Here is a 232403-nt window from a genome sequence, read left to right on the forward strand (position 1 = left end):
AATACCACAAGAGTAACTTAGAGCAGCTTGTGAACTTGTGAGAGGAACAAAGGCTGCAGCAGTAGAAGGAGCAATAGCAGATAAAAAGAGATATGTGCGTGTGTGGGTTGTGCACATATTTCTATTCTTGATACATTCTCTGTCATTTTATCCTTCAAAATACGTGGATGGTTTGAACTACCGACTGATGTGTCAAACGTGGGACTGTTTGTTTTGAGGCTGGAGAAAATGGATCTATCTGTACTTTTTTTTTTTACCTCATACAGTGTTATGAAAATGATACCGAGACCAAACATCAAACACGGTGTCACTATTCAAATGTGCTGAATGCGGAGCTCACAGAGAAAAAAAAATATACATGCAACATTCAAGTCTTTGACATTTTATATTCTCCGAGGCCCAGAGCTGTAAACTCACCCATTTGAGGAAATCACTGTAATTTCTGCCAGACCTGACCGCAACCACAGTTAACAATAACACATTGAGCAGAGTTTAATTTTTACATCTGTGACCCATGACAGTAGTAAACCTTTTTTTGTAAATCAGCCGGTAATATAAGGCTGTTCGGTTTCCGTAGCATGCATTTATGTGGCACAGCACTATACTTGAAGTGCTGCCTGAAGATATAAGCATTTTGGGGAAATACTGGTTATGAGGTAAAAGTCAACATTCATCCACTGCATGGGGGGAAAAAAAGCATCAACATAAAAAACAAAAATCCATGTCATCGGCAAACATGCCAATGAAAGTTTTTCTCAGTGTACGAAACGCAATGCGTTATGGATAAAATACTATTCATACTCGGTGATTATGGCCCAGTATTATTGATTGTACCTCATCTTGTTTGCTAGTGTGCTATATTAAAATGTTGTTTTTGCAAAAATAATAAAAAGCGTGGTGTAAGTTGAATGCTGATAGTATGAGTTACACAGAAAGACATTCTCAAACACATCAGACCCCCTGGTTCAAAACAGTGAAACCTGCCTCTGGAAAGGTTCCAACTCAAATTTACCTACGTGAACCAATTGCAAGTCAATAGGGAGGACATTAAAAGGTTAGGATAGGATAGGATTTGTCTAGTCTTTGCATTGACAGTTATCTGCAACAGTAAGGCCCACTTGCAATACAATACGTACCACATCTATAAGTTAAAAAGCGATTGTCAAGTGTTCCTGACAAACATTTTGACAGCACTTGTAGTAACTGGTGGTGGTAACAAATGTATTTTACTGTCTAGGTTACATCATTCTGGAGGCATCAAAACAAACTATTATTAGGTAGTAAAGAAGTCAGGCAATGCTTCCAGCATCCTGTCAACCATCGTTATCTAAACAAACAAAAAAAAAATGGCTGTTGCTTTGTACACTCAAACACACTTCATTTTCTAGGATTTTCTGCAATAACAAATGCTCACAAATATCACCAAAGACGCCCAGTTTGCAATGACGTAAATGTACAAATACTGAAATTGTTACAGTCCCTCTCAATCACGATCCTATTAACTCATTTGGAAATCTCACATTTAACCAATGTGAGACTATTACACTTTGGAATAACAGAACTAGTTCCTTTTTGTTGGGATAATGCAACATAAACACTCTTTAAACCTTGAGGATGACTTTACTCTCTCCTAATTACTATTAATTAATATGCATCATGACCTTTGCACTCTGAGGGGGCTAATTCAACCTCCACAACCTTCACATGACTGACTTTTGCCCCGCGTGTAAACACATATGCACATCATGACAAGTGAGCGTGCACACACTCCGTAAACACAATTTGACATTGACACACAGATTATGGCTTTCCAAGCAGTTTGAGCTCGTTTAATCTCATCCCTGTATACATTCTTTGTGATCAAACCTTATTAGACAAATATAAAGATAATGCAGATAATGGAGGCCTTCGTCAGTACCAGTACAGAACCACCCATAGGTCAACAATAACGTCCTTTCAAGGTACTAGATATCATTAGATTGAATGAAAGAGAAGTGTCGTTTATATACATAGAGCCAGAAATATACAGATGCGCAGGTGAACATGGCGAACACCCACAGTCATCAACAACAACATCTTAAATGACCATAGAACCATCAAGTGTTAACATCGCCGAATTTAGTTCTTTTCACCGCCTGCTTAAGAAGTATACTGTAGCACCCAAATGAAAGATCTGTACTGTAGATTGATTATGGTCACGGATACTATACCAACACTTAGAACACTGAGTAGGCTTTACAGTTTAGAGTTTACACTAGTGCTGAAGAGACAGAATGTAATCATCCCCCATCCCCACCCTTAAATTTGTGGTCCGTTCGTCCAAGAGAAGATTAAGTCAAGAGCCAATTCAAGACAAAACAATGTGTTTCTCTCCTTTTTTTTCCACTCTCACTATACGACATTTATCTCATGCTCATTCCTTTTCTCCCAGCAACAATTTCTTTTCTGTCAATCCCGTTGTCTTTTAATTATGTTGTTTATTTCCTCTCTTCCTCCTTTGGTGAGAAAAGTGCAGAAGTCTTTGACAAGAGCGGCTTCAGTCCTCCTGGATCCAGTGTCTCAGTAAGAGGGAGAGTTGTTCCCAGAAAATGTTCTTCGTGCCCTCTCACACCAAGGGTCCTTTGTGAAGCCATGTGCTCTCTCACAGTTGTGGTCTGCCCGTAACAACACATCAAATGAACAACAAATTCACAGTTGTCAAATTTCAGTAATTCCCGCCTCTCTTACTCTTTTGTTTTCCTCTGTCATAAATGCCATTCACGTCATCTTCCCAGAGACCTTCAGCCTTCTTAATATCAGTCTCAGAAATAACACCTTCTGCATTTGGGATCAGCTTGTGGGTGGATGACCTCTTTTTTTTCTCCTCCTGGCACTTCTATAAGGCATGCTGGGCCAGGACCAGAGCCAAAGCCAGACTGGGAAGCAGAGCCCAGACGTTGGCGCAGAGACAAGGAGAGTGATCCTCTTCCAGGTTCGGGCCACCGTTTATTGGTTCAGAATACTGGGCAGAGAGAGGGACACACAGAGGGAGAAAGATGAGTAAAGGTTAGACATGACTCAGACACTCGTGCTGTTTTCCTGTTCTGGCATTTGATGAGGATGGGGAGGAGACGGGAGGGAGGTGAGACAGGTCAGGGTCAGAGCTCAGGAAGAAGAAAAGGCAAGTCAAAAAGTCAGAGTGGAAATACATGTATGCATGGAAGACCCACTTTGGCACGAACATCGAGTGTTTGATCCACCAAATGTTTTGATATGTTAAGTATATTTTGAGCCCCTGCTGTTCAGTATGCTCCCTGCTTCTTAAACAAGTTGGCAACAAAGGAAAGCTTCTTGTGAGCACTTTTTCCCCCCTTCTTTTTCCTTAAACTCTTTTAGGTCGTGCCAGTGAGTCTCTAAACAGTTTTTAAAGCGACCATTACTGACTTTATTTACAAGAAAAACATGCTACAAAGCCAAACACACGCTACAGCGGCTGTGGAATTCTTTCAATATTTCATAAGGCATATCTTACAGCGAGTAGAGGCTGAACAACACAGCTGCGAGACCCCTTGCACGCAGTTTGACTGTGCACAATCAGAGCGCTACAATGTTTATTTTTGTGCACAAGAGAGAATGAACTTATGTGTAGTGCGCAAACTGAGAGAAAGAGTTTAGCGCACTGGGAATCAGTCCAGATATTAAATTCTATGGCCTCCAGAGTCCCACTGTTATATCCATGCAAAAAAAATGTCTTTATTATGTGCTGTGCCATAAAATTGTTAGCGTTTTGAATACTTTTTCAATTTTCTCGAGTTCTTGTCATACAAAGCATAACCATTTGCCTTCAAGTTAAAGTAGTCTTGCTCAATTTGCGGAGGCACCATTTTCAGTCCAGCACAGCAATACAGAGGCACATCATAAGGAACATGAAACATTTTCCTCCTCCTCATCCTCCTCCTCCTACTCCACCTCCACCATCCCCTCACCTCATCTTCACCAATGCAACCTTTGCAGAGATTGCACTTTGGACCATTTCCTGTACATAGAGAAAAACATGTATTTGGATGTTATCTACCAGCCCCTCATCTTCCACCGGAACTGGGTAACACATAAGGGAGGGAATAAATAACGAATCAAGAAAATATTGTTGAATTATATTAACAAGACAATCATATTTGTTTCCTGTAAAGGAAATGAAGGAAGAAGATGCACGAGGAAAAGAAAGGGAGGATATCTGAAATACCTGCAGTTATCACGGAACATGGGCTTGTGCATTCACACTGTAGAAAGAAAAAAATTAAAATGACAGCTGCCAAAAAAAGAGGGGTGTGTGGAGGGGCAGCAATGGGTAGCTTGACAATGCACCAAACACATCCGCGACTAAAAGCCAATTAATTAGCAAGGGCAGTGATGTGTGGCAGCAGCCTGTTGACATGAGTCCAGATCTCTGGCTGCAGCCAATATCCACACATACACTCTGACTTGTGAGAAAGGTACACACACACACGCACACACACACACACACACTCACACACATACACGCACACATACACATACGCACATGCACACACGCACGCACACACAAGCGAATGGCTAAAGCACGAACACATGGATCCGTAAACCTACACTGTGACAGAAGACAGACAATGTTGAAACATGTTCTCATTTGCTCCTACTTTAACATAGCAGAGACAGAGAGGGAGGATGATAAGAAAAACAGTTATTCTTTGATACTGTTAAGAATATATTTATCTCATCATTGAACTAGAACATGATTCTATTATCAATCAGCACATCGTAAAATTTACAGTGAAGTGAGGCTGAATGCCCCAGGGCTAGTTATTGAGTAACCCTGACTTAGCTTCTGCCCACAGTCAATTCCACTTTTCATTTGAACTGAAAATCAACCGTGTTACCAGGAAGCACAGACAAACAATTGTTTGTTACAAGGTTGGTTCACATACACAAGTTGATTTATATAACATTCTTGTTGAATGCAGGGAATTTATCAAGGTTTCGGCGATGTGAATTAAAGACGTCAAATTTTTATCATGTTAAGGGAGTACACATGGAAATTAGCATCTTTGCTATCATCCGGCATGTTTACATTACTGTATGTTTGTTCATTAACGTGCATTGTGTCTTTCAAATTAATAAACTGAAACTGAACAAAGAATTTGAATTAGAATTTGAATATAGCGAGGGCATCATTGGGAGTTCAAGATTCCTTTTATCAAACTTCACAGCAACACAAGTGTCTTGGAAAACATTGATATTTCAAGACTTGTGAATTACGGCATTTCCTCACAGTTAATCTGAATACGTCTGAGCCCAAAGTTTGATAAGTGTTAGGCACTGACTGTATATTAAGATGGCCAAATCCCAAGCAATGTCAACAACAAGTTCCCAAATAGTACATCTGAAACTCATTTTGGTTGATTCTGGCTGCCACCATCTTGGACTCCCTGCTAATTCAAAGTGGATGTTGGAGGTTTGAGTGGAGCGTAGGCCGACAGCAAGCAACCTCTGAGAAAACAGCCAATGCAATTAATTCTTCTTCTTTTTGTGTTTCCACACCAGACTGGAAATGGGTTTATTTCTGCTGTAAAGTTGGACATTTTAACAGATGTTCCTGGCCTCAAGTGGCCACTTGATGAACTGCGGTTCTTGGGACTTGTGGCGTGCATGTTGGACATCGTAGGTGTGGTACTCACTGAGTAAGAAAGCTAGCAGTGCTAAGATCAGGGAGTGGACCTCACCAAACTGCTTTGGTGAAATTAAGTGTTTACTAGATATTTGGATTGACAAAAACAGCCAAAATCAATTAAACAAATCCTCACATTTCTGGTATGTTGCACAGCACTTGAACATTAACAACTCCGCCTCACTCCAAAGTCCCTCCGCTTCCCCCTGCCTGACCTTTGACGCCCCCCCTCCTCCCCTGACGCATGAGGAGCGGTGCGAGTGAAACGGGTCAATGGAGTCAGATTCAGAGACACCAGCAAGTGAAAATAGTAATTAAATAAAATTCAAATGAATAATTGCAGTTAAAACGTTCAGTTACCTTGGTAGTCTGATGAACTACCATTAACATTCTCATCTCATCTCAATTATAGCATTTAGGCATCCACTTATTTACTGTCAAATGCATCATTTTTCAGCAGAATTCAGACATATTTTCTTGCAAAACTTCACGGAAAGAAAAGTGTAAAAAAAAGGCAGGAAAGTAGGAACTGTGTCCAATATCCTCCTTGTCTGTGCATCCAAAACCAAAGCAGGAGCTTGTTTAATGGGATTTGATGTATATTTTCACCTTGTTAACAAGTTTTGCACAGAAGATGATGTTTAGCATACTCAAAGACGATCCTTAATGAAATCTGGCCAGTGGAGTAGGTGGAAGAGTGGGAGGGGGGCAATTGTCGTCAGGCGCTTCACAGATCAATCGTGGCGAATCTGGAATTGCCCTCAGAATACTGAAACGGCCGAGATTCAGCCCACATGTTTACCTTCAACAACTGGCTGTGACATTTTGAGTTATTATGCATCTAAATTAGGTGGAAATACTCTGTAGAGAAAACAGAACAGAATGACTGGCATGAACAGTCACAACCACCGTTTTATCGTATACTCAATTATTCTGAGGTGTCATGGTGATTGTCTATCTATCCCACCACACACCTCATATATTCTCTTACCCAGAATATTGGATCACTTGGAGGCATGTGCACAAACACGTGTGCGTGTGTGTTCCACTGGCCGCTGCAAGATTTACAGCTTTGGGCAGTCAGTCTTCTGCCAAGAGGACTCATACCGTAACAACACTCCCCCAATTTATCTGCCATGGAACTTTGACAAGTTTTAATTGCCAGGCATAGTTGTCTGAGAACGCAGGGCCGCCCAAAATGTCCCTACTAGGTCCCTCTCTAATTATAAACTTCCTGCTTGAGTAATCACACGTCTTATTGTTTCCTAATTACCATTTTTACAATAAATTAAACACCATGCTGCAGTGAGACAGGCACTGAGCAGTGCATCAATACTGACGTGCGCACACACACACACAAAACCTTTGGAGAGCGAAGTCACACCATCCATTCTCTCTCTGTCTCTCTCTCTCCCTCCCTCCATTTCTTTACCCAAGCGATACACACTGTTATTGTTATCAGGGGCGCTTGTTCATTAATTCCCCTCTTTGCAACATTTTTAAGGTTTTAATTTGCTGTCTTCACAACAATGAGGGTTCCTGCGTGAAGCACAATACCGCATGACACAAGTGTAGCGTGGCTATTAAATAGCTGTGATGTGAGATGTCTTAATGGGAGTCATTCATTCAGCACACACATTTGCAAAAACCTGCATGTTGCTTGGATTTTGAATCTCAGAAAGTCACTGAAAAATGGTGTGTGACAACAACATCAGCAGCAAAATGTTTTACACAGGACAGTTTTGCGCCCAGTGTCTCATTCAGCCACGCTTGGAAACTGGGTCTCCTGCAAAGGTGAAAAATGTCATTAGTCTTACACTAGAAGGCAGCACGGCACATCTAAAATGCATCTGTACAACAGGACAATATTTCATTGTGAAAACTAATCAAACACAAGAGCTAGATAAAAAAAAAGAAAAATCTCTCCTTGGCCTAAAGTACAGAGTGAAATATTTTGTTCCTGTTGAACAGAGACGGTGAAGGAGAGGGAGTCTTTGGTGAACAATATGGTTCTGTCATTTTCACATTAATTAGAAGAAAAAAAAATACCCTTGTACTTAAAGACAAAATACACACATTTCTGCAACGCAGTAAAATGTGATGTGTTTTTTTTTTTTTTTTTTTTTCATCTCCAGACAGCGGACCCACTTATAGACATGTTGACTGCAGTCTTCTCTTTGGCAGAGAACAGGCCCTGGGCCAGTATTTTAGAGCCCCTAATCCAGATTAAAACCCCCCACCTCCCTTTCCTTTCGCTATTTCATTGTCTGGGAGAGAAATATTATATTTTCACCACATGTCATCATCTTGGGTGCAGCATAAACTGTCTTATCATAAAGTGTCTGTTTTGATGTGCCAGTTTCTTTGGTATTGTATAGAGATCGAATCTGATGTGAATGCGTATAGTGTGGCACAGAGAGCTTCGTGCTTTTGCCAGTGTACAAAATCCCCCTTTCACAGAGGCAGAGTGGAGGAGTGTGTTTATGATTCTTCTTGCAATTGGTCCATTTTGTCTAATTTATGTAAAGAAGTTGCTGGAAAGAGATGGAGATGTGTGGATAGATAGTGGTGTAAAGACAACATTTTTTTTTCTTTACAATTTTTACACGATGATGTGAACTACGTTTGAAATTAAAGACTCTATGAGTAACAGCCTGATTGACAGGTAGACAGTTAATAACACAACATCCTGCATATGTAAGTACAAACACTTGTAATATTACATGCAATAAAAAAAAAAAAATCTAAAAACAAACAAAAGATATTACCTCAGGGATAGTGACGGAGGAACGTTCTGAGGTCACGGTTGACCAACCAGGCACCATCTTCGCTGACGTCGCTGACGGGCCGGGAACAGACTCATTTTTGTTCGGCCTGTTGTCTATCCCATAACCAAAGGCCTGAATGGCATTTCCTGCAGGGGCAGAGATATAAAGTCATTTGTTTGTGACTGTCTTTCCAGCAAGAAGCCATGTAGCAGACAGACAGCTCTAAGTCAACATCTTGGTCCCCAGCCCAATCTTTGGTAACTGAGGGAATGTGGCAGAGCCGAGTGGGATTGAGGATATAAAGAGTAACAAGCCTACAGAGAGACAGTCTTTTCCCTTCATCAGTAAGCTTTAGAGTTGTATGCCAAACTAATCACAAACAGCAATCAGAGAGTTGTTGGTGAAATTCGCCGCTAGGAAGAGTCTGCTCAGGATTTTACCGACTTACAAAATGCTGCCTTGTGTGGTTAATATTACAAACGTGTATGTTGCATGTTAATACCATAAACTGAACTGGAACTATTCTGTGATACAATGGACACATTCATCAAATTCAAACAACGCTGGTTCATGTTCACAACTCATTACAAAAACCCTTCCATGTTGTACCAGCCGTTCTCAATTTGCAACAAGCTGACCAAATAGTGGCATAATGTCCACACTTGACATGATGAGCTCTAATTTGTTTGTTGCCATGGAATGGAAATAGAATCTTTAAAAAGTGGCAAATCAGTTGACTCAAATGGAGGGTGGCTGCCTGTGAATACATATGAGCACGTGAGTGTGTATCTCCGCCTGCAAACGTACTGTATCCACGTGTGTAAGTTTGTGTTTAAGCGCATGTGTGAGTCCCTGCAAAAACGCGATAAATCCCTGTTCAGTCAGCTTTTCAGCTAGATATGGTAAAATAGGGGCTGAGTACCTTTTCACTGCTCATCCGTTTAAAACACGAGGCTTGTTTCTCTTTGTTCAGCCACAGAGAAGGCAAGGCATGTAATTGCTTGGCAACCACCTCCATTATAAGGTCAGCGCGCAGAGATGACTTTGAATAGATTTATGTGACTGATCATATTCAAAACATTCCCAAACAAAAGAGAAACGGCTTTCTGCCACCAACACACGCAGGACAACGAGGATAGTTGTGGAATGCACATGCATAATCAGATGGCCACACACAGTGCCTAGTGCTCCCAATGCATGGCCGCATAGATATGTCACATCCTCTATCCACCCACACACACAAGTATTTATACGCCACAGCAAAAAAACAAGAAACACACACACTCTCACTCATACACCTGCACACATACAAAACCACTTTTTTTATTATGATTATTATGGCCAGCATTTGTGATCTGAGCCTCTTCTTGCTGAAAAATATGAGCCCAGAGAAGAACAGAGCTCACCAGTGAAGCCTAACAACTTCAGTGCTAGCAGTGAAGAGCTAATGGAGTATTGCTGAGACACGGGATGTTACGCTTCTTTCTGTCAGGGTCGGCTATGGCTTGCTATCTCTTCACAGATGCTGTAAGATGGGAGAATAAAGTGATAAATCAAACCACTTGGCTGGAGGGCCTCCACAAAGGATATTTTACTGCACCCAAATGTTCCAGTGAGTGATTAAGCTCATTGCCAACAGCAATTCAATGTTTTAATGACTCTGGTTAAGTTTTCTTTTAACCCCTGGGCATAGCCTGCATTTGTCTACCTGCAGGGACAGATGAAACAATGAAAAACGAGATATGGGAGGAGAGAACAAGATAATGAGAGAAATAGAGAGGAGGGAAATCGGGGATTAGATCATATTTGACTGCCAATAGCAGGAATGTTCTTTGCTGGCCTCCTCACGTACTTTATTCAAGTAAGTACTCTGGAGTGTTCTTTGGCTTGAACTTGTGAGGATGAAATGTGAGCAATAGTAGGAGGATAACAAATGTTTAGTCTAACACATGGTTTCCATTTGAAGTGTGCTTTGATTTGACAGTGTTGAAAGCATGATTTACTCTACAGAAACAGAAGACAAAACATAGAAAGTGGAAGGATGGGGGTGTGATGGCCGACTGGGTCACATGGAACTGAAAGCTGTTTATCTGCATAAAGACTTGCACTCAAAACCATTGAACCCTGCTGAGTTTGTTAGGGTTCTAGCATGAAACATTCTCTGGTTATCTAGTGGGTTTAGAGGCATTGTAAATTTGTTAGGAAAAATGTGAAACGCTATCTTTCTGAGACTGTTTGTAATTAATAGACATATGGTAATAATTACTCAACTTCATTGTAAAAATGCCATTTTTTAATAATACTTTCAGATCAGCTGTAAAGACAGTTTGCGTCAGTAACACACATGTAGGATGGCACGGTGGTGCAGAGCTTAGCACTGTTTCCACAGCAGGGTTAAAAGTTGCTTGTTACCCTTTCCGTGTGAATTTAACAAGTTGCCCGTGTGCCTGGGTTTTATCTCTTTGTTTGCTCCCAAAGCCCAACGATGTGCATGTTAGGTTGACTTGTGACTTTGGCTGTAGGCGTGACTACTACAGTGAACGGCTGACTGTCTCTCTGCATTAGCCTTGTCAACCTGTGCAGGGTGCACCACGCCTCTCAGCCAGTGCCAACTTGGATGAGTACAACAACAAGTGTTTCAGGGCACAAACGAAGGAGCAGCATTTTTCCAGATAGAATGAGACATCTGGAAACAAAAGCTGAGAAAACCTTTGCATTACTGTCAAGGACTTGCAGCAGAACCTGATAAATGCAAGGCCAGCTGAAAGGAGAACAATAAATACAAAAACGCTTGCAGGATATAATTCATGACTAAAAAGACTAGGAACCGTTTGGGATCGTGGGTTAGCAGTATGTCTGGTATAATGCATTAGAACGAGAACATATCCCAACAGACAAGCATGAAGTGTATTCAATTTAGGGGGCATTTTTCTGTTTCAGGAACCAGTAATCCAAACCTTTTAAAAGTTGAGTTTGGACTTCTGATGCAATTTAACCTGTGTCCAAGGTGCACAGAGAAAACCAAAATAAGTAAGAAGAGCAAGACTTGCAGAAGCCTTTCAGCTTCTTCAGCGCCATCATCAGACTGGACCACTTCACTGTCACCTTGGATTCTTTGCAATAGCAGGTAATTCTTGAGACTAATGTAACGCTATCAATGCATCGATTGAAGCTTAGTGATTGATGAGCTCCCAACACATATGATCATGTCAACCAATCCTTGGTTCAGTGGTTGTTCTTGGAAAGCCCTATGCATTTATCTTAGTTCCCTGATTTGAATATCACTGAGAATATTTGGAGGAATTAAAAGAAAGCAGAGGCAGTGTGGAAATCTAAGAATATTAGTAAGCTGGAAGCTTGCATGGCTGCCATAAAGGGCAAAGGATATAATTATTTGATTCATTTCATAGGGGAACTATTATGCTCTTTTCCAGCTCTACAGTGCATGTTTATTCTGGGACTCCTTATTTATCTCTGTTGAGCCTCTGCCTGCACACGAGCAATGTTGGCTCTTGCCTCTCTTGTGGAATTCTGAAAATAAACTGGAAACCTACAAAAAAATATATACCTCTCTCCTTCTTTATTGAAAAGGGAGGGTTCTTAAATCCGTTTGTATTTGTTCTGAATCTGTTCAGAGTAGCCAGCACAAACATCCACAGAAATGACAATATTATGATTATTACCTAACTGCACGACACGACAAAGGTTACTTGAATGTTGGGAGAATATTCAACACGTCTAGTATTACTCTAGACTAGACTGTTTTGAAATTTAAACAGGGAAGTATAGTTTGACTTTGTGGAATGGGAGCATTGGCCGATGAGTAGATGATTATTTAAAAATAAAAAAAAAACAGCTGACAAGGTTTTAAACCAAGTTTTCAAATCCGCCTGAAGCCAGAGCTATTGCCTCTTTTACACATGTCATCATTTAAAACTTTGCTCATGTTTAATATGAACATATGAGTTTGATTTATGACATAAAAGAAGAAACAGCACAATAGGGTCCCTTTTTTTGTCTCGTAGGTAAAGGCTGTTGAATACGTATCACGTAGTGTTTGTGTTTTTGTGTACATCCTCCTCGTTCGCGTGTCGAAGTTTATCGCCTGTTCCCCTTGACTGCAGAGAGGAGATGCTGCATTTTGTGTTATTTTTCAAGACGCCTCCTCAGCTCCAAGCCTCATCCCTCATCCTGCACACTCAGCTAAAACGGTAACCCGGCAATCTATTGAAATGGTCTGAAAGCATTATCCACACAAGAGAACATGTTAAAGGCAATGGTGTCTTGTAGCGCTGATGACACTGCTCAGAGGCCATTGCAAGGAAGGAGCTTGCCGTATTTCACTTTCAGGTAAAAATATATATAAAATATTGCTCAGTCATGCTGCACCCAGTGTGTCATGTATTAGATGTACTGATGATATGTATTTTACCTTTCCCTATTATTCCATTTTGGCTGGTCCTTTTCCGCCGTAAGGGATAAGCCCTTTAACTCTCTCAGATTGAATGTGAAAATGACATGCAAATGGTTTCTTTTGTATTAAAGTCTGGACAGATTTTGCCCACAGGAGGGATGAGAAATGATAAGAAATTACTTGCTTCTGAGAAACTAAGAATGTTTAATTCCAACTTAATCAGTGAGTTAAGGGGTGACCGTGAAGATGTATTGTACTGTGTGGCAGACAAATTTTCATTAGGACTCCAGGTCAGTCCTTTTATGCATTCACCCACCAACTTATTTATTCATCCACGAAAATCTTCACCTACTCCTACTGGCTTTATTTTGTCTTTTGTTACAATTGCTATAAACCAATAGTGGTGTACATTATACGTTATTTCTGTTTGTAGCCCAAGTGATATTGACCAATCATGGCGGTTATGTTAAACAAGTATGAGGTCATGATTTTAAACTATTAAATGAGTTTTAACTGACTGCCCATTTTCATTCTCTCCAAGTTGCTTTTCACACTTGACACAATGACAGCGGTATGAAACAGGAAGTCTCTCATCCAGATGTCAGAAGCATCAGTGCACTGGCTTTTTCCTCCAGAGACAAAGCCATCACTGTTGAGTTGCCAGATTGCTCTATAATACAATATCATTTATTGTTTTCTGTTTCCTTTGGATTAAATCATTACACTTCATTAAACAAAGAGCTTCCTTTTGTAATAACATTTTAATACCTGGATATCTGAAGACTATTTAATAATGCTCTCTCTCACCCTCCTCTATTTGCTTCAGCAATCAGTCTCCTCCCCGTTATCTACCCATCAATAACATTACAGCCACAGTTATCTCAGTGGACAGCACAACAACACTGAAAAGCAGGATCTGACATGAAACCATTAAAGTTGCATTAGATAGAAGTTCATGACACTACTCTGCTTGCAGCAAGAGTAACTACTGCATCCAACACTTGTCCTCTTATCAATATTACATGACTGTTCGCCCCCCCCACTGCATGCAGTGTATGCATGTGTGCCAGGATGGCTTACTTAGGCATGTGTTGTCGGTGAAGTACCGCAGGAAGTTCAGACATTCCTCTTCCTGGTTTCCACTGCCCTTGCAGGTGCACCATGGGGAGACGGTCCAATAGGAGAAGCTGCTGTCAACATAGTTGGGAGTCATGTCTGTCCCTGTGAGGGCATCCACACACACACACACACACACACACACACACACACACACACACACACACACACACACACACACACACACACACATACACATTAGAACAAATAGTTACGGGTCACTAATGGACAATAATGGATTACATTTACTGCAAATACTATAGGAAACGAACAACAAAATGTTAGTCATAGGAGTGGGTTTGTACTGCTTGAGTGTATGGCAAGGTGAGCCATTCTGTAATGCTTTATTTTAGATGTAAAGAGGCCATTATGCTATAAAAATAAGTAGTTGCTTTAGGAAGTGTGTGCCCTGTCTGTACATAACGCTGCTCTACCAAAGCATTTTACCTTTCAAATGTCTCCCAGCGTCGATGCTTTTAGCTGGAGTCACATGTGTTCCACAGAAATCCAGGATGCACCTTTGGCATATTATCACTTCATACTACATGATTTTAGACACATGGAGGAGAAACTCCTACTGATGCTGAACTGTGGATACTTCAGTATCGCTGCCACTGTAAATCTGCTTTTAGAAAATCTTTGTGCGCCCAGTGATGCCAACATGACTTCACCTATGCTGCCGGCTGGGACTGAAAAATATGCACGTACTAGTCCGGGCATATTGTTTGCACAACATTTATTATGAGCAAACAGATGGTCATCAAGTGTTTTAATTAAGTAAACACTCACACAGTGCCTCTACTCGATAATTACTTCTAGTAGTGAAGCGATGTCCAGTGTGTTGCTGGAGTCATTATAGGCCAGGATGGAAAAAAAGGAGAACGTAACTCCCATCTCTTCCTCTCAATAAAAGTATTCTCGTAAAACCATCAGTCTTTACCTCACAATATATCTGAAATCCAAAAAACTGTGACTCTGAATGTGCATTTTAGTGCCTATCCACCCACTCCTTGGCTCGCATTTTCTTTAGACAGAGCACAAACACACTCTCAGTCCTTCACTGTGTCACCCACAGCCTTGTACTGACCGATGAGACCAACATAGGAGGCCAAGCAGGCTTGATGATTGTCTTGGTTGGGACAGGTGCTCCCTGTGTGCGCAGTCTCCCAGCAGTTCACTATGTAATCAGCCAGCCTGGACCTGCACAACAAACACGACGCACAGACAGGGAAAGAGAGACAGGGGCTCAGTCATTAACTCCAAGCACACGACAGATGAACACACATATCCGCAAATTCAAAGCATATTTATTGGCACCATTTTCACTACAGAGCAGCTGCCAGTTGTGACCAGCATCAAACTGGGAAAATATATGCAACATCTGCCACAACAACAGGTGTCCTGAAAAGCAACCAGCTCTCGCCTTGCTTCCAACAAGGTATTTACCATCTCCATAGCATGCAGCAGGAAGCCGTGGAGGTGCAGTGGCGTAAGGAAGAGACAAGATATCACACACTGTCTTGGTCGTGGCGTTCATGCTTATCCCGGACATCTCAACAACTCACTTTCAACACAAACCGAGGGAAATGATATATATAGTATATTTTGTTTCGGTGCGTTTGTGATAAGAGCTTAAAGTCTGCGGAAGCCCCCAGGGTGGCATTGTTAATCCACTTAAGTGGGTTTATTGGGAATAGCGTGTGCAAAGTTGCTCTGTCTGTACTATTCACATCACAGCTGCCCGCTAAGTGAATCACATTCCACTGCACATTTCTCTCTCTTTCCTTCTGTATGTGTCTCTGCAATGACTCAGTCACTCTGAGCTGGTCCGGCCATTTTTTTTTTAGTCGTAAGTTCAAAGGTACTGTAATGTACCTCAGGCTGTCTCGTCATTAGTGAACACACACAAAGTAAAATGTAAATAAAGAAAGGAACCGATGTAGCAAGGGCAGCTGGTCAAACATGGCTCATATGTACAAGTTAAAAGTGACGTTAACTGTTATCACAGCTGATCTTAAAGCACTGTCCTTCGCCTCATGATTTGTTATGGTATTTTTTAAAGGGCAGTGTGAGGGTGATTTTTTTTCAACAGCGATACATCATTGTCAGATTAATCGTGACACATTTTAATTACCTTCGAGAAATGAATTGCCAGCCAGATGACAGTGGCCTTTTTTCCAAACCAGTGATGCTGGTGGTACTACCACAATGGTGGTGGTCCTTGTGTGTCACCATTATTTTAGTAGAATAAATAATAACAAGACATTTACTCCCGTTTCCACTCTCATGCTAAGCTAAGCTAATGATCTCTTGCCTGTAGCTTCACACAGACATGAAAGTTACAGATATTCTCATCCAACTATCAGTAATAAAGAGAAAGGATTTCCCAGAATGTCAAACCTTCCTGTTTTCTTACCTTTTTCTAATGGTTAAAAAATGTCTTCTGCTTTTTTTTCTCTTTCATTTTGCAGAAAAGGCAGGCTTTATTCCCCCAAAGATTTTTTTTCAATATTACTCCATCAAACCGTAACACCGTGTCCATCCTGTCTACATTGATGTAAAACATGCTTTGGTGCAACCAGGTTTTTCATTTTTCTGACAAAACAGATTTGTTGCTGCTCTTTAAATGTGCAACCAACACAGCTGTCCAAACTGGCACATTACAATTCTTGCATCTTGCTGTGCATCCACATCAGACGGGGAATGACAGGCAGTATTTGGGCCAGCAGAACACTGTCCTCTTTGCAGCTTCATTCTTTAAAATAAAATAAGATTTTCGGTGACATCGAAGAAAAATAGATGAAGACATCTCCTGATGAGCTTACCCTTCAGTTAATTAAGTGCCTCAAAATGCAAATGTACAAATGATAGCAACTTTAAAACATAATTTTGCCTTTGCACATATTGTTGTGTTAACGTTTCACTGATTAGAGAAAGTGTGAATGAGTCAATTGTAATTGTCGCTTATGCTGTAGACGGTGAGAAACTTTGACACTGAGGAGATTTAAGCAAACGAAACGCTGATGGTGCATATGTATAATAAAGGTGGGATGTCGATGTCAGAAATTTACATACAGTACTTGCTTGTCTCTAAATATGCATTGCAACACTTATTCACCATTTTGTACCTTTCATAAAGTAATAGGATGAGTTGAGATGCATTGTCATGATACCAATCCAATACCAATACAGAGTCTTTGGCAAATAGGGACTCTGATTCAGGTAGCTTATGGAGGAGACTGCGTGCACTCACTCACTATCAGAGAGAACATCCTCTCATTGTTGCAGTGAGTTACAAACCAATGCGCTGTTGGGATGCATCCTGAGTTAGTGAATAAGCAGACGAGCATATTTTGCTGAGGGGGAATACAGGGCGATGCGATAACAATCTCTGTGTCTGTCTGCGTTGTTCTTTCTGCATCTTTCACAATTCTCGAAATGCAGCTATTGTGGTGTGATAGGTTTGGACCTCAAGCAGCAAACCCCACTTAGACACACTTCATTACTCTATCTCCATCCATGCTCCTTACAAATCACCCAGGGAGCCTCTTGTCGTGCAAAAGCCTCACACGCATCACACGCGAAACCTCGCTCCAGAAAACTCGGCACATACTTGCTAGGTCATTGCCGCACACACACACTCAAACAGCGACACACAATTCAACTCAACTACACACACAAAAAAAAAAAAACACATACACACCAACAAATGCAAAACTACCCCCCTTAACATCTGTTCTTCTCAACTGAAGCCCTCTCTCATCCACTTCTATTCAGAGTATTCCATTCTGCAATTACTCTACAGATCATAAAAAAAGATGCAACAGACACAGGGGGAGCGAGAACAACTCTATTGTGCCTACACAAAGCAACCTTTAGGTGAATTCCTTTATGCTGTTCCTCATTGGCTGAGGGTCTCCTACTTCTTAATAATACTAATACTGTATGTGAACGTCAGATTTCTGACATGGCAAAGACCACCGAAGATTGAGGAAACCGAACAAGAATGGTGTTTCTTTTTAGAAGCGGCGCCCTTTCAGACAATGATGGCTTAAAAACAGTAATTTAAAGTTTAGAGAAGTGTCCTGAGTGTTCAGACAATGGTGTTCCAACACCAGGATGCAGCGCATTTCATGACTTCCACAGGCTTTCCATTATACCTCGGCGAAGCGCCTCTCGCTGCTGAAATTACAGGCTGTCTAGCTCAACAGAGTTTTATGGTCATTTCAGCCACTCAGCCCCCAGGGAAGTGGCAGGGGAGCCCCCACAGAGGTAGACTTCTTTCAGCCAACCTGACACTTTAAACACAGTGATTCGGCTGAGCGCTGAGTGGCTGTCCATCCAGCTTGGCAGTAATAGAAAACTAATGGCTTTTTATATGGATTCTTATTCCTATCGCTTGATGCCCGTGACAAACAATGTGACTTAAATCAGATGAGTGTCAGTCTTGGAAACCATTTCCGTACAAATGAGGAGAGGCAGGAGTGAAAACCGTTATCAGACTCCAAAGTCTTCTAATAGCTTCATTTTAAAAATACCAGTTCATTGAGAGTCCTATCTGGTTTAGAGACTTCCCCTCTCTGCTCCGTCTACAAATGTGAGTCCTTTTACGGATGATCATTTCTGTTAAATGTGAAATTATGGTTTATCACGGTCTCAGGGGTCTGCAGAGGCTTTAGACTCTGTATCTTTAACTCGTCTACTGAAAGCAAAACAATAACAATGACACAATAATGGCAGTTACATGAAGCAAAATGAGAAAAAGATGTTTCTGCTCTACTTCTCCTGTATGTTATGTGCATCTGATGGACTTCTTTGGCCCAGTCTCTTCCTTGCTCTGAGACTGAAACTCTCGCTCATTTGTTTGTGGAATGTCCAAGGTTGAAATCACTGTTTGATGTTTCGAAACGTTTGTTTCGGGGATTCAGAGAAGTCTTTTCATTTGAAGTGTTAATTTTTGGCCACAGTGTGGAACTGATGCCGGTTTTTGAGGGTCTGTTAAAGGCCTGACTTAGGGTGGAGTATGCCTACTTTCACTTACTACTTCAGTCATGAGTGGGTGTTGTGCTCTGTGAGAGGGGATGGAGAGCTCATTGTAAATCTGTGATCGGAGGGAAAAGTTTGTTTGTTTTATTGTTTGGGGTATTTGAGAAAAAAAAAGGTTGTCTTGTTTGTGCTCCTTGTGTTTGTGCTAATATGAGGGTGATGTAATATATATATATATATATATATATATATATATATATATATATATATATATATATATATATATATTATCAGGCAATGTTGAATAAAGGGACTTTTGAAACCTCTCCTCTACTCTCATCAATGCCTGTTGTCACTTTTGTATAACCTTATTGCTCTTGCAGCTTGCAATGCATATGTGCAAACTGTTTCCTTTTGTCACCTAACCACCAACATTACAGCAGACAATGAGATTAGGAGAAACTGAAATTTTGCTATTTACTCTTTCGACATAGTTTTTCCTCTGTATTGTGATGCACCACTCAGTATGTCATAAAACCTGTTGAAAATGTGAACAATACAACAGTGACCTTCAGAATAACGCCTCTCAGAGTTATGCGTGTTTTTTTTTCTTTCCACAAAAGCACAATCTTCAGTGTCTTCTGCACTTCTCTTTTTCACTCATATTTCTGCTGGTGATCCTGAGACAGCATCTTTATTCGTCAGCAGTGATTGTCCATTTTACCCCCACCTATTTCTTTATAGAAGTGTATAAGTAAAGGCTTTTCTTTTTATTTTTTGATGTTTTTTTTGTTTGTTTGTTTGTTCTTTGTTTTTTTTTTTTGTTTTTTTTGACCCACCGCACTCATTGGGATTCCCAGTCGATATTCTAAAAGGGCAATGTGGACAGATGGCATTCAGTCAAAACACAAGTCTCTGTAGCTTAGCTGTCACATGACACAACCTTTCGTCCCCTTACTCAGCAGAGAATTGAAACCAACAAAAATTTGCGGCTGGCACAACCTCCCTTGCATTAATAAGCATAAAAAATTTTCAACGGGGAAACAAGCAACACTCTTTAACTTTTTATTTAATTAGAGCTTGTTGTTAATTAAACCATCCACTTCATCTCCTGTTTTGAATTTTCTTTTACTTATGCATCATTATAATGTTCCTTGTTTGGTGACGGGAAAATTGGCTGAAAGCAACTTTACTTCCTTGTTTTCTCTTGCGTTCTGTCTCTGCTTGAATCTACACTAAAAACCGCAGGTGTCTTACAACCCCCTACTGCATGTTATGTCATTGGATGAATGCTAAATCAAGCATGCCACGCGCATTAGCCGCTACAGCATGTTCGATTAAGGGTGTGCAGTTTATTCAAGGTTATCTAAACTCCCTGAATTCTCTCCAAACAAAACAAACGGCAATCCCCCAAAGTGTGCACGTCAAACAAAGGGATGAAGTGTCTTTGAAAAATCTGCAGCAGTTTTAACGAATAATTAAAAAGCAATTAGTCTTATATACAGTAGTTCTGTGGCAAATGTTTACAGAAATGTCCACGCTGCATTTTCCAATGAGACTCTTTAAGTACAACGAGAATTTCAGAGTAAGAATGATAAAATGCCAAAGAGGCAAAGAGGAGGCCCTAATTGACACATTCAAAACTGCACGTCGACCTTCCTGTAGATGAGTCTGAAGCCCTATTGATAATGGTTATATTAATAATAGATACAGCACCATAGAAGGAAGTGATTGTAAAGAAAAGGATGAGGCGTTGTCAGTAATATGCCTGCTGTTTTCCACTGTATGTTCCCCTGGAGATTATACTTAGGAAGGTAATTGGGTGTATATTAATCCATGAATTAAACGCACATCTCTTTGTTTCCAGCTTCCCGTCCCACTCCCCTCGCTACATTTTTCATACATATTCTCTTGCTCTTCCTTTCTCCCCTTTTGCCGCTGTCTCATGTAGCCAGCAAGCTAAGCACATCTCTACCACAGCCTGTGTGTGATTAAAGTCACACACTGCAGCAAACTGTACCATGTATGAGAAAAAGGTCACGTATTGACACGTGCTTCGCTTGCAAAACCAGAGCTTAACACTATCAGAAATGAAACTTCAGTTTGATAGCTTGTAATGTAACCAAAGAAAAAGAAACGCTCCATGCACTGCCTTGGTCACAAACTTCTAGAAGTAAGTAAAAGAACATCTCCTGTCTGAAGTATCACTGATCAGGCATAACATTATGTCCATCTTTCTAATATTGTGTAGGTCTCCCTTGTGCCTCCAAAACAGCTGTGACTCAGCAGAGAATGGGCATGGGCCTTCTGAGGGTGTCCTGTGGTGTCTGGTAACAGAGTGTTGTTACTGAGGGCCTTTGGATGGTGCCATCGAGGAGTGTCAGTGCTATGGGTTGGGGCTGCCTGGTGTGTTCTAGGTGGGTAAATAAGTAACATCCACATGAATGTAAGGTCCAAAAGTTTCCCAGCAGAACATAGTAATGTTACAAGATGGCCAATGTTATGCACTTATCCTAGCAGTGGCGGTAATGTTGTGGCTGATTGAGGAATGTTTTGTGAAAAGTGAGGACTGTTTGGCCAGTCTTTGCTTCTCCAATGGAATTGATTCTTATGGTGATTGATCAGTCAAAGCCAGAAACTAGTGGACACAGTGGAGCATTTGATGAGATATTCCCTTAGGAGTTGGACAAGCCAAGCTTAAGTTGCTCCTGGTGTGTTACCATTTCAGCCTTATAAGGCAAATGTGTAAATGCTTTGAACTAAACGATAACAACTGGAAAAAAAAAAAATCTAAATGTTACATGTTTTCTGTTGACACTCTTTACTGTGCAGTACTGTGTGAGTTTGGGTTGAACATATAATATTATTACCTAGCTCCAGTTATGTATTTACTTCTGTTGCCACTTTTCTCGCATATAGTGTGAATGTTCCCTTCCTGGAAAATCAGTTTCCACACAGTCAAGTGTCTCATTAAAGTTACATTATAGTGCTTGCAGAGAACTGGCCACCTGTGTGTGGGGGGAATACTTCGAGGGACCTCACAAGTGCAAAAGCACAAAAGTACGTCCGTGTGCAAGTGAATGTGAAAGAGAGGGAGAGAAATGATGATAAAAGTGCAGCAGCATCTCGGTTTCTTCTAGCTTCTATCTCAGATGTTACAGAGTGTTGCCATCTGGGCCAGTCACTCTCCCTACGCTGTTCCCCCTCGGTGGAGGCTTGGGTTGTCAGATACAGAGATACAGCGGAGCACACTGTTGATTTAGGCCAGCGTGTGCTCATGTGTGTGTGTGTGTGTGTACGTGAAAGAAAGAGTGCAATATCCTTTGAGTTTTCTGTAAGCAAAAACGGCCTGGTACTGTACATTTCACAAACTGGGTCAGGTTACCTGTAAAGTGATCGATTGTCTTTCAGCTGCCTACTTTGAAAACCAATGGCCAAAGAACTCAATCAAAGAGCACCCAGTGAGCCTCGAGACTGGGGGGAAATAAATCAAAGATAGAAGTTTTGCATTGATCCTTCAAACAATCAATACAATACACGAACGCAACCCACTGGTCTTTCGGATTGGCTTCATTGAGCCTGTGTGCTGAAAATGGATAGGGATTTTCTCTGCTTGCGTACTGTACAGACACACACACCACACTTGTGTACGCGCACACACACACACACACTCAAGCTCTCTCTACGCTACCCCAAAACAGCACTTCCAAATATAGCCCATTGTCACTCTGTGGACTCAGCATTCCCAAATGAATAGATGTTGGATCCATTCGAATTATAGTGACAACACAGTGTGTATAAGCAGAAAGGCAAGCAAGTCAGGGAAGTAGGAGAACAGTAACAAACACACGGATGTCTTTTCTTGTCTTTTCGTGCGGGATTATGGACAGTAATAATGTAATAACTACAGCAAACGCATCGTGTTGATGTAAGAAATGAGAGCTGTGCCGCTTCATGCTTGTTCTCCGTCCATGTACGTTCCCCCGACTTTCAAAGTGTGTCAACAATTGCCTCCACAGAGACGAGGACGAAAATGAAATTTTACAGTACAATATGGTGCCTAAGCCTGAGCCAAAATTCTATATTGGAAATCTTTTCAAATATTTTGTTTTTCATTTATTGAGCTCTGTCCTCCACACGGAGCAATCTAACCAGTCTCCAAAGGTGAAGCTACAGCCAAATTGGCAGTCAAAGTACACTAGGTAGAAGCCATTGTATTTGTATTAAATTGCTGGCCTTTACCCATTTGATATAAATAATAAAACTGGCGAGTATACATTTTTAAATCTGTTTTGACTTGAATGTGTTTTGAGTCTTGACCCCTTCTTGTGTTAAGCTTCTCGGAGTTAAGCTCGTCTTCAAGACGGCCTGTAGCGCCTGCTGCAGGGATCCGCAGCTATGTGACCAAACGACTGACCTCCAACCTGCTGCAGTAGCTTTGTGGCCCAGATCGATTCGGAGACCATCCCTCCCTCTCCACCCCCTCTCTCTGTCTCATTATCTCTTCCTCCCTCTCTGCCTCCTGCTATTCCGCCTCCTCTTTCATACGTCCCTAGGGTTAAAATGAAATAGGCTTGGGCAAGTTGTGTATTCCCTGCTCGGAGTCGGACAGACTTCCCCGGGGGAACCTCGGCTGTCATTGAATGATCTTCCCTCCACTTTTATCAACACATACCTAAGACGGGAAAACAGAGTCCAGGGAAGTTTCCTCTGCTGTTGGACTGCAGTGTGTCTAGTGTGTTACGTAACTGAAAAAGCTCCCTCTAATCTTGGGCAACTGTGTTTTTCACCAAGCTTGCAGAAACCCTAAATGTCATCTTCATTTGCATGACAAATATTTTTTAAATTGAAATGATTTGTACGACATACCAAGAGTGCAGAAAAAGCGTTGGTTAGAGCAAGATTTCAGTGAATTATCAGATAAAATAAAATAGATCAGTGTTTCCGGGGTGTTTTGGTGCGATGGCTGACATCATGTAACAGACAGAGGACACCAAGACAGATGGAGGACACTTTAAGTATTCCTCATCAGTTGGTGGACCCCTTATGGCAGGATAAAATCCACAATCAGAGAACAGGGGCAGCCTACCGCTGACCAATGTCATCTCGCTTTAATTTAAACACGGAGACACACTTTACCACAGCGCCGGGCGAATGTAAAAACAGTGAATTACTAGAATTACGTTCAATCTCAAAGTGGTTGTCTGCGAGTGCTTGAGGTCACATGCGCGGCCCCTGATTGGTTGTTCTTTCTGTAGTGCAGGCGCAAACGCGTGCCTCCGTGAATGTACTCGTCGAGCTGTTGACCTCAGCGGGGCATTACGCAGCCACAGATAATGAGCTTTAACGTTCTATTTCAGCTTTCCTCAATAAGGACGTGCACGGCAGACACCTGAGGGCCTAGGGGTCAAAGAAAACACATTCTACAATACAGACAAGAAGGTAATTATCCAGACAATCATAAACTGGAGGAGAGGTGATGGAGTTCCACTTCTTTAGCAGGGTGGTGGTAGTGTTTAGTGTTGGTGGGGAGGAGCACACTTTTGAGTGCACTGTAGTTCACCTCTATGAAACAGGATGTACAGTAAGTGAACATCCTGAGAAATGCACGTGTTTAGATGGACTTATTTGAATTAGGGTAATTCAGTTTTGTGACTGTATATTATTATTTATATGTCCAATATAGTGCATGTGCCACACATTTATTTATTTTTTTCTGTGTGGGGAAATTAATTAACAAAATGTGTGAAAATGCTTCAAATAAATGATTCTAGCACAACCTGTATCATGAAATCAAACACTGTAGATAATTCAAAGTACTTCTGTGAAGACGTGGCTGACTTTGAGGCAGCAACTTACGAACCAGGAATGAAACGTCACTTTCAGTGTCTACTAAGATCAGACAGACTTGGAGTATTACAAACACTCTCAAGACCCGTCAGCGAATTGTGTCAGCTGTCTAATCATCCGTCGCACCGGGGGAATGAAGAAGTAGAAGGTTCTCCGTGCTTTTAATTCGCTCATCATGAGTATTATTTTTAGCAATACACTTTCAGGGGTCTAACACTTGGTTGAACTCCATTAGGTTCACAAATGAGCTTTTAAATGCTTGGAATTATTCAAATGTCCCACATTTTTTATGCTATCAGACTAATGAATGCAGAGCACATCTCCTTCAACCGGCTGGGTGGGCAGACTGTCGATGGCCAGACATGGTTCTGGGGGTAAAAAGATCTTGACAGCTGATTTGGCTACAACCACTGTTGTTTCACCTGCTCTCAGCAGCGCTAACACAGGGAAACATGTCACGGCTGGGTGGGTGTGAATTGAATCTGGTCACTTGAATCCAATAGAGGCCCCGTGCAGCCAAAGTGATCCACTAATGTTTTGTTCAGCTTAATTGAGCGTTGTCCCTTCAACTTAGCCTCACATCTTCATCCTGCGTCTAATAGCCACGGCTTCTTTGAAAGTCTAATTACTTTACTGGCAAAGTTACAACAGAGAAATATAAAACTTTGGGAAGGCACGGGGGAAAAGGAACTGGCATTTCTAAGGAACACTCTCTTACACATAGATGGAAATTTCTTTGTTCTTATTTTCCCAGAACATGATAATGAGTCAGATGCGTTTGGTGATAGCTTGCTTTACAGCGCTATCTTTCCATCTATTGATTAAACCAGCGAAAAACTATTTGTACACAAACACACACACACACCCACACCCATATGCAGATACATACAAACACAGATATGAATGCACATAAACTGAACGCCACGACACGCACTAAACCCACAGTACAGCACACGACACTTGTACACAGTGGCCTTCACCTGCAGAGTGTGTCCTGGTTACAGATCCTCCGTAGCTCCAGGCAGTTAGGTTTCTCTTTATCGTTATAGGAGCAATCAGGCACAATCGTTTGCCTGCGCCGCTCAGCACAGCCCTCAGTCTGGCAGGGGCAGAACAGCAGCCGGTGGCTGAACTCAGCAGGCACACGGTCAAGGAACAACCTCAGTGCCTTGTGGCAGCGCTTCTTGCTGCAGGCCTCGCCCTTGTTGGGGTCCTCTTTGCTGCACGTAGCGATGTAGGTGAAACGCTGCCTCTTGCAGCTGCTGTTGAGGTTGCAAGCTTTGACAGCATCGAGGCAGGGGTTGCAGTTTCTCTCAGTGTCAGGACAGTGGAAACCTTTTGGAGCCACTGTGAGCATACCTGACAGTAAATACAAGAAAAGCAGAGAGAGAGAGAGAGGTAACTTAGTGACTCACAAGAAGGAAAAGAGGAGTTCACAGTTCTTTGGTCAAAACTGATTCGGCCTCCTGACTTCTGCCTTTGTCCAGCTTTCAGAGACAGTAGCATCTTTGGTTAGGTTTAGGATAAGATTTTTATTTTTTTTCAATCACAATAAACTTCCTTTAAAATAATAAAGGACTAATAGATAGATAGAAATTCTGTTTCCAGCAGCTCCATCACACAGAAACAGATACAAGACATTCAAGTTATATAATAATATGAATATAAAACGCTGTATAAAAAGTCATTTCAAGTCGACGCTGTTGTGCGTGATATTTGGTGAAAAACACAAATTATCTGTGACCATCTTACTGATAAATTAACTTATATTACAAAGTAGCTGTATGTGATCATCATTTCTGGGAGATGAATGAATCATATACAAGCACGTCAGACGGATAAAAATCTTTCCAGAGAACCTCTGACTCAACATCATTAATCTGAAATAGTTTAGAGTGGGCTGCAGAGTGCTCTGAACAATAATCCTTGAATCTCTGACTTGAACACTGACAGAGGCTCTTCAATATCATCCATGCTTCCCTGTTTCTCCAACCATCAGTTAGCCACTGGAGGGATGCCTGCAGCCAGCTCCATCCACTCTAACTGAATTATTGATTCAGTCGGTTTCAACCTTGAGTGAAATATGAATGAATTAAGCTATGATTCCAAATTGGATGTTAATACATTATTCATTACCAGGTAATATTATGATGTGATTATTGTATGAAAATATTTGCACAGTATCAAGTATCAGCATCACCTAAATTTAACTGACCAAATGAATGCTTTTTTTTTTGTTTGTTTTTTTGACTTACAACGAGTAAGCTGCCATGCAAGTAAACTAGCCCCAATCAGTTCAGTAGAAATAAAGCAAATATGAGCCCTTAACAGTTTAGTGATAACAATACGGGTCAGTGGGAAACAAGACTACTGTAATTTCCACATGCTAAGGCCAAAACAAATACTCCATCCACTTATTTGGGGGGTTCAAGTACCATATTAAGTTCCCTTATTTCGTTTTAGCGTAATAACAAACAGAAACATTGCCATTAGCCCCCAGGGTGCACACCACAGTTGCGGGAGACGGATTATGTTAATAGATATGTTTGGTTGTTCTGAGATACTGCGTATGCTACATTCACAGAAAAAAAAAGAATAAAATTACGTCTCTAAAATATGCCAGTAATAAAGAAGGTGCATGTTCGCTTTTGGCATCCCTTTCTTGTATTCATTCTATATTAGAGAAGTTAACCTCCCTCCCCTGTAGATAATGATATTTCAGGGGTTGTGGCGGCATGGTGACACTTCGAGAGATTCATCTCTTATTCAACAGAACCAATCTCAGTCTGTGTCTATCAGACAGCCTCGAGCAGGAAGAAGACTATTTATTTTAGAGGGCTGTGCCGGAGACGCTATATTGTTTCCAAGTGGTGCATTGCACGTTATCAATCCTAGAAATGGGCATACCTAGAACACAGCACATTGCAACAGTGAAGGTAAAATAAGCAAGCCCCCCGCCCCTCACCCGCCCAAATTAATGATTTTGTGCTTTCAGATCACATCAGATAAAACAGAACTCCCAACCACTGAGGAATAACAGAGGCAGAATATCGGGAGTTTATCACAGAGAGGAGAAAGCACCCTAAATCTAGCTTTCCGTTAACCAGAGCTTTCATTTAAAAGTATCAAGGTTAATGCAGCAGTCACTCTGATAAATGGTCAGGGTCTTGGGATAAATGCGCAGAGTTTAACAGATGTAGGTGTTCAGACCACTGCTGTCTTTTCTGGTGTTTGTCACTGGCCACCAGGGAGGACATTGTCTTCTCTGTTCAAATACTAACCAAGCATGAACTTGTCTTATTAAAATAAGACACTGTTGAATCATTAAAAGTAACTTGTCTATTCCTGCAATCTGTGAGGGGAGGAGATAAAAAAAACTCCACAATAGGTGTGTTGCGGCTTAACTCCCTCATGTTTTTGGTCTAAATGACAGAAAAAGGGCAGACAAAACTCTACTCAATCATTCAATCACTCATCATAACACAACCCTAACAAGCATCAAATTTTATTGGCAGAATATCAGACAATTAGCCAGCCTTGCCGAACAGGAGCAACTTAGTTCAACTGTGATTACAATGAGACCTGAAACGAGCGCTCACTTTGGTCAAGAAGAGGCCAAAGCGAGGCCAAAGTTTTACTAAAGTGGGCCAAGCTTGCCTGAAGCATGCCTGAAGGGGGGGGGCTACGGTCCAGCTGGAGGAGAGGTTAGCAGGGCGGCAGCCCAGTGGTTCAGGCTGCATTACGTTGATGGATTGCAGCTCCTAAATCTCCACTGGCCATCTGCAGGCGCTAATGTGGGCCACTGGGGGGGTCCAGGATGAAAAGAAAATAGGAGAAGGATGAGCTACTGAGATTTATCTGACCAAGAAGGGCTGAAGCAGCTTTTGAGGCTGCAACGATGGACGGGTTTTTACTACCTTTGATTAGGGAGCTGAGATTGAATTTGGTGCTCAACCCACAAAGATGTCCTGGGGCAAACATAAGACGCAAAGCCCACTTGATGGTTCTGACATGCTTACACACAAACAGGATGATGGCACAAGCAAGGAGGGGAAGAGGAGGAAACAAAGGAGCGGAGATGGAAATGTTCGGTGTTGTGTTACAGATATAATTGATTTTCCAAGTGCATTACTATAAAGGTTTACAGCGAACACATTCTGCCGTTAATGTGACAAGAAAGGTTGATGAGCTAATGATACAAGGCGTACAAAAATGGAAAATGCTTTAAATGCTTAGTTGATTACAGGATCTGTTCATGACAGATATATGAAATGAGAGGACACAAACTAACAGATTGGACAGCCACTTACAGAGACATGCCGGAAAGCTTTCAATTAATCCAGCCTAATTCAGGAAAGATGCATGACTCTTGCTCAGAATAATTAACCCAGCTCATCAGCAGTGCAATCAGCAGCTCTCAGCATCACAATAGCTTGCACATACCTATTAACTTACCTTGCTGGCTTTTGTACTATACATTAATGACTGAATAAATAGACACACAGACACACTGTCTGTTCATTAAGTCCAGGTGAAGTTATAAATTATTTTTCCCATAATATTATTGTAATTTTTGTCTGACCAATATACTAATACATTACTAAATGCAGAGGTGTTTTACATGTGCACGAAGCACAATGTAACAAATTAACTGTGGTGATACCAAACCTGAATTCACGCAAGGATTTTTCTGTGTTGTTTACTCACAAATACCTCGAACTGATTGCTTCATAACATTTAGTTGATATCAAACAGCTAAAGAAAGCACTGTCATTGCTTTTGGAGATCTTGCTGTTTGACTGTAAATAGGATTTTAATAGGACTTCTCTATGGGCATCATAAATTAGACCCCACCGATGGCAATGTAGTTGAAATAACCATCTATTTGTTCTGCACTTAAAGCACACAGGGAGAAAGAAACAGAGGGAAAGGAGTAAAGAAAAAGAAGTGGAAAAAGAATCAGGGCGATAAGAGACACCTATTGGGAAGCAGAAGGAGAGAAACAGAATTACCTCCGACCGGTGCATCACAGAACAAAAAGAAAGGGGCGTAATAAAGAGGACGAGAGGTGGACAAAGTGAGCATGAATGGGAGGAAGGATAAAATGCTCACGTACTTTGTATGAGGATTTTGATACGTTTTTTTTTCCCGAAGTGTAAGGGATCTTCTTTGCCCAGTAATTGCTCTCCGTCAGCCTAATTTGAATTCTGCATTTCATATATCATCCCATACTCATGGGACACAGCGCTGCAGAAGAGAGTTCAGACCAGGTTAGGAAGAGGCTCTTAGCTCTGGGTATGTTCTCAGTAATTAGGAAAGGTGCCAAAGTTTGGATTTAATACGGCCCTGGGTGAGTGTGTGAGAGCTTGTTAGGGAAGTCTTTAGTCTGAACCCCGAGGAGCATGTCAAGCATTTCCGTGTCAAAGGGCTCATCAGTCATTAGCTCTGTACTCTGTGTCGCAGTGGGGTTTCCAGAGGGGACGGCGAGGGTGCACTGAATCTACAACATCATCTCTATGAGTTTTACCGAGCACGTTAAATGTGTAAATGTCCTCAAAGGAAGATCAGCGGAGTTCACGAGTTACTCTGTTCTAGGGAGAATTTCTTCTCCGAGCGTGAAATTATTGGTGCAAACCGAACCAGCGTGTGACTGAGAGAACGTGACAAAACACGGAAACAATGAGAGACGACTAAATATATGAAATGTGTGAAAATAAATCTGGGTGCAGAGAGGTGGGAAAGAGGTGTCCGAAGGAATTTTAGAGAATTGGGAACACGCTTCTAAATAAAATTCAAAGCTTGCGAATCCTCGCTAGGCCGTTAACTCCTTCACTGGCAAATACTGCGGAATGTGTTTATCCGAGGAGATGTGCACTTAAGGTCAGCACACCCAGTATTTTACCAATGATCTGCTTCCTTGTTCATTATCAACACGCAAGCAGGGAATAACTGCGCTAATAAGTTAAACCAACAAACATGTTGTTGTTTTTTTTACTGCTGTTTAATTCAAACTTCCTGTTGGAAAAATGCTGACTCTAACAAAGGGCATCTGATAAGTGAGCTGGGAACAACTCTCATTACTGACCCACAGAGACGAGCTAAGGCTGGACTAAGGGTAAACTGATTAGAAAATTCACAGAGAATAATGTAGCATGCAAACAAAGCGGAGTAAATGTACCCATGCACAAAATCAAGCACAAGCATGCAAATGCAAAGATGTACTTAGGTGTCCAATAACTTAAAGCCCTACATGCAAATAAATTTCAGTGTTTGCCAAAGCAATAGCAGTTGTTAAGAGAGTAACATGAATGTGTCAAACATTTCAACAGCCTGCTCAGCAGTGCTGTTGCGCTGTTCTCTTTTTTCCTCAGCTGTAGAAACAGCTTTTTGGATTTAATTGGATGGTGGGATGGTGAACTGAGAGGTGAGAGGCTTAGTGCAGGGAGTTAGAAGGTCTAACTAAGGGATGTTAAACTTAATTCCTGGAGGGACCCCTGAAGGCGGGATCCTTTTCAGCCCTTTGCTCCTAATAAGTTAATTAGCTCAGCGCTGGGTCAAGAAAAAACAATATATTTCACATGGAGCATATTAACGACTAAGAGTCAATGATATGTGCGCATCCTGCAAGTTACAGGCTGCATACATTTGGGCTTTAATAAGAGTGTGTCCTCCCACACATTCTTCATACATGGTGTGTTATTGATCTGAGGACAGGACCAGTGACTGAGAAATTGGATTCAGGGAAACTGTGATGAATGTTGTTCACTATTTTCAGAAGGCCTTACTGATTGAAAAAGAAAGTAATATGCAGATTAACTAATAATATAATGGTCAAAATATTAATTGTTAGCAGCAGCCATCCAAGGTATCTTAAAGACTACACCAAGGAGAGTAGGTGATTCATTTTTCTATCAAACAAAACATGTTGGACAGCAACATTTTACCGGCTAGTGTTGTAAACAAAAGAAATGTGCCTCCTTGTAGACACCGCTACGATGCTTCATCTTCTTGTTCAGTTTGTAAGACTCCCACTGCTGCTCAGTCCAATTTGATTAGAACAGAAAAAAAAAGATACATTAATATTGCTTAGTGCACTCAACTCTTACAGAACCGAAAGGATTTTCAGTAGACGAGTGATTATAAGCGGATTTCCTCTGGGTAACACTCACTCAGTGTTCCCTATCAGTTGGTGATGAAGATTTTTCCAGTGACAAAAAGTTATATGTATGTGCCTTTCTTGCATTTGAAATTAAAACATAACTTAGCAACTGTTTTGATGTTTATGCAGACATGTATGGGCAGGAGTAAGAAAACAAGGCTTTGGTCTTTTCTTTAACATGATTAGCGCTCTAAATGAGGCTACAACAGGCTGCATAGTGTTATACAGTATAAAACTGTCTGATTTACACATTATGCACAAAATATTATCTTGATTAATTAATCAAACAGTTGGGAAAAGTGTATTCGGGATAACAGTAAGTCAATAAAAATCACTGTTATTGCACATGATGTGTTTTTTACACTGTTGTTTTGGGTTATTAAACAGACGGCTGCTGTATGTGCGGTGCACTTTGCATACATGCTTTAATTTGATGCAGTATTCTCCTCTTCTGTCATTGAGGTGGTTTTAATTGTGCTGCTGCAGCTCAGATTCTGATTAAAAAGGAGGCAGAGCTGTCCAATCTCTCTGATTCTTAATCACTTGTGCAGTCACACACATTACTGGCTGAATGGCTCATTTTTTGGTATTATTTAAATTTGTCCTGAACTTAAGGCTGAACCTAGTACTGACTAGTGCATTTCTGTAAAACTCAAGTGTTGCTTATTGGTTGTTTAACAGTTATAAGTAGTTTTCAGGATCCCTTTCTTCCTGCGTGTGTCATTCAGACTGTGTCTCATGTACAGGGAATGCCTGTCTTGCTACAAAATAAGCAGTTAAGAACACTACAACACATAGCCATCATCATCTTACAGATTTAGTGCCAACAGTCTTGGACGCTGACCAGGCTGTGTTTACTACCATCACACTGAACTCTCCCAAAGGAGATCCATGGCATTCTTCACAGCCTTCCTACTTGCTGGTAACTTGGGGCAGCAACCAATACCAGGCGTAAAACTAAACACTATGTCCTTAATGGCGCACTTTTGTGTGTAACCTTACAAATTTACTTAGTTCTTACCATTACTCTTTAGTGGAGGGATGTGCTAGGTTGTGGAGGAAGAGGGCTTTTGAGAGTGCCACCATGCTGTCAACAAGGCCAGGATGCAACTGTGCTGAGCACTGAGGTGACGAAACACTGCTGACGCAGGTGCACATTTGCAGCCAAGCCAGGAGGAGCACAATTCATCTTTGTGTTTTTGACAAAGCCATCCTTGGCTTTACTGTCATAGCTGTTGCTGAAGAAATATGGATGAGGAGAAGCGTAGCCACTGCTCTTATTTTAAGGGACAGATCCCACTGGGCTAAATGTTCTCCTTGTGATTTTGTCTATAAGTGCATATTGCAAGCGCATTGCACGAGCGTGATACAGTATGCAAAAATGAGCACCTATGATCACACATTTCCAATCAGAGTGTGAAGCACGTGCGGATTAGGTTTGCTGGTATCACCTGGGGTAATGCAGAAACAAAGTGCGCATATGTTTCCATTTCATTTTAACTTCATCCTTCGTAGGTTTTTTTTCTATCCTAACTTCTATCCCTTATCTTTGTTCCGCACAAAAACTTTCACAATAGCAGAGATTATTTTCCAATTTCCATCCTTTCCTCTTGGAGAATATACATTCCCCTGTCCTCATCAGCCAGCCAGATATCATATATTCCCTGGGTCTCTATACAGTTTAACATTTATAGATGTGATTATGAATGCTTTTGTGCAGTGGAGTGTTCGTATTGAGAAGTATTTCCATAAAACAAGTGTGTAATTACTTATCTGTTTGCCCGTGGTTTTCTCTCAGTGCCACAATCAATTACCCCTTCCTCAGAAATGATAAATAATGAGGGAAGCTTGAGGCTAAACTGATTTTGGAGAGCAAATCCAATATTTCACCTTGGAGAGAATGGAGGAAACAGCTGAAGCAAAATGGAGACAGTAATAAGTCCCCTGTTGTGTCTTAATATGTCTACGCGCACTGCATTGCACTCCTTGTCTCACCAGGACACTTGCACTTGAGCACTGGTAGCCTAAACATAACAAGCTGTACTTCTAATTATTATTTTGTTAGATTTAAAGTAACAGGTTTTTCTTGGTAAGTGTAACAACCATAGGCGTGCCTACCCGAGTTTTAAGGGTGGGGTTGTTTTTATTTTATTTTAACGGTGTGTAAGGTGAAAAAAAAAGAAAAAGCAAACAAAAACACAGTACAGTTGTAGAAAGTATGTGGTTTAAACACAGAAGGTAAGGAGTGGGTGTTCAGGCCAGGGTTGCCATCGTTATTGACCTTCGTATCTTGTAGTTTGTTTAGCACTTAATGTTCCTGCTTCACCATTAAATGCAATTTATTTTCTTTATTTTTTTAAACCAAATGGTACCTTTGTGACACTAAAGCATCCCTAAAACTCTGACCCTAGAAATGCCCCTGGTAACAACCACATAGTCCTGTGCACAGAGGTTGGATCCGCAATTAATCTGTATTTTACAAGATCTACTGTTGGATAAATACAACAGGCCCAGTCATCATTTATTATTGCATTGAACAGTAATATTGAATTAATATTGGCTTTGTTCACAGAAGTATTGTCAGGTTACCTTGCCAAGAACCAAATAAATAAATAAATACATTTGATATTCTACTGCTTTTTACCTATTCAATTTCCTGTCTGTTAGTAAAAAAATAAAAAAGAGAGAGAGAGAAAACAAGAAGAAAATCTCTCTTTCAGCAGGACAAAATCCTGACAAAAGCTATGACAGCAAGCAACACCGTTGACAGGATTACACACATAATTACATGATAATAATAATAACATCAAGAAAACACATCAATTATCTGTCAGAAGTGTGTCCATCAATATGAGCTGATATTCTACAGCCATGTGTGTGTTGAAGTCATTTTGAAAGACAATATTTATTTGTAGCTTTGCATCTGATTCCAACGAGAGTGCGCATCATAATTAAATGCCATTATTTGAGGACTTCTTACAACACTAAAGTTTTAGCTGCTAATAATTACAACAAAATACTTACTCACTACTTTCCCTCTGAGTTAACCGCTGATTCATTCTGAAGCTTTTTGTAATTTACAAACATATTAAAGTCATACTGTTTCCGTGGCGTGAGCTGAGATTGGTTACTCATCCCTCACAGCTCACACTGTGATTAACACCACAGTTAGGAACAAACTACATGACTTCCAGAGTCATGTGACGGAGCAGCTCCACAAGTTCCACTGCACCAACAAAGCCTAAACAGATGCATGCCAGACAAAGGTACTAATACGAATACGAACAAAACATTTGCTTTCTGAATGATGTTGATAAAGCTTAAATACTTTACTGTGAATACTGAGATTTTAACAATTTCTGCAGCCATCCAGTCTGTTACAGTTGAATAGGCAGCATCTCAGCCTCTCACCCCTACTAGACAGGCATTAAAAAATTGTTTTTGAAATTTTTCCATGTGACAGAAAAATATGGCATGTGTTATCTTATAAAATGTTAGATTTTTAGCGATTTATATATTCCACACATGTTTTGGATAGATTTTGATGCACAACATTATATAAAAATAATTTTGTTGATATAGGATATTTTATCATTTATCCCAAAATGGTTTGCCTAATTTGTGAATGCGTGTTTTAAAAATACAGCAATGAAAGTAAAACAGCCAAATAAAAATATCCATAAATATTGATATATTTGTAAATGTGTGTCTTCAAAAATTGTGGTTCCCGTCGTAAATCCAAGTGCACCGCGTTTTTTCATCATTTTTCTCAATAGAGTAACTAATTTTGATGACTGTGCAGCCTTGGCTGAAGGCAGAATGTTTCTAGATGAAGGTTTGCTTAAATCAGGGATGGCAGTTTGCCATCATCTCTAAAAACTCCAAACAAATCAAAGCCTGCACTTTTTCATATAGGCTCTCCCTCTTTCAATATATCAGGAAAGCGTACTTTCAGAGACGAGGCAGCGCTGATTTTTAGCTGAGGGGATTATGCAAAAAGAGCATGTCTTTCTTGTTCCTCCCAGTTATAAAACAAAGAAGCGAAGAGAAAAGAAAAATGTGCCATCTTCACTGTTTCTAGCATTGCTTTTGGCTAAAAGGAAAAAAAAATCAGCAGAGAACACCCTCAGGAAATTTCTGTCAGTACTGGATGAAAGAAGAACGTCAGAATTTTCAAGTGATTGTAGCCTGTAGCTCTGGACTGGGGGAGACGTGGTTCCTGCGTCCAGTCACATCTATTGTAAAGCACCGTAGCGCACATCTACAGTGCATTCACTACTGGAGCGGGGTCTTGTAATAAGATCTCCATTGATTAGTGATACCGTGACAATAGTAACCAGTAGATTAAATCGCAGGCTATAGCTCTCCTGTGGAGTCCTCTGCTGTTTAATTAGTAAACCAAAGAGGAAATCAAACTGAAAGTAAAATCAATGACTGGAAAAAATGTGGTGCTCTGAGAGTACGTGGCTTACCTCAGAACCCCAAAGCAACCATTGCATATCCCAAGACAGATTAAGCCAAGAGCAGCCAATTTATTCAACGCCAAGGACAGTTGACTGGTGGACGGCCAGTGAGGAACGATCGACACAGGCTCTAGACCACTACACTTTTTTCTTCTTCTTTTTTTTTTTATCCCAATCAAACCTTTTGCTGCACCCTCACAAAGACAAACACTGACATCACATTTTCACTCGAATCATAGAGTCAGCGCTCGGTTAAGGTCAAACCTGTGATACCTGAAGAGATGGAAGCCAAGCGCAACGTGTCAGGGTGCCAGTTGGGTGTGACAGGTTCATACGGAGATGTGTCCTCCATACCCTCACCTGAAACAACAGAAGGATGACAAAAGTTCATATTAACAGCGCTCATCAGGACCTGCTCTACCATCAACCCAACCTTAAGAAAACAAGCAGGAATGTGTTTCAGCTCCAACAGAAACAGATGAAATTTAACACACAGGTATTTTTTTCTTAGCTGTCTGAATTTGTATTTAGAACAATGTCATTACACATTACTGAGCTGGCTAACCGACAATACAGTCCTGCAAAAGACGTCATTTAAAAAATAAAATAAATAAAAAATGTATTTATGGAAAACAGGTTCTTCAATGCGATCAAATCATTTCCCCTTGAAGAGAGTATTTGTACTTGTCGTGGTTTGATTAGGGGGAGCAGTTGAAGGTGTAAAGCACAAGCAATGCATCTTCCCTTCTAACAATGTGTTGCCAAAGCTGTTTGTTTAAAAAAAGAAAAAAGAAAAGAAAAATCAAATCAGCACTAGAGTGACTGAGTCTCTCCCATGTGCCTGCTTCTCTGTAGGCCCTAATCCCACATTTAAAATTCATAGCCATTCGGTGTGATTGAGACAAACCCTCCAGTGTGTAATAGCTTTGCATTCTGATCCTAACAGAAACACAGTGAGGGCGTTGTGAGGAAGGCTTCGAGGCCCGCTGCAACAAATTAGAAAATCTGAAACCTGTTGGTACATGATTGTTCTTCCCAGACCAGTTAGTCGATCTGATCAATAGATATACCACGTTTTGTTTATCAACATGCTGAAAATATGGGATATTTTAGAGACAAAGATGATGCGAGCCGATAATATTCTTGCTGCTGGGACCATAGGTAAGGCTATTTGGAAGGTGTGTCAGTATATACAGTACTATCGTAATCATAGCCTCTACAGCCATGAAATAAAAATCAGTACAGAAAAATCAGCCTACACATCTGCAGAGTCTTTGCTCTACGTGTAGGTCGACATCACCCAGTTCCATCAATACTGACAATCATAACAAGATGGAGCAGCTCAGCTGGCCATTTTCTGAGCACATATAGCTATTGACATCTGGTTCAGTTCAGGTTTGTATGTGTGTTTTACAGAGGGATAATAGAGCAGGGGAGAGAGAAAGGGGAGAATAAAAGAGACGTACAAACAAAATTACAGAGGGAGACAGAAATCCTTCTTTTTTTTAATGTAAGGCTGCATACACACACACACACACAACCACACACACACACACACACATATATATTTTTGTTCTGTGATTGTTCACTGATTTGTTTATTGTACAGTCAAGGTACAAGACTACAGCTACATCTGTCCACAATCTGCATACTGTATAGACTGTAAAATCAGTTGAATTCATCTTATCAAAGTGTTTTTGAGGAATATTATGATGCCACAGTGAAGACACGACTTATTAATTCTACTGGATACAAAGTGTAATCACTTAATTATTTTATGAATTATTAATATGAATTCTTGAGCTAAGGAAAAAACACATTTCCTGACGTCACTGTGACCTTGACTTTTACCAACCAAAACAGTTGTGCCAATTTTTAGGATATTCCCTTGAGGCGTGTGGGAAATATTGTGTGAAGAAAATGGGACAGCCCAAAAAAAAACATGCCTCTGACCATGGTTGGCTTTATGGTGGCATACAAATTCAAGCATGCCATTTTTTTTTTGTTTTTTTTTTTAAGTGAATTCCTGTCTTTCTACCTGTCTTTCAATTAATCTCTATTCATAGTGGTCTCCACATTTCAATCAGAAGAGAGAGACTTGAGAGGCTGCAGGTCTTGCGATCTCCCAGTGTGTCTAATTACAACAATTACCTTCAAAAACTATAATGCTTTGAAGCCTCTCAAGAGTTCAAGACAACCACTTACTCAGCAAACTGCCACCTTAACCCTCCCTCCATGTCTTTTCTCAGCAGCACCCGCCGCTATTGTGCGTTTCAAAAAGGCGGCAAACACTACACAGGGAAGCATAATACTTCTTCCACCACCCCGAGAACAGTGTGTACTGTACAGAGCAAAATGGAATAGCGGCTGGCCTATCCTCCTATCTTCTGCTCACCTTTGTGTTCAGGCAGCTTGTTACCGTGTACATTAAGTCTACATCAAATTGCGAGAAAGCACAATGAATTCCACACTAGCCAGTAGGAGTGTACATCGTGTACTCTGGCGAGCCTATGAAACAATAATATCAAACTTCAACACTAGCTCCAGTTAATGAATTTTAATAGCTTATTTACATGGATGTTACAAGACATGCTGAATTTGATCACGCACCCCTTTAGGATGTAAAAAAAAAAAAAAAAAAAGCGAGGAAAAAAAAAACAGCAGGGTGCCGTGTGGTGGTAAAAAAAAATACTCTTTGACAGGCACCCTAGACCCAATTATGCATTCATCAAGTAACAGAAAATTCTTCCCAGCTGTTTAGTGATAAGATGTTTTTTGCCGCAGGGCAACAACTTATCGCTGTAATTAAGCCTCCGTTTGACTTCATTTGCTCTGACAGTATGGAGCATGACCGGCACGGCTCAGACAGACAATCAGGCCTTTTCCTATACAGCCTGAGAAAAACGTTGCTTTTAAGTAGATTCACAGTTTCCTCCCTGGCCATAAGGGGTTTTTTACGAGGCCGCTGGGCACCGTTACTCATCCTTTTCATATGCATTATCAGTGAAGTTCAACACCTGAGGTGATGGGAACAGTCCTATGGATATTTAGTGACATTCTTGGCAAACCGTTTGTTGCTGGAAGCAAAGTCAATTTTAATGACTGTCACTCACATCGCATTATTAAAGGTGCCTTATACTGATTATTTTGTATTTATTTTGTACTGTTCCTCATTCTTGCTGTAGGCATTGCAGAAAAATCCCACATATTCATATGGATTACATATTGTGTACTTCTTATTCACTCTTCTAATAACAATACATTACAACACTGCTTCTGTTCTTATATTAATTAAGTTTAGCACAGCCTGAGCAGCCTGGAGCACAGCCGGAGGTCCTCTGCAGAGCCCTGCTGGCTGTGGCACGAACTCAGCTGGAACCAAAAGGTGACCGAGCCTTTGCTGAAACCAAAAGTTTCCGAGGAGCCTTCCGTCGAGTTCAGCCTACGGAGACCAGTCTCCTTTTAAATCACGTCTTAAGGTACACTTGGATTATAGGAAGGTATCAGAGGAAGCACTGGAATATGGTTACTCTTATTACATTAGAATAAAATGCATTAATCTTTCCCCTCAACTTCCTCCCATGACGTGCTCACTCCAGCGAAGAAAAGATAGAGCGAAGCGATACCGCAAATGCATCTTTTTTTTCCTTTTTTTTTCAGATTGTGCTTAACAGAACGCAAGCTGCGGCATAAATTCAGTTAACGGCTCGGCTTTTGAAGTGATATTGACATTTTAAACTCAATTTCAAACCATACAAATAGAATATTGGATTAGCTCAGAATAATATTTCAAGTCACAATTCCAATCCAGCGTGGTGCGGTGGGCAAACACAGCTGAGGAAATGAGTGCAGAAATTTTCAGTCTTCCCTTTGGCTATGCGAATGTAATGTTAATAATAATAATAGAAAAAAACACCCTGTTAAAATTGAATCATCACTATACTTAATGTCAGGTGCTAAATGTCAAATATTGATGGTAAAAACTCTTTCTCTTTTCACCCATTTTAGAGGCGGCAAAAGCACCAGCGAGTTATGACTAAATCAATTTTTTTGAAGAACTTAAATACATGCAGTAAACATAATTGTTTCCGGTGTGTAGATGAACTGGTGATCAAGGGACGGCTGTAAAAAAAAAAAAAAAAAATGTTTAACGCCTAGCTGTGTTTTGAATGCCTCCATATGCGAGACGGAAAAAGGCATGCGGGCTTTTCACGATGCAGAGAGAGTGACAGACGGAGAAAGAAAGAGGCCACTGGGCCTGGCAGTTGACTCCGATGACGTGCATTCATCCAGCGCCACTGTGAACCTTTCTGCCAGGAGTGAGTCTTAATGCCCACATCATGACAGTATTCAGTGAGCGGAATGGGCCGCCACTCACTCGGCTCTGATCGAGGGCCCGAGAACTCACTCTGCTGTAAAAGGCTAATCTGAACCCCACTACCTGCCTCCCATTTCTGCTGCACTGTCACACTATATACCAGCCTCACGGCGAACGGGAGCCATCCCGGGCAGTTCGCCTTTCAATATAGATAATCATTAGACAGATTTATGAAGACAAACAGTGACCGTTTTGTCATCATATTTCACTGATCCTTTACACATCTTAGGTTAGGGGATGACAAGGGGAGAAGGAGGGATGGAAAGGACGATGAGGGGAATGCTCTAAAAGACCTTATTGATCACTTCCAGAAGCTATCGACAGGTCCCTTCCTCTGATGATGAAGTAGCCACCTAGCGAGTGCAGGATGAGTCTCCAGTGCAGGGAGGGAGGAAGCAGAGAGGACACATTCAGCATGCAGGAGCCTGCTCCCCCTATCCCCTGACATGCGGGGCAGGCTGGAAAAATGTTCTGCTTATGACAGTGGATGGCTAAGGTAATGGCCGGTGACTGCTACCATTGCTCATAGTAATGATGGTTTCACCCAGGAATACTGTGTACCTTTGTAACCCCCCCTTCCCCCATGACTCCCTCTTTCTTCATCTCACTCTTTCATTCTTTGGTCTTTCTCCATCTCTCTCTAAAATTTCCCTCACCCCTCATCACTTATCCTCCGCCCTGTCCTCGCCTCCTGTCCTCACCTCCTGTCTTCTCTCCCGCTCTCTCCATTACTCCTCCTCCTATGCCTGACTCTATCATGATGCAGCCAGAATTCTCACACTGTCCATTTCTGGCAACTTCCCACAGCATTTGCAGTCCAACCCATGGTATTAGAATGATGTAGCGACATATTCCGCGGGTGACCTTTGAAATGCTGACATTCATAAAAACTGAGGAAATAAATCATTCGGTAAAATTGTCCAGTATTCTGGTAATTTTCATGTAAAGATACAGTCTCCTTTCACAAAGAGCGTGGACAAACCGGCACGGAGCCCTGACGGAGCACTCCTTTCTCTCTCTCTGCGGCGGTGAAAGTTAGCTCAGCTAATTAAACTGCTCTGAAAGGTCCTCATGAAAAGTTCTTCGATTCCAACTTTGAGACTTAGGTTGTGATTACATAGCCGACGCTGCGAAATAATGTATGTTGAAGGTGTGGAACTTATTGTTTAAATGACCTATTCCACTGCAAAACTGCAAGGTTATATTCACATGAGGCCCAGGGCACAATTGAAAGAGAACCACGGCCACCAATGCAATATTCCTGTGTGCAGCAGCCAATAGTTCTTCCTTAGTAATTACTTCTTTTATAGATTCAAACTGCCATGTAGACCCCGCTACCTCACACAAACACAAACCCATTCAGAGAAGAAAGCACCCATTATCCATCAAGGATGGCTGCATTGACACATTGAATTCAGCTGCCATTTTCCGTTAGAAAACACAATTAACGGGTCACCATTAGCGCAATTACCGATAAATCAAACATTGGCGTCATAACACCTTTTAGCTGGGGGTTTTCAAGCCAAACTGGGCAGTGCAGTCCAGTAAAGGCAGACGATAGTAATCAAGAAGAAAAACTGAGAGCACACTATATCTGCAGGACCTCGTTTTTCAAACACACTCGCATGGGTGAAAAATGCGTTTTAAAACTGAAAAAGTTGCAGTGCAAAAGCTGTAGTTGCTACCACCTGCTGAAATGTATCATTGTGCACACATCAAGCAACACTTGATGACGGTAATGAATCACGTCATTGTCACTTAGGCAGTCGGTGCTGTAGGTGTTTTCGCAGCAGAAATTTATTGTTTCAACACGCACATTGTCAACTTTTAAATACATTTCACCTTTGTTTGTTATCACAGATGTAATTTACAGACGCGTCTCACAGGCACCGCATCCGCAGCAGCTCGAGGTGAACGCTTAACATTTCAGCCCCTGGGCAGACTCTCCCGTTTGCTGTCAAACAAGAGTGACATTTTCACTGTGAAGCGTCGCAAACAAAAATAGTTGAAACATTTACAGCAGGGCTTCAAAGCAGTGCTTCTGCTTACTCACACGAAAATTCTCAGAACTTGTCGCGTAAAGCAGCCATCACATTTACTGACAACACACCACACAACAACATGTGATGTTACATGGGGACCCAAGTGAAGATATGAGAAAATTGTGTTGATTCATTAATTTCTGAAATCAACAACATTTCAATTTGATTTTAAAGCAAGACACAGCAGGCAAAAGCACAGTATTTTCATCATTTTTTTCCATTTTTGTGCTTTATTAGAATGTCTTCTATCAAACTAGTTTAAAAAAAAAATATCAAAATACATATTTAGGTGTTCATTTCGCTACACTTTGTCCATGCTGCCCCTCTAATTTACTCCTAAATCTGCTAAAAGTCTTGTCTCTACACTGGCATATGAGGTACCGTTGTGAAGCCCCTTTTCTCCTGCAGAAGGGACCAAATATGGTCATACCCTCTGTATAGACAACCAATCGTGAATGTAGAAAGGTCGATCTGAAGTGAAACTCGCACTCTCATTGGTCGATGTCGATTTGTGACAAAATGACCAGATATTCTGCCGGTCTATGTTTATCTATGAGGGACATTAAAAAATGCTGTGAAGAAGAAGAAGGAGCAGAAGAAAATTACAGCTCAAATTAGCAAGATAAGTCAAGAAAAAGAAACATGAAGGAGAGGAGAGGCGAAGTCAGACTCACCTGAGTTCATCCTGCCATAAATTGTCTTTGGTAAAAAGAGATGAACGTGGAGACGATCAGCAATGGTTCATCATTCACACTCCACGCTTGAATCAACTTGAAAATTTATTCTGATATTTTGACATCACATATGCTGATATGATTATAAGATAAGTTTTGAAGGATTTGTAAAATTAGATTTGTTTTTGGACTGTTGACAGTATTTTGTGATCTATAGAGTAATAAAAAGAGATATCCAGTTCTTGCATTTATGTAAGTAATCAACTGAAGAAGTTTCATGGTGACATCTATTATTGAAAATTTGAGGCTATCCACCTGTGATGTCTTGCCTTAAACCACAATGTGCTGTTTTATCACATCTTCATCACAAATCCTGAATCCTGTGTAAGCTTATGGTGTGAACGCAACCATCATGTGACTGGAACAAGAAAGAGGAGTGAGGAGCAGGGTAAGCTAAGTAAAGAATTTAAAGACGAATACACTTATAAAGTTGTCTTTAATTTTAAATATCTCTGTTTTGCACCTTTCGAAATTAATACAAGGAAATCATCACAGAATTATTTGATGCCCATGTTAAAAAAAGTTTGAACAAAAACACTGTTTGTTAATGAGTATTCGTCCTATAAAAGTTAAACCGCCTGTGTTTCTTTTTTATAAAGCCGTACACGTATAAAGAAGTTTAATTAATTCGCTCTAAAAAACACATTAAACACAGAAACACATCACCTCTTTTCTATTTGTCCACTGCTAAATCATTTATGCACTTCTAACTAAACTGTTTTCAACATTCACTTGGTTCTGTGTTTGCAAAGGATATTAATACACACACTTAGTTAATGGGTTAACCTTGCCCTAGGCAGCGGAGTATCTTTGTACAGTTTGTGCAAGGCTGGTCAGGGAGCTGGGTGGTGTATCCAACCCTAGTCGATATCAGCTGCCTCTTCATGGACGAAGTGGTTTAACCTCCGGTCTTGCAGGCACCCTTCCTACCGCTGGTCAACGCGGGTCATAAGCAACATACCAAGTTCAAGTCATAGGGTGAGATTTCTTTATGGCTTGCTGGTGTTCCTGAGCTACTATGTGTTGGCCTTAGGTGTAAATATATCTGCCCTCAAGCCATTAACCAGACGATACTCTTCATGCAGAGCTCATCACATCAGTGAAAAATGCATGGCCTCTAACCATCTCCTCCTTTGATTAATTTCCGTTCACCTTTTCAAGCGTCACTCCTTTGAATCCCGTGCACCTACATCCTCTTCATTTGTTTCCCTCTCACGCACTCTTGCACCCATCACTTTTCCACATATACTTTAGTAGAATAAAACTACATCTAACCCTACTTCTACAGCAACACCTTTCCGTTCTATCCACAAACGATTTTTAAAGTTGTTTAGCCCCATTTTGAGGGGGTCTGCTGGGATTCGGCCTTTCGTGTTAGTTTCCAGAGAAGGATGTTGTACATAGATTGTTTCCAGTTAACAAAAGCCTGCTTGACTGCACAATGGATCGTGATTAGATTAAAGCGGCAGTGTAAGAGCTTTTCGTTGTGTGTTAAATCGGGTTTTATCTCCAAGGGCGACAAGGCCAAAACAGGACAGAAAGGTCAGAAAGAAACAAGTACTCCGTGAGCCCACTGCAGGCTGAGGAGGTCTCCACGCATGGCAGCAACACAACTTGCATGATGCATTCAAACACAAACACTTTGAATGGTGGTGTTTGTTGGGGAAAGGAGCAGGTGCGTGTGAACCAGAAGGGAGAGCAGAAATATCATTACAAAGGAGAAAGAGCTAGAAGAAGCAAGAAAGATAGGAAGAGAGGCAGAAGGCCTGAGGAGCATCCATGTCATTACATTTCCCTTGAACTCATGTCAGGGACCCTCTGCTACCATCAGTCTGATGAAGTGTAGCTGGTACTATGAGCAGTCAGCCTGGCGAGTCACTTCACGGATCACCACACAAAAGCCCAGAATGCTCAAAGCTTAGAGACTTTGCAACATTTCCACCCTTACCACACGTGTCAAAGCAGATGAGTACATTATGTCCTCCATGTTTACATGGACACTTGACATCAATCACAGGGACTTTTACCACATGTAGAAGCACTGACAAATGTCACTGGGTTGCAGTCCCCTTTTAGGCTGTTGCCCAGGATGCAGCATCTGAAGCAGCTCTGATTCAGTCAGATTCATCTTGATAGGAAGCCATGTGCTGTTTACCCTTCTAGATGGACAAAGACTAATGTCAGTCCAGACATCTGCTTGGATGTAAAAACCACAAGGTTGGGATCTAACAACAAGAGTGCCATTTTAAGTCCTGCATAAGTGGACATATAAGGACCACTGCGCAATATGATTGTAACATAATTTGATGGAAAAATGGAACACTTTAGGTGAAAACCAATAAGTCAGCCCTAACAGGTCTACCTAATGTAATCCCATAATAGCTCCATTATATCTGGGAGGGTGAGGAAAGTAGGGAAGTGTACATATATTTTTCATCAAGGCCTTCTGGGCATCACTACAAGAGGACATCGGGGAATAGGGCATCAACAGTGGGTGTAGCAAACATCCTTATTGTCTCTGCTTGGAAATAAAAAACTCTGGTCTTGACATCAGATGATTCGCTTAAAATTATGTGTTACGGTGCTGAAGAAATAGCAAAGTCATACACATTAGTATCAGTGGCGGTGCACTGGATATCTGCAGCGACAACCTCACAGTATTTACTGCAGCGGTGTGATCATGGGTCTTGTTGTATGCATGTCGTGTTGTTCTTGACTGTGAGGTTCATGCTGAGCCCTGCAATACAGCTCCAGCTGTAACATCACTGAGAATGGTGTGAGCGGAATTTACAGTCACAGGGGGAGAACAGAAGCAGACAAACGACACAGAGGTAGTCCATAATAATCTGACAACTAATTAAAAAAGAAAAGTAATAATTTTACATGAACATCTATTTTATAAAGAAACTGTATGACTGTATGACTTAAAGAGGTATCCTTCTTGATGACATTGCCACACAATTAATAGTGTTGCTATAGGGATTGTCCTAGACCATGAAACCATCTGCTTCCTACCTTCAGTAAGTCCCATGTGGATGGTCCAGTAGTTCTGCAGACACTGCAGCTCCTTCTTCATGCCTCTCTTACAGCGGCAGTCATACAGAGGGCTATCCTGCAGCACTTCCAAGGCAGCCTGGCACTCCCTGTTGTTATCCAGCATAGCTTCCTTCTCCTTGCCCACAAGGCACTGGCGCATCACCCGGTACCGAGAGCTGCAGTAAGGGTTCTGGTTGCACATGTCACTTGCCTGGATGCAATCCACCACTTCTGGCTGAGCTCCAGGCTCAGACCCGGTGCTTGGAGATCCTGGAGCACCGCTGGCCAAGGACACAGACAAAGCTGAGGGGCCATCCAAAGAGCTCGCTGCCTCATCTAGGTGGGGACAAGGAGATAGGTGTGGGGGTGACAAGAAAAAGGGGTGCTCAGACATTGCAAATAAATGTGTGCAGGACTTTGGGTTTGCGTTCGTGTTTGCATGAGCTTGATATTATCGTATATATTAAATTGCGTTCTTGCAACAAGTGTGTGGGCCCACACACGGATTTGATGGTCTATTGCTCTTTCGTACATGCCAAAGTCTTTCATCAAAGTTTATATATCTCGGTTCACATTTGACCTCTCGTCTTCTTATGTCTCACTCACTTTAAATAAAGTGTTTTGCACTGTATTGATATCGGTGCAACTGAAGCGCCAAAACAAACCTGAGTGCACCTGTAATAATCTTGCAAAACCTTACCAAAGCAAAGCCCTGCTCATTGAAGAATATCTAATTATGTCATGTCAAGCGAGCACGTAATCAAGAACTACATTTAATTTGCATCTAGGTGAGCAGAAAATGAGCACACGCTGAGTAAACACCGATCCAGTCTCAGGTGTTGCCGATTGACAGGAGACAAGATTCAAACGCACCCTTAACCACAAACCAAAGCACAAACTGTTCTGGTGAAATGACAAGAGAGACCCCTTGTGGTGAGCTGATGCACTGAGCTCGGCCGAGAAGAGGGGATTTCAGAAGAAGAGTTAGACGAAGTTGAGTGTGAAAGGATCGTGTCAGCCAGATGATTTTAATTATGTGTCAGAGTGGAAAATATTAGCAAAGATAACTGTGATAGTTTAGATAACTGTGGTGTTCATGGCGACGCGAAAGATGACGATGATGATAGTCGATTTTGTCGTATTTAGCCAACAAAACCCAAATGTGTAAATGTAAAATCACTCAGAAATTTCTTCTACTGACCGATCTTTTTCTCTCTTTTTTTCCCTCCCCAATGAGCTTTTTATTTCCACATGGGAACCTGTTGATGTTTAATGGATCCAATACAGACGATTGAGTCGCACAGATCAAGTTCCGTTGGTGACTAAAAATCAAACACAATCTAATCAAACCGTCCGCCTATAACGTGGACGCCCAACTGAACGATAGTGCACACAATGTAAAAGCAGAATAACCTTGTGCCCTCAGACAAACCCCGCATGAGAAAAGTGGCTGCATACCATGAAAATGTTTTCTTCTGACAATAACTACAGATGGAATAAAGCACCTCTGTGACCTACAAAATCCACGATCTGCGGACAATTGCACGTGTTATGTCCGTATGCCACTTCTTACCTAGGAGCAGAAATAAGATGCAGACGCACATCCACACCATGAGAGACTTCATACTGGACTCAGCGGCGGGAGAGATGGGTTGTGGTCCAATTAGACTAATAATTCCACCTTTTGAAAGGTTAGTTCCCTTCTTCGGATCCGTAACCCAGGCGTAGTCTAACTGTTAAAAAAAAAAATCAATATTCTCATCCAACTCCCAAATAAACACGCACCCTTTGAGCAAAAAAAAAAAAGAAAAAAAGAAAAAAAATCCTCGACTCCCAATAAGATAATAATCCACAAATTTTTGGCAACAATAGCCTAACCCCGACACAGAAAAATTCCCTGAAGTGAATAAAAAGAAAAAAAAAAAGACAAAATGGCAATCAAGAAACCAATCAGTCAGTCAATCCATGAAAGCAGTTTCTCGTTGTCCGTCTGCGCTGCGTACATACCGACAAACTACTGAGACTTGATCTCTCCGCATTATAAGGGACTCAGTCTGCCCACTCCAATTGATCCTTGGAGACAAATTTGTCCCTAACAGTCCTCAAACTGCTGTGAAATGATGTGCCAGTATCTCTGAAGAACTCAGCTGAAAAGTGCTGTTAAACGCTGGCAGGATTTTTTTTCCCCCCCTCACCACTGGCTCTCTCAAAAAGCTTTGCGCTCCTCTGGAGGGAGTGAACGCTCCTTTTTCACTGACTGCATGCGTGTCGAGGCATCGCAGCAGTTTATAAAGAGGGGCTTCTGTGCGTCGAAAGAGGGCGCTGCAGATGGGCGCTCTCATTGGAAACCCTGGCACACATAATAAATGTTACCCCACAGAACAATCGCCTGAACATTCTTCTAATTTTCCTGCTGGGAGAAGATGCACCTGTGGTCTTCAGCATATGAAACTACAGTGACCCCACCTGGCCTGTGTGGCTTTTTTTCTTTTTTTTTTTTTGGCTTTTTTTATTATATTATATTTCCTGTGGTACTGCCATAGGATGTTGTGTGAAAGCCTATATGCATCCTTATATGATTGTTACACTTTTCATAGGAGAGCTTTTACAGTTCTGTTTAGTAATAATCTGTAGAAGAGTGAAGGCTACAACTGCAACATGTCAAAGAGGGAATTCTGACGAAATAATAAGTGTATTGGCAACTTGCGCTTATAGCAAGATTGTCCAGTCAGCTAACACATAGTGAATCTTTTATTCAAGAACTCTGCAAGGTCACTTGGCCAATTCATTTCTGGCTGACATCAGGGGTTCATTCCCACAACCCATAGAATTCTGCAAATGATTCTCAGGCATAGGGTTCAAAGGTGGGTTCGACAATAGTCATGAAAATGCCACCATTTATTTCAGCAATAAACCAACACTTCACAGAACATCCGCGCTTCCTCTGATTGAAAGAAAGATATTAAAAAAGAAAAAAAAATGAGCACAATGTCTCATTATATTTTCACTCAAAGGAAATAGCAAAGCCCACAAACCGCAGAATCTGCCATTTTTCAAAGTGGCTTCACATTAAACAAAATGACTAGGTTGTGCATCGCTGCTTAAATGGTGCCTAGAATGTCATAAATCTCTACAAATCTCGAAAACAAAGTCTCTATTTAGCGGCTGTGACAGTGACAAATGGCAGGGCCACTCGCTCGTAATGATGTTTGACTGTCAGTCCAACGTCCCTTCCAACAGGGAAAAGGGCTCGCTATTACAGTGGAAACATCAGCCCCATTCTGCCTACATTGGCCCAACCTTATTCTCCGCTCTCGAGTTTGCAGTCGCTGTCATTATGACGCCAGCGTAAAGCGTCATCATGCATCTGTCCTGGATTAGCACTGACTGACATTCCTCTCATGCACATTTGAAACTTTTGCTTTTCAAGCGTTTCTTCCAAACATGAGACAATTATATTCTTTTATTTGAGCAGAGAACAGAGAGTTGTTCAAATATTTTTTCACTGAAGATCAGTTGCATAAACTCTATAAAGTTTACAGTTGCCTGGGCGGTAGACTCAGAAGCAAAACGACATTTCTAATAATGCAAGAAAAAAAAAAGCATGAAATCAAGGGAGTCAATCAAAGAGATAGTGTGCAATATGTATAAGCCCTCGTCTCACTTCTTTTTTTTTCTTGTCAGGTCCAGGCTGGATTTTATTCTTGATGACACTGCAGGATTCACCCCCTCTCTGTGCTTATTTAATTGCTCCATTCTGACTTCATAAAGCATCTGCAGTTTTTTCACGTGTAGAATTAGCCCACAGAGAAACACACACACACACACACACACACACACACACACACACACACGTGCATGGTACCACATCTGTACACTCTTTCATAAATACCCATATGCTTATGTGCACAGTCCATGCAGAGAGATGCACGTAATGTATATGTCAGATAAGCGTGCTCCCATAAGATTGAGACCGTGAAGATTGGGAATGACAAATCTGGATATAGAAGACACTCTTCTCACTGCTGAGGGAAATCACTGGATGCCTTTCACAAGTGTGTCTAATATGGTGAATATAGATGGAATCATCGTGAGTTCATGGGATATGAAATGATGATACATTAAACAATCATATTTAAGACTCTGTGCAGTAACTTGTGTAGTGAGACGGCATGGGGTTTGAAATGCTCACTCTAAAATGAGACAGTCCACACTGTCATTTTGAAATACTTCCATACAAATGTGCATGTGATTTTATTTGTTTCAGTCTGTGCATGTTTCACTGATGCCTGTGGCCAGAGCATTTGGCATTTGTCATTTAAATTCCACTTAGCCGAAACCAAGAAATGTAACCTTTGATGTGTTAATTATCTAGAATAACACCTTGACTGAGCCATCGATCCTCATCATCCATTGATTCTTTAGATTTGGGCAACGCTGATAATACCATGAAGCGTAGCATGAGATCTATGTGAGGGCAAAGGTTACTGCATCTTTTTCTGCTGGTAAAGCCCATTGGAGAGAGCACTGATGAACCCAAGATTCAGACCATACATTATAAGCACACACACACACACACACATACCCGCAAGCACTCACAGACACACATGCAAGCACTCACAGAGGTGAAGCATGGCTGATTAGATTAGGAATTATAGGCTAATTAATGTGTATCTTGGGAGACTAGCATGCTTATTAGAAAACACAGCCAGAGTTGAACAGAGAACATGACAAGAACATAAGCGTTCATAATCCCCGGCCTTAAATTCATTTAAACAGTACATTATAGCTCTACTCCTTCCTATTTTATCAGTGTAATATGAAGCCAAATGTGAAACCGCCGTCTGATAAGGTTGGGACTTGATTTTGAAAAATATCTTTAAAATGTTCCCACTAAAATGCTTGACTAAAAGCCGATATTGAAATATTAAAAAAAAAGGGAAAATATTTCAATATTCTTCAAGCTTCCGCACAGAGTGTCTGTATCAGGCACAGAGCCCAAAGTCAGTTCAAATCAGTCCTTTCAAATCAATGTGAGAAGGAAAATAGCCAATACAATAAATCAATTGCGGAGATGGTGGAGTGACAAATGCAGCTTTAGGCTACTTCACATTATATGTAGGTCCTGTGTGTTACAGTCTCCCTGTTTTCTGTCCAGCTCACAGTTGACTAGAGTGGGACGGTTTACCACATCGAAACAACAAGCGGCTGTTGTTCAAACGTCAGGTCCCAAATGTCAGCGTTTGTGTATACGACAGCTTAGTTTTGGGTTGGTTTGAGCGGACAGAACGACGTTTCTGATGTGACCTCCGCTAGACTCTCTGGAGGCTATCGACCAGTTAGATCCATTTGTTTTCCAGGCATTTCAGACGTTGTCCATTTCTATCACATTACTGTGACATAAATTGAATTTTCTCTGATGCATTTTTATGTATCCTAAGTGCTGTTCTGTTCTCCCTGGGAGTATAGCGTTTCCAGTGGTGTGATGAGGCAAAAACACTTTGTGTTTTAACAGAAAAAAGGGAAACATATTTTATTTAAATGTGTGTATTGATTTTAATGTATTTTTCCCACTGACAATATTAGTCCTTCCAAGTAAGTAGCCTTATTAGCTGTTTGGTACCTAAAGGGGTATTTAAAATTCTTACAAGGGCACATTAAAACACACAGAGGACAGTCTACATCTGTGTGCTGAGGCTATGCTGGGCTAGTTGTCTTGTTATTGTCCAAGAGATTGTCATCTTTCTTAATGTAATGGCAGCAAACTGAGGACATGCTCCTATTTCTATCAAGCAGGCACAAAGAAATAGCACCCGTCTGCAGTTTTCCCCCCATATTCCTTTCCTTCTGTCTTTAACAGTTCAGGAGTTTCACAGGCAATGACATCTTCTGAGATATTCTATTCTGTGGATAAAGTGGCCGGTTGCTGGTTCAGTTTCAGCAATTTGCCACAGAGTTGCAAACAGCGGCACATCTAGACCATCTTGTTAAACACGCCGTGGGTCCCAGATGGGATATTGACAGGGACCTCAGCTCTGCCCAGCTCGGTGAAGGTCTTGGCATCCAGAACGAGCAAGAAACTACTTTTCTCCTGAAAACAGATAAGGAGGAGGTCAAATACGTTGTGTACATATAAGACACACAGAACATCCTTATGATAGGGAAAGTACCAACGGTGTCTTGTCTTCCCCGTGCACAACGGAAATATGTATGTGCTCAAACTTATGTGCTCAAGTCTGTTGTTATGTATCTTATTTTTCTTTATGAATCTCACAGTGCAGAGATACCACATAACGCCAGCATCACTCAAGGTAATGCCTTCAAAGTTAATAATGGGCAAGGCTGCCTGTGGGATAAAAATTCTTCACTGTAGATGAAAATGGCCAAGGCTACAGTAAAACATACCATGAGTCCATGCAAAATGCATTATATTAGATTAAGTATTAACTGAAGCCATATAACTTGTTGATTTAGTTAATACTAATAATAATGTACAAGTAGGTTCAGTTTGGTCTGTTTTCTGTTCGTTTTGCTGCATTTACAGCGTTGTCATTCTTGGTTGCGTGTCTATTTGTGTCACTTATTGATGGCTTTAGGTTGTTAGGCCTAGTGGGAGAAGGACTGCGTGAAATAGGGACAGTGAAACAGTTGTGTCAACAGGACAAGAACTTTGAACACTGGGCTGATGAAAGTGCCAAAATCTGGATACCTGAAATTGTGAAAAACAAAGTAGAATGTGAATCCGGTCACGTAACTAAAATCCCCTCCCTGATACCCACATCGGCCAGCTGAGAGATAGAACTACGTAGTCATAATATAAAGTGTATTCTGTGAGAGTAAAACAGAAAAATCACTCTCACTCAAAGGTGTTTGTGTCTGTGGTGGTAATCTTATAGCCTATCGGTGGTCCATCATGTGTTCTACTGGTTGACAGGAGTTTAATAAACAGATGAAGCTCTCCGCTTTGAGAACAGGTGGGCCTTCTGGTAATTGGAGAGGTAATGATCAAATCATCTGAGAAAATTAAAACAGTCTGCTCTCATTACAGCCAAGCTGCAGAGCTGATCAGAAGTTGTCGCAGGAAAGTGCTTCACGTCTCGTTGTCAGTAATTTGCTTCAAGTCACTGAACGGTGGAGAGTCTCTGTGCTCTCTCAAAATTTCAGATAAGAATGTTGCATCCTTAAATATCAGCATCGCCATGAAAAACCGCCACATGCCCTTCTACATATTCATTGTTAAATTACCTCTCTGGGTGTGATGATGACTGACAAGACCACTCCATCATCTTCTTCAGTAGCTTCGGGCGACGCAACAAAGACAGGCTCAGACGGGTACAAGCCAGCATAACGCCACACCTAGGCAGGGAAAAATCACACAAACATACCCTTTACTCTCAACTGTTTCATGTCAGAAAACCACCTCACAACCCACTCTGATAGAAGAACAGCAGCAGAAATAACTTTGATGTGGTAATGCCCTGCCCAGGTAACAATGAGATCTCTCTAAGCACTGTTTGATTGATAGAGGACCTTAAGCTCCTTGGTGTGGACATCCATTTTGAGCAGGGAGTCACCGAAGACGTGTCCAAAGCCACAGGAGTAGAAGTAGCGGTAAGGTCTGCCGTTGCACTTCTCATAATTGATCTGGGGGAACTCAAGGCCGCCGTACTGCAGCAGCTCATCACTGTGGAGCTCCTCGTGCGTCATGTAAACCTGCAGGTTCGGAATCGCGCTCAAATCAGTGCAAGTTGAACATTTCAGCCGGAAGTTGATGCACACCAGTGGACCTACTTTTACAATGCATCTTTACATTGTTATGTGAGCAAGAAATCAATACTGCATTATTCTCCCTAACCGGTAAATGGATACCTGAACATTTCGTAGTTAAGAATAAATCAATTTCTTTTCATTTAATTTTCTTTTGATTGCAACAACCAGCTTATATGTTCCTGCTGGTTTTGCAACAACTGCATTTCACCTGTTACATATTACACCATTCTCTCTGAGAACTAAGAGTACAGAGTCACTTAGGTAGTCATGACAACTAAGACATCACCTTTTTTCAGATTTGTTCTGCCATAAGAAAATGGTGGGCAGTGAGTGTGTGTGTGTGTGTGGGCCACGCATGAGCTGTTAAAAGACAATTGCTCGGCTGCATAGTGGACATAATTTTTATCTGCCATAAGTCATGAAATTACTGTCTTGCAGACGGTAACGTAACCATCTCATCAGGCTGAATAATAGCACGGAGTGTGTGGGAGTGAACTGGCTGCATTGATTATAGGCCCCATTCCTTATCTGATCTCAGTTGAAACAGTAATGTGCAGTTAAACATATGTCTTTATAAATGCATAACTGCACTCTGCATGCTGCGTAATCATACCTCTCCAGGTTGTGTCTTTGTTGCCGCGGCTTTATAGTTATGCAGAGTGACAAGGTTTTGGTTCAAAGGAGTTTGTTCATCCACGTTCAGAGGCAGGACGTATCTCCTTGGGAGGTTTCTACACAATGAGTTGTAAAACTGCCAAAAGACATCAGACAGACATGAAAAACTGTAATTGTGGCTCCTTTGAATAAACAGCGCGACGTGACTTCAGGAACAAATATCAATCCCACACAGATGCAAAGTACTGACACTGTTTTTTTATGTTTTGATCAGTGTTTGTTTTGATTGAAGCAATGCGCTCTATATTATACTTCAATCACATATGAAATCACAGGGAATTCAGAAGTTGCCATAATGTGGTAAGTAAAATAAAAAATAAGACAATGTCAAATTTAACAATCGGTACCTCGGAGACCGATGCGGATGGATGAACAAAAAACACTTGTTTTGTGGCAAACTGATTGCATTCACCTTATCTGTTTCCTCTCCAGATTCTCGTCTGAGGTTCTCCAGGGTGAAGTCCCCAATGACCGCACCATCGTCCCCACAGCACAGGTCCATCACCAGGAACCCATCCTCCTCAAAAGCATTGATCTGATGCAGTGTGAACATCGGTGCTGCTTTGTACTTTACTTCACTTTCCTGTCAGTTTACAATATACAGAGAAAACACTGTTTAAAAGGCTTTTGAACAAACATGACGAAGCTGCTACACTCTTCTTAACATTTCCCGACAAGGCTGTTATTGTGTTGCACCTTAACATTTTGAAAGTTTGCTATTGTATGCTTAATGTTGTGTAATGAGATGAAAACGCCGAGAACGGCAATGGACGAAGAAAGGCTACACCATCAGAGTGTGACTTCATCCAAATAAACAAGTTGAGTGGACTATTCCTCAGCCGTATGTTTCCCGCTTCACATTTCGTTGTAGCTGTGTGTACATTAAGTGAATTTATTTTATTTTTTTACAAACCTTGCCGGTGTGTCTGTCCACAAGGTGGAAGACGGTGCCGTACTGAGGCTCCCAGGACATGATCTTGTCAAAGCTTTTTCCCATTATTCTGTACAGCAGCATCATCATCAGGTTCAGCTTGATAGGCTGCTCAATGAACACAATGTAGTTCTCCGACATGACTACAGATGTAGAGCATGCACACAGGAGGAAAAATATGCAAAAAAACACACGTCAAAAAAATATTTTTGTAAGCTTACATGTTACAGACTCACTGTGTCACGCTGGGATAGTGGATTTCATTGTGGTTACCTACAGCGTGTCATTCACATATAAAGTAGGTATTACAGTCTATTCCTGGAAGGGCCATGTGAAGATATTTCAGTTGTGACTTCCTGTATGTATCTGCATAACGCTGGGGTGCACCGTCAGGACATGCAACCCAAAGGCAGTTGGTGTGGGTCCATGTTGTCTGATTGACTTAGTAACTGATGGTGTGCAAAACACATTAATGGTGCCGTTTGACACTTCGTCTCTTATCAGAAAGTCACATTCAGCCTTTTTGGCAATTTGCCAATCAAATCTGTCTTGTCCCGGGATTGGGAAAACATGGGACAGGAACATTGTTTTCTCACATAAACACGAAATTGGCACCAAACGTAACCCCCTATCTACTGTAACTCTACTGGGAAAATGGTGCAAATAATTGTACAATATTCCCCCATGTTCTCGGTGCCAGTCTGGCAGGAGATGGGCGATCTGCTGGAAATACAGGCCGAGATATAATCAAGGTATTGGTGCAGTGCAACAAAGTAAACAGAGCTATATTTTTTTTTATCAGATAAGGCAAAGAATGAGTTCTGACTGGCAGCAGCTTAGCGTTCAATCATCAGTGGCCTCTTCATCAACTGTTTGACTATCAGCTAATTCCCATTCATACTCAGTGAGAGCTTCATACCCTGAATTCTGACTGCTGATACAGTAATTCTCTGCTGCAGTTTCCCCCACCTCCCCAACCTCTAAATAATGTGCTAAGCTTTTGATACTGTTGACTTCACTGAGATCCAGTGTTCATGTGTTTGTTTATTAGGGGGATTAGTTCTCCCAGCAGAAATCTAGGTCCTGGTGGGATTGTTTTCAGAATTCCCTCAAAGAGCAGAGTTGTTTCCACATGACATGACTGTCTACAAATGATCATCAAAAGTCTCAGTGAATCACTGAAAAACAGTTGGACTTATACAAAAATCTGGATTAGCTCAAAACATCAAAACATAACAAATCACTCAAGAGTTAAGGCATCCAGGGAATTACAAAAAAAGAAGTTAACCCAGTGTTTTAATTAGTGACATAAGTGAGAATTCCGTGTTTGAGTTGGAAGCAGAGTTATAGACAGACTGAAAGAGACCGAAAGACAAAGGAACCGTGATTGACAAGAAGGAGCAGGACAAGACTAGAATTCAAACAGTGACATTCGCCATGCAGCCAACGGAAGGCGTCATGTTTTGTTTTTCTGTGCATGTCTCACCAAAACTGTGATAATAGGAAGGTTTTCTGGGTTCAGCTGCACGGATGGAGCAGATCACTTCGGCTCCAGTCAGGTTGGCTGAGTCCTGCGTCGCTGCATTCTCCCCAGGAGGAGGAACACGGACGATGTTATAGAAAAAGCCTAGAAGGTCCCAAAACACAACATGCTGCTGAAGCTGTGAGGATGCATAACACGGTTTGTCACACGGAGAAAATATAAGACGGGGTGATTTGTTGCAAGTAAACTCATATTCGTTTTAAGTTAAACTGAATATGGCAACAGGTAAGAAGATGATATGAGAAAATGATGATGATAAAAGAAGAAATCCAGTCATTTGGCAGTGATGAAACTTGTAACAGTAGTTTTGAATGTGGATGCAGTTATGACAGGTTTCAGGTCATCTGGTAGTTTGTCCAACAGTGCCAAAGTAACTAAATGCATCCACACCAGGTCTGAGTAATATTAGAGAAGAGCGGGTATTTATGAGGCAGAGAAACCAAAGAGAGGCAGAGAGAGAAGTGAGGTTACCATTTCTGCCGTAGGAATTTCCCATATTGTATGTGGCGCCTTCACGGTCATAGTGTGGATGAGCTGTGGCTGAGTTAACAGCAACAAACTTACTCCAGTCCACCTGATAATGAAATGAGAAAAATCCTCCTCATTGTCTCAACTTTAGTCACTTACATTCCTCTGATTCTTTACCATCACTCAAATGAGACTTAATATCTGTTATAACGTCACTTACTCACCTTCTCCTTTGTCTCCAGACTTTCTGGGTCTATTCTCCTCATGTAGTTAGTTTCCGTACTGACGTAATAGTCTCCTTTGTACTTGACAAAGTTCACACCGGCATTATCTGTAGCCTCTGTTCACACATATGGATGTGAGGAACATATTAAATATAACTATTTCCAGAGAAACTCATCTCTCTCATAGATGTAATTGGAAACTTTTTCTTAAATCTGTTCCTTTCCCCTTCATATTTCAGATGTCGTATGTCGTATGCTTCAGATCGATCTCTCCCTCTTAGTATGCACACAGATCCACGTACACACAGATGCTGTCTTTTGTTCCCTTTACCTCAACAACAAACACAATATAATGTAACAAAAGCCTTCATTAATCTGCATAAACATTTCACAATATGCCACTTCAAGGACATGAGCACTGAAGAATATATAGTATCTATACAGTTTATATGTATAGTGTAGGAGTGTGCAAAGCATCCAGTATTTGTATTTGTATATGTAGAGGGGAAAAGTATTTGTATTTGTATTAGTAAGTGTTAAAATAAGCATTCTTTAACCAGCCATTATTATAATAGGATGTATATGCAATATTGGTTGGTGTTTTGCATTAAATGCAGCTAATATAGATGATTGAGACTGACTTGAAGGGGCAGAACATGACTGTGATGACAATAGGGGTGAGACCAGATTGGTGGCTCAGTAGCTAGAGCGGTTAGCGGTTCGATCCCCGGAATGTGCCACAGGCTGAAGTGTCTTTGAGCAAGACCGTTTACCATTACCAACAGACAATAGTCTGAGCCACCAAACGCTAACTAAGACGAATGCTAACATGAGAGGACCTTGACTGCAGATGTCTCAGTATGTAAGGTAATGGAATAATCATCTTTCACCCTGACTCCTGAACGTCACTCAAACCAGGCAGATGCAAAAATATTCCCTGCGGTCACATGAGGAAAGACAGGCTTTTTGATAGGATGTTTTTCTTCTTCTCAAATGCAAATCATTTGAAAACTAATTGTTCGAAATAACTATGAGTAAATACCACGTTATTTGTGCCTTTCTGAATACTGTACTCAGACTCAGCTCCACCCCTAATATAGCGCATATAAATGTACTATTTTCTCTGTCTGTTTGAGTTATGCCTAATATGGTAGAGCTACCTTGTTACTTATGCGCCTAAATAAATGGTTTAGTAATGCATTAAGTACATTATGCTGCACTGAAGTGAATTACACAGACACACAGACACACGTACCAGGAATCTGAAAGTATGAAAAGAATCGTGCAAAGATATTCTTGCAGGGATCAGGCATGGCTAATGTCCCGAACTCTGAAACCACGATGCGGTTCTTCTCTGAGTTCTGGACATATGAGTTGCTTCTGAGGAAGCGGCTGCTGTAGGTGACATTGCCCTCACTGATGTGAAAGCGGTGCATCAGTGCCATGCCGTCAAACCAGTGGACGTATCTGAGAGAGAAACAGACAATTCATTTCCCACCAGGGTGTTTGTTTAGAAAATAAAATACATAGAGGGAAGGATGTGAACTCTGTGGGACAATGGAGACTGAAAAATATTCATTATTTGAGGAATCTGCCTTTTGTTAATCAAACAGTGAGAAGGGGAAAACCCTCATTTCTCTCTACAGGGATGTGTTTACAAACTGCGATCCCAATAAAGCTCAGTGGATTTATGCACTGCACAGAATATTCTCTCATAGTATTCCTCAAATACCTGTCGTTTCCGAATTCAAATTTCCCAGGTCCATTTCTCAGGAAGCTCCCATTGATCCAGGTTGGTATAGTTCCCTTGATGGTGGTGGGGATCGGATCAGGGGTTTCCTCCACAGAACTTACCAGAGGCGCCAGGCTCTCCAGCCCACTGGCCTGTGGACATCTCTGCCTACTGGATACTGGTGAGGAGAGGAGAAGACTTAAATGTTGTGTTTTAACTGAAGTACTCTGTAAAATCTATGAAGATGATACATGAGCAGCATCTGAACTCTTGGCGTGTAACCTCACAGTTTCCCAACCAGTTTTCCCTGCATTTCTCTCATAACACAAACACAGTATAGCCAAGTGATGTGTTGTGGAGAATTTACAGCCTCGGAACTATGAAAAAGTGAGAATGAAGAAGTGATATATAATTATCTTGTGCAAAGAACACATGTTCACATTTATCGTGGATGTGCCTGATTTGCAGGCGAGATCTCAACGGAACCGTTTAATAATGTCTCATTTCTCATTACAAACAGTCGTTTGTGTTTCCATATGTTTTTCATACAAACATTCACTTGCATGTAATTGAAAACGGTCTCCTGACACTCACATCAACAGCTCTGCAGTACGTGAGAGTTTCTACTGTAACAGCTCCTGCTAGTGTGAACTCATGGCTCCCCGGGGTCATGCACTATAAATGACACCTGCACTATTGGCTGCCTTATCTGTTATTCAATAACCCATCTCTGTTCATTGCCTCATATCTGTGCACAGAATGGAGACTGTAAAATATACATGAGAGCTACATGATGAGCAAAAGTAAATCACATGCTGAGCTCAGGTTGCAACATCAGAGCTTCTCTGTCCACGTGAATGCTGCAACTAGTCAGCAGAGAACAGAGTTTCCTTCAGTCCCACGACAAGCGCAGCGGACAACAAACAGGAGAATGTGCATTAGAGAGATAACCACAATAGGCTGTAACAATCTCTTACAATGTTGACTTTGTGAGTTTTGAATGTGGTTACTGCAGCATCGCAAATGACGTCCGAGCGTGTGCTTTAATTTCTGGGTGAATTTTTGGGGGGATGGGGAAAGGGGAGTCTCTTTTTAATTCACTGCCATCGTCCTGCACATCTTTTTTATTTTCTGTTCTTTTCATTCTTGCTGCGTAGAGACCTGTCAGCTCCTCTTTTAGTTAACAGATGAGAATGACTAAAAGCTTTTAATGAGATATTGTTCACATTCTTTCACTTGCTCTGATTTCAGCAGGAGTCCTTGATGCAGCAGCGGTGGAGAATGCCAACTTATTTTCAATGCAACAGACTGCCATTATGACTGACTGGACAAGTGTAAAATGCACACCTTTAAAAAGGTCACCTTAATACGTATATTTAAGATTTTGATTCGGTTAGATATGCATTTTCCCCTAAAGTCAAAGGTTATTAAAAAACAGGCTTCTACAGAGGCTGGTCAGGTTTATTTCTAACGCAAACACAGCAAGTGTGAAGTCACCAGTTAAAACAAATTATGTATACTTTACACCATGACAAGAGAAAGGTTATCTTTTATAGATTGAGACCAGCTTCCTTCACAATTGTCTTGTGAAATAATGAAATCACAGAGTTTGAAGTATATTTTTATTTTTGGCCTGGTCCTTTTTCATTCTTAAACTAATGCATATGTTGTGATCATATCTGAAAGACTGGTCTACTCACAGCTCTCCGCCTGGGGCTCCTGGACCTGGGACTTCGACATAGCTGGTTGTGTCGGTGGTTGTAATCAGAGAAACACAAAGCGTTTATATAAGCCCTGAGAAAAATAACCTTTGAACCACTGGATCCAACTTACGGAAGAGATTTCCGGCACTCCCGCAGAAGTGCAATCTAGACTATACCGATAAACCGACCCTTTATTGAATGTATTTATTGATCTAGCTGCCGTGTATTGAATATATGTTTATATTTAATGCAAATATATGTTCAATTTGCATGTGTTACAGAACATTCAAATTTCATATGCATTTACAATAAATGACATAAAATGTGCCTAATGATTGTAAACGCTACAGCATGTACCGCCGTGCTGAACTGATTCATTAGCTTCAGCCCTGTGCAGCCTTGAAATACAAGTAGGGAGAACGCAGAGTTGCTGTACAAATAAAAAAAGATGATGAGGATTTTTTTTTAATGAGTCTTAGTGTTAATTGCGTGTGGAATATTCTGTTCATGTGTCCAATTGTGATATGCATGCATTTTCAAGTTCCATGATATTACATTCTAGCTGAGTAAAAAACATTCCAAGGCCAAATTACTGCGAATGACATTGCAAATATGCGTGTACAAGTTTAAGACATGTTTTAATCCAGATTTAAGTATGGATTGTAAAAAAAAAAAAGAAAAAGAAAAAAAGGTTGTAAAAATGACTACGCAACACAAAGGGAGGTCAATAAAAAAAAAGAAAAAAAAAAAGGATGTGAGTCTCTGAACGTTATGTGTGCTATAATTGCAAAACCAGATAAATAACATTTACTTGCAGGTGAGAGTCTCCTCCTCCGGGCTCACTATTCCTCTGCTACTTTCTCTAACTGAACAAGTATGCACAAGACCTGTAAGAGGGCCAGTTGGGTCATGATTTACTTTTGAGATTTAATCAAATTTGTAGTTCCAGACATGGGAATTTTAAGGCATGGGAATTCAAACGCAAGAAGCAAAAGACATCAAAATGAGCTGCATTACCAAGGATCGCAATGCGCAAATAAGGAACGCCTTCTGTTAACATCAGTATGAACGATAAAAGCAAATAAGAGGCAGGCAGTCGATGGATTTACTTCAACCCTCTGGCTCAGAAAACACTGCCTGTGGCAAATGAGGCAACCACTGGAAAATACTGCTGTATATTTTTGAAGGCAAGAGACTTAACAGTATGGACATTAGCAGGCTCAGAGTGGAATAAACATTAGACTATTGAAACAGGAGGTATGCATGGGAAGGAAATTAGCTGAAAACCACAGAGCTGGCTGCAGCCGCTGACACAACCCCGTCACAATAATATTTATACATGATTGCAAAATCATTCTCTCTTGCTCCACATGGTGAAATGACCAGTTATGTGTTTACTGCCCCAATGGCACATAAACCAAGTATAAACCTCACATGGTGTCATTCAGAGTTTAGCTGTGTTTCTCATAGCGACGACAGTCCAAAGTTACCTGTTACAAAAGCCCGGGGGGAGAAGATCGGGTGTTCCGCTTTGCTCAGCCATGAAACTAGCAAACCTCATACCACAACACGTGTGACTGCCAAGGACTGCATATACACATATTTCAGTGGCTGGAAACAGTTTTGAAGGTTTGGAAATGTTTCAGATCAGGTTAATATATTTTTTTACATTCATAGTCATATCAGTTAAGTGCACTCCTCACTTTATTATCTTGTGTCATCTGGCCATTATCGCATTAATTAATACAAGATATTAACCATCTAGTCTGGATACTGGACTATAATAGGTTTAACTATGTTTTATTAAGGTTGAGGAGCAATTTTAATTAGATTTCAATTACTTGCACATCACAGTTGTAGAGATGTAGCTCGTCTGCATGTACACTCGCAGAGAAACACTTGAACGCGTACACAGAGATAGAGTCTGGGGGCGCCTGAGCCACTTCTGTTGCCGTGGTTGCGTTTCAAGTGTTTTTCATCCCATCGAGAATTTGCTTCATTCTGTAAACGGTAAATGGGCACCCCCAGATCAAACTTTAATACAAAACCTTAAAAGCAAAGCTGTTTTGTGGATTCAGCTGTTATGAGTTATACATCTTCACGGTGGAGGCATTCTCTGTGGAGTGCGAAGGTCTCTCGCTATCATTTTCAGTGTCAAGGTTTTGTCTGATCTCCTTTTCAGAGGCGGCAACCCAGTTAAATTGAGGATTGATTTTCTAAATGACTTCCTTTGCAAAGCTTGCATGTTGTTCCTTAAAGCAAATACGACCAAAGGCAGTGTGAATAGGACTTTTTGCTCTTGTGCAGAAGAATGCAGCACAGTTTGGTGCCTAAACAGATAAATTGTCCCATCTAGTGGTGAACTGAGAAACTAAATGATTCATGACCAAAAAGTCTAGTTTGAGAAATGAGTCTTTTATTTTATGTTTGAAATACGTTTGAGGGCAGCAGAACATTTAGTTTGCAGAAACATCAGGAACGTCTTGAAGATCGTCACATTATCTGCATTTTGTGTTCAAATACACCACCCCTGCCTTCTGACTCTACCTGTTTACTGCACGGTAACACCTAAACTTTATTGTGCTCTGTAATATTACCCAAGCAGCCACTGACAGATTTACAATGTCTACATGCTGAGTCACCTCAGGCTTGTACATTCTGACACTTTCATACCCCAGGAGTTGTGCCTGCGTCCTCCAACTCTCATAATTTATTCAAGTTCAATTCATACGAGTCACAGTAACAACCTCATGATGCACAGAGTCAGTGGTTTATCACTACATTTGACTTTACAACAGCAAATATATTGCTTAAAACAAATGAATTATGCTGAGTGCCATGTCTGATCATACGTCTCGGAAATATTTCACATTCCTGACTCTGCAGAATTCACTGCAGAACCGGGCGCTTTGTAAGACGTCAAGAGGATTGTAAGAAGCTATCAATATTTTCAGCATCAATGACACCATCTGTTCATCATTGTTGTTTATCACAGTAACACCTCTTCATTAGGGTTTTGAGTAAACAGGACGGTGGCGGTAATCCAGATGTCGGCTTCCCGTGCTCTTATGCAAGCAAGTTAATTCCACATTTCAGGAAACATGGCTCTATTGTGGGAAAAGGGTTACGTTGTCTTTTGTCAAATCAAATGCACAGTTTGATGTGGAGGGTGTCAGGAACGTGCCTTCAGCTTTCACCATTAACCCTCAATACATGAATACATGTGAATTCTTTTAAACATGCATGGTTGCTGGATAGTGTGTTATCGTCATCCATCAAGGTCGCGGGAAATGTTCCAGAAAACCCACCTGCGTGAGCCTTCAGCTACCTGGATGCACTGACCCTGTTTGCCATTGGTCAGTCTTCATCCTCTGGAGGCCGTGACCAGCCAATAGGAGACTGTGTTGTAGCACTCAGAGCGGGTGTTGCCCGTGGTAGACAGTTTAAAAGAGTGTGTGTCCCGCTGTCCCTCAGCAGAAGCATCAATCAACATGATCCCCATTGTGCTGGCCTCAGTGCTCATCGCTAGCGGTAAGAACATCTGGCATTTTCTAAATCTGTGTGTAATTGTTTCTGTGTGTTTGCGAGACTGTGTGAGCGAGTTTGCCTGTTTGCTTATTACCACGCAGGGAGCCAGCCCTCTGCAAATCTGCAAAAAGAAAAATGGTGCAGCTTGCTTCTGATGTAGAAATCCCAAATCCTTTTTTTTTATGTCCATCACACTAACTTCTGTCTCCTCCTCTGTCAGCCCTCGGGTGCGGTACCCCACCCATTGAGCCCCTGACTTCCCGCGTGGTCAACGGAGAAGATGCCAAGCCCCACAGCTGGCCCTGGCAGGTACACTAATATTTACACATCTGTCTGTGTTTTTATTTTCACCGGCAAACTTCATGGGTCCAGCATCTGGTTATTAGATTTCAAACTCGGTGCTTGTTGAAAATCTTGTATTTTTGAACTGTTTTTTTTTTTTTCTCACATCCACATTCCGCCGCTCATGGCATCCTTTAAGTTGTCGCATTTTGTCTCTAGATCTCTCTGCAGTACGAGAGGGACGGTGAGTGGAGGCACACTTGTGGCGGATCTCTGATTGCTGACAACTGGGTCATGACTGCAGCTCACTGCATCAAGTACGAGCAGCACAGTAAAGACACAAACACAACAGCACAGCCACCACCACGGGCACATCTACAAATGCTCAAAGGTCTCTCGTTAACAGTACTTTTCTCATAATGCATCAAACTACATGTCTAATTTTAGCCCCGAAACTTACTCCCAGAAATAAAAATTGGGCAATTCCCAAATTTCAAAGGTTTAAGAGATCATCCAGACCACTGAGCAGTTTAAATCCTCTTCTGGCACGGTTAATTATCAATTCAAACACCTCAAATCATTCAACTATGCAAGTAAATCTTCTGTCAAGTTGCCTTGGGCCTCATCAGTCTGTTCTCTCCCACAGCACCAAATTGTCCTACAGGGTGTTTGTGGGCAAACACAACCTGGTTGAGGGAGAGATCGGCTCCAAGGCTATCCTGCCCGAGACGATTATTGTCCATGAGAAATGGAACCCCATCTTCGTGGCCCTCGGGTAACGCAACCACCACCTCGCAAGAAGGAAGAGCGACAATGAGTTTCCTAAATATCATGACATCATACATTTTATGTCAACATGACAGAGTACACCAATGCTCATATTTCTTGTAATAACTTTAGTCTAACTCTTACCTATGACAGATATCTTCCACTATCCAACCCTATAATAATAATGTTTTAAAGCATGCTACCACTGTGTTGGTCACCTTCAAATATGCAACTGAACTTTTTCCACTGGTGAAATTAAAGACATCAGATTTTTACATTCAATAGATTAATTACTTGCCCACAGAAGGAATGCAAAAATTCAGATTGCGCTAATTTATTCATTATCTGGCCTGGCACTCTTTCGCTCTCCTTTCTGGTTTTGGAGGACAATTTTAAATTGCCTGTCAGCGTGACCACCTCCCTCAGTCTCCCTCTTTCTGTCTTCCTTGAAGTAACGACATTGCCCTGATTAAGCTGTCAGAGTCGGTGACTTTGAGCGACCAGGTGCAGTTGGCATGTATCCCTCCTGCTGGCACTGTGCTGAGCAACCTCTACCCCTGCTACATCACTGGATGGGGCAGGCTGTACAGTAAGTCACTCAGACTGTTGTTCCAGCAATTTGCTGATGTTTATTATGAGCTTCGCGCCTCTGAAATGTCTTCACGCGCGCCTGTCCTCCAGGGTGTTCAACTGGTGTGCAAGCATGATGTCTGGATTTGTAGCCAGTTGCGAGTGGGATGAATTCACGTGCATACGATTTTAGCTGGAACGTTTTTCCCTTTTTTTCTTTTTTTTTTTTTTGGATGGGGGGGATTACTCCTAAATTGAAAATTTGGGTCAGACTGTGAATTTGCCGCTTGGGGAAATGCCGTAAAGCAGCTTTGACAGCCTCCTAGTGTATGTGGATGATGGTAATAGACTCTGCCTGTGTGTTTTAGCCGGCGGCCCCATTGCTGATAAGCTGCAGCAGGCTTTGATGCCTGTGGCCGACCATGCCACCTGCTCCCAGCCTGACTGGTGGGGCATGGCTGTCAGGACCTCCATGGTGTGTGCAGGCGGAGATGGAATTGTGGCTGGATGCAACGTAAGTTTGTATAACACAAGCACTATAGCACTACAAGATACTAATGTCAAAGATGTGTTTTCAGCTCGTTCTCCCATACAAACTGTTATGCTTGAATTTTATGCGTGAAGCTTCGAATTATGCCACTGCAGTGATTGTGTTCAAATAAAAATATATTCATGTAATCAAAGTGGATTTTCTAAAATCAAGCCCATTTTCCGTCTAGCTGCCAAGAAACATGCAGAAAGCGTTTATTGTGTCCCCATTATACTCAATGAAACAATTTTCATACTTTGTTCCCGGCCAGTCTGCCAGCATCTCCATATGAATAAAACATAACCCCTCTTTTTTTTTCTCAATTCTTATTTATTTATTTTTTGTCCAGGGTGACTCCGGTGGCCCTCTGAACTGTAAGAACACTGACGGTATTTGGGAGGTGCACGGCATTGCCAGCTTCGTCTCTGGCCTTGGCTGCAACTATGTGAAGAAGCCCACTGTCTTCACCAGAGTCTCTGCTTTCAACGACTGGATCGACATGGTAAAAGACACACACTCATGTGTAAAAAAACAACAACAACAACAAAAAAACATCTTCCAGTCTTCTCAACATTCGTTGCTTGTTTCATCTTCAAGTCTCGATTGATCCTCTTTTTTCCTTTGCAGACTATGATGAACAACTGAAAGATCTCGACGACATCTCAATAAAATGACCTAGTAAACTGTATTTATCTTGTGTGTGACTTGTGTGTGTTTCAGTAGCCATCCAATTATAGAAAACTCAATCCTGACAAATTTGAATCCAAATGAAAAATAATAAATCTTACCCTCAGAGGTTTGCCATAAATGGAAACAATGTCAACAACTCTCCAGCAGGTGTCCTCAAATCCTCGTGGTAGGGAAGTGTACAGAAGAAACAACGATTCCGTTCAGAAAACAACATCAACAAGCATTATGTGCTGTTTTCTCACACACACACACAAAAAAGTAAGCTTAGACAAAACTTTCAAATATATGTCAAATAATGCCAAGTTGCACACTGGACAATAAGAATGAAGGACCTGTGCAATAAAGAAAATATGAATCTAATAACCGTGCATGAAACTGACCTGGTCAGTCTCTGTGTACTCAGAACAGGAGAGCTTTATGAACAGCCTAACGGTTCCTTTGGGAGTATATTTGCTCATTATATCTGTGCTCTGAAAATGAAGACTGCCAGAACGACAAAGTTGAGATTAACATTTCTGTCGGCTTATTATTATTATTATTATTATCATTATTTCTTACGCTGTGATGAGATGAGGATGAAGGAGTAAGTGGGGAAAAATAAGAAAGAAATTAAATTGCCTCACAAACATCTTCATTGACATGAGTGATCAGACATGACACATCCTGCAGAAGCATGGAATAATGAGTGTGTGTGTATGTGTATGTGTGTGTGTGTGTGTCCTGTATATCATGAGAACAGAGAAGGAGAGGGGGGAGAGACGGCCAGGGAGTCTCTGAGTGTCCACAAGTCCCTCAGGCTGTATATGAATGCATATCTGTGATGTGATGAAACAAACATCTGCAGGATTTTTTTTTTTTTTTTTTTTGGAATATCAGCCTGTGATCCAAGAGAACGATCTCATCTGAGCTACAGCACAAAGGCAGAGACAGTCTGACTTCAACGAAAAATGCAAGTACTTCCTCTCTACTTTTGAAGAAGCCTTAAAAACAAACATATGTTTAGAACAGTGCTTCTTTTAGTGAATTCAATTTTTGAACAGACTGAATGAATAGCTAATAATGTAATACTCAGAACTGTACATTTATTTTGTGCTGAAATTATTACGGTGACTAATGATGTAATAACTCGTAGGAATAAGATGAATGCATTAACTGCTATTAATACATATTTTACATGCAATGTTGGAATGGGTAGCCGTTTGGTGTTTAAAGTTTAATTGCATTTTAGCGCTGTGTTTAATTACACTTATCAAGCTACTACATCATTGAACAGTCGTTACATTGTCAGTCACTGCATTCATTTTTAATTCAAATGATTCAGCCATTGAAATATAGCCAAGATGTGCACCACTATGTGCCAGTTTGATTAAACTGCTGTTGTCTGGATCTGTTCCCAGTGAGAGTGAGGCCTCAAAAGAGTTCTTTGTCTCGGCCTGAACTCTGGGTCAGGGTACCCCCCATCTCACACAGACACGCATGTCTTTCAGTCTTTGTAAGGACACACATTCACATAATGCATTCTGCATATCGCGTTGCCAGTTCTAACTAGAAATCTAGTATTAACTCTCAGAAGGCAATTTTGAAGGTCTCAAAGTGAAAACGAGCCAAAATTTCTTCACGCTGCAAAAACACGTTCTCTTCAAAAGAAATCGGTCTAGCAAAGATAGATGTACAAGTACACGCACGGACACACACACAAAAAAAGGCAAACAAAGAAAGGGAGTAGAACATAGCCCCCCCCGCATGCCCTGCTGTTGTGCTGAATACCAACGAGGGAAAGAGAGGGCAACAAGTTTGAAGTCTGTGCAGCTTTGTACAACTTGTTTTAAGTGTAATGAGCAGATAAGAAGGCTTTTGTGATCCAGTGCAACTCTGCAGTGTAATTATGTGTCTTGTTATGGACTGAATGCTACCTTCTGCATTTAATAAGAGAATAATTTCATATTGTGCCACAAAACTTTTTTTTCACCCTTTTTTAACTGTCAGCGAATATTTAAAATGAAAGCAATCAACATTTTTACACTTTTTTCTTTTTCCGTTTTTTGAACTCTTGAAAATTTTTGAAGCTTTTTACTAGCCAAGGAAATGGAAGGGAGGCTCTTTGCAAAGCTGACGCCCAAGTATCCCCACAAGATTCAAAAAGAGAATTAGATTATTGTTAGTGTGCACTGGTGCATCCTTCATCTACGTTTTCCTTTCTTCCGTTTATCAGTTTATTCCTTTCTTCCTCCCGGCCAGATCTGTACTGCTGCACTGCACTTTTGCTGATTGTTTGTTTTGGTTGGTTGTTGCTGACCTCTTGCCCCGTGCAGACGCGTTGACCGTTGGATCCTCGCAGGGGATGTGAGAGGAAAAGCGCTTGATATGTTCCAAGAGCGTCTTTAAATAGTTAGGCAGTAGTAACGGAGACGGAGGAGGGGGAGGGGAGGGAGGGGAGGGAGGGATGGGGGCGGGGATGACGATCAGCCACACTGACAGCGGCATCTCCGCTCTGTCGCCTTGCGCCTGTCGGCAGTCAATGGAAACCGGCTCGGACATGGCCAGCCCGACCTGATTACAAGTCCGAAAGTTCGATGTTGCAACTCCGAGCGTGTTGCTGCTGCTACTGCTGCTGCTGCAGAGTTTGGTGACTGAATTCTGCGCAAAAGTTTCCGCTTCTCAAACGTCGAGGTAAAGTTGCTGAAAATCGGCGTTTATCTATGTCAACAACATCTTTGATATTATCCCGTTTTGCGTCTGAGAAGAGGAGCACCACAAAGAGGAGGGGAACAATAAAAGTACGAGCGCATGGACACTTCCATCAGAGACTTGGGTAGGTTGGTGTATGAGATGTGTGCGTGCTTTGAGGTGGGTGAGGTAGTTCAGAAACATGAGACTGAAGCCACTTGTTCCAGTATCTGTGGTCTGGCCAGGTTATGTATTATGCATCAGCATCCGCCTGCTTTCCATGTGGTATCTGTAAAGTCGCCTGTGAATGTGCTCGCTTCTTTGCATGCTGCGCACACTTGTCGCCTCCTGTAAACAAGTGTGCAGCATTTCTATTCCACATTTAAACTTGATTATTTGCGCGTTTGCACAGTGGGCCTTTATTTTGGACAATGGTACCACTCACAATGCACCCGTACACAAACTACTCACTATTCCAGTTAAAGACCTAAAGTTTAACTATTTCTTGCTACAGCCACAGAGCACAGTCATTGCGCAACATTGCAGTTATCCCATTACTGACTTTAGCCTCAGCATGTGTCTTCGCTTGGGGGTCACTCGTGAGCTGCCCTGACCTTTGAACCTTTAAATCTACCAAAAACAAAGATTTCATATCTGGTTTACTGAACTGACCTATTGATTTACAACTAAAACAATGGCATGTTGGCTGCATGCTATATTTATTTTACCTCTCAATAGCCATGAAGCATTGTCGTCTTTTTCGGATATAAGACACACATATGCCACTAAAACTTTTATTTTAATCCTGGTTTGTGCATCTTCTCCTTTATTTGAAGACACAATGTGTCCTCATTAGTAACTGCATGTATCTTGCAAATGAGAGCAAATTATCCTTGTAGTTATTAATGCGACTGATCTACTTTGTGAAACATTCAAATGTATTATAATTGCTCACAATTAAAAACACTGCGACTATATATGCACCGATGATTGTTGGAAATTAATATAGACATGCAAACATTCATCAGCTGTAATAACTGCTCCAACTCATTCGATTTCTATCTCTGTCTTTCGTGCAGACTACTTCCTTGTCACATTGTCCTGTCTCATTGGCCTCTTGTGCCTCTGTGGGATAGTTGTTAGTGGGGAGAGACGGGTCTTCTAAAAGCTGGCACATTCCTTATTTGTGCGCTAATTGAAATTGCAAACTGCGTTCGCATCAAGTGTCACTTGGCTTTTGAGAAAAAAGTCCTCGGGCTATTTTTTTAAAAATAGTTTGCAGGACTGTGTTTGTATTGACAGTTGTCTGGGTTAGTAATTATGAGGGTCACTATCCCCACAGTAATGCCACCAGCATCCTGAGAGGGACCCATCTGGTACAAACAGGGACCAAGTTTGCCTGTTGGCGAGCAGAACAAATGCATCACTGCCACAAACACTAACTTGTAGCTATCCATCTATATTTGACTTGGTCATAAAATGTCTATAAAGGGAAGGATAACTTGGAAATGAGTTCTCAGCAGCAGCCCTGGAATGTTGTGTTGTTGCCCTCGGTTGGAGAGTGGAGGAAATATGTGGTCTCATTAGAAATGCATTAGAGGCAAGGGAGAGAGGTATAGAAGTGTAGAGATGAGTTCGAGTTTTTATCTGTTAAACTCCGACAGAGAAAATATTCACACCTTCCATCTCATGCTTGAACCAACTCTCTCTCTCTCTCTCACTCTCTCTCTCTCTCTTTGTCGCTCTATCACACACACACACAAACACACAACAGTACACCTCAGTGACCCATTTAATATCAGCTGCAAAACTGGCAGCTATATTCCCGCATGTTCCTCCTGTAAACACGTTACTGCTAAGCCTCATTCAAAATAATTCAGCAAGAAAAGCGCTTACTGGCCCCTTCTTTATCAGTTTAATAACTATTTCGCTCTCTGCCTGCATAAATGAAATGAATAAAAAAGGATGTTGTGACACACAACTGCAGCGGAGAGCCACTTTCTCGTCTGTAATACTCTTCTGTTAACCACAGATTATTAGACGTAGCAGTTGACCTAGAATGCATTTTTTCTGCATTTGTCTGAGGCTATTCTTGTACATTACTAGTCCTGAAAGATTAGAGTAGTTCTCCATTTATAGAAACCCTTGTAATGTTCTATGTTTGACACTGAAACAGTACTTATTGTCGCTAAATACACCGATCAGCCACAACATTAAACCAGTGACAAGAGACGTGAATAACAATGACCATCTTGTAACAATACAGTGTTCTGCTGGGAAGCTTTTTGACCATGTGGATGTTACTTAGAGATGTACCACCTCGCCCGACCCAGTTCACTAGATCCCAAACTGATCAAGTATCTGTGGGATACACTGGAACAAGTCTGATCCAAACCATAGCACCAAAAGGCCACCACTAACAACATCCTGCTACCAGACAACACAGGACACCCTCAGAAGACACATGTTCATTCTGTGATGAGTTAAAACTGCTTTGGAGGCACAAGGGAGACCTACACAATATTAGGAAAGTGGTTTTAATGTTGTGGCTGATGGGTGTATGCATAGTCTTGAGAATCAAACCTAGACTTACAGCGAGCATATGTGGGTTATTCCATATATAGCGTCTGGAAGCTTAGAGCACCTCGGTCGAGTGACTAACTTGTCAGAGAGACAGTAATCTTTACTGAGGTGACCTCACGAGTGTACTCAGCCTGGCCATGTGACAGGCTGGTTAACCGTGGCCAAGTGTGTCACAGTGTACATGATGTAGCGTGTGCCTGAAAACTAAATTCCGTATCTTCATGCGATGCATTTTTCTTTCACTCAGGGAGAGACTGCGAAGATGGAGTGACCCGGGCGGCACCTGCTGCCGACACCAAACCCGCCTCAGAAAACTGATTTACGCCTAGAAGTTGCCACCCAGTCGACATATGGAGCATGATCTAAGGATGGGCCTGTCTGTGTGGGCCATTTTGGCCATTGCTTGTAACTCTGCAGTGGGCATCCTCATCCTCATTCTCTTTGTCATCCTCTACAAGGCCTGCAAGGTGCCTTCGCACCAAGGGAAATTGCCAGTTTTCATCGTGAAGCTGGAACAGAAGACGGATGAACAGAAGTACATTCTGACTGCAGCCTAATCTTGTAGACAAATTTCAACTTTGGCAAATGTAATGGAGTTCAGAAGTTGAGCTATGGAGTATAAGGAGTCCATCTGGACCGCCTCATTCTCACACAGTCATTATTTTCAATCACTGTCTCCTTTTGTGTTACACACTGTTAACACCTCTCCACCACTCTCACTATTTCATCCATGCCATTCGATGGAGCCGAAGGTAAGCTAACTGCATTAAGAGTTGCGGCAAGACCAGCAACAACAACCAGCGAGCCCAATCCTCTTATCTCCGCTGTGCGTCACTGGGACTATCCATCTGTCAGTCAGTTTGGTTTGCTCCACACAGACTGACCATGATCTCCTCCTCTGCTTCATCCCTCGCAAAGAGTGGATGGAGGAGAATCAGCAAAATCACAGTTAACGGCAATAGAAGAGTCAGTGGTGAAAGGGTTGGTTAAGAAACACGATAACATTGTAGAGGTAGAGAGATAAAATAGCTCAGAGGATTTTATTTATTTTTTTTTTTCCCTCTGTGAGGCACTAACCCCGGGGAATATTAGTGCACTAACATCGGCAGCCAACAAACGGCAGATAGACTCGAAGAGCCCAAAGAGGCACAAGGAAAAGAGAAGTACCAGGAAGGAAGTTTGCTTGTCAAGGCAGACAAAGATAGAGTTTGGTTTATATTCGGCGGGGATGATACAGTGCAAGGGAAGAATTGGAGCAGGGACGCTTTGATGTGTTGTCGATAGAGGAGGAAGCTCGGGGGCTGGGTTTGAACGTCTCCCCGTTTGACGCACAAGTCTCTACTCCCACAGAATTAGAAGTAACTGTTAGTTGTGTCCCGATGTGCCTCTCATTCATTGTGTGGGCTCGCCTAAAGACTGAATAAGACATTTACAGGCAGCCATCATCAGAAATGATGGACTGACAGAGCACTCACGGTCGTTGATACTGTGTTTTCTGTAGTGAATGAACTGGAGCTGCTAACAGTGTGATATCAAGATTATGTTAAAGACTGAACAGACCCCAGACTGATTCATAAAATGATGAGCCAATCATAATTTTAGCACCATGCCATCAGAAGAAAAAGTGCTGCATTGATTAGTTATGTGTAATAGATGCTATTTTGATTAACCAAAGGGCTCTGTGTGGATTGTTTTATTTTTCTATTTAAGAAATATATGTTGGAATCTAATCTCAGGTTAAATTTCTTTTGATCTAATTGGTTAAGAATATATTTGATTTTTTTTTCTATATTATTTTCTACTTGTTTACTGATAGGTCAATAAAAATCAAAGCTTGTAAAGTATTTAAATGACTGCAGCCTCTTATGTGTGAGGATGTGCATATTTTTCCATTTCATATCACCATAAATTGGACCATTTCGGCATCACTTGGGACTTGAGTATCCTGCACAGATGATCTGTTGATTTATTTTTTACAGACACAATAAACTTATTTATTTCTGTTTAGACCTCTTGTGGTCCCTTATGTGCTTAATGTTTCTATACCATTTAGGTCTGTATTACCATCAATTGCTCTGCAGTTTCTTTAAACATCAGAGCTTCAGCTAAAACAGCAGTTCAGTTCAGTCTGCTGAAAATAATCAATGTGGAACATATTGACCTCAATGATGACCCACATCCTGTTGTTAGTCAGCTACCATCATTTAATCCTTATCTTTCAGTCACAGTGTTGAGTCTGCTAGTTTAAATTGCTAAGCTATACACACACATATGTACATATATATACACAGAAAACAATTCATGTGGATGTTACTTAGACATGTATCACCCACCTAGACAAGGCCGGGCACCCCCGCCCCATAGCAACGACAACCCTTGATGGCAGCAGACATCCCCAGCAGCATGCAGCCGTTCAACATGAATCACAGGCACAAGGTTTTGACCTGGCCTCCAAATTCCTCAGATACCAAACTCATCAAATATCTGTGGGCTGCGCTGCAACAAGTCTGATCCACAGAGGCCCATTTCCTCAACTCATAGGACCCAAAGGCCCCCACTAACAGCGTTCTGTTGCCAGACACCACAGGACACCCTCAGAAGACACATGTGCATTCTCTGATGAGTCACAACTGACATGTAAAGCTATGTGCATAAGCAATAATAAAATCCTCTAGTGACTCAATAAATAGAAATTCATTTAAATAAAATGTAACCTTGTAGAATATTGCACAGTAAGAGTATAGCATCAACAAATTCCTTGTGTGGCAGCCTGTGGGGGAAAAAAAAAAAAAAAAAAAACAGAGAAGCTGCTCTGGATGTTTTGGGCTCATAGTACTGAAACACCAGCTGGAGGCCAGTAGATCAAAGAGGCTGTAGCCTTGGTGTGAGGAATCTGAAAGGATTTTTCCTGTCTTTTTCTTCAAACTGGAACAGTACCAGTCCTGCAGGGTGGGCAGGGAAGCACCAATAATCCTCTCGGCGAGTACGGGGTTGGCATCATCTTGTGTGCAATGTGGTGGCTGAGCCAGACAGCTGAATCTGAAATGTACAGAACAAACGCAATCATTTGTGCAATGCTAACGAATATGCTCAAACATATATTAGTTTTTAACATATTGTAATTCGTGCAATTTAAATTTCTAAATGAAACCATGACACTGATTTCGGAGGTGTACAGGATAATAAGAGTCACAGACGTGTTGCTAATCCTATTAGATGAGATGAAGAGCGTCTCGTGAGACATATTAGCCATGAACAATGAGCGTGTGTTTGAGAAATAAAGGGTTTGACTACATGTATGCACGTGTGTAAAACAGTGGTTTATCGCATGTAGGAGACAGATGGTTAGAGCCTTTGGTGGCCTGTTGATTTGGAACTGCTCAACAGGAAGTCAGCCCCACAGCTGTATCACGTTTATCTGCTTCACTTCCATTTATCTGCCTGACACTTTCTTTCTCTATCTCTGGCTCTTTGTCTGTCTTTCTGTTAATTTCTTTCTTTTTTTCTTTTTTTTTTTTGTTTCCATCTAATGAGACTGCTGCCAGACTCATGCAAACTGGCCAGCACAGATCCACTCCACAATGAGCTGTTCAGATGTGAAGGTCAGCACATTCTGACTCACACAGCGTACGAACCACTGCGCTAATCTTCCCTGGTTATCAAATCAGGTCTTCCATTCAAGACCGCAGGGAGTTCATAAAGTGGTGCTGCTGCGTATTACCAACGAACACAAACGTTCAGTAAGCATCCATGGAGTCTTTCATCTGCTTTTCCGACCATCGCACTTCAGCTGATCCCGCCTTGTTGGGTTTGATGTTTACTGTGAGTTCCTCCACTTTAGATTAGACATGGCCACTGAACTCTGCGGCAGTCACTCCATCTCTGCACCTTGGGAACGCATTACACAGCAGCGGGGCAATTTTCCCTGTCGTCTAGGGGTAGCTGAGATGGAAGAGGGTCACTGAACTCAACACGGCCTTATATAATGATGGGAACAAACATTGCAGACACTGAGATTACTAATAACGATACGAGGGGCCGGTAATCTGCAAGTCCATCTGCACCGCTGGAGGGATTGCATAACCCACATCAGGCCAGACTGAGTCATTGGTAGGGTATGCGTGTGTGTGTGTGTGTTGTTCAGCACAATCACTACAGGATTAAATGTTAATCTGTGTATGTCTTTTGGACACTAAATTCCCCAAACTGTATGGGAATGTGGCTTCTTTTTTTAATATTACATAGTCTATCATTTTAATTTTAGGGCTCAAATTAGTGATCTTGAGGGAGTGTTTATGCACACAAGTCTCATTTTAGTGCTGAGCATCTGATGAATACTGTGAAGGTATCACTCTGTGCCGCCGTCTTAATGTCCTTGAGTATGAATAATTAATCATCACATTCTGATCACATCTAATCAGATCCTCCAAGCAGGACCCCAACAGAGACACAAACACTCTTCACAATTACACGCACACAGACACGCAGCCAGTAAATTGTTTTTACCAACAGTGCAGCTCTAATATTAAAGCAACTGTAGTTGAGTACAATGTAGTGAGCGGGAATGTATAGTCTGTCGGCAGAGGACTAATTATAGTGGGAAACACGCTGAAATAATGTTAGCAAAACAAGCATTGGTATGCAAGATGTGGCGACAATAACTGCGTGAGGTGTTAGTGTGTGTATGTGTGTGTGTGTGTGATGGGGGAAAGGAGTACCAGAAGAATAAAATGTGGTCTTTAATTTAAATTCACATTTTCATTATTTTTCATTACCTGTACCTCACTCTGAAAACCTAAAGCTTATCAAATTCACAGATAGATTATTCATATCTCATACGTATGCATTAGTATGGACCTCAAACTGCTCGAGTTTAGCACGCTAAAACGTTATGACTTACTTGACCCTGCACACACCTCATTGTCATTCATCCTCCGTGTAGCCGGTGTCCTGGCCTCAGTAGAGGTAGACTGCCACCTGCTGGCTCAACCTTTAAAGTGGTCTGCCTCAAGACTGTAAAAGCCAGGCTGCAGCACAGACTCACTGCTGCCAAGATCGGTCTCCATTATTGTGCAGCAGAGCGTGCTATTGCTGCTCTCTGCTGGTATTTCGAGGTAAGGACAATGTGCAGTCGGACGTGTCAGTGACTTTCATTAAGAACAAGTCACGTTTTCTTGCAGGTCATCATTAGCCAGAGGTTATTTTCCTCAGAATTTATAATTAATGTGCTCCATGATGGCCATTTGATTGCTTAATTCAGTGTGTTAAAAGATGCATGCAAATGTTCGTTCTCCTTGCCAAAATGTATATCCATCCAGTAATAGTTAGGGGCATGCCAGACAGTGTAACTTTATTTTAGTAGGCTTAATTAGTTTTTTAATTAAGTTAGAGACCTACAGCAAAGAAGGTAATCTGGGGTTGAGACCCCAAAAGAACACACGGGGAATGGACCGAAGTTTGACATAGTGTCAAGTACGGACAATATGGAGGCAACTCAAACCTGTTACGGTTTTGTAGATGTTGTTGTTCAGTGAATGAGGAGATATTAAGACCTGTTGCTGTTATTGTGACATAACCAAACGCTGGGTTTTGGAATTTGTATTCATTTTATTTATTTATTTATTTATTTATTTATTTGGATAGAGTCTGTGTGTAGCATAAAATATTAGTGCTCAAGTGAAGCACATTAAATGAACATGATTAAATGCCCGTTTATTACTGTATATTATCAGCTATTGTCATGGTTGCTTTTAATTTTCGCTGGCAGGGCTTTTTAAGGCTTTCAGTAACACCATCCTCAGCTTTTGCTTGTTCATCTCCTTCACCTTTAGTGAAGTCTTCAGCGGTTTTCAGATTTTTCAGGTGATAGAATATAGTTGTAGACCTGAAACCGTATTGTTTAGCTTTGGTTGTATGTTTAGGATTGTTATCCTGCTGAATAATGAAATGTTATCCAGTGAGCTTTTCCACACCTGTCTGCGCACACTGTTCCTGTGTAAATCTGGTTTCATCCTGCAGCTTCTGTCACCAGTGAAATCATCAATAAATGCCAGTGTACCAGTTCAGCTGGTGGCCATACCAAATTAATCACACCTTGTTTGGCATATGAGGTGAGGGTCTGGGTCATGTCTCAGTAGAGATTGATTTTTGTTTTATCAGGCCACAGAACTTTGTGCCAGAAGTCCAAAGGTATCTTTTGTGTGTGTGTGTGTGTGTGTGTGTGTGTGTGTGTGTGTGTGTGTGTGTGTGTGTGTGTGTGTGTTTTAAACAGCAACCTGACTTTCCATTTTGAGGCTTGGCACAGCTTGTTTACATCTTGTGGCACATCACAGATGGTTGTAATCATCAAGTATTTTCCTCATACAGTTTGACAGGGAAACGTGCACATCCTGGTATGAGTTCTCTGCATACTGTGCCGATGTAAGCATTAAAAACACCTTAGTCAACTTATTTAACAAAATCCTAAATATTAGGAAAGAACTCAACATCAGCAATGTTTTAAGATAGCAGTAGCCTATTCCCCACACAAAGCTTGGTCTCACTTTCATGTGGTGTCATAATTTTATTTTATTATTTGTTAATTAGATGGGCTGAACTACACAGTCTGAATAACAACAACAATACACACTGATCAGACATAATACTATGACCACCACCAGAGGGGCCTCTGTAGATCAGGCTTGTTCCAGTGTATCCCACAGTGTTATTGTTATTTATTTCTCCCATCAGTGGTTTTAATGTTGTGGCTGATCAGTGTAATAACGTTTAACTGTTCAAAAGTTTATTTTATTTTCTGATTGTGTGATTTTAAGTGGAAATGTGGGAAGTGGCTATGTAAATATCACTACTGTTTGTCACAGATATTAGGTTATTAAAATGTCGATATTTCCATGCTATATTTACATGCTATAAACCAGTGAAGTGGAGTAGTATTAAGGAGCAAAAAGTTTAAGTAGTATGACACCTGTGGTTTCGTTCGGGGAAAGTTCCTGAAGAATTGTCAACACACATTTTCACTAGTAGTCATGTTTATATAAGCGTGTCATTTATGCTGCATATTAAAATAGGAACACACCGATATTAATCTCACTTTGCTGGAGGACCCCTCTGGGTCCGCGGACCCTACCTTGGGATACCCCACCCGGAAGTGGGTGGTGGAGTCACCGTCACCCAACCGGTCACACCACCGTCGACATACTGCCTGCTGGGATGTAGCTCGCCACCGGGGAAGTGCAGAGATTGTAGATACGAGCCTGACATCGGTCACAGCATCGGCGATAACTCGAAGAGACCCACTGCCGTCGTTTGGTTTGTAGGAGAAGGAGGAAAGAGGCGCGCCGTCAAAATGATGGAAGAAATAGATAGATTTCAGGTGCCGAGTGCGGTGCAGGAGGCGGAGATGCAGGCTGAGATGCAGCCGCTGGTAAGTCAGATATGTTGGGTTTTATCTGCCGATCTGTCAGTGTTGTTTTCTTGTTTTAAATGTCATTGAAACTGTAAGAGACTCACCTCACGATGTCTGCCATCGTTTACGTTCGGCTCCTCCGATCAAGACTAATCCATCACCTGCCATGTGTGATATTGGTTGATGCCCGTGGAGCTTTTTTTTTAATTTTTAATTTTTCGTTTTTTTTTCGACTTGTGTCTGAGATGTTAAAATGACTGCGTGAGACGGAAGGTAATGAACGATTTCCTTACAAACAGTCGTTTTTGTGGCTAAAACAAGCGGCGTCCGGTCTGCTGCGCAGCATCCGTCATGTCTGGCGAAAACAAGCGTCCCATCCCCAACGCTGCTGCTACATCCTCAGCATCCATGCAGCAAGTTGTCACATGCGTGGCCTTTATCAAGATTAACGAGCGAGTCCTGACCTCGAGTGTGTGTTTGTATGTGCCTCAAACCTCGTCTTTTTATGGAATAAATAAAACTAATCAGTGTAAATGGTGTAGCGGCGCGCTCCGTGGCCTGCGGCGGGGCCCTGGGTTACTGCAGCCTGCAGGGCGGCCTTTGCTGCCGCCAGAGAACCAGTCTAGACCCAAAGCTATTTGACCTACTGTCTCCAGGTGTCCCCACACCTCCATTCATCACCGGGATTCATGTGTCCATTGATTAATGAGGATTTCTCCTCCCCCTTCCTTTGCCTTGTTTTGTCAGCAGACCAGTTTTCCAGATGATCCCTAAAACACATCAAGTGTAATTTAAATATTTTTCATTCTCTACCAATGATCAGTTTATCCATGCTACTTGAGCAATGTAGGGTTTATTATGCATTACAAAAATACATTAATTATTCATCACCACCTCAGTAATGCACATTTCTGCTCATCCTCTTCTGTCCACGATGTTTTTTCTCCAGGACCCGGCCTCGTCCACAGCTTCAGAGGCAGACTCAGACACCAGAGAGGGGGAGCCGGTCACCATCAACTACAAGCCCTCACCCCTGCAGATGAAAATAGGTAAGAATTTCAGTGTTCGCGTGACCAAATCTCTCTTTTGTAATTGACTGTGAATTTAAAATCCAGTCAAGAGATGGGGCGTAACCTGTAGATATGTCAGAGACTGTGTACAGACTGTGTCGCTGTGCCGGGCCATTTAGATTTAGAGGAGGGTGGCATCTGAACAGTGAGCAAGTTCAGTTTTCAGACAACCTTACTGTCACAAAGCTGACCAAAAACTTTGTGTGAAAACTCACAATATGACTTTGAGAACCTCTGTGTGTGAACTCATATGGGAGCCTGTCAGCTATCGTCTGATGACTTACTTTCATAAGGCTATGGTTAGAGATGCGGGTCTTCAAGTGTAGCCAATAGATATATGAAGAACAGATCACAGATATCCAGGCAAAGACTTCATGTACCATGGTTTAGAGTTCAATTCGCAAATTGAGACTTGGAGAATTGGAGTTGAGACAAGACATGTAAGTCCATACTGTTGACAAATGCTTATTTTAAGGTATAACCTGTTAGCTCGTTTGTCAACAGGGCTTTCTGCCTCTTTTTCACTCCATATGGACTGTTAACCTGTGCGCAACCAAGGACTGCTAAAGACTGGTCAAATACTACTGGTAAAAAACAATACGACGATAAATGGAAACCCAACGTCTTGTCCCCTGTCTGCACAAAAAGCCCCATGACATTAATTTGCAGCCCATAAACAAAAGTGTCTGCTTTGTCATAGCTACGGAACCTCTTGATTATACCTAGCTAGGCTCTCGATTAATTTAATTTGGGGGTATCTAACAGCTAGCAGGTTGCTTTATCTAATTGGTCAAGTTGTGTAAAAGCATGGTATATGTATGTGTATACACTGCTGATGGGTTGAATGTTCACAATCTGAGTGGGAATACAGTTATTAAACAATATATTATTTATTTCGCTACAGGCAGTGTTCAGAAAATTGCATGTTAGTTTGTTCAACGGCAGCGAAAATGCAATTGAATGAGGCTGATTTATTCTCACTCTATCTCAATGTTTACCCATTTATCTTATCTTATCTTATCTTATTTAGGCCTGCAGCTCCAGATTATTGTCATTACGATCTGCTGATTATTTTTACAGTTGACCCACTTATTATTTGGCTTATAGTTTTCAACTACAAATTTGTTGTTGTTGATGTTTCAAAGGTGAGGCCAAGTTGAATCCACAATGAAATAAATGAATGAAGATCAATTTCAGCACCTTGGACAGAGCACAGTGACAAGAAGCAGCACTTCTTTCACTCTTACTGTAATACATTATTCAGTCGTTTTCTTTGTTTGAACTATTCAAAGGTAACAATAATAGACTGAGTAAGTGATTACTTTTAGGATGTAACTCCAGATTTAGCACACAATGTAAGCCGCTGTTGAACTAGGCCATGTTTAATTAGGCATGTTTATTAATCTCTTTGCCTCTGTGACATGTAATCTGCGCTATTACACTATACACAATTTTGTTTTTCCAGGATTAAGAGAGGTAATGCCATTAATCGCCAGCTCAATACAAACAAGATACAACCATTTATGCTGCTACTAATGTATTACATTCTAGTTCACTGCTGGCTCAGGCTAGCAGCATTAGTGTTCGTCAAGTGGTCGCTGATGAGAATCAAACAGGGGAGAAGACAAAGGTTACATGCAGAGTTTCTGAATTTATTGCTTATGCTTTTAGGATTTTATATTACGTAAAGCAAAGCCTATCATTGTGCTAGAAAGCAGGCCTCACAAAGTGGAAACTTACTAATGAATGGAAAATATGTTGCTGATCATCAGGCTGCCTGATGAGTCTGTATCTGTAGCAGTCTATACATTGTTCTTCCACTTAAGTAATCTGCTAACAATCAAGTAAATCTGTTAACGTCAGGAGACTTCAGTGTTTCTAACATTGCTTTAAACCTGCCTGTGAAGTCTTAATTGTCCTTATCCTGAGTGGATGCTAATGATGTTAATTGACGTTAGTTTTGTGCGTTCCTCTGTCTTTTTTGTACAGAGAAACAAAGAGAGTTGGCCAGGAAAGGCTCATTGAAGAACAGCAACACTGTAGGTAGCCCAGTCAACCAGCAGCCCAAGAAGAACAATGTCATGGCCAGAACACGGTAAGAAGTGAGCGCTGTGGTCTGTGAGGAAATGAGAGCAGCATTTTCTTTCCAATAGTTTACTTTATAAAATTCACGTGTTCAGTAATAGACCCAAAATTCCTATTAGTGGTTAATATTTCATTAGCATCACTTTCATTAATTAGCCTCTCACAACCAAATTACATACTGGCTGTGGGACAATTTTTGTATCACTGTACTAGATTTAATGTTTGTGGTGTCTGACACTTCAATGTAAAATACAATGTTTCAATGTAAATACAAAAAAAATTATAAATTTTTAAAAAAAAAGGGTAAAAAAACACAATATTCCACTTAAACCCTACATATTACACATTTTAAGTGATTGTTTAAGTTAAAGTTGTGCATCCACAAAATGTCACAGTGACACTGTTCGACAAATATCAACTTTAATTCCTTTGTTGATACTAAAGATGCAAATTGTGCATGAACTTTAAGGCCATGAAATAGTTCCATTGATTTTGACTCGATTTTTCACCTCAGTTGTTACTGTAGTTAGGTCCTTAAGTCTTTCTGCTATGTAGTTTCAATCACCTGTTCTTATGCAGTCTGTTGTTTTCTTACACTGATCTTTTCCCCTTTGTTTCCACCTTCTTCCTCCTCCAGATTGGTAGTCCCCAATAAAGGCTATTCCTCTTTAGATCAGAGCCCCGATGAGAAGCCCCTGGTGGCCCTAGATACAGACAGGTAAACACACACAAACCAAGACACACTTAATGCACTTCCTGCTTTAGTTTTAATTTTTCTAGAGAAGCACACGAACACTAATATGCTGCTAACGTTTGTATTTCTGTTTCAGTGATGATGACTTTGACATGTCTAGATACTCATCGTCAGGATATTCCTCTGCTGAGGTGAGAAGTGTGCTAGATATCAGTGCTTCTTCTTTTTTTTTTGATAATTCAACTTACCTTCCCTCGCCTCCTTCGTTCCTTTGTTCCTCGTCAAGAGGCCAAGAGTCAGGCCTTTTTAAGTCAGTCTTGTCAGGCATTTGCTCTCCCTGCTAGTGTGTGATTGCGCTACAGGTGCAGGCACGAAGCAGGATACAAATGAAATATAGGTGTATAAGTGCAAATCACAGATGCACTGTCACGTTTATTCCTCAGTGGAAGCTAAAACCCCGCCCTATTCATCAGCCCTGTTTCTAAGAAGTTCAGGCTTGTGGATATATTGTGGGTCATATTTAAAATCCCCCAAGTTTTTGGATCTCAAAGCCAGCATGTCATGAAAAACAAATAGCTAATACGCAGCAAATGTGGTGGCCCAGTTTAGTTGTTTTCTCTTTATTAGATTTAGTAGCAAGTTGTGAGCAAGTGTGGTTGTTATGTGCATTGCTTATGAACCACATGTGGATCTATAGAAGCAAATGCAGCTCATATGTAAATTGAAAATTGACGGGATTTAAAATCAGAACATTATTGTTACTTACAAACAAAGAAATATAACTGATGAAAGAATCTCTCTCGAATAGTTGTCATGTTCATGACAAAGCTCCAAGTGATGGTGCTTGCAGCCATCTGCGACAGAGCTGGCTCTGACTTCGCCATGGTTACCATTGTGACTTTTAGCCAGTCACAAATAGACATAGACATAGTTATTTATTGGACGCTGTCTGAATCTAATAAGGTCAGACAAGAGATGTATTTTTTTCTCATGGAAGACGTCGTGTTCAGCTGGTGGATTTCTTTTTTTTCCGTGCAGGGCTTGTTAAATGAGACCTTTCTCATATTTGGCACCAATTTTATATGAACAGTTTAGCTGCGGATCTGTCAATTAGGTGGGATGCAACAAAAACACACAATTGTTCCTTTCCTTCCCTACCCTTTCCAGAGAAGCTCTTTAACTAATAGTTCAACGTTTCAGAAAGTACTAGCCTGGTTTCCAGGCAACCAGTAGAGACTTCAGGATGTTACTGGTACGAGCCAAGAACTAGTCTTAACACAAAGGAGGGGTTTGTGCCAGCCTTGTTTGTGGCTAAAACAGGGTCAGTTTACACTTACATCATTGCACAAATCAAACAAACAGGGTATAGCCATGTATATAACCTGAAATTTTCAAATGCTGGTTAGCAGATTTTGTTAACTTTTTGACAAATCCTGTTTGTTTCCCTGTGGGACCATTCTTTGCGATGAGCTTAGCTAAGTGGCTGTTTCCTTCAGCTACATGTTAACCATTCAGAAATGGAAGTGGTATAGATCTCTTAATGTAATTTGCTGTAGCAAAGTGAATAAGTTGATTATTACTATGAGCTCTATTCTGAAATATAACAAAGGTGAAACACAAGCAAATGGATATAGCTGCCATTGAATAACACAGACATCCACTGATCAGCCACAGAATTAAAACCACTGACTAACAGCAGAATAACATCATTTTCGGACAATGCAATGTTCTCCTGGGAAACCTTTGGACCTGGCACTCATGTGGATTTAGATTTTTGGAGTTTTTTAGACATGCACCACTCACCTAGACCAAACCAGGCGCCCCCCATTCCCTAAACAGAAACAGTTTAGGAACAACTCAGAAGAGATGAAAAACAGCACAAGGTGTTGACCTGACCTCCAAATTCCCTACATCCCAAACTGATCAAGTGGGATCTGTGTGATGTACTGGAACGAGCCGGGTCCACAGAGATCCCTCCCTTCAACCCACAGCACCCAAAGACCCCCACTAACAGCTTTCTGTTGCCAGACACCACAGGACACCCTCAGAAGGACCATGTCCATACTCTGATGAATCACAACCGATTTGGAGGCTAGTTGGTAACAAACTACTAGAGCAGTCATGGTTATGACTGTGACTAGATCTAAAATAAATCTAGGCCCAGTTGGTACCAAGACCAAGATATATTTTTGTCATAACCTATTTATTATTGACTGTTAACTCACCAAATGTGCTACTGCAGAACATTTGCTATAGTATCTACTACTTGCATCCCATGCCTCTAATTGAATAAATTCTTGCGGGAGTCTGCTCTGTAAATACTCTGTAACCTGGTGCTCTAACAATCAATCTCCTCTCCCCTTCAGCAAATCAATCAGGATCTGAACATTCAGCTGCTAAAAGATGGCTACCGTCTAGATGAAATCCCAGACGACGAGGACCTGGATCTGATCCCGCCCAAATCGGTCAACCCCACCTGCATGTGCTGCCAGGCAACCTCCTCCACCACCTGTCAAATACAGTAACCCCGCCCCCGACCCCCCCGCCACCTCGACACAACATAACCAAGTCTTCATCCGCTGTGAGTTTCCTTCGCCACCAGGGTGGCGGCAATGAGGCATTGGTAGAATATTGTAATGACAGTTACAGTGGGGGAAATAAGTATTTGATCCCCTGCTGAATTTGTAAGTTTGCCCACTTCCATAGAAATGATCAGACTCTGTTTTTTATGGTTGTTTACTGGTTATGGGTATAGACAGAATATCAGTCGAAAATGCATAAAAAACACACAATCTAAAAGTTATAAATTGTTATGTATTTTATTAAGGGAAATAAGTATTTGATCCCCAAGCACAACACAAGTCAGTACTTTGTAGAGAAACCTTTGTTGGCAAGCACAGCGATGAGACGTTTCTTGTAGTTGGTCACCAGGTTTGCACACAGCGCAGGAGGGATTTTGGCCCATTCATCTTTATAGACAGTCTCTAAATCCTTCAAGTTTCTTGGCTGCCTCTTGGAAACTTGGAGCTTCAGCTCCCTCCACAGGTTTTCGATTGGGTTAAGGTCTGGAGACTGACTAGGCCACTCCATGACCTTAATATGCTTCTTCTTGAGCCACTCCTTTGTTGTCCTGGCAGTATGTTTTGGGTCATTGTCATGTTGGAAAACCCACCCACGAGGCATCTTCAGTGTTCTTGCTGAGGAAAGAAGGTTTTTGTCCAAGATGTTACAGTACATGGCTGCCCCGTAATGCGGTGAAGTTACCCTGTACCCTTTGCTGAAAAACAGCCCCAAAACATGATGTTTCCACCTCCATGCTTAACCGTGGGTATGGTGTTCTTTGGGTCATACTCACGTTTTTTCATCCTCCAAACACGGCGGGTCGAGTTAATGCCAAATAGCTCAACTTTGGTTTCGTCAGACCACAGCACTTTCTCCCAAGCCTTCTCTGAGTCATTTAGATGTTCACTGGCAAACTTAAGGCGGGCCTGTACATGTGCCTTCTTGAGCAGGGGGACCTTGCGGGCACTGCAAGAGTTCAATCCATAACGGCGCAGTGTGTTGCCAACTGTTTTCTTGGTGACGGAGGTCCCAACTGCTTCCAGATCATTAACAAGCTCCTGCCGTGTTGTTTTAGGCTGCTCCCTCACCTTTCTCATCATCATCCTCACTCCATGAGGCGAGATTTTGCGGGGAGCTCCAGACCGAGGACAGTTGATGGTCCTTTTATGGGTCTTCCACTTGCGAATAATGGCACCAATAGTTGTCACCTTCTCACCAAGCCTTTTGCTGATGGTTTTGTAACCTATACCAGCCTTGTGCAGGTCTACAATCTTGTCCCTGACATCTTTTGACAGCTCTTTGGTCTTGCCCATGGTGCTGTAGAAGTTGGAATGTAAGAAACTGATTCTTAGAGCAGGTGTGCTTTATATACATGACGAGTTAAGATCAGGAGTATTGGTAATTAGTTGACTGAGCACAGCTGTGTGCCACATGCGCACCAGCCAATCTGTAGGAGCCTGAATTCTAAGTGAATTGTTGGGGATCAAATACTTATTTCCCTTAATAAAATACATAACAATTTATAACTTTTAGATTGTGTGTTTTTTATGCATTTTCGATTGATATTCTGTCTATACCCATAACCAGTAAACAACCATAAAAACCAGAGTCTGATCATTTCTATGGAAGTGGGCAAACTTACAAATTCAGCAGGGGATCAAATACTTATTTCCCCCACTGTAAGTGCTATGATAATGACAATGACAAATAATCTTATTAACGTATAGAAGCTTTGGTTCAAAATCTAGGAGAAGGGACACATGTGAAAATAATATGTATTTAAAATATAAGTGAAGTGGTGGTTTCCTCCTATGGAAGGACGTACACTTGTGCTTGACGGCTCTTCTCCTGTGAACATGATGTAACATAACACATAATAATATAGCTGACAGAGAGACGGAAAGGTCAGTTGATGCTGCAAAGTGATTTTAATTTCCCGAAAGTATAGGAAACCTTGTCATAACTGCTGAATCAACTGTTCTGCTTTGCCTGAAATCTGGGTTACATTTTTGCATTTTTTCTAGTTTTGTTTTTATTTAAATGCTTACTTTTTTCTTAACCTGAAGGATCAGTGTGGTTGTATGCATTGATGTTCAGATATTTAAAGTGTGGTCTTGGAACACAAAATTATTGGATTACTGTGTTAATTGTACTGTACAGGGTTGATGTAGCACAGGCCAGTCCATTGCACTCATTCACGCCACCTTCACCTTTTGATTTCTTTGCCCTTCTCGCTCGAGATGTTTGATCACAGAGTTTAGGGATGAATGTAGAAACAAAAAGACCGAACAGCTGAACGGAAAGTTAGCAAGTAGCACATTTCATTTTCACCTCATTTCTGTTCTGCACAATCTGTTGTTGTGGCACAAGCTTGATTTGCATTGTTTTGAATTTGCACTTTTTGTTGTACTTTTTTATTTTTCTTTGGGCCCATATCTGTGCACTCTTTCCCGCGCACCAGTGACAGTGGCTGAGCTGATATGAACTGTGTCAAATGGGAAGATCCCATGTCATTGCACAGACCCTCTAACATTATCCCCACGTTATCAAGGCCAAAGGAACCGGAGGGGGGACTTCAGATAGATATTTTAGCACAGTCTGTTGTGTTACGCCCTCACTTCGATCACGATCAGTGGACACTCCCTCCTTCCCATTTCTATCATGACACCACAGAAAGAGTTTCCCTCTGTCGCTCTCTCACACACACACACGTGTGCACATGCATGCATACAGACAGACGATGCCAAAAGAATGAGTGAGGTGGCATCTATTTCTCTTTTGACCAATAGGACGGGAATAGTTTTGTAACTGCAACATCAAGGATCGTTGACTTGGAGCACTAATATCCATTTACGACTCTGTCTCTCTAAATCAGTTGTTTATTTACAATTAGAGTATGCCTTAAGTACAGAGAAGTTTGAAAGCTGTGTGTATTTATTGTCATTATTATTTCTAATCATTTAGGTTTTTATTTTCGAAGGATATTTGCTGTTTGTTACATTATGTTTTTTTTTTACATTTAGATAATAGGAAGAGTTTTTTATTTACATTTCTTTCTTTCTTTTAGATTCTCTTGTATTGTAAACATTTCCATTACAGTATTTAACAATGTTATTGTTATGTGCAGTGTATGAAGACAATAAATAAACACAAAGCAAATGGAACACTCCATGTTCTAACTCACTCTTCTAGTCATTCATGTTAAAGTCTTAATGGTTTGAGTCCTGGTCGATTGATGGTGACGGAAAACAAGGTTTAAGGTAAAGGTCACAGCGTGTTGAGGGCCATGATCTGATTTTATTCACACACGGTGCACAGAGTTGGTTATCTTGCTGAGAAGTTGGACGTGTGCAGCCTGCTGCTCATCATCAACAGCTCACTGCTGCTGCTCTTTCTTCTTGGTCCACCACTCAATACAATATTTTAAACTGATCCTCTTTCAAAAAAGACTGTTGTCATGTTTTGCAGTGGGGATTTCATGGCAATCGTCTTGTTTAGCCATTTAAATTCTTTTAATGTTGAGTTGCAGCAGCAAGAAAAATGTGTTTCCTCCGAATCCGCTTACTCTTATCTGGTTTTGATTTAGCATGGGAATGCTGACACAGACACTCAGTTAAAAATATCATAAATATTCAGCCTGGATATAAAAAACACTGACAGAAGAAGAAGTGAATAACATTGACCATCTTGTGAAAATTGGATGTTCTGCTGGGAAACTTTTGGACCTGGTATTTGTGGATGTTACTTAGAGATGACGCACCCACATGAATATTATTGGTGACCTAGACCCTAGACCTGACGCACCAAAAAAAATCTAGTTAGGAACATCTTAAAAAGCATGTAACCCAAGATGGTGTCCCAGCCTCCAAACTCCCAAGATCCCAAACAGCCCTGACTATCTGCTGGATGCACTGGAACGAGCCTTATCTACCAGGCCCCTCGTCTGTAGGATCCCCTACCTACTCTGAGTCAGGACTGTTCTGGAGGCACAATACTTTCATCAGTGTGTCTTAGACCACAATTCTTTAATAGCAACTAAAAAGACAATTCTTGAAGATCTTTGAGATTTTCCTATTAACACATAGTCACACATTGTCAGATATAAGGGAGTGGCGTGCGAAATAAGTGAAGAACAACTCTTTAGAAAGAAAAGAATAAGGTTTTTAATGTTAAAACTTTTAAGCAGTAATTATTATTACACGGCTGTGTGTATTGCAATAACATGGGATTTGCATTGACAGTCCCTGATTACAGTACAGTAGCATCAGAAGTAAGGGCTCCAACCTCAAAGGCACCAGCATCTAATCACAGTTCTTTTAATGCCAGAAAAGGGAAAAAAAGACAAGCATTTAGCATGTAGTTTCTGCCCCACAAGCTTAACTACACCCAACTTTACACTCCATCTGGACATTTTAATGCATTATATTTCAAGTATAAAAAGAAAACTAATGACATCAACAATGTATCTGGCTCCTGTAGTAGTAGATTAATAAGATATATCATCCCATTAGTGATATTATAAAAGATTACCAGGCCAATAAAACATACATTGTACCAAAGAAACACATGTAACATGCTACATGATGGAATAAATTCATTCGCAAACTAATCACAAAAGTACACCTCAACGTGTTTTCTGACAAATAAAAAATGGTTTCTGTTGTGAGGGATGTTGTGCTTCCATGTCACCACCAGGTGGTGTACGTTTGACTGGCATGGCAAAACATTTCATTATTCCCTGAAAAAGAATGCAGTCCAGATAGAAACAAAAGCTAATTCACAGCGCACAGCAACTGGCACTGATGGCGTAAGAGACAGTCATTGATCTTTAAAGTATTAGCAAATACATAACATAAACAATCTGACGATGTTCATTCAGGTAGTATTAGTAGTAACCCGTTAAAAGGCACAAACTGTTATTGAAACATGAATCGTTGTGGTCTTAACACAGAATGTGTTTCAGCTGCTTTACCCTGTTGTGTTCTCCTGCACACAGTAGTGCATCAGAAGCCAGAAATAAAACCGGACAATGTAATGTAAAGTGTAATTTCCCTTAAGATATGCTCAACTCACTATGGCCATGATTAAGTACTGTAAAGACATTGTGGTGCATTTGTTTACATATGAATGTGACAACATTTGTGTCTCCACATCGGAAACACTCCGCTCACACCTGCAGGCTCATTGCAACGGAAGTCCATGACCAGAGAAATGAAATTAAATAGCTTTAGATTTTTCTATATTACAGCTCATCTTATTACGCTCCAATAACAATAAACTACACTATAGAGAGTATATCATCCAACTGAAGTCTGTTTAATCTATTTACATGGTAATACTGCTGCTATGCTGTACAATCACCTCGTCCTGGACTGAAAAGCTACTGAACAAATGTCTGAAAGTCTATGTGTGCAACATTCACTAAAAGACTATTGCCTAAACTTCTAAACACACTAAGTATGCATCAGTCATAGGAGTTTGTTGACATGTTTGTTTGTCATTTTCTTCATCTGCAAATGTAGTCTGTGATGCAAAGTGGACATGTGTAGTGTTAATGAATACTATATCTATGTACATGAATACCATTTGGATGGCAGATTCTTTCAAAAAAATAAAAATAAAAATAAAAAAAGGCAAACAACACAACGTAAAATTATTACAAAACAACTAGACATTCCTGACAGACCCAGAAAAACTCTTAATAAATACCAATCACCGCAGGGAATAAGAGGGGGCGGGTCTCTTTGATTACAGTCAGGTTCAGTATGTTTCTATATGCTATTGCACAATGTTACAAGTGTAGTATGAACACTCTCGGACTAGTGGTCTGGCTGGTTGAGTTCTCTGACTTGACGGGACTTGTGTAAATGCACACACATTATACTGCTTGCGTGGGTGGATTTACAGCATGTTTGCCACTGTATCCACTGCATGTACCTCTATGTGTGCATGTAGATGATGCGGGCGTGTCTCATCACACCCCAGCAGGGCTTTGGTCTCCAGAATCGGAGGAGGACATGGACACGGAGCAGCGGCGTCTCTTGGCCACGCTCGAGCCCTGGAGCATGCTGGGATGGAAGCCTGCATGTCGTCGGGCATGTTTGGTCAGGTGGTCGCTCCTCATGAAGCACTTGTCACACATTGGGCAGTTGAAGCGCTTCTCGCCCGTGTGTGTGCGGTAGTGGCGCGTCAGCTCGTCGGACCGGGAGAACTTCTTGCCACAGTCTGGCCAGGTACACTCAAAGGGGCGTTCACCTGAGGAGACACACAAGTGTCAATTAAAGTCCACTTTACATATTGTGTTTTGGCATTCATTTTTCTTCCTAAATGCAAAATCGACCAATTCATAACTTTGTTTCCCGGCTTATTAAAAATAATTATACGTAATAATAGCACTACCTTTTTAGATTATATGTGATGCTGCTATGTATGAACTAATACCGAGGGGGGCGCTAAATATCACTGCTTTGAGGGACACGACATAAATATAAACTTTGGCTTACAAAGATGTTTTGTGGTTCTCATTGAAAGCTGACATACCTCGTCACCCTTGGGACATCTTAACCTTTGTGACATGGTTCTCAAACAGTTTAATCAGTTCGGACAGTAGGTAGCCAGAGACAGTTTTGAATCAAAAATAATAACAAGTACGTATAAAAGGTGGGCTTATGTTAACAGCGATCACAGACACAGAGCAGATGGAAGGCAATTTATGATCGAGTAATAAGAGCAAATATAAACAAAGAAGGAGAAGAAAAGGCTCAGGCATAGCTTGAGAATACACTTGAAAGTTAGGTGTGTGTCAAATCCAGGTCTGACTTGTGTGAACAGCAACAATAACAGCATATTGATTAAGAAATCTTGAGTCATGCGAATAAAAACACCCCTGCTCCTCCTCCTCCACGTGTTCCCCCGGACCACATGTCTGCTCTTGTTTACAACCCGATATGAGGGGAGTGGAGGAGGGAGATGACGTATGAGGAAATGGAGGCGCTGGGAGGGTTACCTCCGGACAAGAACATGTGGGGACAACCGGGGACAAGAGTGTCGCAGTGACCTGCATGAGAGTGAGGTCTACTCTAATCTAGATCGTGCCTCGCTCTCGTCGGGACGCAGGTTTATCCCTCAGATTAAATGTTAAACCCTCATCCTTCGAGGCGCTCGGGCAACATGGCGGCGTGTCACGGCCGCGGGTGAATTATTGCCAGGCATCACAAATATGAGAGGCTGCACGTGATGTTCCCACAGGAGCTCACAGCGTGGCTGCGTGTCCGTAACAGATTAAGATACAACTTTATCACACACACACACACACACACACACGCCTCTCCTCTCCTCTCAGCCAGTCTGCGGCCCGGTGCGGCCCAGCCAGTCACACCCCCCTCCCTCAGCAGGCCACTTCATGGGACCACCTTTTCCTATTATCGGTTATTCATTTGCGGGAACATGTGGTCACTGACACTCAAGCCACACATGAACATGAACCGAACGCCCTCTAAACACCAGCTGCTTACATTGTGACTTGGTAGCAGTAACATTTGTATTTTCTTTCCTGACGTCACTATTAAACATTCACATTTACTGGCAGGTACTAACAGCGTTGACGTAAAAAAAAAAAAAAAATAGAATGAGAATGCGTTATAGTGACGCAGAGCGGTTTCACTGCTGTCGTCAACAGAACCGAGCTGGCGAGTTTCGTAGGCGTGTCACCCAAGCAGCACCCAGAGGAGCCTCCACTTACCGGTATGGACCCTCAGATGGGCTTTGAGGTGGGACGACTTGCCATACATCTTCCCGCAGCCGGTGAAGGGGCAGCAGTGCCTCTTCTCGGGGGACTCTTGTCTCGTCGCCGTCGCCTTCCTGCTCCTGGGTTGTTTGGGTGGCAGCGAGCCCCGGTTGTCCCCGGAGTTCAACCGGTAACCCCCCCTCTCCGCCTTCTCCTGAGGGCCGGCTTCGCTGCCCCCGAGGCACACGCTGCTCCCGGCGCTGATAGCGCTGGGATTGCATTTGTTCAAGTCCAGCAGAATCCTAGCCACCATCAGTAAAGTCATGCTCTCCTGGCTCTCTTTCAGTATGTCCTCTGTGCGCCCCTGTGTTCGGCCGGGGACGCAGTCTGCAGAGACCTCAACCTCCGACATCACTAGAGCAGATCCGGCCGAGCCGAAGAAACAGTGTCTCAAAAAGTGTCTATATCCTCCTAAAAACAACGCGGGTACGACAATCAGGTCGCAGCCCTCAAAAGAGACATGTGGCAAATCATCCACACGTGTCGTCTTCAATGTGACTATTCCGCAAAGCCTGCGTTTCCTTCTTGAGGTTGCAGGGCGGATAAATAAACACCCCCCTCAGGAAAGCTAGCAGTTTGAATCGTCCCCGGGTTCTTCCTCTTTCCTTCTCCCTCTAGATCTATTTTATTCTAAATGCCGGCCCAATAAAACACGGCACTTGCGACGGAGCTATTGTGTCTACGTTTATTCCGCCTTTGTTTCTGTGCGCTCCCACACATGCGTCAACTTGTCCTATTTTACTGCGAGCCGCACTTCTTCCAACTCCAAGAAACAATTTCGCGGAATCCCACGGTGTCATAATAAAGCGACGCTCTGATTGGCTGAGAGAAAACGTGACTATTTTTTTCGGAATTGCCGATTCAGCGGAGTGAGTGAAGAGACAGCGAACCAATCACAGCGCCGGGACACTGGGGGAAAAGAGGGCGGGGCCAGGCTGATGCTACCTTCAAGTACTTCATATAACTGGGAAATATGGGCTTCCGGTTAAAAAAGCTTTAAAGTCCAATGCAGTGACTTACCAAGTTATTAAATAATGTAAGGACATTTCTTGGAAAGTAATATTTCGAATATAGCATTATTTATTCAAAGGTCCTATACTTAATATTGATAATTCACATATAAACAACATGTATAATGACATACAAATATTTGTGTCTTTGATCAGAAATAATAGCAACAATATATATTGTTGCTATAATTTCTCATATATTATTTGAGATTGCCTTTTCTTTCTGAAGCCACATTTGTAATATGGAGACTTCACTAAAAAAAAAAAAAAAAAAAATGCCCACCTATAAGACGAAAGTACTAAAACATTACATTTTGATTGTTTATTCTGAAGAGAACGTAGTTCAGTATATATGAGCCTTTACACGTTGTTCTCATCATTCTACAAGGGCAAATAAAACGCGTACATGTTTCTACGTCTCTTAAATACTCTTGTTACTGTGCCCATCTTCTGTCACACACAGTAGTGTTTACAGACATCAGATCAGTGTTGATGACACAGAAAGCTGCATCATGAAGAGGGAGGCCCATTATTCTTTCGCTGTGGACAGGTCTAACTTTGTGTCCCAGTTTCACAACCGTGGTCTGCTCCCAAATTAGCACAGCCCTCAATCGTCCTCACCGCTCCTCTTTAACTCCTCAGAGCAATCACAAACTCATTTGGGAAATATTTGCAAGAAATAGTTCTTGCGAATTCAGCCAGATGAATGCACAGCTTGGTGTTTGAACTGAAAGTATATGGTGACACATAAGCTGAGGATTCCCATTAATTTAGAAGACTGGGGTGTTACTCATATGGTACTTTTGGTGTGTTTCTTCCCTTCAGCCTGCCAAGCTATCATTAGCACTCTACCAGTCATAAAGGCTGTAGTTCTCTTTCTTCAGTCTGAATTTCCTGCAGCCTATGCATTTGCTAAATTTCTGGTGCCATACAGCACATCCCCTTGAAAGTGTAACAAGACCCCTGCAGTTTTTTTTTTTTTTTAAAGGGTAAAAAAGCAAGGCTTCCAGTGCAGTGGGTGGTTCATCCAAAGTTCCTAGAAAATACCACTCAATTTTGGGGGTGGTGGGATTGAGCAACACTGCCTCTGGACAGTTTTATCTTTAAATTTTTTTAGGGTTGTTTATGAGAGAATTTGTTGCTGCACAGTGTTTCCTGCATTTTGTAGCACATGACCCTTGCACAGTAAGGTCTTTAAATGACCCAGATTTGTGAATCATGATGAATGCTGATGTGACAGTGATACCAGTACACACATTTTAAACTGAGGCTGTCGTGTTTCTGTCGGCTAGAAGAAAACGCCACGCCTGAATCTGCAAAAAAAAAAAACAACTCTAGGTTTAGCTGAGGCTATCTGCACTGCAGCAATGAGTCACAACATTTAAGCAGATTTATCTACGCCCCTCTATGTGCACGTCCTGTATTCGCGCGATATGAGAGACAACGTGAGGGAAGGTTCAAGAGGACTGCAGAAGTTAAGTAGTGACACAATGTTCCTATTTGTGCAACAGACACACAAACACCGCTGGAACTTTTCGTCCCCTTTCAGTCTAGTCCCTTTCCATGTCGGAACTCCGCCCCCAGTTTGCTCGAGCCCCCCAAATTTCCTAGAAAAAAAAAAGTGGTTGAAGCTAGGGCCTTGGCCGGGCGCGTATAGCCTGGGGCCACCCTCCCGCTCCCCCTCTCTTTCGGCTGAGCTGTAAACATTTCAGTGGAAGAGGAGGCGCTTCCGCGGCCACTGCAGTCCCTGCTCCGGCTTCCCTTTCTCACCATAGTGCAAGAGTTCACGAGTGCACGGCGCATCTGGGTCATGTTGTTGAGCCGCGGACTGTGACGAGGCTCAACTCTTGAGCGCGCGTGCGTGCGACGTATAGAGAGAAAGAAAGCTGGCACGTGCGTAACCCAGATCGGTACAAAATGTTCCTTACCACGTGCGGAGTGCGAGCTGACACACACCGCCGGCCCTCCACGCACGCACGCACGCACCCACCCACTCACATACGCACGCGCGCGCACACACATTCACAGCCGGACAGACTGGAAGACCCAGTCCAAAAGGAGCCTTCTGCCAGCTCAGTCCTGCACCGACAGGACAGACGCAAGAGAGCAACGTGAAGCCTGAGCCCATTTATAAAGTAAATAACTGTCCTATAACGCATTTAAATCATATCAGAAGTTTCCCAATCTGAGAGCAACTCAAGGTTGAGCTTTTGCCTCATGGCCTCAAGTCTTAAAAACGTCCACGCTGGAGCACCTGTCCCACTCATTTCACCAGCAACCAGGGGGAGGAAGGGGGACGAATGGGGAGGAAGGGCGAGTCTAACTCCAGAACAGGATGTGCCTCATTACTTAATGGTTTACACTACAAGTCTTTGTTTTTTTTATGTGTTCTAACAACTCTTGGCACATTTGCGGCTTGCATCATAAAGGGAGTTGTAGAAAACATGTTCCTGGTGTTTAGCTCAAACAAACAAGTGAAGGAAAGTGAAGAAACATTTCTCTTTGCCTCTGCTTGGTGCTGTTTATCATGGTACCTGCCAGAACAGACACGGCGATCCTCCACACGCTTATGGTGCAACATGCACGATATTTCTCACAGCTGCAATCAGCCTTTCGTCATCGACTTCCTTAAAGACCTAGGAGAGGTAAAAACAGACGAGGCGCAGAGTACCAATCTATTTAATTCTTTATTTAACAATGCATGCCAGACATGAGCCTATTCACATTGAAGAATACAGATTTGTATTTGCATCCAAATACTCACTACTTTGATTTCATATAATAATCTCTCTCTATCTTTCTCTCAGTCGTCATTACAGGTCGTCTCTGTACAGTCTGAGTGGAAGAACTGCATGCATTTAAAGGACAATAAATAAAGTGTGACCAGTAGAGACATAAAGTCCCTTTTAGTTGAACAACATCAGCAATTATTGCAGAAAAAAAAAAAAAACATGTGCGTGAAACTCTCTTCAGCTGACGAGTCACAGGTTTATAGGAGCGGAGCAAATCTGTTGATTATCATCTCTTGAGTCCCCCAAAACTCTAAGATATAGTGTAGGAAAATATTTTAAAAATACTGTACACTGAGATTGTGTTGAGTTGTTTGTGTTGGCGTGCCTCCCTGTATTTCTTAGTGTCATCTACATGTCTGGGTTGACATGCAGTTGATTTATACATACATATGCACGCACACACACCTCTAATCAATAGCTTCCACAACAGCCATGTCAACATTTAAATGTACAGAGTTTATACAACCCACGGATGCCGTCTTATATTCCTTACTATAAGGACAAAGGAATTCTAAAAGAATATTTTAACTTTCTTTGATAGTGCTCCAAATTTGAGGGCCTACACTTTCAGTCAAGCACAGTCATCTGTTTTCACACTTTGTAAAACTGAGCTTTGCTTGGCTAACCCTGCGTGCCACAGCTGTGTAGACAACTGGTGCGACTCAGCTTGTTGCCATATGGTTTGACAAAGTTTGGTTTGGTCCCAAACACGCTTTTCCATACACCAAACGCAGCCTTAAGTTGGCTTTGTTTGAATTTTAAACCCCTGTGGGTGGACAAATCGATCAAGACATTCATTCATACTACTATTGCCATTTCTGAAGACATCAAATATATATGTTTCCTACGACCACAAAGATTCTGGGTTAGACTCATAAAGCACAGTGATAATATTGGGTGCCTTCTGCTCAAGACGAACTTATATCTTTCTTTCTTTCCATGATATACTCCTTGCATCACTGGGGTAATATTGTCCCTGAGCACTGACCTGGGGTCAACCGTTCATCTCTTAAACACACTAACCTACATATTAGGTATCAGAGTTTAGTAGGTTATGTAGCAGAGATACCAAATCTGATGTTCTGTAGCGTCGTCTGGCCACAACATGCCACTGAGGTGTTTTTTTAGTGATTTATCTGTTCAAAGTTCCCGATCCTTACCAGGTTAAAAGAACAGTCCACAGATTTTATAAGGAAAGGTCAGGTTACAGTTGTTCACTATATGTATTTTTTTTTTTTTAGCTCTAAATAATTGAAGCAATATCATCTGGGGGCATTTAACAGTCTAGATGTTGGGATCATCAGATTGGTCTGTGACACACATAAGTCAGATCATTCAGTTCAAGAAAGAAAGAAGATTTACTGCAACAGCACCATGTATGGAGACGCTATATCCTTATGTCTCAATTTCTCGTGCAAACATTTTTTTTTCTTAATCTATGAAAGTATTATTCTCAGTGAGATTTTTTTTGTTGTTTTTTTTGGTGAATTCAAATAAATGCCCATACAAGCAATGATACAGTCAACTAATAACATTTCATCCACCCTGTACATCAGATGAAAGCAACAAATGTCTATAAGAAAATAAATAAAATAAAATTTTAGCCTCTATGAAAAGAGAAGAAAAGACAAAGATGAGAAATTTCACAGATTTTTGAATCACTTCAGTCCCCACATACTCCATCCATGCCCAAAAGGCACCCTAAGTTTGGTATACTGGCAACTAGCGTATTGCCATGTCAACATTAGAAAATTCTCATAAGCTGCTTGATAAAACATACGATAAAAACTACTTTAAATACTTTAAATATGATTGAAATGTACAGTTTATCAGACAATTCTATATTCAATAAATAATATAATACATCATCATTTAGTGCATGTAGATGATCATCTTTTATTAATTTTAAAAGGTTAATTAGAAAATACTTAAAATTTGACAAAAATATCACTGAGAAGATATAAATATTAATTTTGTAATTCAAACAGGCATTTACCGTAATTATCAATAATGGGCAAGAAAAAATATCAATAAATAGAATCAATCAATCTCAAAAGAATTGCAACATGATTAAACTGAGTTGTAATAGTGAGAAAATATAAAAGAAACATTAAAAATCAGTTGAGTGCTATCAATTTCACCTTATCTTATTTTTACAAAGCTACCAGAGAAAGACATTTTCTCCTCCAGACTTCTTTCATTACAATAAAAAAGAGAAAAATTTCAACACTGATCTGGCTTTCGTCTTTAAATAATAATTATAATTATACTAACCCCACGTTTCCTCCTCCACGCCACTTAAAATCTTTCTTAAATTACCTTCCTTAAATCTCAGCTAGAATGCATATACTTCCCAAGCTTTTGTTGAGTAAATCAAAAAATTTGCTCTTTCTCTTCATTACCTGTATATGATTAAAACTCACCTTAACCATTGGACAGTTGCTTTCTTTTTAAGTCTCCTTTTGCACTGGTTTGGTTTGAATGCAACAAAATAAAATAAAGGTGAACAACAAATGCGTGACAGGCGTGGAACAGATGAAGGACGGATCCATTAGATGTAGTTGGATGTAAAACCATTGCAAAATAATGCCACCGCCGAAACCTGAAGGGCTACAAGAGAGCTACGACTCAGTGTGGAGAGATTTTTGGTGTCAGGTGCAGGCAAAGAAGGTTCATATCAGTTTCGCCCAGCAAGCATCGCTGCCTCTGACATGGGCTCATGGCGCCCTCTTGTCCTCATATTTTGCAATTGCACTTGTTAAAGCTCTCCGGGATCGGGTGTGAACTTGTCTCTTGATATGTAGGATTTCCCTGACCACGTATGTGTGGTAATAGATAATATCCGTACCACAGCCATTTCACTGGCCTTCAAAGCAGAGACTATACTCCTCACTTGAGACAGAATCATGCCTTAAGCATGAGCTGACTGGAGACACATGACAGAGAAACGACTTTTTGACTAGAGTGAGTTCAAGCTCTGCTTTCTGTTTCAGGCTGAACTGACAACAGTTCTGTCGGCGTTATTTTAGCCCACAGACCAAAACGAGTGCCATTTCCTCTCTGATGCAACCAAATATTAATCATTAGTCTTATTCTCTTGAAAAATGAACTTAATATTCAGGTCAGTGTGTTTGTCTATCCAGAGGTAAGTTGTTGCTATGTTACGGGTATGTGGAAGTGCAGTTAAATCCAAAACCTTCATGCTTTCCTTCATGAAGCAGCCAGAAATGTTGGCTTGTTTCTGCATTTTGGTGGGATGGTCTTGTTGGAGTTAGGTGATGTAAAGAGAGGACAGTGGAGTAACGACTATATGCTTAGACAGAATGACAAGATGAGGTGGCTATGTGTTCCTCCTTTCTCCTCTCTCACTCTGAAGACTTCACAGCGTCTACCATATAATGCAGCTCTAGGAGTAACAGTATACTTTGACTAGCCTGACTGATATGTGATGTAACACAGTGACAGATGTCTACTTGATGTAAAGGTGGCAGGTGGAAGACATACAGTACAAATACACCTTCCATTTTCATATCACTCCACTGAGAGTTACTTAGCTACAGGAGGTAAAAACTAGTCTAGATTCATAGCTCTTTGTTTTGACTGGTGTACAGAAGGACCCCTACATCTTCCTTCCTGTTCCCCGTTGATTTTTTGATTCAGGGTAAAGCTGCCCTTTAATACTGTCTATGAAGAAACTTTCTAACCTAAAACATTGAGTGGAAAAAAAACTCTAGATGTGGACCAGACCAGCATCTAAGGGCAACTTCACCCTGCTTTTACATTTGCCCTTTCAGTTTTCCTCTCTGGTCCTAACAGTGTGTGAGTGCACTGACGTGTCCTTGTCACGTGTAGTTTTGTCTGTCAAAGCTGCGGAACGCTGACGGAGTAGCCAGCTTCCTCATGGAGAGGCTGTCAGTCTTAGCTGTTTCAGGCCTTGCTCCTGACTTGCTCCTGAGGAAGGGGTTTCTGGTTCCTGCCAGACCCCGCCCCCCAGGCCCAGGCCCCCTGTCTGCCCCCAGGCTCGACCCCCTCTCCATCCTCTCACTCACCGACAGGCTCTTCCGGTGCGGAGGGGCCAGCGTGAGGGAAGGATGGGAGTCATCTGAAGAGCAGCTGTTCGCTCGCTCTAGCTTGGAGAAGGGGGAGCAGAGAGGGGCCCCACTGGGACCACCAAGAACCCCTAGGCGAGGGGTGTCAGGGCCTGGAATCAGGTCCTCAGGGTCTTCTGGATCAGACTCTGTGTGACTAAGCTCTGCCTCTCTTTCTGGGTGAGAGGAACCAATGTCTGACGGCTTATCAAAGGGGAATGAAGTAGAACCTCCGGGTGATTGTGAGCGTTCTGCAGGGGTGTATGGAGCTGAGACACAGCGTGTGTCGATGCAGTCAGTAATGCTGGTGTATTCTGCAGCCTTAACCTGGACGCCTGCCCCAAGTCCACCATAGCAGGCTCTCGGCGTGAACATGAGGCTGTGGGACTTGACCAGAGGAGGCTCGTCCAGGAATGCTGTGCCTGCTGCAGAGAGGTAGCGGCTGCTCTTAGAGCGTTCAAGCAGACCTGCCGAGGGTGGAGGGGATGGTTCCATGTCCCAGGGAGGTAAGGTGGTGTCTGGTAAGAGGTGTGCTGAGCACAACGACAAATCAGCAGCCGCGCTGTCGTCAAACATCGCTCCAGCTGTCCCACTACTGCCCGCGCCGCCCTCCGAGTGCCTGTCGCCCAAACCGCTGGTGGCAGCGCTGGTGAACTCCCGGCCTCCAGGCAGCATCGTCTCCATGATATCTGACTGCAGCGAGGAGTCTCTCAGGAGCGGTGGGACCACACGCAGAGGATCTAGAAAGACTTCCGCAGGGCCCACTTCCTCAGAAGTTGAGACATAGATATCAATGCATGATGAAGGACGGTGCTGCTGGGAGACCGACAGCGTCGCCAGGGGGAGGGGCTTAGACTCCTTGGTGGCGGCAGCCGAGGACACAGACTGTGAGCTGTTGGCTCGGTGGAGGCTGAGTGAGCGCTCTTTGAAGAAGCTTTCAGCTCGCTCAGCCCCACTTGAACGTTCACTAACACGACCACCCCCAACATAAAACGAGTGACTCCTTGTCCGTGTAGCCATGCCAGTAGGAGAGGGAGGGGACATGGAGCCCTCAGCTGTTCCCTCAAGTGCTTCCTGTAGGCGGTAGGCATTCCCCTCCGTGCTATTAAAGCTGCTTTGGCGGAGGATGTATGCTGATTCTGGGCACTCGGCCTGCCGCAGAATGTATGCAGAGTCTGTGCAGTCAGACGAAGTCCGCGAACGCACTTTGTTGACCTCCCCGCGCTCAACGCCTGTCACGCGCTCCAACGCGACGGCAATCCGCCCAATCAGCTCCTCCATTTGGGCGAGACGGATATCAACAGTTTGCAGTGATGCCTTCATGAAGTGCTCCCTCTCGTTGACTTCCTCCAAACGCATCGCCATGTTCTCCACCCTGAGAGAGTGGAGAAAAAAGGAGGTAAAAGAAGAGAAAAGACAACAGAAGCAGAATGAGAATCAGAGTGGTGGAGAGATGGAGAAATTAGGCACACAGGAAGAAGAAGAAAATGAGGCACAACGGAATCTGATATTAAAGACAGAAAGTCAATCATAACAAAATGAAAGATCTTTAGTTTACTTTCTGGAGTAAAACCATTTTATGGTGAATTGGGCTATTAGTCATAATACACAAGAAAACACAAGATGTACGAGAATTAAAATAAGGTTAAGTAAATTAAATACAATAAATAATATGGATTATAAACAATATGTACAGTATGTTTATTGTATCAAGGTCAGAAGAGAGACATGATATTGCAGGGTAGCCATGGCTGACCTTTCAGAGGTGACTCTGATTCTCTCATCATTAGAGGAGTGGAATCTGTCATCTTTCTCTCTGAAGTACTCCTCTATACACTGCTCCTCAAAATCATGGACTTTCTTCAGCTCATCCTCTGTGATGAAGAGCTCTGTGGATCAAAGAGTTTGACAGTGTTGGTGCTACTGCACCACATTTATGACAGGACATTTTCCAAATGACCAAACCTGTGATAACGGTACCACATTGTCCTGTATCATTACTGTTTAATGTAATGCCACTCACTCAGTCCATAGTCCCTCTCGTCATCATCATGCTTGCGCCAGCGACAGCACAGATGCTTGAGGACCATGGTTATGTGGCTGAAGATGATGAGGGGCGGAGGGAGGACTGGGCGTTCATGGAAAGTCATAATGAGCTGGTAGCGCTGGAACTTCCACACCTGGTTGGAGATGGACTTCACCTCGAAGAACGTATTACTACGGACAATCAAAGACAGATATACCTCACCAGGTAAGAAAGATCACATCCACTGAAAACAAAGCCAAACTGGAAGTCATCAGAGGCAAGACAAACGATTTGAACGACCAGTGATAGTATACAGTCGACTGACTCCTTTACTTTGCATGCTGCTGTACAGCTGAGCCAAGATCAGACACTGAGAAAAATGTGCAGACATTGTAGAGGCACTAATGCAATAACCTAATGTAAACCAACTACTTTAATGTATAATTTAATTCAACCTTCATTTAAAACATTGTATTTTTCAACCATGCACTTTTTTGTAATTACACAGGCAAATGTGATACGGATTATAAAGGCACAGTAACAGATCATTAGCATGAAAGAAAAAACATCAGATTGTCTTAATACAATTTGCTCATAGCCTCTAATTAAAATGTGGCTTAACAGCAGAAAATAGTGCCATCTCTAAGAGGAAAAGCCTGGAAGACAGTTAGGCTTAATTTGCTGTAAACAGTATAAATCTGCTATTTAGAGACTGTTGTTGTTTTGGAGTGCAGAAAAGAAAAATGATTCCCTTTAGCATTCTACCAAAAGACATTAGTTTCACGTCCAGCGGTGCTGCTCAGGCGTCTTTAGTTTGTTATAAGAGGCAAATCTGAACTTATTTACACACTTGAACACAGCAATGAGCAGGTTGACCAGCAGGATGTTGGCCACGAGCAGGTAGCAAGCCATGATCGCTGGGACGATCCAAGCACCCGTCTTACAGGGAGGCAGGGTCACCACCACCCCGTCCTCTGTGATGTTCTGCCCACACGGAGCTGCACAACGCCACAAAACAAACACATACAAGTTAATACAAGGTAAAATACTGGATGTCTTTAGATGCAGGGACTTCATCCATGATTGATGATACTTTAGTAGAAAATGTGGATGCACAACTGATTAGAAACACATGCAAACATATGACATCATGAATAAATAAATAAATAAATAAATAAATAAAACGTATAATGAAATAACATCTAAGCATTTAAATGACAACATAAAACATTCAGGGACATACTAAACACCGGGTACAAGACCACAGCAACAGACAAAATGACAGGCAGACCTCAAAATAAAAAACAAAATGCATCATTAATATTTTGCAAACAAACAAGAAGCATAATTATTTTTATGCTTCTTTTCTTAAAGAAGGGAAAGAGTGGACACTATAATGGCAGTGGCTAATGTGCATCTGGAAACAAAACACAAAAAATAGACATTTCTTACGTGTCATCACAATTTGTGTTCACAATATATTTAAACGCGTAGTCCGTGTTTAAAATATATTGTCACTTATGTGAGCCATAGCTTCATTCAGCAATGGTTGATTGCTCTCAATCATTTGAAATGTGTTTAGCATACACATGTTTTTTCCATCTGTGATGGTTCAGTTGCTGTGGCTTATCTGGGGAACATTCAGCAGTTTTTCTTTGGTTTGTTTGCCTTTGAGATTCATTCTAGTCATACTCATCGTTGCCTGGTTTTCAATTGTATCACACAATGCAGCCCAAAGACAGAGAACTGAAGTAATTTTTCTTATAATTTTTTATTTTTTTTTTCCACCTTGAAAACAATTTGGATTTAAAAAACTCTGACAACTGAACCACGTGAAAAAACAGATTACAGATGATGAAAGGTGGCTAATAAATATGTTCTGGTGAGAATGTTTGTATGTGTTTCCTCCTAAGTGCTGTGCGTGAATTTCAGTGACCTGTCATGTTAAATGTTGGCTACGTCGGCTGAAATATTTTGGCAATGTTGCAATTGCTCTAGCGAGAGGGGAGGGTGACATGGTTCATGTGACAGACTGTGTTATCACGGCAGGGTCACTTCTTCAAATTAAACTAATTTAATGTCAAGTAACATTATGAGGAGAAGAAACATCAAGGGAGCATCAACTTTTAAAGCTCTGATAGTTCCTCTTGATGTGACAACTGACCAGAAACAAAGACCACAGAAATATTAAAACGTATTTGAAAAGTGCAACTGCCATGAAACAGCGTAATTTGCCAGCCAGTACCAAAATTAGTCAGGGTAAAGTTGCTTACAGGATATAACTGTAGGTCAAGTTACTAGTTGACTCAGTCAAAAAATTTGGAGGTGTTAGATAACGATAATAACCGATGATGATGCTAGATACTGACATCTAGTAACTGACCCAAGATACCAAAACATGAGAGCAACTTTAGCCTCAGAGCAAGGAGCCGCATGCACGCTTTTGTCTCACGTGGCCTCTAGAGGTTGGAGTGGGCATGACATGGTGGTAACGTGAGGATGATGAAGGAGAGGTGGGATAGGTTGATGTGGTTATATTGATCTATATCTATGGATTTACTGGGATTTTGACTGCACTGGGCAATGTGGAATGGACCATTATTACGCCAGGTTCCGTGAGTTCGAAAGTAATTTTCGACCAGCCAGAGTTTTTCATTCAGCCTGTGCTGTAACTTCCTACTATGCATATCTGAAACAAAGAATGAAAACATTATTTCAGATCTCTTCTCTTTGGGCCACTCCGCACACTCTGTACACACCAACACATACACAGTGCTATCATACGAATAGACAAAACAGCACAAACACACTCGTACTCTCAGGACACTTCCTCCCAGACACAGCTCACAGTTTTGATTTATTGAGTCAATATGCTACTCTGACTGCATGGTATAAAATAATATAGAGACACAAAAGATAAAGGCAAACTGACAGTACATATTATTGTTGTTATGTATGAATTTTGAAAACTTATATTTAAGGTGACTGCAAAAAAAGTCTTCAGGTTACGAAAGCATATTTTCAAGTCGTAGATTCGGTTGAATGCGCACTCTGTCAGTGTCAGGGACTATCCTCCCCTGAGTTAACAAAAATTCATTTTATTCAGCAGTTTACGCCCTAGCCCTGGACTTACGGTCGATCTGGTCGGCAAACACCTCTCCGTAGATCATCCAGTAAGGCATGAAGAAGATGTTCCTAGCTAGCATCCAGGACGGATCCTCGTTAGGGTGGAGGATGGCCTGACGCGCCACCCCAAAGCTCATCAGCACCACCAACATGATGATTACAAAATACATCATGTCGATCATCTGACAGCGGGAGGGAGGTGTAGGGGGATTGTCAGAGAGAGAAGGGAAGGGGTGGGTGGTTTCAGAAGAAAAAAAAAAAGAGCAGCAGTTGATAAGAAAAGCTATAGGAATTGTGTTTAAAAGATAAATCTCATTCAAACGGTCTTCATTTGCATTTTCTTTGATTACTATTACTCCCAGAGTCTCAGTTGGTCAATTAAATTTTAATTTGATTTGTTGAGGTATGAAATAATAATTAAAATGCACTTAATTTAGATTAATCTCACGTTGATTACAGACGTTAGATATTATAATTTATTAGCTTCTAAAACATAATATTTCAGTCATGCTTTATAGAATGATGACACACATAGTGTCTGGTCACATTTTCAACCATATTACTTGGCAAACAACATAAAGTGCAGAAAAAATGAGATGTGTTTCAGATTTTTCCTGAAATACAGCCTTTTGCTATATTTATATCAATTGTTTTTCAATCACCTCATGGTGAAGCAACATCACGTTTTCCAATTAACTGACTAAATCACTCAATGCCAATCCAAGACTCTCTCCCTCTAACTAACTGCTGATTTTCATATCAAAGACTTTGTGTCCAGTGGTTACGCAGCCCACGTCAAAGACAGATTTGGGTCTTTGATCCCCTCTCTAGTTTCTGTACAGTATGTCTCAGGGGCTCTATTCTTGAGTTCAAGCAGATCAAACAACAAAGTTAGGTGCAGAAGCTGTATTAGAACTAGGCTTCAATGCCATTTTTAGATTACACCTTTGTACAACAATCGGCATAGATCACAGTCGGAATGTAAAATGTCAGAGATACAGCACAAAGAAAAGAAAGACGGGCAGACATGCACGCACACAAATGACAACCTCTGTCTGCTCTCACCATCTTGCCAATCATCATCACATAGGGACCCAGGTACTTGTTGACTCCGAAGATGTCGAGCAGCCGGATGTACCAATAGATGATGTTGACGCAGTAGATGACCCGGCCGTAGTTCATGAGCGGCGGATCCTGGAGACGCAGAACCATGCCAACAGAGAATATGAGGATGGCCATGAGGTCTGTGATGTTCCAGTACTCCTGGAGCCACACCTTCACCTTCTGTAACAACTTTCCTGGCTCTGACATCAGGATCTAGAAGATGATTAGATGGAAAGTCACACAGCAAGGAAGATGAGGATGCTCAAACGCAGGAATTGTTTAAAGTGATGATCATTAATATAGACAATATAGGGAGGGATTTGAGAAGTGATCTGGAAAAGCGCCTGAAATAGAAGTGTGTTCTATAATTGTGGCCATAAGAGGGCAGTATGAGTTCACCAATCAGACCAGCCACTTAGTGCAGCGACACAATGATTAATGATTTTCATTTACTTACAGTACAAACAAAGGACCATGGTGAGCCTAAATATATTTTTTGGGCACATACCTGTGTTTTATATTTACTTTCTTGTTTTTCTTTCTTTGTTTTCCCACTTTAATTTTAGCCACCGTCCCTCCACTTCTCTTTTCCTCTTTGACACTCTTTTGCTTCACCTACACTGATCTATCATTGCTTGCTCTATTTGTTTTGAACTGTTTGACGATATGGACATAATGCTCACTGAGTTAAACTGTAGGTGACATTACGGCGACACTCTGTGTGTTCAGTTCACTGGGCAGTGGTGAAGAATTACTTAATGGGTCGTACAGTGCGGCATTAACGGTGCACATTCGCACGCGGGATCTATCGCACCTCTCTCATCTTCTCAATGCCGTTGGTGAAGATGTAAGCGATGACAATCCACTCTTGGGGAGAAGGCCACAGGTCCATCTTGACCAGGACGATGTAGTTAAACAACATCAGGTAGCCCACGTATGCCATCTGCATTAAAATACAACAGCAGAACAAAATCAGCCAGCCCACCTCTTGTATTTGTTCCACATTAGCATTATATTATAGCATTAATATTTAAGCACATTACTAAACATGAATATTTATTTTCCTTATGCTGACTTTCCACTTTTTCCATATCTAAACATGCAGTAATAATAAGACAGTAACCATTAACTGCTTCAGTGCTTCATCATATTAAAACTCCAAATTAAAGCAATAACAAACAAGTTTCTTTCAGCAAATCAAGCAGTCCAGTAGTTAAAGCAATTTCACTAATGCTTGACCAGGACTGTTCTTATAAAATCCCACATGTGCATGTAGTCCGTATGATAGATTTGGGTAATATTACAAAAACATTGCAGCACTCTAGTGGATGACAAGTATGAATGCAAATTGGGTAATGAGTCAAAAACCCATGTTCTGAAAGCTTCTGTCCTACAAGCGCAATCATTTAAATGGATAGTTTTTTTTTTTAACCTGAAGGGCAGAAAGGAGATGTAAGGAGAGAGGAGGAGGGGAGTAAAATCTCAGATAAGACAAAAAAAAAATGGGTGAAACAAAGGCAAGTCAAAACATTTTCTCAGCAATAATAAACTGTGAAATCCCTACTGGTGCTAAAGAGATGTTTTCACTGGGCAAGCAAACTGAAGGGCTCAAAGATACAACCCCAAACACAAACTACACACAGACTTCAAAAGACATCTGCAGTTCAATGAACAGACATTAAAACATGTGACACACTAAGCACTCACTTTCCCACAAATGTAAATCAATTTCCCTTATTGTAATCCAGAAGCAGAATGCAAATGATTGAAGAGATTTCAGCGTATATTTATACAGTCGATACAAAACCTCCCTGTGGGATCCGATGCTTTTCCTGCTGTCACTCCGTACTGCTCTTCTCACCACGTTGCTTCCATTGGTCTATCTATTTCTTTCACACTTAACTTTCCCACCCCAGTAAAGCTGGGTAATGACAGGGTGGAACAGGAGGTTAATGACAATGGAGGCAGTGTGAAAGTAGACGCTAACGGCAGGGAAGCGGCAACTGATGCTGTTGCAGAAATACATTAAGCAATGACAGTGCCAGCTGGAAGTTTGAACATGTAGGTGCTGTTGCCGAAGCCGACACTGACCGTATGGAACCAGAACTTGACAATTGGAGCGTTGTAGAACTCGTATATCTTGCGTCCCATGGGGATAAGACGGTGGCGGTTCTGAACCTCCTCAACATCCTTCTTTCTGGATGTCTCTGTGGTTACCTTACCCAGCATAGCCTGGGCGAATGCAAACCCAACATGGAGCGAGGGAGGGGAGGAGCCGAAGGCGTGAGGGATTACAGGGAGGAGAGTGTCGGAAGAGGGAAGTGTGATGGATTGGAAAGGTGTGGGAGGAGGAAGAGATACGGAGGAGTTGAAGAGGTATTTGGAGGGAAGGAGGTGGGATGGGAGGAGTGGAATAAAGAAATAAGGAGAAAAAAAGAGAAGGGGGAGAGCGTTATAGTATGGGCTACAGCACAGTTTTATACCACAATCAAAGAAGCAAGCACAGGCAATGTTGTCATTCCAAAATGTGAAATGTGTGTTTGAGGTGGAGTTTGGGTGAAGGTTGGTAACACAATATGACGCAGACAGTGACACTCATGGATTGTGTCTCAGACAACAATTAAGAGGCAGAGCAGAGACAAGATCATGACAGGAAGGAGACAGAAAAAGAACAGGGAGAAGAAAGGACATAGATAGCAAGTTTCAATCTGTGACACATTTCCTCATCCATGAGAGGGGGTTCGGAGCCCGCTGTTTTTATGGGTCATGGTCTTAATGTCAAAGCAACACCTGACCTCCGAGGGAGCTCAGTAACGCAATTGTATTGCAAGTCAAGAACTATCACAGACCTGGGCAATGCTAGATGTTTGAAAACTGGTGCAACAGATATTACCTGTCTGTGTCCCAAAACCATTGCTTAGAAATCTTCAAAAAAATCAAAGAAGAACTCACTACTAGTAAGGAATTAATCTATTTTTTTCAAATATGTGAAACATATATATATGCAACCAGAGGTTTACCCAAGGTACACACGGACAGGGCCTCCAGGGAGAACATTTTCAGATCCCAGTGTGTAAATCACACCATGCCTTTACTGCACTGAGCATGCACATTGTCTGAAAAGCAAGTGAACACAAGCTATCACACAAGCTTTTACATTCATTACAGTGTGGCTTATCTGAAGGATCTGAGGATACAACAATGCAGTCTCCCTCTGTGGTGTAGCAGTGTGTGTGTAATATCTGTATGAATCTTTGTGTGATTCATAAGTATCTGAAGGTGCATTTGTACAGCCAGAAGCCAGGGCAATAGGAAGGGGCTCATTGCAGATGCACCTTGAGGCAGCGATGATCTTTGTTTACGACACAGAGCCTCGAGGACTGCAGGTGTAAGACGGCCCCTTTTGTGAACGTTTGTGCTGGCTTGCTGGCTGCCTTCAATGCAGATGGGGGGTATGTACAGTCGTGTTGAAAGGTGTTCAACTTCAATTCAATCACTTGATGGGACAACTAATGTAGATCCAGTTAATGTATTCAAATTCCTTTTCCAACTTTAGATTTCATTTAAACACACCAACTGGATCTTGACATCGTCTCCACAACTGATTGGATTGAAATGATATGAGTCCTAATCCTGCTGTACATCCATGTCTATGCAGATGAACCAACTCTTTCACTGTGAGCTGGGAGAAGGTGCTCAGACTCTGCATGAATTAGGCTCTGCAGCAGCAGGCGAACATGGTTATATAATGCAAAAGCCTGGGCCTCCCATGCTCAGCAGCTGACATGCTGAGTGGTATGCTGCAGCAAGCCATCACTGATGGGATAGAGTGAGGGGCAGCAATCAGCTAGCACACAGTACTGTACCTCAATCAGACCTGAGCTTGGAAGGGAGAAAGTGAGGAAGAGAGAAAAGACCATAGAGCGGGGGGAGGTTTGCAGAACGAGAGATAGAGAGCAAGAGAAATAAAGAAAAGAGAAGCGAAGAGAGAACAAGAGGGAAAAAGAGGGGAAGGCATAGAAGGAGAATAGGAGATAGATGGAGGGAGAAACATACACGAGGGAACCCACAAGCGGCGACAGACTGAGACGCTACAACTCCACAACTATGTCTTTGCTGAGACAACGAGAAACAGGGAAGGCCGATTTGGCTGGAGTGGTCCAGTTGGCCAGAATAGAGAAACAAACGTGTGCTTGCATGTGTGTGTGCATATGTGTGTGCATATCATCATCTCACTGTAGGCAGAAACATTGAAGTGGCCCACGAGAGATATTTACAAGTGACAGCTGTGGATTGAGTAATCCATTTTAGCGTGTAAGTGTTGACTGATATGTGTGTGTATATATTCTGAGATGCGGGGCTGAGGTGGGTTCTCTCACCACGGAGTTGTACTGCGTCTCACAGTAAGATCTTACTGTGAACTCCATGTCTTCTTCCTCCTTCTCCTTGACCGGTTTCTCAGGCTCCTCTTCCTCCTTCTCTTGCAGATAGGTATCCTGATCCTGGGGCATGTAGGACATCTCATCCTTGTTCTTGAACTCCAGACTCAGGATGGACGGTGGCAGAAGCAGCCCCAAGATTACCTAGGTGTTGGGGCAGAGTGGAAGTGGAGTTTTAAAAAGTTTGGGAGAAGAGCTGGAGACGGCAAATCACAGATGTGACATACAGTAGATGTACAGTTTGATGAGCAGCGCTGGGGAAATAAAGAACAAACCAACCTTGGATGATACGACAACGCTTTGGTATTTACAACAGCTAAGACAAGTGCTCTCCTTGCGGATGTCACTTACTAAAGCACTACTCTAGGCAGGCAGCAAGCATACTGTGCTGCTATGATGGATGAGAAGGACGCACTCACAGCAGATAAAGGAAGCCGGCCAGCTGTAAACACTTGAGATATATAACAGTCAACAAGAAAAGTAAGCAGTTAGAGAGAGACTGTAACCACGGTGGGGAGGTGAAGTGTGAGGGAAACAAAAGAAGACGAAGAGCGGCGTAATCATGTGCCTTTTTATCTCTGGAAGCAGCTGTGTTTAGTTAATTTAAGAGTGAAATTTTCTCCGCTCAAAGGTGAATTGAATCCTTCATTTCCGATCAGTAATCGTAATATAATGTAAGGACCCCATAAACAGCTGGCGGGGTGTTACATGCTATGATTCCTGTAAAAACAGAGCAAGGTGAAAAATTGACTTCCAGGTAAAGATTAACTCTTAAACATGAAAAAGATTATCAGAAAGGCATACATGCACAATTATAGCGCAAAACCTCAAATGGGATTTCATGGAGATTTAGTAACAGATGTATCGATGACGTCTGTATGAGTAGTTTTGATTATTGAATACACAAAAGAGACAGTGCGTGAAAGTGACATGTCACTACTGCGTGTGGAGAAAGCAGTATACTCATATTTGCGCTTCCATGGCCCTTTGTAGACTCCAGTAACCATATGAGTGTTGCATTCAAAGCAGAATTCCCTACATCAAAACGTCCACACATATTATTTTGACAGTGTTATTTGACAGTGTATTTTCTGCGTATCATGAACTCCTGTAGGCACCGACTCTTGTTTGTTCCAGCTTCAGTGATGTTTGCCTTAGCAGGTCCTCCTCTTCCCCTCTGTCCTGCAAAGCCCAAACCAAGCACTTGTAGTCTGACTGCTCCGAGAGGCTAACCAGCCAGAGCCATCACCCTGCCTCACTCTGTGTATGTATGAGTGTGAGCCCAGCCTTCGGCAAAATCGCAGGGCAGCTCTTCATTATAAATAACTCTAACCTCTCTGATGTGAGCAGATGCCTCCCATCACCCTACCACCACACGACTGGGACACCTGCATGAGCAAACATTGCTCAAAACCCAATCACCAGTCTTAAGTGAAACCTCTCCCCTTGACCCACTGGGATGTTCACCATATGAGCGTCAGTGTGTTCTACAATATATGGGACATGATTTCAATTTTTTTTTTTTTTAGTAATTAGTAAAGGTCAGTCTTCTGTCCCCTCTGTCTTAAGAGAACACTTTGTAGGCTGATACTAATTAAGTTTTGACAGAAGTTCAACCATCAGATTTCCTTGCCCAGACACTCAACAGTATTATTGTCTAATAAACCTCTGTCCTCTCACCGATTGTCCTCCCCCACCATTAATTACATAATTTCACCTACATAAACCCACCCAAATAACTGACCTGTTACCAATAAATGTTCACTTTAATTTTATTGACCTGTTTATACAGTATATGGACAATCTCTGCTCTGTTATGAGCCAAACTGTAGGATTTAAATTAGTTCATCAGGAGTAGTGTGAGGATAGTGCAGCGTTTCACTGTCAGCTGTGACATGTCTCCTTTTCACACTGCAGTGCACATTCTCTAAGTCTTTCAGAGTGATTCATCATGGCCACGCTCCATTTTTAACCTCACTGACTCCTTATCAACAAACCTTTCTGATTTAAGTTGTTTTCTTTCCACCTATGTATTTTGTGAAGATTCACAGTGTGCATGAAATTCAACAAGGTCAGTGCTATACACTACATACCTATTGTATATACCTATATACCTTTAAAGGGGGAAGTATAATACTTATCCAGTGCTCTCTATTGAGCAAACTACACAACATCACAACCACAGACAGGAGAAGCGAATAACATTGACAATCCAATGTTCTGCTGGGAAACTTTTAGACCTGGTATTTGTGTGGATGTTACTTAGACATGTTCCACCCACCTAGACAAGACCAGACCAGACACCCCCACCCCACACCAATGAGACTCCTTCATGAAGGAGCCATCCCCAGCAGGATGCCGCCTGACACAGACACACACACAAAAATGGTTTTGGAATAACAGCACAAGTTGTTGACCTGACCTCCAAATTCACTGGACCCCAAAATGATCAAGTATCTGTCTGATGCACTGGAACAGCTGTGACCCGCAGAGGCTCCTCCCTTCAACACATAGGATCCAAAGGCCCCCACTTACAACAATCTGTTCCCAGACACCACAGGACCCCCTCAGAAGACCCATATGCATTCTCTGAGTCACAACTGTTTTGGAGACACAAGGGAGACCTACACAATATTTGAAAAATGGTCATAATGCTATGCCTGATCTGTGTATTTGGCATGTCTGTGCATCGTTGTCTTATACTTACTTGCCAGAATACACGTCCACGCTAAAAGTACATTTGTAACAGGTTTTACTTTTAATATGAATATGTGTCCAAAGCAACTTCTCTCTGCTTCAGATTTGTGATCGACTGTCATTTACAACAATTTACACACACATTTTCCCAGGCAGTCGGAAGAGATGCAAGCACCGGAAAAAAAAAACAAAAAAAACATCTGCCCCACTTGTACTACCTTCAGGCCTGAGTTCTTGCGCATGCGCAGGCGTCCCATCCACATGTCGGTCAGCAGCATCTGACTGCAGGTGTGGGCGATGAAGTCTCGGTGCTTCGCCGCTACCGCCAGCTGCAGGCAGGTGGCGTTGCTCCAGTTCTTCAGCTCGTATGTCAGCAGCTTCATGGCCATCTGCTCGTCTTGTTTATAGGACTGATCCAGGAGCTCTACTGCCAGTTGGCCGAACTCCCTGGAAAAATATATGCAGGACATATACAGATAGAACGAGTCATGAATAGAGACACTGATATACTTTGCCTAAACGTGAAAATGGAATTGAACTGACCATCTGGCCAAAAGTCAGAAAGAGATTGGATTGGCACGCATAAACGCACACAAACATTGGGACATAAAATGCTTCTTCGTTATTATTATTTATTTACATCAACACCAACTAGAGCACTAACTGTATTAAGAGTTCAAAGTCATGATCAGAGGCTAATACTTCCTTGAGAACCAAAACCAGAATGTGAGAAAAATGAGGATGTAATTTGGAGCACAATGAAACATTCATAGCAGCTATCGATCATAAAGCACCAACCCTTGGAGTGGCATTCTAACAAGTCCCCTTCCAGGCAATAAAAACTTAAATCAATATTCTCAGGTCAAGTTTTGCCCTAATTTCAGGCTCTGAACAGATACTTTTTAAACATGCACAAACCCTCACAAACAGAGGTTGGGGCCGTTCCAAAATAATGAATCACAATATCAAACACGCACAGTTCAGCGGGGTTCAAATAGATGAATGAGTTTCTGTTTGTTTGAGGTTCTGAGTACTTTTCACATAACAACTTTTATCATGTTCTGTCTTAAATAAAAACCACTGTTATAAGAGCGCGTTTAAAAGTGCCAGGGATATCACGAGCTCCCTACAGATTGTAGACATTACTGTGCACACACACACATATATCAGAAACAACATAAGCGCACGCTATTGTCCCTTGAGTTTATGCAAACATTCGCAGAGCCGCATGCCCACGCGAGATATTCACAAACAACACAACCACAAGTTATGTACATGGAGATATAACACTGTATGTAGTTAAATGAGCTCTTAGAAGGAAGGCAGACAAACTCTCTGTGGAAAGAGAACTCAAAATATGCCAGCTCAAAGGCTATCCTTTGAAACTGTGTTGTGAGTGTGAGGGTGTGCTGGGGGACTTCGGATTTTTGTGGATGTGCTTTGTGTTTTCACAAAAGTAACAGTTATTTCTGTAGCCAGTATTTTAATTTAAGGTATTACCTGAATCTGAAATACATACATAACGACGACGCGTGTTATTAGACTTCTGTACGTATGTGCTTACTCCCATGAGAGCACAGATTGGTCTCATCCAGTCTGAAGCGAAGGAGGCATCTTAGTGTCTTTGTGTGAGTGTCTATATACATTACATACAGCATACAAGAGTGTAGGGGTAAGTGTTACCATCTAGTCTCTAAACAACTTTGGATTCATCATCGTGTTCTGTTTCCCTACCCAAGACTACACTATAAGGCACAGAATGCACGTATTAACTATAATGGAATAGCTTAAAATGACTCAAGCCAGCAAAGACAGAGCATGTGTGAGTGTGCACATAATCACATAATCCTCGTCCCCCACCTGGAGTTGTGGTTCAGTTCTTGGGAGATGTCATCCACCATGTCGTTCTCAGATGCTTCGTGTGCCATGGCCTTACAGAGCTTACACGCCACCAAGGCCTTGGCCATGGCCTCCTCGCCATGCTGCCAAAAGAACAGCGCCATTTTCTGCCGCTTCATAAGCACGGCCCACACCATCAGCTCGTGGAAGGGGAAAGGGAAGTGGTTGATTTCCGGGTCGTCCAAGTCGATGTCCACCTCCTCTTCTCGTTTACGCGTCGTCTTCTGGCGGCCTCTGCGGATTGGCATGTCGTCCTTATGGAGATCCATAACAAGTGAGTGGGGGGGTAAAGCAGAGACGTCTGTATAAATACTTTTCTCATGAATACTCACTGTCCTAACGTCAGTACAGCAGGGTAACATGAGAGTATCTAGGGTGGGTCCTGAGCTAGTTATAGTGTGTAAGGTCGGCGCTGTGTTCACACAACTGGTGAAAAACCAACATGCTAAGAGTCATTTTTCAGCAAAAGCAGATGTGATAACTTATAAATCAAATCTGAGCTGGGTTCGGTTCGTTTTCTAAACTCCAGTGAGGCGGCAATACATCAGCCAATCATATCTTTGTTTCACCAGCTGACTTTTAAATGGATGGCAACACTGAGCAACACTTGAACAGCACTTGCCGACTGTGCAGCAGACCTCGCTTGGCTGGTTTGTAACTTTTGTTGGTCTTAGTGTGGACATAGCACTTAAGCTCCACCTGGGTCTGACCACATCAGACACATGTTTAAACTCATCCTGACTGGGTTCAGGCTTTTATACTATATTCATAAAGGATGTTCCATGTGTAGTGGGAAAGTCAGATTTTGGTAGAGACAGGTGGAGGTACTCAGTGCTCCACGCAAAGCAATTCAGAGGAAATACAGAGGGTCTCAAACGTTTTCATAATATCTCATGTGTCTCCAGAGACATATTTCATAATACGTCTCTAGAGACATAGACGCTGCCAGTTATTCTGCTCGTCAGCAGTGCTGCATTGATCTCCAATAATTTCACATTTTAACCACTGAGGACTACTGACAGTTGGTCAATAACAAATGTTTGAAAAATGACTCTCAGTGCAACCTTGTTTTAAGTGGATGTTCACTAGAGAAGAAGAAATACTAGCACAGCAGGAGACTGTTCTGGGTTGTGATACTTAATAAAGATTTTCATGAATATTTCATTTCTGGAAATTTGGAAGTGATTGTAGTGTCATAGATGTAAATCTACGGTGATCACGGCTGTCAGCAGTAAACTCAACATATTTTATTTCACAGATGGGCCACCGTACTGATTTAATAATGAATTGTTTAACAAAGTGGGAGCAAAGCATTAAAAGAAATAATTCGATTGTAACAAGAAAAAAACGAGACAGAACACACACTGACAAACAGGGGGATGGTTTTCAAAAGGGCGGCAACACAAAGGAATGGACAGCCATGCATGTTCGATATAAATATCTCCGAGATACGTGCTGTGATAAAAGCTTTATGATGTGGATCCTGCACGGTACGTACACCGTGGATACATGTGAGCACGTACACCATTTTTTACATAACCATGTTACTGTAGTTCAGTCATTGCCAATTCACTTAAATGTTACTGGACTGCTCAGAAGATGTATACAGTTGAACCGTCTGAAACAGACTCGTGGACAAAAGCCTTATTTCCTTTCATCAACTATTCCATAAATGAGAAAAATATAAACTGACAATCTAGATTTTATTTACTTTATTCGACAACAGGATGACAAGTCGACTAAGGAGTGCACTAAGAATGTCAGTTCATCTTAAGGTCGTCTTTCAACGACTGCGAGACGCACTTAAGAGCTGGCTTGCTGAACGGATCGCAGGTCGACTCAAACTCAACACACGTTACAAGTGAGAGGACTTGAGGGACGGGGGACAGGAACAGTGAAGGAGTGACTGAACAACAACGGTGATGAAATCAAGACTCACCTCCATCCCCAGCAGTTTCAGGGCTTTGGGCTAGAAAAGCAGAACAAACAAACAAATAGAACAAGACCATGTCGAATGCATTTCATGGTGCAGCTCAGTCTACAAGCACAACACAGCTCAGACTCAAAGACAGACAGACTCACTCGCAGTATTATTTAATATGGTAAGTGAGGTTTTGAGCATTTCCTGGGACAAGGATACTGATGGAATAGCATTTTGTGCTGGTGTGACAGACAGTATAAGTTGCAAGTTGCATGTTTTAAAGTTGAGTGTATTTGTACATTTGGTACAGTACTCTGAATCTGTATAAAAGCAGGGCGTCTATGAATTATACATTCATGAGCCATCATCTGAGCTGGTAAAAATAACCCTGGTTTCCTGTGGGGATTTTGATATCTACATCTATTTCAAGGCTTTGTTCTGACTTAACATGTGTTTGTGTGTGCATGCATACCACTATGCAACGGTGCATTCAGTTGATCTAGAAAATCACAGTTAAAGTGGAACTGACTCCCCCTCTTTCTCTCCCTCTCATTCATCACGTCTCTCTGCTCAGTCTCCGGCCTGTTTCTTTACTCGCGCATTATCTGCGTCTCTCCAGTTGCTTTGTTGCTGCCGTGCCATCTCATGCAGTGAGATAAACAGGCAAACAAAGACACACTCACAGGCATTCTCACGCACGCACGCACACACAAACACCGTAGTGCAGCATTAAGCAGAAATATGCAGTTTCAGACACAGCTGTGTATATTTCTATTTTCATCACACCTGTGGCGGTGCATGAGTTGTTGAAGCAGAGAGAGGGAGTTATCACAGCAACAGAACATGAACATTTACCATGTAATGTGCAGCATGTGTGGGGTGAAACACATGACAACCAAACACTATCGCATGATTTCAGTAATCACTTCCCCCACTTTGGCTGAGTGTGCTAATCAGTGACATCAGTAGTTGTAATATGTATTCTTGAGATAATAATAGTACATGATTAAGAGCCAATGCTTTGGACCTACGACTGGTTGCATAGAGTTTATAATAGCCCGTGCTAAGCTGGCACTCAACTTGATATGGAAATGATTATATGGGAAAAACAGCTCTTGAGTTTGACCTGTGGTGATGAACGGTGCCGTAATCGCATGAAACTGGAGTGTGTGTGAATCTGTTTGCCTTGCTGCAGTTTAAACATTTCAATAAACACGACTTCTGAGGTAAAAACCAACTCTCTTCTGACGTATTTCCAGTTTTAGCCTCATCGCACTGGTTACCTTCTCCTTATAGAATAGATTTTAAAACTCTACTTATGACATGCGAGACTTTACAGTAACAGGAGCTGGAGTACATTGGTGAACTCTTTATTCAGCACTGTTCAAAAAGGCCTCTTAGTTCTGCTTAGTTTGGCCTGTTAGCAATACGAGAGGTTAAGGTCAGTTTCCTTTTCCATTTACACAATTCGTAGTTTAAAAATAAAATGATGCTGAATGCCAAATTGTTATCTTAATTATTAACATTAAATGATATTAACAGTGTTATTTCAGTACTTAAACAAGTAGACTTACAGTATACTCCATCCTTGTTGCGCATCAGCAATCAGACGGAGGTAGATAGTGGATCTCCAATCAATCTTTTTGATTATGTTTTTTTTTTCTGGTAATAAAGAACTTTGTATTCCTGTTTTATGATTTATCCTAGTTGTCTTGTTTAATTTATCCTATTTATTTCTAGGCAAAATACTTGCCCTAGAATACTATGTGCAGCAATTTCGTCAACTATTCATCATCAGAGGAAATTAAAGATCATAATCCTCATACAAAAGCAATCTCAAGTATTTCTCGCTCATTGTCACGTCGCAGACATTTATATGTACATTAGTGAGCTGGCATTTACCCTTAAGTGCACAATCCCTGATAATTTCATCATTAAAGTATAATTTGCTCGTATTATTCATCTTACACCCTAACTGTAAATTTGATCAGGAGGCTCATTTCGCTCACTCTGCTCATCTGCTTAATGACATTAGTGTTGGAATAGATTCGGTGGTGCTGTTGGATGCTAATGAAGGTGAGGAGTAGTTACTCACCCTCTTGGGTCCAAAGAGGTTATGGTACAGTGTCCTGAATCTCTTCCTGGTGTAGTTACACCGATATGCACCGCCCATAAGGTATTCAATGACCAGTCCAATATCAATGAGGCTGATGCGGTAGTCCGGGGGCAGGTTTCCCTAAAAAAAAAAGAAGAAAGAAACAGACGGTGTTAACAGGCAACAACCCACACCAGCTGATTAATAAAGGAAGGGACACAAAACAAAATCACACAGCCATACACACTCACGTCACAAACTCCATATCAAACTGTTTTTGGCTATGAGAGGAAACGTGATTATCGGATTCACCTTGAAGTAGATCCAACTGAACCCTGGATATTCTTGCTTGGAAAGAACACACAGTGTCAGTGAGTAAACCGCACGATAAGCCAGAGCAGGGGAATGAGGAACATAGAACCTCTCAGGAAAGATCTCTCCTTTAATTAAATGTAATCACAGATGACTCAGTTAATCTTAATCTTTTTACATTTTAGGGGGCTATTGCCCTAGCGTTGCCAACAAAACGACTCTTTAAAAACTCGATCTGTGACTTGTTCTCTTAGAGCCAATGAAAGAGCTAAAAGCAAGGTGAGAATGTACAACGGATGATGAGTCTGATTTATCATAATTTGCTTTTGGGGGAATAATGAGATCTTTGCTGTGAGATTCAATGCAGAATTGAAGAGAGGGGAAGAGAAAGAAAGTGGAAATGACTCATTAGCCTGGAAGAGAGCGGCAATAGCACGGAAAGATAGACAGATAGCTATTAAAGCTGGGGGGGGGAGACGCATTACTGAAACACAAGTTCTTTCATGTGAGGAATATAACACTTGTTTCTCCTCCTCGTGGCCTCAACATAAACTCCAGACCCTGCAGCCATAATCCTGGCCCTCGTGGTTCCTTTGAAATGCAGCAGTTACCTGACATATCTATACACAATTACGTCATCCATGCTCCTGCAATCAAATGTGGGAGCCAAGAAATCCTCTCCTACTCATGACTAGTGGATGCTTGAGGCCCTACACTCTCCCATTAAAACCTTTAACTTTTTTTTTTATATGTTATGTACATATTTTGAAAAGAAAAACATTTGATGCTCAATATTAGAAGCTGTAATACTGACCTGGACCTCACAGGCTAGTACAGCAACTTTGCTGAAATTTTTGACCACTCCCATGAAAACTTCCTTCAGCAGCAGAATGTTTGCAGGTTTTCTTGCGTGTACTGCCCACTATTTAGAATATTTTAGTGGAAATTAAATCTAGGCCTTTCCACAATCCTCTACTTTATCATTTAGAGACATGTCTTGTAGAATTTCCAAAAGCTTGTCCTTGTATTATCTTCAAGCACTCTTTAATGCGATGCAAAATTTAATGATCGATGTTTGCAAGCCATCGATCCAGTCCAGTCCCGTAGACAGCAAAGCAACAACAAACTGTGACACTTCTGCGTACAGGTAATAAGACAGGTTTCTCTGGTCATTCCCCAATCACTTGGAACCCCTACATTTATTTTTATGGATTAACATGTGTGATTGACTTCTTATTTGTATTAGTCTATTCTTTTGAGTAAATAAATTGGCATTGATTCAAGAGGACAAAACATCTGCTTGTCCAAATGTGCTGATTATTCTCACATTCTGTTCTCCAAGAGATTTTACTCATACTAATGTGGTGCTTTTGTATACACAGTACAAAGTCCACAGTAAGCCCCGCTCTATTTTTATTACCTGTGGTCCTGAAGCTCTTACTTACTAATGGAGAAGCTGAAAAATTTGTTTCCTGCTTTCATACATCAGAGCCCAGGAACTGACAGCTACAGTTTCAGACCAGCTGTTTTATTTAAGTGTTTTCCCCAAACCACAGCAAATGAATTCACACTTGTTCAATATTTCTCAACCCAGCACGCACGTTAGCCGACGATCCACGAACTAATCTACCAACTAATCCTCTGTATTTTCCATTAGCAAAGCAAACTTCGAAGTGAAACCTCGCAGCCCCATCTGGGTTTCTTCCTCATACGTGAGACTGGATGCACAAGGTGTATTGCTCCAAAAACCTTTGGTCGCAGTCCTGCATTGTTCATTAACTCTGCAGGAAAACCAATTTGTGCTCTGGCAGCTGTATTCCACAAGCCATTGTCTGTGATTCTCCTGTTCCTTGATTCAACTATGATACAATGAATAGACCAGATTAAACCTGAAAGCAACCTACACTGGGCCTCACCAGTGATATTAACACAACTAATGCCATTTGAATCAAAAATAATAACCGCCACCTGCTGACAGCATGGCACACGGAGAATAATGAGAAAGAAAGACAACAGCGACAGCATGGAGACTCAACCAGAAGGATAGCAGTTAAATCTAATTAGCACCATACTATGATACAACGAGGATGCACAAAACACTCTATGCTACACTACTGGAATTAGACACAGCTCTGCAAAAAGACGATGGTAAAATTATGCCATGCACTGCAGTGTGTGTTGTGCAAATTGTGAGAAGTCATGTATTGTGAACAGCGTATTTGTTCAACACCAACATGAGATCAGAGTTGCGTTTAAAGACGGGGAGAAGGTAAAAGGCGTGTGTCTCCAACGTAGAGCTCCTACAGCGACTCTCAAGAGGAGCATGCGGCATTACTATAATCAGTAACACGTTAATTAATGAACGGCACTCAATGCTAATGATGGAGTGGCTGACCCCTTCATCATCTCCCAACAGGTATACGCAGTGTAAATTCTAGGTTGCTGGTTTGTATCAGTGAACCTCAAAGTGCTGCATATAGCATGAAGAGTTTTGGCAGCCGAAACTAAAACTGAGACAAGATTACACGATTTCTTCATCTAAACACACCCGTGGTGCAAAAATGATTGTGCGATAACACTATCCGAGGAGTCGGCTGATGGTCAATTTCACAGACCGCAGTAAATACTGGTTTTAGTATTACTTATCGAGATGAAAATGAAATAAATTGGGGGTCTGCAGTGTTCTTCTTCACCAGCTGCACAGCAGTTCCATGGTGCCCTCAATTTTCTCGAATTCAAGTTCTGTAGATGACGCTAAATTTACAACAACATGTAGTGTTTGTTTGTTTGGCGGTGCGTGCCACAGAGAAAGAACAGAGTAAATTGCACAACAGTCATGAGAGGGATGAGAGTCGTGCATACTAGCTCTACACAGCCACTGCAGCCTGCAACTCCAGCTGAAAGAGAAAAGCCGGCCTCTATTTGCATTTGACAGCAACTAGGGCTACCAGAATGTAAATACACAAACTGAGGCAAACAGAGTAACACAAGGTGCAAAAAAAAGCAACTTAAACTCTAAGTAGTCAACCATGTTTTTTTAATACATAACATTCCCACACAGTGTGCTTGAACAGCCACGGAGCTAAAAGGACGGCAGTGATGTTCATACCTTTTTGACATCTCTGACAAGGTGGTACAGCGTGTTTGATGGTCCATGTCGCTGTTGAAAAATGGGGGAGGGGAGGAAATAATGAAGCTTGTAATGTATATGTTTTTTTTGTTTTGTTTTTTTTAAATGCCACGCCGTCACGGCCGAGTGTGTGCTTGTTAGTACCGTGTTGTAGAGCTCCTCAAGTCTGGAAAGTGTGAGGAAGCGGTGCATGCTGACTCCATTTTCAATCAGCAGCTTGACAAAGTCCACTCTGTCCAGGACTAAGGCATCCAGCATCGCCTGCTCCAGAGAACCAACCTGAGGCACGTAGAGTAGAGAACACATATAATATATACTACTTGAGTATACTTGAGTTCAAGTATTGAATAATAAGAAAAATGAGAGACAGTGCTTAAAACAATCATGTGCTAACGGCTTCTCAGTCTGTAATATCAGTGAAAATGCAGCACAAACAAACGACAAAAACCATGAATGCAGCTAATACTGCTGCAGCGTGTACATGACTGTTTTAACTGTATGTGCTCCTTACAGGCCACTGCTGTCCGTAGATGAAGATCTGACTGCGTGCGATGTCCACTCTGTTCCACGCCAGAGCCAAACTCAGCTGGTCCGGGGCCGAAGCATTGGCACCTGGTGTGGACCAGTAAATAAGATTATGTTGCAGACAGACAACGACAGAAAACGAGTTTTAGGGTTGATTATGTTCACCACTGTTGTCACTGCTAAGGAATGATATATACCTGGGAATGAAATGTCTTGTATGCATATAATTTCAAGTCGAAACTGTATTGTAAAATTTTAAGGAATTTTCTGTTATTTTTAATGGCTAATTGTAAGTAGAGGAATGGTGGCTGTTTCCTTTATTGATGCACTGGGGTAGGATGATATGCATCAGTTCCATCTAACTTCAGGCTTTGGAGGATCTGCTCTGTACTTGCCCTTGGCTGTTCCTGTTACATGTGCATATAGAGAAGAAGACGTCTTTGCACTGAAAATGATGGCTAGTTCGTTCTTCTTTGATGTGTGTGCTTTTTTAACGCTCACCCCTATCACTGCATAAAATGTGGACTACAGCCATACTGCTTTGATTTTCTGGGTCTGTGAAAATCATGTACAGTACTCCAGTCTCCCAGTAACATAAACACATCGGTGATGCGGCTGGAAGAAGAGGGAAAAGACAGCACAGAGAAATAAAATATGGTGTTTTGATCAGATCCAATTAGCTAAATGTAATACTGGAAGGAAGACATCTTGTTAACAAGATTCAAGGGCAGACTGGCAATGAGGGTGAAAGAGAAGAATTAGACGTAAAGAAAAGTAATTTCTCTCATTATGTCACATTTTTGCTTCAATATATGTAAGTGACAGAAGATAATATAATACCGTACAAAACTCTAAGTCTGACTCAAAGTATCACATAAACCTCACTATCTATTGACTGACCAGCACAACACACTGCAGATTCTGTACAACGAAAAGCATTAGCTGCATTTAAACATTCAGTTAACCCGAGACATAGCATTTGTGGTGGTTAACTTGTGTACTGGCACACGTGGTGTAATGTTTTATTAATTACAGGTCTGATATTCCGGATTGATTTATCAATTCACCTACTGGGAGAAGAAATAAGATGATATTTAAATCTGATCTAAAGTAGGCTATAGTACTAAGCCCCAGAGTGAAGACAAGATAGTGTGATTTTTAATAAGTAGTAATATCATCACTTTATGCAGCGCTCTCTCTGACTCAAAGGCTTGTACAGCAGCTTAATGGTGTGAGCTCAGATGGACTCCCACTAATAGGAGCTTTAGTGGAGATGTGTGTTTATTAAAGGGTAGGGTGGCCTTGCTTTATCAAAGGCCTGTGAGTGTATCCTGTCTGCCTGCAGGGAGGCTGAACTGCAGTCAACTTTATATATACCCAGTCTTCAGGATATTGACTACCTCAGACAGCAGACCATCAATTACACCCAGCTCCCCTCACTTACACCATGTGACAGTAGCCACTGTTTCCTTACGGCTCTGTCTCTTCCCTCTTCTCTTAATCCCTCTCCTTCCCTCACACCGACTCCTTCTACTCTTTCTTCCTGTTCGTGCTCTGTTCTCCGTGCACCACCTATTCCTGACTGCGCTGTGTTTTGTTGGGCTCCAGGCAGTAGCTTAGTTCTTTGGGAAAAGAGTCTAATCCACTGTTTAAAAAAAAAAAAAAAAGCTCTCAGGCACAATGTGAGTGATTTCATTTTACACTAAAAGCCTGAACACATCTCAATCACTCAGCCGCAGAATGAGATTGGTACATAAAATGACCCTCGTGCTGTTGACCATAAATCATTTCTTGCCATGTTTCTTAGTGTTCCTGTTCTGGTTTCTCCTTTTTTTCTGATCTCAAATCATTCTTTCACTCATTCATATTCATAAACAACAGAACACATGAGTAAGACATGCATATATAAAGAAAGTAACGGAGCAGTTTGAGATGAAGACAAAGATCAAGGCGTGATGTATGGGCCAAATAAATCATTCTCACTGGCTGCTTCATATAAACGATTTGAAACACGTTTCTTTTTCACTGTCTCCCTCTCCAAACTCTAGTTTTGCCTGTTTTGCCATCTTTGTTTGATAAAAATGTTTCTCCGAGGAACAATTCCTGTGATAGTCAATCACATGCTCTGAATTGTTAAGGAGTCCCACCGTACACATGCATGAGTGTGCTGTAAAGTCCAGAGGGTCGTATTACTGAAAGAGGCAAGAGCACCTGTAATCAATACAAGCTACTGAACAACCAATCGATAGCATGGATCCATGAGTACGTGTGTGTACTGGAGTAGTTTGGGAAACAGTAAACATGGTAGGATGGGGAACAATAGACGCCTTAATTTCTATTTCTACACTTGACAGATTTTCAATTGGGTAACGCAGGTTGATCTAATTCATTGTCCCTGTTGGTGAATGCATATCACTTTGTTACAGCCTATGGATCACATGTTTCTGACCAATACAGCTTCCTGTGCTATGCCTCGAGCTGAATGTAACATTACCTTTAAATCTGTGCCTACATGTAAAGGTACTTTTAGTCTGAACTGGGCAAAACAACCCACAGTGCAGGTACTAAGTTAGTCAGTGAAATTAAAACCTAATGTGACTTTTAAAAGGTATCAACTGACCTAGTAAGATTTCATTTACAAAAGCAAGAAAAAACATACTTTAAAGGGAGATTGTATAAAAGAGATGGCACTTTTCATTTCATTTATTAGCTGTCTGCCTGTAATTACTGGCTACAGAGCTGATGGACAGCTGTGTTCATACTAATTCATGATTGTGCAGGTGTTATTTTTGCCACAGGTTTTTATTAGCATGCCAAGTTTGAAACATTAACTTACCGCTAGGTTACCTAAAATGACTTTAAAGCTTAAGATTTGGGGATTTGGGTTCTGGAATCTGCTTTTATTTAAAGGAAAAATTGAACATGTTTCACGTATCTACAATAAATAATAATGTTCTCCAACTTGAAGCGGCATCAATATATGTTTATGTTGAATATGTTGTATATGTTTGTTTTTGTGTGGTCGTGTGCTGGACAAGACGTTTTTGAGCCACAGCAATGATCAATGGCCTTGAACTAGAGAGACTAGAGAGACTAAAAAACTAGAGAACTAAATTTCTTGTAAAATATATGTTTTGTTCTTGAGCTATGAACCACAAAAATAAAAAGCTCTGAGCGTACCCCTGAATTGGGGCAGCGAGGACAATGTTCATCCTTTTATATATGTCAAAATAACTACATTTTCCCCAGAGTGGTAGTGAAATGGAAGTCGCTTACTGTGCTGTACACTCATGCTCCAGCCCACACACACAGACGCACACACCCACCTTTGAGTAATGCAGTGAGGATGGCAAGGTCAATGTCCTGATGACCCTCCGACCCCATCCGGAAAACTGTTATCTGAGAGAGAGAGTGAGAGACAGACAGGCAGACAGACAAGGAGATACAAAAGTGAGTGTGTCTGTGACATGGGGTGTTTCTCTCCAAGCAAGCAAAACTGGCTTTACTCTTGAATCCTATGATTTGAGTGTCTATCGAGACTCGTAGCATAAACGAATTCAGCCCGCCTTGAGAAGGAGTGCTCTCATAAGCTGAATTAAAATGCCCCTCGCCCATTCTCTGACCTCCTCAGAGGATGGGCGAGAGGAGAAAAGATGAATTGCTCGGCTCTGTAGTGTATCTATTCCCCCTCTTGCTTGTCTCTGGAGCAGGGAACACCACACAATCCGCATATAGCTTGTTTACTGGAAGGAGGGAAATTAAGGAGATTTGCTGAGAAGGGAACTGAGGAGAACCACTGTAAAAACATGAGAAAGGGGTAGATTTAATGAATTTGAACTACTGATACTCTACTATTTTTCCTCTTTTGTTGGATTAGGCTTTAACGAAATCCAGCATTTACTCTGCAGCCAGTTTAGGTCTTAATCTGCCATTCATTCTGACCCTAACTGCATATTTTATATCTGGCGTGACGTAAACGAATGATGCAGTGATGAAAGCTGAAGCCAGCTAAGAGGAAAGTCAAAGAAATGGGTTGGATTTTCTGGATTTTTTTAAAATTCCTCCATAGTGAACACGCCTGCACGTACTGTACATGTGTGCGGGGGCGCACATATGTGTGCATGCGTGAAGGGCACCTTGTGGGAGCTGTTTATGGGGGAATGCGTGCTCTGAATGCCTGATGAGCTGTTCCTCTAATCCTTACAACCACCCATCCATCTCCTCCCACCTCCCTCCCAGCAGCCCATCTCCTTTCCCATCTCCCCCCCTCTAAATGGCTTCATTTCGTGGAGCTCCAGGAATCTGCAGGCTTTGCTGCCGTTGTTGCTGTTGCATCCCTTGGGCAATGCTGCAGTGTTGTAGGCTAGCCCTCCTCTTTCTCACTCTGTCTCTCTTTTCTCACACTAATCCAAATGCACACAAGTAATTCAATTCACACTGATGATTTACAGTATCTGTTGGGCTGACTCATTGATCATGCGCACACGGTTATGTCTCTTCCCTAATAGAAATATTATCAGCAAGACACCATGTAGCCAATGTCAAATATTGTAAAATCTATCGCTAATAAGGGCCACTTTAAAGTGTATTTGCTTATGTATGTGTGGTTGTCAAACGGCTGTCTAATCAAAGTTACTTTCTCCAGGTTAAATAGGAGTGCGTTGAGACGTGAATGCATCGATTGTTAACTGGATTGATTATTATATGCTAGAATGCATCTTTGCCTTAAGCCTAATACATTTAGGAAGCACAACACTATGATCTCACCAAGTGCCTGAAGGAGTGTCGCACGCTCTTAAATAGTGATGAGAAAAGGTCAGAATATATGCATGCAAAGCTGTGATCTCCTAACAAGATCAGCTCAGTTTCAGTCAGATAAGGAGAAGGAGAGTCTAAAAGGGAGAGCTATCGACGATTTTAAAATGTGTGTTCATACGCCTCCCCGATTTAATCCAATCAGTGCAGATTTCTGTTGTGGCCGTTTTTCCATTCTTACCCTGCAGTTATCATTATAGAGGATTGGTGAGTTATTCTGCACACATGCGTGCACACGCATACACACACACACACACACACACACACACACACACACACACACACACAAAATTCTCGATTTCCATCAGGACTAAGACAGATTATGTCGTGACAGATGAATGATGATGACAGAAGTTGTTCCCTATTTTCTGTATTGCTTCCCTACCTTTACCTCAACCCACTTTTCCAATCAATTATTTTACAGCTGCCTCCCGCTGGCTTGCCTACAAACTTTCTACTTCTTCATGCCGCTTCACCTCCTCCAATTACGCACCCAAGGTGACCCCTTGGCTATAAGCTACCTGTTATCAGAGAGCCTCTGCAGCTCAGAGGCTGACCAAGGTATCCTCTGTGACAAGGCTGCTAGTTTAATGTCAACAATGCCACAGAGAGTCATCAATAAGTGTGGGCAAAGGTAAACAGACAGCATCCCCCTTGTCTGTTTTCATTATGGAGTAACAGCAAAGGTGCTCTTGAGTACTTACTGTGAGCAAACAAGTTTAGCCCTGTGGTAGGGGGGGTTTTACTCATAATTTCAGCCATCTGTTGTACACCCCAGCTGTCTTTTGACAATGACACAAGAGTAAGGAAGGAAAGGAGCGTGAGTGATACGAAGAGGGAGATGAGAGGAGGTAGGGTTTGGAGAACGTACAGTACATGAGGCTGCGGGAAAGAGGAAGTGCGTGTAAACCACATGGAAGATTTGTTGTTGACAAACTGAAAGATGGAAGTACAGTGTTATGTTTCACAGTGTGACTGAGATCTGACGAAGGTATCCAGCATCTTCAGGGGCACCAGGCTACACGCTCAAAGGATCAGAAAACTGCTCTTCACACTCTGGCGAGTCAAAGAGATTGCGAAACATTCATCTTCATTTAACAGACAAAGACCTGGTTGATGCGGGTACGTGTCCATACAAGGCACGTGGCAGCCACCACCCATGTACAGCACATACACAGAAACAGTCCAGAGAGGTTTCCAAAGCATCTCCTCACAGCCCACACACTAATAAAGGGGGAGGCTGAGACATGCCTGACGGTTTCATCTGTGTGAATTTAAGTATAAAACATTTAGATGTGAATCTATTTATTTCTGGCTTACACCATAAACTGTCTTCAGCACAGCCAGAACAAAGGAAAGAGGCAACTAAATCATGAATTTTTAAACTCATAAACTGCCCTGCTGATTATCAACAGAGGAATTATATCTTTCTCTCTCTATGTTTGTAGCGCAAATTTTCAGCTCTACTTAATTTTTCCATTTGAAAGCCACCCAAACCACTTTCCCTACATCTGTCCCTCCCACTTTTTCCTCTTCCATTTGCAGCCCTCATCTTCCTCCTACTCGCTCTGCTACTCATTCGACGAGTTACTCTCGTCAGGAAGGAGGAGGACCACTGCGAGCTGGTGGTACCTCTTCAATATTTAATCTAAATTAAACATATAAGAACAACTCTAGAATAAATTATTTACACCAAGCTCAGAGACACCAGCACAACATCCTCACACACACAGACACAAAGAAGAAGAACGAGAGGTGGAAAGACAAAGAGTATCTATACTTTCAATTAGACATTTTTGTGTCATCAGGCTGTGACAATATTTAAAAACACGCAGCCTGTCTGTGAACTTGTTTGACATTCATATGAAAGTATGCACAAAAGATAGTGGAAACAGGATGTGCAGAAATTAGTTCAATAATAATTGCTTTTATAAGCCTGAACATGTGCCATTTGCGTTCTTTTCAAGACTTCTTTCATAACACAACTCAAGAGCTTACGCATTAGACGTTGATTAGATTCAGCAATTATTCCCCCACTGTTTCCTTCTACCACAGACTGTAGTAATCTATCAGCAGATTTTATTTTACTGCGAAATGAGGCAGCGCACTCAAAACTAAAGCATGACGCAGATCATTTGGACAATTGTTTGTTGCTCTAAAGAGCGACTCTCAGTTTTATCTTTTTTTTGCTTTACAAAAATCATAACAATGTTATCATTATTAATTATAACCGCATTCAGACTGGGGCAGAAAATGGTTTAAATAGTGTGTGTTCCACTTGTGGTAAAAATAAAACATAAAACACTCATGCTTCACTGTACGTATTTCAGTGTGCACATACTGAAGATTTGACATTTAGTGCCTCTTTATATAGAAAGCAGAAACAACAAGGACAGAAAGTGAGGCATAAAATGCCCCCATAAACAAAGACAGCCTTTCTTAAGTATTCTTCCTGCTCTGCATTTCAGTGGAGACTCTGCTGCCCTCTCTCATACATGATTCCAGTCACCTTTAGTCATTTTCCTTCCACTCTTCCTGCCACTGAACCACAAAAAGAAATGAATAGGAAAGCACATGCAAGCTGGCAAAGACAAAATGAGAAAAAGAAACCCTTCTAGTCTCTCTCACACACTGTTTTCACACAGATGCACCGACTCAGGATAAACTTGCATGTGCTGCCAGTGTTAAGGAGTTGACACATTATGTAACCTGTCTTTGTGGCCCTGACCAGAGTGTTAACATGGGCTGTCATTAGAAACAGCCTTGATGTGTTAGCAGCACAGAAGACGAGACACAGAGTAGTTAGGTCGCTGGGGGATATGTTTAACAATTTGTTCACAATTTTAAACAAGGTTGTTTTTATTTCTTAGTAAAATCTCTTAAACCTTTATTGGATAGAGCAGTAGAGGTCTTAAACTTGAACCATTGTACTGAGGAATGAAGCCTCAGTTTGTGGAGCTCCCCTCAACCAGGTGAGTTAGATGGTTGCCCTAAAACATCCATGAGAGTTACAAACAAACAAAATACCAAAGTAATCCAACCAATGCACCGCCAAAGGGCACTAATTGTGCAGTTTCATGTGGTATAATCAATATGGTGACCGTATCATAACGGATCATAAATCAAGTAAGCCTGAGTGGCTTCATCGCTGCAAGATATCTGCAGCTAAACTGAACTCATAGGATAACGGAAACTTTCACACAGAATCACCTTTCCACTCTCACAGACCACTGTAAATTGCAGGGCAGTTCCCTGAGCACAATAAATCCTTATAGCTACACGTGTACAATGAAGGACTCGAAGAATAAAAATGCATTTGGGGTCATGTTTACAGCAAGAAAAGCGGGAGCTATTATCCATGTGTGCAGACAGCTGGACTCATTAAAACGTTCTCCGTTTTGTGAGGCAGACAGCTGAAAAAGCTGCAGAGCTGTATCTCTACAGACAGGGCGTTAGCTGGAGGGGATTGCCCATGTGATGCCTATCAGTCTGATACGTAGGAGAGTGGTGAAATCACCTCAGCTAGAAAGGTGCTAGACGGCACAGAGATGCTGCCTCTATTTCTCTATTTCTCAGCAACCACAATTAACACATAACTTTGGCTTTTAGCGACTCCCAGCACGGTGCAGGGGTACTAATGACTGCAACAAGTGTCCTTTGAGAAAAGCCTGACTTTTTATGGAAGACACACAAAGAAGATGATTTGCTGCTTTGAACACCTTATTAGAGTTTTCTCTTTAAGTTTTATGCCACTGGTAAACATTTTATGGCATTGTAAAAATTAGAAGGCAAATATGACTATTTCTCTTTGTTTTATTAAGAGACGAGTCCTGTATCATATAACTGCTGCATTACCTGCACCTGCAACCTGCTATGTCATCATACATTCTATAGTACAAGTTTACGCACAAACTGTATAACAGTGCTACTTCAACTCAAAGAGTAGTGTAAATTTTGAAGACTATCCTTTGAAATTAAATGATAGGTTAAGTATAAACATATGCAATGTTAAAACTAAGTCCCTGCCAGTAACATCAAAACGTACCTAATTGGCCAAAGCTACATTGGTGCCAGTGTTTTCTTGCAGTGGTCATTACTGCATTGCGTTGTAAGACATTTGTGCTAGTGTAGTACCTGGTGCTTGCACACTGTAATATATCAACGGAAATAGTATGTTACATTGGTTTAAAAAGTTTTTATGGACTACAATATACCAAAAAGCATCACAGTATGAGAAAAAGTGGGTATTGTAAGGGCAGCCCAGCCGTAGTCATGGCTGCAAGTGGATTGATTAGCCCCTCAGTGGGGTTCTAATGGCCAACTGATGCTCGCATTTATTGACCTTCTCAACAGAATACACCAGACCAGAACAATGTGGTGTGAATCAATCAGCAGGAGCAGCCGCAAAGTTCAGATAATCTGACGCTGCAGTGCGTCTCTACATAATTATCAGTCCACAACTGTGCTTCACTCTCACATTAACATGTATACATTATGGCAGATTATTAGTAACTCAACTACTAACTATTAGTAAGTCAATTTATAGTGATGTATGTAGCAGACATACATAGATCTTACTTATAAGTAGAGGTAGGTGAGTCTGCCTGGCTACGTTGTGGTGACAACCTGGACTCTCAAGAGTGCACAGGCCAGCTGCTGCAGACACTCAAGAACAGACTGCTAAACATGTGACGTCACTATGCGTGCCTGCCTGTATTTGTTTGCGGGTGTGTGGTTGTGTCTCTTTTGTTTTATACTAGGCCCAGTCAGTGCTCATGATCATCAGCAGTGGCAGAGTGCAGCTGCTACATGCAGAGGGGAAACACTGCTTATCCATAATGACTGTTGGCCCAAGCTTTACCCCTAACTGTAAACGTACCCTCCCCATTGTTATTCTCAAACCATTGCTTCCCAATTAACTTTAATTATGACCTGAACATTTTGAAGATACAGACACATGGAGAAACACACATATGCACATAAATGTCCTCCACACAGACGACATTTTGGAGGATTTTTAATGTTTTTATCATACTGTGCTCTGAAGGGACTGGGGCTACTCCCCAGGAGAGAGGGACGTGTGTGACTGCTGTGCCTGACATGATGTGTTCTTGACTTAAACCTGCTAAAGGGATAAGACTCTCAAGGTGGAGGCCGTTTGGTCCCCAAGGTAATCTGAATACATTTACATCTACTTAACATTACATGTTATACATGAAAGATCAAGTAATAATTGCTGCAATAAAAGTTTCATGATGAGAAAGCTCCATTTGACAAATCCATTTAGTTCCCCCCACGTCGTATATATTTAATTTTGATAAACCAGAGACTTCAAGGCTCAACTAAATGGTGACATTTTGGCATTGTTATGGGTTTAACGGCATGTCTGAGTTTTAATGTTTCATATATGTACTGCTCATCACTATTCATTTTTCTGCATCTGTGCATCTATAATGCATATCTAAATACATTATAAATATGTATATTGTGCTCGTGTAAGTGTAAGAAACGTGCTACGGTTAAAGAGAATGACCCACCAGCTCCTTCTTCTTCATGCACTCCATGAGGATGATGAAAAGATGTTGGGCTTGTGTGCGGCTGTAGGTAAAAGTCTTCTGGATGGTCACCAGCAACTGGTCTCTTAGAGACTCATTAATTATTCTGCAGAGGCAGAGAGGTGTGGAGAGAGAGAAAAGAGAGAGTCAGGAAGGGGGTCAAGTAGAGGTAAAGAGAAGCAAACAGTGACAGGAAAACAGGCAAATTAGATTTGTTTGTTGGTAAGTGAAACCAAGGTTGACTGGGACTCTTAGCGCCACTGTCTCTGAGTCCTTGATGCGATGTCAATTTGCAAGACGCCCTCGTCCGTGTAATATTTCTGAATTTATTTGAAAATTGCGACAAATTTGTTTAGGTCTGTGATATTAAATATTAAATCAAAACTGTTTCTTCAAGTCACTCCACGGTTTTACTCTAATGCATTGTCTTATATTGTACCTATTATACTGTAACAAGTTCAGAAGACACACATTAATAATAAACACACATAAATATCGTTGGATATTGTAACTGCAAAAGAGTACAGAGAGTAGATATAAAATAATGTATCTGTAAGGAGTTCTATTTTGTTAAAGGATAACAGGCACATATGAGAGCATACCCTCCCTCCTCAGAGTATTTGTGTCCAAAGGCCAAGATGTCTGAGGCTCTGCCGCTGCCATCACACACCACCACAGGGACGGGAGGAGTGTCCCTGAGGTACTCCAGCACTATGGAGATGACATTAGGGCCTCCCTCGACGATGAGAGCCACCACAGGCACACCCTGGCCAATACCTGCACATGAAAACAAGAGGGAGCAAGAGGAACAGGAAGACAAGAGTGATTGCAGAGAGGAAAAGGAGGGGAGGAATTTTGCAGAAAAAAAAATAGAGGGATAGAAATGTAAAGAGGGAAGAAAGAAGGGAGTTAAGGTGAGAAAAAACAAAGTGATAAACCTGCATCACTACACCAGAAACACAGGGCCCTTAAATAGAAAACTGTTCTAAATTTGTTAAAAACAAGGTGTAAGTTTGACACAGTTTGTGGCTGTCACAACACTTTCTAATTATGGGTGACAAGTTTTCAAAAAAAATAAATAATCAGCTCTCTTTTGGCTTTGCGCTGACTTGCATGGAGATGTGTGTATGTGTGTCTGGCTGTGTGTCAGAGAGACCGTTTCACTGATTCATGTTCCACACAAAGTGAACTCCTTGCCTGCTAATCACAGGCTAATCAGTGTCAGCACCCATGATTAGCAGGTGAGTTATCTGTACAGGGTGAAACTACAGAAGAACATGGTAAAATTTCATTTGTCAGTTTTTAATTTTTTTTTATATTATTGTTTCTTCTGTTGTTGGTTAATTTTGCACCTCTATTCAAGTTAATGCTTTCCTCTCTGTATTCTATTTCCAATACCACTGAACATTGCCTTATAAACCCTGTAAACCCCAGAGACCCGTTCTCTCTTGCCCCCTTTTAGTGAACCATTGTTCCCTCACCCTGTCTCCCTCTCTAAAGTCTTTCTGCCCGTAGCCACTGCAGTCTCATCCTTTCCCTCCCACTCTGTTTAATGTAGTTACGTTTCATGCAGACCGTTTTGGCTCTTCTAATTCAAAAGCTGTGTAACTGCCTGATCTTCCCCGTCCTGGTCTGCATAATTCACAGAGGAGAGCGCATGGTATGTCTCTCAAACATGCACACAGATGGGCACATACAAATACATGCGCCACGCACACACTCGCACAAGCGCAAGAACGATTTGGTAGCATCCCCACCATTACGCGTTGCCTCACACAGCCTTGTGCGGCCTCGCAACAGGGACAGTTACATAAGGAGAATATTTTCGGGGTCTTGCCTACTTCAAAGAGGTAGAACGTCACTGTGACACAAGACATCACACGACCGTACAAAACCAGAGCAGAATGTGTGAGAGAGGCGGACTAGTGACTTACTTTTTGCATCTTGATTCTTCCATTTCTATTTCTGTTGCTACCTACGTGTGTTTGTGTGAGTGTGTGTGTGTGTGTGTGTCTGTGTGTGTGTGTGTGTGAGAGCTCGCCATTGCGTCAGATCAAGCATTGATATTGATGATGAGGCGTTGCCGCAGTACATAAAGTAGATTACCGTTCATCTGAAACCCACCGCAGAGCAGATGAGGAGGGGAAAGCACAGCTGCGTCAGGACTAACTGGTGGAAGGAAATTCTGCCTGTGTGCTCACACACACGTGGACATTCACACAATTACACCAACACAGACACAGACACAGACACAGACACAGACAGACCCCAAATAGAAACAAAATGCTCTTTTGCTTGACTAACTCAGAACAGTTCACACATTTTAGGATGGCTTTTGACCTCTCATTCACGGTTAGATATTTTTTTTAATTAGCTATTTATCTGCTGAATTTATTCCTGTGGGAACATGGATGCGTATTGGTAACACACAGCTTTCTAGCTTTTTACTGCTCTGACACAACTCTATTTACGATCTGACAATTCTGCAATTTGCTATATTGTGCGTCATGTGGATCATAAAAAGTGTCTTGTAGTTGTACAGTGATTTACAGTGTATTACAGTATGGGGCCAGCTGTCCTTCTATCTTATTCTCCAATGCCTTAATCTCACAAGACAAATTATTTCCTTGTGAGGGTCTGTGACAACCAGCTACATGATCAGATATCTGTACTGCAAGCAATGAATGCAGGACGCCTGGACTGCCAGAGGATTGCCAAGGGTGGATTAGATAGAAATGAATAGAACTTCAATGAAAGGTGACTCGCTGAGAATGTAGCATAACAGTTTATCCTGAAACGTGTACAAACAGAAGAAAATCTCTCCCTGAAAATCTCATCTGTAAAATAGGGGTGAGAAGGCAAAACCTGGTGGCTTCCTCTAATTAATCTGAATTAAAATCTGTCCACAGTGCACACAGCGAAACATTTCTTCCTGCCTGCTGCTGTGAGTCCACATGACGCATATGAAAACATGGTACTAGTACAGTTTTATTGTCTTTGCATTTTATTACCCTCCACTGCTATAATTGTGATCATTAAATTAACAATCTTTCTCTGTCTGATGCCGACAAACGTTCTTATTAGTTTTTAAGACATTCCCAAGGACTTGTATGAATTTTTATTGCAAGAACAATATTCCGTCTCTGTTCTTTCTAAACTTTCTGTGTTCATGTCTGCTAGACTTGGCCCTCTATCACTGAAGAAAGACAATGTAATCTAATGAAACTCTTAAATGTACATTATGTCACTTCTGCTGCTTCTTAATCTTAATTCTTAATCGTAAACAAACAAAATAGTTTGATGATGCTGTGAAGTAGTGTAGAAAAGTACATAGGCTCAAGTCTTCAACATCACTGCTGATGAAAATCTGTGAGAAATTAAGTTTGGTCACACATGTTGATGACTATCCATATAGCTGCTGTAGCTAAAATGACTTGGAGAACTCAATGGTAGGGTAGACCAGCTGTGTGATCCCAACTAAATATACCATGCTCATGCTCTCCCTGTTGCTTCCCTAGAAAATAAAGCAATAAAGCAATTGTATATTGTATATTGCGCTTTGTCTGGAAAATAAAAAAGTCAATAATATATATAACATGAGGTAGTGTTACACATGTTTATTTGTGATAATAATATATGCTACACACAGTGTCTCTGAAACTGTTCTTCCTTCTGCTCTCCACTCACATATGCAATCAATGAGTGGCAAGAAAATGCGCGGGAGCCACTAATTATGATTCCTTCTAAGTAAGTAAAAATCAATAAAGAACAGTAAAGGGCGTCTGAGCTGTAAATGCCACGTTTAAATCAGATCTTCACATGGGCCGCTGTATTAGAGACGATTCTACATTGGTGTTTCATCTCTTGTATGAAGAGTAAAAAACAACAACATTCATACAAAATATAGACACAGAAAACATCTAAACAGTATATTCTGCACCCTCTGTAGTGTCTGTTTCAATGTATTCAGCCTTTCCAACTACTTTTCCTGCACAGAGTGGAGGCTAAATTCACACACTCGCACATCACATCCAATAACATAATTGTCTATTCCCTACATAGTTTAAACCCACTGCCCACACCTTATTTCTAGAAAAAAAAAGTAGAGAAAAAAGGAGGTGGTGAAATGTTCTATATTTATCCAGCCTGGGAGCAGAGGAAGTAACGAGGAACCGAAGGAATTAGGGAGGGAAAGAGTAGCGCGTAAGCGAGACACACATAACATGCTTAAAAGGTCCTAATTAAGGATCCAGCAGTGACTCATGCTCTGCGTGTGTCTGTGTGTGTGTGTAGGTGTGTGGCAGTGTCTGTGAATTTGTCCTTGTATGTGTCAGTGTCAAATTAGCATCAGCTTTACTGGAAAAGGTGTACACGTGCAGGTCCTTGTATTTGTACCCCTAACCCCACAACAAATAAAACATAAAAACTCACACACACACACACACACACACACACATACATACATAAACAGAAATATCTGTAGCAGCCGCTAAAGCAGACAGGAAACATCAGGTCTGTGCAGGCAACACGACTCAACAGGATACAGAACAAAAGGTTACGAGTAGGGAACATAAAAAGGGCAAAGACTTTTTCAGTTACATTGTGACATCACATGAAAATCCCGTTTTTTTTTTTATACAGCCTACTTGAGAGTGAGCCTGAGAAGATTTACCATGATGGTGATTTGAATATGTGCCTATAAAAGGTCTTCTCTTAGCATCTGTCATAAAGACAAGCACATTTAGTCATGCTGAAAGTTATACTGTGGAAGAATACACAATTGTAAACACAAAACAGGCGTTCGTAAGGCAAAACATCACGACCACTGACACGAGAAATAAATAATATTGACCATGTTTTTGCATTGTAATGTTCTGCTGGGAAACTTTTGGACCTGGGATTTGTGTGGATGTCACTTAGAGACGTACCACCCACCTAGACCAGACCAGAGGACCCAAAGACCCCCCACTAACAACATCCTGTTGCCAGACACCACTGGACACCCATGTTCATTCAAGCTCATGCAAGACCTACAGCTGGGCCGAGAAATATTTGGACACTAGTGTTTATCGATGATGTGACAGAAGACAGAAGCAACTGCATGAATTATGAAGTGTTTTGGGATATACTTTCAAACACCAAATTAGTCAAATGAAGTAAAGTTTACTGGACAGTCCTTTACAGTACCAATGGGCAATGACCCAAAACATACTGCAAAGGCAACCCAGGAGGTTTTTAAAGCTAAGAAGTGGAATATGCTGCAATGTCTGAGTGATTCACCAGATCGCATGCATTTCACTTGCTTCAGACGAAAGACACACAAACAAGCAACAATTGAAGACAGCTGCAGTAAATGTCTGGTAAAGCATCACAAAGGAGGAAACCCATCATCTGTTGATGTCCATGGGTTCCAGACTTCAGGCAGTCATTGCCTGCAAAGGATTCTTAAAAATACTTAAATGAACATTAAATGAACATGCTATTCATGGTAATGTTGATTTGTCCCGTTACTTTTGAGCAAATGAGGAGACTTTGTTTAAACATTGTTTCTATTCCTTAACGTCTTCCATTGCATCTCAGGTGATTCATTTCAAATCCAATGTGGTGGCATGTGTCACTGTCCAAATATCTCTGGGTCTAACTGTACCAATGTGTCGTCGAGCAAGATGTGTGTGAATTTGTGCGAACGAGTGAGTGAATTTGACATTCTGACAAGTAAGCTTGACTTTCCTTCTTCACACATTTTGGATTCAGCCTGGCTAACTTTGCATCTTTGAGTAATGAAATATAACATAATTCTGGTCTTCACTGGCATTAAGTGACTTACAAGCAAAAAAACATCATGCCACAATCAACATAAAGCGACAATCTCCCTTGTCAGATGTCTAAGCCTTTCCGTACCAATGTAAATCAACTGGGCTCTTCTGTATCAAGCTTCTGCACAAACTTGCTACTTATTTCCATTGTATTCCACTGCATATGTGTGTTATTTCAGAGAGAAACACCACACGATTTATATTATATAATGCATGAGCAATCTACGAGGACATTTCTCACCCTTTAACCACTTCTACAGTTACAAAGGACATTTACCCACGTTTCACACCACTGATGCTGCACTCATATTCTTTCCACATCACATAACACGTCGTCATCCATGCACATCCCTAACCTGGAACAACACCTGTAGCAAGTCTGGTACCAAACCCACTAGTGACTCTGTTATCTGTGCGCCACAGGGTTGAACACTCTGGTGGCTCAGCTTCATTATTTTGACTTCCTTATTTTTTAAATATCCATTCGTGCATAAACACACCTTACCCCAAATTACTACAAATGTCCCCACATACTGTAAATACCTGCACATGTATTATCAACTATATCCGCACCCCAAACATTTTGAGACAGAGAATTGTTGAAAAAAAAAAAAAAAATCAATATTATTGGCTTCATCCAATGTGTCATGTTCAGTAAGGGTGTCGTCCATAAACCGAGCTTGTCAAGACATTTGCAGCCCTTGGAAGAAGAATAGTCCAACCTCCTTGACTTCCCATGAACCATAGCTATAACTATAATTTCTTCTGTGTGTGACCGTGGAGGTCACGGTGTCATGGCTAATCTGCAACGCAAGGCCTTATGGCTTCTGGATTCAATTACCTCAGCTACTTCTTTTACGTATGCTGTGATTAATGAAACCACTGCCATAGGAGGGTCAGTGAAGGTTACACAGTTGCATGCACACACTCGACATGCGGTACTTATACACCCATGTCAATGTTCTGAGTAATTCAGGAGAGGGGGACATAGTCAAGGTGAACTGTTCGTTCTTTAAACTTGCACAAATCCATATATTTTATTTCTGTTTGGGTGGGGCCTGCGCATTCAATTTAAAAAGTGTATGTACACAAGAGCAACAGCGAGTACGATGGTTTTATCAATTTACTCTGTGGTCAGTTTAATTTAAGCAGATTCAATTATTTCCTCTCACAGGCTCTCAAGTGGAGACACATCCAGGTAATGTCTTCATTCACTCCCTTCATCCTCCTCCGCCACTTCTCACTGCTTTGTAGCTTCCCTTGCTTCTCGCCTTCAGTCCCTGTTCTTTGTCTTCAGTGTGAGAAAAACTGCCCTCCAACTCTTTCAGTTCTCCTGTCTCCGAGGCAGGCGTGTGATTAAACAGCACTGTAGACACTCGTGTCTTGAGACATGTCGAAAGAGCCGGGCAGTGGTTGAGTGAACAGCGCTGAACTGCGCCAATCCTTTTATCGATTTACTCCGTCTTTGAGCCTGGCGATGGGTTCAGGAAAAGGTGAGGAGCAGGAATAAATGCCTTTATGTCTATTTTTATATTAAAATTTTAATTGGTTTTTAATAAAGCAATGACACGTGCACCATTACTTGGTATGAGTCGAATGTGCTGCCCTGCCAGGTCGTGAATATAGTATAGCAGGGCACAGCGCTGAGCGTTAACGCTAGCTTGTACAGAAGTGCTTCTTGTCTTAAGACTCTTTTTCCCACACAATCCCGCTCCTGTCTAACCCACTTTCCACTGAAATGGATCCAAAACTACAGGAGGGGACCGATTTAAAGTATCAAGTATATATACAGTAACGACTGGAGGACACAAGTTCTGTCCCAAAAAACGTGGTGTTAAGACGTCCAATACCTTTCTTGAGTTTTGACAGGTGCTGATGGTACTGCCATACATTCAGATAGAAATGTTCAAAATTACTATAATTATCTTCTGGCAACGGAATATCAAAATATGGTAAAATTGCCAGCTCGGCAATACAATACACAACACTACAGGTTTTGGGCTTCAGTCTGCAGACAGCCTTTCTGTGTGCACATGGTGTGTTCTCATTTTTTCTGTGTGGAGCTCCTCCTCTCCCTGCGCCTGTGTCAGTTTTCTCCAGGTGCGATGGCGTTCACCGGCAGTTCACAGACAGAGAGAGTGTTAGGTCAATTTCACGGTTTCAAACTGGTCGTATTTGTGCATGTGATGCGAGTATTGTTCCTTTGCTCTTTACGTTACATAGGACCGAGTCCCACTTTTAAAAACTGTGTCATAATATTGTTAAGCCAATTTGATTGCTACAGTATTTCTGGCAGTCAGATGGTGATAGCCGTTGCATGGAAATTCACACACAGGCACAGTAGGATTAGCTACAGGATTGCCCAGACATCACAAAAATACCACAGGGGGAGATTACGCATATCTATCCACCACATGTCTTTCTTCTTGTGTTTATGTGCATTATGTGGGACTGAGTGGAAAAATAAGCGCTAGTGGTTACGTGTGGTCTACAACCCACATGTCAGGCCATTCACGCTGAACTGTGTTTTCTTCTCTTCACTGTCTTTAGTCTCCTTTTCATGACGACACCTCAGGACACACTTAGATCCCACGAGGCCGCCACTGTGAAGAGAATTGATGCAGTCCTCGATTGACCATGGACAGGTAATCTAATTAAGAAATGGCTCTTGACTGCAAACCCCACAGCGGTGAATCAGGAAGTGAAAGTTACACACCCAACAATCAGATGCAGTACATCATACGGACACATACACAAACAGCGTGTGTGCTCTTCAAAGGCTGTGTAATATACCTCACAGCAACGGCAGAATTGATTCTTGACACCTTAAGAGGCTTAAAACCAGTCGCAATTTACTCACTTTATTTCTTTCTTTTCAGAATGACATGATGTGAGTGTGCTTTGTGTTATTTTTAATCAATTCAAAAGTTCTTCCAGCTTTAAATTTTTAAGCAAATTCTTGACCTTGCCACAAAGATCTGAATTCATTTGCGACTGTGGTTAACAATGCAGCCTAAGACCCTGCTGAGGTTAAGGTTACTGTGTGACAGAGTTTGTGGTTTGTGATAAAATATGGATAGTCAGCGGCATTACACGTGATCATTCACCTTGTCACCTTGTTACTAGATCCCTCCTACAAATATCAGTGCTCAACTTGGACCCAAATATGAGATAGTAAAGATAAAGATAATAGCAGGATGGATTTAAATCAGAGATGGTGTATTAGATGCTGGCATGACAACTGGGCGTCCCTTTGCCTTCCCAGCCCCTTTTGTATCAATCCAGGCATAGGATGACAAAGGGAAGTCCATAAGTCACATGGCTGGATGGTGTATGAAGGAGGAAGCGCATTTGCGTGTACCACCCCGGAAACATTTCTTAAATCCTTGGATTTAAGGCGTTAAGAGGACGACAAAGTTTTCATTCTAACATGAAGTCACTATGAGCAACATCAGGTCTGACACTGAACAGGAACAGTGTCGACTGAGATACAGCCTGGTCTAAAATCACGGCATTCCTCTCGACATTAACAATACATCCACCGTACTGACACTCTGGCTCAGTAAGTAGACACAGGGGTGTGTGTTTATGTCAACCAAACACTGAGAAAATTAATATAAAATGGCTTCATGTTGACAGCAAAAGAAGGTAATGACAAACAAATCATGGCTGCGAACAGCAGTTCTTCCGACTCGAATTTGATTCTGGCTGCGAGAGGCTATTGAGAAATGTATTTAAAGGGTATCAGTGACATTTGCGCGTGCCTGTGTCTGTGTGTGAGAGAATGAGAGCGAGATAGAAAAACAGAGGAAAGCTTCTCGAAATCCATTCGGCTCCTAGCTAAGATGTAATGTGAAAATTGAAAACTGAGAAGAGAAATGCAATGTGACCAGGACTCAGCGGTGGATGAGCACGACACAGAGACAAACAAGCGCCCCTGCAGACTCAGATACACAAACACTTATATCTTCGGACACATAAACACGCATTCAAGTACACTCTTGCATCCATTAATGTGTACTATTGGTGCAACGAAGTGGAAAATAAAGACACACTTGGAGCTGCACAAAAAAATAAAGAGTAGAGCAAATTTGTGTGGTGTTAAACAACAGCATGTTATAATAGTATTATTCATGTGTCAGTTCAAATATATAATTAGCATGATATTTTAAAACGCCTTCCAAGTTTCCTGACAATTAGTCCGGACTAACCAAGAATGAAATAATGATAATATTAGTCCAATCTTCTTATATGTTTTGTGTGTATATAAGGGCACATTAGGCGCACATTGTGTTGTGTGTGTACAGACACGCAATATTTTACTGCTGGCCATTATTTCTGTATTTAGTAGATGTAAGCAGTCCACCACAAGAGAACAGGCAAATTTATTTGAGGAAACAGTTCATCTGAGCTGTCAGGAACCTTTGAAGGAAAAAATAAACTCCTCCTGAAGGGAAGGACAGTTTCAAAGGCTCATCAAGTTATATCGAGCTGACTAAAAATACACTCTCTGACAGCATGTGTTCAGTATAAAGCAGGTGAAGATCTGGTTGCGGCTTTGAATTAGAGCGAACCCAATTAACCCTGAATGGTGAAGTTGATAAAATACGAATAACAGTTTCATTATGTAGTTATCACTTTGTCGCTGCATCATTTTAAAAACGCACCCTCTGATTTTAGGGTAAGTAGGTCAGTTCGGGACAAACTGATAAAGTAAATTCCACTCACGCGTGTTAATCTTCTGGAGGGAGATGTGTTTCTCCAGCTGGCGCCGAAGCTTGACCTCAGCACCGTACTTTCCCGTGGTGCCATTGTCTGCCAGGATGAAGTGGGAATGGAGACTGTTCAGAACCGTCAGCTTGCTCAGAGGGTTGGACATGGTCTGGTACGGGCGCACCACCTAGCCAAGGGAGGACAACGTTCAATAGTAATAACATCCGAGCAGCACATGATTGACAGGGGTGTGTGACATCTTGACAGGGTAAACAAGGCCATTCCTAGTACCAAACTAAATTAAAAAAATCTATTTGGGAAAGGATGTTAAAGGATTAAAGGTGCAGCCTATGAACTTGGCTTTTACGCCTGAAGTTTAATTTACTTTTCAAGGTACCACTCAGTGGCCCTCAACCCTGATTATCTGAGGGATTATCTTGACCAGGCCTGTGTTACACACTGGACAAAATAACCTGAAAGGAATCAGCATTGACCAGGCTGCGGGAGACGCACGTAATGGCTATACCATTTAAGTCATTTAAGTATTCTGACATGTTTTTGGAATAATTCAAAAAGGCACTCTGATGCTTTAACACCATTTTACATTGAGACTTTTACAAATAACTAGCCTTGCAAACCTTTGCCAAATGCACTCACACAATGCTGATTAAGCTAATCAGTGCCAGGGAAATCTCTCTGTATTTCACAGTTTTGTTTCCATGGCGACATTCCCATGCTGGTGCAAAGGTAGCGTGACATTTTGCATTAACCAGCGACGCTGGGTTGCCAAATGTGAGGAGGTAAGCAACTACAGTGAGAAAGACTGAGTAGCTTACAGCAACTAGCTGTAAAGTGGAGTCTTAAGCGGAAAAACAAGATTTACAATTGTTAACTAGGAGAAATTTCTAATGCTGCAGATTATAAAAGGAATATAAAGGATATATATTATATAAAGGAAATCAGCCCTCAGAGTAAAGACCACAGTGTGAAGCTATCATCCAGTGTTGCGGCTGTCTTGTTGGTTCTGAATGAAGAGAAGGGACTGAACAACAGCAGATTGTAAAATAAATGCATCCTACATAAAGAGAACAGTGCTCTGCATTGCAGCTGTTATTAAAGTTACTATGAATGACATTAAAGGCTGCCCAGCATTATACAAGACTATTGAGAGTTTGTCAGCAGCGCTGGCTGAGTGCCTGACAATCCCATGTAAACTCCTCTACTCATCAGGCATACAGCTGAAGCCAATGAAGCATGAAAAGCAAGCCTCCACACTTAATCATCTCATTTTAGCCACCAGAGTAATCGACTCTGCCTGAGTTGTTCATTTGGACAGGGTGCAGCAGATTGAGATGAAAACGTAACTATAACACTGATTCCTCGTGATTTGAATGAGTCAGCACGCGCTCCGTTGTCAGCTTCCCAAGTGAGAGATTGATGCTGATTGGATTAGCTTACTCAGCATCTCAGTCAATATCACAGTTTGCAGGCTTTGGGAATTGTGGTCCAGATCACAAATACACACACATACAAGGCATGTTTGAAGAATGCACACCCACACAACACAGCAACTTACATCTTTGCCAACTAGGTCCTCTTGATTTTCAACGATGCCCCATGGAGCAATACCGATGGTGCAGATCTTCCCCCTTGACTTTGAGGCATGGTCCTTCAGTGCATCTCCCACATGGCGAATGACCCCTGTGTGCGCGCACGAATGTTTAAGAGTTTTCGTAGAGAAGGACAGAGATAAGGATTAGCTTTGTCACAATCAATACACAACCTTAAGGCAGATAATGATACACTTTGCTGTGATGGATAAACAGAATCTATTAAGTGTGGCACACTGCAGCATGTGGCAGCCAACACACACACACACACACAGCTTCAAACACAGACGGGTTATAGCTCAAGGCTTCTGGTTGTTGTCCTCAGGGGAGCAGCAGTCAGACCTGGAGGCCATCTCATCCCATCTCTCCCGCTGACATTTATTCCTTCTCCACTTCCACCAACTGTCCCTCCAATCCAGCCATCCATCCATTATTCAGGCCTCCCCCGTCCTCTTTGTTGCCTCTGCACCCATTCTGTCACTAAATCTTTCTTTCTGTACTCAGGTGTGAGCACTGTACAACAACCAGCATGGTATCATTTCCCCATCTACTCTTGTCACTCAAAGTGAACGTATCACTGTCAAATCTCTTCTCTATGAGACGACTTAAGAAGCAAATGATTGATCAGTGCAGAAGACAGAAGAAGCAAAGCAGCACTGATAACCAATGCAAAGAGTTCATGCCGACCCCCCCTCAAAGCTGGAAACAGACTTCACTCACTACACTCAGACTACTTTCCATATAGATGATCACACAGTTTTTTTTTTATTATTTTTTGGTGCATAATTCATGTGCTGTCAGTCTTTATGTTGACTTTGCAGTTTTCACAGTTTTATTTTATCAAACACAATTTTGCTACTATCACTTCCTGCCCCTCAAACTCCTATGTTCAGGATCCAGTTCACATAGCCTCCTCCAGGCCAAACCCTGCAGCTCTACTCAGTCTTAAGCAATATTCTCCATAGCTGTGTCTCTTCTTTACTCAAACAGTGCTCTAATATCCGCCTCGGTTATTTCGTCATGCTACTAATGGCCTGTTTGAAGCACCTTTTGATGTAAGCGCCACTTCCATTCATTGATGCTCAGTCGTTAAAATAAGCAGTCTAGACTGCTTGACATTATTTTCAGTCAATTTGCATGAACTATTAACTGAGGGCTTCCACTTCAAGAGTACGGCTTGAGTTTAAGTGTCTGTCTGTAAAGTCGAGTGCTCATAACATAATGAAATAACCATTTTACAGCGATCCGACGGCTCAACGCGTTTGGAGTCCGGAGCACGGTGAAACATTGTTATTTAACCGTGATAAGATATGAGGAATATTTGAACACACTCATCATAGTCCTAACAAAAGTGCCCACTTAATCTCTATAAAAAGAAATGAGGCTATGAGTAAAACGTCCACTTGAAATGTGTTTTTACATAATTTACACTGATATATCACAGAATCCACACAGAAACGAGGGATTTTATGTTCATTCAGTTCAAAACAAACTGGTTTATCTGCAGGGTACTTCACCTGTGTTAACCCCTCCGGTGAATATCCAGGCTCCTGTTGTCATGGCAGCCTTGATGAGCCCTTTGCCAAAGACCTGCTTGAGTTTAGGCTGTAATTCAAAGTTCTGCAGGCCCCCGTGGACTGAGATAAGCAGCTTGGGCAGATCCAGCTGCCACTCCTTGGTCATCAGGTGGAGCAGCAGGTCAGGTTTGGTGTCATACGACACTCGCACGTACTGCAAACAGTAAGAAATGTGTCAGCGATGCACAGTCTGAATCACTCTGAGGCACATGGTGACTAAGGGTGTGCGTGTGACACATAAACACAGACAGAGCTAACTCATAAATAGATGTGCATCACATTACGTTACGTGTGAAGGAAATTGTGAAGAGAAGGCACTTTGAACAAGTCTGCAGATCTGTTAGAATGAAGGGTCTTCATTTTTCGGGTTACAGAAAATATTGAACAGATGTTTGCGATGATTGAAGAACCACATGCATTCTGGAGCATCTGTTTATCTATCTAATTCGGCCTTAGAAATCCATCCTGACATGCTTCTGGATAAATAATTTATCAGTGAGAATAACTACCACATAATTCATTTCGAATCATGTGCGATACCAGAATGCTACACTATGTTACCATGGTTATGATCGAAGGAGACCGTACGAATAAAATTTGCCGTCGGAGTGCTTTGAGGATAGGATATATTAATCAGGCAAATACGTATCTGCTACTGTCTCTAGACATTTAACTCTTTTAAATCAATCATTATATGAATTTACATCACATCTTCATTAATTTGATTGATTTTGCTGCTATTTCCAGGCATTCTCCACAAGGATACTCAATGAGTCCCTTTGTCAATTCATTTTGTTTTTTTTGACTATACTGACTAACTAAACCGTAGCAGTGGGATTTTTGTACAGCCTTGGCAGGACTGTCATCCTGGCTAATTTATTTCAGTCACCCAACCAAATAGCACCTCCTTCCTCTGTACCTGTTTGCTGCAACTGAGCAGAATATTTTCAGATCACAGCTACAGTTGTCTGAAGAATATGACATCTATGTTTATGTGTCTCTAATTTGACATAGTTCACATACTGAATATCATTTAACTGCTTCAGCCACACTTGTTTACACATGGGGGCGCTTCCAGAAGAGGTCAAAAACCAGATGCCACATGTCTAGCCATTAATCATTTAACACCGTGTTCTACTCCCTTGTACTGTTTAAATGTTTGTGTATGAAATCAAGTACACATGCAGACATCTTTGAGCTACACAAGATCAATTTCATGCATTGCTGCGCGTCACCTAAAATGTCTTAAGTCACTGCACACGTGAGCTGCAGTCTGTCTGAACGTAGTGTCACAATAGCAAGAAACAATAAATGAATGGCGACCTCTTTCATTTCGGCTCACTTCCAGTTAGAGAAATGTGCCGTGTTTCATCTGATGTTGTTGCTCTTTCTTCTTCTTTGGTGCAGTGAGCAAGCATAGCGGTACACATTCCTCAACTAACATCATGTTTTTTTTGTTTTTTTTTACTACTGTTATCATTAAAACGCTCAGATTAGCTTTAACTACACAAAGTGTAACCTATTACAGGGCTGACTGATGACATCTACTGGTGCATACATACTGGCAAACCAGTGGAATCGGGTTCAAACAGGGTTATGCTATTGAATAAACCAAGCCAAGCACTGCCATTAGTGTATTTGTGTGGATTGTGTTGCTGACCTTGAGGAGAACAATGACAAAGTACAACACAACAAGGTAAGTGAAGGGAGTCACCATGGCTTTGTTGGAGTGTCCTCCTCCCTGGAATTCAATGGTGCCGAAGGCATCGGTGGGGCTGAGCTGTGTGTGCTTGCTGATTGACCACTTCTCTGACAGGCTGTCATTCTTGGCCAAACGCTCTGCCTTATCATTCTGACTGGAGGAGATGCCTGGTGGCAAGCCCACATGCTGACCTATCAGACGACCACAACAGCACCTGAATAAGGGGGAGAAGCAAAAGTGAATGTACGACTGGTATGTTGGAGCCCTTTACAGAGCATAATTGAAACCTTAAGAGGTCTGAGCCTCAAGCAAAACTACTGTAGCATAGTGAGGGGGAAAAAGAGGAGTGTGAGAAAGAGATTGTGTGTGACTGAAAGTGGGAGAGAAAGGAGCGTGAAAGCTGCCACAGACGTGTGCAATAAGAGGTGAGCATGGCTGAAGTGACAGCTTGTCAGCTGACCTTCCTCTTCTGACTGGGAGGAGAAGAGGAGTAGGATTTACATGACTATTTTACTGCCTCTGTCACTTTTTGTTTTCTGTTCTTCAAACTTCTGTCTGTTCTGCATCTCTCTTCACCTTCCTCTTTTCAGCAGCTCCAGGAGTTAGCAGAATGACAGCACTGAACTGTAGTATTTGTACATTACTGAAAGCCGCATTCATATTAATTTTTGTTAGTTTTTTTTGCCTTACAAGGCGGAGTGAAGCACTGGGAGGTCTAGAGTCAGGAGGATTTGATTTTCATTTCATGTTTCCATCATCTCTCACTAAAGGAATTTCGCCTTGCTCTGCTTTATGAATCAGCACTAGTGACTGAAAGGAAAAGGCTGACATGATCTTGAGGAACATCCACTGCTCATGGCCTTCACTCATTTTCCTCAAGTTATGCTAATGTTGTTTACTCAACAAGTGCTGTCATTTCCTGTATGTGTGTGTGTGTGTGTGTGCGTGTGTGTGCGTGTGTGTGTGTGTGTGAGTGTGCAAGGTCTGCTCTGCAGGGGTTAACCTTGAATTTGTGAATGTGTCTTGCAAAGGCAACATCAACAGCTGTACTAAAGATTAGAGCAGCTGAAATAATAAGTTCAAAGGCGTCTTCAAACTACAACTCATTTATCTGAAGTGATTTTATCAGTGAAATACTTTTATAGTCTGAGGATCATTATACAGAGGTGACCTTCATAAATGTACTTTAACGTACATCTGTTGATACACAGCCACACGTTTATGCTCTGTCTTAAAACGACATGGCGCCTTCTACTGTTTTTATGAACTGGCATGAACTTCAGTCAACTTGTTATTCGTGGTTTTTAGGCCAATGTGATGTTACTCTGAGGCATGTTTAAAAAGGTCAAGGTCTTAATCTTTCTATTCTAAGTGGACTGTCACATCATTAACATAAAGAAAAGTGGCTTTACATGCATTTGTACTCACCTATGGGGGTCTTTGGCGCTCACTATGATATGAACACATTCTCTCTTGCTGAATGCTCTTTCTATCCACGATTTCTGTGCCTGCAGAGAGAGAGAGAGAGACAGAGAGAGAAAGAGAGAGAGAAACTCAGTCAGTCTTTGTCAAATAATGGAGCCTTGACCTGAGCACGGTGAAGTGACAGCAGAGACAGGCTCGCGCCATGAGCGTGCTTCTGTGTAAGGAGTCTAGTTTGAGGTGACGGCAAACAGAAAGTGCGCTATGAGATTTTGGGAGCAACGTCCAAAACGAGATAGATAAAGATAACAAAAAAAAAATTAAGGACTGCTACTGCAACTGCTATTGCGTGAGAAAGAACAGAAATCACAGCACTTTGGAGTAGAGTGACGCACAAGGACGCAAACACAGAAGCCAGATGAACAGCCCCTCACACATAATTCAAGCGTAGAAGACACTCTGACAGAAATGTTTAATGTTATTCAGCGACTCCAGCCCAAACCGGATGAGACCAAGAGCTGGGGGAGAGAAAGCGGATGTTAAATGCACTGAGGCGGTAAATTATGTCAGAGCTCCGGTCCTTAGATACGTGGATGCACAGCTGTCTCGGTGCGTGCATCACCGCTGCGATACATGTGTGCGCATTTATGGCAAAATGCGGGTGGGTGTGTCTTTGTGTTGCGCGGAGTCAATGACGCGCGCATTTGTGAGCCTGTGATGCTCTGCTGTCACATCTGCTGCAGGTCTGTGAGTGACACGGTGACTGACTGGAGCCAATTATCCTGCCACAGACACGACCAGGGAGACAGTGTGGAGACGCAGGGGGACCCACATTCAGGATTAGAGACCAAGAAATTTCTGTAATGTCTCCACACACACTTTTACAATAATCCATGATAGCTTCAAAGAAGCTAAGCTGTATGATAAAAGTAAAATGTTTAATTTATATACAGTGTAACACACTATAATTGACTACACAAGCTTTATCAGCAACCGCAGAGTTGTAGATAATGAGTTCCTTTAAAGTTAGAATATGCACAACAGTAAACTAGCTAATAGGTACCGGGAAATGTCACAAGGTGAAATACTGAATTTATCAAGTAATTTGTCAGACCACAAGAGAAAAGACTTCTGTTTTTGATAGTGTCGTGCTTTAATGTCTGCCTGCCCTCTGTCGCAGCTGCTACGAAGTAAATCATGTTAACATCGTAGACTCTTGCCCCTTAACGGTTTAATGGTGTCATTAGTGTAACCAGAGAATCTGACACCTTAAGTGTCCCTTCTTTGATTTGTCACAGAGACGTTTTAATTTGAGTTCATTTGGGTTGAAAACATGAATAGCTGAAGTTGGGAGAAAAGGAAGCACTGTGTTAAAAAGTGGGCTTTATAATTTCACACCCTGCATCTTTAAGATGAATTCCTTCAAGCTGACAAGACAAAGTGCTAATACTGCTCCTTACTGCAATGTATTTAAAGATCACAAATAGTTAAGTTACGGTTACTCTAAAGTTGCGGGTAATATCTATCAACGTATAAATAGTTTTAATTTAATGCTGCCCAGAAGAAGCATATTATTCTGAGTGTAAGTATTAAAATCCAGAGACAATACACTGGAGACTGATTTGATTCTGATTAGATTTGAGTCAATAAGCAACTCTAAAATAATAATTATGAAAAAAAAACGTCAACACAAAGTTAATTTACTAAAATAGAAATGATTAATCAAAGCAAATTGCATTGGTCATTTAAAGCACCATCAGTGATTAGACTCTCACTCGCAGCATGCTGCAGTTTGTCCCCAGTTTGTTGTATTTCTCTCTTCAGCTGTCACGTGTCATTTCAGAAGTCCTGATTCCAATCGCCCACACAATACCACAACAACAAAAGACCCAAGTGTAGGTGAGGACCACCTGGTAACATTTGCCGTCACACCTAAATCATGTGTATTCAGTGACATCTGAGGTCAGTATCTGTGGGTTTCTTGTTTTATTATTTTCATGTGTTACTGTATTGTGAAGATGAAATCCAGATCAATTGTGTATGTAGTGTACTTTTGTTTTACATAAATACTTTGCTTCTTTGATTATTGAGAAAGTTACACTCTCTCATTTAAACATGGTTCTTCCTTCTCAGCACTTTGTGGTTCAAAGGTTGTACCTCCTGGGTTAAACTGCCATTCAAGGAAGTCCAGAAACAGAGGTCCAGAATAAAAACTAAATGTCATATCCACATATAAGCAGGAGGCCGCACAGACCAGACTCCTAAACCCACAACAGAGGGAACACAACAGCCATGAAAACAAAAGAACAGGGCTTTTTTTTGTGCTTTTTGCTCTGGGAGAGCTGCCCCAGCTCTTCTCCCAGCAAGCAGAGGTGAGAGCTGCTTGTACAGGGCTTTCCCCACTGTCACAGCTACAACAACACACGCCCCATCCGCCTGACTGGCCCTGTCACACCAAGGTACGCTAAAACCCACCGCAACCGTCCACAATCAGGCTAGGCCTGCACACAGGCACACTTACCCTAACGCCAGACTTCCCACGATTAACCATTACTCTGGGGGGCAGAGGGGGCTGCTTTTACACATCACCCTGACCACGATGACTCAGCAGGCCACAACAACGCCCCCAGCCCCATTCTTTCTGGGACATGCTAAAACTCTGTATTCATCCGCCAGCTGCTCCTGCACAAAATAGGTCCATTCGACGGCAGCGGCAACAGAGATTTTTACATTTGATTCATGTATCAGAACTAAACAGCCTTTGATGTTCTCTAGGAAAACATATAAAACAGGGACCACAGCAGCTCAACGCCAGCGCCTCAAAGACTAACATTTCTCCCGCTTTACATCCCATCATTCCCTCTCACCCCTATGAGTTGTTTCTGCTTCTATTTTCTCTACATTCTGCATGCACATTTCCACGCTCTCCATGTCTCATAGAGTCGCAGCTCTGTGTCTCGCGCTTCCTCTCCCACTGCTCACTGTTGCTTATGAGATTTGACATGGTATGATGAGATGGCACACGGCCTGCACACCATTGTGTAATTAAGATTTATCACTGGGGCGCACTCGCATGCACACTCACAAACACACCAGCTGTCCAGCAAAACAGTGGATTGATTCTCGTGTGTGTGTGTGTGTGCGGGTTGTAACCGTGCAGCGAGTGAGCAGCATCTGACAGCCTGTTAGGGGTCTTGACTCCATTACACTCAACCCCGGCCACCTCCCCCCCTCCTCCTCCCGTGCTTCCTCTTCCCTCTCCTTCTCTATTGTATCTCCTCTTTGTTATTGGCACTGGCAGGGAGCTGAATTGAGAACCATATCCAATCAATGGCCTAATCTCTCTGCTCTCTCCTCTTTCCTACCATTTTATTTTCTCTTTTCCTTTTTAACCAACACGAATGGCTCGGCTTGTATATGACCATAGAGGGGAGCATATGGGCTCCTGTAGAAATATAATATGATCGGATATAGCCTATAATACAGTATATAGCCCTTTTTGACATTGAATAGAAGACCTCTTCGGCTGCTTCACAATGAATTTAGTTTTAAGGCCGGGTCAGAGATGAACGTTGAAAACTAAAAACTAAAAAACGTTGGGTTCACTTTGACTTTACAAACACTGAGAATGACAGTGTAACTTAAAGAGTTATTACATTTTTAAACAACAGGTCTCAGCAGACGGTGGCTGAATATCCACTCATTTGCCAAAACATTGGCTACAATAGTGAAAACAAATACATTCTAACAGAACAGCAGTAAATCCCCCTTCAGGACAGTAATAATGTTCAGTTTATGTTGAACCAACAAAAGATAGATAGATAGATAGATAGATAGATAGATAGATAGATAGATAGATAGATAGATAGATAGATAGATAGATAGATAGATAGATAGATAGATAGATAGATAGATAGATAGATAGATAGATAGATACTTAAATTATATAATACAATACTTGTAAAAAAGTATACTAGCAGTATCAGCAACAGCCAGTTGGTTCCTCACAAGGAGGTGTTGTACAGTCTTATGGCCTGAGGGAGAAACAACCTCCTCAGCAGCCTGTCACTGCACGAGCTCCTCTGGCTGACTATGGTGTCGTGCACAAATGTTGCCCATGTTGATGCAACTTTATTGTAGCAAAAGGTAAAAGAACTAGAACATTTCATATTCTCACATTTCCCATATTTATTTGCCACTGAAAATGATTTAATAAATACATTTCCTTCCTTAAATAATTACTTAGAATGTCTATAAAGTTGGACGACATTGATTTCTCGATACAGAGGGTACAGAACACGATTGATTTAATTTAAGAAGCTTCAACAGAGTGCCAGCGTCCTGTTTTCTCGACTCACCTGTGTGGTGGGATGTGCAGCGTTGCCGTGGTCTTTCCTCCACAGTCAGTGTTGAATGTGGTGTAAGAGGCATGATCCTGCATATGAACTAACAACCACTATATTAATCTGATCGGAGCAAATATGACCAGGCCGCGTCTCTGTCCACAGGCAACTGATCTGCTCCGAGACTATCGGCACTGCTGAAACGCGTGCGTTCCAGTGCGTCGCCCTGTGTATTCACAGCAGTGCAGTTAGGTTTAACTATCTCTCGCTGTCTCCTCCCTGCCTCCGAGGCCACGCAACCACCACTGGAGTGAAGTCAATGGAATGAGTGAAGCCAATTAACTGCTACACTTTCCCAAAAACAGTGAACTTGTGAGACTTAAACGTCCTCCATTTCTCTCCGGCACATTTCGGCTTCATATTTAAGTTGGCGAGAGAGAAAAAAAGAAAGAGCGTGCGTGTGTGTGCATGCGTGTGTCATCTCCCTTAGCTCTATCTCTGTCAGAGATCAACACCAAAGGGAGACTCTGAATGGCAACGGGCCTATTAGAAAACAACATGACATCCGTCTGGCACACTCACCATCTTTATCTTGTCCTAAATGACTCACACGGATACACACACACACACACACACACACACACATTTGTGTATACAGGTTTTTCACATTTCACTTGCTGTTTCCCCGGTGGCTATTTTATAATGCAAGGGTGGTTTCCTGCCTGTTTTCATCAAGAGGATTAACAAACCTGTAGATAATACAGACCGGCTTTAATGACCAGGAGCAGCGGGGGAAACTGGGCACATTGGGACTGTAATCTCAACTAAATGAGGTCTACACAATGCACAAAGCACAGGTGGGAAGAAAATAGAAAGGAAAGAGATTATATTTTCCATAAATCATAATCCCAGTTAATATTAAAAAAAAAATCACCCACACACTTACACACCAACAACACAATGCAAATGCAAGCAAAATCATCTGAAACAAGGCTGCTTCTCCAGATGTGAGGTAAAGGATATCCTGATGCGTGCAGTGTCGTGACAGGACGCTTGGAGGGGTGCACCTGAGTCCGAACCATCCAGATGCTGCAGGACATCGGAGGCAGGCGTGCGCATCAAAAACTCCACACACAAACACACACACACCTATGATCCAGGGTCACGTCACTCGACCTTCTCGCTTGTTGTCAGGTAGGGACCCACACACATACATATGCAAGAGCTAACACACAAGCAAAAACAAGCCACATTTCTTTGCAGAAAAACAACTTCTGAACCAAATTTGTGCGTAGAAATAATGAGAGACAGTAAAATGTGAAGGCATACACAGATGTGCACGACGTACTATGCCTCCATCCGTAATCACTCAGCCACTTCTTTCTGTGATTTACAAAAAGTCTTTAACAGCCTTGACAGCGATCCTTCTGCCAACTTTCTTTTTTTATCTTTAGAATCAGAAAAGTTTTTTTCAGTGTGTCCTAGGTTCTATTTCATCCTTCTTGACTGCCAGATTGAGTGGATTCATACGGCCTTAGTTTTTTCGCCTTGCTTCTTTGCCACAGTGGTTGCACTGCTCAGCTCCAGCAAACATCATTGCCGGTGGATGTAAAACACAGCGGTGCACCACTACCAACAATGACTTAAAACACCGGTATACTGCAAAACACAGTGAGCTTTACCTGGCACTGGCTGTCTTATTTCTTATATTGCTGTGTGAACTTGAATGTAAGAGACGTTCCTCTGTAAAAAAGTAAATAAATACAACATTGGCTTAAAGCTAATTTTGGGTCATAAATAAATCCGTCCTCTTAGATAGATGCTGACTTCAAATGGAACTCACAAAGTCATGGGAAGTCGTGTACACATATTGCTTTAGTAGTTTAGCAAACTAATGACCGGGTAACCTAATATAGGAAATGAAAAGGTATAAAGAAAGGATGAGGCCATTGGGAACATTAATATTTTCCTCAGACATATTACAAAATTACACAACAACAACTGCATGTCTAAATTACAATATATCAGCATGTCTTGTGAACAGGGTGAACTTTACCCTATTATACACAGCAACACATATTAACACACTACATACACTAATCAGGCATAACATTATGACCACCTTCCTAATATTGTGTAGGTCTCCTTTGTGTTTCCAAAACAGTTGTGAGTCATCAGAGAATGGACATGGGCCTTCTGAAGGTGTCCTGTGGTGTCTGCCAACACAACGTTGTTAGTGGGGGCCTCTGGGTGCTATGGGATGAGGGGAGGGGCCTCTGTGCATCAGGCTTGTTCCAGTGTATGTCACGGATACTTGATTAGTTTGGGGAGTGAATTTGGAGACCAGGTCAACACATTCCAAAAGCGTTTGTGTGCTGCATCCTGGTGGGGATGGCTGCTGCCTGGTGTGTTCTAGGTGGGTGGTAACATCCAAATACCAGGTCCAAAAGTATCCCAGCAGAACACTGAATTGTCTCAGTGTCATAATGTTATGCCTGATCAGTGTACACACAACCTGTGAAGATGTTTCCATTGCCATGTGCCAGTGATCATCTTGCACTGAATACAGCATTAGAGAACTGACACTGGTAGATGTTGTTTTGTCTCCAGTTTAAAATTAGAAGCATCCCCTTGAAGACTACCTGTACTGTAAATGACAATCTTGTGTGGTGTGCGAGGTGCCCGTCACTGGTAGGTTAAGTTGTAGCGTGAAACAGAAGAACTGTGTTATTAACTTGACAACAGGATTTTGGAGACTACTGGTGGGTTAATTGCGGTGAACTGCCGCAATTTGTGAAATCAACTTGACTTCTAAATGAAATGAGCGAAAATTGCCTTCCGCGGCACAAACAGTAAAAATGTCACTACGCAGACGGATGACACATACTGTAGGTGTGAGTATTTCCATAATTTGCTCTGTTGTAAGTTGTATATACAACAAAATAATAAATAATCACATTTAATTCCACACTGATTCACACTAATGATGGGATAAATTCAACCTTAACCAACAGCTACACAGGGAATCAACATAAACCAACTAATGTTACTCCTCTACGTTAAGAACTAATTTTTCTGACACTTCACAGCCTTTATGCACAGTGAGGAAATGCGCATACCTTACCCGACATCCCTCCAGCTCATTATTTGATCTGTGTAAATCACACTGTTAGACAGAACCGTCAATAGAACAGATAAGATGCATCTCTCTGATTCCATTCATATGATCTGGTGACAATAACAGCAGTTGATCACTGCTACCGTCACTTAACTTCTATTCATTTCCGTATGCGATGGCGTAAGAATAATGACGACTGCAGCTTTTGTTGACAGTAAATAGTGACTGACCGACTCAGGCAAATGGAGACCTTTCTCCTAATGAGCCTCTAATGAACTCAATGGGCGCGTTCCATTCAAATTGTCCATCTAATGGATGAGATGAGAAGACGAGGTCACGCGTACTGTCCCCCTTCCTTCCACTGAGTATTCTGGACATGAATGGATTCTTTTATGCCCTGATGAAATTCAGATTGGGCACTGTATGATGTATGAGCCTGTTAAAATACAGAGATGGCAAATGAAGAGATGGCACTGTGATACAGAGGACGTGTGGCACATTATCAGCTCGGAGCAAAGTAGACACGAGTCCCTACAGGCTGTTTTGTTTTGCTCTGGACCCAGGATGGTCAAAGCACACTTGAACTAAACAGCACTACAGTTAAAATAGATACAGCAAAGCCATTTCACCTTTCATCTCAATCACTCTCATCTACTTAATGTCACTGTGAGTCCCTCTCCCTCTTTCTCTTTATTCTGAGTCTCTCCTTTGTCTTCTTCCTCTATCAGGTAACCCCCGTTATAAAGGGACAGGACCACAATGTCTAGGAGAAAACCTCGCGCAGCGTAACGAATGCAACAGATGAGCAATGACCTTCACCAGATAGCCTATCTTGAGCAAGTCAATGCAATGTTATCTAGTCACTAGATTGTGACTTAATGTTCGATCCAGAAGGCCGATGCCAGCTCCGTGTAGTTACCGCTTCCATCAAGGACGCAGTCGGTGCCTCTCAATGCAACCTTATGGAGAGGAACCATTTAAATGCAAGTGAAGTGTAGCACTCACTGACCTGAACACACAAGCAAACACCGGGTTTATCTTCCTGGAGGGTAGCCAGCTTGTAGGAGTACGGGCCACATGAAACACACACGCACTCCCTCTCCCTCACTGACACACATGCGGCGCGCACACACACCGAGTGAGGTTTTCCACTAGTTTCAGCATTTCGCAGCTTAAGAGAGATTTACAGTTTGAAGGAAAAAAAAAAAAAACATGGTAACAAAGCTGACTTACAGGAGCACATGTGAATGCATGCGTACATGCGCTCGTGTGCTCCCGTGGGTCGAGTTGGGCAAGTGTGCTTATTTTGACCCAATTAGTCAGTCGTCCAGGTAAACACAACTGGAGGCTCTTTGTCTATCTGCTATAGCTCAAATGGCCAAACAGCTTGTTTACGCACATACAAGCCAATACATAAACCAAACAATTTTCCATTTAGGATGTAAGTCGATGTGAGCAACCTTTTGCAGTAAAATAAATCGGGGCAAATGCAATTATGTCATACAATTATGTCTGGCAATGGCACTGGAGTTAAATCATACAGCTTCTACAATAATTAATGGCGGAATATAGTAAACAACATATTTACTAATTAGGTTTGCACTGAGGAATTGCATCATTAGGTAAAAGTAAAGTAAAAATGTGTTTGAGAAAAAGTTTAATGGCATAAGTTAATTGATGGATAACATGATAAAAAAAATTATTGTTGCAGTCGTAAAAAGTCTGAGTCTTGGTTCAAACCAACATTTCTACCAACATATCAGCAACTCTTTGCTGGTTTGACAGATTGGAAGAAACTGCCCCGATCTTCTCCTCCAGGCCGATAACACAAGAAAACCAGTATGGGGGTTTTCCACTGGTGTGTCATATCAGAGAGCTGGATCAGACTCAACCAGCCTTTTCCACCTCTGTTCCACTGCTCTTTTTCAACCTGGTGTATTTCTGCAAATTGGTGAACACACCAGATAACCCGGTGCAATTCAACTTTCCTCTTTCTTCTCTTCCCCCCTGCTACACACTGAAAAGCAGCACTTTTCAGAACCAGATATTGAGGATACACTCACTTCTCGCTGACAAAAAGATTGCCGATAGTTTCATCATGCTTGTTATGTTGTTCAATCAGTACCGAGAAATAACCCTCCACCCCCCGAAAAAGTAGCCCATTTAAAAAAAATTTTTTAACATTAGTGGGCACGAAGATAAACACAGACATTTATTTAAACCACGTAATTTGCTATGTGCCACTGGGATTCTTTGTTTTGATTTCACGCAATGCATCAATTCACCCAGTGTAATCTTGAAGTGCTGAATAACAAAACCCGACAGTGTTTGTCTTTATCACCATCCTGCACGTATTATTTAACATCCACCTGCCAAAAACTGACAAACAAACCACTCCACACTTTGCAAATTGGCTCCTGTTTCCTCGAATGAGATTTTTTCCAGAGAAATCCATGCAGCCGATTTAAGGAGGCGAGGCCAACCTAAATATTTGAACACATTTTCAGCGATTTTACTATAATTAGATGAAGGACTGTGTAACTTAAGGTAATATGAATCTCGTTTAAACATACGTTCATGCTTAAAACCCCTATTTCCTGCTCCAGTGTAGGGTGCACATGATGTAACTTGCTGATCTATACAATACACAACATCATATCAATGACAAGTTATCAGATCACTCAACCCAATGGCCTCGAGGAGACCTTCACTGAAATGATCTGGAATGGGATTTCTTCAACGCTGACGGAAGACTACGCAGGTTGAACTCCGATTTATGGGGCATCTTAAATGTAATTTATGGATTTCACTGCAGCAGTGTGATGTCCTGGAAGAGAGTGGCTAGGAAAACCTTCACAGTAGTATTTCTTCTTCGGCCAGCTGGTTATGTACTCACCCTGATTTATATAAATTTGAACAGAAATCCTAAATACCATTCAATAAAATAAATCACCCCTCCAACATTTCATTTATTAATGGCTTTCTGTGAAATAGACCAACGTGCAATGCGGCTGCCGTGAAGTGTGTTCCCAGTAATTGTACAGTAAATCAGAACGTGATATGGTGATAATAAAAAGAAAATCCTGTGGTACATTTATGTGGGAGTAGTGAACAGAAATGCAAGAAAGAAAGAAAGAAAGCTCAACAGTGATAAAATTAAAATGCATTCAGGATTGCATTTATCAACTGCATCAGTGACCCACAAGACTAACATTGGCACTGATATGGGCCTAATTATTAGTAGAGTTTATCTCATCTGAATGAAACTTCTTTCATTTCTAATATTGGCACTACAACAGTCTCTGGTCTGAAAAAAAAAAAAAAAAAAACTTCCCACCAGATTCCACACAGTGACGAGGACAGATTTTCAGTAGAGATTACTCATATTAGAGGTATAGGTTTTCCTTAGCTGTGGTGTGCACAATTCCTCAGTTACTAATTTGTATTATGGATTATTCTCATGGTAGTGTAAGGAGAACACTGACTACAGTATATTTACACAGACACTAATAACCACATCAGAAATTGTTTCATAAAACTGGTCTGACCAGAAGAAATGTCCAGTCGAATCAAGACGGATGGTATAACCCAATAATAATCCATTGAATAGACAAATATTAGTGTATAATAACCATGTTAAAGTTTCCATAAGGGACCAGAACATGGAGGGACCAAGTTTTAAAAGAAGCGCAGATCTTTCTGGGTCGGTCTTGGACGTCATCGCCTATTAAATGTATTCAGCCTTGTCAACAAAACCAAAACCGCTTTGGTCAGATATATTCTGATTGATGTTTTTGTCACACGCCACAGAATCACTTCAAAATTAAGTACGCAACATCAAATGCAAAATGCATGAGGAGGAAAACAATGTTCTCACAGTGTGCCTGCATCTGTTTTCTTCTTCAATGGCCGTGTGTTGTTCATGGTCACTTGTGCCCGTGTGTGTTGAATGTGTGAGTGTAATGAGCGAATGCTTGCTTGTTTTAGCTCCCGTCGTTTTCAATCCATCTCCCGAGGCTAGAATAAGCAGCTCTCTTTCCCACAGGCCTCCACTAAGCCTAGCTGAGCATCTGACCATGCGGGCTCTAATCAACAGTGGCATGGCCATTCTGTCTGTGGGAGAGGGGTGAAAGGAGGAGGGGAGGGTGCACCGTCGGGGAGAAGGTTGGGGGAGAGGTGTCGATGTAAGAGCGTGAGCACGTGTAGAGGAGGGAGAGGGCTTAGGCTGAGAGCGGAGAAGATGGGAGCAGGGGTAGGTGTAGGAGAGGTGAGGGAGAAGTCAAGGAGGGCATAAGCTGCTCAGTGTGAGAAAAGGGGGAGGCAGTGGGAGGACGTGACATAAACTGTATTGCATCAGGTTGTGTGAGAGACACGAGGGTCAAAATGTCACTACAGAAATGGAGAGCGCGGAAGGGACGGTAAATATCAGATTCAGCGGCCGTGACTGAAGAGACCAAAAGAGGAAGGGGAAAGGAGATTTAGAAAAAGCAAACAGAGCAGTGTGTCAAGAAGAGAGCAGAACACTGAGAAACTTTACCTGACGAGGACGAAAAAGAGAGAGGGAGCAGCACAAGCCGCAGTGAAAGACCCAGATTGACTGACATGAAAGAAATGGAGCTCATAACTGTCAGAGGCAAAGAACAAAATATATTTGTTTCAGGGGGCTGATGCTTTTAGGTGTGTCTGCACTAAGGTTAGCGCTGTTATGTTGGGTTGTCATGTTGCATCACGATGTGCTGTTGATGTTGTGTCGCACTGATTTGCACTGTTGTTTTTTTCCTGCTGTGCTGTGTTGGTTGTGAGGTTGTGTCAAATTTCATTAGGTGCGTAATGTGTCGTTCTAATTCAGTTCAAGTCAGACTCTCAGTTCATAACAGCTTGTTTTGTTTCGGTCTGACTCACATGTAGCAAGTGTTTCAGTGATGTGTAAGTCCATTTACACTATTCAAACTGTTTTTACATACTATACATATTAGTATTCTGCTAATAGTCTAAATTATAGCACAATGAGAACAAATGTGCCTCTGTGCCTCTAGTCTCTAATAATCCATTTCTCTCCATTAACTGGTTGTGTGCTAAACATCTGGGGACAGAAACACTGCAGAGGCAAAAGAGCAAAGTACATATCTTCCATGTAAACGCAGCCACATTTAAATGTAGCCAGCTTTCAGTTGTTATTTTCACAGGCGAGTTGGTGGCGAAGGACTTCTGCTCTGATTGGTGAACAGCCTGATCAACTGAATCCTGTTGGCTGAGATCCAACAGCCTACAACCTGATGTCATCAAAGAGTCTTTCACATACCAGAGGCAAATGATAACATACAAGATCCAATTAAAGCCACAGAAGCAATCACAGATGTGAACGTCAATCGGTACATCTGGATCCAGTGGTTAGTCTACTTCAGTTCTTCCTCTATATGTTGTTTTTTTAATCTTTAAGCTGTGCCTCAGCTACTACTATGCTGTGGATTCTGCTGTTGCGACATAAAGTATATGATTTGTTCTTTTCTAGACCACAGCCAAGGAAACTTGAGCACTCTGTCACAACCATTATCATGAAGTGCCACATTCAAAGCCAAAACAACAGTTGCTGCTCTTCTCTGTGTTATGTGTGCGTCTACAGATAAGTGTGTGTATCAGGCTGGTGCCAGCGCACTGTGATGAAGTTTCAGGTGCTTCAGACCAGCAGCTGTGAAATTGCCTCTTATGTGACCACTATATTCTTACCAACAGGGATTTTGAAAATGTGTGTGTCTGCGGAAAAAGCCGGCAGGGGAAGAAAGAGAGGAGGGAAGGTTCTGCAGAATCTGGAAAGGGCTGCAACAAAATGATCTGTGCCACAAAGGCTCGTATTGATTGGCTTTGACCCGGCGTGATCTCCGCCTCAGCCTCGTCCTTCCGAGCTCTCACTCTTTCTTGTCTCTTTCATCAATTTATGATGGATGTATTGCTCAGGTCAAGTGTACATGGCCATATAATTCATTTTTAATGCGACAACTGGCACAGCGGTCACACTGTGATTCAAATGTGCTTCCATTAGAGAGACTCACACCCCGGCTGTAGGAAAGTCCAGCGTCAGTCAGATATTTTAAACGGTTTTCTAAAAACTCTATTACAGCCAGACAAATGGCGACATACAGAATCTTTTTAAATGGTGAGAGAGAGACAGAGGTTATTTCCTCCATTCAACGTCTCATTTTGGATAGTGTGGTAAGAATGGGGAGATTTTTTGTCGCCATATTAGAGCTTGTATTTATGGTTACTGAGCTGAGGCAGAAATGAGCGGCTAAATCCATTTATCACAATCACAGACACAGCGCTCTCTCTCTCTCTCTCTGTCTCTCTCACACACACACACACACACACACACACACACACACACACACACACACACACACACACACACACACACACACTAATACAAACACATGCAATATCTGTCTCTTGTTCTCTCTCTGTCTGTCTCCCTGTTGTTTTCAGCACAGCGGGAACAGCTGACAAGTTTCCTCCTCTGGCATGCCATCAGTATTATTTCACAACACACAAGCACAAAACACACACACACACACGGAAAAAAACTCACACCAATACTGCTATATACCCACACTTCCCCCTAAACACCAACACAAAACCAACCCTGTGCTGTATTTGAATTAAGTCGATAGCCCCGCATTGCATTATAGATCCCCTCGAAAGTCCGCCGTTTTAAATCAATAAGCAGTTTGGCTGGATGCGAAAACTCAATCAGACTCTCACACTTGAGAGACGCAGGTAGAGTAGACCGAGGGGACAGGAAAGGAGGTAAGGGGAGGAAGGAAGTCACAGCTTGTCCCCTTAAGTCAAAATGCATAATGTTAATGTTAGCCACGTTGCCAGGAGGGGAGAGGGGTGAGTGTGCTGGGTGGAAGGGACGTAAGAGGAACTACTTTATTGTGCAGTAAACCTTGCCAGATTTCCTCCTAAATATCCCTCCCTCATGCCCGTTTCTTTATTTGTCCATTTGTCAACCGGCCACATCTCCATGAACTACGTTACTCTCCCTCTCCTTCCTGTCATCATCTTTAAATTCTCCCTCTCATCCATTTTCCCTCCCTCCATCCTTCTTCCGTCTCTCCGCAGCCCATCTCAGCACCACTGACACAGATCCCCGGCAGGGCAGGATGCTGTTGCCATGGACACTGAAAACCAGGAGCAACCTGCCTCCTCGCTTCCTGTGCCCCCCTTCTCTGGGCCCCGGGGAATAGCTGGGATCTGGAGTGGCGATCTCTGGAGCATGCCCGCATGCGTCAGCGCATTGGCTCAAGAGCGCACACACACACACCAGCCAGCACACTCAAAGAAAGGGATGGTGGACATTGTTCATGATGGAGCGGATTTTGTTCAAGGTCCTTGCATCTACCACTAATGTCAGGGACTCCAGCTCTGCCCCTACCACAGAGACAGCCTCCCGTATCAGTTCTTCCAGCCGCGGGGTTCCTGTATTCTTATTGCTGCCTCCCCAAACACACCACAGCGTGGAAGAGGTTATGATAGAAATAACCTATTAATTGAAGGACGCGCAGAGACGCACCAGTGGACCTGTTATCTGCTCTTCTGTCCATCAAACACAATCGTGTGTGTCAGGTGATATCTGACAAGCCCGGGAGGAAAGTTCCAGACAAAACAACAGTGATGATCAGAGAAGCAGGCGTGAAAAAATTAAAGGTTAAAACATTTAACTCACGTGTGATATCTTATTGTGATGACAGACAAGCTGATAGGGACTCACACAAGGTTGGTCTTTTGTGGAAAAGAATAACACAAACAAGCTACTACTTAACTTGTGTTTAGTTGTTGTTCTTTTGATCCCAGACACTGTGAAGGATTTTGGGAAACGTTTAGAAATGTGCAACAAAAGTCCAATTATTTTTTTTTGCTGTTTACAGTGACTACATAAGATACTTGTGTATGCTGAGCAGTTTTACAAATTACTGCTGCTGACATTTCTGAGAAATGCTCTTGTCAGTGGAAGTCACACAACACAGTGGTTTGTTATAAGGCATGTAATGACGCAGTCTGTCAGAGGCGTGGAAGGACTTGGGTACGTAGCGCTGTTTTGTGAACTGCCTGTCACAACTGAGCCTTATCTAAACAACATGGAAAAGATATGCAAATGTGTTTTATAACACATAAATATTTCATATTTGTGAAATGTACTTGCATTTTACGTCTATGTTTGTCCAGACTTATGTATGTAGTGGACGTTGAAGGTATTTAATATAAGTGTTTTGATGTCACTGTGAATCTGTTGAATATAAAATGTCATGACTTCATGATTAGATCCCTGTTGACATTTGTGTCATTGTTGATATATGACTTAATGTGCCATGGGCAACTACATGGTCACTTTCACCTTTTACCACTAATCTTTTAATAATAATAATATTAAAGACATTTCAATGTGTTCCTGAGGTACACAACAATAGAAGGGATGGGCATACAAACGTACAGACAGACAACGCTAAAACATTATGCTGACCATATGCATTATGCATTATGGTCAACGTGGAGGTATAAAAGATGGATCCAGCTGAACTGAATGAACCCAAATCCAACAGGCTACTTACAGATACTTCTACTGAAGATGCATTTCCATCAGTAAGATTAAGTCAGTAAAATATCTAAATTTCCCAGAGTCACCAGAAACTCATCTGTGTGAATCAAATCTACCACACCTGTTTGGATAGAGAATCTGTAACATATGAGGGGTCAAACGCACACTGACACAAAGCTCTTTACTGAAACCTGAGCCCTAATTGCATTGTCCCTATCGGTCTTTCTGAGTGTACATTACCCTGAGTCTAACCTGGCATTTTTCTTTTGAAGAAAATGACAGGCAATGAAGCACTGTAACAACATGGCACGAAATGAAATATAAACCAACAGTTCTGTACATAATGCATATTTTTTTTCTTTTTTTTTAATAAATGGGGGTTAGCTATAGCACATAAAATGTGTTCTGTACAATTGTATGGCAATTCTGCGCAACACACTCCAGGGTAACAAACAAAACACGTCACTGTATATAAACAGACACACAAACATGCTCTGTCCCCATTTATCTGCTTATCTGTCTTTTTATGTCTGTTTCACATTTCCAGAAATCTTGTAGAGAAGAAAAATTTGAGTTTTGTCAGGTTTCCTGCACCTCTTTGTAGGGACTGTGCTGTAACTTTTGTCTTAAATCAAAGTCAGGAGCAATCTGCTGGAGGGCAGCTCTTAACAACCTCTCTAAAATAAATATCTCGCTGAGCGTCTTTCTCATTTGCAAGTCAATAGTTCTGGGCGTGTGACATGGAAGGTCAAAATGACGTCTTTTTAGCCGGGGGGGACTGGGGAACTGAGTTTGTGAAGTTGTGTGTGCTTTGTAGCAGAGCTACACTAGAAGATGTTTTGATGTTTTACCAGCAGGCAGGTTTTGCTTTCAGGGTGAATCCGAGCTGCGGAGATGTCTGTGGCTTTGACCCCACAGTCACAGCTACTGGTACTTTAGTGAAGTGTTTCTAACCTTTAGCTGCTGATGACTACGGTGCCACATAGTCCTCAATGCATTAAATATGAGATTTTAGCCGCGCTGTAACTCCTGCACTGTTTCTCACCACACAAATGTTTAATTCTGAGCACACATGAATATGTACAAGGTAACAATTACTATTATTATACATCTACTTGTCAGAATATGTAGCTGTCCAAAACAAGCAACACAGCCTGAGGGGTGGTCAGTGTAAAACAGATCTAACGGAATCAGGTAGAGTGACGGACTTGAAGGAGGCACAGTGAGGCTGAAAGAGGAGAGCAAGAGAGCTGAAGGTCAATAACATGTCTATGCCGAGGGCCACTTGCAGACTTGGAAATGTAGGGGCTTAATGGAGGAAGCAGGAGGTAGAAGAAAGAGGTATACACCGGCCAGCCACAACATTAGAACCCCTGAAGGGAGAAGTAAATAACACTGACCATCTTAGTGTTTCCCCTACCATTATACTGGCGGGAGGGAGGGGGGCGCCCCGTCTGACAAAATGGGCAAAAATATCCACGTTTTTTAAGTGCAACGTAAGTGATTCTGGCGAGGAAAACCTTCGCTCTGACGCTGCTTCTTCGAGCACAGAGCAGAGCCGGAAAAAGAACCTAGTATTGCTTAAAATTTCATAGAATACATTTGGCAGTGGAGCTGTTCCTTTTTGTGGAACAAGTTTTCTCCCGCAACATCAAAGTCCCCAGTGGAGGAGACACACAGGTTTAGTCTCCCTTTACTCACTTCAGTTGCGGAAGTCGGTTCTGACTTTTATATAATTTGTTAAAACACTGCATAATATTCTCTCTTGTTGGCTTCATGATGGATGGGGGGGGAGAAGGTTGCCAGGAAAATGTTTAAGCCCAAAGTCACACCCGTGTCACCTTGACTAATGAGGAGGAAGTTAGAGAAACTTGGTGCAGGTGATGTGGGGCTTAGACTGACAGGAGTGCATTAGATATCACAAAGAAAAATCTCCAAGATGTGACTGATATAATCTTAGGCAACAGAGGCAAGATTATCAAAGTAGAAGTCTCTGTTCTTTCAGCTGTCACCCACTGGAAGAGTGCTGATAAGTAACAGCTCAGTAAATTCATGTCTGTTACAACTCCAGGTGAGACTAAACCGTTTTGCAGAGCTCTGGCGCTAATCCAGAAGCAGGGGGAGCTCTCTGGGTTAAGTCAGCATTTGCCAGGGCAGGAATTCAGTCAAGCTCCATTGACCTACAGAGAAGAGCAGCAGCTTTCTGAGTTCAAGCACCACAATCACCTTATACACTGGATCTTCAGTTGTTATCTGAGATATGTAATACCAAACAAGCTTGCCTTTAAAAAATACTCCTTTTCCAAGAGTTCTAGCAAGATGCATCCACCCTAACATGTTTCTTTTCTTTGCCGGTGTATGCTGTCAGCTCAGTTGGAGAATAGAAACATGTCACATGCTGTTTCCACTAATCCATTTTCAAAGCCAAAATAGCTTAAATTGATGCAATTAAATAAATTGCCCACCTTGATCCCTAAGATCAGCCGACCAGACGTCGCTGACAATCCCTAAAACAAGGCTGAAGCTCAGAGGTGACAGAGCATTTGCCGTTGCTGCACCCAAGCTTTGGAATGACCTCCCTTTAAATGTCAGACAGGCCTCCTCGCTTCCTGTTTTTAAATATCTTCTAAAAACGCACTTTTACACCCTCGTCTTTAACTTACCTTAATGTTTGTCTGTCATTGGCTAAAAAGCACTTGCGGTGAGCTTGTTTGTTCCTTTATTCTGTTTTCTTTGCTTGTTTTGTTTGTCTGTTTTTGAAGTCATTTTGTGTTTGTGTTTTTTATGCCTTTTATCTTAATCTTAAACCTAATTTATGTCCCAATGTAAAGCACTTTGGCATCCTCTGTGGTTTTTAAATGTGCTTTATAAATAAAATTGATTGATTGATTGATGCCTTATATTCTTTTACTTCCTATTTGTATATAATTAATGGTATGGTCACATCTTAGAAGGCTAGACCATGACACAGTTTATATTCTGTCCCACCCAGAGTATATTCTGAACTTAAAGCATCCTCCAAGCACCTTCTCTATTTTTTAGTAACGGACATCAGGATTTAAATCTTCTATCAGGTTCAGAGGTTAACTCCAGAGTACACGCTGAATAAACTGTTTCCTCTTTCTGTGTGAATTAGCGAAGCAGTCGCTCTGAGCTCAGCCGTACCCACACACACTCACAACAAGAACCTGTCAGCTGAATCTAGATGAACCTTGGCCTTAAAGACAGGCTGTGGGAGGACAAAGAATAGCAGGGGCTCATTAAAATGATTTGTCCCACCTACACCTACTTTGAGTCCAAAGTCAGTTAAGGACATTATAATATGTTGAAAAGTTAAATAAAAGGAGGAAATAACTCTCTCAAACCAGAAACTGTTACATGCTTTTGTAATTTATATTTTCCTGCCACAAGATCCAAAACTAAACTGTGTGAAACCAGTTAATGGTTCATGTGACATTAAACTTGAGTCCATGTCACTTGGCTAGATTATCCTTTTTTGCCCCTAAGGCAAAGTATTGGTGGTGTTTATGAAATCACTTCAGTTAGAAGTTCCTGGGACTCATCAAGGACGATGACGAGTCAGCTTACAGGAACACGGTGTCACAGCTGGCAGCATGGTGTTCACTTAACTACCTGGAGCTGAACATCAACAAGATGGTGGAGCTGGTCATTGACTTCCATAGACCCTCACCCTCAAACCCCCCATTTCTCATCAACAACACTGCAGTACAGGTGGTAGACCTGAAATGGGAGACACACTCGTCCAAGTTCATCAGGCGGGCACACCAGAGGATGTTTTCCCTTACGGTGCTCCGGAAGATGAACGTCTCCCCCAAGAACAGACTGGAACGCACGGGCCTCGAACAGGAGCCTGTGTGTGTTCTGCACAATGTCAGAGCCCGTCACACCCCGCTCGCTCCATGTTTACAACACTCCTATCAGGTTGCAGGTTCAGGTCCATCACGATGAAAACCACCAGAACACCAGCTTTTTTCCCCAGGCCATCTCTCTCCTGATCAAAGCCTCCCAGACCCCTGCCCCCAACCACTGCCTAAGACACGCTAGCACGCACTGATCTATTTCTGCATGAACCATCCACGGCAACAGCCATTTCTTGCCTGTAATTATTTCCGTCACTGCATCACATGTATATTTCCAGTTCTAAATTGTATATATTGTTTTTTTCCTTCTCTCTTGCTAAGTTTTATTTGATGTTATGTAGCGTTGTACATTTGGCCAACAAATAGATTCTGATTCTGATAAGAGACCTACGAATGTCCATTTAACACTTTCAGAACATAAAAAGTCAGTGGTTTTACTCGTGAGTTCTGTGCGGCTTCCTTCTATCCATGCATTTTTATTGGTTTTTAGCTCCAGGATAACATAAATTACTGTCAGTTTAGCAATTATCAGCCTTTTTTGTCTCGGGGAAATATAAAATGTAGGGTACGTTGCACACAGTATAATTATACTAATTTTGTAAATCTCTCACATATTGTTTTGCTAACCATATTGATATTTCTGTGTGGGGAAAAAAAAATCTCAAATCCCAGCCATCAGATCCATACTCATCCATCCACAAATAAGCCCTCTATTATAGAGCGTTTGTCATGTGTTTATACATGAATGCCTGCATGCATGACAGTGGAGCAGTATATTAATTGGACACATTAGGGGGGGAGAGCTCGAATTCGTCTTTTGAACTTTGCAAACAGACTTGTCACAACAGCAACATTATCAGCCACCTCTATACAAATAACAGAATAGTAATTGCTCTGCATGAATTATTATTGGCTAGCTGTGTCTCCTGCAGGCTACTTACAATAGGCACTGAAAACTAGTCAAGTGAGGACATGAAACATTAAGGAAATTGTCAGACGGGCCAAATTCTTAGGGAAATATTCAAATCGTTCAATGGACTCATGGCTGGATTGACTTTGTGTCTACAAGTGACGCCTCAAAAGACAGCTTTAAAAAAAAAAAAAAAAAAGCTAGAGGAAGGCCAAATGTCTCACTCTTCTCCTGTCTCAGGTCTCTCGCCATCCATCTCCATCACTGTTAATGGAGTGTCTGTTCATGTGTCATCGGTGGTGTGCTGTGGGAATGGAGCTCTAATTGGATGGGCAGGGTCAACGTTTTGTTTAACCACGGACAAGACAGGATAATGAGGACGAAAGCCCTGGCACAAAATAACCTCTACCCTCTTTGTGATACGTACAGCTAATGGCTCACATGCATACACACAAGGATATGTTTCTGTTTACTGTAGATCTGATCGTATTTATTTATTTGTCACCATTAATGAGCATATGTCTGACTCACAAACCACACATACGCAGACGGTCACACACCGTGTGCGTGGCAGCTTGTGGTTGAGGTAAAAAAACGCATCTCTTGGTTTGAAAGATCATATAGATGTTTACATCATCTGCTGATGAATATGGATACTTTTCTGCAACTCTTATATTCTACATCTTTGAGTCTCTATCTCACCCTGACTCACCCTGACGCAAATCAATAAATGTGCATCAATGGAAATTCTGCATCAAGTGGTATAATATATTATTCATAGCATATGAACGCTGTACGTGTGCACTGACAGCGTGAATGGGAGAGCGGGGAAGGAGGTTACACCGCTTTGACATCTGTTGTACAGACGTATCTCAATCTTCAATCTACAAACAATCAAGACTTCTCCACCAGCAGCATCCTGACTGCTTTTGCGGATAATTACCAGTTTGTGTGCTATTTGTCCTTGCTCAGCGGGGATTTGTTTTAGGCGCTCTAATTGGACAAAAAGGAAGTGGATGGTACAGTAAATGCCCTGCATTTACACATCATTACTTCAGAAAGAAAAATCTCCTGCAGTGAAAACATACAAACGCCTATTAATTAGCGAGGCAAGGAGAAAAAAGAAAGCGAGAGAAAGAGAGCGTGGAAAGACATATGTACGTGGAGGCAGGGAAATTAAAGAAACAGATGTTGAGCATAATTTGTACTTTGGTTATACACACATATCACGGTTTCCAAATCAAACAAAGGCCTATTTGCAACGCCAAAGTATTATTTGAGTTCCTTAAGCTGCTTAAGCATAGTAACAGATTTAGGAGACATATGAACATGGGCTCCACAACGTTGAATTCTTTTAATTAACCAGGAGAATCAGGTCCTGCCAAGTTGGTTTATTGTACCAGTTTTGTTACCAACTGAATCAAACCCCAACATCTGCATCAGATATTCGTCTCACTGTCACCGTTATGCCATACGGTTTCCATTTCAGAATAATTATATATGTATTGCAACACGCATTTTTTCTATGTGTACAACACAGGTATTGCCATATGTTTATATTTGATCTCAAACATATAATTTTGTGAAATAATGAGATTTTTTGGCGGCAGCACAGTGGTTTGCGTGTACGTTCCTCCCACCGTCCAAAGACATGCTTGTTAGGTTCACTGGTGATTCTAAATTGGCCATAGGTGTGAGTGTGGATGGTCGTCTGTCTTTCTGTGTTAGCCCTGTGATGGACTGGTGACCCGTCCGGACAGACCGTAAGCACAGAATGTCTTTCCAGATATTTGTCGAAAGCAACGTTAACATTTTTTTAAACACAATTTACATTTACCTTCAAATAATTTAAAATTCCTGGACTGTAACAAACTGCAAAACTGAAAACGCATTGCAAAGGGACTAATGTAAAATCAGTTTGATGAGCTATAAACTGTGGACAGTGTGCAAAAACCTATTTTATTTTTTTACATGTATAACTTAAAAAAAGATCAATGTTGGTCATTTGATCAGCGCTGAATAAAAGCTACGCCTGCAAAATGAACAGTCAGTCTCAGAGAGCTCAGTCTCAGAGGACAGCGCCATTAACTACATAATCAGACAATCAGCGCTGCCACCAATCACACACACACACTCTATCATAGTAATCATAGCTGCTGTCTCATCACATTCTTTCCTCCTTCTCTCTCTCCCCATCGGGTGGACATTAACTTAGGGTTTGATAAAAGGACGTGCATGTCAGTCTGATTCAACCTTGTGCTGGGTTTGCAGCAAATTCATGCTTATGTTAAAAGTTCACAATCACAAAGGAGCTAAATGTCTGTGGAATTCTCCAGCGCGTCTTCTAGATGAGCTCTTGTACACGCACACAAACAGACACTCACCTAAACGTGTTCTTACATAGATACGTGTATCTCAATATATTTGCTGATAGCAGATATGTTTTTAGATAAACTTTTTCAATTACAAGCCCTATGCACAGTTTACGACTCCCCACTCAAACAGCTGAATGAATGCTTAAAAATTGTATCACTTTAAATCCCACATCTTTGCAAACCTGAAAACAAAGTTTGACTTTCAGAGGAGACACCTACTAGTTCTACGGTGTCCTACTTACTGACCTAGGTCTTATTCTTATTATTAATCTTCAGTTTGTCTAAGCTATTTACACATTTATTTAGAGATTTAGGCTATAAACATGAAACAATCACCAGCGGCCTCTTTAAAAAGTGTTTCCCATGTTGACAAATTAGTCAGCTTCATGTGTGACAAAGCAACAAAGAACAGTCAGTTTAAAGTATGTAAACACTTTATTAAAGAGTGTATTTATTTGCAAAATCAGCGACCAGTCACAATAAATAACAATAAACAGAGGGCCTGCTTTTATCCATTATTTCCCACTTTCTTATTCTATCTAGATGACCTGTGGTGTATCTAACAGGTATGCTTCAGTCAGCACCTTGACAACAAACCGCAACATGTGGTTGGCAGAAATGAGACAGGCAGGTTAATCTGCAACAGATGGCCAGAAACAATAGGACACCCAGAACTCGCCACAAACACACACGACGGCACGCAGTCACCTGTCGACCAGAAAATACTCCCAGAAACATGATCTGACGAAACAAAGCAGGCATTTATGCGACGACGATGAGAACGTAGCTGCAGGTTTGTTTCTGAATGTAAGACTGATTGTGAGCTCACCTCAGGAAACTACAGATGAAGAGTCTCATGTCATCTCATCGGTGTAATTTCCATGCAGATTTTTAAGACATCACATCCACGCCCTTGTGTGCACAGTGCATAAATCAGTCCCAACCCCCCTCAGCCTGTTTCTTGCTCCCGTACCGTGCACAATGTGTAATTTGAAATGGAAGATGACGGATTCCAAAGGCTTTTATGTTCATTTTTCACGCACACACCCTTGGCTCCAACCATCTGGCAAAGAAAATGACTTCACAAACTCATCAACTGCCTCATCAATGTCAGTAAAACATTCCTTGATTCCATTCAGATTGTGGTGCACACATACACACACACGCACGCACACATTTGTATGGCCATCTTTGTGAGGACACTCATTGACATAATGCATTCCCTAGCTCCTTATCCTAACCCTAACCATCTCAACAAACTGCCTAATCCTAACACTAACACTAATCATAACCTAATTGTAATCTTTACCCTAAAACTGAGTTTTAACCTTCAAATCAGCCAAAATGTTAGGCCAAAAAAGTGAGGACTGGCCAAAATGTCCTCACTTTGCACAAATGTGATGGTATAAAATTTAAACTGGTTCTCGGAAAGATAGCTGTACAAGTACACCCATGCACACACACAGACTGAGTTGCCCTTAGAAGGGACCTAAAACTAAAAACAAGCCTAACCAGTCTGTAAATGCATATAAGGTAAGTGGGGTCATTTCACTGGAAATTACATGTCACTAAACACAGCCTGTGATAAATGTAGTGGCACTAAGGAACACGTGCATTTAGAAAACACACTCATCAGCTTCAGGGTTGTAAATCAGTGCAGCCGAGTTCTGTTTCATGACAAACTGGTGTACATGCACACTCATTTCTGCAGCGTCCATTCAGGCATGCGAGTACTGGAATTTCTAATAAGCCTTTTTTTGCTCTATGAAAACCTCTAATTCCTCTCTAATGAGACTAAATGAACAACTAAAGATCAAGGGTGGCAAACTGGTGCATTGGTTAGCACTGATTCCTCACAGAAACAAGGCTCTGGGTTTCCATGTTCTCCCTGTGCCTGCGTGGGTTCTCTCCAACTTCCTACCACAGTCGAAAGACACGCTCGCTAGGTTAACTGGTGATTCTAAGTTGCCCGTATGTGTGAGCGAGTGTGAATGTGTGTCTTTCTCTCTGTGTCAGACCTGTGATGGACTGGCAGCCTGTCCAGGTTGTAACCCGGCTCTTGCCCAGTGACAGCTGTGACAGGCTCCAGAAGACAAGCATTCACATAAAATGAATAAAATATCTGCAGCGCTTGAAGCTGAGTTAATTACTACCACGACGCAAAGAGGAAACTTGGTTGTTCTGTGCATATCTTGTATGAACAACATCTGAAATTTAAACTGTGATCTGAACTCAACATTTGTAGGGCTTACACATATGTCTGCACACATTTGTTTTAGTGCTTTCCTGTGTGACTAGCTCAACACACAAATCTTTCTCTGAATCCGGAGTAGGAGATAGCTGATAGGATGGGGTTAGGGGTTCTTTCCAGGCGGATGGGCAAGAGCCACAGTGCATTGCGGTTACATGCTTTTCTCCGTCGTCTGGACTAGTCTGATAAGGCAAAAAGAGCTGGCTAAGGACCAGGCCGAGAAAAACCTCTGTCTTTCTTTCTCTCTTTTTAGCATCCATCCCTTTTACACTCTCATTCATTACCAGGTCTTCATTCCCTCTTTGTTCTTCCTCTCGTGTTCACCGTCCCCCCTGCTCTCGGGCTCTCTTGCTAATCCCACTGTTTTTCTGTCTTTTACACCCGACCTCTTCACTCTCTTCCCTTTCTTGACTTATCGCCTCATTTTCTCAGAAAGCCATTATAGCCTTGCTTCCTCTGTGTCGCTCTATTTCTCTGTCTTTCTGAAAATGGATTTTTTTCTCCTCTTCCTCCACTGCCGAAACACCTCTTCACCTCCTACCTCTCTAGTGCCACACTCTCTTCTCTCCTTTTCTTTGGGACTGTTTTTCCTCTCCTATCTAGCTGTCAGGCTGTCAGCCCACGGACACGTTGCTGTAAGACAAACACTGAGAAGTAGGGACATGTCAGGGATCTGGAGGACAAGTGAATACAGCAGGGTAGGAAGGTATGAACCAATGCTGGAAGCTGCAACAGTGTTTACACTGCATGAGCTGCATCCATATATTTTTCTCACTATAGCATCTATAATATTTACATCAATCGTGACAAAATCTGATTATTATTTACCATTATCACTTAAACATTTGTTTCCATTCAGATGGACGAAACAAACAAGCGAAACATGTGACATCTTGCATACTGTTTTTTTTTTCTTCCCACTTCCTTAAAATGCTACTTTATTAAGGCAAAGCAACCTAGTACAACTGACCATTAAAGCTGACTGTGTCTGGGGCAACGGAAGAGTCACTATTAGCTGCGTCATAATACAGAGCTAACATCTCCTGTATCACGTGGTTCATTTAGTTTACCAAATGGTTTCCTTGGTGACAGTTTTCCTCCTTCCTCATGGTACCAAATGGGATACAATGACACCAGACACGTGGATGAATTACAGGAATTGAATGATGGACCTATAAGCTGTGTATAAAAGATGGATATCATCAGAGAAGTTGATCATTTTTTTAAACAGAATCCGCATGAAAGTAGCTTCTAAAGACTGTTTGTGGTATTGACTCACTACATCACTCCTCCAATGGCTTCACTTTTCAGGATACATCAGTACTTTATATGCAGCCTATGTACTGTATTCAGATATAGTGTCCTTTTTTTATTGCAATACGGCAAGCTGACAGTGAGAATAAAATAGCAAGGCAAATATAAGCTCAGTCAGTTCACCTCGAAACCTCATCACATGATCTGGTGTGTCGCAACGACACATCTCGCGGTGACGGCTAAGCATAATTAAGCCAGGGATTGACTGCATCCAATGCTCTGCTGCACCACTACCTTTTGCCACTACCACTTTAATTGCTTTTCTTCCCCCATTCCCACCTCACCCGCCCGCCCCGTTCTATCAATCTATTCGAGTCATTGGGGAAAATTCTTCCATACAAACATGCAAATGTGGGAGTGATGGGTAGATAGTGTGTATGTGTGTGTGTGTGTGTGTGTGTGTGTTCCTGCGTGTCTGATTTCAACATGACTTACAACGAAACACACACACGTAGACACTAATGCATGCGCACGTCTCACTGGACGTATACCGTGCATCCTCACGCGTGCTCATGAGCTGGTGTCTGCCCATGAAATGAGTCATGTGTGTTTCTCGCTGCACCTGTGGTGCAGAGCTGTGGACTGTGAGGTTTCCCCAAATAGCTACTCTCATTTACAGCCTCTCTGTGGTCTGGCTTTCTTTGTCTGCCTCTCTTGGCAGCTGATAGTGTGAAGCACCTGACCCCTTTTAGCAGCGGCACACACACATGTAATACATTTGCATTTGAGGAAAGCGGGTTCTGCAGAGCTTGCAAACATGAGGGGCTCAGATGTGGCATCTGTTTCAAAAACATATAATATGGGTACGTTCCCACAGGACAGCATGTAGCACAAGTTAAAAGCATATGTGAAGTGCCACAAGGGATGGTAGGAAATGGACCAACTCTGTGCATGCTGGCTAACCACATGCCCCAATACATATTACATACTCCTGAACTGAACATGACCTTTCCCGATCAACAAGTAAAATTTGGGTTGTTTATTTTCAGTTGTACAGCAGCTCCACTAGACCATGCAGTGCCTTTTCTCATGACCCTTTGACTTTGACCAGAATTGGGTTTGTCAAAATCACGTGTAAGAGCGGTTCGGATCCTTAAAAAAGGAGGGCAGTGCATGATATTCAACAACAAAAAGAGACAAAGCTGGACTCCAAAAATAAATTTACACTAATGCATGTAATAAAAAAAAATAATACACCGTGTACCCAGATGATAAAGTGTGTGTATCCAGAAAGAACATCTCATTCTTTTGAGAACAGCTTGCTGAATGAATGAAGGCAAGCATCTCTTTACATTTTTTTGTTCATTGTAAGTGTTTTTTGGTCGAAAATCTGTATCAAAATGTAATGTGTGATTACGACATTTATATTTTTTACAAAAAAGGATATATCCAGAAAGAAATAATGCTCATAGTAAAAACGAGCAGAGGATTACTTATTTGTAATTTTAATGGTGTAGTGGTCTCCAGCTGGCTGCAGGGCCAAACGTTCCACATACTGTCATTTACACATTACATTGGACTGTAATTAAGAGCCGAGGAAGGGCCTTTATTTACTAAAATATATGAAATCCAAGATTCACCAGACACAACAGTCAGCACATTATACTGATTACCCTGCATTACGGTTCAGCGACCAATCCAACTGCAGATGAAAGAGAAACGACCTTTAAAGACAGATGCACCAGACCATTCGCATCCGAACAAGGTTCTTTTGAAGTGAACCCGTATTTCACTCTGTAAGAGATGTAATCTATTACGAGCCAAAACTGAAAAGCTGAGAAAGCAATTCCCATTCATGTTTTCCTTTAATGATCTCCAGCTCGATATTTCTTTACGGCACTGTGCCGTGGTACCCCTCACCCTTGTGGAGTGACAGGGATGAAGCTTCATTACATAAGGCTGCTGGCAGGACCGGTGCTGGTGCTCAGCGGCACAGCTCCTGCCAACAACCCCGCAGAACACCGGGCACACACACTTAGCGTTACACTTCCTGCATCCTATTTTCTGTACCTCTTTCCATCTGCTCATTCATTCATTTCTCTTTGCTGAGCTAGTTCCTTTATTTTCCATCTAACATCTTTCCTATTCTTCTCTTTCATCTTTTTCTGCCCACTCCTTCATCTCCTATTTTGTCTTCCTTTCTCTCTGGGAATGCGATGCATCCTACTTTCCCCCTGCCTTCTGGGATCAGGCTGAACGGCAGGCAGAGGGAGAGCAGTGCTGTTTAAGTCTCCGGTTGTCCTCACAGAGTGTATAATCCTCTTGATGTTCTGCCACTGTTGTTGCACACTCAGAGAGGAAACATACACACTCAATGTATGAATTTAAGAACAGAAAAAAACAATCACTCCTTTTGAAATACACAAACTACAACGTATCAGCTGTAATGTAAAATTATGTTCAGGCCACTGCACAGGACTGTTTGTACAAATGATGAATCCATGCTTTGTGATACATCTGTGCCTTCTTTGTGCTCATGGGAAATACAATTCAGAAGTATTTACACCAACATGCCAGCATACAGTAACAGTTCATATTCCAATAATTCTCCAACCCTCCTGTCCAATAGATTCTGATCTATGCAGTCAGAGTGATCCTCATCTCTTTATGTAGCTAAGGAGAAAAGTGAATTTTTATAGATACCGATTAATGCACCATAACCGAGCCGTCTACTGTAAAAGTGGGTAAGAAAAAGATGAAAAGAAGTGGAGGGAAATCCTGCATAAACTATCACCGATTTTTCCAAAAAGGATTTCGCTTAAGGGCATAACAACTAACAGCGCTACTCCGGTGCAGATAATATACCAAAAAACTTGATGACATAACTGAATATTATGCAATACATTTAGGAAAAAGATCTTACTTTTGGAAGCAGAATTTAGCAGCATTTAATTGCAAATAATTTATGAGAGGCTGGCAGCTGTTATTTTCGACAAAAAACAAAGTGGTGCTTCAAAGACCACTTTTTTCTAGATCGGAGCTTTAAGTTGAAGATGGAAAGTTGACGTGATATTTGGAGGGTGGACTGTTTGACTGGGCTTCTACGGCCACAGAAATATATTGGATAAGAGGCGGGAGGAGAAGATGACAGGGGAGGAAAAAAAAAGGAGGAGTAAACTTGGGGAGCAGGAGGAGGGGGGGGGGAGATGAATTCAGAGCTGAGAGAGCATGAGACGGACTGAGAGATGGATGAAGGGACAAAAATAGCCCTGTGTGGCCATGCTGTTCACTTCCATTTTCCATGTCCCAGTATCCAATTTATAGCCACACACAAGCACATATTCACACATTTCCACACGTCTGCCTCAAACGTCTCTCACATACACAGCTTTGCCTCACATTACACATAGATGCACACACAAAAGCACACACACATTTTCCTTTGTGATAAAGCTGGTCTATTCCCACCTGTTGTCACACCTCCACATTTACCGTTTGTCTCCATCCTGTACATTTTCAACAGACGGTAAGTTGTACTCATGCACTAGGAAAAATTAATGTACTGGAACATCAACAGATTTATATGTAGAGAATGTGCGCGCTCACTCACAGAGGCTAAGTGCAGAAGCTACAACTCCCCAGGGCGCTGTCCTATAGCTGTGCCATGAGAGCTGCTCATCCCAGTTAAAGGGGACGAAAGTTAAAGGGACGGATAGTGAGAGCCTGAGGGGCGAACGCTGAGAGCAAAACTGTCAGAAGCGTAGAGGTAATGGCTGAGGTGCAGGAGAGGAAAGACGGAACGTCAAGAGAAAATGGACGGGGCGATTTGCATGTATGTGGTGTTCACTCCTCCGAGGCCCGTAGTGACACACAGGAACCCAGCCTATTTTCACCAGATTTAGAAATTGAGGCTTAGTGTTGCAGCTGATCTTCAAAGACCCTTCACGCTCGTTGAGATTCACGTGCATGTATGCGTGCTTGCACACGAGCGCGTCTGTGTGTCATTTTAGACGAAGAAAGCGCACTAATTCCTCCTTCTACGGGCAGAGCGAATGCACATCTATTAAAAGCAGCTCATTACAGCTCTAAGCCAGAAAGCGGGCTAATCACACCTGTACTATAAAACAACACCTTCTCTCTGATTTACCTGTTTTAGGAACCTTTCGTGGGGTAATTTTGTGTTTCGGAGTTCGAGTGTGCATTTGCAGATCCACAAATGACAGCACGGAGAATCATTTTGGAGGAACTAAAGCTGCCCCAGCGTGATTTAAGATCCCACCACTCGCAGCTAATGACCTGAGAGAGGTCACGAACGTCGAAACAATCAGCTGTATGAGCTGCAGAAGACTGCGCTGGTGGGGAAGTCAATACAGAGCGAGACACAGCGGCTGAGGAGAGGAGTGAAAAACTGCACAGAGACAGTGGGAAGTGTTGAAGAAAATTCTTTAAATAGAGAAATAAGAAAATGGAGAATGGCGTACAGCGTATCTGTGTATGTGCAGCGGAGTGCATCTTACAGTAACGGGGAAATTGCACAACACAACAACATTGTTGAGTTCTAATAATGTTATGGGCTGGCTCATTTGTTGAGCTGTAAACATATCTGAAAATGTCAGACCATTTTAACGATTTGTGATACAGTTTTATTGCAGAGTCCCGTAAAAAAAAAAAAAAAGTTAATGCTTGTAAGAGCCAGCTGTCTGATTCGTTTATCATAGCATAAAGGCTGGAAGCACGGAGAAACAGCTTGTCCCGCTCATTTGCGTAACATAACATAAACAGAAATGTAAAAAGTGACAATCTGTTTCACAAAGAGCTATGTACTGGAACTATTTGCTGGCTAGAAACCAGATCCAGAGAATTTCTGGTGTCTTGTCATCACTGTGACTTTGTCAGCGTGTAAAGACTTTCAGTCTTTCATGTCTCACTTCAGGAGAAGAGTCCTTCAAAGGACTTTGTCTACGGGAGCACAGCCTTTGTAGACCCAGAAAGCTGAACCAAGCTGCATTTCCTATTCGCATCAAACTGGACTCAACTGGATGCCAGCAGGTCAGCAGGCAGTGAATGTTGGGAAAAGACCAAAGAAAATGAGGCTGCATTCAGTTTTCAAAATGGGATCATTGTGATGATCTTAAAATGGAGCTTACATGGGCAGACTACAGGCCCACTGAAACAAAAGAGCGGTCCCCTGTTTCATTCCTTCAAGAACCTATCAAGGGAAAATGTGTTGAAAAGATTGTTGCACATATCAAAAATCATGTGATATCCAAGTCTTTCACAACTTTTACAAGAAGATGTGTGAAAAAACTGTTTGCTAGTTGGTTTGTACAGTGCGCAACCGCAACAGAGAAACGCTTTACAAATGTGTTGTGTCCAAAAATGTTTGTAAAACCCAAACAATAAATCCCACGTGTCTTGTTTGAAAAATTATACGTACAAAAAAAGTTCTGTTTATATGGCTGGTGTCAAATCTGGAAAACTGCCATGTTCTGAATAATAGTGAAATACAAATGTGCTTGAAAATGTACTGACTGAGAGTGGACGGATGGACAGACGGACAGACAGACAGACAGACAGACAGACAGACGGACAGACAGACAGACAGACAGACAGACAGACGGACAGACAGAGAGACAGACAGGCAGGTAAAGATGAAGAGAGTGATGATGCCCAGCAAAAAAGCAGGACAGACAGACAGAGAGCAAGCACACACCGTTCCACTGCTCCCTCTGATCAAAGCATTTTGTTAAAAGACCCTTCCTATCAGTGATTAGTTTATTCTTTTACTTTTCTTTTCATATGATAAAAACCCTTTATTCACTCCTCTTCATTTGGCTGTCACACCGAAGCAGAAGCCCTCCAACACAACAGAGAAGGTGCCAGATATCTTTTCACGAAGACCAGACTATAATTGTATCTTTGTGAACTGTTCTTTTTTTCAGTATATAGTTAAAACCTGATAAACTTGTTCACAATGATGACAGTGAAAGCTAAAATAATAATAATTAAAAAAATAATGAAAAGAACACTTTCTGTATTTATGTGATGCCTTAAAATGACAAAGGCCAATTTATGAAAGCTATGTTTAGCTCTGAATATTCAAGCTCATTCAGCTCTGTGAAATAATAATAATAATATAGGGTGAAGACAGCTACACTAGGTCTGCTGTCTCAGCGCGATACAAAGAACCGCAATTTCAGCAACCAGGTCAGGTGTATATGGAAAACATTAATTCTCTACAACATTTTTGAACTGAGTTGACAAACAGCGTAGGCTATCCTACAGTAAGCTTCAAAGTTGCACAGAATCCGAAGACATTACAACATGACTCAGCCTTTCATACACCCACGGACTAAAATACACACAATTACCAAAGCCACATCAATTATTCACAGACTACCACATGCTCAGACATGCTCAGACAGGGGATCAGTCCCCACAAGTGTGCCAGAGGTTCAAACAGGTATCAGTATAGCTTTTAATAAAGCTCTGTAATAATGTATCTCAATATATTAAATATACAGTATGTTAACCCTGTGACTTTGGAGGTTTTTTAATTTGAATGTACAATATGTTTGTATAATATCTGAATTAATCAGCTGATTCTTTTTCTTCAGTTTTAATTATACAAAGACAGCATTAGTAGAATACTTGATGATTAATACTTGAGGATTAATGAAAACACTGTAAATCTTAACTGATGTTAACGTTCAGTGGGTTTAGCCTGAGTGGGTAACATTTACTGTACTGGGAATCATGGATACAATAAAACGTTTCTGGGGTTTGGACTCCATCTGTGTGTTTAGAATGAGAGCGCTGAGATGCAGAGCCGTCGCTGGCCATGGTGCTGATTGTCAGACCTGGTGCAATCTGGCTGCATTTCACTGCACTGTCAAAGAAACACTGATTCTCTGGCATCGCTTCAACATGAACAACATCTTGATTGATTACACACGCCTCAGTAACAATATGGCTGCAGCTCTCAGATGATTAGAGAGCCTCTAATTTTAGTTTCCCATGTATATATATATATTTCTTATAATTTCCCATCATCCTTTCACACTTCAGCACGCCGTCTCATTATCTAAACAGCCCTGACAATTATAAATGAGAGTGTCTTGATGGAAGCATATTGATTTCCTATTGATTCGTTGTTGACCTATTGATAGTATTGCTACAGGGTGCACATTATCTTTAAAGGAGCAAAAAGTGATGCAAGGGTTGGTTTGACAAAGTAAAAAATCCAGATGATACAAGCTTTAAGATGACAAGTTGGAACTTATTGGAGCAGTAAGTAATCGGCAGCAGGATTAGTAAAACCTGTACATTTGAGTATCTGTTCATATTTAAAGACGTGCAAAATGGCACAGATAAAATGCAACAGTGTCAAACTTTTGCACAAACCTTTGCACCCATAAAAAACTCAAGCAACCGAAAATAAGGGAAGACAAATTCTCTCAGTTTGGTATGAAGAGTACATAAAGGATAGCAGGAGGATTCATGACATATCGACCTCATACATAATTAAAAACTCCTCCATCTCTAGCATATATTTCCCCTAACAGCTTTAAGGCCAGAGGTCAATGTTCAGAGTTCATAACTCCACTGCTGGTGCCGTGGATCTTGCAGCTCTAACTACAAAGTGGGAGCTGTAGGTAATTTGCATTTCTGTGTGTGTGTGTGTGTCACTGCTGCTTGTACACTAGCACGTGATAAATTCTAAGAGTAAAAGCTGGAGGTGGTTTGCAAATTCTACGTTTATTCTGAAACTGCAGGTCCTTTCAGCATCAGTTCTCATAAATTATTCAACACCTGGTAGGTAGAATCATTCTGTACTATCTGCTGCATTAATCCAGGACAAATGCCTTTATGGACAAAGACTACAAACCCCATTACCATTGTTTCCCCAAGTTAGTTTCATATTTTAAAGAAAGCATTTAAAAACAAGTATACCAACTGCTCGTTTTACCTCCCATGATGCTGTGTGGAAATGTGCCAAATAGGAAATATTAAGTCTTTGTGTGTCTGAATAAAGGAATGAGGTGTTAATTGGCAGCTTATGTTTTAATTTTGGCTCATTAGTGAGATAATGTTTTAATAGAAACCTCGTAAATGCAGCATTTGCTGGTTAATTGAGACATGTGCACGCAAGCTTGAAGACATCCTGCAATTCAGAAGCATAAGAAGAAAAGAGTGAAGGGAAAGGAAATGGACCATCCCCGAGGCCTGTGTGACAACACCTCGTTTCTTCTACTTTCATTCTACACTCAAGTAGCATTTGCTGTCAACACATTTTGCTCTGTATGCAACGAAGTTAAGAGTGGGGTGACTTTGGGAGAAGCACAGCTGACCTCCAATGCAGAGTATAATATAAATAGAAAGAGCAGCACGTAAGATTATTGGCTGAGCAGCTAGTGTTACCTGAACTGTGCACATGTTGACTCTACTTCATTCACTACAACATTGGTAGGATTGTTGAAAATCATTCAAAATGAACAAAAACTATCACCATAAATAATAATATGTAAAAGACGTCTATGATGCAGAGATATCTACTGAAGTTAGCATGCTAACCAGCTAGGGCAGCACACCACTTCTCATAATATGACTTTGTGGAAGGTAGTGAGTCAATGTAGCATTGAGTCTGTCCTCAGTCCTCTATGAGAGCAAGAAGAGGACTTCATTCATCCAGTCTATGACCATGTCATATTAATGGACAGATAATCAATGAAGGAAAGGGTAAAAGCAACAATAGCTGAAGGTCTTCGCAAGCGACTTTTGAAGAACAGGAAATATGAAAAGGTGGAACAGCTAGGGTTTATTTTTAATCTGCGACGCACTCTTCCCAACATTGTCTTTATTATCTCCTATTATCCACTGATTGTGCAGTTTAATCAAAAGATGTTGGATGATTTCTTTGCTGTACCAATGTCGGGCGATGGTGACACAAACGTTGGTTACACATGCTAGTGTGGTGATGTGCTAACAATCTGACATATTCCAACCCTGAGTGGCAACTTCTTCACAGGTTTAAGTAGAACTCATCATTTGCTGTAATGTTTCCTTTGCGTAAGTAACTGTTTTTATATTTATCTCATGTCCAACAGATAGATGTTAGTAGTTATTAATTCAATGCTGGGAACAACACTACTGAGACCAAAACATCATTTGTCATTGATTTACTATGCAACGCACACTTCCTGATTCCCTGGACTAATAAAAAGGAACACACACAGATGCTAATGTAACATGTGTACGATGGATGTCAGTAACCGTGGAAAATCAGATAATCAGAGCTTGATAATTGGTACCATCCCTGTTGCCCCAATCCTCACAATTTATCAGAATGTGTAAATGCAGCACAATGAGTTGTACAGAGATAGTGTGATGCAAGATCCATCTGTGAAAGTTTCAACTCTTTAGCTCCTCCAACAATCACCTGAAAGCTGATATTTAAAAGACCCCACCAGAACTGTGAGAACACACCAACACAAAGCAACGATTAGTGTTGTAAACAGATCCCATCTCACTGAATCTAAATCATTTACATTAAATGATTACATTTTTTTTTTTAGCAAGAAAATTCAAAATAATATTAGTTAGTCCCACAACAACCTTTGATGAAATCTGATGTGTCTACTGTCGATTCAAAAAAGGGTGGTGCCACCTATGGGTGACAGAATGTATATGCTCCTTGGTTATACTGTAAATTGAAGGTGTCAGAATTCACATTAAGAGATTTGTATAAAGTCATTAATCCAGATTGCAGTGTAAAATGAAGTCCCACCCATAGTCACTCCTCGGCTAATCTAGATGTCAGAAAGCACTGCAACAGTGTACCTTTTTATGTAACAGATTTATTTTTAGAAACAGAGTGCTATATTTATTTTTTTATTTTTTTTAGCAGCACATTCCATCCCCCATGTATTTTGCATAAAATGACTGTCATCTATGCTTTTTGATTATGGGAAGCAATGGAATAACAAATGAAGAGAGAGGAGGTGGTAACAAAATGAGAAGGGGGCAGAAAAAGATGATGAAAGACAGAAAGACAGGCAGAGAAACGATGCAATGCAGAACGGAGAAAGGAAGGGCTGAAAACTTCACAGAGAGAACCAGAGATATGATTATTACTGTATTCACTAAGTGGTGAATTTTTAAATGATGGTGAATTACAGCAGAGTACTGCGAAGTGTTTGTTCTTCATAAAGTATGAGGAGATATGAGGAATTAAAATCGACAGGAAAGATGTAGTTTAGTTAACTCATTGTAGTCTGATGATCAAAGATAACAAAGCCCACGATCAAAATGATGTAGATAAGAGAGACTGTCATCATAAAAGACAGAGGTGAATTTAAAACTAATAGAACTGAAAGAAGCCTTAAAGCCACCAAGGGGATGAGAGACCATTTTCCATTAGTGACTCTCTTTCCAATATTGTTTCCGTTTCACACTTTATCCCACCGAGGCTACACAGGATCCCAGGCTTAAACTTGTACAAATCTCAGCTGTCAACACTGCAAATAAATGATTTTTTACAGAAAGAAGCTCTGACTGAGAGAAGATTTTTATTAAATCTGAATTTCCAACCACATGTAGTAAAGAGAATAGCCCCTGTGTCCACATCAGATCATAAAAGAAACACTGGCTGGATGTTTTTATGTTCAGAACACCGATGTGGTGACATGGTCTTAAATGACAAAGACTATAGCGTCACTTGGGATCTTATCCATATTTGTCAAACATGATTAAACATTGCTTCCATGTCATCTTAAATTTACTTTTTGTATCTTCCCCACTTTGAGCAGACCACAAAGACGCAAACATACGCTCACAAACACAGCTTGAACAGTACCCATTTGCTGCATTGTAAACAGAGCCTATGCTTTCCAATAAGTATGTACATTTATAATGTACATACTTATTGAGTATCATGTGCACAGACGCAAGCACACACCTACGCACAAACACAAACGTGCACACACAATCTGTCTTACATATTTTCCTGGCAAAGGAAGACAGGAACATCCCTGACAGTGTGTAAATTGCAGTCACACTCACATGAGCACAAGTGAACAGTTGACAGCAGGGGGCAGGTAATGAGTTGGAGGGACATGGGAGGAAAGTGCTTGTCATGCAGAAATTTCCAACAATAATGGCAGGCTATTAGGTCAATTTTACACTGACAGCCTGATGTCGTCCTTGGAGAAGTTACACAGAGTAAACAGAGTGTTAGGAGCTCTATGGCTTCATCCAGGGCGCTAACAAAGGCCACAGATTCAGGCTCCAAAGTTAGACCACAAAAAATCTGCTATTCACAAGAGCAACGGCTTTTAAAAGAGTCATTTCAGAGCAAAGATCTGCCCTGAATTAGATCTCCAGTCTCACTTGATCTTCGTCTCAGGGAGAAAAGAATAAATTGAATCCAGCTTGTGTAAATTCTCGTGCACTTTCGGGTCTTTTTGGGGATTTCTTGAATGTCTGTATGTACACAAATGTTTATCTTTGTTAATAAAATCACCTGTAAGAAATCTCATCCGCAGGCACATGTCAACAGCGACACTTTGAACGCCCTCAGACACCCAACACACACACACAAACAGACACATTCACTCAAGGATTACACTGATGCTCATTTAACCAGGCTATACAAATGCAAATGCCTGACACGTGAGCCAATGCACTCTGGCTGTGTGGTTCAGCATCACAGCAACACACTATTCTGTGAGACACTTTGATAAAGCCAGATCAAAGGAGAGTGGAGAAGAGGCATTCAAGACCTCTGACAATAGCCCTTCTTACAGAGTGCCCGTAACTGGCTTATAAAAGCACATGAATGCATAAAGATGAGGTTTTAGGCTACAAATGTCTGCGAGCATTATGAAGGTGCTGTGGATTTACAGAGTGTATAAAACACACAATGGTGCGCCCACACATGTTCAGATACACAGATGAGAATACATTCATCCACACATTACGCAACTCTGAACAGGTGTGAAACGTTTAGTTCGCCAACTAAACCGGGTGGCAAAATACACAGGATCAACAAAAAAAATCTTAACATCAAGGTCCATCGCTGAATTCATTTGAACACCTGTCTAATGTGCTCATTAGTCCTTTCTGCATCTTTTCAGTCCTGACCATCACCTCCACTTAAATGTTTCTGCTCACACATTTTCACAAATACTCTCACATCCCGCCTCTTTACTTCGACACCTTCCCTTTCTTTTTCCCACTCTGTCATTCCGTTTGCATACTCTCTTTATCTGTCGACATTTCATGTTTCCATATTTACCCTTTGTGTAATCCTCTTGCTATTTTAAGACTGGACCCCTAATATCCGCACTCACCCTTTCTTTCCATCTCTTACTGTCTGTCTTTTTTTTCTCTCAGTACATGACAATAATCTGTTATATCTCTTTTAACATACTTTTCTGTCACCTCCTCACCCAGTTCTCTATCACCCTCTCTCTATGTGCATCTCTGTAGCATCAAGCTCCCGCTCTTCCCCATCTCCATTTTTATCCTCCACTCTCTGCGCATCCCTATACTTCCAAACCTATAAGCTTCCCTATGAGAGGGTTGTGCTGCCAGCTTTGCCACACTTCTCTTCATTTTGAACATCATTATTTCCTCTATCCCATTTAATGAGTGCCCAACACCCAGTGATTTATGCACTAAGTACACACTAAGGAAATCAAAGATGAGGCATAACAGCTTCATTTTTTTTTCACCCCTCTTGCTACTTATCTTCCTTTGGAAAACAGCAAGATAACAGAAGAACCGCCTGACATATTTTACAACATCTCCCTGAGCATATATATTTTTTAGTCCTTTCCCACTCTCCCCTGTCTTGTCATCTTTTATTCATTTTATTTAATTATTTATCTTTTACCTTTAGCAGGCGTACAGATGGCAGGAAGGCTGCATGGCACAGTTTTCTGATGGTCCAGTTGAGTGGCCGTGGTGCGTCCAGCTGGTTCATGGTGTCCACTTTTCACGATGCAGCCACTGGTGCCCCAAGGTTTTTCCCGGCACCAGGATCAATGCTGCCCCACTAGGGGGGCAAAAATGGGAGAGGGTCTCCAACTCCAACTGCCGAAAAGCTTGCAAGTCCCAGGGCATGACCCTTGACGGACAACCATCAACCACTACCGCCACCACCTTGAAGCCTTTACTTCCCCAACCAAATGAAGCTCTCACCAGGGCAGCTCTGTGCCCTCTCGCCTCCCCCTTCCTGCCCTCTTCTCCTCTCTGGCTCAAACAGATCCAAAGAATCCAAGGCAAGTGAGACCTGGAGCACCAGGAGCATCTGGTTCCTCTTCCACCAGCAGCTGAGGTGTACTCAGCTCTGGCGCAAAAAAACCCAGAGTGTACAGTATTTTCCCAAAGAATGGAGCAGAGCGCAGCAATGCACAGCACAGATAAGAGCGGTTAGTGGGTGAGGGATGCAGGTAGAGAAAGAGAAGGAGAGAAAGAGAAGGAGGAGAGATGGAGATGTGAGGAGAGGAGAGACGAGCAGTGCAATGCAGTGCAGTGTGGCACAGAGGGGAGAGGAGAGGAGAGGAGAGGAAAGGAGAGCAGCGCAGAGCAGAGCGCATAAACGGAGCAGCCTGACAGGCAGTGGCTTAGATTTGAAGCTGCATGCACACCACTGTCTCCAAGATGAAAACAGGGAGAATAGAAGAGAGAGACGGAGACAGAGAGAGAGAGAGAGAGAGGAAGGGAGGGGGGGGCGGGGGGTGATAAAATAAAATCCAATACAACTGATGAACAAGCTGAAATTGAAAATATGGAGATAGGATGTAAGAGAAAAAGACTGCTTCCAGGCATGTGGAAAAGGGGATGAAGAACGAAGGCAAGATGGAGAGAATGAAAAGAAGGGAGAGATGTGATCAGATGTGAACTGGATGGTGGTCAAAAGGGAAATGCGTAAAGCAAAGTCAAAGCTGTGTCTTACAGTGAATTCAGATGGAGCTTGAAGATGGAAGCACATTAAACAACTTGGTGCTGTGGCACCGCAGAGGAGACCCGACCTACTTACAAATTTGCATGTCAGACATCATATTTATGCATAACAATCACTGAAGTGGTGAATTAATGCTGAAGACAGGATTGTTGGTGCGAGTGTAATTCTGCAGGAACACTTTTAATGGGCCCCAAGCACAGTGTGTTAAATAATACTAATTCATTACTTTTTTACCTCAGAGCGCCCTTTAACCTCTATAAAGCAAATTTACAGACTAAATAAATACCAGGAGTAAATGTAATGTATCAACAAACAGTTAATTAACTGGGGTAACATTAGTCCCAACAGAGACAGTTTTATACAGTTTGAAGACAGTCATAGCACTCCCACTGCTCCACAGAGTTTAGACACCATTGGGTCAAGGTCATCCTTCATTCGCAGCACAGTTTCCTGAGCAAATCCAGCAAGCTAGGAATGTTGGACTCCTGTTCGATCTGAGGTCACCTACATCTATATATCTGCCACTGGTTGGGTCCAGTGGTTGTAGTTTATTATGCATTTCTGCATCGACTATTTCAGAAGGTCTTTGTACCACTTAACAGCACTTGATGCACAAACCGTTCTTGTGCCATCTGAGAGCTGTGAGTAATGCATTTGTTTTGTTGGTGAGGTTTTTATCATTCCGTGGAAGTGGCTGATTGCAGAGGCGAGATGATGCATTTCTTGCTGGCAAAATCTGCTTCTGATCAGTGACCAGTGCCCCACAACCACGGAAACGTGTGGGTAAATATGTTCATGTGAGTTTGTATGCGGTTGTTGTCGCAGACCTTCTCGTTGGAAGTTATTTCATTCTGGGTTGGTTGTGCTGATTCCAAGTCCAGGGAGGTGTTGCTGGAGATATTGATGCCAAGATATGTGTAGCTGTATACTGCATTAAAATACTTCAGTGAGAATCTAGGAAGGGATACAAAGAAGATGGATAGTCTTGTTCATGCTGTGGAGCAGGATCTTGGCCTTGATGGTAAGGACGAGGGAGGCTGCTGTACGTAGTAGAGAAAGAACTGTTGCTAATTAACAGTTTGGGAAGATAATTTTGTTTTTGCTTGGAGTTCGGACGTGGTAAATCCTGCCAATAAGTCAGCACTAGCTACGCTGCATTCTTGTCACCATTAACTGGAAAGAGTTCAGGGGCCTCGCCATCACACAGGATAGCACCTGTCATCTCTTTGTGGAGGAGATGGATCATTTTCACACATTTCTCTAGGTAGCAGTACTTCAAGAGGATTTGCCAGAGAGTGTCTCGAGGGGATCCCAATGGAAAGTCTACAAGAGTAAAGTAGAGGGATAAACATTACACCCAGCGTTTTCCCTGTATCTGTCGGCACATCGAGAAAGCTGAAGCCCACATTGACTTTCTGGAAGCACCTCTTCTGTGAGGGAGTTGTTGGATATCTTACAATGTGGTTGTTTAAAGGTTAACTGATCATTCACGCTGTCTTGGGGCAAAAGGAGAACTGTATTTTGTAAAAGCTGCTATTGGTTCCCAAGACCATTCACAGCACTGTAGCAATCTGAAGCACATCAGCAATGACAAACCATATGAGCAAAAGAAAAAACAAAAGAACTTAAAATGAGTCATCTATTTTTGCTTCATCTATTTCTATTTCTGCTCTTCAACTGCTAATTATTGACACACAATAATCAAACACCCAGAAGCTTGCAGATATTTTTGCAACAGATTTGTCATGTTTGGACAGGCTAAAGAGTGATTCAGTGTGATCTTCTGATGTACAAATAAAAGCACAAAGCTTTCAGAGGTGTTGATGACAAAACAAGACACTTCCTGTTTGACACAGCACATTGTCATTGGTTAAAAATGGCCCAAATTATTCTCTTTATGCATCCAGCTGAATCAGGTCTCAGGATATTTCAAAGGTCTGTGTCCAAGGAAAATTGTAGCGGGCTGAGACAGTGAAAGAGAACAAAAGCAAGAAGTTTGCCTTGAGCTTTCATGAAGGGAAACTTGAAGGCACCTCAGTGATGGTGAAGCAAGACGTGCTGTCTCAGTTATAATGTAAGCGAAATAAAGAAAAATGTGATTTTTTTACCCTTAAAATGATGGCAAAACAACAGCTGCTGCAATGCAACACAAGTAAACAAAAGAAATGAATGGTCCACTTCCACGTCTAACCAGTTTTACAAGCAAGATACTAAAATACAGCAATAATTGTACAGAGCATGTAACTCTATTAGTAAATCGACTAATTACTCTCCTGAGATGTGACCTCATAGTTAGTAGATGTTTTGCTCTGAAAACTGAGCACTGACATTAACAGTGTTCACCCCAATGACCAGAGGCTCCCTTGAGGGCTGCTAAGACCTCTGCATGTCAGCTCTGTGTGTAGCAAGAGAAGGTGTGAGAGTGTCTTTTACCCCCTAACCCTCTCAGTTCACACTTCTGCTCCTCACCACACAAAACGGTTCAGCAGACGCACCAGCTCGGTGCGTCACTCTGCACTGCTGGCATCCTGACTCTAGATGGCAACCTTCTAATGCACAATACCCATCTCAGGCTCAGCCTCAAGCTTGACACACAATAATCCAGGAATTAAACTCAACCATCATCAAAATGTCAGCTACTTTTACTGCAACAAAACCTAGGGCCACTACCGTTTTATTACTAAATGCAAAATAACACTAGACACATGAGTTCAATTCAGCTTCATGCCCTGAAATAAAGGAAACATCCGTACTTCTACCAAAAGAGGGCACCTGTTCAACACACACACAACTGAGGCAGCCTTGTTTGTCCTATCCTCGCACTTTACGTGGCTACACTAATTATCACAACGTTAAAAGGTATTAAAGCTCTGGCAAAGAACAAGACCAGACAAGATGGGATTTAATTCTCTCACAGTGATTCATTTCTCCCAGTGGGAACTTAACTTGGCAGATGAGGGAAGCAATTTACTGTGAATTACTTAAGTGCTTCCAGCGCTGAGAGCGTGTATCAGATCATGAAGGCAACAAACAATAAATATCCTGAAATGTTTTGCTGCTAAGTTTTCAGATAGAGTGGGAAGAAGAAGTTTTATGTGGTAATTTATTTTAGAGTAAGTTACGATTAGGGGAATAACTTTTTTATATTGAGAAATCACAACAAGATATACTGTGGATTTAAAAAGAAGCATGTCATGGTTAATATCCCAACTAAAGGCGCATCTGCAATGCTTGTATATTTATGTAATATCGTTAAAAAAGTGTTAACATGTAGATATGCGCACTGGTGAACAATTCAATCACAGCCCACAACTTGTGTCGTGATTCTCCTGTTAAGCACGAGATACGATGTGTGAGCACATACATGTTGTAACAGGGAGTGGGTGTTCCGTGGGCCATTTATTCCCTGAAACATCTGGGCTACAGGTGGACCTTGTGACACGGCCCATCTGACTGTGACAGGTGTGAGAATGAAGCCCATTTCCACCTGTCATTCAGGCAAAGCCGGGAGCTGCTGAAAAGCTGCTCACTCATTGAAAAATGTGAATCCTCTCTGCTGGTGCTGCGCAAAGAAGTCTTGTGAAAGATCAGTGAGAAGCTGTTAGAGAGAATGAGACACGGTGGTAAAAAAAATTCTTATTAAATTTAACAACACTGTAATGAGAAAAAAGAAATACTGAACTTAGCCACCTGACACAGGCAAAAAGAGAGCAGGCCTGCACAGGTAGCTTGAAGCACATGAGGATCTACTACTGAAGGTTTCAGGATCGGTTAAACATGTTTATTTGTTTAAACTCGGAACAGAAAAGCAGCCATTTGACTCCCCTGACAGCTGTGATTCAGCTGATATGGAGGATCCTGCTGATTTAATTCCCATTTGCAGTGACTCACAACAGTTAATAGGTTAACTGTAATAACATTTTATGTAAGCACAGAGTTTTTTGTTGCAGCATTAGTCGTTCTTTCAGTATCAAGGTGGGACTGTGGGCCGTGATTAGTTGCTTAGCTCCCTTTTCATCAGTCATGACAAAAATAAAACCTCTGGGGTAATTGCGTCGACCAAAGAGACACAGGCAGACAATGACACCGTCTGTTATTCAGGGAAACAAGTGACTGAAGATGTGTGTTAACAAAGTTGTCCGGTGCAGATTGATGGAACCGAAAGTCTCAATCTAATTTGGCTTCCTCTCCCTCTTCTCTGTGTGATGCTAAAGCCCCGGAGGATTCTCAGTAAGTGACAGTTCAATATTTCCCACCCGTCTCACAAACACACATATGCACACACTCACGCGCACAAACACACAAGCTACCACCCCCTACTGCCTGTGCCCCGAAGAGGCAGGAAGACTTCTGCTGAGTCGGGTACACTCCTCCATCTGGAGAAAAGCAATGATTATTAGCCTGTGGGATTGAGTCACGTGCACACATAGGAACACACTCACATGTACATAATCTCAAAATGTGTTGTTTAACCTCAAGTGTTTTCTGCTGCTCTCCTTTGCTCACTACCAGTTGTCTTGTGTTGTCATTTTTCCCTTAATGCTCCCAATGCCCTACAGCAGTTTAACACTTGCTAAAAAGCCTCTACCTTTCTAAACTCAAATTAGAAAAAGTTGTCACATATTTCTTTTCACATTCCTAAAATTTGGCCTGCCTTTTTCTTCACTCACATTTAGCCTTAAGCAGCACTGCTAAATGTTATCAGCATGCACAAATAACTATTGACAAACATGGATGTAACAAAGTGAAAAGATGGTACTAATTAAAAAAAAAAAACTTGCAGAAATTGTTCACGTAGCAACCATTTAAACTATACTTTATCACTTCTTACAAAAATGTTGTTTCAGGTCATAAACACTGACACCACAAACTTTACCTGCCACATCACATTTATCTGGCCACATGTCCTAATGTGAGGAGACAATAAAGTACTCAGTTATTTATTTTATTCCTAAAATGTCACAACAAATTTAAAATTACATTTATTCTAGCAATTAAAAAGTGTCACAGATTGTACTCCATCACAGATTATGTAAATCACGAATGACATTTGAGACGACGATTTTCAGTCACGGTCCATTTAATATGCTGACATTCAAATGAAACTTGTGAACTTGTGGTCAGGTATATAAACCTGGTATTCAAGTGGAAATGTCAACTGTAAATTGTGACAAGATTACTGCTACATAGCTGCTGGCATCTAGAAGGTCAACAATTAGCTGATAATTATCAGGTTTTTAAAGTCGGGAATCTCAGCACATATATTAAGTTACTATCTGGGAAGTTAATATATGTGCGGAGATAGTAGTAAATCTTATCTACTACTAAAAACATCAGCAAACAACTCGTGAATGTCAATTTAGGAGGCTGTGAATACCTAAAGAGGGCACCATGTATGAGGAGTTTACTTGTGAACATGGTAAACTCAAGAGACTACAAAGCACAGTCTGCTTTATGTGCATCACCACATGGGATCTGACAGATCTCTACAGGACTGGTACATCGTGTCCTTGGGTTATTTATCAGATCTATCCCTTGCCCCTTGTTGATGGTCACTTATGCTCCCAAAAAACAGCGACGCTGACAGCTGATATGCCAACAGCTTATACTGTGGCAGGCTTCAGTTTCAGTCAGAGCTTCAAGGATCTACTGCTCATGTTTTCAGAGGGTTGCAGAGAACATGTCTCAGCAGGGCAGAACTGCTTTCATGACATGTGAAGGACGGACAGCATGTGAGACAGGGGTGGTCGTGGTGTTTTGGCTCATTGGTGTACATTTTACAAGTAGCTCATTGAAACCATTTCCCTGTGGCATCTCACCATCTAGCAGTCACACCCTTTGCAAAAATAACTCCTGAATGTTATCTTTAGCTTTGTATCAATGTCCATCATCTATGCTGGGGAGCTAATGCCAAGAGTAAAATGTCCGGTAAGAGACACAAATGTGACGCTAATAGGACAGGGGTGGAAGGTAAGAGGACAGGTGAAAAGCACCATTTATATGGGAATTAATTTTTTTTGCTGTGGACAGGTGTGACAGAGATTCAATATGACAGGGGTTGCTGAATGCCGGATGAGAGTGAAGAGACTGACAGAAGTATAGGAAAAGATTGGATTAAAAGTTAAATGTTGAAAGTTTGGAGTTGTGAGGAGCAATAAAGACTTAAACAGCCTTACTTCCACATCAAGTCAAAGTTTAAGTTTAGCTCATATTATGTCATATTATGCTGTGAGGAAGTAAGAAATGGAACAGCAAGAGTTGTACGCCTTTTCTTTATAGCAGAAATTATTTATGTGGCATTTGGCATTTCCCCATAACAGAAAGTAATAAACACACAAATATATCCGGCTACATATGAGGACAAGCATTATTGGATTCATGGTTGTGCCTAGTTGTCTCATCGTACACCCTAAATGACTAACAAATCTAATACAGCTTTCATTAAGTGATCAGCTTAAGCACTAATATGAGGGAAAAAGTGACTACATTTGCCCAGAAGCTTTGCTCTGTTTTTACACATCACTCACTAAATGGGAGTAAATCGAAGTAATTCCCTTTGGCATCATAAACGTTTTAGATGTGTGAAGGTTAAAATCGAGTTTGCAACGGATAAGGCAATTACAGTGAATTGTGCAGCATATTTGGCCTTTGTGTAGGTATATGTAAATTAAATGGCAGCATTCATTTGTATGGGTGCATCAGGAGTTTTATTTGAGCTTATCTTCATCTGTGGCTAAAAAACATCTTCAAACTGCCCAGAAATGAGAAGGACATAAACAGCACACAGCATGGTGCAATTATGGGAACCCTGTCCCTGTAATTGGCAATGAATAATGTACAATAACTACTGGTGGTCTTTGGAGAGGGAATAAATTTGTAGTAAGGCAATATGCCAACGAGTCTGTGAACCGCACGCATAGATTCAAATAACGATCTGCTGACAATTTACTATGAATGATAATGTCCATAGTTCAGTGGTTAGCCTTTAAGCACTGAAGGTGCACCGGTAAAAAAAAAAAGATTATTTATATTGTTTATGAAGGAAATGAACTAGTAAACTAGAACCTCTGCGTCTCAATTTATGACGCTCATTAAATAAACACTGCCTGGCCAAAAAAAATAAAAAAGTCGCCACCTGGATTTAACTAAGCACATACAGTAGGTACGAGCCTCCTATTGGATATTTACTGCATGGACGATTATCTTTCAGCTGGCAACAAGTTATTTAACCCCAACTGATGGAATGAGGAGCTTCTCATTTCTTAAACAACCATGTGTAAACACACATCCTGTAATCATGGAAAAGATGTTAATCTGTTTGAGAAGGGACAAATCACTAGCATATATCAAGCAGAGAAAACAATAAGATTGTAACTACTAAAATGGGGTAAAGAACCATCCAACACATTATTAAAAACTGGAAGGATACTAGGGAACCATTGTCTTTGAGGAAGAAATGTGGTCAGAGAAAAAACAGTAGAAATCAGGGCTATGTTTAATAGCAAAGTAGGAGCATTTCCATACGTACAAAGTGAAGAGAACTCAAAGGATGAACAGCTGTGCAGCCTGAAGGAAACCACTAATCAGTGAGGCTAACCGGTAAAAAAAGGCTTCAGTTTGCTAGGGAGCATAACGACTGGACTCTGGACCAATGGAAGGAGGTCATGTGGTCAGATTTACCCTGTTCAAGAGGGACAGGGCATCATGGTAGGAAGAGAGACAGGTCAAGTAACCCATCATGTTTAGTGTCTACTGAACAAGCCTGTGGGGGCAGTGCTATGATCTGGTGTTGTTGCAGTTGCTCAGGTCTAGGTTCAGCAACAAAGGTGATACAACGAACAGACACAATCAAAAACAATCTTTTGTTTTTTGGCCAGGCAGTGTAGTTGCACATTATGTGATATTTTTCTGCTGGAGCTCTCGTCAGTTTTGCTACTGTAGCGTGATACAGATGTCCAATGAACGACAATATAGTGATTTTACAGTGTACTTAAAATATTCAAATACATGAAAAGGACACTAATTTACATCAGTAACAACATGTAACAACTTTAGCACCGTTTCTAAGTAAATATAATACACTGTGTGCCTGATGTGTCTCTGCATAAACTACTAGTGTGCAGACAATGCAGAGTACGTTTGCGTGCATGTTTTTTTTTTTAATTTCATTTATTACTTCTAACTTGTTTCTTGTGTTTTTGAGCTACTGTAATAAAATGACTACCCCCGTAGGGATGATAGAACCTTTATCGTATATATTTCAGCCTTGTGCTCATCTGTCTTCATGAGTAAACTTCTAATGAACAGCGTCCTCTTGTGGTATTCACAACCTTGTATGTGGAACTTTTTGGAAAGGTCACACGTTGTGACTTTTATATACTGTGTATGGTTGTCACATGTTTACTAGTTTTCAGAAATGTCAGACGGAGATGGTAACTTAATGTATTTTAACTAAGTCATACACAGTTTCTTCATAATATAATATGTCCAAGGACAATTATGATATTCCCAACGGCCTTATCATTTGATTATACCTTGGCATTTCCTACATTGAATTACCTAGTTATTAGGTTAAACTGTTTGCCTCTGCGGCCCCCAGATGCCAACAGTTGCCTAGAGACTTACAGCTGATGTTGCCACTTAAACATGAAGCACTGTGTTTAGACAGATTCCCATGTTGCAACCACAAGCTCACAAGTTCCAGTTGAAGGCAGCATATACTTAACACATTTTGACTAAATTCATCCTAATAGATGGGTGGATGAATATGAAAACGATTTGTGAAAGAACCCACAATCGATCAATGAGAAGAGAAAGTGGTACAGATCTAACATTTTTGCCTTCAGGCCTTTTGAAAAGTACTATTAGTGAAGAGTTTTTGTTTTGTTCGATGAAGCGGACAAGTGTGACAGGAGAACAACTGTGCAGTCTGAGAAAGACTGAGAGGAAAGGATCAGAGAGAGGAGTGTGAAGGCAAAGATTGACAATGAGAGAATGGACTGAGAAAAATGATAATGGCATGGTAGAGAGAGAAAGGAAAGGAGCCAGCAGTTTAAGATAAACGTTGTGCTACAGTCATTCTATATATATTTTATCCTTTTGCATAATGTGTCTGCATTAAAGAGTGATTTGAAACAGCTTATTAAGTTTTCCATATGAATCTGTCAGCAAACATTCAGCTGAAAACGATATTGTGTATTTTATAAGCAACATTAACTACACAATGACTTTATTGTCATTATATTGAGAGTTAGACACAAACATAACAAAATTGTATTTACCTGAGATATTTATGACAATAATCTAAGCCATTTAAAATAAGGAAACGATGAGAAGTAATATAGTTCAGTATGCTGCAATAGCTTCCAGCCTCAAGTCCTACTTCCTCATTAGCTGGTATTTGGTGAGTGGTTCATTAGGAATGACACATTTCTCTCTACGTTGGTTTACCTTTTGTTTCTTATTCTAGCATGCACTCGCTCAAACACACACTACAAAGTGACTGTTTTACTGTCTGCCTAGTTGATTTAAGTCAATATGATAAATTTACTTTATTTAAAAAAAAAAGAAATCTTGTGTGGTCTCAACATTTTTGTTCTTCCTTTGATACGGGTTGTGACAATGCATCAAATCAGATATTTTGAAACTTCAACAAATTCTTTTCGGAGCACAAATATAAGTGCAAGTCATGTTTAGTACACTTGTTGGTAGTGGAGAACACGATTTCCCTTCCAGAGCGTGCATGTCATGGAAATACAGCAGCCAACCCAGATGCTGAATGTGATTAAAAGAATACAGGTTTTCCAATCTACAGCGCTAACTCTAAAGATAAGGGTGGAGTGAAGTTGCACGACCTAGGAAATGATAACTGTACTACAGTGGACAGCAATGCAATGTCTATATGTGCCTCAGGATAAAAATAAGATTTCCCCCAAAACTGCTGCACCCTATTACCCGATTATCTAGCTTATAGTGGAGTTATTATTGCCAGCGGTGAGGAAATTGACACCAGAAGAAAAGAAAACCATCAGAAAGCTTTCAAATATGTGGACCAAGTGCTGGGCTACTTTATCTGAATACCACCATCTACTGTTTCAGTATCAGCTCTGTAAGTCAGGATTCACAAACTGTGGAGATGATGCAGAAGATGTAAACCAGAGATTTCATCATTAGTTCAACAATTTATTGTTAGTTGTTGTTTATCTAATCATTAACTTTTTTATATATTTACAAGAAAGAGGAAAAAAAAACGTCTTTGGTCAAAGCACCTTATGAAGTTTTATTGTGACTTCATGTCGTGGTTGGTTTAAGATACTTTTAGTTTCATACCAAGTACAGAACGTAAACATGAGCAGACAGCAGTGGTCTGCAGAAGAAGTGGTCTGCATATCATCATTTCATACAACATGTAATGTGGCGCAGCCTCTTTCTCTCCAGCGTAACTCTCTCTCATTCTCACTCGCTCTCTTGAGACAGCAGATCAGTATAGTGGCCCTTTGTGATAATACCTGAAGCCCACAAGACCCTGTCAGTCGCAGTGCTCAAAGCAGAGATAGAGCGCACGCACTTACCCACACAAAGAAATCTATAAATGCCAGATTAGCTTTAGTGCTGCCAGATCTAATCTTCTGATTCAACAGAGCAACGCAGCCACGGCTCAGTGTCACAAGCCAGTATAATGAACAGTCACTCATTTTTACCACCATATTGCCAAGTAGACTACCATCTAAAGCCCAAGCCCTTCTCTAGCACTAACTATAGACTTTTAATAACAATAAAGAATTCAATCAATGACCATGATACGAAACCTTTAATGAAATTTTCACAAACTGAACAAAATTCAGAGGCACATGTAAGCTCTTTATTAAAAGACCCCCTTCACTTTACTTTCCTTAAACCTGGTAATATTAAGTAATGAATCTGATGAAATAGTTTCCCTTTGGATGTTTAGGAGTTAGGATTAGTGTAGCTCAAGTCAGTTGTATCTAAAAGCTTGTGTGTTTGATGTAGCTTCAAATGGTTTCATATCTGACGCAGGCATTTCAGTGTGTCTGCGTGTTCTCCCTGTGTCTGTGTGAGTTCTCTCCAGGTACTCTGGCTTCCTCCCACCCTCCTAGCACATGCTCGTTAGGTTCACTGGTGAGTCTAAATTGGCCGTAGGTGTGATTGTGTGTTTGAGTGGTTGTCGACCTGTCTAGGGTGTACCCCGCTTCTCACTCAACGGCAGCTGGGGCAGGCTCCAGCGCCGCGCGACCCTCTAGAGGACACGCAGTTATAGAATGAATTAATTTTATTTTTTGATAATTTCGAACAGGTACAAAAATATGTAGAAGACGCAGCAGGTGAGAATGAGATGTGGGCTGAATTGTGTGGATGGAACCAGTGATGTGAAACAGTGGACAGTACAACTAATGGGTCAAGTCCTTCCATTTTGTCCCTCTGTCTCTAAAATGAGCCTCGGCAGCGTGTGAAAACAAAATGCCACACTCCCCTGACATAAACACTGCATTAGCCGTTGAGAACCTTCACGTTGCCGTAGCAACATAGTCATAGTGTAATTACCGTCTTGCGGGACTGAGTAATAAAGCTAGACCTACAGCCCGGCGGCCCCGGGGCCCCTGATAATGGCTTTTATGGCAATTGTTATTGCCACCTCGCTACACCAGGAAATACATATGAGGATTCGCTCAGCCTCAAAGCCCAGAGCTGATGGCATCAGACAGAAGAGCTTCAAAGCCACAGTTCAAAGTGAGGGTGTAACACAGGTTTCAGATCAACACATCTCTATTCGAAGATGTTTAAATGAACACGGATAAAAAAATATATCGACATTAACATAAAAGAGACTGAGGTCCGCATTAAAGTTGTGCCCGATTCTCGATTGGCAACAGGTTTGTGGAAGAAGATGAGTGACAACTGAATTCTTTCTGCCTAATTTGCGCTCCGTCAGATATAAATATCAAACAACCAGAGAAATGTTAGAATTCCTTTTGGGGCATAAGCATATAAAATATATTATTACGTTTCAGCTTCACTGATAACAAGATAAGATTTGTCAGCTCAGCAGGAGACATCGACTGTCAGATTACATTTAATAGGCTGTAACTAATATGAACAATGTTTGAAATGTTGGGGAATTAGTTTAAAATCTGTGCTGAGGCCAGGTTCAAGTTAGTTTGATACTCACCAGATACACTAAGAATTTTTGCAGAGTTAAAGTTGCCAACTGATCTTTTATCACATAGTTTTGTTTGTGCCAATGTATTCACAGCAGGGTGAGCACTACCCATCTCCACTAAGCAATCCCTGTGAGAAACCCTGAATACTGATGATCAATACTAAGATGTAGACGCTGTAGAGATCTCATGGTCCAGTTCATGAAATCAATACATAGCCCCAAACCCTGTAAGGAGAAATGGAAATTAAAATAATAATAATGTTTTTCAGCCTACAAAAAAAGTAATTTAATGCGAGCTGCCTAATGGAAGCTGTTTTGTTTGAGGCATGACTGAGCATCTCCGAAACATTTCTATCTCCATCTCTTTCCACTTCTGTTCCTCTTCTCCTCTATGTCTCAGCGAGGATAAATTAGCGGAAGGAATTTGGAGTGAGGCTGCTTAGAGGAGGGTTTAAAAAAAACCTTTGATCAGGACCCATGCCAGTAATCTGACAAATCCATACGGGGAGAAACTCAAATCATGCTTTTCTTGGTTGTAGAGGTTATATATTGCTTTAGTAACCATTCCTTTTGTATAAATATTTTACTACAGCCTTTCCTGACATTATGAACACAAGTACCTCTAGTTTCTGGTTTAAGTAATTCTTAAAATCTTAGACCATTACCTTTCTTCTGGTTATCTGGTTTTTAGACGTTTTAGCCAACATGGCTGTTTTTAATTAGGTTTCCTTTCTGTGCTCATGTTGCTCTGTGTGTGTGCACCGTACATGTGTCACAGCTGTGGAGTAGATAAGGAACCCCTGAAGATGCTAGTTTTTAATCCTGCACTCCACGTAGAGCAGATTTCACTTCACATTTCTTTCACTTGAAAATGTGCATGTACAAGTGATTTCACCCCTGTATTCCTGCCACTCAGGATCAGTGCACTGGCCTGGGAAACAAAGAACATAATGTGAGGACAAAGTGAACTAAGGACAATAGCAAACTTCAATCGTTTTTCGCTGTGAAAAGAAAAACAAAAAAAGATCTTCATTAGCACCCCATGGTGTTGCTGTACAGTTTATATCAACAAATGATCCAAAAGCCTTGCACAGGATTATAGAGCTGTCATAGTACCTCCGCCTTTCATAAAAACCAATGGAGAGAAGAGAGGGGAGGAAAGGATGAGGAGACTATCTAACAGAAAGAAGATAAATAATAGCCCAATTAAACCTAGATCTAAACACCGGTCTCTTGTAAATGTAAATATTTCTTGACACCATGTTCTCGTCTGCATGACATTTTCATTACGTGGTATTTCATCTACAGAAAAAGCTCCCTTTTATTTTTACCATTTTAGACAAAGGCAGACAGTGCAGGGAAACTCACCAATAGTTCAGAGGTACTAAGTGGGCTTTAGCGAAAAAGAGTCAACCTGAGTCAAACGGTAGCAACGATGATGAGTAGTTTTAAGGTCAGAAAACGCCTTCCGTCGTGCAGAGAGGTAAGTTGCGGAATCAGTGCCACAGCAACAAAAGTATGCCATGTGACCTTATCAAAGCCTGTCCTCCTGTTTCCTTTTCCCTCTCTTTTCCTTTTCATGGCCAGAGTTCATTTTGCCCTTTCAATTCCCCAGCCAGAAAAGTTCACCATCCACATCATGGCTCTGAATGGTATCTAGGGAGAAGATCTTTTTAGTTAAGCTTCAAAAAGAAAAGGTTTGTGCTACACCCAACAATGTGTGTAAGGGAGATGGCGAAAGATGGGATAAGTAAGTAAGTAATTTTTTTCAAGTACTCTAGTTCTTATCCTCAGACTCTTGAAAAGGACCTGCACAATGAGTACACCTCTGCAACTACAGGGTTAATTTGTAATCATTTGTGTCGTGATAATAGTAACACTTCTATGTTTACTGCAGATCAGGACACGATGTTACTGAACAACTGAAGATGGAACTTATATAATATCTGATTTCTGCCTTTTAGCAATAATGTTGCTTTGGGATAATTCATCAGCATGCCCCAAATCCTCTACAAAAACCATGTAGCAGCGTAGGTTAGCATGTTCTTACACGGTGTTTGTTCACAGATGTGTAATGCCGCCTCTAATGGGGCTCTTTGTGTCTCTGAGTTAGCCGTGGGTCTAACTTAAAAAGGTGGTAAAATCTGTTTTAAAAAGAAAATGTTGAACTTTTTACTGCACTATATATCCTTGACAGTTTTAGTCCCTCGTATACTTTAAAAAAGAGACTTATAAGATAATAAATAAATAAATAAAACACATTTTTTAAGTTTAAATACTTTTTCCAAACTTTTTTGCTTTTGAGGTCTTATAAAAAAGCAGGGTGACATATTGAATAGTCTCCATTGTACGAGTTGCCAACAGCTCCATCAAAAGGTACTTCTTGTTTGTTTGTTTTTTTAATTTAAACTTCTTCTATGGTTGAATTTCAATAAATGTTTAACTGAGAAATTGCCCAAATCTAAAAAAGACATCCTTGATGAATTGTGTTGTTGCTTCTGTTTTCTGTCTCTAAATTGTCCCATGACTCATTAGATTTATCTGATGGTTCACTCTATTGCAGACAGCGAGAACAATGTCACACAATAATTTTCCAGCGTTTATTTAACCAAGACATATGAAAGACAGAAAGACGATAATAATAAATCATCAGAGAAGAGGTATTCTTACATGGCATCATTAGTACTATTACGCAAGAGGAATATGATTGATATGATATTCAAGAGAAATAATACGTTTTCCACAAGAAAAAAAGTTATAATGAGCCACTTTCATTTGTAACACATAACATCCTTAGACATCTCAAAACTACTGTGCCTCTCACACTGAATCTTCTCACACTTAAAGCTCCATCTGTATCACGCACTCACTCTCCACCTCTGTCTCACATACACAAACAGAGCTGCTTTCATCCTCCCATAAGATGCTTTGTCTCCTCAGAACATTCTCCCACTAACTAACACCTCCCACCGTCTTCAGCGCTTAAACAAAGTCTACATGATACTTCGGGCTGTTTCCAAGCTACTGTTGCTACGGATGTCAGTCAACACCCTCACATTCACACACACACACGCACACACACACACACCCACACACACACACACACCATCACTGCCATCAAATACCTAGCTTATTTGTACTTCCACTCTGCCACCGAAATAAGTTTTAAGCAGATTAAATATGTCGAGGACTTAGCTGTACTGGCAGGCTGCCGGCCCAGCCTTGGATTGATTGTGACTCTGCTAACACCAAGTGAAGTAAAGGTCTCAAGTGTGGTATATTCTGATGGACAGGCAAATTACTGACATGTGCAAAACAATTAAAAGAAGCTCTGAAATGAAACAGAACTATTTTCACATTCCTTGTTTTGCTGCAGGTATTAAACTCTTGGTTTATTCATTGCTGTGGTTATAAAGCACAGCGGGGACTGATGTGCTCACCACATCTGTCTCTGTCTGTCTTGCTGTCACCCACTGGCCTTTCTCCAGATGGCGTTCTTATTTCCCTCTTCCCGTTGCTACTTAATTCTTCGTTAATTGGTATGAGACACACCACAACAGGACAATGATGAACGGTGCCTCTAAAACTATGTATTTGGGCAGAAAATGTTGCTTTTATAATTAGCATAGTTGTGAAGTTGTAATTTAGAGCTACAAGGGATTACTCTGGCGATGTAACATCATCAAAGGTTTTTGATGTTATGCTGAACACAGGATTTTCATTATAAACAACGATACCACAGTGAAAATAGGTTCTGGTGGAAGGCTTGTGATCAGCAAAAAAACGGAAAAGATAGCAAGTTCAGAAAAAAAGAAAGCTGTTAAGAGACTGGCAAACTTAAACAGAAACAAGAGAAAGTTTTACTAAGACAATAATAGTATTAGTAGGTTTCAAACAAATGCCATTACCAGACCATCTGTACTATCCACCCTCTTTCACACTTGGTTTTAGCACTACCTTGCAGTGGCTAGCCACATTTCCCACGTATGTAAGTAAAGAAGCTATTGTTAGCCTATCAAACAAAAGTGAGATCACACACACATTAATGTCGGACTAATAAATGCATGCTCAGTAATTTTTTTTTTTTTAATCTTAGTGCCCCCCTTTTAGGAAGAGCCACAAGGGGGCAGTATGAGCAGCATCGCAGAAATAAACAATTTAACTAATTATATTATAAGAAATACATAGTTTTATTAATTTATTGTTGAATATTGAGAACAAGAGAGTAAGTAAAAAAAGGAGAGCAGAATTTTATTTATTAATTGATTTTTATTTATTTATTTTTTTTGCAAAGACCTACACTGAAATTCAGTCAATGCTGTCTCATGTTTGGTTTGTGTAGAGTACTGTCAGGTGAACTGAGAAAACAATCAGAAGTCTTCTCTTTTATTCAAACACTAGACTAATTATCTATGCAGTTGTTATTTCATTCATAGCGACCAATACTTTGAAAACACTTCCACACTTTAATTTTCCAGAATTTCAAAATCTCACAAACAATGAGTTATTTCCCCGAAGAAACTTGAGACAATTCTGTCTATCAGTATAGTCTGTTGTTGTTCTGCAAAACTAAAATGGGAACATTAAATGATATTGTTACTAAAAAAAAACAAAAAAAAAAAAACTAGTACTTGCATGATAGGACTGGGTATCCCCCAGTAATGTGAGCTCTTCTCGCTACTCTCCTACCCAACAATGGCTATGTCAGAGGTTTTACCCTTGTACACTAGTTGTGTGTTTTTGGAACTGCGTACAGCTAAGTACATGTCACTGAAACCAGAGGTAAATGAAAGAGCATAAAGTCAGTCTTGTCGTAGGAGAGATATTCTGTCTAATAAACGAATCCTTCAGCTACGTTTTGTTTTACTTGATGATACTATCATTACTATTATTATACTATATTATTGCAGGATGCTATGTTGTCAGTCAGCGCTACAATGTTCAATGTTCATCTTCATCTATAACAATAGAGACATAGAGACGTTAACACACTTTGTGTGCTAATGTTTTTCAGAGCTGAAATTAGTTGAAAATGAATCATTTGCCTGCTCTTTCAACTGAGCAGCAAAAGAACAAAAGCCAACCTTTTTACTATATCTGACAGAAAACACTTTTAACTGCGCGAGCCACTGATCTTCGTTCAAAAAGCGTTTCTCCAAAAAGCACAGTGCTTAACCCTGCTCCGTTTCCATAGGAACTGACAAAACTCTTTGATTCTTTGCGACCTCTAGCTCGTGAAGTAATATCACACTTGGGTTCATTATAATGAGAATCCAACGCAAGCATTCACACATTCTCAGTTTTGTTTCCCTAGGGCGCAGAACATTCGAAAAGAACAAATTGATTTTTTAACAAAACTGATCCTGTTCACCTTCATGTAGTGAAGCTGCTTACTTTAGGTTCAAAAGGTTGTTTCCCAAATTTATAAAAAAAAACTACTAAATAAAACCATTTGTCCCTTGAGAAAGCATGACCATACTCCTTAAGTATCAAGTACTTGGAGCATGGCCATTATTAACAGGATATACAACACCTATGACCACTCGAGTACCAACGGGCTATGTATGATAAATTCAGTCTGTCATACAGTCAGTCCTTTGGGGCTTCTAGCAGCCAGTGGCTATTCCACTTTGTGCGCTGGTTATTGTTTACAGTTCGACTAGCAACCTCATACATGAGAATGTATTTGGAGTTGAGCAATGAGTCTTACAACTGCCCTGTTTACACTTGGTTAATAGTTTAAAACCACACACTTTAGGCATTTAGCCACGCATAATGTTCACCCACATATAACTGAAGCCCACTTAAACTCGAATGGTCATAGCTACAAACAAACTATAAACCAAAACAGAAAGCATCCAAAGATCATGTTTGGAAATTCTGAATATTCATTTAAATATGTCTGTTTATAGAGATTATGCCCTGATAGATGCACCCGTGTGAACTTAAGGAGAACAGACTTAGAGTGGTGTGAAAAAGTGTTTACCTCCTTCCTGATTTCTTTTTTTTTGCATATTTGCCACACTTAAATGTTTCAGATCTTCAAAGAAATTTAAATATTAGTCAGAGATAACACGAGTAAACACAAAATGCGGGTTTTTATTATTAAGGTAAAACAAACTAACATGGCGCTATGTGAAAAAGTGATTGCCCCCTAAACCTAATAACTGATTGTGTCACCCTTAGCAGCAACAACTGCAATCAAGCGTTTGCGATAATTTGCAAAATGTCTTTTCCAGCACGGTGGAGGAATTTTGGCCCACTCATCTTTGCAGAATTGTTGCAATTCAGCCACATAGGAGGGTTTCCACCATCAAAAGTTGTTTTCCCTTTACAAGAAAATAAAAATAATAAAAACCTTAATGTAAAAGCTGCATTTTGTGTTTACTTGTGTTGAATTCCAACGCACAGAGGAATTTTAAACACAACTTCTGATCTTGATACACAAAGCGGTTTTGTGTTCTTTGGTCGCCAAGCATTCGTGGCCCTATTTTTTCCGGAGCGTTTCACACAGTAGCAAGTCTGAACCCTAACGCTGTATTTTTGTCAAACAAAGTGGTGCACACAAAGCAAAACAGAAGTGACAAAAGGATTTTCTTATTTCATCTGATTTTTATCTAATCTGAACATTCAAATACACAAACATTTTCACAACATGTTAAAGTCCTGAATGAATTGAGTCAGTTTATTGACTCATGAGTCATGATTCTTTGTCTATATTACCTTCACACTTTTTTTCCCCACAATGAAATAGATCATTTTCCTGTTTCACATCAGTGGCTTCTATTAGGATTTCCACACAACCTCAGTGTCAGTAAAAAGAATCTAGTTTCTCATCACTAGAATAAACCGCAGACCAACTGATGAGCATGATTCAGGAGAGACCTGCTCTGTACAATAGTCTTAGCTCCCCACCTAGTAGTAGCTCTTACAGTTTCACACAAGACTTGTTTTTTCTTTTACACCAGCACAGATCACAAGAACCAGCTGGCTGTTGGATGTAGTTTTTGAGCTGTGTTCAAGTGCACATTTTTGGCCCTGATACTAGGCTGTCATTGCCCGTAGCTCTTTAATATCAGTTTGGTATGTCCATACCTTTAAAGGAGTTGGCCAAAAAAATCATCAAAGCTACACAAGTGGATCTCCCAGAAGGAAAACAAACCAAAGCAGAAGCTGCCCACTGAACCCAGGGAGAACATTACAATCTTAGAAGACAATCACATCACATTAATAAGGCAGAGCTGTTAATTACTAGGGACACAATAAACTGGCCACACTAGCTAAACTAGGCAAAAGTGCGACCACTGAGCGGACTTGGGTTTACTTGAATAACTATTAATCTATTGCTGTTATATTGCTGTTGTATTGTTGTATTGTATTTACTGAAAATTAGCAGTTTTGCTATAACCCAGCGTATTTACAACAGTATTCTCCAATATTGTTGTTCATCAATGTACTCTGTCCCTACCCATAAATTTATCTTATCCTATCTTCATCATGGCAGTATGCAAATTTGCAAACATGTGACTGGATACCTAAAATACACTAAAAGATGCAGAAACTCTCTATTTATTTCTTATTTAAAGGCAAAGTAATTTATGATTGACATTATTTGTCCAAATTCACCCCCCCCCCCCTCCATGACAGTATTTTTCCACCCACCACAGGACATTTTATGAAGTGTCCCTATTGGTTACTCTAAGTTGTCGATGTGTATTCACGTCCCATTGCTCAATGGGAGACTTCTCCATTTTACAGCGACTGGAGATGTTAGTGTCAAAGTCGGGCACAATCTGTACTGGTCTGATAAACGGAAAAAACATCCGGACGTCTTTTTTTCACGCTGAAAAACAAAAAAGATTAAATTAAAAGTATTTAAAATGTAGCTGTTATGAATTTACTTAAGGGTCATTTGACGAAATGCTGCTGCAACCCTTTAACGCTGCCGAAAAGCCCCGTGGCGACCCGGGATAATGCAGGATTTTTGTGCAATGTGAAAGGGGCTTTAGTGTGACAAGCTCGCTGCGCCTTCTGTTTTAAAGTGAATCAGACTGACAGCTTGTTGCTGTGGTCAAAGGCTATTTCATGTTTGGTGTAACTTTTAATTAGTTATTTCTTTATCCGAACATGAGAGCAATTTGGGGGAAAACACAGTGATGTGCAATGTGCCTGATCAATGCAACTAAAGTCCTATGAGGAAATGAGACAAATGGCTATGGGAGCTTTGATGTCATGCTTCAGTGCCAGAGGCGATCGCAAGGGGGGAAAATGTGTCTTCAAGACCATCGAGGTCCCACTGTGACATGCGATGAGACTCATTACATCAGGGTGATGGTGTGAGCTGCAAGGCTTTGACGCTACCAGCCCATTTCGAATGTCCTCAGTCCTCATGACATACTGGTTCACATCTTTAAACTCACACAGAACCAAGCACACAAAACACACAGAAACAGACACAAGCAATGTGAACCAGAAAATAACACTTCCATTTCCTGCATTTGTCTAGCTGTACTGAGCAGAAGGTCTCTGTGATCCACAGATGGCTTGATCAACTGCAGGGCATTCGCATTGCAATGAAGAATAGCATGAACTGACACACACACATCAAACACTCTCAAAGCTTTACACATACAAAGAAGGGAAGATCCGAAAAGAAGAAAACTGTTGTGTTGAAACAATAACTAAGCCTATGAAATAACATGTTCGCAATTCCTAACCCCTGCAATAAAATACAGACTTCCACCGTGGATTCAAAGAAACAGTCCCAAATACTGAGTGATTAACTGAATTCTCCTCTCTTTTTCTATCCTCCTATTTCTACACACCTCTCATTCACTCTGCTCTGTTGGATGCTTAAAGTGCCAGCTGAGTAATTCTCCATCTCTCATAGATTTTCTTTTTCAAGATATCACTCATTCAGTTAGTCACACAATGCAACGTTCAAATTTCCCCCAGTAACACACACACACACACACACACACACATACACACATACCTGGTCATTATAAATGACAAATTCAAAGTGTCTAATGATTTGAAGCAAGCAGTGGTGTTCCAGTAGTACAATATATCTAAGCAACATAAATCCCAGAGGACCAAGCTTAGCCTCCTTTTGTGCATGCAGACATAAACACAGGCAAGAGAAAACATATTGTTCTTCTGTTAGAAAATATATTACATTTGGGTTTTTTTTAAATCCCACAAATTTGTCTGGGAGCCCACTGTCTTGCAGGTCACATTGCTAGAAAGAAACAATCCCTTTGAGACATTTATTTCAGAATATGAGTGCACCACTAAACAGCACTGGTTACTGGGGCACAACAGAAAAACCTCAGAGATGGATCTCAGTACTCCATCCGTTCATATCTCTGTCTCCCACACATCTCCCAGCTCAGATACTGCTGCCAAATATCACCCCACAGATTGGCTGTGTGATAGTCCAACAGCAAGCAGACAGCTTTAGTTATTCTGACCTTGATCCATAAACATCAGTGAAGTTCTATATTTCAAAAATAGAGTGGACAGGAACCCAGAACCACCAGGTCCATATGGCACTTAAGTTGTGTCACTGCTGCAGAAAATGTCTGACCAGTCTGACAGAAGCTGCAAGAAAAGTAATGATATGCGAAGTGAAATAACGCAAAAAGAAACAAAAGGAAGTCTGAGTGTATGTGCGCACGCAGGTTTCAAAATCAACTGTCCCTCACTATTTTAACCAACTGTGACCACTGTGTCCAACGTATCATGTACAAGTCTTGCTAGTGTCCTTAAACTAGTACCACTTACTACAATCAAACAGCTAGTAATTCTATTTTATCACTTTGTATAGAGAACTAGCGTCTACACCGATGTACATATTACTTTAAAGTCAGACAACCAACTGTTGCCATGCAGACAATGTCGAACTTGGCTCATGTGTCTCATTTTTCATTCGGTTGAGACTCCAGTTAGGTTATTTCAAAGGTTGAGTCACTGTTGCCAGCTACAGCTGTGCCTACTTTTTTCCATTAAATATCTGCTTCATGTTTTTTTTTTTTTTTAACATTCTGGTCGTTTGGTCATTTTACTCATTGCGTACAGCAAACACAAACAGACAAACACCAATCTTTGGTAGATAATATGTTGCGGCAGCAATTACGATTTAGCATAATCACCAAAGTTAGAAAACGAAAACAAGCTTTGAGCCTAATTTGTAAATGATCCGTTTGTGTTGTTAAACGTACAATATATAATTATAATGTGATGTTCTGACTGCAGTTTCCAAGGTAACAAATGATAGACGACTATAAAGCTAAAAACAGCAGCACCGTGGTAAAGGAAGCCTAAAAAACTGCACTACTGAAATCAACCAAGTTCCAACAAATTCCTCTATCCCATTCACCTCCTAATCCCTCACAGATGCTTAACTCCCACCCACGCTATGAGCTACCTTGACAGCAGCCTTTCCTGTTCCATTTCCCTCCCAACACCCAGGTCATTGATTAATCTTTGGGGGAACAAGTAGAGGGGGGCCTGTGTGTCCTCGAAACATCTTACCGGTGGCTGCTGAGAGTTGAGCGCCCCCCTCTTGGTGGACCCCCCTCTGGAGCTGAGCCTCTTCCACGACTCTGAGAAACGCCCCCTGGTGGTGGGACGTCCTGGCCCAGATGTCCCGGACGCAACAGATGAATCATCCCGGGTGGAGAAGGGCCGATCCCTTCTTAGCTCCCTCCGCTCTGCCCACTTCTTCTTGGAAGCCATTGGTGTTAAAAATTCTGTCAAGAGAAGTGGGAAGTAGGGCAGCCACGCTGAGTCGAGGAGGCTATTCTTTAATCAAACTAGAGCCACAGGTGGCATCGTCACTTCATTCTCAACTAGCTGCTTGGCATCTGTGACTCTCCCCTTTCTTTTTTCTTCTTTTTTTTTATTTCAAAAGACTGTGCAAGTTGCTACGTCCAACTCCTTCCTCCCTGTTTCCTTTACTTTTTCACTCTTCTGATGTGATGATCAAACGGAGTTGCTCAACAGATCTCCACCTGCTCGGCTGCACCCCTGTACTCTTCTTTTCTTCCCGGTAGCCTTCCTCTGGGAGGGACGAGAGGAAGGAAGGTGGCGGAGCAGAAGGTGCTGCCTGCACCCTGTTGCATGTGCTGGTACTGTGGCTCAGCCGTTGATGCTGTTTTTCCTCATCGCAGAGAGAGAGAGAGAGAGAGAGAGTGAGACAGAGAGAGAGTGAGTGAGAGAGAGAGAGAGAGAAATAGGGAAACAAGGCAAAGGGAGGGAGGGAGAGAGGACGATTGAGAGGAGGTGGGAGTTGAAGGGTGCAATATTTAGAGGCGAGGAAAAGGGGCTTCAAAATATAGATGAAAATACAACAAGGAGGAGAGGTGGGGGGAGGAAGTGCAAGAGGAAAAGAGTAAATGGCAACAAGACAGGTGGAGAGTGGAAAAAAGTCGAGGAAAGACAAGGAAAGCGAAGAGACAAGCAAGAGCCTCTGGAGTGCAGGGCTCCTGTTAAGCGTAGCGCAGAGCTGCTTTAAGCTGACTGAGAGACACAAAAACAGACAAACCATTCAGTGAGTCTCTCTTGTTCTCCGAACACTGTCCTTTGAATATCCGCAGCTTCTTTTCCTCTCGCTCTCTGAGCTTTTCATTCACCACCTCGCTCTCTCCACCTTTTCTTTGTCTTCTTCTTCCTTATCGTTAAGCACGCCATTTAAAGTTTTTCCAATGTCCTGCCGCGTTGCATGTCTTCCTCTTCTTTTTCCTCCTCCACTCTACAACTCCAAGCCTCCAGATGTGGCAAAATACACACCGTGATGTGGAGTTGTGCAGTTGACGGAAGGTAAGAATTTGAACAGTCTCTTTCAGGTGTAGTAGACCACAACTAAAATTCAGTTTTTATAGTGAAATGCTACTGAAATATAAAATGCTTCCAACTGAAGACAGAAAACGGAGACAACAAGAGAAGGAGCAAGAGAAAGATTCAATGGGAGTTGAATGGAGAGAGAGAGAGAAAAAAAAAACGAGATAACAAAATAAAGACAGGGAGACAGAGTAAGGAGTGGTGACAGTGTCTGAACACCAGGGACATTGATGTTGTCGCTCCCAGCAACCACTCCCCACCTGGGAGTCCAGTGTATTTGTGTGTGTGTGTGTGTGTGTGTGTGTGTGTGTGTGTGCGCGTGTGGTGGGAGAGAAAGTGAAGGATAGATATAGTGAAAAGGCAAGACGAGAGATTGCCTGAAGGAGAAGCAATAACACACATTCACTCTTCTGATGAAACAAAGACAGACACCACTGGGATCTCAAAGGCTGCCCCAACTGTTCTTTTGAATAACTGACACGTCATCGATCAGAAATGTTGTTATTGTAAAATGCTCAATTATCGATCAGAATAATGACAGAGTGGAAGCGGGATCAGCCTGACAATAAGTCAGTCTTCACGCTTCAGGAAAGAAAAGGGCATTTGAGCAGAAATGCCAAACCTTCAATGGTTGTTATATAAAAGGAAGCTGAACGTCTCTGGGTAGTTCCACAGGAAAACTAATAACTGACAAAATGATAATAATCCTCAAATAATTGTTTCAGCATTGCTGTAAACCATACTTAAAGTTATTAGAAAGCAATAAAAACACAGTTAGGCCAATATATGTATATGGACAGTGACACTATCCTCATAATTTGGACTCTAGATGCCATCATATTAGATTTGAAATGAAATAACTAAGATGCAGTTGAAAGCAGACTTTCAGGTTTAATTCAAGGGGTTGAGCAAAAATATCCTACAAATCATTTAGGAATTACAGCCATTTTTATATAAACTCTCTTCATTTCAGGGGCTCAAAAGTAACTTGGCAAATTAAATTTACCACATAATTTTTAAAACTTTGTTGAGAGGCATTTGCAAGCATGACTAGGTTTCCTCCTCTGTGATGCTTTGCCAGGCTGTTACTGCAGCTGTCCTCAATTGTCGCTTGTTTGTTAGTCGTCCTGCCCTAAGTTTTCTCTTAAACGTGAAATGCGTGCTCAGTCGGGAAAAGATCTGATGAATGACTCAGACATTGAAGAATATTCCACTTCTTAAAAAAACTCCTGAGTTGCTTTTGCTGTTTGTGTTGGGTCATTGTCCATCTATACTGTGAAACAGCATCCAATACCCTTTGGTGCATTTATCTGAATCTGTGCTATTGGAAGCCATGCATGCCCATGCCATAACACCATGTCCACCATGTCCTTTGGATCATCAACCTTCTGCATCTCTTCCCATCATTCAGGTGCAGGTCGATCTTAGTTTCATTTGTCCAAATAATACTGTCCTAGAATGGGGCTGGTGTCTTCAGAGGTTTTTTGACAAAGTCTAATCTGTCCTTTCTATTTTTGAGGCTGATTGATTGTTTGCACCTCGTGGTGAACCCTCTGTATTTGCTCTCATGAAATTTTCTCTATTTGGTGAATTTGGAAGTGAATGCACGTTAAGCTCATATTAAGTATACAACAGTGTCCTGAACATGTTTTGGTAAACAGCTAACATAACAAAACTTGTGTCACTGTCCAAATATATATTGGCTATATATAAATATTTTTTTTTTTTTCAATTATGCAATTACACTACAAGCAGTTTAATAATCTAAGTGGACAACATTAGGCAAAACATTATATGACGAATATAATTTTAATGCTGAATGAGCAGCTGAATGTTTTATTCCTGATAAAACATTTTTTTTATCAATAATACAAATTAAATTTAGACATTATGACATTTTACTGCCTTGTAGCACATAGTAAAGCTTAAGCCAATTAGGCTAATAAAATCCAGCTGTGTCCGTTAGCTCACTAGCATGCTAATTGCATGCATATAGTGAAATTAAACAGCAAAACAATGAGTATATTATTTGAAATAAAAAAAAAAAACGTGTGTGAATATTGTGTCGGTGGCATTATCTCTTACCTGGCTGTGCGCTGGAGTAAACCCAAAACTCTCCGCAGTCCTCCCTCCATTGCGAGTTGTTTTCGGCCAGGTGATTGTTCTAAATGACACCACTAGGGGGCGCAGTTCCGATCTGACCGGGCTGATAGTTCAGTTTTGTTTTACTGGACTACAGCAATGCTAAGCCTGGCTAAATATACTGCAGACCGGACTAAAACACTATGCATGCTTCCAGTTTTAATGGCAGCTTCTTCAGAAGGATTGGCTCATACCATGGCTGTCATTCTCCCACTGACTGGTGAGTGAAAGTCCATTTATTTTGCACCATTTATAATCCTTATTGTGGTATAGTGATAATTACAACAGTAAGTAATTTGCGCACACCACATTTTATACTTCAAATGCTACGGAGCTTAATAAAAAGAACAAATAGACACAAAGAGAGAACAGAAACAGTGGAAAGGGCAGTAAATTTCAAATAATAAACACTATACATTAAAAAATACAAAAAAAGTACTGTTGGACTCAGAATGTATAACAATAATGTGTTGTTGTGTTATTGAGGTAATTAACTTAATATTTCAACAGTGACAAACTGAAAATCCCATCCTATCGTTCTCTGTCTGTATTGTCACTTGGCTCTTCTAGAGATGAATGTGGCTGTAGAGATGCGGCTGATACCGGTCTCTGTGGTCTCTTAGAACATTTGGCTGATGGGTACACTGTTTAACTATCAGCCTTTGTTGTTATTGATGTTACTGGTGGTACTCAGAGGTATATCAGGCCTTTGTAGGAAAGTTGGCAGAGTTATCTTTGCCTCAGGGTCCTCCTTTCGTGCTGTGTGCCACTTGATGCAGGGTTGTTGTTTGTTACTAGTCCACACTCTGGCTTTGACATCGTGAAAACAGCAGTTTTGAACTTACTTCGTTCCAAGAGTGGTTTTTATTCCCATTATGATGCTCAAAGCGTCAACTCCAGGCCTAATCATTATTACTGCTACTACCAAGAGCAACCTCCTACTACTAATAATAATGATAATAGCACCAAAAACAGCTTAATCAATTAAACAACTCTTATTGGTGCAATAGAGGGAAAAACCTTACTCCAGCATGCTTCACAATACCCTTGAATAAAATTTATTGCGGGACCCTGTTCTGCTTATTCTAGACAGAAACTGTGCAATTTGTGACCATAGTCAACATTAAACAAATATTAATTTCCATTTTCTGATCTGATTTAGTCTAGCGCAAAGCACTGACTTTCTGCACTGTCTGCTGGTGGAATGACAGTGTGCAGTTAGTCTGATGGCTTTCCCTGCCTTTAGTCCACGTTCGCTGATGTTTCAAGAAGTAAAAAAAAGGTGAAAGGTAAGTTATTAAATGGTAATTTTGTCACATACAGTTTCCTTCTTAATTTCATAACATGTCCAAGGAAAATAGTAACATTCTAAACATTATTACAAACTTTGCATTTCCTGCCATGAAACTGCTCACATGCTACCTTGTAACACTCAGTGCATTTACATGCAGAGCTTAATCGAGCTATGCTTAAAATTAGACTTTCTCGCTACAGTCCTTGTCCTAGTTTTCATGCAGCGCAAGAAAATTGAATAACTGTTCTCCTCTTCCACACTAGGTGGCGATACATGTCTTTTCAGTGGGATAATACCACATTAATACGGCCCGATTTCCAGCTGACCTATTACGTGATATGATAAACAAGAGTCTTTAATGCGACAGACCGGCATTTCAAACAACAACCAGATGGATATTAGTACATTTTTTAATCTCGTACGTAATGTTCGCGCTACTTCTGGTGCAGGTTTGTTCCGGGGTCACACGCCAGCGCAACGGTGGTGGAGCATGCGCACACGCATTATCCAATGGAAAACTCTGATTCCAATCGCATTATCTGGATGTCTCAATCGGATAATGAAAACTCCGGAGTAACGTGTTTACATGCACTTAAGTTCTCCTGTTATAGTCCGATTAAGGCAATAATTTGTTTTTTTTTTGTTTTGTTCTCACAAGTTACACATTACACTTCCTGAACGCCACCATTTTGTGTATACAGCTTCCCATGATGTAACCAGAAGTTGACAAGCTCCACTTCGTTTTAGGAGTTGTCAAGATAAACTTAAAGGTTAATGCAACAGTTGTGTTTAATGTCCAGGTGTGCTGGCTGGTTTGTTGTTAACAAACATATACATCCTGGCTGGGCTTGTATTCAGACATAGATATATAAACAGATCAGGCATAACATTATGACCACCTTCCTAATATTGTGTAGGTCTCTCTTGTGCTTCCAAAATAGTTGTGACTCATCAGAGAATGGACATGGGCCTTCTGAGAGGGTCCTGTGGTGTCTGCTAACATGCTTTTAATGGGTTGAGGTCATTTAATGTGTTTGAGTTGTTCCAAAACTGTTTGTGTGTGTGTATATGTGTGTGTGTCAGGCTGCATCCTGCTGGGGATGGCTGCAGAAGAAGATTGTAGATGTTCAATGTTATTTACTTCTCCTGTCAGTGGTTTTAATATTTTTGGCTGATCGGTGTATGTATGTGTATGAAATGTGTGTTTTAGTAGGGTAGTACGAACTTGATCGCACATATTCACGCAAAAGAACAATGCGACAGTGTTAAGATTTTTTTTTTTCCAGTGACATCATTTATTTTATGGCTCTTGAACAAACAAAACGAGATGTCACACCGAATCAGCATTTTCAGTGTAACAGACACTTTGACTGGTGCATTAATGGCGGCCGCGTTCCACTTGTGGAAGGTGCTGCTTTTGTGTGCGCTGATGCACTGTCAGGACGTGGACATTAATTAGAACTGAGTGACCATTAATTCCTCTCGTGTGTCCTCTCGAGTGAGACAAGTCGAAATGTCCGCCGTGAAAGAAAGGTTTGATCTCACCGGGTTCACAAGGGAGAGCTGAGCTCAGGAAATTTGAGGCAGTGTGTTATAAAGTTTGGACAAGTCTTTCCAGCCGCCCTCCTCTATTTATTTAACATCAAAGATCCGCCCCCACAGTGTCATGCGGTTGCCGTGGTTACTAACCCAAAAACTAAAACGGTGCATCATCAGGGCTTAAGTGCAATCTTTCCGTGTATCACTGCTTTTCACATGATTAGCCTACAGCCACTACAACAAGCTTCCCTACAACACATCCCTACATCATCATCAAAATGTTCACACACACACACACACACACACTGCAATCATCTTTTCAAATATGGCAGATGACCACGATGTCTCCCACACAGCATGAAAGGTTATCTTAAAAGATATAACGTTAAACATATTGCCACTTATCTGGGTTTAGCTAAAGTGAGACTTGCAGGACAATCTCTTAACAATTTAAAAAAAAAAAGAATCTTAAAATAGTAGTTTTCTGGATCAAAATGTACCCATTCGTTCCAGGTCATCTCATTAAACAAGTGTCTTTTTGGAAAGGCTTTTTAATTATCTGATAAGCTGAGTATTTTTTTCTGGGGTTGTGTAAGTGTCACGCTTTAACAAGTTACATGAAAAAAGAAAGAAAAGAGCAAAGCGTGCCCCTGAATAACAAGCTGCCATTAGCCGAGGGAATTGCAGAATACTGGAGAAAAATTGCTCCGTTGGTTTCTAATTTCCTCAACAAATACTGGTTGACTTTTTTTTATAACAAGACATCACATTCTTGCTTAAACTGGCATGGCGATCATCTGTTCCCATAGGCATCAATGACATTAAAGGAATGTACTGTATATGGACCAGAGCTGCTGTAAGGGCTGTCACCACAGCACAACCAAATCAAAAGAAGTTCTGATGTGTTATTATGTCATTGTTACAGCTGTAAGCCATCATCAGAGTCTTTACAATGTGGTATTATTTAAATCATTTTGAAAAACACGTCTGCATCGAGGCATGATTCATTCTTTCCCTGAATACATCCAGACATAAGGTCTTTTTTAAAGCCAATAATTTCAAAACACTGCACATAAAATCTACAAAAAAAAACAACAACAAACAGTTTTCACAACTTTTAATGAATGAATATCCGAGTAAGAAATCCTTGAACCACAAATGGAACTGAGATCCGCCCTGGCATTGTTAAAGTGAAGTTGTAAAATATGACTTGCTGAAAGGTTTATTATATAGTGAGTCTATATGTACGTTATAGAATTTGAAAGAAAGCCTTTAGGATTTCATGTCTCATCAGCATCAATATATGCCTGCATTTGTGTTTAAAAAATTCACCGTTATCTTAATAAGTTCAATAACGTTGTAAAGTCTTTTTCAATTACAACGCTCGGAATTAATTGTATGACCAAACATCCTGCTGAGATGAATTGGCAATTATTGCTGAACTTCTAAATTAATTCCATTCATTCCCAAATTATTTCATATTGTGAATAGAAGTAAATGAATGGAAATAAAAACAGCCGAGGCAAATTATTAGATGATAACGTGTTTTGTGATCCATTTGTTTTTTTTTTTTTAATGTTTTAAAGGCTTTGGGTGGGAGAGATGGATCGCTCCTACCTTAATTTCTGTGCACAGCGGAGTCAGAACTCTTCTGGTGTGAGATTTCCTCGTCATTTTACGCTGGAGGAGAAAAATAATAACAAGGGAGAGACAAACCGAGAAGAACGTTAGAAATGATCCGAGAATCCAAACAGGATACAGGTCAGCCACAGTCTTCAATGCTCTGATTAAAAAAAAACAAAACAAAACATATTTATTCCTATTTGACCTTTTGAATCAGTTTGTGTTGTTTTAACAAAGCCAGTTCAACCATTAAATCACTAAAATATTTCTATTGTTATTTCAGTCCGTTCATTTTCTAACTGATCACACCTGTTTTATGTATCGTTTGCTTTATACGAATGCAGTAATTAGTCCGTCAAAGCTTGTACATCAATGAGAAAGGGCTGCTTGATAATTTTGTCATTTAAAATCTAAACTAGTTTTGTCTCAGTGTTCTTTAATAGACAGCATTACATGGAAAACCATGCAGAATTTTGGAAGAGGACTAGCTTTCTATAAGTTTTGTTCAAGTGTTAAAGCAGCATTTCACAGCTGGCTAATTTAAAGCATTATCAAGACAAAATAATGATCTCACTTACTAAAAAGTTAACACAGTTGGGAATAAATGAGGATTTTGTAGGCAAACAGGCCACAAAGGGAGCACAAACTATTGAAAAATCCACTATAAATAGCAAGTCGTATAGCACCAAAGGGCCAAATAGAGAAGCTATGCAAAGTTTACTCTCTAATGATCCAGTAACTGATGTTAAAGAGTCTCTGTACACTGGCTGCATGTATAACAACAACACGGTGATAAATATATTGATTTCTAACTGCAAATCACGAGAAGTGACTGAACACATTTTTTCATATTCATTTATTTTTGGTTCATTCGGTTCAACTGTGTGTGTTCAAACCTTTTCATGGAAGGAAAATACCTGGTTTTCCGAATTCATCCGGGAGCTGAATGCCACATCATCTGTGGTTTTAATGGGAGGGGGGGGGGCAGGTGTGACAGACTCCATCAGTCTCAGCTCCCACCTGTCATTCCTGATTTCCTCACTAGATTTGTCCATCAACCTCAGAAGCTTCGGCAGAACTAGACCAGTGCAAGCAGCAGCCCTCCACGCCTTCGCGCTTTATTTAATTTATTCAGCTGAGAGTGGCCCACTCAGCCTGGCGTGTAGCCAAATTGCTCAAAAATCAGCAAATCATTGTGGGAAATTTGTGTAATGTATTCGAGATCGTCCTTCTCATGATCTCTCCCTTTGCTTGAAACCAAACCAGCTGGATCATGTGAGGAAAGTTAACAATATGACACACGGTCGTAACGCATGTACCTGTAGGATCTGCTGGAACGAAAAAGAGCATTTATTCCAAAAAGAAGCGGCTGTGTTTACACCACTGATAATTAGCCTGTCTCCTCTAGTATCCTAACACTAATTACTGTTTCCTCTCTCTCTGTGCGGCAGAAAGGTTGGGGATGCATTTTTAAGCAGGCTGCCGCCATTAATAATTCACACACAGCTTTCACGCACAATATGTGTGTTTCTGTTTGACAGAATTTATGAATTTCTCCGAAGTGTGTTTATTTGCGCCGTGCATCAGGTGGGTGTTTACAGATCGTTCTTTGGTGGAGTGTTACTGGCCCAAGAGAGAAAGTCATTTGCGGTCATCCACAGACAAAAACCAAGAAACCTAGTTACTCTGTTGTTTTTGGCCTTTCTTCTGCTGCCTGTGATCCAGCTGGGAAACTCAACAAGCTGTCACGTTGCTCGAGGAGATGAGCCAAAAGCAAACGCAGCCTCCTGTAGAGAAGTGTCACCGAAACTGCTGCTGAAACTCCTACACATCTCGCAGGCTGTTTGACAACAGTCTAAATGACGGCCAGCCAGCCAACCCCGTGATTCTCTCAATATGCTCGGAAAAACGATGCACTCGCAGTTTTGCGCGCGTTTCTGACTCATTGACGCCAGCTCTCCGCCGAAGACACACATACACGTGCTAATGAGGGACAGCTCATCCGAGGTCAACCACGGAGCAGCTTGGAGACAAATCATCATCATCCAATAACCGGCACAACGCCTCGGTGAGGACTCCAGAGCCCGTGCACACACACAGATGAAACAAACGCACCTGTCTACAGAAATCAGTAGTAATGACGACCGTGCGCCAGCGTAGAGCTACCCAGCTCGTGACTAAACCTTGAGACACTTTTGCATCATAAAGATAACAAGAAAGATGAAAGATGTGTGAAGGAGGAAACTAAGCCTCACACAGGACAGAGTGCCATTAATCTGCCTCCAGTTATAAAAAAAAAAAAAAAATTAAGGAAAGAGGAGAGGAAGCAATGAAAAGACCATCACTCTTTTTAGAGGACAGAGAATACCTCAAAGGCTTGTTCGGGAGAAATGTGCTCTGTGGTGGTACGACATGGACTAACAGGGAGCAGGCTGCTATAGTGGATGATTTATACATAGAGAGCATATGGTTGCTTCACTGTCCAAGAGCCAACAGATGGAGTGAGGAAAGTAAGTGAGTTGTCGGGGGGGGTGGGACACGGGGAGACAACCATTTATTTAGCTCTGTAGCAGCCAAACACCTCTCAGCACTGATATGTTATTTTGGCTTATGTAGTGCAACTTTTATCATCACCCAATAAAAAAAAAGTATCACATGACCAAATCCCAGCCATCAGTGATCCTAATTCACTGCCAAATAAATTTGTGTCCTCATTCCGTCACTTTACCCCCCCTCGGCTATGATTTCATCAAACTTCCTGCCTATGTACAAAAACACTATAATTGGCTGCCATTTTTTTTTTTAAATACACACAGCCCAAGCTTCATGTCCAACAGAGAACGTTTGAAATCAAAATGGCCGATGCGTCTTACCACTCTGTGAGTCTCTGAAGCTCCTGTGGGAATTGCTCTCCTCTTGCCCTCACTTCTTCAGTTGAGTCTTTAACTTGTGGATTCTCTCCTCAGAAAAGGTCCTTCTTTCTTCATCAAAGTGCAATTTCACAAAGAGATGAGCGTGGGGGGGAGGGAGGGGGAGCCAGGTGAACGGTGGAGGAGAGAAATGGTGGCTGTGATAAGATGGTTGGCTTCAGGAGTCAGAAGCCACAGGTGGGCAAGGCGTCCCTCTGCTAGAGGAGGCGTGTTGGAGGATAAGGCATGACACAGCCCCTGTGTGTGTGTGTGTGTGTGTGTGTGACAGTCTCAATTAAAAAAAACTGCAGGTCCACCAGGAACGCTGGATTGAGAGTCGAGGTATTCCGCAAGCATCTTGTCAAACCCTAAATGCCAAAACCAGTCAAACTTTTCCTCAAATCGTTCTCACTCCAGCCACTCTAATAATCTAGTTGGATTTGCCGATTGTTTTAATAGTTGTTCTGCCACGTCTTGCCTCAGTTTGAGAATGAAAAGTCAAAAGGGAGGAAACAAGGTCGTCTTCTTGTGTGACGCCTCTACGCCAAAAACAAAAATAAATGAAAAATAAAAAATCTCATCTGCAGCCATGAAGTTTAATGAAGTTCAAGGCCGCGAGGAAGAAGCAGTGGCGTCCCTTTTCCTCCAGTGCTGTGGCCCGGCTTCCTCTGCTGTCTGTCACTGGCTTGTCAATCTGCGCGCGGCTTCCTGTAATCAGGTGGAAGGGGAATGAGAACGATCGGGGGAGTCGAGGAGGACTTGTTCCTGCAGAACTGGCTGCTGTCTGGGCCTGGCGAGCATCTGGCACAGGGAACGTCATCATAAAAAAAAAAAAACAGCAAGAAAAAAAAAAAGCACCTGAGTCACAGATACTCTGAGGGGCTGCAGGGTGGGAGACTCAGTGTGTGCGTGTCACCCCCGGCGATCCAGACCCTTTGAGCATCTCACTGGGGCAGGTTGCTAGGTGAGCGTGTTATGATGCCCACCCCAAATCCCTAACGCTGCACACACACACACAGGCGCGCAAAGTTCGAAGGGAGCACGGTTAATGATAGCAAATAAAGAAAAGTAAACAGCGGGTGGCTAACGAGTGCTAATTTAGTCCTGCTCTCCGCTTTGAATTAATGATGAGATCACTTGGACGCCACAGCAACAGAGGGGAGGAGTTGTCTTGCGAGACAACAGCGAGGGGCCCCTGTCAATGACTTTAGGGCCCTGAGAAGCCTCTCTGTTGTCTGGAAACATGAGCATGACATAACTTGGTTCGTCCATCCTATGAAAACTCATAGGATTTTCACTCTTCACTCTTCAGTATCTTTCCTCCTTTGATTTTTTCTTTCTTTCTTTTAAGATCTTAGTTCCATACTCGTCCGCCCCTCCTCTTTGTTCCTTCTCTCGTGGCCTGCCTCCGCGGATGCAGCGGCGAGGCTGCAAAATGGCTCATCTAATTGAGGTCCGTCACATCAGGTACAAACCAGTGCTGATCAGGGCCTCATTCATTTCCACACCGCTCCATCACGGGCCTGCGCACACCAGCTGCCTACACACATACCTGAACACCAAAAATGTCAGCCTCCTCGGGCTTTACAAGCGATGAAGGAGAGGCGTAGCATCTTAGACAATGGGCTTAGATAAGGGCGAACAATTAGTAATCAATTACCTGTCGGTGAGCAACTGGGAGTGGGCGGTTCTCTTCAACTAGCTCGTCATTACAAAATACTTCGCGCGGGGTGCAATTAAAGAGAGGCAATTGTAGAAAAGGAGCTCTCGGATGATGATGATGACGATGATTGGGGGGGGCTGTGGAGGAAGGAAGCGTCACTGTTAACGTAAGCCGTGAAAGCTTTTGTTGTGAGGAGAAACTAAACCGTCAGTAAAAGACAAAAACTCCCTCACCTCAGTTTACATGAAGAGATCATGTTTGTCTTAATCACCAGTATGTGCAGCTTTATCCAAGCTCAGTATCACGACCAACTCAAACAAAGCCAGATGGGGGACAAAGCTGACACACAGATAGCTACTGTAATGAGATTTCTACATCAGTGTGGTTTTATTGTGAGAATTTAATATGTGACTTTAGGGCAAGAAGGAGATAATCAGCAAATACTGTTGAAAAGCAAGAGAAAACAGACTCAGCCAAAGACACAAAAAAAAAAAAATCTATTTCTAATCATAAGTGTGTTGATGCTTTTAGGTCTGGCTGATAGCAGCGCGCCCCCCGGCACAATGCAGGAGCCGCGCAGTCCAAAATACACAATTACCGTATGACACACACTGAGCTGGTCAAATGAAAAGGTTAGACCAGTAAATAGGTTTCTGGTAACTAACTACGTCTCAGCGGATTTTCCCTGTCTTCTCTCTACATTTGGACTTGGGCCCCCAGGGGTTGACAGAAGTTGCTTTTACAGGAGCTTGGTTACGGGATCTATCAGCAGCAGCCTGGAGCAGGAGGGCTACTGTTTTGGGCAGTGACAACAGACACTAATGTGGAGGCGTCTCCCCGGGAGCAGTGATTATCTTGGTTTGCTAACCACACTTTGTGTCTGAACTTGATTCGTCTTAACAGGCAATTCACAGAAGGAATTATTTGGAGATTGGAGCCGACAGACGTGATTGCTGCCATCATCATCATCATCTTCGTAGCCATCATCTGAACACTAATGCCCTCATATTTTCATTAACAGTTCGGTGGCTGCACAACACAGCATATTTTACCAGTCAACATCGGCTGCAAAAGCTTTCACAAAGTCCTAGCAGTGGCACACGGAGTGCAGTTCTGTTCTGTTTATGGGTTCCACTACGCGGCAAAAGAACATTACAGTGACTTTTAATCTTTGCTGCGATTCCATTTTCTCTTAAAGATACCACGCTGGGTCGAGCGTTTTATTTCAAACACACTAGAACAAGCACTTTTGACAACAAAACAACTGCACCATAATCCTTTTTTTATTGCATTTCTCTGGGCTCGATTAGCCACAGTGTCATGCTGCGTGGAAAAGTACACGGCATATTTGCTAGCAATTGCACTGTCTGGGACAGAACTAAAACCGTCTTGGCCATACCTCTTCATCTAGAGGTAGATAAGGTTAATTCACCGTCTAATGGGCTGGGGACCTGATGATTCATTTGATGTTAAAGGGTAATTGCTTGTGTCTGAGGAGTGTTGTGTGTGTGCGGTGGAGGGAGTATCAACCTCAGAAGCATGGATGTGTCAACATACTGTCAGAGAAGATTATGGACATCATTAAAATATTCCTTGTGTGACCTTAACGCGATCCCTCCCACCTCTGCCCTGAATGAAGAGTACAGTACATACTGATCTGTTGTAGGTCAATCTCCATTCTGTCTGAATCGCTATAGAGACAGTACATTTGACTTCCTTGTGTTTCACCTCACCGGGCCACCGGGAGAAAAAATCACTATTATTTGTGTGACAGCGAATGAATTCCTCCCTCTTGTTTGTCACAACCTGTACACCGCACCTCCCCCGCATGACGCAGCCGAGCGTAGAGGAAGCGGAGGCCGGATATGTAATCAAAAGCTCCCAGTGACCCCAGCCCGCGTGCCTTTTGTGTGGCACTTTGCCGGTGTTACTGTGACATTAAGCAGACAGGAGATTTACATTACTCCTCGGGGCTGCAAGGACACCGGGAGAGGGGTTGCCGTGGTAACGGACCCCTACATGGCTGTCAGAATTGTTTAATTATTCAGGACCACCATCACCGAGCATCAGCAGGGAATCAACTGGAACCGCTGAACCGATTGAATGGTGAGATTAAAAAATTATACGGTGTGGCGAGTTGGGGGGGAATCAAGATAAAGTTGCCTCGAATATACTACACTGTTGGGCTAAAGGGCTCCCAGGTGGACTCGAGTAATATTCACCGCTCTTCGCAGTCAATTCATTTCCATGCAAACACGCACGCACTAATCCAATAAGACGGCAGAAAGCAATTCTTTCTAATATCAGAAGTCATATTGTCGGCTGAATGTTGATTTGAATATATAGATCTGCTGGGGAATTCTGATACTGAGCAGGTGGCCATAGTATCCACATACTCATGCTAAACTGCACCAGCTTCATATAGAATCTGCTTGTGACATTTGCTTTAATTCACATTTTGCGTCATTATAATAACCAATAAAACCAATAATTACTATAGAACAGCAAAGCAAACATTGCTAATAGCAACATTTACCCTCCTTTTCTCCTGAGCTGTTTTACGAGGTGGTAAAATAAACCCTAAGTTTGTTGTTAAGTTTAAGGCTAAGAGTTTAGCGAGCTAACTTAATGTAGGAAATGCAACAGCACAATGAAACAATGAGGCGACTGGGGATATCCAAATTTTCCTCACACACACACACACAAAATAATAATAAAAATTATGGAGAAAATGCTATACAGTAAGATTAAATTACAATAGTTGGGATTTTGTTGTGGGGCATGTTTTAGGATTTAACTGATACAGCTGCATGCAACTGGATGGTCCTACAACCAGTCAGAGCCATTTTGTTGTAAACAAATTAAATTCCACGGTACTCACATGATGCGTCTCATGACCAGGCAGGTAGCCTCAGCTAACAGGTAGGGGAGAGTTGGGTGGGCGGGTCTCAATGACCAGGCTGCGTCCACACTCAGATACTCCAAATATGGACATGGGGGTCGTGTTGGGGCGGAGCAAAGTTCATCCAACATGGCGATCACAGGCTCCGCCTGTGTTCAGAGTCCAACGATTATGACGTTGCTGTTACTTTTCTTTAGAGCCCTCCCAAAGGCCAGGACACATTCAGTTCCCATCGGAGCAACTCCAGACCAACTTCCCACCTCAGAAATGTTATAAGGCGGGACGGCTTCCTTTAAACGTCAGCAAACATGTCACAACCGTGTAGTCGGACCTCTTCTAAAATTTCC

The 232403-nt window shown here is 41.5% G+C and overlaps 6 protein-coding genes and 1 long non-coding RNA gene across 24 annotated transcripts; 3 read left to right on the forward strand and 4 right to left on the reverse strand.

Annotated features, from left to right (window-relative positions):
- Positions 1 to 366: 366 nt before the first annotated feature.
- LOC125012025 (GDNF family receptor alpha-2-like) lies at positions 367 to 48337 on the reverse strand. Its single transcript, XM_047591619.1, has 8 exons — positions 48203 to 48337; positions 46609 to 46965; positions 36713 to 36799; positions 25798 to 26176; positions 15069 to 15181; positions 13946 to 14086; positions 8452 to 8597; positions 367 to 3001 (listed from the first exon to the last, which is right to left on the reverse strand). The coding sequence occupies exons 1-8, from the start codon at positions 48252 to 48254 to the stop codon at positions 2876 to 2878; spliced, it is 1401 nt and encodes a 466-aa protein (XP_047447575.1). The 5' UTR covers positions 48255 to 48337; the 3' UTR covers positions 367 to 2875.
- On the forward strand, positions 46831 to 52426 carry LOC125012026. Its single transcript, XR_007113243.1, has 2 exons — positions 46831 to 46969; positions 48207 to 52426. It is a non-coding gene; the product is annotated as an uncharacterized LOC125012026 (long non-coding RNA).
- On the reverse strand, positions 52161 to 61746 carry bco2l (beta-carotene 15, 15-dioxygenase 2, like). The gene is made up of 12 exons (XM_047591618.1): positions 61673 to 61746; positions 59973 to 60150; positions 59496 to 59707; positions 58241 to 58356; positions 58020 to 58122; positions 57492 to 57632; positions 55988 to 56148; positions 55487 to 55657; positions 55013 to 55150; positions 54160 to 54342; positions 53875 to 53985; positions 52161 to 52720 (listed from the first exon to the last, which is right to left on the reverse strand). The coding sequence occupies exons 1-12, from the start codon at positions 61710 to 61712 to the stop codon at positions 52604 to 52606; spliced, it is 1671 nt and encodes a 556-aa protein (XP_047447574.1). The 5' UTR covers positions 61713 to 61746; the 3' UTR covers positions 52161 to 52603.
- Positions 61747 to 65126: 3380 nt separating this feature from the next.
- On the forward strand, positions 65127 to 68040 carry ela3l (elastase 3 like). The gene is made up of 8 exons (XM_047592470.1): positions 65127 to 65206; positions 65424 to 65512; positions 65705 to 65802; positions 66132 to 66260; positions 66706 to 66842; positions 67192 to 67337; positions 67702 to 67854; positions 67980 to 68040. Exons 1-8 carry the CDS (start codon positions 65167 to 65169, stop codon positions 67995 to 67997), a joined length of 810 nt encoding a protein of 269 aa, XP_047448426.1. The 5' UTR covers positions 65127 to 65166; the 3' UTR covers positions 67998 to 68040.
- Positions 68041 to 80408: 12368 nt separating this feature from the next.
- fam219ab (family with sequence similarity 219 member Ab) lies at positions 80409 to 90287 on the forward strand. The gene is made up of 7 exons (XM_047592993.1): positions 80409 to 80715; positions 81647 to 81746; positions 83757 to 83862; positions 84490 to 84570; positions 84683 to 84737; positions 86913 to 87192; positions 88791 to 90287. The coding sequence occupies exons 1-6, from the start codon at positions 80638 to 80640 to the stop codon at positions 87069 to 87071; spliced, it is 579 nt and encodes a 192-aa protein (XP_047448949.1). The 5' UTR covers positions 80409 to 80637; the 3' UTR covers positions 87072 to 87192; positions 88791 to 90287.
- Positions 90288 to 91247: 960 nt separating this feature from the next.
- Positions 91248 to 97178, reverse strand: klf9 (Kruppel-like factor 9). The gene is made up of 2 exons (XM_047592992.1): positions 94850 to 97178; positions 91248 to 93363 (listed from the first exon to the last, which is right to left on the reverse strand). Exons 1-2 carry the CDS (start codon positions 95244 to 95246, stop codon positions 93083 to 93085), a joined length of 678 nt encoding a protein of 225 aa, XP_047448948.1. The 5' UTR covers positions 95247 to 97178; the 3' UTR covers positions 91248 to 93082.
- A 1400-nt stretch (positions 97179 to 98578) lies between these two features.
- On the reverse strand, positions 98579 to 217365 carry trpm3 (transient receptor potential cation channel, subfamily M, member 3). 18 transcript variants are annotated; one of them, XM_047592976.1, is made up of 27 exons: positions 216677 to 217364; positions 153275 to 153354; positions 151859 to 152060; positions 150085 to 150298; positions 148534 to 148658; positions 146973 to 147144; positions 137031 to 137205; positions 136411 to 136534; positions 129385 to 129457; positions 126045 to 126145; positions 125678 to 125812; positions 125513 to 125563; positions 122404 to 122439; positions 122092 to 122232; positions 120015 to 120044; positions 118037 to 118329; positions 116395 to 116623; positions 113456 to 113623; positions 111132 to 111272; positions 109855 to 109983; positions 109002 to 109253; positions 107944 to 108118; positions 107371 to 107499; positions 105661 to 105808; positions 104808 to 105001; positions 104541 to 104673; positions 98579 to 104159 (listed from the first exon to the last, which is right to left on the reverse strand). In XM_047592976.1, exons 1-27 carry the CDS (start codon positions 216878 to 216880, stop codon positions 102539 to 102541), a joined length of 5475 nt encoding a protein of 1824 aa, XP_047448932.1. In that variant the 5' UTR covers positions 216881 to 217364; the 3' UTR covers positions 98579 to 102538. The 18 variants fall into 18 exon arrangements, with proteins under 18 accessions (XP_047448932.1, XP_047448929.1, XP_047448937.1 ...); XM_047592973.1 differs by having other exon boundaries at positions 113420 to 113623; XM_047592981.1 differs by lacking the exon at positions 216677 to 217364 and adding an exon at positions 192889 to 193627.
- Positions 217366 to 232403: the final 15038 nt, after the last annotated feature.

This window comes from Mugil cephalus, chromosome 8 (genome assembly GCF_022458985.1).
Source record: "Mugil cephalus isolate CIBA_MC_2020 chromosome 8, CIBA_Mcephalus_1.1, whole genome shotgun sequence".
In the NCBI taxonomy this organism is placed as follows: Eukaryota; Metazoa; Chordata; class Actinopteri; order Mugiliformes; family Mugilidae; genus Mugil; species Mugil cephalus.

Excerpts from the sequence above, each read along its gene's own strand:
- LOC125012025 (XM_047591619.1), bottom strand. The coding sequence starts at position 48,254 with ATGAAGTCTCTCATGGTGTGGATGTGCGTCTGCATCTTATTTCTGCTC. Across the intron at positions 46,966-48,202 it reads CATCTTATTTCTGCTCCTAG|ATGAGGCAGCGAGCTCTTTG; the intron begins GTAAGAAGTGGC and ends GTCCCCACCTAG. Across the intron at positions 8,598-13,945 it reads CACCGACAACACATGCCTAA|GAAATGCCATTCAGGCCTTT; the intron begins GTAAGCCATCCT and ends CTGCCCCTGCAG.
- bco2l (XM_047591618.1), bottom strand. The coding sequence starts at position 61,712 with ATGTCGAAGTCCCAGGTCCAGGAGCCCCAGGCGGAGAGCT. Across the intron at positions 53,986-54,159 it reads TCCACACCAAGGAGCTTAAG|GTGTGGCGTTATGCTGGCTT; the intron begins GTCCTCTATCAA and ends TTCCCTGCCTAG. Across the intron at positions 52,721-53,874 it reads TCATCATCACACCCAGAGAG|GAGAAAAGTAGTTTCTTGCT; the intron begins GTAATTTAACAA and ends ATCTGTTTTCAG.
- ela3l (XM_047592470.1), top strand. The coding sequence starts at position 65,167 with ATGATCCCCATTGTGCTGGCCTCAGTGCTCATCGCTAGCG. Across the intron at positions 66,261-66,705 it reads CCCATCTTCGTGGCCCTCGG|TAACGACATTGCCCTGATTA; the intron begins GTAACGCAACCA and ends TCTTCCTTGAAG. Across the intron at positions 67,338-67,701 it reads GAATTGTGGCTGGATGCAAC|GGTGACTCCGGTGGCCCTCT; the intron begins GTAAGTTTGTAT and ends TTTTTTGTCCAG.
- fam219ab (XM_047592993.1), top strand. The coding sequence starts at position 80,638 with ATGATGGAAGAAATAGATAGATTTCAGGTGCCGAGTGCGGTGCAGGAG. Across the intron at positions 81,747-83,756 it reads ACCCCTGCAGATGAAAATAG|AGAAACAAAGAGAGTTGGCC; the intron begins GTAAGAATTTCA and ends TTTTTTGTACAG. Across the intron at positions 84,738-86,912 it reads CAGGATATTCCTCTGCTGAG|CAAATCAATCAGGATCTGAA; the intron begins GTGAGAAGTGTG and ends TCTCCCCTTCAG.
- klf9 (XM_047592992.1), bottom strand. The coding sequence starts at position 95,246 with ATGTCGGAGGTTGAGGTCTCTGCAGACTGCGTCCCCGGCCGAACACAG. Across the intron at positions 93,364-94,849 it reads CCATCTGAGGGTCCATACCG|GTGAACGCCCCTTTGAGTGT; the intron begins GTAAGTGGAGGC and ends GTGTCTCCTCAG.
- trpm3 (XM_047592973.1), bottom strand. The coding sequence starts at position 216,880 with ATGGCTTCCAAGAAGAAGTGGGCAGAGCGGAGGGAGCTAAGAAGGGAT. Across the intron at positions 136,535-137,030 it reads AAATACTCTGAGGAGGGAGG|AATAATTAATGAGTCTCTAA; the intron begins GTATGCTCTCAT and ends CTGCCTCTGCAG. Across the intron at positions 126,146-129,384 it reads CCTCACTGCATTACTCAAAG|GTGCCAATGCTTCGGCCCCG; the intron begins GTGGGTGTGTGC and ends GGTCCACACCAG.